The following is a 288,358-nucleotide window of genomic DNA, read 5'->3' on the forward strand; positions in this document are numbered from 1 at the left end:
CAACTGACCATTAGCGCTGGGATTAAAGCTGCTGTTGCGTGAAACGGCCACAAGGTGGCAGAAGTTCTCCCTTACCAAATCTGGTTACTAGAGCAACAGAGCCTCAATGGAAGTCGTGTTCTAGACTGGAATTTAGAATGGAATGTGCCAGGAGAAAGCCCCTCAAGTTTGTCTCACTACTTCCTGTTCGTGTTTTTAATTTTTTTTTTTATTTTCTATTATAGCAAGTTTGATTACAATGTTTGGCTTGTTGTAAGTGTGGAAGATGTGGTTCTTTTACACATATACGGATGTCTGTTCATCCTGGGATCCTTTTCCCATGTACCTTAGGACAGAATGTTGAGTAGTCTTCTCTTGGTATTCCGTAGGTCTTTGGTGATTATATATGTCACCTGTGTTTGATTATGTCTGTTAACCCCGATATCATAATGAAACCAATCCTCACACCTTTCCATTGGTGAACCATAAGTTTGTTTAATGAATCTGTGATTGCCCTTCTCCGTGGAAATATCTGCCCTGGTATCCATTTTAGGTAATACCTATAAGTGATATGATACGATATGTGTCTTTCACTTTCTGACTTACTCCAAGTCACGTGATTACCTCTAGACTCATCTACGGGGCTGCAAATGGCATTGTGTCCTTTTTTCCCTTGGCTTCTGTTCTGCCTTAGCGAGGTCCATTTTCAACAATGTGATTCCCTGAGGGTTGTGGATTAGCTGACCTGGGCAGCCTTACCCTGCCGGCCGGCCCTCCCCAGGTGTGCCTGGTTGAGGTCAATATAAACAGTGCTCCAGGCAGCAATAGCCCCTGAAGTTGTGCCTGACTCCATATTCTCTGCCCCGTCAGCAGTCTCGGGGCTGTGCTGGTGGGAGGGAGTGAGGGGCCAAGGCTTTGTTGGTGGCCCGGTGTGAGTGGGGCTCTGCTGGCCTTTCTGCAGGAGTTGCCAGGCTGCCACCTGTAAAGAAGAGGATGTGTCACCCATACCTTCCGATGGAATTTCTCTCCGGACAGAGGTGAGGAAGGATAAAAGCAGTGGGGGCCAGGACAGGAGGGGTATCTCAGGCAGGGCAATAGAAAGCTTCCAGAACAGCGCCCGGGGCCAGGACCATCCTGGCTGGCCTGCAGGCACCAAGTTGGCCTGAGTGCTGTCGCTGGTGTGGCTCCACGGCCCTTCCTCTAGGCTTTCAAGCCGTTGTACATATTCAGGTGTTTTACCTGGGAAGGGTGGGAACAGTTCAGCAGCAGCTGGCCTGGGGCTCAGCTCACGTTTACTCACAGATGCCTCAGCACGGTCCCCCAGCTTTGCAATGAGGACGCTCCTTGCATTGGGGGTGGGTTGCTGGCTGTATGGGAGGTGATTCCCCACCTCTGACCAATTTCAGAAGTGTTTACCGCTGGAGCAAGTGCCCTGATAGGGTTTCCCTCTGTATAACTGGTGGGTTCAGGTTTTTTTTTCTTTTATGGTTCAAGTTAGATTTGATTCCTCTTTTATGTATTTACAGATATAAGCATGGAAATAATTCATTCCTATAAATACATCTGTGTGAAGGGAATAAATTTTTTCTATTTTATTTTAAATTTTTTTTTTAAATTTTGAAATTTTATTTTATTTATTTATTTATACAGCAGGTTATTATGAGTTATGTATTTTATGCATATACATGTATACAGGTCAATCCCAATCTCCCAACTCATCCCACCACCACCACCCCATGGCTTCCCACACTTGGTGTCCATACGTTTGTTCTCTACCTCTGTGTCTCTATTTCTTCCCTGCAAACCAGTTCATCTGTACCATTTTTTAGGTTCCACATATATGCATTAACATACAATATTTGTTTTCCTCTTTCTGACTTACTTCATTCTGTATGACAGTCTCTAGATCCATCAATGTCTCTACAAATGACCCAGTTTCATTCCTTTTTATGGCTGAGTAATATTCCATTTTATATATATACCAAATCTTTATCCATTCATCTGTCTGTGGGGATTTAGGTTGCATGCATTCCCTGGCTATTGTAAATAGTGCTGCAATGAACATTGTGGTGAATGTGCCTTTTTGATTTATGGTTTTCTCTGGGTATATGCCCAGAAGTGGGATTGCTGTATCAGATGGTAATTCTATTTCTAGGTTTTTTAAGGAAACTCCAAACTGTTCTCCATAGTGACTGTATCAATTTACATCCCCACCAATAGTGGAAGAGGGCTCCTTTTGTCCACACCCTCCCCAGAATTTGTTGTTTGTAGATTTTCTGATGATGCCGATTCTAACAGGTGTGAGGTGATACCTCATTGTAGTTTTGATTTGCATTTCTCTAATAATTAGTGCTGTTGAGCAGCTTTTCATGTGCATCTTGGCCATCTCTGTGTCTTCTTTGAAGAAACGTCTCTTTAGATCTTCTGCCCATTTTTGTATTGGGTTGTTTGTTTTTTTAATATTAAGCTGCATGAGCTGTTTATATATATATTGGAGATTAAACCTTTGTCCATTGATTCATTTGCAATGATTTTCGCCCATTCTGAGGGATGCCTTTTTCCATTCCCGTTTTTTTAACAAAAAAGGAAAGAAAGAAAAAGAAGCAGAACACTAATGTGCGTAAAATATGCCTTTTGAAATGGTCGTTTTGAAATATGGACGTCCTTTGAATTTTTTGGTCGATATGTGACCCCAGGATTTGTTTTCAGGGCAGGTGTCATTTACAGGCCTGCAATGATTTTGAATATCAACTGACCATTAGCGCTGGGATTAAAGCTGCTGTTGCGTGAAACGGCCACAAGGTGGCAGAAGTTCTCCCTTACCAAATCTGGTTACTAGAGCAACAGAGCCTCAATGGAAGTCGTGTTCTAGACTGGAATTTAGAATGGAATGTGCCAGGAGAAAGCCCCTCAAGTTTGTCTCACTACTTCTTGTTCGTGTTTTTAATTTTTTTTTTTTATTTTCTATTATAGCAAGTTTGATTACAATGTTTGGCTTGTTGTAAGTGTGGAAGATGTGGTTCTTTTACACATATACAGATGTCTGTTCATCCTGGGATCCTTTTCCCATGTACCTTAGGACAGAATGTTGAGTAGTCTTCTCTTGGTATTCCGTAGGTCTTTGGTGATTATATATGTCACCTGTGTTTGATTATGTCTGTTAACCCCGATATCATAATGAAACCAATCCTCACACCTTTCCATTGGTGAACCATAAGTTTGTTTAATGAATCTGTGATTGCCCTTCTCCGTGGAAATATCTGCCCTGGTATCCATTTTAGGTAATACCTATAAGTGATATGATACGATATGTGTCTTTCACTTTCTGACTTACTCCAAGTCACGTGATTACCTCTAGACTCATCTACGGGGCTGCAAATGGCATTGTGTCCTTTTTTCCCTTGGCTTCTGTTCTGCCTTAGCGAGGTCCATTTTCAACAATGTGATTCCCTGAGGGTTGTGGATTAGCTGACCTGGGCAGCCTTACCCTGCTGGCCGGCCCTCCCCAGGTGTGCCTGGTCGAGGTCAATATAAACAGTGCTTCAGGCAGCAATAGCCCCTGAAGTTGTGCCTGACTCCATATTCTCTGCCCCGTCAGCAGTCTCGGGGCTGTGCTGGTGGGAGGGAGTGAGGGGCCAAGGCTTTGTTGGTGGCCCGGTGTGAGTGGGGCTCTGCTGGCCTTTCTGCAGGAGTTGCCAGGCTGCCACCTGTAAAGAAGAGGATGTGTCACCCATACCTTCCGATGGAATTTCTCTCCGGACAGAGGTGAGGAAGGATAAAAGCAGTGGGGGCCAGGACAGGAGGGGTATCTCAGGCAGGGCAATAGAAAGCTTCCAGAACAGCGCCCGGGGCCAGGACCATCCTGGCTGGCCTGCAGGCACCAAGTTGGCCTGAGTGCTGTCGCTGGTGTGGCTCCACGGCCCTTCCTCTAGGCTTTCAAGCCGTTGTACATATTCAGGTGTTTTACCTGGGAAGGGTGGGAACAGTTCAGCAGCAGCTGGCCTGGGGCTCAGCTCACGTTTACTCACAGATGCCTCAGCACGGTCCCCCAGCTTTGCAATGAGGACGCTCCTTGCATTGGGGGTGGGTTGCTGGCTGTATGGGAGGTGATTCCCCACCTCTGACCAATTTCAGAAGTGTTTACCGCTGGAGCAAGTGCCCTGATAGGGTTTCCCTCTGTATAACTGGTGGGTTCAGGTTTTTTTTTTCTTTTATGGTTCAAGTTAGATTTGATTCCTCTTTTATGTATTTATAGATATAAGCATGGAAATAATTCATTCCTATAAATACATCTGTGTGAAGGGAATAAATTTTTTCTATTTTATTTTAAATTTTTTTTTTAAATTTTGAAATTTTATTTTATTTATTTATTTATACAGCAGGTTATTATGAGTTATGTATTTTATGCATATACATGTATACAGGTCAATCCCAATCTCCCAACTCATCCCACCACCACCACCCCATGGCTTCCCACACTTGGTGTCCATACGTTTGTTCTCTACCTCTGTGTCTCTATTTCTTCCCTGCAAACCAGTTCATCTGTACCATTTTTTAGGTTCCACATATATGCATTAACATACAATATTTGTTTTCCTCTTTCTGACTTACTTCATTCTGTATGACAGTCTCTAGATCCATCGATGTCTCTACAAATGACCCAGTTTCATTCCTTTTTATGGCTGAGTAATATTCCATTTTATATATATACCACATCTTTATCCATTCATCTGCCTGTGGGGATTTAGGTTGCTTGCATTCCCTGGCTATTGTAAATAGTGCTGCAATGAACATTGTGGTGAATGTGCCTTTTGATTTATGGTTTTCTCTGGGTATATGCCCAGAAGTGGGATTGCTGGATCAGATGGTAATTCTATTTCTAGGTTTTTTAAGGAAACTCCAAACTGTTCTCCATAGTGACTGTATCAATTTACATCCCCACCAATAGTGGAAGAGGGCTCCTTTTGTCCACACCCTCCCCAGAATTTGTTGTTTGTAGATTTTCTGATGATGCCGATTCTAACAGGTGTGAGGTGATACCTCATTGTAATTTTGATTTGCATTTCTCTAATAATTAGTGCTGTTGAGCAGCTTTTCATGTGCGTCTTGGCCATCTCTGTGTCTTCTTTGAAGAAACGTCTCTTTAGATCTTCTGCCCATTTTTGTATTGGGTTGTTTGTTTTTTTAATATTAAGCTGCATGAGCTGTTTATATATATATTGGAGATTAAACCTTTGTCCATTGATTCATTTGCAACGATTTTCGCCCATTCTGAGGGATGCCTTTTTCCATTCCCGTTTTTTTAACAAAAAAGGAAAGAAAGAAAAAGAAGCAGAACACTAATGTGCGTAAAATATGCCTTTTGAAATGGTCGTTTTGAAATATGGACGTCCTTTGAATTTTTTGGTCGATATGTGACCCCAGGATTTGTTTTCAGGGCAGGTGTCATTTACAGGCCTGCAATGATTTTGAATATCAACTGACCATTAGCGCTGGGATTAAAGCTGCTGTTGCGTGAAACGGCCACAAGTTGGCAGAAGTTCTCCCTTACCAAATCTGGTTACTAGAGCAACAGAGCCTCAATGGAAGTCGTGTTCTAGACTGGAATTTAGAATGGAATGTGCCAGGAGAAAGCCCCTCAAGTTTGTCTCACTACTTCTTGTTCGTGTTTTTAATTTTTTTTTTTTTTATTTTCTATTATAGCAAGTTTGATTACAATGTTTGGCTTGTTGTAAGTGTGGAAGATGTGGTTCTTTTACACATATACAGATGTCTGTTCATCCTGGGATCCTTTTCCCATGTACCTTAGGACAGAATGTTGAGTAGTCTTCTCTTGGTATTCCGTAGGTCTTTGGTGATTATATATGTCACCTGTGTTTGATTATGTCTGTTAACCCCGATATCATAATGAAACCAATCCTCACACCTTTCCATTGGTGAACCATAAGTTTGTTTAATGAATCTGTGATTGCCCTTCTCCGTGGAAATATCTGCCCTGGTATCCATTTTTAGGTAATACCTATAAGTGATATGATACGATATGTGTCTTTCACTTTCTGACTTACTCCAAGTCACGTGATTACCTCTAGACTCATCTACGGGGCTGCAAATGGCATTGTGTCCTTTTTTCCCTTGGCTTCTGTTCTGCCTTAGCGAGGTCCATTTTCAACAATGTGATTCCCTGAGGGTTGTGGATTAGCTGACCTGGGCAGCCTTACCCTGCCGGCCGGCCCTCCCCAGGTGTGCCTGGTTGAGGTCAATATAAACAGCGCTCCAGGCAGCAATAGCCCCTGAAGTTGTGCCTGACTCCATATTCTCTGCCCCGTCAGCAGTCTCGGGGCTGTGCTGGTGGGAGGGAGTGAGGGGCCAAGGCTTTGTTGGTGGCCCAGTGTGAGTGGGGCTCTGCTGGCCTTTCTGCAGGAGTTGCCAGGCTGCCACCTGTAAAGAAGAGGATGTGTCACCCATACCTTCCGATGGAATTTCTCTCCGGACAGAGGTGAGGAAGGATAAAAGCAGTGGGGGCCAGGACAGGAGGGGTATCTCAGGCAGGGCAATAGAAAGCTTCCAGAACAGCGCCCGGGGCCAGGACCATCCTGGCTGGCCTGCAGGCACCAAGTTGGCCTGAGTGCTGTCGCTGGTGCGGCTCCACGGCCCTTCCTCTAGGCTTTCAAGCCCTTGTACATATTCAGGTGTTTTACCTGGGAAGGGTGGGAACAGTTCAGCAGCAGCTGGCCTGGGGCTCAGCTCACGTTTACTCACAGATGCCTCAGCACGGTCCCCCAGCTTTGCAATGAGGACGCTCCTTGCATTTGGGGTGGGTTGCTGGCTGTATGGGAGGTGATTCCCCACCTCTGACCAATTTCAGAATTGTTTACCGCTGGAGCAAGTGCCCTGATAGGGTTTCCCTCTGTATAACTGGTGGGTTCAGGTTTTTTTTTTCTTTTATGGTTCAAGTTAGATTTGATTCCTCTTTTATGTATTTACAGATATAAGCATGGAAATAATTCATTCCTATAAATACATCTGTGTGAAGGGTATAAATTTTTTCTATTTTATTTTAATTTTTTTTTTAAATTTTGAAATTTAATTTTATTTATTTTTTTATACAGCAGGTTATTATGAGTTATGTATTTTATGCATATACATGTATACAGGTCAATCCCAATCTCCCAACTCATCCCACCACCACCACCCCATGGCTTCCCACACTTGGTGTCCATACGTTTGTTCTCTACCTCTGTGTCTCTCTTTCTTCCCTGCAAACCAGTTCATCTGGACCATTTTTTACGTTCCACGTATATGCATTAATACACAATATTTGTTTTCCTCTTTCTGACTTACTTCATTCTGTATGACAGTCTCTAGATCCATCGATGTCTCTACAAATGACCCAGTTTCATTCCTTTTTATGGCTGAGTAATATTCCATTTTATATATATACCACATCTTTATCCATTCATCTGTGGGGATTTAGGTTGCTTGCATTCCCTGGCTATTGTAAATAGTGCTGCAATGAACATTGTGGTGAATGTGCCATTTGATTTATGGTTTTCTCTGGGTATATGCCCAGAAGTGGGATTGCTGGATCAGATGGTAATTCTATTTCTAGGTTTTTTAAGGAAACTCCAAACTGTTCTCCATAGTGACTGTATCAATTTACATCCCCACCAATAGTGGAAGAGGGCTCCTTTTGTCCACACCCTCCCCAGAATTTGTTGTTTGTAGATTTTCTGATGATGCCGATTCTAACAGGTGTGAGGTGATACCTCATTGTAGTTTTGATTTGCATTTCTCTAATAATTAGTGCTGTTGAGCAGCTTTTCATGTGCGTCTTGGCCATCTCTGTGTCTTCTTTGAAGAAACGTCTCTTTAGATCTTCTGCCCATTTTTGTATTGGGTTGTTTGTTTTTTTAATATTAAGCTGCATGAGCTGTTTATATATATATTGGAGATTAAACCTTTGTCCATTGATTCATTTGCAACGATTTTCGCCCATTCTGAGGGATGCCTTTTTCCATTCCCGTTTTTTTAACAAAAAAGGAAAGAAAGAAAAAGAAGCAGAACACTAATGTGCGTAAAATATGCCTTTTGAAATGGTCGTTTTGAAATATGGACGTCCTTTGAATTTTTTGGTCGATATGTGACCCCAGGATTTGTTTTCAGGGCAGGTGTCATTTACAGGCCTGCAATGATTTTGAATATCAACTGACCATTAGCGCTGGGATTAAAGCTGCTGTTGCGTGAAACGGCCACAAGGTGGCAGAAGTTCTCCCTTACCAAATCTGGTTACTAGAGCAACAGAGCCTCAATGGAAGTCGTGTTCTAGACTGGAATTTAGAATGGAATGTGCCAGGAGAAAGCCCCTCAAGTTTGTCTCACTACTTCCTGTTCGTGTTTTTAATTTTTTTTTTTATTTTCTATTATAGCAAGTTTGATTACAATGTTTGGCTTGTTGTAAGTGTGGAAGATGTGGTTCTTTTACACATATACGGATGTCTGTTCATCCTGGGATCCTTTTCCCATGTACCTTAGGACAGAATGTTGAGTAGTCTTCTCTTGGTATTCCGTAGGTCTTTGGTGATTATATATGTCACCTGTGTTTGATTATGTCTGTTAACCCCGATATCATAATGAAACCAATCCTCACACCTTTCCATTGGTGAACCATAAGTTTGTTTAATGAATCTGTGATTGCCCTTCTCCGTGGAAATATCTGCCCTGGTATCCATTTTAGGTAATACCTATAAGTGATATGATACGATATGTGTCTTTCACTTTCTGACTTACTCCAAGTCACGTGATTACCTCTAGACTCATCTACGGGGCTGCAAATGGCATTGTGTCCTTTTTTCCCTTGGCTTCTGTTCTGCCTTAGCGAGGTCCATTTTCAACAATGTGATTCCCTGAGGGTTGTGGATTAGCTGACCTGGGCAGCCTTACCCTGCCGGCCGGCCCTCCCCAGGTGTGCCTGGTTGAGGTCAATATAAACAGTGCTCCAGGCAGCAATAGCCCCTGAAGTTGTGCCTGACTCCATATTCTCTGCCCCGTCAGCAGTCTCGGGGCTGTGCTGGTGGGAGGGAGTGAGGGGCCAAGGCTTTGTTGGTGGCCCGGTGTGAGTGGGGCTCTGCTGGCCTTTCTGCAGGAGTTGCCAGGCTGCCACCTGTAAAGAAGAGGATGTGTCACCCATACCTTCCGATGGAATTTCTCTCCGGACAGAGGTGAGGAAGGATAAAAGCAGTGGGGGCCAGGACAGGAGGGGTATCTCAGGCAGGGCAATAGAAAGCTTCCAGAACAGCGCCCGGGGCCAGGACCATCCTGGCTGGCCTGCAGGCACCAAGTTGGCCTGAGTGCTGTCGCTGGTGTGGCTCCACGGCCCTTCCTCTAGGCTTTCAAGCCGTTGTACATATTCAGGTGTTTTACCTGGGAAGGGTGGGAACAGTTCAGCAGCAGCTGGCCTGGGGCTCAGCTCACGTTTACTCACAGATGCCTCAGCACGGTCCCCCAGCTTTGCAATGAGGACGCTCCTTGCATTGGGGGTGGGTTGCTGGCTGTATGGGAGGTGATTCCCCACCTCTGACCAATTTCAGAAGTGTTTACCGCTGGAGCAAGTGCCCTGATAGGGTTTCCCTCTGTATAACTGGTGGGTTCAGGTTTTTTTTTTCTTTTATGGTTCAAGTTAGATTTGATTCCTCTTTTATGTATTTACAGATATAAGCATGGAAATAATTCATTCCTATAAATACATCTGTGTGAAGGGAATAAATTTTTTCTATTTTATTTTAAATTTTTTTTTTAAATTTTGAAATTTTATTTTATTTATTTATTTATACAGCAGGTTATTATGAGTTATGTATTTTATGCATATACATGTATACAGGTCAATCCCAATCTCCCAACTCATCCCACCACCACCACCCCATGGCTTCCCACACTTGGTGTCCATACGTTTGTTCTCTACCTCTGTGTCTCTATTTCTTCCCTGCAAACCAGTTCATCTGTACCATTTTTTAGGTTCCACATATATGCATTAACATACAATATTTGTTTTCCTCTTTCTGACTTACTTCATTCTGTATGACAGTCTCTAGATCCATCAATGTCTCTACAAATGACCCAGTTTCATTCCTTTTTATGGCTGAGTAATATTCCATTTTATATATATACCAAATCTTTATCCATTCATCTGTCTGTGGGGATTTAGGTTGCATGCATTCCCTGGCTATTGTAAATAGTGCTGCAATGAACATTGTGGTGAATGTGCCTTTTTGATTTATGGTTTTCTCTGGGTATATGCCCAGAAGTGGGATTGCTGTATCAGATGGTAATTCTATTTCTAGGTTTTTTAAGGAAACTCCAAACTGTTCTCCATAGTGACTGTATCAATTTACATCCCCACCAATAGTGGAAGAGGGCTCCTTTTGTCCACACCCTCCCCAGAATTTGTTGTTTGTAGATTTTCTGATGATGCCGATTCTAACAGGTGTGAGGTGATACCTCATTGTAGTTTTGATTTGCATTTCTCTAATAATTAGTGCTGTTGAGCAGCTTTTCATGTGCATCTTGGCCATCTCTGTGTCTTCTTTGAAGAAACGTCTCTTTAGATCTTCTGCCCATTTTTGTATTGGGTTGTTTGTTTTTTTAATATTAAGCTGCATGAGCTGTTTATATATATATTGGAGATTAAACCTTTGTCCATTGATTCATTTGCAACGATTTTCGCCCATTCTGAGGGATGCCTTTTTCCATTCCCGTTTTTTTAACAAAAAAGGAAAGAAAGAAAAAGAAGCAGAACACTAATGTGCGTAAAATATGCCTTTTGAAATGGTCGTTTTGAAATATGGACGTCCTTTGAATTTTTTGGTCGATATGTGACCCCAGGATTTGTTTTCAGGGCAGGTGTCATTTACAGGCCTGCAATGATTTTGAATATCAACTGACCATTAGCGCTGGGATTAAAGCTGCTGTTGCGTGAAACGGCCACAAGGTGGCAGAAGTTCTCCCTTACCAAATCTGGTTACTAGAGCAACAGAGCCTCAATGGAAGTCGTGTTCTAGACTGGAATTTAGAATGGAATGTGCCAGGAGAAAGCCCCTCAAGTTTGTCTCACTACTTCTTGTTCGTGTTTTTAATTTTTTTTTTTTATTTTCTATTATAGCAAGTTTGATTACAATGTTTGGCTTGTTGTAAGTGTGGAAGATGTGGTTCTTTTACACATATACAGATGTCTGTTCATCCTGGGATCCTTTTCCCATGTACCTTAGGACAGAATGTTGAGTAGTCTTCTCTTGGTATTCCGTAGGTCTTTGGTGATTATATATGTCACCTGTGTTTGATTATGTCTGTTAACCCCGATATCATAATGAAACCAATCCTCACACCTTTCCATTGGTGAACCATAAGTTTGTTTAATGAATCTGTGATTGCCCTTCTCCGTGGAAATATCTGCCCTGGTATCCATTTTAGGTAATACCTATAAGTGATATGATACGATATGTGTCTTTCACTTTCTGACTTACTCCAAGTCACGTGATTACCTCTAGACTCATCTACGGGGCTGCAAATGGCATTGTGTCCTTTTTTCCCTTGGCTTCTGTTCTGCCTTAGCGAGGTCCATTTTCAACAATGTGATTCCCTGAGGGTTGTGGATTAGCTGACCTGGGCAGCCTTACCCTGCTGGCCGGCCCTCCCCAGGTGTGCCTGGTCGAGGTCAATATAAACAGTGCTTCAGGCAGCAATAGCCCCTGAAGTTGTGCCTGACTCCATATTCTCTGCCCCGTCAGCAGTCTCGGGGCTGTGCTGGTGGGAGGGAGTGAGGGGCCAAGGCTTTGTTGGTGGCCCGGTGTGAGTGGGGCTCTGCTGGCCTTTCTGCAGGAGTTGCCAGGCTGCCACCTGTAAAGAAGAGGATGTGTCACCCATACCTTCCGATGGAATTTCTCTCCGGACAGAGGTGAGGAAGGATAAAAGCAGTGGGGGCCAGGACAGGAGGGGTATCTCAGGCAGGGCAATAGAAAGCTTCCAGAACAGCGCCCGGGGCCAGGACCATCCTGGCTGGCCTGCAGGCACCAAGTTGGCCTGAGTGCTGTCGCTGGTGTGGCTCCACGGCCCTTCCTCTAGGCTTTCAAGCCGTTGTACATATTCAGGTGTTTTACCTGGGAAGGGTGGGAACAGTTCAGCAGCAGCTGGCCTGGGGCTCAGCTCACGTTTACTCACAGATGCCTCAGCACGGTCCCCCAGCTTTGCAATGAGGACGCTCCTTGCATTGGGGGTGGGTTGCTGGCTGTATGGGAGGTGATTCCCCACCTCTGACCAATTTCAGAAGTGTTTACCGCTGGAGCAAGTGCCCTGATAGGGTTTCCCTCTGTATAACTGGTGGGTTCAGGTTTTTTTTTTCTTTTATGGTTCAAGTTAGATTTGATTCCTCTTTTATGTATTTATAGATATAAGCATGGAAATAATTCATTCCTATAAATACATCTGTGTGAAGGGAATAAATTTTTTCTATTTTATTTTAAATTTTTTTTTTAAATTTTGAAATTTTATTTTATTTATTTATTTATACAGCAGGTTATTATGAGTTATGTATTTTATGCATATACATGTATACAGGTCAATCCCAATCTCCCAACTCATCCCACCACCACCACCCCATGGCTTCCCACACTTGGTGTCCATACGTTTGTTCTCTACCTCTGTGTCTCTATTTCTTCCCTGCAAACCAGTTCATCTGTACCATTTTTTAGGTTCCACATATATGCATTAACATACAATATTTGTTTTCCTCTTTCTGACTTACTTCATTCTGTATGACAGTCTCTAGATCCATCGATGTCTCTACAAATGACCCAGTTTCATTCCTTTTTATGGCTGAGTAATATTCCATTTTATATATATACCACATCTTTATCCATTCATCTGTCTGTGGGGATTTAGGTTGCTTGCATTCCCTGGCTATTGTAAATAGTGCTGCAATGTACATTGTGGTGAATGTGCCTTTTTGATTTATGGTTTTCTCTGGGTATATGCCCAGAAGTGGGATTGCTGGATCAGATGGTAATTCTATTTCTAGGTTTTTTAAGGAAACTCCAAACTGTTCTCCATAGTGACTGTATCAATTTACATCCCCACCAATAGTGGAAGAGGGCTCCTTTTGTCCACACCCTCCCCAGAATTTGTTGTTTGTAGATTTTCTGATGATGCCGATTCTAACAGGTGTGAGGTGATACCTCATTGTAGTTTTGATTTGCATTTCTCTAATAATTAGTGCTGTTGAGCAGCTTTTCATGTGCGTCTTGGCCATCTCTGTGTCTTCTTTGAAGAAACGTCTCTTTAGATCTTCTGCCCATTTTTGTATTGGGTTGTTTGTTTTTTTAATATTAAGCTGCATGAGCTGTTTATATATATATTGGAGATTAAACCTTTGTCCATTGATTCATTTGCAACGATTTTCGCCCATTCTGAGGGATGCCTTTTTCCATTCCCGTTTTTTTAACAAAAAAGGAAAGAAAGAAAAAGAAGCAGAACACTAATGTGCGTAAAATATGCCTTTTGAAATGGTCGTTTTGAAATATGGACGTCCTTTGAATTTTTTGGTCGATATGTGACCCCAGGATTTGTTTTCAGGGCAGGTGTCATTTACAGGCCTGCAATGATTTTGAATATCAACTGACCATTAGCGCTGGGATTAAAGCTGCTGTTGCGTGAAACGGCCACAAGGTGGCAGCAGTTCTCCCTTACCAAATCTGGTTACTAGAGCAACAGAGCCTCAATGGAAGTCGTGTTCTAGACTGGAATTTAGAATGGAATGTGCCAGGAGAAAGCCCCTCAAGTTTGTCTCACTACTTCTTGTTCGTGTTTTTAATTTTTTTTTTTTTTATTTATTATTATAGCAAGTTTGATTACAATGTTTGGCTTGTTGTAAGTGCGGAAGATGTGGTTCTTTTACACATATACAGATGTCTGTTCATCCTGGGATCCTTTTCCCATGTACCTTAGGACAGAATGTTGAGTAGTCTTCTCTTGGTATTCCGTAGGTCTTTGGTGATTATATATGTCACCTGTGTTTGATTATGTCTGTTAACCCCGATATCATAATGAAACCAATCCTCACACCTTTCCATTGGTGAACCATAAGTTTGTTTAATGAATCTGTGATTGCCCTTCTCCGTGGAAATATCTGCCCTGGTATCCATTTTAGGTAATACCTATAAGTGATATGATACGATATGTGTCTTTCACTTTCTGACTTACTCCAAGTCACGTGATTACCTCTAGACTCATCTACGGGGCTGCAAATGGCATTGTGTCCTTTTTTCCCTTGGCTTCTGTTCTGCCTTAGCGAGGTCCATTTTCAACAATGTGATTCCCTGAGGGTTGTGGATTAGCTGACCTGGGCAGCCTTACCCTGCCGGCCGGCCCTCCCCAGGTGTGCCTGGTTGAGGTCAATATAAACAGTGCTCCAGGCAGCAATAGCCCCTGAAGTTGTGCCTGACTCCATATTCTCTGCCCCGTCAGCAGTCTCGGGGCTGTGCTGGTGGGAGGGAGTGAGGGGCCAAGGCTTTGTTGGTGGCCCGGTGTGAGTGGGGCTCTGCTGGCCTTTCTGCAGGAGTTGCCAGGCTGCCACCTGTAAAGAAGAGGATGTGTCACCCATACCTTCCGATGGAATTTCTCTCCGGACAGAGGTGAGGAAGGATAAAAGCAGTGGGGGCCAGGACAGGAGGGGTATCTCAGGCAGGGCAATAGAAAGCTTCCAGAACAGCGCCCGGGGCCAGGACCATCCTGGCTGGCCTGCAGGCACCAAGTTGGCCTGAGTGCTGTCGCTGGTGTGGCTCCACGGCCCTTCCTCTAGGCTTTCAAGCCGTTGTACATATTCAGGTGTTTTACCTGGGAAGGGTGGGAACAGTTCAGCAGCAGCTGGCCTGGGGCTCAGCTCACGTTTACTCACAGATGCCTCAGCACGGTCCCCCAGCTTTGCAATGAGGACGCTCCATGCATTTGGGGTGGGTTGCTGGCTGTATGGGAGGTGATTCCCCACCTCTGACCAATTTCAGAAGTGTTTACCGCTGGAGCAAGTGCCCTGATAGGGTTTCCCTCTGTATAACTGGTGGGTTCAGGTTTTTTTTTCTTTTATGGTTCAAGTTAGATTTGATTCCTCTTTTATGTATTTACAGATATAAGCATGGAAATAATTCATTCCTATAAATACATCTGTGTGAAGGGAATAAATTTTTTCTATTTTATTTTAAATTTTTTTTTTAAATTTTGAAATTTTATTTTATTTATTTATTTATACAGCAGGTTATTATGAGTTATGTATTTTATGCATATACATGTATACAGGTCAATCCCAATCTCCCAACTCATCCCACCACCACCACCCCATGGCTTCCCACACTTGGTGTCCATACGTTTGTTCTCTACCTCTGTGTCTCTATTTCTTCCCTGCAAACCAGTTCATCTGTACCATTTTTTAGGTTCCACATATATGCATTAACATACAATATTTGTTTTCCTCTTTCTGACTTACTTCATTCTGTATGACAGTCTCTAGATCCATCAATGTCTCTACAAATGACCCAGTTTCATTCCTTTTTATGGCTGAGTAATATTCCATTTTATATATATACCAAATCTTTATCCATTCATCTGTCTGTGGGGATTTAGGTTGCATGCATTCCCTGGCTATTGTAAATAGTGCTGCAATGAACATTGTGGTGAATGTGCCTTTTTGAGTTATGGTTTTCTCTGGGTATATGCCCAGAAGTGGGATTGCTGGATCAGATGGTAATTCTATTTCTAGGTTTTTTAAGGAAACTCCAAACTGTTCTCCATAGTGACTGTATCAATTTACATCCCCACCAATAGTGGAAGAGGGCTCCTTTTGTCCACACCCTCCCCAGAATTTGTTGTTTGTAGATTTTCTGATGATGCCGATTCTAACAGGTGTGAGGTGATACCTCATTGTAGTTTTGATTTGCATTTCTCTAATAATTAGTGCTGTTGAGCAGCTTTTCATGTGCATCTTGGCCATCTCTGTGTCTTCTTTGAAGAAACGTCTCTTTAGATCTTCTGCCCATTTTTGTATTGGGTTGTTTGTTTTTTTAATATTAAGCTGCATGAGCTGTTTATATATATATTGGAGATTAAACCTTTGTCCATTGATTCATTTGCAACGATTTTCGCCCATTCTGAGGGATGCCTTTTTCCATTCCCGTTTTTTTAACAAAAAAGGAAAGAAAGAAAAAGAAGCAGAACACTAATGTGCGTAAAATATGCCTTTTGAAATGGTCGTTTTGAAATATGGACGTCCTTTGAATTTTTTGGTCGATATGTGACCCCAGGATTTGTTTTCAGGGCAGGTGTCATTTACAGGCCTGCAATGATTTTGAATATCAACTGACCATTAGCGCTGGGATTAAAGCTGCTGTTGCGTGAAACGGCCACAAGGTGGCAGAAGTTCTCCCTTACCAAATCTGGTTACTAGAGCAACAGAGCCTCAATGGAAGTCGTGTTCTAGACTGGAATTTAGAATGGAATGTGCCAGGAGAAAGCCCCTCAAGTTTGTCTCACTACTTCTTGTTCGTGTTTTTAATTTTTTTTTTTTATTTTCTATTATAGCAAGTTTGATTACAATGTTTGGCTTGTTGTAAGTGTGGAAGATGTGGTTCTTTTACACATATACAGATGTCTGTTCATCCTGGGATCCTTTTCCCATGTACCTTAGGACAGAATGTTGAGTAGTCTTCTCTTGGTATTCCGTAGGTCTTTGGTGATTATATATGTCACCTGTGTTTGATTATGTCTGTTAACCCCGATATCATAATGAAACCAATCCTCACACCTTTCCATTGGTGAACCATAAGTTTGTTTAATGAATCTGTGATTGCCCTTCTCCGTGGAAATATCTGCCCTGGTATCCATTTTAGGTAATACCTATAAGTGATATGATACGATATGTGTCTTTCACTTTCTGACTTACTCCAAGTCACGTGATTACCTCTAGACTCATCTACGGGGCTGCAAATGGCATTGTGTCCTTTTTTCCCTTGGCTTCTGTTCTGCCTTAGCGAGGTCCATTTTCAACAATGTGATTCCCTGAGGGTTGTGGATTAGCTGACCTGGGCAGCCTTACCCTGCTGGCCGGCCCTCCCCAGGTGTGCCTGGTCGAGGTCAATATAAACAGTGCTTCAGGCAGCAATAGCCCCTGAAGTTGTGCCTGACTCCATATTCTCTGCCCCGTCAGCAGTCTCGGGGCTGTGCTGGTGGGAGGGAGTGAGGGGCCAAGGCTTTGTTGGTGGCCCGGTGTGAGTGGGGCTCTGCTGGCCTTTCTGCAGGAGTTGCCAGGCTGCCACCTGTAAAGAAGAGGATGTGTCACCCATACCTTCCGATGGAATTTCTCTCCGGACAGAGGTGAGGAAGGATAAAAGCAGTGGGGGCCAGGACAGGAGGGGTATCTCAGGCAGGGCAATAGAAAGCTTCCAGAACAGCGCCCGGGGCCAGGACCATCCTGGCTGGCCTGCAGGCACCAAGTTGGCCTGAGTGCTGTCGCTGGTGTGGCTCCACGGCCCTTCCTCTAGGCTTTCAAGCCGTTGTACATATTCAGGTGTTTTACCTGGGAAGGGTGGGAACAGTTCAGCAGCAGCTGGCCTGGGGCTCAGCTCACGTTTACTCACAGATGCCTCAGCACGGTCCCCCAGCTTTGCAATGAGGACGCTCCTTGCATTGGGGGTGGGTTGCTGGCTGTATGGGAGGTGATTCCCCACCTCTGACCAATTTCAGAAGTGTTTACCGCTGGAGCAAGTGCCCTGATAGGGTTTCCCTCTGTATAACTGGTGGGTTCAGGTTTTTTTTTTCTTTTATGGTTCAAGTTAGATTTGATTCCTCTTTTATGTATTTATAGATATAAGCATGGAAATAATTCATTCCTATAAATACATCTGTGTGAAGGGAATAAATTTTTTCTATTTTATTTTAAATTTTTTTTTTAAATTTTGAAATTTTATTTTATTTATTTATTTATACAGCAGGTTATTATGAGTTATGTATTTTATGCATATACATGTATACAGGTCAATCCCAATCTCCCAACTCATCCCACCACCACCACCCCATGGCTTCCCACACTTGGTGTCCATACGTTTGTTCTCTACCTCTGTGTCTCTATTTCTTCCCTGCAAACCAGTTCATCTGTACCATTTTTTAGGTTCCACATATATGCATTAACATACAATATTTGTTTTCCTCTTTCTGACTTACTTCATTCTGTATGACAGTCTCTAGATCCATCGATGTCTCTACAAATGACCCAGTTTCATTCCTTTTTATGGCTGAGTAATATTCCATTTTATATATATACCACATCTTTATCCATTCATCTGTCTGTGGGGATTTAGGTTGCTTGCATTCCCTGGCTATTGTAAATAGTGCTGCAATGTACATTGTGGTGAATGTGCCTTTTTGATTTATGGTTTTCTCTGGGTATATGCCCAGAAGTGGGATTGCTGGATCAGATGGTAATTCTATTTCTAGGTTTTTTAAGGAAACTCCAAACTGTTCTCCATAGTGACTGTATCAATTTACATCCCCACCAATAGTGGAAGAGGGCTCCTTTTGTCCACACCCTCCCCAGAATTTGTTGTTTGTAGATTTTCTGATGATGCCGATTCTAACAGGTGTGAGGTGATACCTCATTGTAGTTTTGATTTGCATTTCTCTAATAATTAGTGCTGTTGAGCAGCTTTTCATGTGCGTCTTGGCCATCTCTGTGTCTTCTTTGAAGAAACGTCTCTTTAGATCTTCTGCCCATTTTTGTATTGGGTTGTTTGTTTTTTTAATATTAAGCTGCATGAGCTGTTTATATATATATTGGAGATTAAACCTTTGTCCATTGATTCATTTGCAACGATTTTCGCCCATTCTGAGGGATGCCTTTTTCCATTCCCGTTTTTTTAACAAAAAAGGAAAGAAAGAAAAAGAAGCAGAACACTAATGTGCGTAAAATATGCCTTTTGAAATGGTCGTTTTGAAATATGGACGTCCTTTGAATTTTTTGGTCGATATGTGACCCCAGGATTTGTTTTCAGGGCAGGTGTCATTTACAGGCCTGCAATGATTTTGAATATCAACTGACCATTAGCGCTGGGATTAAAGCTGCTGTTGCGTGAAACGGCCACAAGGTGGCAGCAGTTCTCCCTTACCAAATCTGGTTACTAGAGCAACAGAGCCTCAATGGAAGTCGTGTTCTAGACTGGAATTTAGAATGGAATGTGCCAGGAGAAAGCCCCTCAAGTTTGTCTCACTACTTCTTGTTCGTGTTTTTAATTTTTTTTTTTTTTATTTATTATTATAGCAAGTTTGATTACAATGTTTGGCTTGTTGTAAGTGCGGAAGATGTGGTTCTTTTACACATATACAGATGTCTGTTCATCCTGGGATCCTTTTCCCATGTACCTTAGGACAGAATGTTGAGTAGTCTTCTCTTGGTATTCCGTAGGTCTTTGGTGATTATATATGTCACCTGTGTTTGATTATGTCTGTTAACCCCGATATCATAATGAAACCAATCCTCACACCTTTCCATTGGTGAACCATAAGTTTGTTTAATGAATCTGTGATTGCCCTTCTCCGTGGAAATATCTGCCCTGGTATCCATTTTAGGTAATACCTATAAGTGATATGATACGATATGTGTCTTTCACTTTCTGACTTACTCCAAGTCACGTGATTACCTCTAGACTCATCTACGGGGCTGCAAATGGCATTGTGTCCTTTTTTCCCTTGGCTTCTGTTCTGCCTTAGCGAGGTCCATTTTCAACAATGTGATTCCCTGAGGGTTGTGGATTAGCTGACCTGGGCAGCCTTACCCTGCCGGCCGGCCCTCCCCAGGTGTGCCTGGTTGAGGTCAATATAAACAGTGCTCCAGGCAGCAATAGCCCCTGAAGTTGTGCCTGACTCCATATTCTCTGCCCCGTCAGCAGTCTCGGGGCTGTGCTGGTGGGAGGGAGTGAGGGGCCAAGGCTTTGTTGGTGGCCCGGTGTGAGTGGGGCTCTGCTGGCCTTTCTGCAGGAGTTGCCAGGCTGCCACCTGTAAAGAAGAGGATGTGTCACCCATACCTTCCGATGGAATTTCTCTCCGGACAGAGGTGAGGAAGGATAAAAGCAGTGGGGGCCAGGACAGGAGGGGTATCTCAGGCAGGGCAATAGAAAGCTTCCAGAACAGCGCCCGGGGCCAGGACCATCCTGGCTGGCCTGCAGGCACCAAGTTGGCCTGAGTGCTGTCGCTGGTGTGGCTCCACGGCCCTTCCTCTAGGCTTTCAAGCCGTTGTACATATTCAGGTGTTTTACCTGGGAAGGGTGGGAACAGTTCAGCAGCAGCTGGCCTGGGGCTCAGCTCACGTTTACTCACAGATGCCTCAGCACGGTCCCCCAGCTTTGCAATGAGGACGCTCCATGCATTTGGGGTGGGTTGCTGGCTGTATGGGAGGTGATTCCCCACCTCTGACCAATTTCAGAAGTGTTTACCGCTGGAGCAAGTGCCCTGATAGGGTTTCCCTCTGTATAACTGGTGGGTTCAGGTTTTTTTTTCTTTTATGGTTCAAGTTAGATTTGATTCCTCTTTTATGTATTTACAGATATAAGCATGGAAATAATTCATTCCTATAAATACATCTGTGTGAAGGGAATAAATTTTTTCTATTTTATTTTAAATTTTTTTTTTAAATTTTGAAATTTTATTTTATTTATTTATTTATACAGCAGGTTATTATGAGTTATGTATTTTATGCATATACATGTATACAGGTCAATCCCAATCTCCCAACTCATCCCACCACCACCACCCCATGGCTTCCCACACTTGGTGTCCATACGTTTGTTCTCTACCTCTGTGTCTCTATTTCTTCCCTGCAAACCAGTTCATCTGTACCATTTTTTAGGTTCCACATATATGCATTAACATACAATATTTGTTTTCCTCTTTCTGACTTACTTCATTCTGTATGACAGTCTCTAGATCCATCGATGTCTCTACAAATGACCCAGTTTCATTCCTTTTTATGGCTGAGTAATATTCCATTTTATATATATACCACATCTTTATCCATTCATCTGTCTGTGGGGATTTAGGTTGCTTGCATTCCCTGGCTATTGTAAATAGTGCTGCAATGAACATTGTGGTGAATGTGCCTTTTTGATTTATGGTTTTCTCTGGGTATATGCCCAGAAGTGGGATTGCTGGATCAGATGGTAATTCTATTTCTAGGTTTTTTAAGGAAACTCCAAACTGTTCTCCATAGTGACTGTATCAATTTACATCCCCACCAATAGTGGAAGAGGGCTCCTTTTGTCCACACCCTCCCCAGAATTTGTTGTTTGTAGATTTTCTGATGATGCCGATTCTAGCAGGTGTGAGGTGATACCTCATTGTAGTTTTGATTTGCATTTCTCTAATAATTAGTGCTGTTGAGCAGCTTTTCATGTGCGTCTTGGCCATCTCTGTGTCTTCTTTGAAGAAACGTCTCTTTAGATCTTCTGCCCATTTTTGTATTGGGTTGTTTGTTTTTTTAATATTAAGCTGCATGAGCTGTTTATATATATATTGGAGATTAAACCTTTGTCCATTGATTCATTTGCAACGATTTTCGCCCATTCTGAGGGATGCCTTTTTCCATTCCCGTTTTTTTAACAAAAAAGGAAAGAAAGAAAAAGAAGCAGAACACTAATGTGCGTAAAATATGCCTTTTGAAATGGTCGTTTTGAAATATGGACGTCCTTTGAATTTTTTGGTCGATATGTGACCCCAGGATTTGTTTTCAGGGCAGGTGTCATTTACAGGCCTGCAATGATTTTGAATATCAACTGACCATTAGCACTGGGATTAAAGCTGCTGTTGCGTGAAACGGCCACAAGGTGGCAGAAGTTCTCCCTTACCAAATCTGGTTACTAGAGCAACAGAGCCTCAATGGAAGTCGTGTTCTAGACTGGAATTTAGAATGGAATGTGCCAGGAGAAAGCCCCTCAAGTTTGTCTCACTACTTCTTGTTCGTATTTTTAATTTTTTTTTTTTTATTTTCTATTATAGCAAGTTTGATTACAATGTTTGGCTTGTTGTAAGTGTGGAAGATGTGGTTCTTTTACACATATACAGATGTCTGTTCATCCTGGGATCCTTTTCCCATGTACCTTAGGACAGAATGTTGAGTAGTCTTCTCTTGGTATTCCGTAGGTCTTTGGTGATTATATATGTCACCTGTGTTTGATTATGTCTGTTAACCCCGATATCATAATGAAACCAATCCTCACACCTTTCCATTGGTGAACCATAAGTTTGTTTAATGAATCTGTGATTGCCCTTCTCCGTGGAAATATCTGCCCTGGTATCCATTTTAGGTAATACCTATAAGTGATATGATACGATATGTGTCTTTCACTTTCTGACTTACTCCAAGTCACGTGATTACCTCTAGACTCATCTACGGGGCTGCAAATGGCATTGTGTCCTTTTTTCCCTTGGCTTCTGTTCTGCCTTAGCGAGGTCCATTTTCAACAATGTGATTCCCTGAGGGTTGTGGATTAGCTGACCTGGGCAGCCTTACCCTGCTGGCCGGCCCTCCCCAGGTGTGCCTGGTCGAGGTCAATATAAACAGTGCTTCAGGCAGCAATAGCCCCTGAAGTTGTGCCTGACTCCATATTCTCTGCCCCGTCAGCAGTCTCGGGGCTGTGCTGGTGGGAGGGAGTGAGGGGCCAAGGCTTTGTTGGTGGCCCGGTGTGAGTGGGGCTCTGCTGGCCTTTCTGCAGGAGTTGCCAGGCTGCCACCTGTAAAGAAGAGGATGTGTCACCCATACCTTCCGATGGAATTTCTCTCCGGACAGAGGTGAGGAAGGATAAAAGCAGTGGGGGCCAGGACAGGAGGGGTATCTCAGGCAGGGCAATAGAAAGCTTCCAGAACAGCGCCCGGGGCCAGGACCATCCTGGCTGGCCTGCAGGCACCAAGTTGGCCTGAGTGCTGTCGCTGGTGTGGCTCCACGGCCCTTCCTCTAGGCTTTCAAGCCGTTGTACATATTCAGGTGTTTTACCTGGGAAGGGTGGGAACAGTTCAGCAGCAGCTGGCCTGGGGCTCAGCTCACGTTTACTCACAGATGCCTCAGCACGGTCCCCCAGCTTTGCAATGAGGACGCTCCTTGCATTGGGGGTGGGTTGCTGGCTGTATGGGAGGTGATTCCCCACCTCTGACCAATTTCAGAAGTGTTTACCGCTGGAGCAAGTGCCCTGATAGGGTTTCCCTCTGTATAACTGGTGGGTTCAGGTTTTTTTTTTCTTTTATGGTTCAAGTTAGATTTGATTCCTCTTTTATGTATTTACAGATATAAGCATGGAAATAATTCATTCCTATAAATACATCTGTGTGAAGGGAATAAATTTTTTCTATTTTATTTTAAATTTTTTTTTTAAATTTTGAAATTTTATTTTATTTATTTATTTATACAGCAGGTTATTATGAGTTATGTATTTTATGCATATACATGTATACAGGTCAATCCCAATCTCCCAACTCATCCCACCACCACCACCCCATGGCTTCCCACACTTGGTGTCCATACGTTTGTTCTCTACCTCTGTGTCTCTATTTCTTCCCTGCAAACCAGTTCATCTGTACCATTTTTTAGGTTCCACATATATGCATTAACATACAATATTTGTTTTCCTCTTTCTGACTTACTTCATTCTGTATGACAGTCTCTAGATCCATCGATGTCTCTACAAATGACCCAGTTTCATTCCTTTTTATGGCTGAGTAATATTCCATTTTATATATATACCACATCTTTATCCATTCATCTGTCTGTGGGGATTTAGGTTGCTTGCATTCCCTGGCTATTGTAAATAGTGCTGCAATGTACATTGTGGTGAATGTGCCTTTTTGATTTATGGTTTTCTCTGGGTATATGCCCAGAAGTGGGATTGCTGGATCAGATGGTAATTCTATTTCTAGGTTTTTTAAGGAAACTCCAAACTGTTCTCCATAGTGACTGTATCAATTTACATCCCCACCAATAGTGGAAGAGGGCTCCTTTTGTCCACACCCTCCCCAGAATTTGTTGTTTGTAGATTTTCTGATGATGCCGATTCTAACAGGTGTGAGGTGATACCTCATTGTAGTTTTGATTTGCATTTCTCTAATAATTAGTGCTGTTGAGCAGCTTTTCATGTGCGTCTTGGCCATCTCTGTGTCTTCTTTGAAGAAACGTCTCTTTAGATCTTCTGCCCATTTTTGTATTGGGTTGTTTGTTTTTTTAATATTAAGCTGCATGAGCTGTTTATATATATATTGGAGATTAAACCTTTGTCCATTGATTCATTTGCAACGATTTTCGCCCATTCTGAGGGATGCCTTTTTCCATTCCCGTTTTTTTAACAAAAAAGGAAAGAAAGAAAAAGAAGCAGAACACTAATGTGCGTAAAATATGCCTTTTGAAATGGTCGTTTTGAAATATGGACGTCCTTTGAATTTTTTGGTCGATATGTGACCCCAGGATTTGTTTTCAGGGCAGGTGTCATTTACAGGCCTGCAATGATTTTGAATATCAACTGACCATTAGCGCTGGGATTAAAGCTGCTGTTGCGTGAAACGGCCACAAGGTGGCAGAAGTTCTCCCTTACCAAATCTGGTTACTAGAGCAACAGAGCCTCAATGGAAGTCGTGTTCTAGACTGGAATTTAGAATGGAATGTGCCAGGAGAAAGCCCCTCAAGTTTGTCTCACTACTTCTTGTTCGTGTTTTTAATTTTTTTTTTTTATTTTCTATTATAGCAAGTTTGATTACAATGTTTGGCTTGTTGTAAGTGTGGAAGATGTGGTTCTTTTACACATATACAGATGTCTGTTCATCCTGGGATCCTTTTCCCATGTACCTTAGGACAGAATGTTGAGTAGTCTTCTCTTGGTATTCCGTAGGTCTTTGGTGATTATATATGTCACCTGTGTTTGATTATGTCTGTTAACCCCGATATCATAATGAAACCAATCCTCACACCTTTCCATTGGTGAACCATAAGTTTGTTTAATGAATCTGTGATTGCCCTTCTCCGTGGAAATATCTGCCCTGGTATCCATTTTAGGTAATACCTATAAGTGATATGATACGATATGTGTCTTTCACTTTCTGACTTACTCCAAGTCACGTGATTACCTCTAGACTCATCTACGGGGCTGCAAATGGCATTGTGTCCTTTTTTCCCTTGGCTTCTGTTCTGCCTTAGCGAGGTCCATTTTCAACAATGTGATTCCCTGAGGGTTGTGGATTAGCTGACCTGGGCAGCCTTACCCTGCCGGCCGGCCCTCCCCAGGTGTGCCTGGTTGAGGTCAATATAAACAGTGCTCCAGGCAGCAATAGCCCCTGAAGTTGTGCCTGACTCCATATTCTCTGCCCCGTCAGCAGTCTCGGGGCTGTGCTGGTGGGAGGGAGTGAGGGGCCAAGGCTTTGTTGGTGGCCCAGTGTGAGTGGGGCTCTGCTGGCCTTTCTGCAGGAGTTGCCAGGCTGCCACCTGTAAAGAAGAGGATGTGTCACCCATACCTTCCGATGGAATTTCTCTCCGGACAGAGGTGAGGAAGGATAAAAGCAGTGGGGGCCAGGACAGGAGGGGTATCTCAGGCAGGGCAATAGAAAGCTTCCAGAACAGCGCCCGGGGCCAGGACCATCCTGGCTGGCCTGCAGGCACCAAGTTGGCCTGAGTGCTGTCGCTGGTGTGGCTCCACGGCCCTTCCTCTAGGCTTTCAAGCCGTTGTACATATTCAGGTGTTTTACCTGGGAAGGGTGGGAACAGTTCAGCAGCAGCTGGCCTGGGGCTCAGCTCACGTTTACTCACAGATGCCTCAGCACGGTCCCCCAGCTTTGCAATGAGGACGCTCCTTGCATTGGGGGTGGGTTGCTGGCTGTATGGGAGGTGATTCCCCACCTCTGACCAATTTCAGAAGTGTTTACCGCTGGAGCAAGTGCCCTGATAGGGTTTCCCTCTGTATAACTGGTGGGTTCAGGTTTTTTTTTCTTTTATGGTTCAAGTTAGATTTGATTCCTCTTTTATGTATTTACAGATATAAGCATGGAAATAATTCATTCCTATAAATACATCTGTGTGAAGGGAATAAATTTTTTCTATTTTATTTTAAAATTTTTTTTTTAAATTTTGAAATTTTATTTTATTTATTTATTTATACAGCAGGTTATTATGAGTTATGTATTTTATGCATATACATGTATACAGGTCAATCCCAATCTCCCAACTCATCCCACCACCACCACCCCATGGCTTCCCACACTTGGTGTCCATACGTTTGTTCTCTACCTCTGTGTCTCTATTTCTTCCCTGCAAACCAGTTCATCTGTACCATTTTTTAGGTTCCACATATATGCATTAATATACAATATTTGTTTTCCTCTTTCTGACTTACTTCATTCTGTATGACAGTCTCTAGATCCATCGATGTCTCTACAAATGACCCAGTTTCATTCCTTTTTATGGCTGAGTAATATTCCATTTTATATATATACCACATCTTTATCCATTCATCTGTCTGTGGGGATTTAGGTTGCTTGCATTCCCTGGCTATTGTAAATAGTGCTGCAATGAACATTGTGGTGAATGTGCCTTTTTGATTTATGGTTTTCTCTGGGTATATGCCCAGAAGTGGGATTGCTGGATCAGATGGTAATTCTATTTCTAGGTTTTTTAAGGAAACTCCAAACTGTTCTCCATAGTGACTGTATCAATTTACATCCCCACCAATAGTGGAAGAGGGCTCCTTTTGTCCACACCCTCCCCAGAATTTGTTGTTTGTAGATTTTCTGATGATGCCGATTCTAGCAGGTGTGAGGTGATACCTCATTGTAGTTTTGATTTGCATTTCTCTAATAATTAGTGCTGTTGAGCAGCTTTTCATGTGCGTCTTGGCCATCTCTGTGTCTTCTTTGAAGAAACGTCTCTTTAGATCTTCTGCCCATTTTTGTATTGGGTTGTTTGTTTTTTTAATATTAAGCTGCATGAGCTGTTTATATATATATTGGAGATTAAACCTTTGTCCATTGATTCATTTGCAACGATTTTCGCCCATTCTGAGGGATGCCTTTTTCCATTCCCGTTTTTTTAACAAAAAAGGAAAGAAAGAAAAAGAAGCAGAACACTAATGTGCGTAAAATATGCCTTTTGAAATGGTCGTTTTGAAATATGGACGTCCTTTGAATTTTTTGGTCGATATGTGACCCCAGGATTTGTTTTCAGGGCAGGTGTCATTTACAGGCCTGCAATGATTTTGAATATCAACTGACCATTAGCACTGGGATTAAAGCTGCTGTTGCGTGAAACGGCCACAAGGTGGCAGAAGTTCTCCCTTACCAAATCTGGTTACTAGAGCAACAGAGCCTCAATGGAAGTCGTGTTCTAGACTGGAATTTAGAATGGAATGTGCCAGGAGAAAGCCCCTCAAGTTTGTCTCACTACTTCTTGTTCGTATTTTTAATTTTTTTTTTTTTTATTTTCTATTATAGCAAGTTTGATTACAATGTTTGGCTTGTTGTAAGTGTGGAAGATGTGGTTCTTTTACACATATACAGATGTCTGTTCATCCTGGGATCCTTTTCCCATGTACCTTAGGACAGAATGTTGAGTAGTCTTCTCTTGGTATTCCGTAGGTCTTTGGTGATTATATATGTCACCTGTGTTTGATTATGTCTGTTAACCCCGATATCATAATGAAACCAATCCTCACACCTTTCCATTGGTGAACCATAAGTTTGTTTAATGAATCTGTGATTGCCCTTCTCCGTGGAAATATCTGCCCTGGTATCCATTTTAGGTAATACCTATAAGTGATATGATACGATATGTGTCTTTCACTTTCTGACTTACTCCAAGTCACGTGATTACCTCTAGACTCATCTACGGGGCTGCAAATGGCATTGTGTCCTTTTTTCCCTTGGCTTCTGTTCTGCCTTAGCGAGGTCCATTTTCAACAATGTGATTCCCTGAGGGTTGTGGATTAGCTGACCTGGGCAGCCTTACCCTGCCGGCCGGCCCTCCCCAGGTGTGCCTGGTTGAGGTCAATATAAACAGTGCTCCAGGCAGCAATAGCCCCTGAAGTTGTGCCTGACTCCATATTCTCTGCCCCGTCAGCAGTCTCGGGGCTGTGCTGGTGGGAGGGAGTGAGGGGCCAAGGCTTTGTTGGTGGCCCGGTGTGAGTGGGGCTCTGCTGGCCTTTCTGCAGGAGTTGCCAGGCTGCCACCTGTAAAGAAGAGGATGTGTCACCCATACCTTCCGATGGAATTTCTCTCCGGACAGAGGTGAGGAAGGATAAAAGCAGTGGGGGCCAGGACAGGAGGGGTATCTCAGGCAGGGCAATAGAAAGCTTCCAGAACAGCGCCCGGGGCCAGGACCATCCTGGCTGGCCTGCAGGCACCAAGTTGGCCTGAGTGCTGTCGCTGGTGTGGCTCCACGGCCCTTCCTCTAGGCTTTCAAGCCGTTGTACATATTCAGGTGTTTTACCTGGGAAGGGTGGGAACAGTTCAGCAGCAGCTGGCCTGGGGCTCAGCTCACGTTTACTCACAGATGCCTCAGCACGGTCCCCCAGCTTTGCAATGAGGACGCTCCTTGCATTGGGGGTGGGTTGCTGGCTGTATGGGAGGTGATTCCCCACCTCTGACCAATTTCAGAAGTGTTTACCGCTGGAGCAAGTGCCCTGATAGGGTTTCCCTCTGTATAACTGGTGGGTTCAGGTTTTTTTTTCTTTTATGGTTCAAGTTAGATTTGATTCCTCTTTTATGTATTTACAGATATAAGCATGGAAATAATTCATTCCTATAAATACATCTGAGTGAAGGGAATAATTTTTTTCTATTTTATTTTAAATTTTTTTTTTTAATTTTGAAATTTTATTTTATTTATTTATTTATACAGCAGGTTACTATGAGTTATGTATTTTATGCATATACATGTATACAGGTCAATCCCAATCTCCCAACTCATCCCACCACCACCACCCCATGGCTTCCCACACTTGGTGTCCATACGTTTGTTCTCTACCTCTGTGTCTCTATTTCTTCCCTGCAAACCAGTTCATCTGTACCATTTTTTAGGTTCCACATATATGCATTAACATACAATATTTGTTTTCCTCTTTCTGACTTACTTCATTCTGTATGACAGTCTCTAGATCCATCGATGTCTCTACAAATGACCCAGTTTCATTCCTTTTTATGGCTGAGTAATATTCCATTTTATATATATACCACATCTTTATCCATTCATCTGTCTGTGGGGATTTAGGTTGCTTGCATTCCCTGGCTATTGTAAATAGTGCTGCAATGAACATTGTGGTGAATGTGCCTTTTTGATTTATGGTTTTCTCTGGGTATATGCCCAGAAGTGGGATTGCTGGATCAGATGGTAATTCTATTTCTAGGTTTTTTAAGGAAACTCCAAACTGTTCTCCATAGTGACTGTATCAATTTACATCCTCACCAATAGTGGAAGAGGGCTCCTTTTGTCCACACCCTCCCCAGAATTTGTTGTTTGTAGATTTTCTGATGATGCCGATTCTAGCAGGTGTGAGGTGATACCTCATTGTAGTTTTGATTTGCATTTCTCTAATAATTAGTGCTGTTGAGCAGCTTTTCATGTGCGTCTTGGCCATCTCTGTGTCTTCTTTGAAGAAACGTCTCTTTAGATCTTCTGCCCATTTTTGTATTGGGTTGTTTGTTTTTTTAATATTAAGCTGCATGAGCTGTTTATATATATATTGGAGATTAAACCTTTGTCCATTGATTCATTTGCAACGATTTTCGCCCATTCTGCGGGATGCCTTTTTCCATTCCCGTTTTTTTAACAAAAAAGGAAAGAAAGAAAAAGAAGCAGAACACTAATGTGCGTAAAATATGCCTTTTGAAATGGTCGTTTTGAAATATGGACGTCCTTTGAATTTTTTGGTTGATATGTGACCCCAGGATTTGTTTTCAGGGCAGGTGTCATTTACAGGCCTGCAATGATTTTGAATATCAACTGACCATTAGTGCTGGGATTAAAGCTGCTGTTGCGTGAAACGGCCACAAGGTGGCAGAAGTTCTCCCTTACCAAATCTGGTTACTAGAGCAACAGAGCCTCAATGGAAGGCGTGTTCTAGACTGGAATTTAGAATGGAATGTGCCAGGAGAAAGCCCCTCAAGTTTGTCTCACTACTTCTTGTTCGTGTTTTTAATTTTTTTTTTTTTTATTTTCTATTACAGCAAGTTTGAATACAATGTTTGGCTTGTTGTAAGTGTGGAAGATGTGGTTCTTTTACACATATACAGATGTCTGTTCATCCTGGGATCCTTTTCCCATGTACCTTAGGACAGAATGTTGAGTAGTCTTCTCTTGGTATTCCGTAGGTCTTTGGTGATTATATATGTCACCTGTGTTTGATTATGTCTGTTAACCCCGATATCATAATGAAACCAATCCTCACACCTTTCCATTGGTGAACCATAAGTTTGTTTAATGAATCTGTGATTGCCCTTCTCCGTGGAAATATCTGCCCTGGTATCCATTTTAGGTAATACCTATAAGTGATATGATACGATATGTGTCTTTCACTTTCTGACTTACTCCAAGTCACGTGATTACCTCTAGACTCATCTACGGGGCTGCAAATGGCATTGTGTCCTTTTTTCCCTTGGCTTCTGTTCTGCCTTAGCGAGGTCCATTTTCAACAATGTGATTCCCTGAGGGTTGTGGATTAGCTGACCTGGGCAGCCTTACCCTGCCGGCCGGCCCTCCCCAGGTGTGCCTGGTTGAGGTCAATATAAACAGTGCTCCAGGCAGCAATAGCCCCTGAAGTTGTGCCTGACTCCATATTCTCTGCCCCGTCAGCAGTCTCGGGGCTGTGCTGGTGGGAGGGAGTGAGGGGCCAAGGCTTTGTTGGTGGCCCGGTGTGAGTGGGGCTCTGCTGGCCTTTCTGCAGGAGTTGCCAGGCTGCCACCTGTAAAGAAGAGGATGTGTCACCCATACCTTCCGATGGAATTTCTCTCCGGACAGAGGTGAGGAAGGATAAAAGCAGTGGGGGCCAGGACAGGAGGGGTATCTCAGGCAGGGCAATAGAAAGCCTCCAGAACAGCGCCCGGGGCCAGGACCATCCTGGCTGGCCTGCAGGCACCAAGTTGGCCTGAGTGCTGTCGCTGGTGTGGCTCCACGGCCCTTCCTCTAGGCTTTCAAGCCGTTGTACATATTCAGGTGTTTTACCTGGGAAGGGTGGGAACAGTTCAGCAGCAGCTGGCCTGGGGCTCAGCTCACGTTTACTCACAGATGCCTCAGCACGGTCCCCCAGCTTTGCAATGAGGACGCTCCTTGCATTGGGGGTGGGTTGCTGGCTGTATGGGAGGTGATTCCCCACCTCTGACCAATTTCAGAAGTGTTTACCGCTGGAGCAAGTGCCCTGATAGGGTTTCCCTCTGTATAACTGGTGGGTTCAGGATTTTTTTTCTTTTATGGTTCAAGTTAGATTTGATTCCTCTTTTATGTATTTACAGATATAAGCATGGAAATAATTCATTCCTATAAATACATCTGTGTGAAGGGAATAAATTTTTTCTATTTTATTTTAAAATTTTTTTTTTTAAATTTTGAAATTTTATTTTATTTATTTATTTATACAGCAGGTTATTATGAGTTATGTATTTTATGCATATACATGTGTACAGGTCAATCCCAATCTCCCAACTCATCCCACCACCACCACCCCATGGCTTCCCACACTTGGTGTCCATACGTTTGTTCTCTACCTCTGTGTCTCTATTTCTTCCCTGCAAACCAGTTCATCTGTACCATTTTTTAGGTTCCACATATATGCATTAACATACAATATGTGTTTTCCTCTTTCAGACTTACTTCCTTCTGTATGACAGTCTCTAGATCCATCGATGTCTCTACAAATGACCCAGTTTCATTCCTTTTTATGGCTGAGTAATATTCCATTTTATATATATACCACATCTTTATCCATTCATCTGTCTGTGGGGATTTAGGTTGCTTGCATTCCCTGGCTATTGTAAATAGTGCTGCAATGAACATTGTGGTGAATGTGCCTTTTTGATTTATGGTTTTCTCTGGGTATATGCCCAGAAGTGGGATTGCTGGATCAGATGGTAATTCTATTTCTAGGTTTTTTAAGGAAACTCCAAACTGTTCTCCATAGTGACTGTATCAATTTACATCCCCACCAATAGTGGAAGAGGGCTCCTTTTGTCCACACCCTCCCCAGAATTTGTTGTTTGTAGATTTTCTGATGATGCCGATTCTAGCAGGTGTGAGGTGATACCTCATTGTAGTTTTGATTTGCATTTCTCTAATAATTAGTGCTGTTGAGCAGCTTTTCATGTGCGTCTTGGCCATCTCTGTGTCTTCTTTGAAGAAACGTCTCTTTAGATCTTCTGCCCATTTTTGTATTGGGTTGTTTGTTTTTTTAATATTAAGCTGCATGAGCTGTTTATATATATATTGGAGATTAAACCTTTGTCCATTGATTCATTTGCAACGATTTTCGCCCATTCTGAGGGATGCCTTTTTCCATTCCCGTTTTTTTAACAAAAAAGGAAAGAAAGAAAAAGAAGCAGAACACTAATGTGCGTAAAATATGCCTTTTGAAATGGTCGTTTTGAAATATGGACGTCCTTTGAATTTTTTGGTCGATATGTGACCCCAGGATTTGTTTTCAGGGCAGGTGTCATTTACAGGCCTGCAATGATTTTGAATATCAACTGACCATTAGCGCTGGGATTAAAGCTGCTGTTGCGTGAAACGGCCACAAGGTGGCAGAAGTTCTCCCTTACCAAATCTGGTTACTAGAGCAACAGAGCCTCAATGGAAGTCGTGTTCTAGACTGGAATTTAGAATGGAATGTGCCAGGAGAAAGCCCCTCAAGTTTGTCTCACTACTTCTTGTTCGTGTTTTTAATTTTTTTTTTTTTTTATTTTCTATTATAGCAAGTTTGATTACAAAGTTTGGCTTGTTGTAAGTGTGGAAGATGTGGTTCTTTTACACATATACAGATGTCTGTTCATCCTGGGATCCTTTTCCCATGTACCTTAGGACAGAATGTTGAGTAGTCTTCTCTTGGTATTCCGTAGGTCTTTGGTGATTATATATGTCACCTGTGTTTGATTATGTCTGTTAACCCCGATATCATAATGAAACCAATCCTCACACCTTTCCATTGGTGAACCATAAGTTTGTTTAATGAATCTGTGATTGCCCTTCTCCGTGGAAATATCTGCCCTGCTATCCATTTTAGGTAATACCTATAAGTGATATGATACGATATGTGTCTTTCACTTTCTGACTTACTCCAAGTCACGTGATTACCTCTAGACTCATCTACGGGGCTGCAAATGGCATTGTGTCCTTTTTTCCCTTGGCTTCTGTTCTGCCTTATCGAGGTCCATTTTCAACAATGTGATTCCCTGAGGGTTGTGGATTAGCTGACCTGGGCAGCCTTACCCTGCCGGCCGGCCCTCCCCAGGTGTGCCTGGTTGAGGTCAATATAAACAGTGCTCCAGGCAGCAATAGCCCCTGAAGTTGTGCCTGACTCCATATTCTCTGCCCCGTCAGCAGTCTCGGGGCTGTGCTGGTGGGAGGGAGTGAGGGGCCAAGGCTTTGTTGGTGGCCCGGTGTGAGTGGGGCTCTGCTGGCCTTTCTGCAGGAGTTGCCAGGCTGCCACCTGTAAAGAAGAGGATGTGTCACCCATACCTTCCGATGGAATTTCTCTCCGGACAGAGGTGAGGAAGGATAAAAGCAGTGGGGGCCAGGACAGGAGGGGTATCTCAGGCAGGGCAATAGAAAGCTTCCAGAACAGCGCCCGGGGCCAGGACCATCCTGGCTGGCCTGCAGGCACCAAGTTGGCCTGAGTGCTGTCGCTGGTGTGGCTCCACGGCCCTTCCTCTAGGCTTTCAAGCCGTTGTACATATTCAGGTGTTTTACCTGGGAAGGGTGGGAACAGTTCAGCAGCAGCTGGCCTGGGGCTCAGCTCACGTTTACTCACAGATGCCTCAGCACGGTCCCCCAGCTTTGCAATGAGGACGCTCCTTGCATTGGGGGTGGGTTGCTGGCTGTATGGGAGGTGATTCCCCACCTCTGACCAATTTCAGAAGTGTTTACCGCTGGAGCAAGTGCCCTGATAGGGTTTCCCTCTGTATAACTGGTGGGTTCAGGTTTTTTTTTTCTTTTATGGTTCAAGTTAGATTTGATTCCTCTTTTATGTATTTACAGATATAAGCATGGAAATAATTCATTCCTATAAATACATCTGTGTGAAGGGAATAAATTTTTTCTATTTTATTTTAAATTTTTTTTTTAAATTTTGAAATTTTATTTTATTTATTTATTTATACAGCAGGTTATTATGAGTTATGTATTTTATGCATATACATGTATACAGGTCAATCCCAATCTCCCAACTCATCCCACCACCACCACCCCATGGCTTCCCACACTTGGTGTCCATACGTTTGTTCTCTACCTCTGTGTCTCTATTTCTTCCCTGCAAACCAGTTCATCTGTACCATTTTTTAGGTTCCACATATATGCATTAACATACAATATTTGTTTTCCTCTTTCTGACTTACTTCATTCTGTATGACAGTCTCTAGATCCATCGATGTCTCTACAAATGACCCAGTTTCATTCCTTTTTATGGCTGAGTAATATTCCATTTTATATATATACCACATCTTTATCCATTCATCTGTCTGTGGGGATTTAGGTTGCTTGCATTCCCTGGCTATTGTAAATAGTGCTGCAATGTACATTGTGGTGAATGTGCCTTTTTGATTTATGGTTTTCTCTGGGTATATGCCCAGAAGTGGGATTGCTGGATCAGATGGTAATTCTATTTCTAGGTTTTTTAAGGAAACTCCAAACTGTTCTCCATAGTGACTGTATCAATTTACATCCCCACCAATAGTGGAAGAGGGCTCCTTTTGTCCACACCCTCCCCAGAATTTGTTGTTTGTAGATTTTCTGATGATGCCGATTCTAACAGGTGTGAGGTGATACCTCATTGTAGTTTTGATTTGCATTTCTCTAATAATTAGTGCTGTTGAGCAGCTTTTCATGTGCGTCTTGGCCATCTCTGTGTCTTCTTTGAAGAAACGTCTCTTTAGATCTTCTGCCCATTTTTGTATTGGGTTGTTTGTTTTTTTAATATTAAGCTGCATGAGCTGTTTATATATATATTGGAGATTAAACCTTTGTCCATTGATTCATTTGCAACGATTTTCGCCCATTCTGAGGGATGCCTTTTTCCATTCCCGTTTTTTTAACAAAAAAGGAAAGAAAGAAAAAGAAGCAGAACACTAATGTGCGTAAAATATGCCTTTTGAAATGGTCGTTTTGAAATATGGACGTCCTTTGAATTTTTTGGTCGATATGTGACCCCAGGATTTGTTTTCAGGGCAGGTGTCATTTACAGGCCTGCAATGATTTTGAATATCAACTGACCATTAGTGCTGGGATTAAAGCTGCTGTTGCGTGAAACGGCCACAAGGTGGCAGCAGTTCTCCCTTACCAAATCTGGTTACTAGAGCAACAGAGCCTCAATGGAAGTCGTGTTCTAGACTGGAATTTAGAATGGAATGTGCCAGGAGAAAGCCCCTCAAGTTTGTCTCACTACTTCTTGTTCGTGTTTTTAATTTTTTTTTTTTATTTTCTATTATAGCAAGTTTGATTACAATGTTTGGCTTGTTGTAAGTGTGGAAGATGTGGTTCTTTTACACATATACAGATGTCTGTTCATCCTGGGATCCTTTTCCCATGTACCTTAGGACAGAATGTTGAGTAGTCTTCTCTTGGTATTCCGTAGGTCTTTGGTGATTATATATGTCACCTGTGTTTGATTATGTCTGTTAACCCCGATATCATAATGAAACCAATCCTCACACCTTTCCATTGGTGAACCATAAGTTTGTTTAATGAATCTGTGATTGCCCTTCTCCGTGGAAATATCTGCCCTGGTATCCATTTTAGGTAATACCTATAAGTGATATGATACGATATGTGTCTTTCACTTTCTGACTTACTCCAAGTCACGTGATTACCTCTAGACTCATCTACGGGGCTGCAAATGGCATTGTGTCCTTTTTTCCCTTGGCTTCTGTTCTGCCTTAGCGAGGTCCATTTTCAACAATGTGATTCCCTGAGGGTTGTGGATTAGCTGACCTGGGCAGCCTTACCCTGCCGGCCGGCCCTCCCCAGGTGTGCCTGGTTGAGGTCAATATAAACAGTGCTCCAGGCAGCAATAGCCCCTGAAGTTGTGCCTGACTCCATATTCTCTGCCCCGTCAGCAGTCTCGGGGCTGTGCTGGTGGGAGGGAGTGAGGGGCCAAGGCTTTGTTGGTGGCCCAGTGTGAGTGGGGCTCTGCTGGCCTTTCTGCAGGAGTTGCCAGGCTGCCACCTGTAAAGAAGAGGATGTGTCACCCATACCTTCCGATGGAATTTCTCTCCGGACAGAGGTGAGGAAGGATAAAAGCAGTGGGGGCCAGGACAGGAGGGGTATCTCAGGCAGGGCAATAGAAAGCTTCCAGAACAGCGCCCGGGGCCAGGACCATCCTGGCTGGCCTGCAGGCACCAAGTTGGCCTGAGTGCTGTCGCTGGTGTGGCTCCACGGCCCTTCCTCTAGGCTTTCAAGCCGTTGTACATATTCAGGTGTTTTACCTGGGAAGGGTGGGAACAGTTCAGCAGCAGCTGGCCTGGGGCTCAGCTCACGTTTACTCACAGATGCCTCAGCACGGTCCCCCAGCTTTGCAATGAGGACGCTCCTTGCATTGGGGGTGGGTTGCTGGCTGTATGGGAGGTGATTCCCCACCTCTGACCAATTTCAGAAGTGTTTACCGCTGGAGCAAGTGCCCTGATAGGGTTTCCCTCTGTATAACTGGTGGGTTCAGGTTTTTTTTTCTTTTATGGTTCAAGTTAGATTTGATTCCTCTTTTATGTATTTACAGATATAAGCATGGAAATAATTCATTCCTATAAATACATCTGTGTGAAGGGAATAAATTTTTTCTATTTTATTTTAAAATTTTTTTTTTAAATTTTGAAATTTTATTTTATTTATTTATTTATACAGCAGGTTATTATGAGTTATGTATTTTATGCATATACATGTATACAGGTCAATCCCAATCTCCCAACTCATCCCACCACCACCACCCCATGGCTTCCCACACTTGGTGTCCATACGTTTGTTCTCTACCTCTGTGTCTCTATTTCTTCCCTGCAAACCAGTTCATCTGTACCATTTTTTAGGTTCCACATATATGCATTAATATACAATATTTGTTTTCCTCTTTCTGACTTACTTCATTCTGTATGACAGTCTCTAGATCCATCGATGTCTCTACAAATGACCCAGTTTCATTCCTTTTTATGGCTGAGTAATATTCCATTTTATATATATACCACATCTTTATCCATTCATCTGTCTGTGGGGATTTAGGTTGCTTGCATTCCCTGGCTATTGTAAATAGTGCTGCAATGAACATTGTGGTGAATGTGCCTTTTTGATTTATGGTTTTCTCTGGGTATATGCCCAGAAGTGGGATTGCTGGATCAGATGGTAATTCTATTTCTAGGTTTTTTAAGGAAACTCCAAACTGTTCTCCATAGTGACTGTATCAATTTACATCCCCACCAATAGTGGAAGAGGGCTCCTTTTGTCCACACCCTCCCCAGAATTTGTTGTTTGTAGATTTTCTGATGATGCCGATTCTAGCAGGTGTGAGGTGATACCTCATTGTAGTTTTGATTTGCATTTCTCTAATAATTAGTGCTGTTGAGCAGCTTTTCATGTGCGTCTTGGCCATCTCTGTGTCTTCTTTGAAGAAACGTCTCTTTAGATCTTCTGCCCATTTTTGTATTGGGTTGTTTGTTTTTTTAATATTAAGCTGCATGAGCTGTTTATATATATATTGGAGATTAAACCTTTGTCCATTGATTCATTTGCAACGATTTTCGCCCATTCTGAGGGATGCCTTTTTCCATTCCCGTTTTTTTAACAAAAAAGGAAAGAAAGAAAAAGAAGCAGAACACTAATGTGCGTAAAATATGCCTTTTGAAATGGTCGTTTTGAAATATGGACGTCCTTTGAATTTTTTGGTCGATATGTGACCCCAGGATTTGTTTTCAGGGCAGGTGTCATTTACAGGCCTGCAATGATTTTGAATATCAACTGACCATTAGCACTGGGATTAAAGCTGCTGTTGCGTGAAACGGCCACAAGGTGGCAGAAGTTCTCCCTTACCAAATCTGGTTACTAGAGCAACAGAGCCTCAATGGAAGTCGTGTTCTAGACTGGAATTTAGAATGGAATGTGCCAGGAGAAAGCCCCTCAAGTTTGTCTCACTACTTCTTGTTCGTATTTTTAATTTTTTTTTTTTTAATTTTCTATTATAGCAAGTTTGATTACAATGTTTGGCTTGTTGTAAGTGTGGAAGATGTGGTTCTTTTACACATATACAGATGTCTGTTCATCCTGGGATCCTTTTCCCATGTACCTTAGGACAGAATGTTGAGTAGTCTTCTCTTGGTATTCCGTAGGTCTTTGGTGATTATATATGTCACCTGTGTTTGATTATGTCTGTTAACCCCGATATCATAATGAAACCAATCCTCACACCTTTCCATTGGTGAACCATAAGTTTGTTTAATGAATCTGTGATTGCCCTTCTCCGTGGAAATATCTGCCCTGGTATCCATTTTAGGTAATACCTATAAGTGATATGATACGATATGTGTCTTTCACTTTCTGACTTACTCCAAGTCACGTGATTACCTCTAGACTCATCTACGGGGCTGCAAATGGCATTGTGTCCTTTTTTCCCTTGGCTTCTGTTCTGCCTTAGCGAGGTCCATTTTCAACAATGTGATTCCCTGAGGGTTGTGGATTAGCTGACCTGGGCAGCCTTACCCTGCCGGCCGGCCCTCCCCAGGTGTGCCTGGTTGAGGTCAATATAAACAGTGCTCCAGGCAGCAATAGCCCCTGAAGTTGTGCCTGACTCCATATTCTCTGCCCTGTCAGCAGTCTCGGGGCTGTGCTGGTGGGAGGGAGTGAGGGGCCAAGGCTTTGTTGGTGGCCCGGTGTGAGTGGGGCTCTGCTGGCCTTTCTGCAGGAGTTGCCAGGCTGCCACCTGTAAAGAAGAGGATGTGTCACCCATACCTTCCGATGGAATTTCTCTCCGGACAGAGGTGAGGAAGGATAAAAGCAGTGGGGGCCAGGACAGGAGGGGTATCTCAGGCAGGGCAATAGAAAGCTTCCAGAACAGCGCCCGGGGCCAGGACCATCCTGGCTGGCCTGCAGGCACCAAGTTGGCCTGAGTGCTGTCGCTGGTGTGGCTCCACGGCCCTTCCTCTAGGCTTTCAAGCCGTTGTACATATTCAGGTGTTTTACCTGGGAAGGGTGGGAACAGTTCAGCAGCAGCTGGCCTGGGGCTCAGCTCACGTTTACTCACAGATGCCTCAGCACGGTCCCCCAGCTTTGCAATGAGGACGCTCCTTGCATTGGGGGTGGGTTGCTGGCTGTATGGGAGGTGATTCCCCACCTCTGACCAATTTCAGAAGTGTTTACCGCTGGAGCAAGTGCCCTGATAGGGTTTCCCTCTGTATAACTGGTGGGTTCAGGTTTTTTTTTCTTTTATGGTTCAAGTTAGATTTGATTCCTCTTTTATGTATTTACAGATATAAGCATGGAAATAATTCATTCCTATAAATACATCTGAGTGAAGGGAATAATTTTTTTCTATTTTATTTAAAATTTTTTTTTTTAATTTTGAAATTTTATTTTATTTATTTATTTATACAGCAGGTTACTATGAGTTATGTATTTTATGCATATACATGTATACAGGTCAATCCCAATCTCCCAACTCATCCCACCACCACCACCCCATGGCTTCCCACACTTGGTGTCCATACGTTTGTTCTCTACCTCTGTGTCTCTATTTCTTCCCTGCAAACCAGTTCATCTGTACCATTTTTTAGGTTCCACATATATGCATTAACATACAATATTTGTTTTCCTCTTTCTGACTTACTTCATTCTGTATGACAGTCTCTAGATCCATCGATGTCTCTACAAATGACCCAGTTTCATTCCTTTTTATGGCTGAGTAATATTCCATTTTATATATATACCACATCTTTATCCATTCATCTGTCTGTGGGGATTTAGGTTGCTTGCATTCCCTGGCTATTGTAAATAGTGCTGCAATGAACATTGTGGTGAATGTGCCTTTTTGATTTATGGTTTTCTCTGGGTATATGCCCAGAAGTGGGATTGCTGGATCAGATGGTAATTCTATTTCTAGGTTTTTTAAGGAAACTCCAAACTGTTCTCCATAGTGACTGTATCAATTTACATCCTCACCAATAGTGGAAGAGGGCTCCTTTTGTCCACACCCTCCCCAGAATTTGTTGTTTGTAGATTTTCTGATGATGCCGATTCTAGCAGGTGTGAGGTGATACCTCATTGTAGTTTTGATTTGCATTTCTCTAATAATTAGTGCTGTTGAGCAGCTTTTCATGTGCGTCTTGGCCATCTCTGTGTCTTCTTTGAAGAAACGTCTCTTTAGATCTTCTGCCCATTTTTGTATTGGGTTGTTTGTTTTTTTAATATTAAGCTGCATGAGCTGTTTATATATATATTGGAGATTAAACCTTTGTCCATTGATTCATTTGCAACGATTTTCGCCCATTCTGCGGGATGCCTTTTTCCATTCCCGTTTTTTTAACAAAAAAGGAAAGAAAGAAAAAGAAGCAGAACACTAATGTGCGTAAAATATGCCTTTTGAAATGGTCGTTTTGAAATATGGACGTCCTTTGAATTTTTTGGTTGATATGTGACCCCAGGATTTGTTTTCAGGGCAGGTGTCATTTACAGGCCTGCAATGATTTTGAATATCAACTGACCATTAGCGCTGGGATTAAAGCTGCTGTTGCGTGAAACGGCCACAAGGTGGCAGAAGTTCTCCCTTACCAAATCTGGTTACTAGAGCAACAGAGCCTCAATGGAAGGCGTGTTCTAGACTGGAATTTAGAATGGAATGTGCCAGGAGAAAGCCCCTCAAGTTTGTCTCACTACTTCTTGTTCGTGTTTTTAATTTTTTTTTTTTTTATTTTCTATTACAGCAAGTTTGAATACAATGTTTGGCTTGTTGTAAGTGTGGAAGATGTGGTTCTTTTACACATATACAGATGTCTGTTCATCCTGGGATCCTTTTCCCATGTACCTTAGGACAGAATGTTGAGTAGTCTTCTCTTGGTATTCCGTAGGTCTTTGGTGATTATATATGTCACCTGTGTTTGATTATGTCTGTTAACCCCGATATCATAATGAAACCAATCCTCACACCTTTCCATTGGTGAACCATAAGTTTGTTTAATGAATCTGTGATTGCCCTTCTCCGTGGAAATATCTGCCCTGGTATCCATTTTAGGTAATACCTATAAGTGATATGATACGATATGTGTCTTTCACTTTCTGACTTACTCCAAGTCACGTGATTACCTCTAGACTCATCTACGGGGCTGCAAATGGCATTGTGTCCTTTTTTCCCTTGGCTTCTGTTCTGCCTTAGCGAGGTCCATTTTCAACAATGTGATTCCCTGAGGGTTGTGGATTAGCTGACCTGGGCAGCCTTACCCTGCCGGCCGGCCCTCCCCAGGTGTGCCTGGTTGAGGTCAATATAAACAGTGCTCCAGGCAGCAATAGCCCCTGAAGTTGTGCCTGACTCCATATTCTCTGCCCCGTCAGCAGTCTCGGGGCTGTGCTGGTGGGAGGGAGTGAGGGGCCAAGGCTTTGTTGGTGGCCCGGTGTGAGTGGGGCTCTGCTGGCCTTTCTGCAGGAGTTGCCAGGCTGCCACCTGTAAAGAAGAGGCTGTGTCACCCATACCTTCCGATGGAATTTCTCTCCGGACAGAGGTGAGGAAGGATAAAAGCAGTGGGGGCCAGGACAGGAGGGGTATCTCAGGCAGGGCAATAGAAAGCCTCCAGAACAGCGCCCGGGGCCAGGACCATCCTGGCTGGCCTGCAGGCACCAAGTTGGCCTGAGTGCTGTCGCTGGTGTGGCTCCACGGCCCTTCCTCTAGGCTTTCAAGCCGTTGTACATATTCAGGTGTTTTACCTGGGAAGGGTGGGAACAGTTCAGCAGCAGCTGGCCTGGGGCTCAGCTCACGTTTACTCACAGATGCCTCAGCACGGTCCCCCAGCTTTGCAATGAGGACGCTCCTTGCATTGGGGGTGGGTTGCTGGCTGTATGGGAGGTGATTCCCCACCTCTGACCAATTTCAGAAGTGTTTACCGCTGGAGCAAGTGCCCTGATAGGGTTTCCCTCTGTATAACTGGTGGGTTCAGGTTTTTTTTTCTTTTATGGTTCAAGTTAGATTTGATTCCTCTTTTATGTATTTACAGATATAAGCATGGAAATAATTCATTCCTATAAATACATCTGTGTGAAGGGAATAAATTTTTTCTATTTTATTTTAAAATTTTTTTTTTTAAATTTTGAAATTTTATTTTATTTATTTATTTATACAGCAGGTTATTATGAGTTATGTATTTTATGCATATACATGTGTACAGGTCAATCCCAATCTCCCAACTCATCCCACCACCACCACCCCATGGCTTCCCACACTTGGTGTCCATACGTTTGTTCTCTACCTCTGTGTCTCTATTTCTTCCCTGCAAACCAGTTCATCTGTACCATTTTTTAGGTTCCACATATATGCATTAACATACAATATGTGTTTTCCTCTTTCAGACTTACTTCCTTCTGTATGACAGTCTCTAGATCCATCGATGTCTCTACAAATGACCCAGTTTCATTCCTTTTTATGGCTGAGTAATATTCCATTTTATATATATACCACATCTTTATCCATTCATCTGTCTGTGGGGATTTAGGTTGCTTGCATTCCCTGGCTATTGTAAATAGTGCTGCAATGAACATTGTGGTGAATGTGCCTTTTTGATTTATGGTTTTCTCTGGGTATATGCCCAGAAGTGGGATTGCTGGATCAGATGGTAATTCTATTTCTAGGTTTTTTAAGGAAACTCCAAACTGTTCTCCATAGTGACTGTATCAATTTACATCCCCACCAATAGTGGAAGAGGGCTCCTTTTGTCCACACCCTCCCCAGAATTTGTTGTTTGTAGATTTTCTGATGATGCCGATTCTAGCAGGTGTGAGGTGATACCTCATTGTAGTTTTGATTTGCATTTCTCTAATAATTAGTGCTGTTGAGCAGCTTTTCATGTGCGTCTTGGCCATCTCTGTGTCTTCTTTGAAGAAACGTCTCTTTAGATCTTCTGCCCATTTTTGTATTGGGTTGTTTGTTTTTTTAATATTAAGCTGCATGAGCTGTTTATATATATATTGGAGATTAAACCTTTGTCCATTGATTCATTTGCAACGATTTTCGCCCATTCTGAGGGATGCCTTTTTCCATTCCCGTTTTTTTAACAAAAAAGGAAAGAAAGAAAAAGAAGCAGAACACTAATGTGCGTAAAATATGCCTTTTGAAATGGTCGTTTTGAAATATGGACGTCCTTTGAATTTTTTGGTCGATATGTGACCCCAGGATTTGTTTTCAGGGCAGGTGTCATTTACAGGCCTGCAATGATTTTGAATATCAACTGACCATTAGCGCTGGGATTAAAGCTGCTGTTGCGTGAAACGGCCACAAGGTGGCAGAAGTTCTCCCTTACCAAATCTGGTTACTAGAGCAACAGAGCCTCAATGGAAGTCGTGTTCTAGACTGGAATTTAGAATGGAATGTGCCAGGAGAAAGCCCCTCAAGTTTGTCTCACTACTTCTTGTTCGTGTTTTTAATTTTTTTTTTTTTTTATTTTCTATTATAGCAAGTTTGATTACAAAGTTTGGCTTGTTGTAAGTGTGGAAGATGTGTTTCTTTTACACATATACAGATGTCTGTTCATCCTGGGATCCTTTTCCCATGTACCTTAGGACAGAATGTTGAGTAGTCTTCTCTTGGTATTCCGTAGGTCTTTGGTGATTATATATGTCACCTGTGTTTGATTATGTCTGTTAACCCCGATATCATAATGAAACCAATCCTCACACCTTTCCATTGGTGAACCATAAGTTTGTTTAATGAATCTGTGATTGCCCTTCTCCGTGGAAATATCTGCCCTGCTATCCATTTTAGGTAATACCTATAAGTGATATGATACGATATGTGTCTTTCACTTTCTGACTTACTCCAAGTCACGTGATTACCTCTAGACTCATCTACGGGGCTGCAAATGGCATTGTGTCCTTTTTTCCCTTGGCTTCTGTTCTGCCTTATCGAGGTCCATTTTCAACAATGTGATTCCCTGAGGGTTGTGGATTAGCTGACCTGGGCAGCCTTACCCTGCCGGCCGGCCCTCCCCAGGTGTGCCTGGTTGAGGTCAATATAAACAGTGCTCCAGGCAGCAATAGCCCCTGAAGTTGTGCCTGACTCCATATTCTCTGCCCCGTCAGCAGTCTCGGGGCTGTGCTGGTGGGAGGGAGTGAGGGGCCAAGGCTTTGTTGGTGGCCCGGTGTGAGTGGGGCTCTGCTGGCCTTTCTGCAGGAGTTGCCAGGCTGCCACCTGTAAAGAAGAGGATGTGTCACCCATACCTTCCGATGGAATTTCTCTCCGGACAGAGGTGAGGAAGGATAAAAGCAGTGGGGGCCAGGACAGGAGGGGTATCTCAGGCAGGGCAATAGAAAGCTTCCAGAACAGCGCCCGGGGCCAGGACCATCCTGGCTGGCCTGCAGGCACCAAGTTGGCCTGAGTGCTGTCGCTGGTGTGGCTCCACGGCCCTTCCTCTAGGCTTTCAAGCCGTTGTACATATTCAGGTGTTTTACCTGGGAAGGGTGGGAACAGTTCAGCAGCAGCTGGCCTGGGGCTCAGCTCACGTTTACTCACAGATGCCTCAGCACGGTCCCCCAGCTTTGCAATGAGGATGCTCCTTGCATTGGGGGTGGGTTGCTGGCTGTATGGGAGGTGATTCCCCACCTCTGACCAATTTCAGAAGTGTTTACCGCTGGAGCAAGTGCCCTGATAGGGTTTCCCTCTGTATAACTGGTGGGTTCAGGTTTTTTTTTCTTTTATGGTTCAAGTTAGATTTGATTCCTCTTTTATGTATTTACAGATATAAGCATGGAAATAATTCATTCCTATAAATACATCTGTGTGAAGGGAATAAATTTTTTCTATTTTATTTTAAAATTTTTTTTTTAAATTTTGAAATTTTATTTTATTTATTTATTTATACAGCAGGTTATTATGAGTTATGTATTTTATGCATATACATGTATACAGGTCAATCCCAATCTCCCAACTCATCCCACCACCACCACCCCATGGCTTCCCACACTTGGTGTCCATACGTTTGTTCTCTACCTCTGTGTCTCTATTTCTTCCCTGCAAACCAGTTCATCTGTACCATTTTTTAGGTTCCACATATATGCATTAATATACAATATTTGTTTTCCTCTTTCTGACTTACTTCATTCTGTATGACAGTCTCTAGATCCATCGATGTCTCTACAAATGACCCAGTTTCATTCCTTTTTATGGCTGAGTAATATTCCATTTTATATATATACCACATCTTTATCCATTCATCTGTCTGTGGGGATTTAGGTTGCTTGCATTCCCTGGCTATTGTAAATAGTGCTGCAATGAACATTGTGGTGAATGTGCCTTTTTGATTTATGGTTTTCTCTGGGTATATGCCCAGAAGTGGGATTGCTGGATCAGATGGTAATTCTATTTCTAGGTTTTTTAAGGAAACTCCAAACTGTTCTCCATAGTGACTGTATCAATTTACATCCCCACCAATAGTGGAAGAGGGCTCCTTTTGTCCACACCCTCCCCAGAATTTGTTGTTTGTAGATTTTCTGATGATGCCGATTCTAGCAGGTGTGAGGTGATACCTCATTGTAGTTTTGATTTGCATTTCTCTAATAATTAGTGCTGTTGAGCAGCTTTTCATGTGCGTCTTGGCCATCTCTGTGTCTTCTTTGAAGAAACATCTCTTTAGATCTTCTGCCCATTTTTGTATTGGGTTGTTTGTTTTTTTAATATTAAGCTGCATGAGCTGTTTATATATATATTGGAGATTAAACCTTTGTCCATTGATTCATTTGCAACGATTTTCGCCCATTCTGAGGGATGCCTTTTTCCATTCCCGTTTTTTTAACAAAAAAGGAAAGAAAGAAAAAGAAGCAGAACACTAATGTGCGTAAAATATGCCTTTTGAAATGGTCGTTTTGAAATATGGACGTCCTTTGAATTTTTTGGTCGATATGTGACCCCAGGATTTGTTTTCAGGGCAGGTGTCATTTACAGGCCTGCAATGATTTTGAATATCAACTGACCATTAGCGCTGGGATTAAAGCTGCTGTTGCGTGAAACGGCCACAAGGTGGCAGCAGTTCTCCCTTACCAAATCTGGCTACTAGAGCAACAGAGCCTCAATGGAAGTCGTGTTCTAGACTGGAATTTAGAATGGAATGTGCCAGGAGAAAGCCCCTCAAGTTTGTCTCACTACTTCTTGTTCGTGTTTTTAATTTTTTTTTTTCTATTACAGCAAGTTTGATTACAATGTTTGGCTTCTTGTAGGTGTGGAAGATGTGGTTCTTTTACACATATACAGATGTCTGTTCTTCCTGGGATCCTTTTCCCATGTACGTTAGGACAGAATGTTGAGTAGTCTTCTCTTGGTATTCCGTAGGTCTTTGGTGATTATATATGTCACCTGTGTTTGATTATGTCTGTTAACCCCGATATCATAATGAAACCAATCCTCACACCTTTCCATTGGTGAACCATAAGTTTGTTTAATGAATCTGTGATTGCCCTTCTCCGTGGAAATATCTGCCCTGGTATCCATTTTTTGGTAACACCTATAAGTGATATGATACGATATGTGTCTTTCACTTTCCGCCTTACTCCAAGTCACGTGATTACCTCTAGACTCATCTACGGGGCTGCAAATGGCATTGTGTCCTTTTTTTCCTTGGCTTCTATTCTGCCTTAGCGAGGTCCATTTTCAACAATGTGATTCCCTGAGGGTTGTGGATTAGCTGACCTGGGCAGCCTTACCCTGCCGGCCGGCCCTCCCCAGGTGTGCCTGGTTGAGGTCAATATAAACAGCGCTCCAGGCAGCAATAGCCCCTGAAGTTGTGCCTGACTCCATATTCTCTGCCCCGTCAGCAGTCTCGGGGCTGTGCTGGTGGGAGGGAGTGAGGGGCCAAGGCTTTTTTGGTGGCCTGGTGTGAGTGGGGCTCTGCTGGCCTTTCTGGAGGAGTTGCCAGGCTGACACCTGTAAAGAAGAGGATGTGTCACTCATAACTTCCGATGGAATTTCTCTCCGGACAGAGGTGAGGAAGGATAAAAGCAGTGGGGGCCGGGACAGGAGGGATATCTCAGGCAGGGCAATAGAAAGCTTCCAGAACAGCGCCCGGGGCCAGGACCATCCTTGCTGACCTGCAGGCACCAAGTTGGCCTGCGTGCTGTGGCTGGTGTGGCTCCAGGGCCCTTCCTCTCGGCTTTCAAGCCGTTGTACATATTCAGGTGTTTTACCTGGGAAGGGTGGGAACAGTTCAGCAGCAGCTGGCCTGGGGCTCAGCTCACGTTTACTCACAGATGCCTCAGCACCGTCCCCCAGCTTTGCAATGAGGACGCTCCTTGCATGGGGGGTGGGTTGCTGGCTGTATGGGAGGTGATTCCCCACCTCTGACCAATTTCAGAAGTGTTTACCGCTGGAGCAAGTGCCCTGATAGGGTTTCCCTCTGTATAACTGGTGGGTTCAGGATTTTTTTTCTTTTATGGTTCAAGTTAGATTTGATTCCTCTTTTATGTATTTATAGATATAAGCATGGAAATAATTCATGCCTATAAATACATCTGTGTGAAGGGAAGAACATTTTTCTGTTTTATTTTAAAATTTTTTTTTTAATTTTGAAATTTAATTTTATTTATTTTTTTATACAGCAGGTTATAATTAGTTATGTATCTTATTTATATACATGTATACAGGTCAATCCCAATCTCCCAACTCATCCCACCACCACCACCCCATGGCTTCCCACACTTGGTGTCCATACGTTTGTTGTCTACCTCTGTGTCTCTATTTCTTCCCTGCAAACCAGTTCATCTGTACCATTTTTTAGGTTCCACATATATGCATTAATATACAATATTTGTTTTCCTCTTTCTGACTTACTTCATTCTGTATGACAGTCTCTAGATCCATCGATGTCTCTACAAATGACCCAGTTTCATTCCTTTTTATGGCTGAGTAATATTCCATTTTATATATGTACCACATCTTTATCCATTCATCTGTCTGTGGGCATTTAGTTTACTTGCATTACCTGGCTATTGTAAATAGTGCTGCAATGAACATTGTGGTGAATGTGCCTTTTTGATTTATGGTTATCTCTGGGTATATGTCCAGAAGTGGGATTGTTGGATCAGATGGAAATTCTATTTCTAGTTTTTTTAAGGAAACTCCATACTGTTCTCCATAGTGACTGTATCAATTTACATCCCCACCAATAGTGGAAGAGGGCTCCTTTTGTCCACAGCCTCCCCAGAATTTGTTGTTTGTAGATTTTCTGATGATGCCAATTCTAACAGGTGTGAGGTGATACCTCATTGTAGTTTTGATTTGCATTTCTCTAATAATTAGTGCTGTTGAGCAGCTTTTCATGTGCGTCTTGGCCATCTCTGTGTCTTCTTTGAAGAAACGTCTCTTTAGATCTTCTGCCCATTTTTGTATTGGGTTGTTTGATTTTTGAATATTAAGCTGCATGAGCTGTTTATATATATATTGGAGATTAAACCTTTGTCCATTGCTTCATTTGCAACGATTTTCGCCCATTCTGAGGGATGCCTTTTTCCATTCCCGTTTTTTTAACAAAAAAGGAAAGAAAGAAAAAGAAGCAGAACACTAATGTGCGTAAAATATGCCTTTTGAAATGGTCGTTTTGAAATATGGACGTCCTTTGAATTTTTTGGTCGATATGTGACCCCAGGATTTGTTTTCAGGGCAGGTGTCATTTACAGGCCTGCAATGATTTTGAATATCAACTGACCATTAGCGCTGGGATTAAAGCTGCTGTTGCGTGAAACGGCCACAAGGTGGCAGCAGTTCTCCCTTACCAAATCTGCCTACTAGAGCAACAGAGCCTCAATGGAAGTCCTGTTCTAGATTGGAATTTCGAATGGAATGTGCCAGGAGAAAGCCCCTCAAGTTTATCTCACTACTTTTTGTTCGTGTTTTTAATTTTTTTTTTCTATAACAGCAAGTTTGATTACAATGTTTGGCTTGTTGTAGGTGTGGAAGATGTGGTTCTTTTACACATATACAGATGTCTGTTCTTCCTGGGATCCTTTTCCCATGTACGTTAGGACAGAATGTTGAGTAGTCTTCTCTTGGTATTCCGTAGGTCTTTGGTGATTATATATGTCACCTGTGTTTGATTATGTCTGTTAACCCCGATATCATAATGAAAGCAATCCTCACACCTTTCCATTGGTGAACCATAAGTTTGTTTAATGAATCTGTGATTGCCCTTCTCCGTGGAAATATCTGCCCTGGTATCCATTTTTTGGTAACACCTATAAGTGATATGATACGATATGTGTCTTTCACTTTCCGCCTTACTCCAAGTCACGTGACTACCTCTAGACTCATCTACGGGGCTGCAAATGGCATTGTGTCCTTTTTTTCCTTGGCTTCTATTCTGCCTTAGCGAGGTCCATTTTCAACAATGTGATTCCCTGAGGGTTGTGGATTAGCTGACCTGGGAAGCCTTACCCTGCCGGCCGGCCCTCCCCAGGTGTGCCTGGTTGAGGTCAATATAAACAGCGCTCCAGGCAGCAATAGCCCCTGAAGTTGTGCCTGACTCCATATTCTCTGCCCCGTCAGCAGTCTCGGGGCTGTGCTTGTGGGAGGGAGTGAGGGGCCAAGGCTTTGTTGGTGGCCTGGTGTGAGTGGGGCTCTGCTGGCCTTTCTGGAGGAGTTGCCAGGCTGACACCTGTAAAGAAGAGGATGTGTCACTCATAACTTCCGATGGAATTTCTCTCCGGACAGAGGTGAGGAAGGATAAAAGCAGTGGGGGCCGGGACAGGAGGGATATCTCAGGCAGGGCAATAGAAAGCTTCCAGAACAGCGCCCGGGGCCAGGACCATCCTTGCTGACCTGCAGGCACCAAGTTGGCCTGCGTGCTGTGGCTGGTGTGGCTCCAGGGCCCTTCCTCTAGGCTTTCAAGCCCTTGTACATATTCAGGTGTTTTACCTGGGAAGGGTGGGAACAGTTCAGCAGCAGCTGGCCTGGGGCTCAGCTCACGTTTACTCACAGATGCCTCAGCACGGTCCCCCAGCTTTGCAATGAGGACGCTCCTTGCATGGGGGGTGGGTTGCTGGCTGTATGGGAGGTGATTCCCCACCTCTGACCAATTTCAGAAGTGTTTACCGCTGGAGCAAGTGCCCTGATAGGGTTTCCCTCTGTATAACTGGTGGGTTCAGTTTTTTTTTTCTTTTATGGTTCAAGTTAGATTTGATTCCTCTTTTATGTATTTATAGATATAAGCATGGAAATAATTCATTCCTATAAATACATCTGTGTGAAGGGAAGAACTTTTTTCTGTTTTATTTAAAAAAATTTTTTTTAATTTTGAAATTTAATTTTATTTTTTTATACAGCAGGTTATAATTAGTTACGTATCTTATTTATATACATGTATACAGGTCAATCCCAATCTCCCAACTCATCCCACCACCACCACCCCATGGCTTCCCACACTTGGTGTCCATACGTTTGTTGTCTACCTCTGTGTCTCTATTTCTTCCCTGCAAACCAGTTCATCTGTACCATTTTTTAGGTTCCACATATATGCATTAATATACAATATTTGTTTTCCTCTTTCTGACTTACTTCATTCTGTATGACAGTCTCTAGATCCATCGATGTCTCTACAAATGACCCAGTTTCATTCCTTTTTATGGCTGAGTAATATTCCATTTTATATATGTACCACATCTTTATCCATTCATCTGTCTGTGGGCATTTAGTTTACTTGCATTACCTGGCTATTGTAAATAGTGCTGCAATGAACATTGTGGTGAATGTGCCTTTTTGATTTATGGTTTTCTCTGGGTATATGCCCAGAAGTGGGATTGCTGGATCAGATGGTAATTCTATTTCTAGTTTTTTTAAGGAAACTCCATACTGTTCTCCATAGTGACTGTATCAATTTACATCCCCACCAATAGTGGAAGAGGGCTCCTTTTGTCCACACCCTCCCCAGAATTTGTTGTTTGTAGATTTTCTGATGATGCCAATTCTAACAGGTGTGAGGTGATACCTCATTGTAGTTTTGATTTGCATTTCTCTAATAATTAGTGCTGTTGAGCAGCTTTTCATGTGCGTCTTGGCCATCTCTGTGTCTTCTTTGAAGAAACGTCTCTTTAGATCTTCTGCCCATTTTTGTATTGGGTTGTTTGATTTTTGAATATTAAGCTGCATGAGCTGTTTATATATATATTGGAGATTAAACCTTTGTCCATTGCTTCATTTGCAACGATTTTCGCCCATTCTGAGGGATGCCTTTTTCCATTCCCGTTTTTTTAACAAAAAAGGAAAGAAAGAAAAAGAAGCAGAACACTAATGTGCGTAAAATATGCCTTTTGAAATGGTCGTTTTGAAATATGGACGTCCTTTGAATTTTTTGGTCGATATGTGACCCCAGGATTTGTTTTCAGGGCAGGTGTCATTTACAGGCCTGCAATGATTTTGAATATCAACTGACCATTAGCGCTGGGATTAAAGCTGCTGTTGCGTGAAACGGCCACAAGGTGGCAGCAGTTCTCCCTTACCAAATCTGGCTACTAGAGCAACAGAGCCTCAATGGAAGTCCTGTTCTAGATTGGAATTTCGAATGGAATGTGCCAGGAGAAAGCCCCTCAAGTTTGTCTCACTACTTTTTGTTCGTGTTTTTAATTTTTTTTATTTTCTATTACAGCAAGTTTGATTACAATGTTTGGCTTGTTGTAGGTGTGGAAGATGTGGTTCTTTTACACATCTACAGATGTCTGTTCTTCCTGGGATCCTTTTCCCATGTACGTTAGGACAGAATGTTGAGTAGTCTTCTCTTGGTATTCCGTAGGTCTTTGGTGATTATATATGTCACCTGTGTTTGATTATGTCTGTTAACCCCGAAATCATAATGAAACCAATCCTCACACCTTTCCATTGGTGAACCATAAGTTTGTTTAATGAATCTGTGATTGCCCTTCTCCGTGGAAATATCTGCCCTGGTATCCATTTTTAGGTAACACCTATAAGTGATATGATACGATATGTGTCTTTCACTTTCTGACTTACTCCAAGTCACGTGATTACCTCTAGACTCATCTACGGGGCTGCAAATGGCATTGTGTCCTTTTTTTCCTTGGCTTCTATTCTGCCTTAGTGAGGTCCATTTTCAACAATGTGATTCCCTGAGGGTTGTGGATTAGCTGACCTGGGAAGCCTTACCCTGCCGGCCGGCCCTCCCCAGGTGTGCCTGGTTGAGGTCAATATAAACAGCGCTCCAGGCAGCAATAGCCCCTGAAGTTGTGCCTGACTCCATATTCTCTGCCCCGTCAGCAGTCTCGGGGCTGTGCTGGTGGGAGGGAGTGAGGGGCCAAGGCTTTGTTGGTGGCCCGGTGTGAGTGGGGCTCTGCTGGCCTTTCTGCATGAGTTGCCAGGCTGCCACCTGTAAAGAAGAGGATGTGTCAGTCATAACTTCCCATGGAATTTCTCTCCGGACAGAGGTGAGGAAGGATAAAAGCAGTGGGGGACGGGACAGTAGGGATATCTCAGTCAGGGCAATAGAAAGCTTCCAGAACAGCGCCCGGGGACAGGACCATCCTGGCTGACCTGCAGGCACCAAGTTGGCCTTCGTGCTGTGGCTGGTGTTGCTCCAGGGCCCTTCCTCTAGGCTTTCAAGCCCTTGTACATATTCAGGTGTTTTACCTGGAAAGGATGGGAACAGTTCAGCAGCAGCTGGCCTGGGGCTCAGCTCACGTTTACTCACAGATGCCTCAGCACGGTCCCCCAGCTTTGCAATGAGGACGCTCCTTGCATGGGTGGTGGGTTGCTGGCTGTATGGGAGGTGATTCCCCACCTCTGACCAATTTCAGAATTGTTTACCACTGGAGCAAGTGCCCTGATAGGGTTTCCCTCTGTATAACTGGTGGGTTCAGGTTTTTTTTTTCTTTTATGGTTCAAGTTAGATTTGATTCCTCTTTTATGTATTTATAGATATAAGCATGGAAATAATTCATCCCTATAAATACATCTGTGTGAAGGGAAGAACTTTTTTCTGTTTTATTTTAAATTTTTTTTTTTAATTTTGAAATTTAATTTTATTTATTTTTTTATACAGCAGGTTATAATTAGTTATGTATCTTATTTATATACATGTATACAGGTCAATCCCAATCTCCCAACTCATCCCACCACCACCACCCCATGGCTTCCCACACTTGGTGTCCATACGTTTGTTGTCTACCTCTGTGTCTCTATTTCTTCCCTGCAAACCAGTTCATCTGTACCATTTTTTAGGTTCCACATATATGCATTAATATACAATATTTGTTTTCCTCTTTCTGACTTACTTCATTCTGTATGACAGTCTCTGGATCCATCGATGTCTCTACAAATGACCCAGTTTCATTCCTTTTTATGGCTGAGTAATATTCCATTTTATATATGTACCACATCTTTATCCATTCATCTGTCTGTGGGCATTTAGGTTACTTGCATTACCTGGCTATTGTAAATAGTGCTGCAATGAACATTGTGGTGAATGTGCCTTTTTGATTTATGGTTTTCTCTGGGTATATGCCCAGAAGTGGGATTGCTGGATCAGATGGTAATTCTATTTCTAGTTTTTTTAAGGAAACTCCATACTGTTCTCCATAGTGAATGTATCAATTTACATCCCCACCAATAGTGGAAGAGGGCTCCTTTTGTCCACACCCTCCCCAGAATTTGTTGTTTGTAGATTTTCTGATGATGCCGATTCTAACAGGTGTGAGGTGATACCTCATTGTAGTTTTGATTTGCATTTCTCTAATAATTAGTGCTGTTGAGCAGCTTTTCATGTGCGTCTTGGCCATCTCTGTGTCTTCTTTGAAGAAACGTCTCTTTAGATCTTCTGCCCATTTTTGTATTGGGTTGTTTGATTTTTGAATATTAAGCTGCATGAGCTGTTTATATATATATTGGAAATTAAACCTTTGTCCATTGCTTCATTTGCAACGATTTTCGCCCATTCTGAGGGATGCCTTTTTCCATTCCCGTTTTTTTAACAAAAAAGGAAAGAAAGAAAAAGAAGCAGAACACTAATGTGCGTAAAATATGCCTTTTGAAATGGTCGTTTTGAAATATGGACGTCCTTTGAATTTTTTGGTCGATATGTGACCCCAGGATTTGTTTTCAGGGCAGGTGTCATTTACAGGCCTGCAATGATTTTGAATATCAACTGACCATTAGCGCTGGGATTAAAGCTGCTGTTGCGTGAAACGGCCACAAGGTGGCAGCAGTTCTCCCTTACCCAATCTGGCTACTAGAGCAACAGAGCCTCAATGGAAGTCCTGTTCTAGATTGGAATTTCGAATGGAATGTGCCAGGAGAAAGCCCCTCAAGTTTTTCTCACTACTTTTTGTTCGTGTTTTTAATTTTTTTTTTTATTTTCTATTACAGCAAGTTTGATTACAATGTTTGGCTTGTTGTAGGTGTGGAAGATGTGGTTCTTTTACACATATACAGATGTCTGTTCTTCCTGGGATCCTTTTCCCATGTACGTTAGGACAGAATGTTGAGTAGTCTTCTCTTGGTATTCCGTAGGTCTTTGGTGATTATATATGTCACCTGTGTTTGATTATGTCTTTTAACCCCGATATCATAATGAAAGCAATCCTCACACCTTTCCATTGGTGAACCATAAGTTTGTTTAATGAATCTGTGATTGCCCTTCTCCGTGGAAATATCTGCCCTGGTATCCATTTTTAGGTAACACCTATAAGTGATATGATACGATATGTGTCTTTCACTTTCTGACTTACTCCAAGTCACGTGATTACCTCTAGACTCATTTACGGGGCTGCAAATGGCATTGTGTCCTTTTTTTCCTTGGCTTCTATTCTGCCTTAGCGAGGTCCATTTTCAACAATGTGATTCCCTGACGGTTGTGGATTAGCTGACCTGGGAAGCCTTACCCTGCCGGCCGGCCCTCCCCAGGTGAGCCTGGTTGAGGTCAATATAAACAGCACTCCAGGCAGCAATAGGCCCTGAAGTTGTGCCTGACTCCATATTCTCTGCCCCGTCAGCAGTCTCGGGGCTGTGCTGGTGGGAGGGAGTGAGGGGCCAAGGCTTTGTTGGTGGCCCGGTGTGAGTGGGGCTCTGCTGGCCTTTCTGCAGGAGTTGCCAGGCTGCCACCTGTAAAGAAGAGAATGTGTCAGTCATAACTTCCCATGGAATTTCTCTCCGGACAGAGGTGAGGAAGGATAAAAGCAGTGGGGGACGGGACAGTAGGGATATCTCAGGCAGGGCAATAGAAAGCTTCCAGAACAGCGCCCGGGGACAGGACCATCCTGGCTGACCTGCAGGCACCAAGTTGGCCTGCGTGCTGTGGCTGGTGTGGCTCCAGGGCCCTTCCTCTAGGCTTTCAAGCCCTTGTACATATTCAGGTGTTTTACCTGGGAAGGGTGGGAACAGTTCAGCAGCAGCTGGCCTGGGGCTCAGCTCATGTTTACTCACAGATGCCTCAGCACGGTCCCCCAGCTTTGCAATGAGGACGCTCCTTGCATGGGGGGTGGGTTGCTGGCTGTATGGGAGGTGATTCCCCACCTCTGACCAATTTCAGAAGTGTTTACCGCTGGAGCAAGTGCCCTGATAGGGTTTCCCTCTGAATAACTGGTGGGTTCAGGTTTTTTTTTCTTTTATGGTTCAAGTTAGATTTGATTCCTCTTTTATGTATTTATAGATATAAGCATGGAAATAATTCATTCCTATAAATACATCTGTTTGAAGGGAAGAACTTTTTTCTGTTTTATTTTAAATTTTTTTTTTAAATTTTGAAATTTAATTTTATTTATTTTTTTATACAGCAGGTTTTTATTAGTTATGTATCTTATTTATATACATGTATACAGGTCAATCACAATCTCCCAACTCATCCCACCACCACCACCCCATGGCTTCCCACACTTGGTGTCCATACGTTTGTTGTCTACCTCTGTGTCTCTATTTCTTCCCTGCAAACCAGTTCATCTGTACCATTTTTTAGGTTCCACATATATGCATTGATATACAATATTTGTTTCCCTCTTTCTGACTTACTTCATTCTGTAAGACAGTCTCTGGATCCATCGATGTCTCTACAAATGACCCAGTTTCATTCCTTTTTATGGCTGAGTAATATTCCATTTTATATATGTACCACTTCTTTATCCATTCATCTGTCTGTGGGCATTTAGGTTACTTGCATTACCTGGCTATTGTAAATAGTGCTGCAATGAACATTGTGGTGAATGTGCCTTTTTGATTTATGGTTTTCTCTGGGTATATGCCCAGAAGTGGGATTGCTGGATCAGATGGTAATTCTATTTCTAGTTTTTTTAAGGAAACTCCATACTGTTCTCCATAGTGACTGTATCAATTTACATCCCCACCAATAGTGGAAGAGGGCTCCTTTTGTCCACACCCTCCCCAGAATTTGTTGTTTGTAGATTTTCTGATGATGCCAATTCTAACAGGTGTGAGGTGATACCTCATTGTAGTTTTGATTTGCATTTCTCTAATAATTAGTGCTGTTGAGCAGCTTTTCATGTGCGTCTTGGCCATCTCTGTGTCTTCTTTGAAGAAACGTCTCTTTAGATCTTCTGCCCATTTTTGTATTGGGTTGTTTGATTTTTGAATATTAAGCTGCATGAGCTGTTTATATATATATTGGAGATTAAACCTTTGTCCATTGCTTCATTTGCAACGATTTTCGCCCATTCTGAGGGATGCCTTTTTCCATTCCCGTTTTTTTAACAAAAAAGGAAAGAAAGAAAAAGAAGCAGAACACTAATGTGCGTAAAATATGCCTTTTGAAATGGTCGTTTTGAAATATGGACATCCTTTGAATTTTTTGGTCGATATGTGACCCCAGGATTTGTTTTCAGGGCAGGTGTCATTTACAGGCCTGCAATGATTTTGAATATCAACTGACCATTAGCGCTGGGATTAAAGCTGCTGTTGCGTGAAACGGCCACAAGGTGGCAGCAGTTCTCCCTTACCAAATCTGGCTACTAGAGCAACAGAGCCTCAATGGAAGTCCTGTTCTAGATTGGAATTTCGAATGGAATGTGCCAGGAGAAAGCCCCTCAAGTTTGTCTCACTACTTTTTGTTCGTGTTTTTAATTTTTTTTATTTTCTATTACAGCAAGTTTGATTACAATGTTTGGCTTGTTGTAGGTGTGGAAGATGTGGTTCTTTTACACATATACAGATGTCTGTTCTTCCTGGGATCCTTTTCCCATGTACGTTAGGACAGAATGTTGAGTAGTCTTCTCTTGGTATTCCGTAGGTCTTTGGTGATTATATATGTCACCTGTGTTTGATTATGTCTGTTAACCCCGATATCATAATGAAAGCAATCCTCACACCTTTCCATTGGTGAACCATAAGTTTGTTTAATGAATCTGTGATTGCCCTTCTCCGTGGAAATATCTGCCCTGGTATCCATTTTTAGGTAACACCTATAAGTGATATGATACGATATGTGTCTTTCACTTTCTGACTTACTCCAAGTCACGTGATTACCTCTAGACTCATCTACGGGGCTGCAAATGGCATTGTGTCCTTTTTTTCCTTGGCTTCTATTCTGCCTTAGCGAGGTCCATTTTCAACAATGTGATTCCCAGAGGGTTGTGGATTAGCTGACCTGGGAAGCCTTACCCTGCCGGCCGGCCCTCCCCAGGTGTGCCTGGTTGAGGTCAATATAAACAGCGCTCCAGGCAGCAATAGCCCCTGAAGTTGTGCCTGACTCCATATTCTCTGCCCCGTCAGCAGTCTCGGGGCTGTGCTGATGGGAGGGAGTGAGGGGCCAAGGCTTTGTTGGTGGCCCGGTGTGAGTGGGGCTCTGCTGGCCTTTCTGCAGGAGTTGCCAGGCTGCCACCTGTAAAGAAGAGGATGTGTCACCCATACCTTCCAATGGGATTTCACTCCGGACAGAGGTGAGGAAGGAAAATAGCAGTGGGGGCCGGGACAGGAGGGGTATCTCAGGCAGGGCAATAGAAATCTTCCAGAACAGCTCCCGGTGCCAGGACCATCCTGGCTGGCCTGCAGGCACCAAGTTGGCCTGCGTGCTGTCGCTGGTGTGGCTCCACGGCCCTTCCTCTAGGCTTTCAAGCCCTTGTACATATTCAGGTGTTTTACCTGGGAAGGGTGGGAACAGTTCAGCAGCAGCTGGCCTGGGGCTCAGCTCACGTTTACTCACAGATGCCTCAGCATGGTCCCCCAGCTTTGCAATGAGGACGCTCCTTGCATGGGGGGTGGGTTGCTGGCTGTATGGGAGGTGATTCCCCACCTCTGACCAATTTCAGAAGTGTTTCCCGCTGGAGCAAGTGCCCTGATAGGGTTTCCCTCTGAATAACTGGTGGGTTCAGGTGTTTTTTTTCTTTTATGTTTCAAGTTAGATTTGATTCCTCTTTTATGTATTTATAGATATAAGCATGGAAATAATTCATTCCTATAAATACATCTGTGTGAAGGGAAGAACTTTTTTCTGTTTTATTTTAAAATGTTTTTTTTTAATTTTGAAATTTAATTGTATTTATTTTTTATACAGCAGGTTATTATTAGTTATGTATTTTATGCATATACATGTATACAGGTCAATCCCAATCCCACAACTCATCCCACCACCACCACCCCATGGCTTCCAACACTTGGTGTCCATACGTTTGTTCTCTACCTCTGTGTCTCTATTTCTTCCCTGCAAACCAGTTCATCTGTACCATTTTTTAGGTTCCACATATATGCATTAATATACAATATTTTTTTCCTCTTTCTGACTTACTTCATTCTGTATGACAGTCTCTAGATCCATCGATGTCTCTACAAATGACCCAGTTTCATCCCTTTTTATGGCTGAGTAATATTCCATTTGATTTATGTACCACATCTTTATCCATTCATCTGCTGTGGGCATTTAGGTTACTTGCATTACCTGGCTATTGTAAATAGTGCTGCAATGAACATTGTGGTGAATGTGCCTTTTTCATCTTTTTTTTTTTTTTTTTTTTTGCAATACGCGGGCCTCTCACTGTTGTGGCCTCTCCCGTTGCGGAGCATAGGCTCCGGATGCACAGGCTCAGCAGCCATGGCTCACGGGCCCAGCCGCCCCGTGGCATGTGGGATCTTCCCGCACCGGGGCACAAACCCGTGTCCCCTGCATCGGCAGGCGGACTCTCAACCACTGCGCCACCAGGGAAGCCCCTGAATGTGCCTTTTTGATTTATGGTTTTCTCTGGGTATATGCCCAGAAGTGGGATTGCTGGATCAGATGGTAATTCTATTTCTAGTTTTTTTAAGGAAACTCCATACTGTTCTCCATAGTGACTGTATCAATTTACATCCCCACCAATAGTGGAAGAGGGCTCCTTTTGTCCACACCCTCCCCAGAATTTGTTGTTTGTAGATTTTCTGATGATGCCGATTCTAACAGGTGTGAGGTGATACCTCATTGTAGTTTTGATTTGCATTTCTCTAATAATTAGTGCTGTTGAGCAGCTTTTCATGTGCGTCTTGGCCATCTCTGTGTCTTCTTTGAAGAAACGTCTCTTTAGATCTTCTGCCCATTTTTGTATTGGGTTGTTTGATTTTTGAATATTAAGCTGCATGAGCTGTTTATATATATATTGGAGATTAAACCTTTGTCCATTGCTTCATTTGCAACGATTTTCGCCCATTCTGAGGGATGCCTTTTTCCATTCCCGTTTTTTTAACAAAAAAGGAAAGAAAGAAAGAGAAGCAGAACACTAATGTGCGTAAAATATGCCTTTTGAAAAGGTCGTTTTGAAATATGGACGTCCTTTGAATTTTTTGGTCGATATGTGACCCCAGGATTTGTTTTCAGGGCAGGTGTCATTTACAGGCCTGCAATGATTTTGAATATCAACTGACCATTAGCGCTGGGATTAAAGCTGCTGTTGCGTGAAACGGCCACAAGGTGGCAGCAGTTCTCCCTTACCAAATCTGGCTACTAGAGCAACAGAGCCTCAATGGAAGTCCTGTTCTAGATTGGAATTTCGAATGGAATGTGCCAGGAGAAAGCCCCTCAAGTTTGTCTCACTACTTTTTGTTCGTGTTTTTAATTTTTTTTTATTTTCTATTACAGCAAGTTTGATTACAATGTTTGGCTTGTTGTAGGTGTGGAAGATGTGGTTCTTTTACACATATACAGATGTCTGTTCTTCCTGGGATCCTTTTCCCATGTACGTTAGGACAGAATGTTGAGTAGTCTTCTCTTGGTATTCCGTAGGTCTTTGGTGATTATATATGTCACCTGTGTTTGATTATGTCTGTTAACCCCGATATCATAATGAAAGCAATCCTCACACCTTTCCATTGGTGAACCATAAGTTTGTTTAATGAATCTGTGATTGCCCTTCTCCGTGGAAATATCTGCCCTGGTATCCACTTTTAGGTAACACCTATAAGTGATATGATACGATATGTGTCTTTCACTTTCTGACTTACTCCAAGTCACGTGATTACCTCTAGACTCATCTACGGGGCTGCAAATGGCATTGTGTCCTTTTTTTCCTTGGCTTCTATTCTGCCTTAGCGAGGTCCATTTTCAACAATGTGATTCCCTGAGGGTTGTGGATTAGCTGACCTGGGAAGCCTTACCCTGCCGGCCGGCCCTCCCCAGGTGTGCCTGGTTGAGGTCAATATGAACAGCGCTCCAGGCAGCAATAGCCCCTGAAGTTGTGCCTGACTCCATATTCTCTGCCCCGTCAGCAGTCTCGGGGCTGTGCTGGTGGGATGGAGTGAGGGGCCAAGGCTTTGTTGGTGGCCCGGTGTGAGTGGGGCTCTGCTGGCCTTTCTGCAGGAGTTGCCAGGCTGCCACCCGTAAAGAAGAGGATGTGTCACCCATACCTTCCAATGGGATTTCACTCCGGACAGAGGTGAGGAAGGAAAATAGCAGTGGGGGCCGGGACAGGAGGGGTATCTCAGGCAGGGCAATAGAAATCTTCCAGAACAGTTCCCGGTGCCAGGACCATCCTGGCTGGCCTGCAGGCACCAAGTTGGCCTGCGTGCCTTCGCTGGTGTGGCTCCAGGGCCCTTCCTCTAGGCTTTCAAGCCCTTGTACATATTCAGGTGTTTTACCTGGGAAGGGTGGGAACAGTTCAGCAGCAGCTGGCCTGGGGCTCAGCTCACGTTTACTCACAGATGCCTCAGCATGGTCCCCCAGCTTTGCAATGAGGACGCTCCTTGCATGGGGGGTGGGTTGCTGGCTGTATGGGAGGTGATTCCCCACCTCTGACCAATTTCAGAATTGTTTAGCGCTGGAGCAAGTGCCCTGATAGGGTTTCCCTCTGTATAACTGGTGGGTTCAGGTGTTTTTTTTCTTTTATGTTTCAAGTTAGATTTGATTCCTCTTTTATGTATTTATAGATATAAGCATGGAAATAATTCATTCCTATAAATACATCTGTGTGAAGGGAAGAACTTTTTTCTGTTTTATTTTAAAATGTTTTTTTTAAATTTTGAAATTTAATTGTATTTATTTTTTTATACAGCAGGTTATTATTAGTTATGTATTTTATGCATATACATGTATACAGGTCAATCCCAATCCCACAACTCATCTCACCACCACCACCCCATGGCTTCCAACACTTGGTGTCCATAAGTTTGTTCTCTACCTCTGTGTCTCTATTTCTTCCCTGCAAACCAGTTCATGTGTACCATTTTTTAGTTTCCACATATATGCATTAATATACAATATTTGTTTTCCTCTTTCTGACTTACTTCATTCTGTATGACAGTCTCTAGATCCATCGATGTCTCTACAAATGACCCAGTTTCATCCCTTTTTATGGCTGAGTAATATTCCATTTTATATATGTACCACATCTTTATCCATTCATCTGTTTGTGGGCATTTAGTGTACTTGCATTACCTGGCTATTGTAAATAGTGCTGCAAAGAATATTGTGGTGAATGTGCCTTTTTGATTTATGGTTTTCTCTGGGTATATGCCCAGAAGTGGCATTGCTGGATCAGATGGTAATTCTAGTTCTAGTTTTTTTAAGGAAACTCCATACTATTCTCCATAGTGACTGTATCAATTTACATCCCCACCAATAGTGGAAGAGGGCTCCTTTTGTCCACACCCTCCCCAGAATTTGTTGTTTGTAGATTTTCTGATGATGCCGATTCTAACAGGTGTGAGGTGATACCTCATTGTAGTTTTGATTTGCATTTCTCTAATAATTAGTGCTGTTGAGCAGCTTTTCATGTGCGTCTTGGCCATCTCTGTGTCTTCTTTGAAGAAACGTCTCTTTAGATCTTCTGCCCATTATTGTATTGGGTTGTTTGTTTTTTTAATATTAAGCTGCATGAGCTGTTTATATATATATTGGAGATTAAACCTTTGTCCATTGATTCATTTGCAACGATTTTCGCCCATTCTGAGGGATGCCTTTTTCCCTTCCCCTTTTTTTAACAAAAAAGGATAGAAAAAAAAGAAGCAGAACACTAATGTGCGTAAAATATGCCTTTTGAAATGGTCGTTTTGAAATATGGACGTCCTTTGAATTTTTTGGTCGATATGTGACCCCAGGATTTGTTTTCAGGGCAGGTGTCATTTACAGGCCTGCAATGATTTTGAATATCAACTGACCATTAGCGCTGGGATTAAAGCTGCTGTTGCGTGAAACGGCCACAAGGTGGCAGAAGTTCTCCCTTACCAAATCTGGTTACTATAGCAACAGAGCCTCAATGGAAGTCGTGTTCTACATTGGAATTTCGAATGGAATGTGCCAGGAGAAAGCCCCTCAAGTTTGTCTCACTACTTCTTGTTCGTGTTTTTAATTTTTTTTTTTATTTTCTATTACAGCAAGTTTGATTACAATGTTTGGCTTGTTGTAGGTGTGGAAGATGTGGTTCTTTTACACATATACAGATGTCTGTTCTTCCTGGGATCCTTTTCCCATGTACGTTAGGACAGAATGTTGAGTAGTCTTCTCTTGGTATTCCGTAGGTCTTTGGTGATTATATATGTCACCTGTGTTTGATTATGTCTGTTAACCCCGAAATCGTAATGAAAGCAATCCTCACACCTTTCCATTGGTGAACCATAAGTTTGTTTAATGAATCTGTGATTGCCCTTCTCCGTGGAAATATCTGCCCTGGTATCCATTTTTAGGTAACACCTATAAGTGATATGATACGATATGTGTCTTTCACTTTCTGACTTACTCCAAGTCACGTGATTACCTCTAGACTCATCTACGGGGCTGCAAATGGCATTGTGTCCTTTTTTTCCTTGGCTTCTATTCTGCCTTAGCGAGGTCCAGTTTTCAACAATGTGATTCCCTGAGGGTTTTGGATTAGCTGACCTGGCCAGCCTTACCCTGCCGGCCGGCCCTCCCCAGGTGTGCCTGGTTGAGGTCAATATAAACAGCGTTCCAGGCAGCAATAGCCCCTGAAGTTGTTCCTGACTCCATATTCTCTGCCCCGTCAGCAGTCTCGGGGCTGTGCTGGTGGGAGGGAGTGAGGGGCCAAGGCTTTGTTGGTGGCCCGGTGTGAGTGGGGCTCTGCTGGCCTTTCTGCAGGAGGTGCCAGGCTGCCACCTGTAAAGAAGAGGATGTGTCACCCATACCTTCCGATGGAATTTCTCTCCGGACAGAGGTGAGGAAGGAAAAAAGCAGTGGGGGCCGGGACAGGATGGGTATCTCAGGCAGGGCAATAGAAAGCTTCCAGAAGAGCGCCCGGGGCCAGGACCATCCTGGCTGGCCTGCAGGCACCAAGTTGGCCTGCGTGCTGTCGCTGGTGTGGCTCCAGGGCCCTTCCTCTAGGCTTTCAAGCCCTTGTACATATTCAGGTGTTTTACCTGGGAAGGGTGGGAACAGTTCAGCAGCAGCTGGCCTGGGGCTCAGCTCACGTTTACTCACAGATGCCTCAGCACGGTCCCCCAGCTTTGCAATGAGGACGCTCCTTGCATGGGGGGTGGGTTGCTGGCTGTATGGGAGGTGATTCCCCACCTCTGACCAATTTCAGAATTGTTTACCACTGGAGCAAGTGCCCTGATAGGGTTTCCCTCTGTATAACTGGTGGGTTCAGGTTTTTTTTTCTTTTATGGTTCAAGTTAGATTTGATTCCTCTTTTATGTATTTATAGATATAAGCATGGAAATAATTCATTCCTATAAATACATCTGTGTGAAGGGAAGAACTTTTTTCTGTTTTATTTAAAATTTTTTTTTTAATTTTGAAATTTAATTGTATTTATTTTTTTATACAGCATGTTATTATTAGTTATGTATTTTATGCATATATATGTATACAGGTCAATCCCAATCTCCCAACTCATCCCACCACCACAACCCCATGGCTTCCCACCCTTGGTGACCATACGTTTGTTCTCTACCTCTGTGTCTCTATTTCTTCCCTTCAAACCAGTTCATCTGTACCATTTTTTAGTTTCCACATATATGCATTAATATACAATATTTGTTTTCCTCTTTCTGACTTACTTCATTCTGTATGACAGTCTCTAGATCCATCGATGTCTCTACAAATGACCCAGTTTCATTCCTTTTTATGGCTGAGTAATATTCCATTTTATATATGTACCACATCTTTATCCATTCATCTGTCTGTGGGCATTTAGGTTACTTGCATTACCTGGCTATTGTAAATAGTGCTACAGTGAACATTGTGGTGAATGTGCCTTTTTGATTTATGGTTTTCTCTGGGTATATGCCCAGAAGTGGCATTGCTGGATCAGATGGTAATTCTATTTCTAGTTTTTTAAAGGAAACTCCATACTGTTCTCCATAGTGACTGTATCAATTTACATCCCCACCAATAGTGGAAGAGGGCTCCTTTTGTCCACACCCTCCCCAGAATTTGTTGTTTGTAGATTTTCTGATGATGCCGATTCTAACAGGTGTGAGGTGATATCTCATTGTATTTTTGATTTGCATTTCTCTAATAATTAGTGCTGTTGAGCAGCTTTTCATGTGCGTCTTGGCCATCTCTGTGTCTTCTTTGAAGACACGTCTCTTTAGATCTTCTGCCCATTTTTGTATTGGGTTGTTTGATTTTTGAATATTAAGCTGCATGAGCTGTTCATATATATATTGGAGATTAAACCTTTGTCCATTGATTCATTTGCAACGATTTTCGCCCATTCTGAGGGATGCCTTTTTCCATTCCCGTTTTTTTTAACAAAAAAGGAAAGAAAGAAAAAGAAGCAGAACACTAATGTGCGTAAAATATGCCTTTTGAAATGGTCGTTTTGAAATATGGACGTCCTTTGAATTTTTTGGTCGATATGTGACCCCAGGATTTGTTTTCAGGGCAGGTGTCATTTACAGGCCTGCTATGATTTTGAATATCAACTGACCATTAGCGCTGGGATTAAAGCTGCTGTTGCGTGAAACGGCCACAAGGTGGCAGAAGTTCTCCCTTACCAAAACTGGTTACTAGAGCAACAGAGCCTCAATGGAAGGCGTGTTCTAGATTGGAATTTAGAATGGAATGTGCCAGGAGAAAGCCCCTCAAGTTTGTCTCACTACTTCTTGTTCTTGTTTTTAATTTTTTTTTTATTTTCTATTACAGCAAGTTTGATTACAATGTTTGGCTTGTTGTAGGTGTGGAAGATGTGGTTCTTTTACACATATACAGATGTCTGTTCTTCCTGGGATCCTTTTCCCATGTACGTTAGGACAGAATGTTGAGTAGTCTTCTCTTGGTATTCCGTAGGTCTTTGGTGATTATATATGTCACCTGTGTTTGATTATGTCTGTTAACCCCGATATCATAATGAAACCAATCCTCACACCTTTCCATTGGTGAACCATAAGTTTGTTTAATGAATCTGTGATTGCCCTTCTCCGTGGAAATATCTGCCCTGGTATCCATTTTTAGGTAACACCTATAAGTCATATGATACGATATGTGTGTTTCACTTTCTGACTTACTCCAAGTCACGTGATTACCTCTACACTCATCTACGGGGCTGCAAATGGCATTGTGTCCATTTTTTCCTTGGCTTCTATTCTGCCTTAGCGAGGTCCATTTTCAACAATGTGATTCCCTGAGGGTTGTGGATTAGCTGACCTGGGAAGCCTTACCCTGCCGGCCGGCCCTCCCCAGGTGTGCCTGGTTGAGGTCAATATAAACAGCGCTCCAGGCAGCAGTAGCCCCTGAAGTTGTGCCTGACTCCATATTCTCTGCCCCGTCAGCAGTCTCGGGGCTGTGCTGGTGGGAGGGAGTGAGGGGCCAAGGCTTTGTTGATGGCCCGGTGTGAGTTGGGCTCTGCTGGCCTTTCTGCAGGAGTTGCCAGGCTGCCACCTGTAAAGAAGAGGATGTGTCCCCCATACCTTCCGATGGAATTTCTCTCCGGACAGAGGTGAGGAAGGAAAAAAGCAGTGAGGGCCGTGACAGTTGGGGTATCTCAGGCAGGGCAATAGAAAGCTTCCAGAAGAGCGCCCGGGGCCAGGACCATCCTGGGTGGCCTGCAGGCACTAAGTTGGCCTGCGTGCTGTCGCTGGTGTGGCTCCACGGCCCTTCCTCTAGGCTTTCAAGCCCTTGTACATATTCAGGTGTTTTACCTGGGAAGGGTGGGAACAGTTCAGCAGCAGCTGGCCTGGGGCTCAGCTCACGTTTACTCACAGATGCCTCAGCACGGTCCCCCAGCTTTGCAATGAGGACGCTCCTTGCATGGGGGGTGGGTTGCTGGCTGTATGGGAGGTGATTCCCCACCTCTGACCAATTTCAGAATTGTTTACCGCTGGAGCAAGTGCCCTGATAGGGTTTCCCTCTGTATAACTGGTGGGTTCAGGTTTTTTTTCTTTTATGGTTTAAGTTAGATTTGATTCCTCTTTTATGTATTTATAGATATAAGCATGGAAATAATTCATTCCTATAAATACATCTGTGTGAATGAAGAACTTTTTTCTGTTTTATTTAAATTTTTTTTTTTTAATTTTGAAATTTAATTGTATTTATTTTTTTATACAGCAGGTTATTATTAGTTATGTATTTTATGCATATATATGTATACAGGTCAATCCCAATCTCCCAACTCATCCCACCACCACCCCCCCATGGCTTCCCACCCTTGGTGACCATACGTTTGTTCTCTACCTCTGTGTCTCTATTTCTTCCCTTCAAACCAGTTCATCTGTACCATTTTTTAGTTTCCACATATATGCATTAATATACAATATTTGTTTTCCTCTTTCTGACTTACTTCATTCTGTATGACAGTCTCTAGATCCATCGATGTCTCTACAAATGACCCAGTTTCATTCCTTTTTATGGCTGAGTAATATTCCATTTTATATATGTACCACATCTTTATCCATTCATCTGTCTGTGGGCATTTAGGTTACTTGCATTACCTGGCTATTGTAAATAGTGCTACAATGAACATTGTGGTGAATGTCCCTTTTTGATTTATGGTTTTCTCTGGGTATATGCCCAGAAGTGGGATTGCTGGATCAGATGGTAATTCTATTTCTAGTTTTTTTAAGGAAACTCCATACTGTTCTCCATAGTGACTGTATCAATTTACATCCCCACCAATAGTGGAAGAGGGCTCCTTTTGTCCACACCCTCCCCAGAATTTGTTGTTTGTAGATTTTCTGATGATGCCGATTCTAACAGGTGTGAGGTGATACCTCATTGTAGTTTTGATTTGCATTTCTCTAATAATTAGTGCTGTTGAGCAGCTTTTCATGTGCGTCTTGGCCATCTCTGTGTCTTCTTTGAAGAAACGTCTCTTTAGATCTTCTGCCCATTTTTGTATTGGGTTGTTTGATTTTTGAATATTAAGCTGCATGAGCTGTTTATATATATATTGGAGATTAAACCTTTGTCCATTGATTCATTTGCAACGATTTTCGCCCATTCTGAGGGATGCCTTTTTCCATTCCCGTTTTTTTTAACAAAAAAGGAAAGAAAGAAAAAGAAGCAGAACACTAATGTGCGTAAAATATGCCTTTTGAAATGGTCGTTTTGAAATATGGACGTCCTTTGAATTTTTTGGTCGATATGTGACCCCAGGATTTGTTTTCAGGGCAGGTGTCATTTACAGGCCTGCAATGATTTTGAATATCAACTGACCATTAGCGCTGGGATTAAAGCTGCTGTTGCGTGAAACGGCCACAAGGTGGCAGAAGTTCTCCCTTACCAAAACTGGTTACTAGAGCAACAGAGCCTCAATGGAAGGCGTGTTCTAGATTGGAATTTAGAATGGAATGTGCCAGGAGAAAGCCCCTCAAGTTTGTCTCACTACTTCTTGTTCGTGTTTTTAATTTTTTTTTTTATTTTCTATTACAGCAAGTTTGATTACAATGTTTGGCTTGTTGTAGGTGTGGAAGATGTGGTTCTTTTACACATATACAGATGTCTGTTCTTCCTGGGATCCTTTTCCCATGTACGTTAGGACAGAATGTTGAGTAGTCTTCTCTTGGTATTCCGTAGGTCTTTGGTGATTATATATGTCACCTGTGTTTGATTATGTCTGTTAACCCCGATATCATAATGAAACCAATCCTCACACCTTTCCATTGGTGAACCATAAGTTTGTTTAATGAATCTGTGATTGCCCTTCTCCGTGGAAATATCTGCCCTGGTATCCATTTTTAGGTAACACCTATAAGTCATATGATACGATATGTGTGTTTCACTTTCTAACTTACTCCAAGTCACGTGATTACCTCTAGACTCATCTACGGGGCTGCAAATGGCATTGTGTCCATTTTTTCCTTGGCTTCTATTCTGCCTTAGCGAGGTCCATTTTCAACAATGTGATTCCCTGAGGGTTGTGGATTAGCTGACCTGGGAAGCCTTACCCTGCCGGCCGGCCCTCCCCAGGTGTGCCTGGTTGAGGTCAATATAAACAGCGCTCCAGGCAGCAATAGCCCCTGAAGTTGTGCCTGACTGCATATTCTCTGCCCCGTCAGCAGTCTCGGGGCTGTGCTGGTGGGAGGGAGTGAGGGGCCAAGGCTTTGTTGATGGCCCGGTGTGAGTTGGGCTCTGCTGGCCTTTCTGCAGGAGTTGCCAGGCTGCCACCTGTAAAGAAGAGGATGTGTCCCCCATACCTTCCGATGGAATTTCTCTCCGGACAGAGGTGAGGAAGGAAAAAAGCAGTGAGGGCCGTGACAGTTGGGGTATCTCTGGCAGGGCAATAGAAAGCTTCCAGAAGAGCGCCCGGGGCCAGGACCATCCTGGCTGGCCTGCAGGCACCAAGTTGGCCTGCGTGCCTTCGCTGGTGTGGCTCCAGGGCCCTTCCTCTAGGCTTTCAAGCCCTTGTACATATTCAGGTGTTTTACCTGGGAAGGGTGGGAACAGTTCAGCAGCAGCTGGCCTGGGGCTCAGCTCACGTTTACTCACAGATGCCTCAGCACGGTCCCCCAGCTTTGCAATGAGGACGCTCCTTGCATGGGCGTTGGGTTGCTGGCTGTATGGGAGGTGATTCCCCACCTCTGACCAATTTCAGAATTGTTTACCGCTGGAGCAAGTGCCCTGATAGGGTTTCCCTCTGTATAACTGGTGGGTTCAGGTTTTTTTTTTCTTTTATGGTTCAAGTTAGATTTGATTCCTCTTTTATGTATTTATAGATATAAGCATGGAAATAATTCATTCCTATAAATACATCTGTGTGAAGGGAAGAACTTTTTTTCTGTTTTATTTTAAATTTTTCTTTTTAATTTTGAAATTTAATTTTATTTATTTTTTTATACATCAGGTTATTATTAGTTATGTATTTTATGCATATACATGTATACAGGTCAATCCCAATCTCCCAACTCATCCCACCACCACAACCCCATGGCTTCCCACACTTGGTGTCCATACGTTTGTTCTCTACCTCTGTGTCTCTATTTCTTCCCTGCAAACCAGTTCATCTGTACCATTTTTTAGTTTCCACATATATGCATTAATATACAATATTTGTTTTCCTCTTTCTGACTTACTTCATTCTGTATGACAGTCTCTAGATCCATCGATGTCTCTACAAATGACCCAGTTTCATTCCTTTTTATGGCTGAGTAATATTCCATTTTATATATGTACCACATCTTTATCCATTCATCTGTCTGTGGGCATTTAGGTTACTTGCATTACCTGGCTATTGTAAATAGTGCTGCAATGAACATTGTGGTGAATGTGCCTTTTTGATTTATGGTTTTCTCTGGGTATATGCCCAGAAGTGGGATTGCTGGATCAGATGGTAATTCTATTTCTAGTTTTTTTAAGGAAACTCCATACTGTTCTCCATAGTGACTGTATCAATTTACATCCCCACCAATAGTGGAAGAGGGCTCCTTTTGTCCACACCCTCCCCAGAATTTGTTGTTTGTAGATTTTCTGATGATGCCGATTCTAACAGGTGTGAGGTGATACCTCATTGTAGTTTTGATTTGCATTTCTCTAATAATTAGTGCTGTTGAGCAGCTTTTCATGTGCGTCTTGGCCATCTCTGTGTCTTCTTTGAAGACACGTCTCTTTAGATCTTCTGCCCATTTTTGTATTGGGTTGTTTGATTTTTGAATATTAAGCTGCATGAGCTGTTCATATATATATTGGAGATTAAACCTTTGTCCATTGATTCATTTGCAACGATTTTCGCCCATTCTGAGGGATGCCTTTTTCCATTCCCGTTTTTTTTAACAAAAAAGGAAAGAAAGAAAAAGAAGCAGAACACTAATGTGCGTAAAATATGCCTTTTGAAAAGGTCGTTTTGAAATATGGACGTCCTTTGAATTTTTTGGTCGATATGTGACCCCAGGATTTGTTTTCAGGGCAGGTGTCATTTACAGGCCTGCAATGATTTTGAATATCAACTGACCATTAGCGCTGGGATTAAAGCTGCTGTTGCGTGAAACGGCCACAAGGTGGCAGAAGTTCTCCCTTACCAAAACTGGTTACTAGAGCAACAGAGCCTCAATGGAAGGCGTGTTCTAGATTGGAATTTAGAATGGAATGTGCCAGGAGAAAGCCCCTCAAGTTTGTCTCACTACTTCTTGTTCGTGTTTTTAATTTTTTTTTTATTTTCTATTACAGCAAGTTTGATTACAATGTTTGGCTTGTTGTAGGTGTGGAAGATGTGGTTCTTTTACACATATACAGATGTCTGTTCTTCCTGGGACCTTTTCCCATGTACCTTAGGACAGAATGTTGAGTAGTCTTCTCTTGGTATTCCGTAGGTCTTTGGTGATTATATATGTCACCTGTGTTTGATTATGTCTGTTAACCCCGATATCATAATGAAACCAATCCTCACACCTTTCCATTGGTGAACCATAAGTTTGTTTAATGAATCTGTGATTGCCCTTCTCCGTGGAAATATCTGCCCTGGTATCCATTTTTAGGTAACACCTATAAGTCATATGATACGATATGTGTGTTTCACTTTCTGACTTACTCCAAGTCACGTGATTACCTCTAGACTCATCTACGGGGCTGCAAATGGCATTGTGTCCATTTTTTCCTTGGCTTCTATTCTGCCTTAGCGAGGTCCATTTTCAACAATGTGATTCCCTGAGGGTTGTGGATTAGCTGACCTGGGAAGCCTTACCCTGCCGGCCGGCCCTCCCCAGGTGTGCCTGGTTGAGGTCAATATAAACAGCGCTCCAGGCAGCAGTAGCCCCTGAAGTTGTGCCTGACTCCATATTCTCTGCCCCGTCAGCAGTCTCGGGGCTGTGCTGGTGGGAGGGAGTGAGGGGCCAAGGCTTTGTTGATGGCCCGGTGTGAGTTGGGCTCTGCTGGCCTTTCTGCAGGAGTTGCCAGGCTGCCACCTGTAAAGAAGAGGATGTGTCCCCCATACCTTCCGATGGAATTTCTCTCCGGACAGAGGTGAGGAAGGAAAAAAGCAGTGAGGGCCGTGACAGTTGGGGTATCTCAGGCAGGGCAATAGAAAGCTTCCAGAAGAGCGCCCGGGGCCAGGACCATCCTGGCTGGCCTGCAGGCACCAAGTTGGCCTGCGTGCCTTCGCTGGTGTGGCTCCAGGGCCCTTCCTCTAGGCTTTCAAGCCCTTGTACATATTCAGGTGTTTTACCTGGGAAGGGTGGGAACAGTTCAGCAGCAGCTGGCCTGGGGCTCAGCTCACGTTTACTCACAGATGCCTCAGCACGGTCCCCCAGCTTTGCAATGAGGACGCTCCTTGCATGGGCGTTGGGTTGCTGGCTGTATGGGAGGTGATTCCCCACCTCTGACCAATTTCAGAATTGTTTACCGCTGGAGCAAGTGCCCTGATAGGGTTTCCCTCTGTATAACTGGTGGGTTCAGGTTTTTTTTTTTCTTTTATGGTTCAAGTTAGATTTGATTCCTCTTTTATGTATTTATAGATATAAGCATGGAAATAATTCATTCCTATAAATACATCTGTGTGAAGGGAAGAACTTTTTTTCTGTTTTATTTTAAATTTTTCTTTTTAATTTTGAAATTTAATTTTATTTATTTTTTTATACATCAGGTTATTATTAGTTATGTATTTTATGCATATACATGTATACAGGTCAATCCCAATCTCCCAACTCATCCCACCACCACAACCCCATGGCTTCCCACACTTGGTGTCCATACGTTTGTTCTCTACCTCTGTGTCTCTATTTCTTCCCTGCAAACCAGTTCATCTGTACCATTTTTTAGTTTCCACATATATGCATTAATATACAATATTTGTTTTCCTCTTTCTGACTTACTTCATTCTGTATGACAGTCTCTAGATCCATCGATGTCTCTAAAAATGACCCAGTTTCATTCCTTTTTATGGCTGAGTAATATTCCATTTTATATATGTACCACATCTTTATCCATTCATCTGTCTGTGGGCATTTAGGTTACTTGCATTACCTGGCTATTGTAAATAGTGCTGCAATGAACATTGTGGTGAATGTGCATTTTTGATTTATGGTTTTCTCTGGGTATATGCCCAGAAGTGGGATTGCTGGATCAGATGGTAATTCTATTTCTAGTTTTTTTAAGGAAACTCCATACTGTTCTCCATAGTGACTGTATCAATTTACATCCCCACCAATAGTGGAAGAGGGCTCCTTTTGTCCACACCCTCCCCAGAATTTGTTGTTTGTAGATTTTCTGATGATGCCGATTCTAACAGGTGTGAGGTGATACCTCATTGTAGTTTTGATTTGCATTTCTCTAATAATTAGTGCTGTTGAGCAGCTTTTCATGTGCGTCTTGGCCATCTCTGTGTCTTCTTTGAAGAAACGTCTCTTTAGATCTTCCCATTTCTGTATTGGGTTGTTTGTTTTTTTAATATTAAGCTGCATGAGCTGTTTATATATATATTGGAGATTAAACCTTTGTCCATTGATTCATTTGCAACGATTTTCGCCCATTCTGAGGGATGCCTTTTTCCATTCCCGTTTTTTTTAACAAAAAAGGAAAGAAAGAAAAAGAAGCAGAACACTAATGTGCGTAAAATATGCCTTTTGAAAAGGTCGTTTTGAAATATGGACGTCCTTTGAATTTTTTGGTCGATATGTGACCCCAGGATTTGTTTTCAGGGCAGGTGTCATTTACAGGCCTGCAATGATTTTGAATATCAACTGACCATTAGCGCTGGGATTAAAGCTGCTGTTGCGTGAAACGGCCACAAGGTGGCAGCAGTTCTCCCTTACCAAATCTGGTTACTAGAGCAACAGAGCCTCAATGGAAGTCGTGTTCTACATTGGAATTTAGAATGGAATGTGCCAGGAGAAAGCCCCTCAAGTTTGTCTCACTACTTCTTGTTCGTGTTTTTAATTTTTTTTTATTTTCTATTACAGCAAGTTTCATTACAATGTTTGGCTTGTTGTAGGTGTGGAAGATGTGGTTCTTTTACACATATACAGATGTCTGTTCTTCCTGGGATCCTTTTCCCATGTACGTTAGGACAGAATGTTGAGTAGTCTTCTCTTGGTATTCCGTAGGTCTTTGGTGATTATATATGTCACCTGTGTTTGATTATGTCTGTTAACCCCGAAATCGTAATGAAAGCAATCCTCACACCTTTCCATTGGTGAACCATAAGTTTGTTTAATGAATCTGTGATTGCCCTTCTCCGTGGAAATATCTGCCCTGGTATCCATTTTTAGGTAACACCTATAAGTGATATGATACGATATGTGTCTTTCACTTTCTGACTTACTCCAAGTCACGTGATTACCTCTAGACTCATCTACGGGGCTGCAAATGGCATTGTGTCCTTTTTTTCCTTGGCTTCTATTCTGCCTTAGCGAGGTCCAGTTTTCAACAATGTGATTCCCTGAGGGTTTTGGATTAGCTGACTTGGGCAGCCTTACCCTGCCGGCCGGCCCTCCCCAGGTGTGCCTGGTTGAGGTCAATATAAACAGCGTTCCAGGCAGCAATAGCCCCTGAAGTTGTTCCTGACTCCATATTCTCTGCCCCGTCAGCAGTCTCGGGGCTGTGCTGGTGGGAGGGAGTGAGGGGCCAAGGCTTTGCTGGTGGCCCGGTGTGAGTGGGGCTCTGCTGGCCTTTCTGCAGGAGGTGCCAGGCTGCCACCTGTAAAGAAGAGGATGTGTCACCCATACCTTCCGATGGAATTTCTCTCCGGACAGAGGTGAGGAAGGAAAAAAGCAGTGGGGGCCGGGGCAGGATGGGTATCTCAGGCAGGGCAATAGAAAGCTTCCAGAAGAGCGCCCGGGGCCAGGACCATCCTGGGTGGCCTGCAGGCACTAAGTTGGCCTGCGTGCTGTCGCTGGTGTGGCTCCACGGCCCTTCCTCTAGGCTTTCAAGCCCTTGTACATATTCAGGTGTTTTACCTGGGAAGGGTGGGAACAGTTCAGCAGCAGCTGGCCTGGGGCTCAGCTCACGTTTACTCACAGATGGCTCAGCACGGTCCCCCAGCTTTGCAATGAGGACGCTCCTTGCATGGGGGGTGGGTTGCTGGCTGTATGGGAGGTGATTCCCCACCTCTGACCAATTTCAGAATTGTTTACCGCTGGAGCAAGTGCCCTGATAGGGTTTCCCTCTGTATAACTGGTGGGTTCAGGTTTTTTTTTCTTTTATGGTTCAAGTTAGATTTGATTCCTCTTTTATGTATTTATAGATATAAGCATGGAAATAATTCATTCCTATAAATACATCTGTGTGAATGAAGAACTTTTTTCTGTTTTATTTAAAAATTTTTTATTTAATTTTGAAATTTAATTGTATTTATTTTTTTATACAGCAGGTTATTATTAGTTATGTATTTTATGCATATATATGTATACAGGTCAATCCCAATCTCCCAACTCATCCCACCACCACCCCCCCATGGCTTCCCACCCTTGGTGACCATACGTTTGTTCTCTACCTCTGTGTCTCTATTTCTTCCCTTCAAACCAGTTCATCTGTACCATTTTTTAGTTTCCACATATATGCATTAATATACAATATTTGTTTTCCTCTTTCTGACTTACTTCATTCTGTATGACAGTCTCTAGATCCATCGATGTCTCTACAAATGACCCAGTTTCATTCCTTTTTATGGCTGAGTAATATTCCATTTTATATATGTACCACATCTTTATCCATTCATCTGTCTGTGGGCATTTAGGTTACTTGAATTACCTGGCTATTGTAAATAGTGCTACAATGAACATTGTGGTGAATGTCCCTTTTTGATTTATGGTTTTCTCTGGGTATATGTCCAGAAGTGGGATTGCTGGATCAGATGGTAATTCTATTTCTAGTTTTTTTAAGGAAACTCCATACTGTTCTCCATAGTGACTGTATCAATTTACATCCCCACCAATAGTGGAAGAGGGCTCCTTTTGTCCACACCCTCCCCAGAATTTGTTGTTTGTAGATTTTCTGATGATGCCGATTCTAACAGGTGTGAGGTGATACCTCATTGTAGTTTTGATTTGCATTTCTCTAATAATTAGTGCTGTTGAGCAGCTTTTCATGTGCGTCTTGGCCATCTCTGTGTCTTCTTTGAAGAAACGTCTCTTTAGATCTTCTGCCCATTTTTGTATTGGGTTGTTTGATTTTTGAATATTAAGCTGCATGAGCTGTTTATATATATATTGGAGATTAAACCTTTGTCCATTGATTCATTTGCAACGATTTTCGCCCATTCTGAGGGATGCCTTTTTCCATTCCCGTTTTTTTTAACAAAAAAGGAAAGAAAGAAAAAGAAGCAGAACACTAATATGCGTAAAATATGCCTTTTGAAAAGGTCGTTTTGAAATATGGACGTCCTTTGAATTTTTTGGTCGATATGTGACCCCAGGATTTGTTTTCAGGGCAGGTGTCATTTACAGGCCTGCAATGATTTTGAATATCAACTGACCATTAGCGCTGGGATTAAAGCTGCTGTTGCGTGAAACGGCCACAAGGTGGCAGAAGTTCTCCCTTACCAAAACTGGTTACTAGAGCAACAGAGCCTCAATGGAAGGCGTGTTCTAGATTGGAATTTAGAATGGAATGTGCCAGGAGAAAGCCCCTCAAGTTTGTCTCACTACTTCTTGTTCGTGTTTTTAATTTTTTTTTTTTATTTTCTATTACAGCAAGTTTGATTACAATGTTTGGCTTGTTGTAGGTGTGGAAGATGTGGTTCTTTTACACATATACAGATGTCTGTTCTTCCTGGGATCCTTTTCCCATGTACGTTAGGACAGAATGTTGAGTAGTCTTCTCTTGGTATTCCGTAGGTCTTTGGTGATTATATATGTCACCTGTGTTTGATTATGTCTGTTAACCCCGATATCATAATGAAACCAATCCTCACACCTTTCCATTGGTGAACCATAAGTTTGTTTAATGAATCTGTGATTGCCCTTCTCCGTGGAAATATCTGCCCTGGTATCCATTTTTAGGTAACACCTATAAGTCATATGATACGATATGTGTGTTTCACTTTCTGACTTACTCCAAGTCACGTGATTACCTCTAGACTCATCTACGGGGCTGCAAATGGCATTGTGTCCATTTTTTCCTTGGCTTCTATTCTGCCTTAGCGAGGTCCATTTTCAACAATGTGATTCCCTGAGGGTTGTGGATTAGCTGACCTGGGAAGCCTTACCCTGCCGGCCGGCCCTCCCCAGGTGTGCCTGGTTGAGGTCAATATAAACAGCGCTCCAGGCAGCAATAGCCCCTGAAGTTGTGCCTGACTGCATATTCTCTGCCCCGTCAGCAGTCTCGGGGCTGTGCTGGTGGGAGGGAGTGAGGGGCCAAGGCTTTGTTGATGGCCCGGTGTGAGTTGGGCTCTGCTGGCCTTTCTGCAGGAGTTGCCAGGCTGCCACCTGTAAAGAAGAGGATGTGTCCCCCATACCTTCCGATGGAATTTCTCTCCGGACAGAGGTGAGGAAGGAAAAAAGCAGTGAGGGCCGTGACAGTTGGGGTATCTCAGGCAGGGCAATAGAAAGCTTCCAGAAGAGCGCCCGGGGCCAGGACCATCCTGGCTGGCCTGCAGGCACCAAGTTGGCCTGCGTGCCTTCGCTGGTGTGGCTCCAGGGCCCTTCCTCTAGGCTTTCAAGCCCTTGTACATATTCAGGTGTTTTACCTGGGAAGGGTGGGAACAGTTCAGCAGCAGCTGGCCTGGGGCTCAGCTCACGTTTACTCACAGATGCCTCAGCACGGTCCCCCAGCTTTGCAATGAGGACGCTCCTTGCATGGGCGTTGGGTTGCTGGCTGTATGGGAGGTGATTCCCCACCTCTGACCAATTTCAGAATTGTTTACCGCTGGAGCAAGTGCCCTGATAGGGTTTCCCTCTGTATAACTGGTGGGTTCAGGTTTTTTTTTTCTTTTATGGTTCAAGTTAGATTTGATTCCTCTTTTATGTATTTATAGATATAAGCATGGAAATAATTCATTCCTATAAATACATCTGTGTGAAGGGAAGAACTTTTTTTCTGTTTTATTTTAAATTTTTCTTTTTAATTTTGAAATTTAATTTTATTTATTTTTTTATACATCAGGTTATTATTAGTTATGTATTTTATGCATATACATGTATACAGGTCAATCCCAATCTCCCAACTCATCCCACCACCACAACCCCATGGCTTCCCACACTTGGTGTCCATACGTTTGTTCTCTACCTCTGTGTCTCTATTTCTTCCCTGCAAACCAGTTCATCTGTACCATTTTTTAGTTTCCACATATATGCATTAATATACAATATTTGTTTTCCTCTTTCTGACTTACTTCATTCTGTATGACAGTCTCTAGATCCATCGATGTCTCTACAAATGACCCAGTTTCATTCCTTTTTATGGCTGAGTAATATTCCATTTTATATATGTACCACATCTTTATCCATTCATCTGTCTGTGGGCATTTAGGTTACTTGCATTACCTGGCTATTGTAAATAGTGCTACAATGAACATTGTGGTGAATGTGCCTTTTTGATTTATGGTTTTCTCTGGGTATATGCCCAGAAGTGGGATTGCTGGATCAGATGGTAATTCTATTTCTAGTTTTTTTAAGGAAACTCCATACTGTTCTCCATAGTGACTGTATCAATTTACATCCCCACCAATAGTGGAAGAGGGCTCCTTTTGTCCACACCCTCCCCAGAATTTGTTGTTTGTAGATTTTCTGATGATGCCGATTCTAACAGGTGTGAGGTGATACCTCATTGTAGTTTTGATTTGCATTTCTCTAATAATTAGTGCTGTTGAGCAGCTTTTCATGTGCGTCTTGGCCATCTCTGTGTCTTCTTTGAAGACACGTCTCTTTAAATCTTCTGCCCATTTTTGTATTGGGTTGTTTGATTTTTGAATATTAAGCTGCATGAGCTGTTTATATATATATTGGAGATTAAACCTTTGTCCATTGATTCATTTGCAACGATTTTCGCCCATTCTGAGGGATGCCTTTTTCCATTCCCGTTTTTTTTAACAAAAAAGGAAAGAAAGAAAAAGAAGCAGAACACTAATGTGCGTAAAATATGCCTTTTGAAATGGTCGTTGTGAAATATGGACGTCCTTTGAATGTTTTGGTCGATATGTGACCCCAGGATTTGTTTTCAGGGCAGGTGTCATTTACAGGCCTGCAATGATTTTGAATATCAACTGACCATTAGTGCTGGGATTAAAGCTGCTGTTGCGTGAAACGGCCACAAGGTGGCAGAAGTTCTCCCTTACCAAAACTGGTTACTAGAGCAACAGAGCCTCAATGGAAGGCGTGTTCTAGATTGGAATTTCGAATGGAATGTGCCAGGAGAAAGCCCCTCAAGTTTGTCTCACTACTTCTTGTTCGTGTTTTTAATTTTTTTTTTTTTCTATTACAGCAAGTTTGATTACAATGTTTGGCTTGTTGTAGGTGTGGAAGATGTGGTTCTTTTACACATATACAGATGTCTGTTCTTCCTGGGATCCTTTTCCCATGTACGTTAGGACAGAATGTTGAGTAGTCTTCTCTTGGTATTCCGTAGGTCTTTGGTGATTATATATGTCACCTGTGTTTGATTATGTCTGTTAACCCCGATATCATAATGAAAGCAATCCTCACACCTTTCCATTGGTGAACCATAAGTTTGTTTAATGAATCTGTGATTGCCCTTCTCCGTGGAAATATCTGCCCTGGTATCCATTTTTAGGTAACACCTATAAGTGATATGATACGATATGTGTCTTTCAATTTCTGACTTACTCCAAGTCACGTGATTACCTCTAGACTCATCTACGGGGCTGCAAATGGCATTGTGTCCTTTTTTTCCTTGGCTTCTATTCTGCCTTAGCGAGGTCCAGTTTTCAACAATGTGATTCCCTGAGGGTTTTGGATTAGCTGACCTGGCCAGCCTTACCCTGCCGGCCGGCCCTCCCCAGGTGTGCCTGGTTGAGGTCAATATAAACAGCGTTCCAGGCAGCAATAGCCCCTGAAGTTGTTCCTGACTCCATATTCTCTGCCCCGTCAGCAGTCTCGGGGCTGTGCTGGTGGGAGGGAGTGAGGGGCCAAGGCTTTGTTGGTGGCCCGGTGTGAGTGGGGCTCTGCTGTCCTTTCTGCAGGAGGTGCCAGGCTGCCACCTGTAAAGAAGAGGATGTGTCCCCCATACCTTCCGATGGAATTTCTCTCCGGACAGAGGTGAGGAAGGAAAAAAGCAGTCGGGGCCGGGACAGGATGGGTATCTCAGGCAGGGCAATAGAAAGCTTCCAGAACAGCGCCCGGGGCCAGGACCATCCTGGCTGGCCTGCAGGCACCAAGTTGGCCTGCGTGCTGTCGCTGGTGTGGCTCCACGGCCCTTCCTCTAGGCTTTCAAGCCCTTGTACATATTCAGGTGTTTTACCTGGGAAGGGTGGGAACAGTTCAGCAGCAGCTGGCCTGGGGCTCAGCTCACGTTTACTCACAGATGCCTCAGCACGGTCCCCCAGCTTTGCAATGAGGACGCTCCTTGCATGGGGGGTGGGTTGCTGGCTGTATGGGAGGTGATTCCCCACCTCTGACCAATTTCAGAATTGTTTACCGCTGGAGCAAGTGCCCTGATAGGGTTTCCCTCTGTATAACTGGTGGGTTCAGGTTTTTTTTTCTTTTATGGTTCAAGTTAGATTTGATTCCTCTTTTATGTATTTATAGATATAAGCATGGAAATAATTCATTCCTATAAATACATCTGTGTGAAGGGAAGAACTTTTTTCTGTTTTATTTAAAATTTTTTTTTTAATTTTGAAATTTAATTGTATTTATTTTTTTATACAGCAGGTTATTATTAGTTATGTATTTTATGCATATATATGTATACAGGTCAATCCCAATCTCCCAACTCATCCCACCACCACCCCCCCATGGCTTCCCACCCTTGGTGACCATACGTTTGTTCTCTACCTCTGTGTCTCTATTTCTTCCATTCAAACCAGTTCATCTGTACCATTTTTTAGTTTCCACATATATGCATTAATATACAATATTTGTTTTCCTCTTTCTGACTTACTTCATTCTGTATGACAGTCTCTAGATCCATCGATGTCTCTACAAATGACCCAGTTTCATTCCTTTTTATGGCTGAGTAATATTCCATTTTATATATGTACCACATCTTTATCCATTCATCTGTCTGTGGGCATTTAGGTTACTTGCATTACCTGGCTATTGTAAATAGTGCTACAATGAACATTGTGGTGAATGTGCCTTTTTGATTTATGGTTTTCTCTGGGTATATGCCCAGAAGTGGGATTGCTGGATCAGATGGTAATTCTATTTCTAGTTTTTTTAAGGAAACTCCATACTGTTCTCCATAGTGACTGTATCAATTTACATCCCCACCAATAGTGGAAGAGGGCTCCTTTTGTCCACACCCTCCCCAGAATTTGTTGTTTGTAGATTTTCTGATGATGCCGATTCTAACAGGTGTGAGGTGATACCTCATTGTAGTTTTGATTTGCATTTCTCTAATAATTAGTGCTGTTGAGCAGCTTTTCATGTGCATCTTGGCCATCTCTGTGTCTTCTTTGAAGAAACGTCTCTTTAGATCTTCTGCCCATTTTTGTATTGGGTTGTTTGATTTTTGAATATTAAGCTGCATGAGCTGTTTATATATATATTGGAGATTAAACCTTTGTCCATTGATTCATTTGCAACGATTTTCGCCCATTCTGAGGGATGCCTTTTTCCATTCCCGTTTTTTTTAACAAAAAAGGAAAGAAAGAAAAAGAAGCAGAACACTAATGTGCGTAAAATATGCCTTTTGAAATGGTCGTTTTGAAATATGGACGTCCTTTGAATGTTTTGGTCGATATGTGACCCCAGGATTTGTTTTCAGGGCAGGTGTCATTTACAGGCCTGCAATGATTTTGAATATCAACTGACCATTAGCGCTGGGATTAAAGCTGCTGTTGCGTGAAACGGCCACAAGGTGGCAGAATTTCTCCCTTACCAAAACTGGTTACTAGAGCAACAGAGCCTCAATGGAAGGCGTGTTCTAGATTGGAATTTAGAATGGAATGTGCCAGGAGAAAGCCCCTCAAGTTTGTCTCACTACTTCTTGTTCGTGTTTTTAATTTTTTTTTTATTTTCTATTACAGCAAGTTTGATTACAATGTTTGGCTTGTTGTAGGTGTGGAAGATGTGGTTCTTTTACACATATACAGATGTCTGTTCTTCCTGGGATCCTTTTCCCATGTACGTTAGGACAGAATGTTGAGTAGTCTTCTCTTGGTATTCCGTAGGTCTTTGGTGATTATATATGTCACCTGTGTTTGATTATGTCTGTTAACCCCGATATCATAATGAAACCAATCCTCACACCTTTCCATTGGTGAACCATAAGTTTGTTTAATGAATCTGTGATTGCCCTTCTCCGTGGAAATATCTGCCCTGGTATCCATTTTTAGGTAACACCTATAAGTCATATGATACGATATGTGTGTTTCACTTTCTGACTTACTCCAAGTCACGTGATTACCTCTAGACTCATCTACGGGGCTGCAAATGGCATTGTGTCCATTTTTTCCTTGGCTTCTATTCTGCCTTAGCGAGGTCCATTTTCAACAATGTGATTCCCTGAGGGTTGTGGATTAGCTGACCTGGGAAGCCTTACCCTGCCGGCCGGCCCTCCCCAGGTGTGCCTGGTTGAGGTCAATATAAACAGCGCTCCAGGCAGCAATAGCCCCTGAAGTTGTGCCTGACTCCATATTCTCTGCCCCGTCAGCAGTCTCGGGGCTGTGCTGGTGGGAGGGAGTGAGGGGCCAAGGCTTTGTTGATGGCCCGGTGTGAGTTGGGCTCTGCTGGCCTTTCTGCAGGAGTTGCCAGGCTGCCACCTGTAAAGAAGAGGATGTGTCCCCCATACCTTCCGATGGAATTTCTCTCCGGACAGAGGTGAGGAAGGAAAAAAGCAGTGAGGGCCGTGACAGTTGGGGTATCTCAGGCAGGGCAATAGAAAGCTTCCAGAAGAGCGCCCGGGGCCAGGAACATCCTGGCTGGCCTGCAGGCACCAAGTTGGCCTGCGTGCCTTCGCTGGTGTGGCTCCAGGGCCCTTCCTCTAGGCTTTCAAGCCCTTGTACATATTCAGGTGTTTTACCTGGGAAGGGTGGGAACAGTTCAGCAGCAGCTGGCCTGGGGCTCAGCTCACGTTTACTCACAGATGCCTCAGCACGGTCCCCCAGCTTTGCAATGAGGACGCTCCTTGCATGGGCGTTGGGTTGCTGGCTGTATGGGAGGTGATTCCCCACCTCTGACCAATTTCAGAATTGTTTACCGCTGGAGCAAGTGCCCTGATAGGGTTTCCCTCTGTATAACTGGTGGGTTCAGGTTTTTTTTTTCTTTTATGGTTCAAGTTAGATTTGATTCCTCTTTTATGTATTTATAGATATAAGCATGGAAATAATTCATTCCTATAAATACATCTGTGTGAAGGGAAGAACTTTTTTCTGTTTTATTTAAAATTTTTTTTTTTAATTTTGAAATTTAATTGTATTTATTTTTTTATACAGCAGGTTATTATTAGTTATGTATTTTATGCATATATATGTATACAGGTCAATCCCAATCTCCCAACTCATCCCACCACCACCCCCCCATGGCTTCCCACCCTTGGAGACCATACGTTTGTTCTCTACCTCTGTGTCTCTATTTCTTCCCTTCAAACCAGTTCATCTGTACCATTTTTTAGTTTCCACATATATGCATTAATATACAATATTTGTTTTCCTCTTTCTGACTTACTTCATTCTGTATGACAGTCTCTAGATCCATCGATGTCTCTACAAATGACCCAGTTTCATTCCTTTTTATGGCTGAGTAATATTCCATTTTATATATGTACCACATCTTTATCCATTCATCTGTCTGTGGGCATTTAGGTTACTTGCATTACCTGGCTATTGTAAATAGTGCTACAATGAACATTGTGGTGAATGTGCCTTTTTGATTTATGGTTTTCTCTGGGTATATGCCCAGAAGTGGGATTGCTGGATCAGATGGTAATTCTATTTCTAGTTTTTTTAAGGAAACTCCATACTGTTCTCCATAGTGACTGTATCAATTTACATCCCCACCAATAGTGGAAGAGGGCTCCTTTTGTCCACACCCTCCCCAGAATTTGTTGTTTGTAGATTTTCTGATGATGCCGATTCTAACAGGTGTGAGGTGATACCTCATTGTAGTTTTGATTTGCATTTCTCTAATAATTAGTGCTGTTGAGCAGCTTTTCATGTGCGTCTTGGCCATCTCTGTGTCTTCTTTGAAGACACGTCTCTTTAAATCTTCTGCCCATTTTTGTATTGGGTTGTTTGATTTTTGAATATTAAGCTGCATGAGCTGTTTATATATATATTGGAGATTAAACCTTTGTCCATTGATTCATTTGCAACGATTTTCGCCCATTCTGAGGGATGCCTTTTTCCATTCCCGTTTTTTTTAACAAAAAAGGAAAGAAAGAAAAAGAAGCAGAACACTAATGTGCGTAAAATATGCCTTTTGAAATGGTCGTTGTGAAATATGGACGTCCTTTGAATGTTTTGGTCGATATGTGACCCCAGGATTTGTTTTCAGGGCAGGTGTCATTTACAGGCCTGCAATGATTTTGAATATCAACTGACCATTAGTGCTGGGATTAAAGCTGCTGTTGCGTGAAACGGCCACAAGGTGGCAGAAGTTCACCCTTACCAAAACTGGTTACTAGAGCAACAGAGCCTCAATGGAAGGCGTGTTCTAGATTGGAATTTCGAATGGAATGTGCCAGGAGAAAGCCCCTCAAGTTTGTCTCACTACTTCTTGTTCGTGTTTTTAATTTTTTTTTTTTTTCTATTACAGCAAGTTTGATTACAATGTTTGGCTTGTTGTAGGTGTGGAAGATGTGGTTCTTTTACACATATACAGATGTCTGTTCTTCCTGGGATCCTTTTCCCATGTACGTTAGGACAGAATGTTGAGTAGTCTTCTCTTGGTATTCCGTAGGTCTTTGGTGATTATATATGTCACCTGTGTTTGATTATGTCTGTTAACCCCGATATCATAATGAAAGCAATCCTCACACCTTTCCATTGGTGAACCATAAGTTTGTTTAATGAATCTGTGATTGCCCTTCTCCGTGGAAATATCTGCCCTGGTATCCATTTTTAGGTAACACCTATAAGTGATATGATACGATATGTGTCTTTCAATTTCTGACTTACTCCAAGTCACGTGATTACCTCTAGACTCATCTACGGGGCTGCAAATGGCATTGTGTCCTTTTTTTCCTTGGCTTCTATTCTGCCTTAGCGAGGTCCAGTTTTCAACAATGTGATTCCCTGAGGGTTTTGGATTAGCTGACCTGGCCAGCCTTACCCTGCCGGCCGGCCCTCCCCAGGTGTGCCTGGTTGAGGTCAATATAAACAGCGTTCCAGGCAGCAATAGCCCCTGAAGTTGTTCCTGACTCCATATTCTCTGCCCCGTCAGCAGTCTCGGGGCTGTGCTGGTGGGAGGGAGTGAGGGGCCAAGGCTTTGTTGGTGGCCCGGTGTGAGTGGGGCTCTGCTGTCCTTTCTGCAGGAGGTGCCAGGCTGCCACCTGTAAAGAAGAGGATGTGTCCCCCATACCTTCCGATGGAATTTCTCTCCGGACAGAGGTGAGGAAGGAAAAAAGCAGTCGGGGCCGGGACAGGATGGGTATCTCAGGCAGGGCAATAGAAAGCTTCCAGAACAGCGCCCGGGGCCAGGACCATCCTGGCTGGCCTGCAGGCACCAAGTTGGCCTGCGTGCTGTCGCTGGTGTGGCTCCACGGCCCTTCCTCTAGGCTTTCAAGCCCTTGTACATATTCAGGTGTTTTACCTGGGAAGGGTGGGAACAGTTCAGCAGCAGCTGGCCTGGGGCTCAGCTCACGTTTACTCACAGATGCCTCAGCACGGTCCCCCAGCTTTGCAATGAGGACGCTCCTTGCATGGGGGGTGGGTTGCTGGCTGTATGGGAGGTGATTCCCCACCTCTGACCAATTTCAGAATTGTTTACCGCTGGAGCAAGTGCCCTGATAGGGTTTCCCTCTGTATAACTGGTGGGTTCAGGTTTTTTTTTCTTTTATGGTTCAAGTTAGATTTGATTCCTCTTTTATGTATTTATAGATATAAGCATGGAAATAATTCATTCCTATAAATACATCTGTGTGAAGGGAAGAACTTTTTTCTGTTTTATTTAAAATTTTTTTTTTAATTTTGAAATTTAATTGTATTTATTTTTTTATACAGCAGGTTATTATTAGTTATGTATTTTATGCATATATATGTATACAGGTCAATCCCAATCTCCCAACTCATCCCACCACCCCCCCCCCATGGCTTCCCACCCTTGGTGACCATACGTTTGTTCTCTACCTCTGTGTCTCTATTTCTTCCATTCAAACCAGTTCATCTGTACCATTTTTTAGTTTCCACATATATGCATTAATATACAATATTTGTTTTCCTCTTTCTGACTTACTTCATTCTGTATGACAGTCTCTAGATCCATCGATGTCTCTACAAATGACCCAGTTTCATTCCTTTTTATGGCTGAGTAATATTCCATTTTATATATGTACCACATCTTTATCCATTCATCTGTCTGTGGGCATTTAGGTTACTTGCATTACCTGGCTATTGTAAATAGTGCTACAATGAACATTGTGGTGAATGTGCCTTTTTGATTTATGGTTTTCTCTGGGTATATGCCCAGAAGTGGGATTGCTGGATCAGATGGTAATTCTATTTCTAGTTTTTTTAAGGAAACTCCATACTGTTCTCCATAGTGACTGTATCAATTTACATCCCCACCAATAGTGGAAGAGGGCTCCTTTTGTCCACACCCTCCCCAGAATTTGTTGTTTGTAGATTTTCTGATGATGCCGATTCTAACAGGTGTGAGGTGATACCTCATTGTAGTTTTGATTTGCATTTCTCTAATAATTAGTGCTGTTGAGCAGCTTTTCATGTGCATCTTGGCCATCTCTGTGTCTTCTTTGAAGAAACGTCTCTTTAGATCTTCTGCCCATTTTTGTATTGGGTTGTTTGATTTTTGAATATTAAGCTGCATGAGCTGTTTATATATATATTGGAGATTAAACCTTTGTCCATTGATTCATTTGCAACGATTTTCGCCCATTCTGAGGGATGCCTTTTTCCATTCCCGTTTTTTTTAACAAAAAAGGAAAGAAAGAAAAAGAAGCAGAACACTAATGTGCGTAAAATATGCCTTTTGAAATGGTCGTTTTGAAATATGGACGTCCTTTGAATGTTTTGGTCGATATGTGACCCCAGGATTTGTTTTCAGGGCAGGTGTCATTTACAGGCCTGCAATGATTTTGAATATCAACTGACCATTAGCGCTGGGATTAAAGCTGCTGTTGCGTGAAACGGCCACAAGGTGGCAGAATTTCTCCCTTACCAAAACTGGTTACTAGAGCAACAGAGCCTCAATGGAAGGCGTGTTCTAGATTGGAATTTAGAATGGAATGTGCCAGGAGAAAGCCCCTCAAGTTTGTCTCACTACTTCTTGTTCGTGTTTTTAATTTTTTTTTTATTTTCTATTACAGCAAGTTTGATTACAATGTTTGGCTTGTTGTAGGTGTGGAAGATGTGGTTCTTTTACACATATACAGATGTCTGTTCTTCCTGGGATCCTTTTCCCATGTACGTTAGGACAGAATGTTGAGTAGTCTTCTCTTGGTATTCCGTAGGTCTTTGGTGATTATATATGTCACCTGTGTTTGATTATGTCTGTTAACCCCGATATCATAATGAAACCAATCCTCACACCTTTCCATTGGTGAACCATAAGTTTGTTTAATGAATCTGTGATTGCCCTTCTCCGTGGAAATATCTGCCCTGGTATCCATTTTTAGGTAACACCTATAAGTCATATGATACGATATGTGTGTTTCACTTTCTGACTTACTCCAAGTCACGTGATTACCTCTAGACTCATCTACGGGGCTGCAAATGGCATTGTGTCCATTTTTTCCTTGGCTTCTATTCTGCCTTAGCGAGGTCCATTTTCAACAATGTGATTCCCTGAGGGTTGTGGATTAGCTGACCTGGGAAGCCTTACCCTGCCGGCCGGCCCTCCCCAGGTGTGCCTGGTTGAGGTCAATATAAACAGCGCTCCAGGCAGCAATAGCCCCTGAAGTTGTGCCTGACTCCATATTCTCTGCCCCGTCAGCAGTCTCGGGGCTGTGCTGGTGGGAGGGAGTGAGGGGCCAAGGCTTTGTTGATGGCCCGGTGTGAGTTGGGCTCTGCTGGCCTTTCTGCAGGAGTTGCCAGGCTGCCACCTGTAAAGAAGAGGATGTGTCCCCCATACCTTCCGATGGAATTTCTCTCCGGACAGAGGTGAGGAAGGAAAAAAGCAGTGAGGGCCGTGACAGTTGGGGTATCTCAGGCAGGGCAATAGAAAGCTTCCAGAAGAGCGCCCGGGGCCAGGAACATCCTGGCTGGCCTGCAGGCACCAAGTTGGCCTGCGTGCCTTCGCTGGTGTGGCTCCAGGGCCCTTCCTCTAGGCTTTCAAGCCCTTGTACATATTCAGGTGTTTTACCTGGGAAGGGTGGGAACAGTTCAGCAGCAGCTGGCCTGGGGCTCAGCTCACGTTTACTCACAGATGGCTCAGCACGGTCCCCCAGCTTTGCAATGAGGACGCTCCTTGCATGGGGGGTGGGTTGCTGGCTGTATGGGAGGTGATTCCCCACCTCTGACCAATTTCAGAATTGTTTACCGCTGGAGCAAGTGCCCTGATAGGGTTTCCCTCTGTATAACTGGTGGGTTCAGGTTTTTTTTTCTTTTATGGTTCAAGTTAGATTTGATTCCTCTTTTATGTATTTATAGATATAAGCATGGAAATAATTCATTCCTATAAATACATCTGTGTGAATGAAGAACTTTTTTCTGTTTTATTTAAAAATTTTTTATTTAATTTTGAAATTTAATTGTATTTATTTTTTTATACAGCAGGTTATTATTAGTTATGTATTTTATGCATATATATGTATACAGGTCAATCCCAATCTCCCAACTCATCCCACCACCACCCCCCCATGGCTTCCCACCCTTGGTGACCATACGTTTGTTCTCTACCTCTGTGTCTCTATTTCTTCCCTTCAAACCAGTTCATCTGTACCATTTTTTAGTTTCCACATATATGCATTAATATACAATATTTGTTTTCCTCTTTCTGACTTACTTCATTCTGTATGACAGTCTCTAGATCCATCGATGTCTCTACAAATGACCCAGTTTCATTCCTTTTTATGGCTGAGTAATATTCCATTTTATATATGTACCACTTCTTTATCCATTCATCTGTCTGTGGGCATTTAGGTTACTTGAATTACCTGGCTATTGTAAATAGTGCTACAATGAACATTGTGGTGAATGTCCCTTTTTGATTTATGGTTTTCTCTGGGTATATGTCCAGAAGTGGGATTGCTGGATCAGATGGTAATTCTATTTCTAGTTTTTTTAAGGAAACTCCATACTGTTCTCCATAGTGACTGTATCAATTTACATCCCCACCAATAGTGGAAGAGGGCTCCTTTTGTCCACACCCTCCCCAGAATTTGTTGTTTGTAGATTTTCTGATGATGCCGATTCTAACAGGTGTGAGGTGATACCTCATTGTAGTTTTGATTTGCATTTCTCTAATAATTAGTGCTGTTGAGCAGCTTTTCATGTGCGTCTTGGCCATCTCTGTGTCTTCTTTGAAGAAACGTCTCTTTAGATCTTCTGCCCATTTTTGTATTGGGTTGTTTGATTTTTGAATATTAAGCTGCATGAGCTGTTTATATATATATTGGAGATTAAACCTTTGTCCATTGATTCATTTGCAACGATTTTCGCCCATTCTGAGGGATGCCTTTTTCCATTCCCGTTTTTTTTAACAAAAAAGGAAAGAAAGAAAAAGAAGCAGAACACTAATGTGCGTAAAATATGCCTTTTGAAAAGGTCGTTTTGAAATATGGACGTCCTTTGAATTTTTTGGTCGATATGTGACCCCAGGATTTGTTTTCAGGGCAGGTGTCATTTACAGGCCTGCAATGATTTTGAATATCAACTGACCATTAGCGCTGGGATTAAAGCTGCTGTTGCGTGAAACGGCCACAAGGTGGCAGAAGTTCTCCCTTACCAAAACTGGTTACTAGAGCAACAGAGCCTCAATGGAAGGCGTGTTCTAGATTGGAATTTAGAATGGAATGTGCCAGGAGAAAGCCCCTCAAGTTTGTCTCACTACTTCTTGTTCGTGTTTTTAATTTTTTTTTTTTATTTTCTATTACAGCAAGTTTGATTACAATGTTTGGCTTGTTGTAGGTGTGGAAGATGTGGTTCTTTTACACATATACAGATGTCTGTTCTTCCTGGGATCCTTTTCCCATGTACGTTAGGACAGAATGTTGAGTAGTCTTCTCTTGGTATTCCGTAGGTCTTTGGTGATTATATATGTCACCTGTGTTTGATTATGTCTGTTAACCCCGATATCATAATGAAAGCAATCCTCACACCTTTCCATTGGTGAACCATAAGTTTGTTTAATGAATCTGTGATTGCCCTTCTCCGTGGAAATATCTGCCCTGGTATCCATTTTTAGGTAACACCTATAAGTGATATGATACGATATGTGTCTTTCAATTTCTGACTTACTCCAAGTCACGTGATTACCTCTAGACTCATCTACGGGGCTGCAAATGGCATTGTGTCCTTTTTTTCCTTGGCTTCTATTCTGCCTTAGCGAGGTCCAGTTTTCAACAATGTGATTCCCTGAGGGTTTTGGATTAGCTGACCTGGCCAGCCTTACCCTGCCGGCCGGCCCTCCCCAGGTGTGCCTGGTTGAGGTCAATATAAACAGCGTTCCAGGCAGCAATAGCCCCTGAAGTTGTTCCTGACTCCATATTCTCTGCCCCGTCAGCAGTCTCGGGGCTGTGCTGGTGGGAGGGAGTGAGGGGCCAAGGCTTTGTTGGTGGCCCGGTGTGAGTGGGGCTCTGCTGGCCTTTCTGCAGGAGGTGCCAGGCTGCCACCTGTAAAGAAGAGGATGTGTCACCCATACCTTCCGATGGAATTTCTCTCCGGACAGAGGTGAGGAAGGAAAAAAGCAGTGGGGGCCGGGACAGGATGGGTATCTCAGGCAGGGCAATAGAAAGCTTCCAGAAGAGCGCCCGGGGCCAGGACCATCCTGGCTGGCCTGCAGGCACCAAGTTGGCCTGCGTGCTGTCGCTGGTGTGGCTCCACGGCCCTTCCTCTAGGCTTTCAAGCCCTTGTACATATTAAGGTGTTTTACCTGGGAAGGGTGGGAACAGTTCAGCAGCAGCTGGCCTGGGGCTCAGCTCACGTTTACTCACAGATGCATCAGCACGGTCCCCCAGCTTTGCAATGAGGACGCTCCTTGCATGGGGGGTGGGTTGCTGGCTGTATGGGAGGTGATTCCCCACCTCTGACCAATTTCAGAATTGTTTACCACTGGAGCAAGTGCCCTGATAGGGTTTCCCTCTGTATAACTGGTGGGTTCAGGTTTTTTTTTTCTTTTATGGTTCAAGTTAGATTTGATTCCTCTTTTATGTATTTATAGATATAAGCATGGAAATAATTCATTCCTATAAATACATCTGTGTGAAGGGAAGAACTTTTTTCTGTTTTATTTAAATTTTTTTTTTTAATTTTGAAATTTAATTGTATTTATTTTTTTATACAGCAGGTTATTATTAGTTATGTATTTTATGCATATATATGTATACAGGTCAATCCCAATCTCCCAACTCATCCCACCACCACCCCCCCATGGCTTCCCACCCTTGGAGACCATACGTTTGTTCTCTACCTCTGTGTCTCTATTTCTTCCCTTCAAACCAGTTCATCTGTACCATTTTTTAGTTTCCACATATATGCATTAATATACAATATTTGTTTTCCTCTTTCTGACTTACTTCATTCTGTATGACAGTCTCTAGATCCATCGATGTCTCTACAAATGACCCAGTTTCATTCCTTTTTATGGCTGAGTAATATTCCATTTTATATATGTACCACATCTTTATCCATTCATCTGTCTGTGGGCATTTAGGTTACTTGCATTACCTGGCTATTGTAAATAGTGCTACAATGAACATTGTGGTGAATGTGCCTTTTTGATTTATGGTTTTCTCTGGGTATATGCCCAGAAGTGGGATTGCTGGATCAGATGGTAATTCTATTTCTAGTTTTTTTAAGGAAACTCCATACTGTTCTCCATAGTGACTGTATCAATTTACATCCCCACCAATAGTGGAAGAGGGCTCCTTTTGTCCACACCCTCCCCAGAATTTGTTGTTTGTAGATTTTCTGATGATGCCGATTCTAACAGGTGTGAGGTGATACCTCATTGTAGTTTTGATTTGCATTTCTCTAATAATTAGTGCTGTTGAGCAGCTTTTCATGTGCATCTTGGCCATCTCTGTGTCTTCTTTGAAGAAACGTCTCTTTAGATCTTCTGCCCATTTTTGTATTGGGTTGTTTGATTTTTGAATATTAAGCTGCATGAGCTGTTTATATATATATTGGAGATTAAACCTTTGTCCATTGATTCATTTGCAACGATTTTCGCCCATTCTGAGGGATGCCTTTTTCCATTCCCGTTTTTTTTAACAAAAAAGGAAAGAAAGAAAAAGAAGCAGAACACTAATGTGCGTAAAATATGCCTTTTGAAATGGTCGTTTTGAAATATGGACGTCCTTTGAATGTTTTGGTCGATATGTGACCCCAGGATTTGTTTTCAGGGCAGGTGTCATTTACAGGCCTGCAATGATTTTGAATATCAACTGACCATTAGCGCTGGGATTAAAGCTGCTGTTGCGTGAAACGGCCACAAGGTGGCAGAATTTCTCCCTTACCAAAACTGGTTACTAGAGCAACAGAGCCTCAATGGAAGGCGTGTTCTAGATTGGAATTTAGAATGGAATGTGCCAGGAGAAAGCCCCTCAAGTTTGTCTCACTACTTCTTGTTCGTGTTTTTAATTTTTTTTTTATTTTCTATTACAGCAAGTTTGATTACAATGTTTGGCTTGTTGTAGGTGTGGAAGATGTGGTTCTTTTACACATATACAGATGTCTGTTCTTCCTGGGATCCTTTTCCCATGTACGTTAGGACAGAATGTTGAGTAGTCTTCTCTTGGTATTCCGTAGGTCTTTGGTGATTATATATGTCACCTGTGTTTGATTATGTCTGTTAACCCCGATATCATAATGAAACCAATCCTCACACCTTTCCATTGGTGAACCATAAGTTTGTTTAATGAATCTGTGATTGCCCTTCTCCGTGGAAATATCTGCCCTGGTATCCATTTTTAGGTAACACCTATAAGTCATATGATACGATATGTGTGTTTCACTTTCTGACTTACTCCAAGTCACGTGATTACCTCTAGACTCATCTACGGGGCTGCAAATGGCATTGTGTCCATTTTTTCCTTGGCTTCTATTCTGCCTTAGCGAGGTCCATTTTCAACAATGTGATTCCCTGAGGGTTGTGGATTAGCTGACCTGGGAAGCCTTACCCTGCCGGCCGGCCCTCCCCAGGTGTGCCTGGTTGAGGTCAATATAAACAGCGCTCCAGGCAGCAATAGCCCCTGAAGTTGTGCCTGACTCCATATTCTCTGCCCCGTCAGCAGTCTCGGGGCTGTGCTGGTGGGAGGGAGTGAGGGGCCAAGGCTTTGTTGATGGCCCGGTGTGAGTTGGGCTCTGCTGGCCTTTCTGCAGGAGTTGCCAGGCTGCCACCTGTAAAGAAGAGGATGTGTCCCCCATACCTTCCGATGGAATTTCTCTCCGGACAGAGGTGAGGAAGGAAAAAAGCAGTGAGGGCCGTGACAGTTGGGGTATCTCAGGCAGGGCAATAGAAAGCTTCCAGAAGAGCGCCCGGGGCCAGGAACATCCTGGCTGGCCTGCAGGCACCAAGTTGGCCTGCGTGCCTTCGCTGGTGTGGCTCCAGGGCCCTTCCTCTAGGCTTTCAAGCCCTTGTACATATTCAGGTGTTTTACCTGGGAAGGGTGGGAACAGTTCAGCAGCAGCTGGCCTGGGGCTCAGCTCACGTTTACTCACAGATGCCTCAGCACGGTCCCCCAGCTTTGCAATGAGGACGCTCCTTGCATGGGCGTTGGGTTGCTGGCTGTATGGGAGGTGATTCCCCACCTCTGACCAATTTCAGAATTGTTTACCGCTGGAGCAAGTGCCCTGATAGGGTTTCCCTCTGTATAACTGTTGGGTTCAGGTTTTTTTTTTCTTTTATGGTTCAAGTTAGATTTGATTCCTCTTTTATGTATTTATAGATATAAGCATGGAAATAATTCATTCCTATAAATACATCTGTGTGAAGGGAAGAACTTTTTTTCTGTTTTAGTTAAATTTTTCTTTTTAATTTTGAAATTTAATTTTATTTATTTTTTTATACATCAGGTTATTATTAGTTATGTATTTTATGCATATACATGTATACAGGTCAATCCCAATCTCCCAACTCATCCCACCACCACAACCCCATGGCTTCCCACACTTGGTGTCCATACGTTTGTTCTCTACCTCTGTGTCTCTATTTCTTCCCTGCAAACCAGTTCATCTGTACCATTTTTTAGTTTCCACATATATGCATTAATATACAATATTTGTTTTCCTCTTTCTGACTTACTTCATTCTGTATGACTGTCTCTAGATCCATCGATGTCTCTAAAAATGACCCAGTTTCATTCCTTTTTATGGCTGAGTAATATTCCATTTTATATATGTACCACATCTTTATCCATTCATCTGTCTGTGGGCATTTAGGTTTCTTGAATTACCTGGCTATTGTAAATAGTGCTGCAATGAACATTGTGGTGAATGTGCCTTTTTGATTTATGGTTTTCCCTGGGTATATGCCCAGAAGTGGGATTGTTGGATCAGATGGTAATTCTAGTTCTAGTTTTTTTAAGGAAACTCCATACTGTTCTCCATAGTGACTGTATCAATTTACATCCCCACCAATAGTGGAAGAGGGCTCCTTTTGTCCACACCCTCCCCAGAATTTGTTGTTTGTAGATTTTCTGATGATGCTGATTCTAACAGGTGTGAGGTGATACCTCATTGTAGTTTTGATTTGCATTTCTCTAATAATTAGTGCTGTTGAGCAGCTTTTCATGTGCGTCTTGGCCATCTCTGTGTCTTCTTTGAAGAAACGTCTCTTTAGGTCTTCTGCCCATTTTTGTATTGGGTTGATTGTTTTTTTAATATTGAGCTGCATGAGCTGTTTATATATATATTGGAGATTAAACCTTTGTCCATTGATTCATTTGCAACGATTTTCGCCCATTCTGAGGGATGCCTTTTTCCATTCCCGTTTTTTTAACAAAAAAGGAAAGAAAGAAAAAGAAGCAGAACACGAATGTGCGTAAAATATGCCTTTTGAAATGGTCGTTTTGAAATATGGATGTCCTTTGGTCGATATGTGACCCCAGGATTTGTTTTCAGGGCAGGTGACATTTACAGGCCTGCAATGATTTTGAATATCAACTGACCATTAGCGCTGGGATTAAAGCTGCTGTTGCGTGAAACGGCCACAAGGTGGCAGAAGTTCTCCCTTACCAAAACTGGTTACTAGAGCAACAGAGCCTCAATGGAAGGCGTGTTCTAGATTGGAATTTAGAATGGAATGTGCCAGGAGAAAGCCCCTCAAGTTTGTCTCACTACTTCTTGTTCGTGTTTTTAATTTTTTTTTTTTATTTTCTATTACAGCAAGTTTGATTACAATGTTTGGCTTGTTGTAGGTGTGGAAGATGTGGTTCTTTTACACATATACAGATGTCTGTTCTTCCTGGGATCCTTTTCCCATGTACGTTAGGACAGAATGTTGAGTAGTCTTCTCTTGGTATTCCGTAGGTCTTTGGTGATTATATATGTCACCTGTGTTTGATTATGTCTGTTAACCCCGATATCATAATGAAAGCAATCCTCACACCTTTCCATTGGTGAACCATAAGTTTGTTTAATGAATCTGTGATTGCCCTTCTCCGTGGAAATATCTGCCCTGGTATCCATTTTTAGGTAACACCTATAAGTGATATGATACGATATGTGTCTTTCAATTTCTGACTTACTCCAAGTCACGTGATTACCTCTAGACTCATCTACGGGGCTGCAAATGGCATTGTGTCCTTTTTTTCCTTGGCTTCTATTCTGCCTTAGCGAGGTCCAGTTTTCAACAATGTGATTCCCTGAGGGTTTTGGATTAGCTGACCTGGCCAGCCTTACCCTGCCGGCCGGCCCTCCCCAGGTGTGCCTGGTTGAGGTCAATATAAACAGCGTTCCAGGCAGCAATAGCCCCTGAAGTTGTTCCTGACTCCATATTCTCTGCCCCGTCAGCAGTCTCGGGGCTGTGCTGGTGGGAGGGAGTGAGGGGCCAAGGCTTTGTTGGTGGCCCGGTGTGAGTGGGGCTCTGCTGGCCTTTCTGCAGGAGGTGCCAGGCTGCCACCTGTAAAGAAGAGGATGTGTCACCCATACCTTCCGATGGAATTTCTCTCCGGACAGAGGTGAGGAAGGAAAAAAGCAGTGGGGGCCGGGACAGGATGGGTATCTCAGGCAGGGCAATAGAAAGCTTCCAGAAGAGCGCCCGGGGCCAGGACCATCCTGGCTGGCCTGCAGGCACCAAGTTGGCCTGCGTGCTGTCGCTGGTGTGGCTCCACGGCCCTTCCTCTAGGCTTTCAAGCCCTTGTACATATTAAGGTGTTTTACCTGGGAAGGGTGGGAACAGTTCAGCAGCAGCTGGCCTGGGGCTCAGCTCACGTTTACTCACAGATGCATCAGCACGGTCCCCCAGCTTTGCAATGAGGACGCTCCTTGCATGGGGGGTGGGTTGCTGGCTGTATGGGAGGTGATTCCCCACCTCTGACCAATTTCAGAATTGTTTACCACTGGAGCAAGTGCCCTGATAGGGTTTCCCTCTGTATAACTGGTGGGTTCAGGTTTTTTTTTTCTTTTATGGTTCAAGTTAGATTTGATTCCTCTTTTATGTATTTATAGATATAAGCATGGAAATAATTCATTCCTATAAATACATCTGTGTGAAGGGAAGAACTTTTTTCTGTTTTATTTAAATTTTTTTTTTTAATTTTGAAATTTAATTGTATTTATTTTTTTATACAGCAGGTTATTATTAGTTATGTATTTTATGCATATATATGTATACAGGTCAATCCCAATCTCCCAACTCATCCCACCACCACCCCCCCATGGCTTCCCACCCTTGGAGACCATACGTTTGTTCTCTACCTCTGTGTCTCTATTTCTTCCCTTCAAACCAGTTCATCTGTACCATTTTTTAGTTTCCACATATATGCATTAATATACAATATTTGTTTTCCTCTTTCTGACTTACTTCATTCTGTATGACAGTCTCTAGATCCATCGATGTCTCTACAAATGACCCAGTTTCATTCCTTTTTATGGCTGAGTAATATTCCATTTTATATATGTACCACATCTTTATCCATTCATCTGTCTGTGGGCATTTAGGTTACTTGCATTACCTGGCTATTGTAAATAGTGCTACAATGAACATTGTGGTGAATGTGCCTTTTTGATTTATGGTTTTCTCTGGGTATATGCCCAGAAGTGGGATTGCTGGATCAGATGGTAATTCTATTTCTAGTTTTTTTAAGGAAACTCCATACTGTTCTCCATAGTGACTGTATCAATTTACATCCCCACCAATAGTGGAAGAGGGCTCCTTTTGTCCACACCCTCCCCAGAATTTGTTGTTTGTAGATTTTCTGATGATGCCGATTCTAACAGGTGTGAGGTGATACCTCATTGTAGTTTTGATTTGCATTTCTCTAATAATTAGTGCTGTTGAGCAGCTTTTCATGTGCATCTTGGCCATCTCTGTGTCTTCTTTGAAGAAACGTCTCTTTAGATCTTCTGCCCATTTTTGTATTGGGTTGTTTGATTTTTGAATATTAAGCTGCATGAGCTGTTTATATATATATTGGAGATTAAACCTTTGTCCATTGATTCATTTGCAACGATTTTCGCCCATTCTGAGGGATGCCTTTTTCCATTCCCGTTTTTTTTAACAAAAAAGGAAAGAAAGAAAAAGAAGCAGAACACTAATGTGCGTAAAATATGCCTTTTGAAATGGTCGTTTTGAAATATGGACGTCCTTTGAATGTTTTGGTCGATATGTGACCCCAGGATTTGTTTTCAGGGCAGGTGTCATTTACAGGCCTGCAATGATTTTGAATATCAACTGACCATTAGCGCTGGGATTAAAGCTGCTGTTGCGTGAAACGGCCACAAGGTGGCAGAATTTCTCCCTTACCAAAACTGGTTACTAGAGCAACAGAGCCTCAATGGAAGGCGTGTTCTAGATTGGAATTTAGAATGGAATGTGCCAGGAGAAAGCCCCTCAAGTTTGTCTCACTACTTCTTGTTCGTGTTTTTAATTTTTTTTTTATTTTCTATTACAGCAAGTTTGATTACAATGTTTGGCTTGTTGTAGGTGTGGAAGATGTGGTTCTTTTACACATATACAGATGTCTGTTCTTCCTGGGATCCTTTTCCCATGTACGTTAGGACAGAATGTTGAGTAGTCTTCTCTTGGTATTCCGTAGGTCTTTGGTGATTATATATGTCACCTGTGTTTGATTATGTCTGTTAACCCCGATATCATAATGAAACCAATCCTCACACCTTTCCATTGGTGAACCATAAGTTTGTTTAATGAATCTGTGATTGCCCTTCTCCGTGGAAATATCTGCCCTGGTATCCATTTTTAGGTAACACCTATAAGTCATATGATACGATATGTGTGTTTCACTTTCTGACTTACTCCAAGTCACGTGATTACCTCTAGACTCATCTACGGGGCTGCAAATGGCATTGTGTCCATTTTTTCCTTGGCTTCTATTCTGCCTTAGCGAGGTCCATTTTCAACAATGTGATTCCCTGAGGGTTGTGGATTAGCTGACCTGGGAAGCCTTACCCTGCCGGCCGGCCCTCCCCAGGTGTGCCTGGTTGAGGTCAATATAAACAGCGCTCCAGGCAGCAATAGCCCCTGAAGTTGTGCCTGACTCCATATTCTCTGCCCCGTCAGCAGTCTCGGGGCTGTGCTGGTGGGAGGGAGTGAGGGGCCAAGGCTTTGTTGATGGCCCGGTGTGAGTTGGGCTCTGCTGGCCTTTCTGCAGGAGTTGCCAGGCTGCCACCTGTAAAGAAGAGGATGTGTCCCCCATACCTTCCGATGGAATTTCTCTCCGGACAGAGGTGAGGAAGGAAAAAAGCAGTGAGGGCCGTGACAGTTGGGGTATCTCAGGCAGGGCAATAGAAAGCTTCCAGAAGAGCGCCCGGGGCCAGGAACATCCTGGCTGGCCTGCAGGCACCAAGTTGGCCTGCGTGCCTTCGCTGGTGTGGCTCCAGGGCCCTTCCTCTAGGCTTTCAAGCCCTTGTACATATTCAGGTGTTTTACCTGGGAAGGGTGGGAACAGTTCAGCAGCAGCTGGCCTGGGGCTCAGCTCACGTTTACTCACAGATGCCTCAGCACGGTCCCCCAGCTTTGCAATGAGGACGCTCCTTGCATGGGCGTTGGGTTGCTGGCTGTATGGGAGGTGATTCCCCACCTCTGACCAATTTCAGAATTGTTTACCGCTGGAGCAAGTGCCCTGATAGGGTTTCCCTCTGTATAACTGTTGGGTTCAGGTTTTTTTTTTCTTTTATGGTTCAAGTTAGATTTGATTCCTCTTTTATGTATTTATAGATATAAGCATGGAAATAATTCATTCCTATAAATACATCTGTGTGAAGGGAAGAACTTTTTTTCTGTTTTAGTTAAATTTTTCTTTTTAATTTTGAAATTTAATTTTATTTATTTTTTTATACATCAGGTTATTATTAGTTATGTATTTTATGCATATACATGTATACAGGTCAATCCCAATCTCCCAACTCATCCCACCACCACAACCCCATGGCTTCCCACACTTGGTGTCCATACGTTTGTTCTCTACCTCTGTGTCTCTATTTCTTCCCTGCAAACCAGTTCATCTGTACCATTTTTTAGTTTCCACATATATGCATTAATATACAATATTTGTTTTCCTCTTTCTGACTTACTTCATTCTGTATGACTGTCTCTAGATCCATCGATGTCTCTAAAAATGACCCAGTTTCATTCCTTTTTATGGCTGAGTAATATTCCATTTTATATATGTACCACATCTTTATCCATTCATCTGTCTGTGGGCATTTAGGTTTCTTGAATTACCTGGCTATTGTAAATAGTGCTGCAATGAACATTGTGGTGAATGTGCCTTTTTGATTTATGGTTTTCCCTGGGTATATGCCCAGAAGTGGGATTGTTGGATCAGATGGTAATTCTAGTTCTAGTTTTTTTAAGGAAACTCCATACTGTTCTCCATAGTGACTGTATCAATTTACATCCCCACCAATAGTGGAAGAGGGCTCCTTTTGTCCACACCCTCCCCAGAATTTGTTGTTTGTAGATTTTCTGATGATGCTGATTCTAACAGGTGTGAGGTGATACCTCATTGTAGTTTTGATTTGCATTTCTCTAATAATTAGTGCTGTTGAGCAGCTTTTCATGTGCGTCTTGGCCATCTCTGTGTCTTCTTTGAAGAAACGTCTCTTTAGGTCTTCTGCCCATTTTTGTATTGGGTTGATTGTTTTTTTAATATTGAGCTGCATGAGCTGTTTATATATATATTGGAGATTAAACCTTTGTCCATTGATTCATTTGCAACGATTTTCGCCCATTCTGAGGGATGCCTTTTTCCATTCCCGTTTTTTTAACAAAAAAGGAAAGAAAGAAAAAGAAGCAGAACACGAATGTGCGTAAAATATGCCTTTTGAAATGGTCGTTTTGAAATATGGATGTCCTTTGGTCGATATGTGACCCCAGGATTTGTTTTCAGGGCAGGTGACATTTACAGGCCTGCAATGATTTTGAATATCAACTGACCATTAGCGCTGGGATTAAAGCTGCTGTTGCGTGAAACGGCCACAAGGTGGCAGCAGTTCTCCCTTACCAAATCTGGTTACTAGAGCAACAGAGCCTCAATGGAAGGCGTGTTCTAGATTGGAATTTAGAATGGAATGTGCCAGGAGAAAGCCCCTCAAGTTTGTCTCACTATTTCTTCTTTGTGTTTTTAATTTGTTTTTTTTAATTTTCTATTACAGCAAGTTTGATTACAATGTTTGGCTTGTTGTAGGTGTGGAAGATGTGGTTCTTTTACACATATACAGATGTCTGTTCATCCTGGGATCCTTTTCCCATGTACCTTAGGACAGAATGTTGAGTAGTCTTCTCTTGGTATTCCGTAGGTCTTTGGTGATTATATATGTCACCTGTGTTTGATTATGTCTGTTAACCCCGATATCGTAATGAAACCAATCCTCACACCTTTCCATTGGTGAACCATAAGTTTGTTTAATGAATCTGTGATTGCCCTTCTCCATGGAAATATCTGCCCTGGTATCCATTTTTAGGTAACACCTATAAGTTATATGATATGATATGTGTCTTTCACTTTCTGACTTACTCCAAGTCACGTGATTACCTCTAGACTCATCTACGGGGCTGCAAATGGCATTGTGTCCTTTTTTTCCTTGGCTTCTATTCTGCCTTAGCGAGGTCCATTTTCAACAATGTGATTCCCTGAGGGTTGTGGATTAGCTGACCTGGGCAGCCTTACCCTGCCGGCCGGCCCTCCCCAGGTGTGCCTGGTTGAGGTCAATATAAACAGCGCTCCAGGCAGCAATAGCCCCTGAAGTTGTGCCTGACTCCATATTCTCTGCCCCGTCAGCAGTCTCGGGGCTGTGCTGGTGGGAGGGAGTGAGGGGCCAAGGCTTTGATGGTGGCCCGGTGTGAGTGGGGCTCTGCTGGCCTTTCTGCAGGAGTTGCCAGGCTGCCACCTGTAAAGAAGAAGATGTGTCACTCATAACTTCCGATGGAATTTCTCTCCGGACAGAGGTGAGGAAGGATAAAAGCAGTGGGGGCCAGGACAGGAGGTGTATCTCAGGCAGGGCAATAGAAAGCTTCCAGAACAGCGCCCGGGTCCAGGACCATCCTGGCTGGCCTGCAGGCACCAAGTTGGCCTGAGTGCTGTCGCTGGTGTGGCTCCACGGCCCTTCCTCTAGGCTTTCAAGCCCTTGTACATATTCAGTTGTTTTACCTGGGAAGGGTGGGAACAGTTCAGCAGCAGCTGGCCTGGGGCTCAGCTCACGTTTACTCACAGATGCCTCAGCACGGTCCCCCAGCTTTGCAATGAGGACGCTCCTTGCATTGGGGGTGGGTTGCTGGCTGTATGGGAGGTGATTCCCCACCTCTGACCAATTTCAGAATTGTTTACCGCTGGAGCAAGTGCCCTGATAGGGTTTCCCTCTGTATAACTGGTGGGTTCAGGTTTTTTTTTTCTTTTATGGTTCAAGTTAGATTTGATTCCTCTTTTATGTATTTATAGATATAAGCATGGAAATAATTCATTCCTATAAATACATCTGTGTGAAGGGAAGAACTTTTTTCTGTTTTATTTTAAATTTTTTTTTAAATTTTGAAATTTAATTGTATTTATTTTTTTATACAGCAGGTTATTATTAGTTATGTATTTTATGCATATACATGTATACAGGTCAATCCCAATCTCCCAACTCATCCCACCACCACAACCCCATGGCTTCCCACACTTGGTGTCCATACGTTTGTTCTCTACCTCTGTGTCTCTATTTCTTCCCTGCAAACCAGTTCATCTGTACCATTTTTTAGTTTCCACATATATGCATTAATATACAATATTTGTTTTCCTCTTTCTGACTTACTTCATTCTGTATGACTGTCTCTAGATCCATCGATGTCTCTAAAAATGACCCAGTTTCATTCCTTTTTATGGCTGAGTAATATTCCATTTTATATATGTACCACATCTTTATCCATTCATCTGTCTGTGGGCATTTAGGTTTCTTGAATTACCTGGCTATTGTAAATAGTGCTGCAATGAACATTGTGGTGAATGTGCCTTTTTGATTTATGGTTTTCCCTGGGTATATGCCCAGAAGTGGGATTGTTGGATCAGATGGTAATTCTAGTTCTAGTTTTTTTAAGGAAACTCCATACTGTTCTCCATAGTGACTGTATCAATTTACATCCCCACCAATAGTGGAAGAGGGCTCCTTTTGTCCACACCCTCCCCAGAATTTGTTGTTTGTAGATTTTCTGATGATGCTGATTCTAACAGGTGTGAGGTGATACCTCATTGTAGTTTTGATTTGCATTTCTCTAATAATTAGTGCTGTTGAGCAGCTTTTCATGTGCGTCTTGGCCATCTCTGTGTCTTCTTTGAAGAAACGTCTCTTTAGGTCTTCTGCCCATTTTTGTATTGGGTTGATTGTTTTTTTAATATTGAGCTGCATGAGCTGTTTATATATATATTGGAGATTAAACCTTTGTCCATTGATTCATTTGCAACGATTTTCGCCCATTCTGAGGGATGCCTTTTTCCATTCCCGTTTTTTTAACAAAAAAGGAAAGAAAGAAAAAGAAGCAGAACACGAATGTGCGTAAAATATGCCTTTTGAAATGGTCGTTTTGAAATATGGATGTCCTTTGGTCGATATGTGACCCCAGGATTTGTTTTCAGGGCAGGTGACATTTACAGGCCTGCAATGATTTTGAATATCAACTGACCATTAGCGCTGGGATTAAAGCTGCTGTTGCGTGAAACGGCCACAAGGTGGCAGCAGTTCTCCCTTACCAAATCTGGTTACTAGAGCAACAGAGCCTCAATGGAAGGCGTGTTCTAGATTGGAATTTAGAATGGAATGTGCCAGGAGAAAGCCCCTCAAGTTTGTCTCACTATTTCTTCTTTGTGTTTTTAATTTGTTTTTTTTTATTTTCTATTACAGCAAGTTTGATTACAATGTTTGGCTTGTTGTAGGTGTGGAAGATGTGGTTCTTTTACACATATACAGATGTCTGTTCATCCTGGGATCCTTTTCCCATGTACCTTAGGACAGAATGTTGAGTAGTCTTCTCTTGGTATTCCGTAGGTCTTTGGTGATTATATATGTCACCTGTGTTTGATTATGTCTGTTAACCCCGATATCGTAATGAAACCAATCCTCACACCTTTCCATTGGTGAACCATAAGTTTGTTTAATGAATCTGTGATTGCCCTTCTCCATGGAAATATCTGCCCTGGTATCCATTTTTAGGTAACACCTATAAGTTATATGATATGATATGTGTCTTTCACTTTCTGACTTACTCCAAGTCACGTGATTACCTCTAGACTCATCTACGGGGCTGCAAATGGCATTGTGTCCTTTTTTTCCTTGGCTTCTATTCTGCCTTAGCGAGGTCCATTTTCAACAATGTGATTCCCTGAGGGTTGTGGATTAGCTGACCTGGGCAGCCTTACCCTGCCGGCCGGCCCTCCCCAGGTGTGCCTGGTTGAGGTCAATATAAACAGCGCTCCAGGCAGCAATAGCCCCTGAAGTTGTGCCTGACTCCATATTCTCTGCCCCGTCAGCAGTCTCGGGGCTGTGCTGGTGGGAGGGAGTGAGGGGCCAAGGCTTTGATGGTGGCCCGGTGTGAGTGGGGCTCTGCTGGCCTTTCTGCAGGAGTTGCCAGGCTGCCACCTGTAAAGAAGAAGATGTGTCACTCATAACTTCCGATGGAATTTCTCTCCGGACAGAGGTGAGGAAGGATAAAAGCAGTGGGGGCCAGGACAGGAGGTGTATCTCAGGCAGGGCAATAGAAAGCTTCCAGAACAGCGCCCGGGTCCAGGACCATCCTGGCTGGCCTGCAGGCACCAAGTTGGCCTGAGTGCTGTCGCTGGTGTGGCTCCACGGCCCTTCCTCTAGGCTTTCAAGCCCTTGTACATATTCAGTTGTTTTACCTGGGAAGGGTGGGAACAGTTCAGCAGCAGCTGGCCTGGGGCTCAGCTCACGTTTACTCACAGATGCCTCAGCACGGTCCCCCAGCTTTGCAATGAGGACGCTCCTTGCATTGGGGGTGGGTTGCTGGCTGTATGGGAGGTGATTCCCCACCTCTGACCAATTTCAGAATTGTTTACCGCTGGAGCAAGTGCCCTGATAGGGTTTCCCTCTGTATAACTGGTGGGTTCAGGTTTTTTTTTTCTTTTATGGTTCAAGTTAGATTTGATTCCTCTTTTATGTATTTATAGATATAAGCATGGAAATAATTCATTCCTATAAATACATCTGTGTGAAGGGAAGAACTTTTTTCTGTTTTATTTTAAATTTTTTTTTAAATTTTGAAATTTAATTGTATTTATTTTTTTATACAGCAGGTTATTATTAGTTATGTATTTTATGCATATACATGTATACATGTCAATCCCAATCTCCCAACTCATCCCACCACCACCACCCCATGGCTTCCCACACTTGGTGTCCATACGTTTGTTGTCTACCTCTGTGTCTCTATTTCTTCCCTGCAAACCAGTTCATCTGTACCATTTTTTAGGTTCCACATATATGCATTAATATAAAATATTTGTTTTCCTCTTTCTGACTTACTTCATTCTGTATGACAGTCTCTAGATCCATCGATGTCTCTACAAATGACCCAGTTTCACCCCTTTTATGGCTGAGTAATATTCCATTTTATATATGTACCACATCTTTATCCATTCATCTGTCTGTGGGCATTTAGGTTGCTTGCATTACCTGGCTATTGTAAATAGTGCTGCAATGAACATTGTGGTGAATGTGCCTTTTTGATTTATGGTTTTCTCTGGGTATATGCCCAGAAGTGGGATTGCTGGATCAGATGGTAATTCTATTTCTAGTTTTTTTAAGGAAACTCCATACTGTTCTCCATAGTGACTGTATCAATTTACATCCCCACCAATAGTGGAAGAGGGCTTCTTTTGTCCACACCCTCCCCAGAATTTGTTGTTTGTAGATATTCTGATGATGCCGATTCTAACAGGTGTGAGGTACCTCATTGTAGGTTTGATTTGCATTTCTCTAATAATTAGTGCTGTTGAGCAGCTTTTCATGTGCCTCTTGGCCATCTCTGTGTCTTCTTTGAAGAAACGTCTCTTTAGATCTTCTGCCCATTTTTGTATAGGGTTGTTTGTTTTTTTAATATTAAGCTGCATGAGCTGTTTATATATATATTGGAGATTAAACCTTTGTCCATTCATTCATTTGCAACGATTTTCGCCCATTCTGAGGGATGCCTTTTTCCATTTCCGTTTTTTAACAAAAAAGGAAAGAAAGAAAAAGAAGCAGAACACTAATGTGCGTAAAATATGCCTTTTGAAATGGTCGTTTTGAAATATGGACGTCCTTTGAATTTTTTGGTCGATATGTGACCCCAGGATTTGTTTTCAGGGCAGGTGTCATTTACAGGCCTGCAATGATTTTGAATATCAACTGACCATTACCACTGGGATTAAAGCTGCTGTTGCGTGAAACGGCCACAAGGTGGCAGCAGTTCTCCCTTACCAAATCTGGTTACTAGAGCAACAGAGCCTCAATGGAAGGCGTGTTCTAGATTGGAAGTTCGAATGGAATGTGCCAGGAGAAAGCCCCTCAAGTTTGTCTCACTACTTCTTGTTCGTGTTTTTAATTTTTTTTATTTTCTATTACAGCAAGTTTGATTACAATGTTTGGCTTGTTGTAGGTGTGGAAGATGTGGTTCTTTTACACATATACAGATGTCTGTTCTTCCTGGGATCCTTTTCCCATGTACGTTCGGACAGAATGTTGAGTAGTCTTCTCTTGGTATTCCGTAGGTCTTTGGTGATTATATATGTCACCTGTGTTTGATTATGTCTGTTAACCCCGATATCGTAATGAAACCAATCCTCACACCTTTCCATTGGTGAACCATAAGTTTGCTTAATGAAAATGTGATTGCCCTTCTCCGTGGAAATATCTGCCCTGGTATCCATTTTTAGGTAACACCTATAAGTGATATGATACGATATGTGTGTTTCACTTTCTGACTTACTCCAAGTCACGTGATTACCTCTAGACTCATCTACGGGGCTGCAAATGGCATTGTGTCCTTTTTTCCCTTGGCTTCTATTCTGCCTTAGCGAGGTCCATTTTCAACAATGTGATTCCCTGAGGGTTGTGGATTAGCTGACCTGGGCAGCCTTACCCTGCCGGCCGGCCCTCCCCAGGTGTGCCTGGTTGAGGTCAATATAAACAGCGCTCCAGGCAGCAATAGCCCCTGAAGTTGTGCCTGACTCCATATTCTCTGCCCCGTCAGCCGTCTCGGGGCTGTGCTGGTGGGAGGGAGTGAGGGGCCAAGGCTTTGTTGATGGTCCGGTGTGAGTTGGGCTCTGCTGGCCTTTCTGCAGGAGTTGCCAGGCTGCCACCTGTAAAGAAGAGGATGTGTCCCCCATACCTTCCGATGGAATTTCTCTCCGGACAGAGGTGAGGAAGGAAAAAAGCAGTGGGGGCCGTGACAGGAGGGGTATCTCAGGTAGGGCAATAGAAAGCTTCCAGAAGAGCGCCCGGAGCCAGGACCATCCTGGCTGGCCTGCAGGCACAAAGTTGGCCTGCCTGCCTTCGCTGGTGTGGCTCCAGGGCCCTTCCTCTAGGCTTTCAAGCCCTTGTACATATTCAGGTGTTTTACCTGGGAAGGGTGGGAACAGTTCAGCAGCAGCTGGCCTGGGGCTCAGCTCACGTTTACTCACAGATGCCTCAGCACGGTCCCACAGCTTTGCAATGAGGACGCTCCTTGCATGGGGGTTGGGTGGCTGGCTGTATGGGAGGTGATTCCCCACCTCTGACCAATTTCAGAATTGTTTACCGCTGGAGCAAGTGTCCTGATAGGGTTTCCCTCTGTATAACTGGTGGGTTCAGGTTTTTTTTTTCTTTTATGGTTCAAGTTAGATTTGATTCCTCTTTTATGTATTTATAGATATAAGCATGGAAATAATTCATTCCTATAAATACATCTGTGTGAAGGGAAGAACTTTTTTCTGTTTTATTTTAAATTTTTCTTTTTAATTTTGAAATTTAATTTTATTTATTTTTTTATACAGCAGGTTATTATTAGTTATGTATTTTATGCATATACATGTATACAGGTCAATCCCAATCTCCCAACTCATCCCACCACCACCACCCCATGGCTTCCCTCACTTGGTGTCCATACGTTTGTTCTCTACCTCTGTGTCTCTATTTCTTCCCTGCAAACCAGTTCATCTGTACCATTTTTTAGTTTCCACATATATGCATTAATATACAATATTTGTTTTCCTCTTTCTGACTTACTTCATTCTGTATGACAGTCTCTAGATCCATCGATGTCTCTACAAATGACCCAGTTTCATTCCTTTTTATGGCTGAGTAATATTCCATTTTATATATGTACCACATCTTTATCCATTCATCTGTCTGTGGGCATTTAGGTTACTTGCATTACCTGGCTATTGTAAATAGTGCTGCAATGAACATTGTGGTGAATGTGCCTTTTTGATTTATGGTTTTCCCTGGGTATATGTCCAGAAGTGGGATTGCTGGATCAGATGGTAATTCTATTTCTAGTTTTTTTAAGGAAACTCCATACTGTTCTCCATAGTGACTGTATCAATTTACATCCCCACCAATAGTGGAAGAGGGCTCCTTTTGTCCACACCCTCCCCAGAATTTGTTGTTTGTAGATTTTCTGATGATGCCGATTCTAACAGGTGTGAGGTGATACCTCATTGTAGTTTTGATTTGCATTTCTCTAATAATTAGTGCTGTTGAGCAGCTTTTCATGTGCGTCTTGGCCATCTCTGTGTCTTCTTTGAAGAAACGTCTCTTTACATCTTCTGCCCATTTTTGTATTGGGTTGTTTGTTTTTTTAATATTAAGCTGCATGAGCTGTTTATATATATATTGGAGATTAAACCTTTGTCCATTGATTCATTTGCAACGATTTTCGCCCATTCTGAGGGATGCCTTTTTCCATTCCCGTTTTTTTAACAAAAAAGGAAAGAAAGAAAAAGAAGCAGAACACTAATGTGCGTAAAATATGCCTTTTGAAATGGTCGTTTTGAAATATGGATGTCCTTTGGTCGGTATGGGTCCCCAGGATTTGTTTTCAGGGCAGGTGTCATTTACAGGCCTGCAATGATTTTGAATATCAACTGACCATTAGCGCTGGGATTAAAGCTGCTGTTGCGTGAAACGGCCACAAGGTGGCAGCAGTTCTCCCTTACCAAATCTGGTTACTAGAGCAACAGAGCCTCAATGGAAGGCGTGTTCTAGATTGGAATTTAGAATGGAATGTGCCAGGAGAAAGCCCCTCAAGTTTGTCTCACCATTTCTTCTTTGTGTTTTTAATTTGTTTTTTTTAATTTTCTATTACAGCAAGTTTGATTACAATGTTTGGCTTGTTGTAGGTGTGGAAGATGTGGTTCTTTTACACATATACAGATGTCTGTTCATCCTGGGATCCTTTTCCCATGTACCTTAGGACAGAATGTTGAGTAGTCTTCTCTTGGTATTCCGTAGGTCTTTGGTGATTATATATGTCACCTGTGTTTGATTATGTCTGTTAACCCCGATATCGTAATGAAACCAATCCTCACACCTTTCCATTGGTGAACCATAAGTTTGTTTAATGAATCTGTGATTGCCCTTCTCCATGGAAATATCTGCCCTGGTATCCATTTTTAGGTAACACCTATAAGTGATATGATACGATATGTGTGTTTCACTTTCTGACTTACTCCAAGTCACGTGATTACCTCTAGACTCATCTACGGGGCTGCAAATGGCATTGTGTCCTTTTTTCCCTTGGCTTCTGTTCTGCCTTAGCGAGGTCCATTTTCAACAATGTGATTCCCTGAGGGTTGTGGATTAGCTGACCTGGGCAGCCTTACCCTGCGGGCCGGCCCTCCCCAGGTGTGCCTGGTTGAGGTCAATATAAACAGCGCTCCAGGCAGCAATAGCCCCTGAAGTTGTGCCTGACTCCATATTCTCTGCCCCGTCAGCAGTCTCGGGGCTGTGCTGGTGGGAGGGAGTGAGGGGCCAAGGCTTTGTTGGTGGCCCGGTGTGAGTGGGGCTCTGCTGGCCTTTCTGCAGGAGTTGCCAGGCTGCCACCTGTAAAGAAGAGGATGTGTCACCCATACCTTCCGATGGAATTTCTCTCCGGACAGATGTGAGGAAGGATAAAAGCAGTGGGGGCCAGGACAGGAGGGGTATCTCAGGCAGGGCAATAGAAAGCTTCCCGAACAGCACCCGGGTCCAGGACCATCCTGGCTGGCCTGCAGGCACCAAGTTGGCCTGAGTGCTGTCGCTGATGTGGCTCCACGGCCCTTCCTCTAGGCTTTCAAGCCCTTGTACATATTCAGGTGTTTTACCTTGGAAGGGTGGGAACAGTTCAGCAGCAGCTGGCCTGGGGCTCAGCTCACGTTTACTCACAGATGCCTCAGCACGGTCCCCCAGCTTTGCAATGAGGACGCTCCTTGCATTGGGGGTGGGTTGCTGGCTGTATAGGAGGTGATTCCCCACCTCTGACCAATTTCAGAAATGTTTACTGCTGTAGCAAGTGCCCTGATAGGGTTTCCCTCTGTATAACTGGTGGGTTCAGGTTTTTTTTTTCTTTTATGGTTCAAGTTAGATTTGATTCCTCTTTTATGTATTTACAGATATAAGCATGGAAATAATTCATTCCTATAAATACATCTGTGTGAAGGGAGTAAATTTTTTCTATTTTATTTTAAAATTTTTTTTTTAATTTTTGAAATTTAATTTTATTTATTTCTTTATACAGCAGGTTATTATGAGTTATGTATTTTATGCATATACATGTATACAGGTCAATCCCAATCTCCCAACTCATCCCACCACCACCACCCCATGGCTTCCCACACTTGGTGTCCATACGTTTGTTCTCTACCTCTGTGTCTCTATTTCTTCCCTGCAAACCAGTTCATCTGTACCATTTTTTAGGTTCCACATATATGCATTAATATACAATATTTGTTTTCCTCTTTCTGACTTACTTCATTCTGTATGACAGTCTCTAGATCCATCGATGTCTCTACAAATGACCCAGTTTCATTCCTTTTTATGGCTGAGTAATATTCCATTTTATATATATACCACATCTTTATCCATTCATCTGTCTGTGGGGATTTAGGTTGCTTGCATTCCCTGGCTATTGTAAATAGTGCTGCAATGAACATTGTGGTGAATGTGCCTTTTTGATTTATGGTTTTCTCTGGGTATATGCCCAGAAGTGGGATTGCTGGATCAGATGGTAATTCTATTTCTAGGTTTTTTAAGGAAACTCCATACTGTTCTCCATAGTGACTGTATCAATTTACATCCCCACCAATAGTGGAAGAGGGCTCCTTTTGTCCACACCCTCCCCAGAATTTGTTGTTTGTAGATTTTCTGATGATGCCGATTCTAACAGGTGTGAGGTGATACCTCATTGTAGTTTTGATTTGCATTTCTCTAATAATTAGTGCTGTTGAGCAGCTTTTCATGTGCGTCTTGGCCATCTCTGTGTCTTCTTTAAAGAAACGTCTCTTTAGATCTTCTGCCCATTTTTGTATAGGGTTGTTTGTTTTTTTAATATTAAGCTGCATGAGCTGTTTATATATATATTGGAGATTAAACCTTTGTCCATTGATTCATTTGCAACGATTTTCGCCCATTCTGAGGGATGCCTTTTTCCATTCCCGTTTTTTTAACAAAAAAGGAAAGAAAGAAAAAGAAGCAGAACACTAATGTGCGTAAAATATGCCTTTTGAAATGGTCGTTTTGAAATATGGACGTCCTTTGAATTTTTTGGTCGATATGTGACCCCAGGATTTGTTTTCAGGGCAGGTGTCATTTACAGGCCTGCAATGATTTTGAATATCAACTGACCATTAGCGCTGGGATTAAAGCTGCTGTTGTGTGAAACGGCCACAAGGTGGCAGAAGTTCTCCCTTACCAAATCTGGTTACTAGAGCAACAGAGCCTCAATGGAAGTCTTGTTCTAGACTGGAATTTAGAATGGAATGTGCCAGGAGAAAGCCCCTCAAGTTTGTCTCACTACTTCTTGTTCGTGTTTTTAATTTTTTTTTTTATTTTCTATTACAGCAAGTTTCATTACAATGTTTGGCTTGTTGTAGGTGTGGAAGATGTGGTTCTTTTACACATATACAGATGTCTGTTCTTCCTGGGATCCTTTTCCCATGTACGTTAGGACAGAATGTTGAGTAGTCTTCTCTTGGTATTCCGTAGGTCTTTGGTGATTATATATGTCACCTGTGTTTGATTATGTCTGTTAACCCCGATATCGTAATGAAACCAATTCTCACACCTTTCCATTGGTGAACCATAAGTTTGTTTAATGAATCTGTGATTGCCCTTCTCCGTGGAAATATCTGCCCTTGTATCCATTTTAGGTAATACCTATAAGTGATATGATACGATATGTGTCTTTCACTTTCTGACTTACTCTAAGTCACGTGATTACCTCTAGACTCATCTACGGGGCTGCAAATGGCATTGTGTCCTTTTTTCCCTTGGCTTCTGTTCTGCCTTAGCGAGGTCCATTTTCAACAATGTGATTCCCTGAGGGTTGTGGATTAGCTGACCTGGGCAGCCTTACCCTGCGGGCCGGCCCTCCCCAGGTGTGCCTGGTTGAGGTCAATATAAACAGCGCTCCAGGCAGCAATAGCCCCTGAAGTTGTGCCTGACTCCATATTCTCTGCCCCGTCAGCCGTCTCGGGGCTGTGCTGGTGGGAGGGAGTGAGGGGCCAAGGCTTTGTTGGTGGCCCGGTGTGAGTGGGGCTCTGCTGGCCTTTCTGCAGGAGTTGCCAGGCTGCCACCTGTAAAGAAGAGGATGTGTCACCCATACCTTCCGATGGAATTTCTCTCCGGACAGAGGTGAGGAAGGATAAAAGCAGTGGGGGCCAGGACAGGAGGTGTATCTCAGGCAGGGCAATAGAAAGCTTCCAGAACAGCGCCCGGGTCCAGGACCATCCTGGCTGCCCTGCAGGCACCAAGTTGGCCTGAGTGCTGTCGCTGGTGTGGCTCCACGGCCCTTCCTCTAGGCTTTCAAGCCCTTGTACATATTCAGGTGTTTTACCTGGGAAGGGTGGGAACAGTTCAGCAGCAGCTGGCCTGGGGCTCAGCTCACGTTTACTCACAGATGCCTCAGCACGGTCCCCCAGCGTTGCAATGAGGACGCTCCTTGCATTGGGGGTGGGTTGCTGGCTGTATGGGAGGTGATTCCCCACCTCTGACCAATTTCAGAATTGTTTACCGCTGGAGCAAGTGCCCTGATAGGGTTTCCCTCTGTATAACTGGTGGGTTCAGGTTTTTTTTTTCTTTTATGGTTCAAGTTAGATTTGATTCCTCTTTTATGTATTTATAGATATAAGCATGGAAATAATTCATTCCTATAAATACATCTGTGTGAAGGGAAGAACTTTTTTCTGTTTTATTTTAAATTTTTTTTTTAATTTTGAAATTTAATTGTATTTATTTTTTTATACAGCAGGTTATTATTAGTTATGTATTTTATGCATATACATGTATACATGTCAATCCCAATCTCCAAACTCATCCCACCACCACCACCCCATGGCTTCCCACACTTGGTGTCCATACGTTTGTTGTCTACCTCTGTGTCTCTATTTCTTCCCTGCAAACCAGTTCATCTGTACCATTTTCTAGGTTCCACATATATGCATTAATATACAATATTTGTTTTCCTCTTTCTGACTTACTTCATTCTGTATGACAGTCTCTAGATCCATCGATGTCTCTACAAATGACCCAGTTTCACCCCTTTTATGGCTGAGTAATATTCCATTTTATATATGTACCACATCTTTATCCATTCATCTGTCTGTGGGGATTTAGGTTGCTTGCATTACCTGGCTATTGTAAATAGTGCTGCAATGAACATTGTGGTGAATGTGCCTTTTTGATTTATGGCTTTCTCTGGGTATATGCCCAGAAGTGGGATTGCTGGATCAGATGGTAATTCTATTTCTAGGTTTTTTAAGGAAACTCCATACTGTTCTCCATAGTGACTGTATCAATTTACATCCCCACCAATAGTGGAAGAGGGCTTCTTTTGTCCACACCCTCCCTAGAATTTGTTGTTTGTAGATATTCTGATGATGCCGATTCTAACAGGTGTGAGGTACCTCATTGTAGGTTTGATTTGCATTTCTCTAATAATTAGTGCTGTTGAGCAGCTTTTCATGTGCCTCTTGGCCATCTCTGTGTCTTCTTTGAAGAAACGTCTCTTTAGATCTTCTGCCCATTTTTGTATAGGGTTGTTTGTTTTTTTAATATTAAGCTGCATGAGCTGTTTATATATATATTGGAGATTAAACCTTTGTCCATTGATTCATTTGCAACGATTTTCGCCCATTCTGAGGGATGCCTTTTTCCATTCCCGTTTTTTTAACAAAAAAGGAAAGAAAGAAAAAGAAGCAGAACACTAATGTGCGTAAAATATGCCTTTTGAAATGGTCGTTTTGAAATATGGACGTCCTTTGAATTTTTTGGTCGATATGTGACCCCAGGATTTGTTTTCAGGGCAGGTGTCATTTACAGGCCTGCAATGATTTTGAATATCAACTGACCATTAGCGCTGGGATTAAAGCTGCTGTTGTGTGAAACGGCCACAAGGTGGCAGAAGTTCTCCCTTACCAAATCTGGTTACTAGAGCAACAGAGCCTCAATGGAAGTCTTGTTCTAGACTGGAATTTAGAATGGAATGTGCCAGGAGAAAGCCCCTCAAGTTTGTCTCACTACTTCTTGTTCGTGTTTTTAATTTTTTTTTTTATTTTCTATTACAGCAAGTTTCATTACAATGTTTGGCTTGTTGTAGGTGTGGAAGATGTGGTTCTTTTACACATATACAGATGTCTGTTCTTCCTGGGATCCTTTTCCCATGTACGTTAGGACAGAATGTTGAGTAGTCTTCTCTTGGTATTCCGTAGGTCTTTGGTGATTATATATGTCACCTGTGTTTGATTATGTCTGTTAACCCCGATATCGTAATGAAACCAATTCTCACACCTTTCCATTGGTGAACCATAAGTTTGTTTAATGAATCTGTGATTGCCCTTCTCCGTGGAAATATCTGCCCTTGTATCCATTTTAGGTAATACCTATAAGTGATATGATACGATATGTGTCTTTCACTTTCTGACTTACTCTAAGTCACGTGATTACCTCTAGACTCATCTACGGGGCTGCAAATGGCATTGTGTCCTTTTTTCCCTTGGCTTCTGTTCTGCCTTAGCGAGGTCCATTTTCAACAATGTGATTCCCTGAGGGTTGTGGATTAGCTGACCTGGGCAGCCTTACCCTGCGGGCCGGCCCTCCCCAGGTGTGCCTGGTTGAGGTCAATATAAACAGCGCTCCAGGCAGCAATAGCCCCTGAAGTTGTGCCTGACTCCATATTCTCTGCCCCGTCAGCCGTCTCGGGGCTGTGCTGGTGGGAGGGAGTGAGGGGCCAAGGCTTTGTTGGTGGCCCGGTGTGAGTGGGGCTCTGCTGGCCTTTCTGCAGGAGTTGCCAGGCTGCCACCTGTAAAGAAGAGGATGTGTCACCCATACCTTCCGATGGAATTTCTCTCCGGACAGAGGTGAGGAAGGATAAAAGCAGTGGGGGCCAGGACAGGAGGTGTATCTCAGGCAGGGCAATAGAAAGCTTCCAGAAGAGCGCCCGGGGCCAGGACAATCCTGGCTGGCCAGCAGGCACCAAGTTGGCCTGCGTGCCTTCGCTGGTGTGGCTCCAGGGCCCTTCCTCTAGGCTTTCAAGCCCTTGTACATATTCAGGTGTTTTACCTGGGAAGGGTGGGAACAGTTCAGCAGCAGCTGGCCTGGGGCTCAGCTCACGTTTACTCACAGATGCCTCAGCACGGTCCCCCAGCTTTGCAATGAGGACGCTCCTTGCATGGGCGTTGGGTTGCTGGCTGTATGGGAGGTGATTCCCCACCTCTGACCAATTTCAGAATTGTTTACCGCTGGAGCAAGTGCCCTGATAGGGTTTCCCTCTGTATAACTGTTGGGTTCAGGTTTTTTTTTTTCTTTTATGGTTCAAGTTAGATTTGATTCCTCTTTTATGTATTTATAGATATAAGCATGGAAATAATTCATTCCTATAAATACATCTGTGTGAAGGGAAGAACTTTTTTTCTGTTTTATTTTAAATTTTTCTTTTTAATTTTGAAATTTAATTTTATTTATTTTTTTATACATCAGGTTATTATTAGTTATGTATTTTATGCATATACATGTATACAGGTCAATCCCAATCTCCCAACTCATCCCACCACCACAACCCCATGGCTTCCCACACTTGGTGTCCATACGTTTGTTCTCTACCTCTGTGTCTCTATTTCTTCCCTGCAAACCAGTTCATCTGTTCCATTTTTTAGTTTCCACATATATGCATTAATATACAATATTTGTTTTCCTCTTTCTGACTTACTTCATTCTGTATGACTGTCTCTAGATCCATCGATGTCTCTAAAAATGACCCAGTTTCATTCCTTTTTATGGCTGAGTAATATTCCATTTTATATATGTACCACATCTTTATCCATTCATCTGTCTGTGGGCATTTAGGTTACTTGCATTACCTGGCTATTGTAAATAGTGCTGCAATGAACATTGTGGTGAATGTGCCTTTTTGATTTATGGTTTTCCCTGGGTATATGCCCAGAAGTGGGATTGTTGGATCAGATGTTAATTCTAGTTCTAGTTTTTTTAAGGAAACTCCATACTGTTCTCCATAGTGACTGTATCAATTTACATCCCCACCAATAGTGGAAGAGGGCTCCTTTTGTCCACACCCTCCCCAGAATTTGTTGTTTGTAGATTTTCTGATGATGCTGATTCTAACAGGTGTGAGGTGATACCTCATTGTAGTTTTGATTTGCATTTCTCTAATAATTAGTGCTGTTGAGCAGCTTTTCATGTGCGTCTTGGCCATCTCTGTGTCTTCTTTGAAGAAACGTCTCTTTAGGTCTTCTGCCCATTTTTGTATTGGGTTGATTGTTTTTTTAATATTGAGCTGCATGAGCTGTTTATATATATATTGGAGATTAAACCTTTGTCCATTGATTCATTTGCAACGATTTTCGCCCATTCTGAGGGATGCCTTTTTCCATTCCCGTTTTTTTAACAAAAAAGGAAAGAAAGAAAAAGAAGCAGAACACGAATGTGCGTAAAATATGCCTTTTGAAATGGTCGTTTTGAAATATGGATGTCCTTTGGTCGATATGTGACCCCAGGATTTGTTTTCAGGGCAGGTGTCATTTACAGGCCTGCAATGATTTTGAATATCAACTGACCATTAGCGCTGGGATTAAAGCTGCTGTTGCGTGAAACGGCCACAAGGTGGCAGCAGTTCTCCCTTACCAAATCTGGTTACTAGAGCAACAGAGCCTCAATGGAAGGCGTGTTCTAGATTGGAATTTAGAATGGAATGTGCCAGGAGAAAGCCCCTCAAGTTTGTCTCACTATTTCTTCTTTGTGTTTTTAATTTGTTTTTTTTTTATTTTCTATTACAGCAAGTTTGATTACAATGTTTGGCTTGTTGTAGGTGTGGAAGATGTGGTTCTTTTACACATATACAGATGTCTGTTCATCCTGGGATCCTTTTCCCATGTACCTTAGGACAGAATGTTGAGTAGTCTTCTCTTGGTATTCCGTAGGTCTTTGGTGATTATATATGTCACCTGTGTTTGATTATGTCTGTTAACCCCGATATCGTAATGAAACCAATCCTCACACCTTTCCATTGGTGAACCATAAGTTTGTTTAATGAATCTGTGATTGCCCTTCTCCATGGAAATATCTGCCCTGGTATCCATTTTTAGGTAACACCTATAAGTGATATGATATGATATGTGTCTTTCACTTTCTGACTTACTCCAAGTCACGTGATTACCTCTAGACTCATCTACGGGGCTGCAAATGGCATTGTGTCCTTTTTTTCCTTGGCTTCTATTCTGCCTTAGCGAGGTCCATTTTCAACAATGTGATTCCCTGAGGGTTGTGGATTAGCTGACCTGGGCAGCCTTACCCTGCCGGCCGGCCCTCACCAGGTGTGCCTGGTTGAGGTCAATATAAACAGCGCTCCAGGCAGCAATAGCCCCTGAAGTTGTGCCTGACTCCATATTCTCTGCCCCGTCAGCAGTCTCGGGGCTGTGCTGGTGGGAGGGAGTGAGGGGCCAAGGCTTTGATGGTGGCCCGGTGTGAGTGGGGCTCTGCTGGCCTTTCTGCAGGAGTTGCCAGGCTGCCACCTGTAAAGAAGAAGATGTGTCACTCATAACTTCCGATGGAATTTCTCTCCGGACAGAGGTGAGGAAGGATAAAAGCAGTGGGGGCCAGGACAGGAGGTGTATCTCAGGCAGGGCAATAGAAAGCTTCCAGAACAGCGCCCGGGTCCAGGACCATCCTGGCTGGCCTGCAGGCACCAAGTTGGCCTGAGTGCTGTCGCTGGTGTGGCTCCACGGCCCTTCCTCTAGGCTTTCAAGCCCTTGTACATATTCAGTTGTTTTACCTGGGAAGGGTGGGAACAGTTCAGCAGCAGCTGGCCTGGGGCTCAGCTCACGTTTACTCACAGATGCCTCAGCACGGTCCCCCAGCTTTGCAATGAGGACGCTCCTTGCATTGGGGGTGGGTTGCTGGCTGTATGGGAGGTGATTCCCCACCTCTGACCAATTTCAGAATTGTTTACCGCTGGAGCAAGTGCCCTGATAGGGTTTCCCTCTGTATAACTGGTGGGTTCAGGTTTTTTTTTTCTTTTATGGTTCAAGTTAGATTTGATTCCTCTTTTATGTATTTATAGATATAAGCATGGAAATAATTCATTCCTATAAATACATCTGTGTGAAGGGAAGAACTTTTTTCTGTTTTATTTTAAATTTTTTTTTAAATTTTGAAATTTAATTGTATTTATTTTTTTATACAGCAGGTTATTATTAGTTATGTATTTTATGCATATACATGTATACATGTCAATCCCAATCTCCCAACTCATCCCACCACCACCACCCCATGGCTTCCCACACTTGGTGTCCATACGTTTGTTGTCTACCTCTGTGTCTCTATTTCTTCCCTGCAAACCAGTTCATCTGTACCATTTTTTAGGTTCCACATATATGCATTAATATACAATATTTGTTTTCCTCTTTCTGACTTACTTCATTCTGTATGACAGTCTCTAGATCCATCGATGTCTCTACAAATGACCCAGTTTCACCCCTTTTATGGCTGAGTAATATTCCATTTTATATATGTACCACATCTTTATCCATTCATCTGTCTGTGGGCATTTAGGTTGCTTGCATTACCTGGCTATTGTAAATAGTGCTGCAATGAACATTGTGGTGAATGTGCCTTTTTGATTTATGGTTTTCTCTGGGTATATGCCCAGAAGTGGGATTGCTGGATCAGATGGTAATTCTATTTCTAGTTTTTTTAAGGAAACTCCATACTGTTCTCCATAGTGACTGTATCAATTTACATCCCCACCAATAGTGGAAGAGGGCTTCTTTTGTCCACACCCTCCCCAGAATTTGTTGTTTGTAGATATTCTGATGATGCCGATTCTAACAGGTGTGAGGTACCTCATTGTAGGTTTGATTTGCATTTCTCTAATAATTAGTGCTGTTGAGCAGCTTTTCATGTGCCTCTTGGCCATCTCTGTGTCTTCTTTGAAGAAACGTCTCTTTAGATCTTCTGCCCATTTTTGTATAGGGTTGTTTGTTTTTTTAATATTAAGCTGCATGAGCTGTTTATATATATATTGGAGATTAAACCTTTGTCCATTCATTCATTTGCAACGATTTTCGCCCATTCTGAGGGATGCCTTTTTCCATTTCCGTTTTTTAACAAAAAAGGAAAGAAAGAAAAAGAAGCAGAACACTAATGTGCGTAAAATATGCCTTTTGAAATGGTCGTTTTGAAATATGGACGTCCTTTGAATTTTTTGGTCGATATGTGACCCCAGGATTTGTTTTCAGGGCAGGTGTCATTTACAGGCCTGCAATGATTTTGAATATCAACTGACCATTACCACTGGGATTAAAGCTGCTGTTGCGTGAAACGGCCACAAGGTGGCAGCAGTTCTCCCTTACCAAATCTGGTTACTAGAGCAACAGAGCCTCAATGGAAGGCGTGTTCTAGATTGGAAGTTCGAATGGAATGTGCCAGGAGAAAGCCCCTCAAGTTTGTCTCACTACTTCTTGTTCGTGTTTTTAATTTTTTTTATTTTCTATTACAGCAAGTTTGATTACAATGTTTGGCTTGTTGTAGGTGTGGAAGATGTGGTTCTTTTACACATATACAGATGTCTGTTCTTCCTGGGATCCTTTTCCCATGTACGTTCGGACAGAATGTTGAGTAGTCTTCTCTTGGTATTCCGTAGGTCTTTGGTGATTATATATGTCACCTGTGTTTGATTATGTCTGTTAACCCCGATATCGTAATGAAACCAATCCTCACACCTTTCCATTGGTGAACCATAAGTTTGCTTAATGAAAATGTGATTGCCCTTCTCCGTGGAAATATCTGCCCTGGTATCCATTTTTAGGTAACACCTATAAGTGATATGATACGATATGTGTGTTTCACTTTCTGACTTACTCCAAGTCACGTGATTACCTCTAGACTCATCTACGGGGCTGCAAATGGCATTGTGTCCTTTTTTCCCTTGGCTTCTATTCTGCCTTAGCGAGGTCCATTTTCAACAATGTGATTCCCTGAGGGTTGTGGATTAGCTGACCTGGGCAGCCTTACCCTGCCGGCCGGCCCTCCCCAGGTGTGCCTGGTTGAGGTCAATATAAACAGCGCTCCAGGCAGCAATAGCCCCTGAAGTTGTGCCTGACTCCATATTCTCTGCCCCGTCAGCCGTCTCGGGGCTGTGCTGGTGGGAGGGAGTGAGGGGCCAAGGCTTTGTTGATGGTCCGGTGTGAGTTGGGCTCTGCTGGCCTTTCTGCAGGAGTTGCCAGGCTGCCACCTGTAAAGAAGAGGATGTGTCCCCCATACCTTCCGATGGAATTTCTCTCCGGACAGAGGTGAGGAAGGAAAAAAGCAGTGGGGGCCGTGACAGGAGGGGTATCTCAGGCAGGGCAATAGAAAGCTTCCAGAAGAGCTCCCGGAGCCAGGACCATCCTGGCTGGCCTGCAGGCACAAAGTTGGCCTGCCTGCCTTCGCTGGTGTGGCTCCAGGGCCCTTCCTCTAGGCTTTCAAGCCCTTGTACATATTCAGGTGTTTTACCTGGGAAGGGTGGGAACAGTTCAGCAGCAGCTGGCCTGGGGCTCAGCTCACGTTTACTCACAGATGCCTCAGCACGGTCCCACAGCTTTGCAATGAGGACGCTCCTTGCATGGGGGTTGGGTGGCTGGCTGTATGGGAGGTGATTCCCCACCTCTGACCAATTTCAGAATTGTTTACCGCTGGAGCAAGTGTCCTGATAGGGTTTCCCTCTGTATAACTGGTGGGTTCAGGTTTTTTTTTTCTTTTATGGTTCAAGTTAGATTTGATTCCTCTTTTATGTATTTATAGATATAAGCATGGAAATAATTCATTCCTATAAATACATCTGTGTGAAGGGAAGAACTTTTTTCTGTTTTATTTTAAATTTTTCTTTTTAATTTTGAAATTTAATTTTATTTATTTTTTTATACAGCAGGTTATTATTAGTTATGTATTTTATGCATATACATGTATACAGGTCAATCCCAATCTCCCAACTCATCCCACCACCACCACCCCATGGCTTCCCTCACTTGGTGTCCATACGTTTGTTCTCTACCTCTGTGTCTCTATTTCTTCCCTGCAAACCAGTTCATCTGTACCATTTTTTAGTTTCCACATATATGCATTAATATACAATATTTGTTTTCCTCTTTCTGACTTACTTCATTCTGTATGACAGTCTCTAGATCCATCGATGTCTCTACAAATGACCCAGTTTCATTCCTTTTTATGGCTGAGTAATATTCCATTTTATATATGTACCACATCTTTATCCATTCATCTGTCTGTGGGCATTTAGGTTACTTGCATTACCTGGCTATTGTAAATAGTGCTGCAATGAACATTGTGGTGAATGTGCCTTTTTGATTTATGGTTTTCCCTGGGTATATGTCCAGAAGTGGGATTGCTGGATCAGATGGTAATTCTATTTCTAGTTTTTTTAAGGAAACTCCATACTGTTCTCCATAGTGACTGTATCAATTTACATCCCCACCAATAGTGGAAGAGGGCTCCTTTTGTCCACACCCTCCCCAGAATTTGTTGTTTGTAGATTTTCTGATGATGCCGATTCTAACAGGTGTGAGGTGATACCTCATTGTAGTTTTGATTTGCATTTCTCTAATAATTAGTGCTGTTGAGCAGCTTTTCATGTGCGTCTTGGCCATCTCTGTGTCTTCTTTGAAGAAACGTCTCTTTAGATCTTCTGCCCATTTTTGTATTGGGTTGTTTGTTTTTTTAATATTAAGCTGCATGAGCTGTTTATATATATATTGGAGATTAAACCTTTGTCCATTGATTCATTTGCAACGATTTTCGCCCATTCTGAGGGATGCCTTTTTCCATTCCCGTTTTTTTAACAAAAAAGGAAAGAAAGAAAAAGAAGCAGAACACTAATGTGCGTAAAATATGCCTTTTGAAATGGTCGTTTTGAAATATGGATGTCCTTTGGTCGGTATGGGACCCCAGGATTTGTTTTCAGGGCAGGTGTCATTTACAGGCCTGCAATGATTTTGAATATCAACTGACCATTAGCGCTGGGATTAAAGCTGCTGTTGCGTGAAACGGCCACAAGGTGGCAGCAGTTCTCCCTTACCAAATCTGGTTACTAGAGCAACAGAGCCTCAATGGAAGGCGTGTTCTAGATTGGAATTTAGAATGGAATGTGCCAGGAGAAAGCCCCTCAAGTTTGTCTCACTATTTCTTCTTTGTGTTTTTAATTTGTTTTTTTTAATTTTCTATTACAGCAAGTTTGATTACAATGTTTGGCTTGTTGTAGGTGTGGAAGATGTGGTTCTTTTACACATATACAGATGTCTGTTCATCCTGGGATCCTTTTCCCATGTACCTTAGGACAGAATGTTGAGTAGTCTTCTCTTGGTATTCCGTAGGTCTTTGGTGATTATATATGTCACCTGTGTTTGATTATGTCTGTTAACCCCGATATCGTAATGAAACCAATCCTCACACCTTTCCATTGGTGAACCATAAGTTTGTTTAATGAATCTGTGATTGCCCTTCTCCATGGAAATATCTGCCCTGGTATCCATTTTTAGGTAACACCTATAAGTGATATGATACGATATGTGTGTTTCACTTTCTGACTTACTCCAAGTCACGTGATTACCTCTAGACTCATCTACGGGGCTGCAAATGGCATTGTGTCCTTTTTTCCATTGGCTTCTGTTCTGCCTTAGCGAGGTCCATTTTCAACAATGTGATTCCCTGAGGGTTGTGGATTAGCTGACCTGGGCAGCCTTACCCTGCGGGCCGGCCCTCCCCAGGTGTGCCTGGTTGAGGTCAATATAAACAGCGCTCCAGGCAGCAATAGCCCCTGAAGTTGTGCCTGACTCCATATTCTCTGCCCCGTCAGCAGTCTCGGGGCTGTGCTGGTGGGAGGGAGTGAGGGGCCAAGGCTTTGTTGGTGGCCCGGTGTGAGTGGGGCTCTGCTGGCCTTTCTGCAGGAGTTGCCAGGCTGCCACCTGTAAAGAAGAGGATGTGTCACCCATACCTTCCGATGGAATTTCTCTCCGGACAGAGGTGAGGAAGGATAAAAGCAGTGGGGGCCAGGACAGGAGGGGTATCTCAGGCAGGGCAATAGAAAGCTTCCCGAACAGCACCCGGGTCCAGGACCATCCTGGCTGGCCTGCAGGCACCAAGTTGGCCTGAGTGCTGTCGCTGATGTGGCTCCACGGCCCTTCCTCTAGGCTTTCAAGCCCTTGTACATATTCAGGTGTTTTACCTGGGAAGGGTGGGAACAGTTCAGCAGCAGCTGGCCTGGGGCTCAGCTCACGTTTACTCACAGATGCCTCAGCACGGTCCCCCAGCTTTGCAATGAGGACGCTCCTTGCATTGGGGGTGGGTTGCTGGCTGTATAGGAGGTGATTCCCCACCTCTGACCAATTTCAGAAATGTTTACTGCTGTAGCATGTGCCCTGATAGGGTTTCCCTCTGTATAACTGGTGGGTTCAGGTTTTTTTTTTCTTTTATGGTTCAAGTTAGATTTGATTCCTCTTTTATGTATTTATAGATATAAGCATGGAAATAATTCATTCCTATAAATACATCTGTGTGAAGGGAGTAAATTTTTTCTATTTTATTTTAAAATTTTTTTTTTAATTTTTGAAATTTAATTTTATTTATTTCTTTATACAGCAGGTTATTATGAGTTATGTATTTTATGCATATACATGTATACAGGTCAATCCCAATCTCCCAACTCATCCCACCACCACCACCCCATGGCTTCCCTCACTTGGTGTCCATACGTTTGTTCTCTACCTCTGTGTCTCTATTTCTTCCCTGCAAACCAGTTCATCTGTACCATTTTTTAGGTTCCACATATATGCATTAATATACAATATTTGTTTTCCTCTTTCTGACTTACTTCATTCTGTATGACAGTCTCTAGATCCATCGATGTCTCTACAAATGACCCAGTTTCATTCCTTTTTATGGCTGAGTAATATTCCATTTTATATATATACCACATCTTTATCCATTCATCTGTCTGTGGGGATTTAGGTTGCTTGCATTCCCTGGCTATTGTAAATAGTGCTGCAATGAACATTGTGGTGAATGTGCCTTTTTGATTTATGGTTTTCTCTGGGTATATGCCCAGAAGTGGGATTGCTGGATCAGATGGTAATTCTATTTCTAGGTTTTTTAAGGAAACTCCATACTGTTCTCCATAGTGACTGTATCAATTTACATCCCCACCAATAGTGGAAGAGGGCTCCTTTTGTCCACACCCTCCCCAGAATTTGTTGTTTGTAGATTTTCTGATGATGCCGATTCTAACAGGTGTGAGGTGATACCTCATTGTAGTTTTGATTTGCATTTCTCTAATAATTAGTGCTGTTGAGCAGCTTTTCATGTGCGTCTTGGCCATCTCTGTGTCTTCTTTAAAGAAACGTCTCTTTAGATCTTCTGCCCATTTTTGTATAGGGTTGTTTGTTTTTTTAATATTAAGCTGCATGAGCTGTTTATATATATATTGGAGATTAAACCTTTGTCCATTGATTCATTTGCAACGATTTTCGCCCATTCTGAGGGATGCCTTTTTCCATTCCCGTTTTTTTAACAAAAAAGGAAAGAAAGAAAAAGAAGCAGAACACTAATGTGCGTAAAATATGCCTTTTGAAATGGTCGTTTTGAAATATGGACGTCCTTTGAATTTTTTGGTCGATATGTGACCCCAGGATTTGTTTTCAGGGCAGGTGTCATTTACAGGCCTGCAATGATTTTGAATATCAACTGACCATTAGCGCTGGGATTAAAGCTGCTGTTGTGTGAAACGGCCACAAGGTGGCAGAAGTTCTCCCTTACCAAATCTGGTTACTAGAGCAACAGAGCCTCAATGGAAGTCTTGTTCTAGACTGGAATTTAGAATGGAATGTGCCAGGAGAAAGCCCCTCAAGTTTGTCTCACTACTTCTTGTTCGTGTTTTTAATTTTTTTTTTATTTTCTATTATAGCAAGTTTGATTACAATGTTTGGCTTGTTGTAAGTGTGGAAGATGTGGTTCTTTTACACATATACGGATGTCTGTTCATCCTGGGATCCTTTTCCCATGTACCTTAGGACAGAATGTTGAGTAGTCTTCTCTTGGTATTCCGTAGGTCTTTGGTGATTATATATGTCACCTGTGTTTGATTATGTCTGTTAACCCCGATATCGTAATGAAACCAATTCTCACACCTTTCCATTGGTGAACCATAAGTTTGTTTAATGAATCTGTGATTGCCCTTCTCCGTGGAAATATCTGCCCTGGTATCCATTTTAGGTAATACCTATAAGTGATATGATACGATATGTGTCTTTCACTTTCTGACTTACTCTAAGTCACGTGATTACCTCTAGACTCATCTACGGGGCTGCAAATGGCATTGTGTCCTTTTTTCCCTTGGCTTCTGTTCTGCCTTAGCGAGGTCCATTTTCAACAATGTGATTCCCTGAGGGTTGTGGATTAGCTGACCTGGGCAGCCTTACCCTGCGGGCCGGCCCTCCCCAGGTGTGCCTGGTTGAGGTCAATATAAACAGCGCTCCAGGCAGCAATAGCCCCTGAAGTTGTGCCTGACTCCATATTCTCTGCCCCGTCAGCAGTCTCGGGGCTGTGCTGGTGGCAGGGAGTGAGGGGCCAAGGCTTTGTTGGTGGCCCGGTGTGAGTGGGGCTCTGCTGGCCTTTCTGCAGGAGTTGCCAGGCTGCCACCTGTAAAGAAGAGGATGTGTCACCCATACCTTCCGATGGAATTTCTCTCCGGACAGAGGTGAGGAAGGATAAAAGCAGTGGGGGCCAGGACAGGAGGTGTATCTCAGGCAGGGCAATAGAAAGCTTCCAGAACAGTGCCCGGGTCCAGGACCATCCTGGCTGCCCTGCAGGCACCAAGTTGGCCTGAGTGCTGTCGCTGGTGTGGCTCCACGGCCCTTCCTCTAGGCTTTCAAGCCCTTGTACATATTCAGGTGTTTTACCTGGGAAGGGTGGGAACAGTTCAGCAGCAGCTGGCCTGGGGCTCAGCTCACGTTTACTCACAGATGCCTCAGCACGGTCCCCCAGCGTTGCAATGAGGACGCTCCTTGCATTGGGGGTGGGTTGCTGGCTGTATGGGAGGTGATTCCCCACCTCTGACCAATTTCAGAATTGTTTACCGCTGGAGCAAGTGCCCTGATAGGGTTTCCCTCTGTATAACTGGTGGGTTCAGGTTTTTTTTTTCTTTTATGGTTCAAGTTAGATTTGATTCCTCTTTTATGTATTTATAGATATAAGCATGGAAATAATTCATTCCTATAAATACATCTGTGTGAAGGGAAGAACTTTTTTCTGTTTTATTTTAAATTTTTTTTTTAATTTTGAAATTTAATTGTATTTATTATTTTATACAGCAGGTTATTATTAGTTATGTATTTTATGCATATACATGTATACATGTCAATCCCAATCTCCAAACTCATCCCACCACCACCACCCCATGGCTTCCCACACTTGGTGTCCATACGTTTGTTGTCTACCTCTGTGTCTCTATTTCTTCCCTGCAAACCAGTTCATCTGTACCATTTTTTAGGTTCCACATATATGCATTAATATACAATATTTGTTTTCCTCTTTCTGACTTACTTCATTCTGTATGACAGTCTCTAGATCCATCGATGTCTCTACAAATGACCCAGTTTCACCCCTTTTATGGCTGAGTAATATTCCATTTTATATATGTACCACATCTTTATCCATTCATCTGTCTGTGGACATTTAGGTTGCTTGCATTACCTGGCTATTGTAAATAGTGCTGCAATGAACATTGTGGTGAATGTGCCTTTTTGATTTATGGTTTTCTCTGGGTATATGCCCAGAAGTGGGATTGCTGGATCAGATGGTAATTCTATTTCTAGTTTTTTTAAGGAAACTCCATACTGTTCTCCATAGTGACTGTATCAATTTACATCCCCACCAATAGTGGAAGAGGGCTTCTTTTGTCCACACCCTCCCTAGAATTTGTTGTTTGTAGATATTCTGATGATGCCGATTCTAACAGGTGTGAGGTACCTCATTGTAGGTTTGATTTGCATTTCTCTAATAATTAGTGCTGTTGAGCAGCTTTTCATGTGCCTCTTGGCCATCTCTGTGTCTTCTTTGAAGAAACGTCTCTTTAGATCTTCTGCCCATTTTTGTATAGGGTTGTTTGTTTTTTTAATATTAAGCTGCATGAGCTGTTTATATATATATTGGAGATTAAACCTTTGTCCATTCATTCATTTGCAACGATTTTCGCCCATTCTGAGGGATGCCTTTTTCCATTTCCGTTTTTTAACAAAAAAGGAAAGAAAGAAAAAGAAGCAGAACACTAATGTGCGTAAAATATGCCTTTTGAAATGGTCGTTTTGAAATATGGACGTCCTTTGAATTTTTTGGTCGATATGTGACCCCAGGATTTGTTTTCAGGGCAGGTGTCATTTACAGGCCTGCAATGATTTTGAATATCAACTGACCATTACCACTGGGATTAAAGCTGCTGTTGCGTGAAACGGCCACAAGGTGGCAGCAGTTCTCCCTTACCAAATCTGGTTACTAGAGCAACAGAGCCTCAATGGAAGGCGTGTTCTAGATTGGAAGTTCGAATGGAATGTGCCAGGAGAAAGCCCCTCAAGTTTGTCTCACTACTTCTTGTTCGTGTTTTTAATTTTTTTTATTTTCTATTACAGCAAGTTTGATTACAATGTTTGGCTTGTTGTAGGTGTGGAAGATGTGGTTCTTTTACACATATACAGATGTCTGTTCTTCCTGGGATCCTTTTCCCATGTACGTTCGGACAGAATGTTGAGTAGTCTTCTCTTGGTATTCCGTAGGTCTTTGGTGATTATATATGTCACCTGTGTTTGATTATGTCTGTTAACCCCGATATCGTAATGAAACCAATCCTCACACCTTTCCATTGGTGAACCATAAGTTTGCTTAATGAAAATGTGATTGCCCTTCTCCGTGGAAATATCTGCCCTGGTATCCATTTTTAGGTAACACCTATAAGTGATATGATACGATATGTGTGTTTCACTTTCTGACTTACTCCAAGTCACGTGATTACCTCTAGACTCATCTACGGGGCTGCAAATGGCATTGTGTCCTTTTTTCCCTTGGCTTCTATTCTGCCTTAGCGAGGTCCATTTTCAACAATGTGATTCCCTGAGGGTTGTGGATTAGCTGACCTGGGCAGCCTTACCCTGCCGGCCGGCCCTCCCCAGGTGTGCCTGGTTGAGGTCAATATAAACAGCGCTCCAGGCAGCAATAGCCCCTGAAGTTGTGCCTGACTCCATATTCTCTGCCCCGTCAGCCGTCTCGGGGCTGTGCTGGTGGGAGGGAGTGAGGGGCCAAGGCTTTGTTGATGGTCCGGTGTGAGTTGGGCTCTGCTGGCCTTTCTGCAGGAGTTGCCAGGCTGCCACCTGTAAAGAAGAGGATGTGTCCCCCATACCTTCCGATGGAATTTCTCTCCGGACAGAGGTGAGGAAGGAAAAAAGAAGTGGGGGCCGTGACAGGAGGGGTATCTCAGGCAGGGCAATAGAAAGCTTCCAGAAGAGCGCCCGGAGCCAGGACCATCCTGGCTGGCCTGCAGGCACCAAGTTGGCCTGCCTGCCTTCGCTGGTGTGGCTCCAGGGCCCTTCCTCTAGGCTTTCAAGCCCTTGTACATATTCAGGTGTTTTACCTGGGAAGGGTGGGAACAGTTCAGCAGCAGCTGGCCTGGGGCTCAGCTCACGTTTACTCACAGATGCCTCAGCACGGTCCCACAGCTTTGCAATGAGGACGCTCCTTGCATGGGGGTTGGGTGGCTGGCTGTATGGGAGGTGATTCCCCACCTCTGACCAATTTCAGAATTGTTTACCGCTGGAGCAAGTGTCCTGATAGGGTTTCCCTCTGTATAACTGGTGGGTTCAGGTTTTTTTTTTCTTTTATGGTTCAAGTTAGATTTGATTCCTCTTTTATGTATTTATAGATATAAGCATGGAAATAATTCATTCCTATAAATACATCTGTGTGAAGGGAAGAACTTTTTTCTGTTTTATTTTAAATTTTTCTTTTTAATTTTGAAATTTAATTTTATTTATTTTTTTATACAGCAGGTTATTATTAGTTATGTATTTTATGCATATACATGTATACAGGTCAATCCCAATCTCCCAACTCATCCCACCACCACCACCCCATGGCTTCCCTCACTTGGTGTCCATACGTTTGTTCTCTACCTCTGTGTCTCTATTTCTTCCCTGCAAACCAGTTCATCTGTACCATTTTTTAGTTTCCACATATATGCATTAATATACAATATTTGTTTTCCTCTTTCTGACTTACTTCATTCTGTATGACAGTCTCTAGATCCATCGATGTCTCTACAAATGACCCAGTTTCATTCCTTTTTATGGCTGAGTAATATTCCATTTTATATATGTACCACATCTTTATCCATTCATCTGTCTGTGGGCATTTAGGTTACTTGCATTACCTGGCTATTGTAAATAGTGCTGCAATGAACATTGTGGTGAATGTGCCTTTTTGATTTATGGTTTTCCCTGGGTATATGTCCAGAAGTGGGATTGCTGGATCAGATGGTAATTCTATTTCTAGTTTTTTTAAGGAAACTCCATACTGTTCTCCATAGTGACTGTATCAATTTACATCCCCACCAATAGTGGAAGAGGGCTCCTTTTGTCCACACCCTCCCCAGAATTTGTTGTTTGTAGATTTTCTGATGATGCCGATTCTAACAGGTGTGAGGTGATACCTCATTGTAGTTTTGATTTGCATTTCTCTAATAATTAGTGCTGTTGAGCAGCTTTTCATGTGCGTCTTGGCCATCTCTGTGTCTTCTTTGAAGAAACGTCTCTTTAGATCTTCTGCCCATTTTTGTATTGGGTTGTTTGTTTTTTTAATATTAAGCTGCATGAGCTGTTTATATATATATTGGAGATTAAACCTTTGTCCATTGATTCATTTGCAACGATTTTCGCCCATTCTGAGGGATGCCTTTTTCCATTCCCGTTTTTTTAACAAAAAAGGAAAGAAAGAAAAAGAAGCAGAACACTAATGTGCGTAAAATATGCCTTTTGAAATGGTCGTTTTGAAATATGGATGTCCTTTGGTCGGTATGGGACCCCAGGATTTGTTTTCAGGGCAGGTGTCATTTACAGGCCTGCAATGATTTTGAATATCAACTGACCATTAGCGCTGGGATTAAAGCTGCTGTTGCGTGAAACGGCCACAAGGTGGCAGCAGTTCTCCCTTACCAAATCTGGTTACTAGAGCAACAGAGCCTCAATGGAAGGCGTGTTCTAGATTGGAATTTAGAATGGAATGTGCCAGGAGAAAGCCCCTCAAGTTTGTCTCACTATTTCTTCTTTGTGTTTTTAATTTGTTTTTTTTAATTTTCTATTACAGCAAGTTTGATTACAATGTTTGGCTTGTTGTAGGTGTGGAAGATGTGGTTCTTTTACACATATAGAGATGTCTGTTCATCCTGGGATCCTTTTCCCATGTACCTTAGGACAGAATGTTGAGTAGTCTTCTCTTGGTATTCCGTAGGTCTTTGGTGATTATATATGTCACCTGTGTTTGATTATGTCTGTTAACCCCGATATCGTAATGAAACCAATCCTCACACCTTTCCATTGGTGAACCATAAGTTTGTTTAATGAATCTGTGATTGCCCTTCTCCATGGAAATATCTGCCCTGGTATCCATTTTTAGGTAACACCTATAAGTGATATGATACGATATGTGTGTTTCACTTTCTGACTTACTCCAAGTCACGTGATTACCTCTAGACTCATCTACGGGGCTGCAAATGGCATTGTGTCCTTTTTTCCATTGGCTTCTGTTCTGCCTTAGCGAGGTCCATTTTCAACAATGTGATTCCCTGAGGGTTGTGGATTAGCTGACCTGGGCAGCCTTACCCTGCGGGCCGGCCCTCCCCAGGTGTGCCTGGTTGAGGTCAATATAAACAGCGCTCCAGGCAGCAATAGCCCCTGAAGTTGTGCCTGACTCCATATTCTCTGCCCCGTCAGCAGTCTCGGGGCTGTGCTGGTGGGAGGGAGTGAGGGGCCAAGGCTTTGTTGGTGGCCCGGTGTGAGTGGGGCTCTGCTGGCCTTTCTGCAGGAGTTGCCAGGCTGCCACCTGTAAAGAAGAGGATGTGTCACCCATACCTTCCGATGGAATTTCTCTCCGGACAGAGGTGAGGAAGGATAAAAGCAGTGGGGGCCAGGACAGGAGGGGTATCTCAGGCAGGGCAATAGAAAGCTTCCCGAACAGCACCCGGGTCCAGGACCATCCTGGCTGGCCTGCAGGCACCAAGTTGGCCTGAGTGCTGTCGCTCATGTGGCTCCACGGCCCTTCCTCTAGGCTTTCAAGCCCTTGTACATATTCAGGTGTTTTACCTGGGAAGGGTGGGAACAGTTCAGCAGCAGCTGGCCTGGGGCTCAGCTCACGTTTACTCACAGATGCCTCAGCACGGTCCCCCAGCTTTGCAATGAGGACGCTCCTTGCATTGGGGGTGGGTTGCTGGCTGTATAGGAGGTGATTCCCCACCTCTGACCAATTTCAGAAATGTTTACTGCTGGAGCAAGTGCCCTGATAGGGTTTCCCTCTGTATAACTGGTGGGTTCAGGTTTTTTTTTTCTTTTATGGTTCAAGTTAGATTTGATTCCTCTTTTATGTATTTACAGATATAAGCATGGAAATAATTCATTCCTATAAATACATCTGTGTGAAGGGAGTAAATTTTTTCTATTTTATTTTAAAATTTTTTTTTAATTTTTGAAATTTTATTTTATTTATTTCTTTATACAGCAGGTTATTATGAGTTATGTATTTTATGCATATACATGTATACAGGTCAATCCCAATCTCCCAACTCATCCCACCACCACCACCCCATGGCTTCCCACACTTGGTGTCCATACGTTTGTTCTCTACCTCTGTGTCTCTATTTCTTCCCTGCAAACCAGTTCATCTGTACCATTTTTTAGGTTCCACATATATGCATTAATATACAATATTTGTTTTCCTCTTTCTGACTTACTTCATTCTGTATGACAGTCTCTAGATCCATCGATGTCTCTACAAATGACCCAGTTTCATTCCTTTTTATGGCTGAGTAATATTCCATTTTATATATATACCACATCTTTATCCATTCATCTGTCTGTGGGGATTTAGGTTGCTTGCATTCCCTGGCTATTGTAAATAGTGCTGCAATGAACATTGTGGTGAATGTGCCTTTTTGATTTATGGTTTTCTCTGGGTATATGCCCAGAAGTGGGATTGCTGGATCAGATGGTAATTCTATTTCTAGGTTTTTTAAGGAAACTCCATACTGTTCTCCATAGTGACTGTATCAATTTACATCCCCACCAATAGTGGAAGAGGGCTCCTTTTGTCCACACCCTCCCCAGAATTTGTTGTTTGTAGATTTTCTGATGATGCCGATTCTAACAGGTGTGAGGTGATACCTCATTGTAGTTTTGATTTGCATTTCTCTAATAATTAGTGCTGTTGAGCAGCTTTTCATGTGCGTCTTGGCCATCTCTGTGTCTTCTTTAAAGAAACGTCTCTTTAGATCTTCTGCCCATTTTTGTATAGGGTTGTTTGTTTTTTTAATATTAAGCTGCATGAGCTGTTTATATATATATTGGAGATTAAACCTTTGTCCATTCATTCATTTGCAACGATTTTCGCCCATTCTGAGGGATGCCTTTTTCCATTCCCGTTTTTTTAACAAAAACGGAAAGAAAGAAAAAGAAGCAGAACACTAATGTGTGTAAAATATGCCTTTTGAAATGGTCGTTTTGAAATATGGACGTCCTTTGAATTTTTTGGTCGATATGTGACCCCAGGATTTGTTTTCAGGGCAGGTGTCATTTACAGGCCTGCAATGATTTTGAATATCAACTGACCGTTAGCGCTGGGATTAAAGCTGCTGTTGTGTGAAACGGCCACAAGGTGGCAGAAGTTCTCCCTTACCAAATCTGGTTACTAGAGCAACAGAGCCTCAATGGAAGTCTTGTTCTAGACTGGAATTTAGAATGGAATGTGCCAGGAGAAAGCCCCTCAAGTTTGTCTCACTACTTCTTGTTCGTGTTTTTAATTTTTTTTTTATTTTCTATTATAGCAAGTTTGATTACAATGTTTGGCTTGTTGTAAGTGTGGAAGATGTGGTTCTTTTACACATATACGGATGTCTGTTCATCCTGGGATCCTTTTCCCATGTACCTTAGGACAGAATGTTGAGTAGTCTTCTCTTGGTATTCCGTAGGTCTTTGGTGATTATATATGTCACCTGTGTTTGATTATGTCTGTTAACCCCGATATCGTAATGAAACCAATCCTCACACCTTTCCATTGGTGAACCATAAGTTTGTTTAATGAATCTGTGATTGCCCTTCTCCGTGGAAATATCTGCCCTGGTATCCATTTTAGGTAATACCTATAAGTGATATGATACGATATGTGTCTTTCACTTTCTGACTTACTCTAAGTCACGTGATTACCTCTAGACTCATCTACGGGGCTGCAAATGGCATTGTGTCCTTTTTTCCCTTGGCTTCTGTTCTGCCTTAGCGAGGTCCATTTTCAACAATGTGATTCCCTGAGGGTTGTGGATTAGCTGACCTGGGCAGCCTTACCCTGCGGGCCGGCCCTCCCCAGGTGTGCCTGGTTGAGGTCAATATAAACAGCGCTCCAGGCAGCAATAGCCCCTGAAGTTGTGCCTGACTCCATATTCTCTGCCCCGTCAGCAGTCTCGGGGCTGTGCTGGTGGGAGGGAGTGAGGGGCCAAGGCTTTGTTGGTGGCCCGGTGTGAGTGGGGCTCTGCTGGCCTTTCTGCAGGAGTTGCCAGGCTGCCACCTGTAAAGAAGAGGATGTGTCACCCATACCTTCCGATGGAATTTCTCTCCGGACAGAGGTGAGGAAGGATAAAAGCAGTGGGGGCCAGGACAGGAGGTGTATCTCAGGCAGGGCAATAGAAAGCTTCCAGAACAGCGCCCGGGTCCAGGACCATCCTGGCTGGCCTGCAGGCACCAAGTTGGCCTGAGTGCTGTCGCTGGTGTTGCTCCACGGCCCTTCCTCTAGGCTTTCAAGCCCTTGTACATATTCAGGTGTTTTACCTGGGAAGGGTGGGAACAGTTCAGCAGCAGCTGGCCTGGGGCTCAGCTCACGTTTACTCACAGATGCCTCAGCACGGTCCCCCAGCGTTGCAATGAGGACGCTCCTTGCATGGGGGGTGGGTTGCTGGCTGTATGGGAGGTGATTCCCCACCTCTGACCAATTTCAGAATTGTTTACCGCTGGAGCAAGTGCCCTGATAGGGTTTCCCTCTGTATAACTGGTGGGTTCAGGTTTTTTTTTTCTTTTATGGTTCAAGTTAGATTTGATTCCTCTTTTATGTATTTATAGATATAAGCATGGAAATAATTCATTCCTATAAATATATCTGTGTGAAGGGAAGAACTTTTTTCTGTTTTATTTTAAATTTTTTTTTTAATTTTGAAATTTAATTGTATTTATTTTTTTATACAGCAGGTTATTATTAGTTATGTATTTTATGCATATACATGTATACATGTCAATCCCAATCTCCAAACTCATCCCACCACCACCACCCCATGGCTTCCCACACTTGGTGTCCATACGTTTGTTGTCTACCTCTGTGTCTCTATTTCTTCCCTGCACACCAGTTCATCTGTACCATTTTTTAGGTTCCACATATATGCATTAATATACAATATTTGTTTTCCTCTTTCTGACTTACTTCATTCTGTATGACAGTCTCTAGATCCATCGATGTCTCTACAAATGACCCAGTTTCACCCCTTTTATGGCTGAGTAATATTCCATTTTATATATGTACCACATCTTTATCCATTCATCTGTCTGTGGGCATTTAGGTTGCTTGCATTACCTGGCTATTGTAAATAGTGCTGCAATGAACATTGTGGTGAATGTGCCTTTTTGATTTATGGTTTTCTCTGGGTATATGCCCAGAAGTGGGATTGCTGGATCAGATGGTAATTCTATTTCTAGTTTTTTTAAGGAAACTCCATACTGTTCTCCATAGTGACTGTATCAATTTACATCCCCACCAATAGTGGAAGAGGGCTTCTTTTGTCCACACCCTCCCTAGAATTTGTTGTTTGTAGATATTCTGATGATGCCGATTCTAACAGGTGTGAGGTACCTCATTGTAGGTTTGATTTGCATTTCTCTAATAATTAGTGCTGTTGAGCAGCTTTTCATGTGCGTCTTGGCCATCTCTGTGTCTTCTTTGAAGAAACGTCTCTTTAGATCTTCTGCCCATTTTTGTATAGGGTTGTTTGTTTTTTTAATATTAAGCTGCATGAGCTGTTTATATATATATTGGAGATTAAACCTTTGTCCATTCATTCATTTGCAACGATTTTCGCCCATTCTGAGGGATGCCTTTTTCCATTTCCGTTTTTTAACAAAAAAGGAAAGAAAGAAAAAGAAGCAGAACACTAATGTGCGTAAAATATGCCTTTGGAAATGGTCGTTTTGAAATATGGACGTCCTTTGAATTTTTTGTTCGATATGTGACCCCAGGATTTGTTTTCAGGGCAGGTGTCATTTACAGGCCTGCAATGATTTTGAATATCAACTGACCATTACCACTGGGATTAAAGCTGCTGTTGCGTGAAACGGCCACAAGGTGGCAGCAGTTCTCCCTTACCAAATCTGGTTACTAGAGCAACAGAGCCTCAATGGAAGGCGTGTTCTAGATTGGAAGTTCGAATGGAATGTGCCAGGAGAAAGCCCCTCAAGTTTGTCTCACTACTTCTTGTTCGTGTTTTTAATTTTTTTTATTTTCTATTACAGCAAGTTTGATTACAATGTTTGGCTTGTTGTAGGTGTGGAAGATGTGGTTCTTTTACACATATACAGATGTCTGTTCTTCCTGGGATCCTTTTCCCATGTACGTTCGGACAGAATGTTGAGTAGTCTTCTCTTGGTATTCCGTAGGTCTTTGGTGATTATATATGTCACCTGTGTTTGATAATGTCTGTTAACCCCGATATCGTAATGAAACCAATCCTCACACCTTTCCATTGGTGAACCATAAGTTTGCTTAATGAAAATGTGATTGCCCTTCTCCGTGGAAATATCTGCCCTGGTATCCATTTTTAGGTAACACCTATAAGTGATATGATACGATATGTGTGTTTCACTTTCTGACTTACTCCAAGTCACGTGATTACCTCTAGACTCATCTACGGGGCTGCAAATGGCATTGTGTCCTTTTTTCCCTTGGCTTCTATTCTGCCTTAGCGAGGTCCATTTTCAACAATGTGATTCCCTGAGGGTTGTGGATTAGCTGACCTGGGCAGCCTTACCCTGCCGGCCGGCCCTCCCCAGGTGTGCCTGGTTGAGGTCAATATAAACAGCGCTCCAGGCAGCAATAGCCCCTGAAGTTGTGCCTGACTCCATATTCTCTGCCCCGTCAGCCGTCTCGGGGCTGTGCTGGTGGGAGGGAGTGAGGGGCCAAGGCTTTGTTGATGGTCCGGTGTGAGTTGGGCTCTGCTGGCCTTTCTGCAGGAGTTGCCAGGCTGCCACCTGTAAAGAAGAGGATGTGTCCCCCATACCTTCCGATGGAATTTCTCTCCGGACAGAGGTGAGGAAGGAAAAAAGCAGTGGGGGCCGTGACAGGAGGGGTATCTAGGGCAGGGCAATAGAAAGCTTCCAGAAGAGCGCCCGGAGCCAGGACCATCCTGGCTGGCCTGCAGGCACCAAGTTGGCCTGCGTGCCTTCGCTGGTGTGGCTCCAGGGCCCTTCCTCTAGGCTTTCAAGCCCTTGTACATATTCAGGTGTTTTACCTGGGAAGGGTGGGAACAGTTCAGCAGCAGCTGGCCTGGGGCTCAGCTCACGTTTACTCACAGATGCCTCAGCACGGTCCCACAGCTTTGCAATGAGGACGCTCCTTGCATGGGGGTTGGGTTGCTGGCTGTATGGGAGGTGATTCCCCACCTCTGACCAATTTCAGAATTGTTTACCGCTGGAGCAAGTGTCCTGATAGGGTTTCCCTCTGTATAACTGGTGGGTTCAGGTTTTTTTTTTCTTTTATGGTTCAAGTTAGATTTGATTCCTCTTTTATGTATTTATAGATATAAGCATGGAAATAATTCATTCCTATAAATACATCTGTGTGAAGGGAAGAACTTTTTTCTGTTTTATTTTAAATTTTTCTTTTTAATTTTGAAATTTAATTTTATTTATTTTTTTATACAGCAGGTTATTATTAGTTATGTATTTTATGCATATACATGTATACAGGTCAATCCCAATCTCCCAACTCATCCCACCACCACCACCCCATGGCTTCCCTCACTTGGTGTCCATACGTTTGTTCTCTACCTCTGTGTCTCTCTTTCTTCCCTGCAAACCAGTTCATCTGTACCATTTTTTAGTTTCCACATATATGCATTAATATACAATATTTGTTTTCCTCTTTCTGACTTACTTCATTCTGTATGACAGTCTCTAGATCCATCGATGTCTCTACAAATGACCCAGTTTCATTCCTTTTTATGGCTGAGTAATATTCCATTTTATATATGTACCACATCTTTATCCATTCATCTGTCTGTGGGCATTTAGGTTACTTGCATTACCTGGCTATTGTAAATAGTGCTGCAATGAACATTGTGGTGAATGTGCCTTTTTGATTTATGGTTTTCCCTGGGTATATGTCCAGAAGTGGGATTGCTGGATCAGATGGTAATTCTATTTCTAGTTTTTTTAAGGAAACTCCATACTGTTCTCCATAGTGACTGTATCAATTTACATCCCCACCAATAGTGGAAGAGGGCTCCTTTTGTCCACACCCTCCCCAGAATTTGTTGTTTGTAGATTTTCTGATGATGCCGATTCTAACAGGTGTGAGGTGATACCTCATTGTAGTTTTGATTTGCATTTCTCTAATAATTAGTGCTGTTGAGCAGCTTTTCATGTGCGTCTTGGCCATCTCTGTGTCTTCTTTGAAGAAACGTCTCTTTAGATCTTCTGCCCATTTTTGTATTGGGTTGTTTGTTTTTTTAATATTAAGCTGCATGAGCTGTTTATATATATATTGGAGATTAAACCTTTGTCCATTGATTCATTTGCAACGATTTTCGCCCATTCTGAGGGATGCCTTTTTCCATTCCCGTTTTTTTAACAAAAAAGGAAAGAAAGAAAAAGAAGCAGAACACTAATGTGCGTAAAATATGCCTTTTGAAATGGTCGTTTTGAAATATGGATGTCCTTTGGTCGGTATGGGACGCCAGGATTTGTTTTCAGGGCAGGTGTCATTTACAGGCCTGCAATGATTTTGAATATCAACTGACCATTAGCGCTGGGATTAAAGCTGCTGTTGCGTGAAACGGCCACAAGGTGGCAGCAGTTCTCCCTTACCAAATCTGGTTACTAGAGCAACAGAGCCTCAATGGAAGGCGTGTTCTAGATTGGAATTTAGAATGGAATGTGCCAGGAGAAAGCCCCTCAAGTTTGTCTCACTATTTCTTCTTTGTGTTTTTAATTTGTTTTTTTTAATTTTCTATTACAGCAAGTTTGATTACAATGTTTGGCTTGTTGTAGGTGTGGAAGATGTGGTTCTTTTACACATATACAGATGTCTGTTCATCCTGGGATCCTTTTCCCATGTACCTTAGGACAGAATGTTGAGTAGTCTTCTCTTGGTATTCCGTAGGTCTTTGGTGATTATATATGTCACCTGTGTTTGATTATGTCTGTTAACCCCGATATCGTAATGAAACCAATCCTCACACCTTTCCATTGGTGAACCATAAGTTTGTTTAATGAATCTGTGATTGCCCTTCTCCATGGAAATATCTGCCCTGGTATCCATTTTTAGGTAACACCTATAAGTGATATGATACGATATGTGTGTTTCACTTTCTGACTTACTCCAAGTCACGTGATTACCTCTAGACTCATCTACGGGGCTGCAAATGGCATTGTGTCCTTTTTTCCCTTGGCTTCTGTTCTGCCTTAGCGAGGTCCATTTTCAACAATGTGATTCCCTGAGGGTTGTGGATTAGCTGACCTGGGCAGCCTTACCCTGCGGGCCGGCCCTCCCCAGGTGTGCCTGGTTGAGGTCAATATAAACAGCGCTCCAGGCAGCAATAGCCCCTGAAGTTGTGCCTGACTCCATATTCTCTGCCCCGTCAGCAGTCTCGGGGCTGTGCTAGTGGGAGGGAGTGAGGGGCCAAGGCTTTGTTGGTGGCCCGGTGTGAGTGGGGCTCTGCTGGCCTTTCTGCAGGAGTTGCCAGGCTGCCACCTGTAAAGAAGAGGATGTGTCACCCATACCTTCCGATGGAATTTCTCTCCGGACAGAGGTGAGGAAGGATAAAAACTGTGGGGGCCAGGACAGGAGGGGTATCTCAGGCAGGGCAATAGAAAGCTTCCCGAACAGCACCCGGGTCCAGGACCATCCTGGCTGGCCTGCAGGCACCAAGTTGGCCTGAGTGCTGTCGCTGGTGTGGCTCCACGGCCCTTCCTCTAGGCTTTCAAGCCCTTGTACATATTCAGGTGTTTTACCTGGGAAGGGTGGGAACAGTTCAGCAGCAGCTGGCCTGGGGCTCAGCTCACGTTTACTCACAGATGCCTCAGCACGGTCCCCCAGCTTTGCAATGAGGACGCTCCTTGCATTGGGGGTGGGTTGCTGGCTGTATAGGAGGTGATTCCCCACCTCTGACCAATTTCAGAAATGTTTACTGCTGGAGCAAGTGCCCTGATAGGGTTTCCCTCTGTATAAATGGTGGGTTCAGGTTTTTTTTTTCTTTTATGGTTCAAGTTAGATTTGATTCCTCTTTTATGTATTTACAGATATAAGCATGGAAATAATTCATTCCTATAAATACATCTGTGTGAAGGGAGTAAATTTTTTCTATTTTATTTTAAAATTTTTTTTTAATTTTTGCAATTTAATTTTATTTATTTCTTTATACAGAAGGTTATTATGAGTTATGTATTTTATGCATATACATGTATACAGGTCAATCCCAATCTCCCAACTCATCCCAACACCACCACCCCATGGCTTCCCACACTTGGTGTCCATACGTTTGTTCTCTACCTCTGTGTCTCTATTTCTTCCCTGCAAACCAGTTCATCTGGACCATTTTTTAGGTTCCACATATATGCATTAATATACAATATTTGTTTTCCTCTTTCTGACTTACTTCATTCTGTATGACAGTCTCTAGATCCATCGATGTCTCTACAAATGACCCAGTTTCACCCCTTTTATGGCTGAGTAATATTCCATTTTATATATGTACCACATCTTTATCCATTCATCTGTCTGTGGGCATTTAAGTTGCTTGCATTACCTGGCTATTGTAAATAGTGCTGCAATGAACATTGTGGTGAATGTGCCTTTTTGATTTATGGTTTTCTCTGGGTATATGCCCAGAAGTGGGATTGCTGGATCAGATGGTAATTCTATTTCTAGTTTTTTTAAGGAAACTCCATACTGTTCTCCATAGTGACTGTATCAATTTACATCCCCACCAATAGTGGAAGAGGGCTTCTTTTGTCCACACCCTCCCTAGAATTTGTTGTTTTTAGATATTCTGATGATGCCGATTCTAACAGGTGTGAGGTACCTCATTGTAGGTTTGATTTGCATTTCTCTAATAATTAGTGCTGTTGAGCAGCTTTTCATGTGCGTCTTGGCCATCTCTGTGTCTTCTTTGAAGAAACGTCTCTTTAGATCTTCTGCCCATTTTTGTATAGGGTTGTTTGTTTTTTTAATATTAAGCTGCATGAGCTGTTTATATATATATTGGAGATTAAACCTTTGTCCATTCATTCATTTGCAACGATTTTCGCCCATTCTGAGGGATGCCTTTTTCCATTTCCGTTTTTTAACAAAAAAGGAAAGAAAGAAAAAGAAGCAGAACACTAATGTGCGTAAAATATGCCTTTTGAAATGGTCGTTTTGAAATATGGACGTCCTTTGAATTTTTTGGTCGATATGTGACCCCAGGATTTGTTTTCAGGGCAGGTGTCATTTACAGGCCTGCAATGATTTTGAATATCAACTGACCATTACCACTGGGATTAAAGCTGCTGTTGCGTGAAACGGCCACAAGGTGGCAGCAGTTCTCCCTTACCAAATCTGGTTACTAGAGCAACAGAGCCTCAATGGAAGGCGTGTTCTAGATTGGAAGTTCGAATGGAATGTGCCAGGAGAAAGCCCCTCAAGTTTGTCTCACTACTTCTTGTTCGTGTTTTTAATTTTTTTTATTTTCTATTACAGCAAGTTTGATTACAATGTTTGGCTTGTTGTAGGTGTGGAAGATGTGGTTCTTTTACACATATACAGATGTCTGTTCTTCCTGGGATCCTTTTCCCATGTACGTTCGGACAGAAGGTTGAGTAGTCTTCTCTTGGTATTCCGTAGGTCTTTGGTGATTATATATGTCACCTGTGTTTGATTATGTCTGTTAACCCCGATATCGTAATGAAACCAATCCTCACACCTTTCCATTGGTGAACCATAAGTTTGCTTAATGAAAATGTGATTGCCCTTCTCCGTGGAAATATCTGCCCTGGTATCCATTTTTAGGTAACACCTATAAGTGATATGATACGATATGTGTGTTTCACTTTCTGACTTACTCCAAGTCACGTGATTACCTCTAGACTCATCTACGGGGCTGCAAATGGCATTGTGTCATTTTTTCCCTTGGCTTCTATTCTGCCTTAGCGAGGTCCATTTTCAACAATGTGATTCCCTGAGGGTTGTGGATTAGCTGACCTGGGCAGCCTTACCCTGCCGGCCGGCCCTCCCCAGGTGTGCCTGGTTGAGGTCAATATAAACAGCGCTCCAGGCAGCAATAGCCCCTGAAGTTGTGCCTGACTCCATATTCTCTGCCCCGTCAGCCGTCTCGGGGCTGTGCTGGTGGGAGGGAGTGAGGGGCCAAGGCTTTGTTGATGGTCCGGTGTGAGTTGGGCTCTGCTGGCCTTTCTGCAGGAGTTGCCAGGCTGCCACCTGTAAAGAAGAGGATGTGTCCCCCATACCTTCCGATGGAATTTCTCTCCGGACAGAGGTGAGGAAGGAAAAAAGCAGTGGGGGCCGTGACAGGAGGGGTATCTCAGGCAGGGCAATAGAAAGCTTCCAGAAGAGCGCCCGGAGCCAGGACCATCCTGGCTGGCCTGCAGGCACCAAGTTGGCCTGCGTGCCTTCGCTGGTGTGGCTCCAGGGCCCTTCCTCTAGGCTTTCAAGCCCTTGTACATATTCAGGTGTTTTACCTGGGAAGGGTGGGAACAGTTCAGCAGCAGCTGGCCTGGGGCTCAGCTCACGTTTACTCACAGATGCCTCAGCACGGTCCCACAGCTTTGCAATGAGGACGCTCCTTGCATGGGGGTTGGGTGGCTGGCTGTATGGGAGGTGATTCCCCACCTCTGACCAATTTCAGAATTGTTTACCGCTGGAGCAAGTGTCCTGATAGGGTTTCCCTCTGTATAACTGGTGGGTTCAGGTTTTTTTTTTCTTTTATGGTTCAAGTTAGATTTGATTCCTCTTTTATGTATTTATAGATATAAGCATGGAAATAATTCATTCCTATAAATACATCTGTGTGAAGGGAAGAACTTTTTTCTGTTTTATTTTAAATTTTTCTTTTTAATTTTGAAATTTAATTTTATTTATTTTTTTATACAGCAGGTTATTATTAGTTATGTATTTTATGCATATACATGTATACAGGTCAATCCCAATCTCCCAACTCATTACACCACCACCACCCCATGGCTTCCCTCACTTGGTGTCCATACGTTTGTTCTCTACCTCTGTGTCTCTATTTCTTCCCTGCAAACCAGTTCATCTGTACCATTTTTTAGTTTCCACATATATGCATTAATATACAATATTTGTTTTCCTCTTTCTGACTTACTTCATTCTGTATGACAGTCTCTAGATCCATCGATGTCTCTACAAATGACCCAGTTTCATTCCTTTTTATGGCTGAGTAATATTCCATTTTATATATGTACCACATCTTTATCCATTCATCTGTCTGTGGGCATTTAGGTTACTTGCATTACCTGGCTATTGTAAATAGTGCTGCAATGAACATTGTGGTGAATGTGCCTTTTTGATTTATGGTTTTCCCTGGGTATATGTCCAGAAGTGGGATTGCTGGATCAGATGGTAATTCTATTTCTAGTTTTTTTAAGGAAACTCCATACTGTTCTCCATAGTGACTGTATCAATTTACATCCCCACCAATAGTGGAAGAGGGCTCCTTTTGTCCACACCCTCCCCAGAATTTGTTGTTTGTAGATTTTCTGATGATGCCGATTCTAACAGGTGTGAGGTGATACCTCATTGTAGTTTTGATTTGCATTTCTCTAATAATTAGTGCTGTTGAGCAGCTTTTCATGTGCGTCTTGGCCATCTCTGTGTCTTCTTTGAAGAAACGTCTCTTTAGATCTTCTGCCCATTTTTGTATTGGGTTGTTTGTTTTTTTAATATTAAGCTGCATGAGCTGTTTATATATATATTGGAGATTAAACCTTTGTCCATTGATTCATTTGCAACGATTTTCGCCCATTCTGAGGGATGCCTTTTTCCATTCCCGTTTTTTTAACAAAAAAGGAAAGAAAGAAAAAGAAGCAGAACACTAATGTGCGTAAAATATGCCTTTTGAAATGGTCGTTTTGAAATATGGATGTCCTTTGGTCGGTATGGGACCCCAGGATTTGTTTTCAGGGCAGGTGTCATTTACAGGCCTGCAATGATTTTGAATATCAACTGACCATTAGCGCTGGGATTAAAGCTGCTGTTGCGTGAAACGGCCACAAGGTGGCAGCAGTTCTCCCTTACCAAATCTGGTTACTAGAGCAACAGAGCCTCAATGGAAGGCGTGTTCTAGATTGGAATTTAGAATGGAATGTGCCAGGAGAAAGCCCCTCAAGTTTGTCTCACTATTTCTTCTTTGTGTTTTTAATTTGTTTTTTTTAATTTTCTATTACAGCAAGTTTGATTACAATGTTTGGCTTGTTGTAGGTGTGGAAGATGTGGTTCTTTTACACATATACAGATGTCTGTTCATCCTGGGATCCTTTTCCCATGTACCTTAGGACAGAATGTTGAGTAGTCTTCTCTTGGTATTCCGTAGGTCTTTGGTGATTATATATGTCACCTGTGTTTGATTATGTCTGTTAACCCCGATATCGTAATGAAACCAATCCTCACACCTTTCCATTGGTGAACCATAAGTTTGTTTAATGAATCTGTGATTGCCCTTCTCCATGGAAATATCTGCCCTGGTATCCATTTTTAGGTAACACCTATAAGTGATATGATACGATATGTGTGTTTCACTTTCTGACTTACTCCAAGTCACGTGATTACCTCTAGACTCATCTACGGGGCTGCAAATGGCATTGTGTCCTTTTTTCCATTGGCTTCTGTTCTGCCTTAGCGAGGTCCATTTTCAACAATGTGATTCCCTGAGGGTTGTGGATTAGCTGACCTGGGCAGCCTTACCCTGCGGGCCGGCCCTCCCCAGGTGTGCCTGGTTGAGGTCAATATAAACAGCGCTCCAGGCAGCAATAGCCCCTGAAGTTGTGCCTGACTCCATATTCTCTGCCCCGTCAGCAGTCTCGGGGCTGTGCTGGTGGGAGGGAGTGAGGGGCCAAGGCTTTGTTGGTGGCCCGGTGTGAGTGGGGCTCTGCTGGCCTTTCTGCAGGAGTTGCCAGGCTGCCACCTGTAAAGAAGAGGATGTGTCACCCATACCTTCCGATGGAATTTCTCTCCGGACAGAGGTGAGGAAGGATAAAAGCAGTGGGGGCCAGGACAGGAGGGGTATCTCAGGCAGGGCAATAGAAAGCTTCCCGAACAGCACCCGGGTCCAGGACCATCCTGGCTGGCCTGCAGGCACCAAGTTGGCCTGAGTGCTGTCGCTGATGTGGCTCCACGGCCCTTCCTCTAGGCTTTCAAGCCCTTGTACATATTCAGGTGTTTTACCTGGGAAGGGTGGGAACAGTTCAGCAGCAGCTGGCCTGGGGCTCAGCTCACGTTTACTCACAGATGCCTCAGCACGGTCCCCCAGCTTTGCAATGAGGACGCTCCTTGCACTGGGGGTGGGTTGCTGGCTGTATAGGAGGTGATTCCCCACCTCTGACCAATTTCAGAAATGTTTACTGCTGGAGCAAGTGCCCTGATAGGGTTTCCCTCTGTATAACTGGTGGGTTCAGGTTTTTTTTTTCTTTTATGGTTCAAGTTAGATTTGATTCCTCTTTTATGTATTTACAGATATAAGCATGGAAATAATTCATTCCTATAAATACATCTGTGTGAAGGGAGTAAATTTTTTCTATTTTATTTTAAAAATTTTTTTTTTAATTTTTGAAATTTAATTTTATTTATTTCTTTATACAGCAGGTTATTATGAGTTATGTATTTTATGCATATACATGTATACAGGTCAATCCCAATCTCCCAACTCATCCCACCACCACCACCCCATGGCTTCCCACACTTGGTGTCCATACGTTTGTTCTCTACCTCTGTGTCTCTATTTCTTCCCTGCAAACCAGTTCATCTGGACCATTTTTTAGGTTCCACATATATGCATTAATATACAATATTTGTTTTCCTCTTTCTGACTTACTTCATTCTGTATGACAGTCTCTAGATCCATCGATGTCTCTACAAATGACCCAGTTTCATTCCTTTTTATGGCTGAGTAATATTCCATTTTATATATATACCACATCTTTATCCATTCATCTGTCTGTGGGGATTTAGGTTGCTTGCATTCCCTGGCTATTGTAAATAGTGCTGTAATGAACATTGTGGTGAATGTGCCTTTTTGATTTATGGTTTTCTCTGGGTATATGCCCAGAAGTGGGATTGCTGGATCAGATGGTAATTCTATTTCTAGGTTTTTTAAGGAAACTCCATACTGTTCTCCATAGTGACTGTATCAATTTACATCCCCACCAATAGTGGAAGAGGGCTCCTTTTGTCCACACCCTCCCCAGAATTTGTTGTTTGTAGATTTTCTGATGATGCCGATTCTAACAGGTGTGAGGTGATACCTCATTGTAGTTTTGATTTGCATTTCTCTAATAATTAGTGCTGTTGAGCAGCTTTTCATGTGCGTCTTGGCCATCTCTGTGTCTTCTTTAAAGAAACGTCTCTTTAGATCTTCTGCCCATTTTTGTATAGGGTTGTTTGTTTTTTTAATATTAAGCTGCATGAGCTGTTTATATATATATTGGAGATTAAACCTTTGTCCATTGATTCATTTGCAACGATTTTCGCCCATTCTGAGGGATGCCTTTTTCCATTCCCGTTTTTTTAACAAAAACGGAAAGAAAGAAAAAGAAGCAGAACACTAATGTGCGTAAAATATGCCTTTTGAAATGGTCGTTTTGAAATATGGACGTCCTTTGAATTTTTTGGTCGATATGTGACCCCAGGATTTGTTTTCAGGGCAGGTGTCATTTACAGGCCTGCAATGATTTTGAATATCAACTGACCATTAGCGCTGGGATTAAAGCTGCTGTTGTGTGAAACGGCCACAAGGTGGCAGAAGTTCTCCCTTACCAAATCTGGTTACTAGAGCAACAGAGCCTCAATGGAAGTCTTGTTCTAGACTGGAATTTAGAATGGAATGTGCCAGGAGAAAGCCCCTCAAGTTTGTCTCACTACTTCTTGTTCGTGTTTTTAATTTTTTTTATTTTCTATTACAGCAAGTTTGATTACAATGTTTGGCTTGTTGTAGGTGTGGAAGATGTGGTTCTTTTACACATATACAGATGTCTGTTCTTCCTGGGATCCTTTTCCCATGTACGTTCGGACAGAATGTTGAGTAGTCTTCTCTTGGTATTCCGTAGGTCTTTGGTGATTATATATGTCACCTGTGTTTGATTATGTCTGTTAACCCCGCTATCATAATGAAACCAATCCTCACACCTTTCCATTGGTGAACCATAAGTTTGTTTAATGAATCTGTGATTGCCCTTCTCCGTGGAAATATCTGCCCTGGTATCCATTTTTAGGTATCACCTATAAGTGATATGATACGATATGTGTCTTTCACTTTCTGACTTACTCAAAGTCACGTGATTACCTCTAGACTCATCTACGGGGCTGCAAATGGCATTGTGTCCTTTTTTTCCTTGGCTTCTATTCTGCCTTAGCGAGGTCCATTTTCAACAATGTGATTCCCTGAGGGTTGTGGATTAGCTGACCTGGGCAGCCTTACCCTGCCGGCCGGCCCTCCCCAGGTGTGCCTGGTTGAGGTCAATATAAACAGCGCTCCAGGCAGCAATAGCCCCTGAAGTTGTGCCTGACTCCATATTCTCTGCCCCGTCAGCAGTCTCGGGGCTGTGCTGGTGGGAGGGAGTGAGGGGCCAAGGCTTTGTTGGTGGCCCGGTGTGAGTGGGGCTCTGCTGGCCTTTCTGCAGGAGTTGCCAGGCTGCCACCTGTAAAGAAGAGGATGTGTCACCCATACCTTCCGATGGAATTTCTCTCCGGACAGAGGTGAGGAAGGATAAAAGCAGTGGGGCCAGGACAGGAGGTGTATCTCAGGCAGGGCAATAGAAAGCTTCCAGAACAGCGCCCGGGTCCAGGACCATCCTGGCTGGCCTGCAGGCACCAAGTTGGCCTGAGTGCTGTCGCTGGTGTGGCTCCACGGCCCTTCCTCTAGGCTTTCAAGCCCTTGTACATATTCAGGTGTTTTACCTGGGAAGGGTTGGAACAGTTCAGCAGCAGCTGGCCTGGGGCTCAGCTCACGTTTACTCACAGATGCCTCAGCACGGTCCCCCAGCTTTGCAATGAGGACGCTCCTTGCATTGGGGGTGGGTTGCTGGCTGTATGGGAGGTGATTCCCCACCTCTGACCAATTTCAGAATTGTTTACCGCTGGAGCAAGTGCCCTGATAGGGTTTCCCTCTGTATAACTGGTGGGTTCAGGTTTTTTTTTTCTTTTATGCTTCAAGTTAGATTTGATTCCTCTTTTATGTATTTATAGATATAAGCATGGAAATAATTCATTCCTATAAATACATCTGTGTGAAGGGAAGAACTTTTTTCTGTTTTATTTTAAATTTTTTTTTTAATTTTGAAATTTAATTGTATTTATTTTTTTATACAGCAGGTTATTATTAGTTATGTATTTTATGCTTATACATGTATACATGTCAATCCCAATCTCCCAACTCATCCCACCACCACCACCCCATGGCTTCCCACACTTGGTGTCCATACGTTTGTTGTCTATCTCTGTGTCTCTATTTCTTCCCTGCAAACCAGTTCATCTGTACCATTTTTTAGGTTCCACATATATGCATTAATATACAATATTTGTTTTCCTCTTTCTGACTTACTTCATTCTGTATGACAGTCTCTAGATCCATCGATGTCTCTACAAATGACCCAGTTTCACCCCTTTTATGGCTGAGTAATATTCCATTTTATATATGTACCACATCTTTATCCATTCATCTGTCTGTGGGCATTTAGGTTGCTTGCATTACCTGGCTATTGTAAATAGTGCTGCAATGAACATTGTGGTGAATGTGCCTTTTTGATTTATGGTTTTCTCTGGGTATATGCCCAGAAGTGGGATTGCTGGATCAGATGGTAATTCTATTTCTAATTTTTTTAAGGAAACTCCATACTGTTCTCCATAGTGACTGTATCAATTTACATCCCTACCAATAGTGGAAGAGGGCTTCCTTTGTCCACACCCTCCCCAGAATTTGTTGTTTGTAGATATTCTGATGATGCCGATTCTAACAGGTGTGAGGTAGCTCATTGTAGGTTTGATTTGCATTTCTCTAATAATTAGTGCTGTTGAGCAGCTTTTCATGTGCATCTTGGCCATCTCTGTGTCTTCTTTGAAGAAACGTCTCTTTAGATCTTCTGCCCATTTTTGTATAGGGTTGTTTGTTTTTTTAATATTAAGCTGCATGAGCTGTTTATATATATATTGGAGATTAAACCTTTGTCCATTGATTCATTTGCAACGATTTTCGCCCATTCTGAGGGATGCCTTTTTCCATTTCCGTTTTTTAACAAAAAAGGAAAGAAAGAAAAAGAAGCAGAACACTAATGTGCGTAAAATATGCCTTTTGAAATGGTCGTTTTGAAATATGGACGTCCTTTGAATTTTTTGGTCGATATGTGACCCCAGGATTTGTTTTCAGGGCAGGTGTCATTTACAGGCCTGCAATGATTTTGAATATCAACTGACCATTAGCACTGGGATTAAAGCTGCTGTTGCGTGAAACGGCCACAAGGTGGCAGCAGTTCTCCCTTACCAAATCTGGTTACTAGAGCAACAGAGCCTCAATGGAAGGCGTGTTCTAGATTGGAAGTTCGAATGGAATGTGCCAGGAGAAAGCCCCTCAAGTTTGTCTCACTACTTCTTGTTCGTGTTTTTAATTTTTTTTATTTTCTATTACAGCAAGTTTGATTACAATGTTTGGCTTGTTGTAGGTGTGGAAGATGTGGTTCTTTTACACATATACATATGTCTGTTCTTCCTGGGATCCTTTTCCCATGTACGTTCGGACAGAATGTTGAGTAGTCTTCTCTTGGTATTCCGTAGGTCTTTGGTGATTATATATGTCACCTGTGTTTGATTATGTCTGTTAACCCCGATATCATAATGAAACCAATCCTCACACCTTTCCATTGGTGAACCATAAGTTTGTTTAATGAATCTGTGATTGCCCTTCTCCGTGGAAATATCTGCCCTGGTATCCATTTTTAGGTATCACCTATAAGTGATATGATACGATATGTGTCTTTCACTTTCTGACTTACTCAAAGTCACGTGATTACCTCTAGACTCATCTACGGGGCTGCAAATGGCATTGTGTCCTTTTCTTCCTTGGCTTCTATTCTGCCTTAGCGAGGTCCATTTTCAACAATGTGATTCCCTGAGGGTTGTGGATTAGCTGACCTGGGCAGCCTTACCCTGCCGGCCGGCCCTCCCCAGGTGTGCCTGGTTGAGGTCAATATAAACAGCGCTCCAGGCAGCAATAGCCCCTGAAGTTGTGCCTGACTCCATATTCTCTGCCCCGTCAGCAGTCTCGGGGCTGTGCTGGTGGGAGGGAGTGAGGGGCCAAGGCTTTGATGGTGGCCCGGTGTGAGTGGGGCTCTGCTGGCCTTTCTGCAGGATTTGCCAGGCTGCCACCTGTAAAGAAGAAGATGTGTCACTCATAACTTCCGATAAAATTTCTCTCCAGACAGAGGTGAGGAAGGATAAAAGCAGTGGGTGCCGGGACAGGAGGGATATCTCAGGCAGGGCAATAGAAAGCTTCCAGAAGAGCGCCCGGAGCAAGGACCATCCTGGCTGGCCTGCAGGCACCAAGTTGGCCTGCGTGCCTTCGCTGGTGTGGCTCCAGGGCCCTTCCTCTAGGCTTTCAAGCCCTTGTACATATTCAGGTGTTTTACCTGGGAAGGGTGGGAACAGTTCAGCAGCAGCTGGCCTGGGGCTCAGCTCACGCTTACTCACAGATGCCTCAGCACGGTCCCACAGCTTTGCAATGAGGACGCTCCTTGCATGGGGGTTGGGTGGCTGGCAGTATGGGAGGTGATTCCCCACCTCTGACCAATTTCAGAATTGTTTACCGCTGGAGCAAGTGTCCTGATAGGGTTTCCCTCTGTATAACTGGTGGGTTCAGGTTTTTTTTTTTCTTTTATGGTTCAAGTTAGATTTGATTCCTCTTTTATGTATTTATAGATATAAGCATGGAAATAATTCATTCCTATAAATACATCTGTGTGAAGGGAAGAAATTTTTTCTGTTTTATTTTAAATTTTTCTTTTTAATTTTGAAATTTAATTTTATTTATTTTTTTATACAGCAGGTTATTATTAGTTATGTATTTTATGCATATACATGTATACAGGTCAATCCGAATCTCCCAACTCATCCCACCACCACCACCCCATGGCTTCCCTCACTTGGTGTCCATACATTTGTTCTCTACCTCTGTGTCTCTATTTCTTCCGTGCAAACCAGTTCATCTGTACCATTTTTTAGTTTCCACATATATGCATTAATATAAAATATTTGTTTTCCTCTTTCTGACTTACTTCATTCTGTATGACAGTCTCTAGATCCATCGATGTCTCTACAAATGACCCAGTTTCATTCCTTTTTATGGCTGAGTAATATTCCATTTTATATATGTACCACATATTTATCCATTCATCTGTCTGTGGGCATTTAGGTTACTTGCATTACCTGGCTATTGTAAATAGTGCTGCAATGAACATTGTGGTGAATGTGCCTTTTTGATTTATGGTTTTCCCTGGGTATATGCCCAGAAGTGGGATTGCTGGATCAGATGGTAATTCTATTTCTAGTTTTTTTAAGGAAACTCCATACTGTTCTCCATAGTGACTGTATCAATTTACATCCCCACCAATAGTGGAAGAGGGCTCCTTTTGTCCACACCCTCCCCAGAATTTGTTGTTTGTAGATTTTCTGATGATGCCGATTCTAACAGGTGTGAGGTGATACCTCATTGTAGTTTTGATTTGCATTTCTCTAATAATTAGTGCTGTTGAGCAGCTTTTCATGTGCGTCTTGGCCATCGCTGTGTCTTCTTTGAAGAAACGTCTCTTTAGATCTTCTGCCCATTTTTGTATTGGGTTGTTTGTTTTTTTAATATTAAGCTGCATGAGCTGTTTATATATATATTGGAGATTAAACCTTTGTCCATTGATTCATTTGCAACGATTTTCGCCCATTCTGAGGGATGCCTTTTTCCATTCCCGTTTTTTTAACAAAAAAGGAAAGAAAGAAAAAGAAGCAGAACACTAATGTGCGTAAAATATGCCTTTTGAAATGGTCGTTTTGAAATATGGAAGTCCTTTGGTCGGTATGGGACCCCAGGATTTGTTTTCAGGGCAGGTGTCATTTACAGGCCTGCAATGATTTTGAATATCAACTGACCATTAGCGCTGGGATTAAAGCTGCTGTTGCGTGAAACGGCCACAAGGTGGCAGCAGTTCTCCCTTACCAAATCTGGTTACTAGAGCAACAGAGCCTCAATGGAAGGCGTGTTCTAGATTGGAATTTAGAATGGAATGTGCCAGGAGAAAGCCCCTCAAGTTTGTCTCACTATTTCTTCTTTGTGTTTTTAATTTGTTTTTTTTTTATTTTCTATTACAGCAAGTTTGATTACAATGTTTGGCTTGTTGTAGGTGTGGAAGATGTGGTTCTTTTACACATATACAGATGTCTGTTCATCCTGGGATCCTTTTCCCATGTACCTTAGGACAGAATGTTGAGTAGTCTTCTCTTGGTATTCCGTAGGTCTTTGGTGATTATATATGTCACCTGTGTTTGATTATGTCTGTTAACCCCAATATCGTAATGAAACCAATCCTCACACCTTTCCATTGGTGAACCATAAGTTTGTTTAATGAATCTGTGATTGCCCTTCTCCGTGGAAATATCTGCCCTGGTATCCATTTTTAGGTAACACCTATAAGTGATATGATATGATATGTGTCTTTCACTTTCTGACTTACTCCAAGTCACGTGATTACCTCTAGACTCATCTACGGGGCTGCAAATGGCATTGTGTCCTTTTTTCCTTGGCTTCTATTCTGCCTTAGCGAGGTCCATTTTCAACAATGTGATTCCCTGAGGGTTGTGGATTAGCTGACCTGGGCAGCCTTACCCTGCCGGCCGGCCCTCCCCAGGTGTGCCTGGTTGAGGTCAATATAAACAGCGCTCCAGGCAGCAATAGCCCCTGAAGTTGTGCCTGACTCCATATTCTCTGCCCCGTCAGCAGTCTCGGGGCTGTGCTGGTGGGAGGGAGTGAGGGGCCAAGGCTTTGTTGGTGGCCCGGTGTGAGTGGGGCTCTGCTGGCCTTTCTGCAGGAGTTGCCAGGCTGCCACCTGTAAAGAAGAGGATGTGTCACTCATAACTTCCGATGTAATTTCTCTCTGGACAGAGGTGAGGAAGGATAAAAGCAGTGGGGGCCGGGACAGGATGGGTAACCCAGGCAGGGCATAGAAAGCTTCCAGAACAGCGCCCAGGGCCAGGACCATCGTGGCTGACCAGCAGGCACCAAGTTGGCCTGCGTGCTGTGGCTGGTGTGGCTCCAAGGCCCTTCCTCTAGGCTTTCAAGCCCTTGTACATATTCAGGTGTTTTACCTGGGAAGGGTGGGAACAGTTCAGCAGCAGCTGGCCTGGGGCTCAGCTCACGTTTACTCACAGATGCCTCAGCACGGTCCCCCAGCTTTGCAATGAGGACGCTCCTTGCATGGGGTGTGGTTTTCTGGCTGTATGGGAGGTGATTCCCCACCTCTGACCAATTTCAGAATTGTTTACCACTGGAGCAAGTGCCCTGATAGGTTTTCCCTCTTTATAACTGGTGGGTTTGGTTTTTTTTTCCTTTTATGTTTCAAGTTAGATTTCATTCCTCTTTTATGTATTTATAGATATAAGCATGGAAATAATTCATTCCTGTAAATACATCTGTGTGAAGCGAATAACTTTTTTCTGTTTTATTTTAAAATTTTATTTTTTAAAATTTTGAAATTTAATTTTATTTATTTTTTTTATACAGCAGGTTATTATTAGTTATGTATTTTATGCATATATATGTATACAGGTTAATCCCAATCTCCCAACTCATCCCACCACCACCACCCCATGGCTTCCAACTCTTGGTGTCCATACGTTTGTTCTCTACCTCTGTGTCTCTATTTCTTCCCTGCAAACCAGTTCATCTGTACCATTTTTTAGGTTCCACATATATGCATTAATAGACAATATTTGTTTTCCTCTTTCTGACTTACTTCATTCTGTATGACAGTCTCTAGATCCATCGATGTGTCTACAAATGACCCAGTTTCATCCCTTTTTATGGCTGAGTAATATTCCATTTTATATATGTACCACATCTTTATCCATTCATCTGTCTGTGGGCATTTAGGTTGCTTGCATTACCTGGCTATTGTAAATAGTGCTGCAATGAACATTGTGGTGAATGTGCCTTTTTGATTTATGGTTTTCTCTGGGTATATGCCCAGAAGTGGGATTGCTGGATCAGATGGTAATTCTATTTCTAGGTTTTTTAAGGAAACTCCATACTGTTCTCCATAGTGACTGTATCAATTTACATCCCCACCAATAGTGGAAGAGGGCTCCTTTTGTCCACACCCTCCCCAGAATTTGTTGTTTGTAGATTTTCTGATGATGCCAATTCTAACAGGTGTGAGGTGATACCTCATTGTAGTTTTGATTTGCATTTCTGTAATAATTAGTGCTGTTGAGCAGCTTTTCATGTGCGTCTTGGCCATCTCTGTGTCTTCTTTGAAGAAACGTCTCTTTAGATCTTCTGCCCATTTTTGTATTGGGTTGTTTGTTTTTTGAATATTAAGCTGCATTAGCTGTTTATATATATATTGGAGATTAAACCTTTGTCCATTGATTCATTTGCAACGATTTTCGCCCATTCTGAGGGATGCCTTTTTCCATTCCCGTTTTTTTAACAAAAAAGGAAAGAAAGAAAAAGAAGCAGAACACTAATGTGCGTAAAATATGCGTTTTGAAATGGTCGTTTTGAAATATGGGTGTCCTTTGGTCGATATGTGACCCCAGGATTTGTTTTCAGGGCAGGTGTCATTTACAGGCCTGCAATGATTTTGAATATCAACTGACCATTAGCGCTGGGATTAAAGCTGCTGTTGCGTGAAACGGCCACAAGGTGGCAGCAGTTTTCCCTTACCAAATCTGGTTACTAGAGCAACAGAGCCTCAATGGAAGTCGTGTTCTAGACTGAAATTTAGAATGGAATATGCCAGGAGAAAGCCCCTCATGTTTGTCTCGCTACTTTTTGTTCCTGTTTTTAATTTGTTTTTTTTATTTTCTATTACAGCAAGTTTGATTACAATGTTTGGCTTGTTGTAGGTGTGGAAGATGTGGTTCTTTTACACATATACCGATGTCTGTTCTTCCTGGGATCCTTTTCCCATGTACGTTAGGACAGAATGTTGAGTAGTCTTCTCTTGGTATTCCGTAGGCCTTTGGTGATTATATATGTCACCTGTGTTTGATTATGTCTCTTAACCCCGATATCGTAATGAAACCAATCCTCACACCTTTACATTGGTGAACCATAAGTTTGTTTAATGAATCTGTGATTGCCCTTCCCCGAGGAAATATCTGCCCTGGTATCCATTTTAGGTAATACCTATAAGTGATATGATACGATATGTGTATTTCACTTTCTGACTTACTCAAAGTCACGTGATTACCTCTAGACTCATCTACGGGGCTGCAAATGGCATTGTGTCCTTTTTTCCCTTGGCTTCTATTCTGCCTTAGCGAGGTCCATTTTCAACAATGTGATTCCCTGAGGGTTGTGGATTAGCTGACCTGGGCAGCCTTACCCTGCCGGCCGGCCCTCCCCAGGTGTGCCTGGTTGAGGTCAATATAAACAGCGCTCCAGGCAGCAATAGCCCCTGAAGTTGTGCCTGACTCCATATTCTCTGCCCCGTCAGCAGTCTCGGGGCTGTGCTGGTGGGAGGGAGTGAGGGGCCAAGGCTTTGTTGGTGGCCCGGTGTGAGTGGGGCTCTGCTGGCCTTTCTGCAGGAGTTGCCAGGCTGCCACCTGTAAAGAAGAGGATGTGTCACCCATACCTTCCGATGGAATTTCTCTCCGGACAGAGGTGAGGAAGGATAAAAGCAGTGGGGGCCAGGACAGGAGGGGTATCTCAGGCAGGGTAAGAGAAAGCTTCCAGAACAGTGCCCGGGTCCAGGACCATCCTGGCTGGCCTGCAGGCACCAAGTTGGCCAGAGTGCTGTCGTTGGTGTGGCTCCACGGCCCTTCCTCTAGGCTTTAAAGCCGTTGTACATATTCAGGTGTTTTACCTGGGAAGGGTGGGAACAGTTCAGCAGCAGCTGGCCTGGGGCTCAGCTCACGTTTACTCACAGATGCCTCAGCACGGTCCCCCAGCTTTGCAATGAGGACGCTCCTTGCATTGGGGGTGGGTTGCTGGCTGTATGGGAGGTGATTCCCCACCTCTGACCAATTTCAGAATTGTTTACCGCTGGAGCAAGTGCCCTGATAGGGTTTCCCTCTGTATAACTGGTGGGTTCAGGTATTTTTTTTCTTTTATGGTTCAAGTTAGATTTGATTCCTCTTTTATGTATTTACAGATATAAGCATGGAAATAATTCATTCCTATAAATACATCTGTGTGAAGGGAATAAATTTTTTCTATTTTATTTTAAATTTTTTTTTTAAATTTTGAAATTTAATTTTATTTTTTTTATACAGCATGTTATTATGAGTTATGTATTTTATGCATATACATGTATACAGGTCAATCCCAATCTCCCAACTCATCCCACCACCACCACCCCATGGCTTCCCACACTTGGTGTCCATACGTTCGTTCTCTACCTCTGTGTCTCTATTTCTTCCCTGCAAACCAGTTCATCTGGACCATTTTTTAGGTTCCACATATATGCATTAATATACAATATTTGTTTTCCTCTTTCTGACTTACTTCATTCTGTATGACAGTCTCTAGATCCATCGATGTCTCTACAAATGACCCATTTTCATTCCTTTTTATGGCTGAGTAATATTCCATTTTATATATATATACCACATCTTTATCCATTCATCTGTCTGTGGGGATTTAGGTTGATTGCATTGCCTGGCTATTGTAAATAGTGCTGCAATGAACATTGTGGTGAATGTGCCTTTTTGATTTATGGTTTTCTCTGGGTATATGCCCAGAAGTGGGATTGCTGGATCAGATGGTAATTCTATTTCTAGGTTTTTTAAGGAAACTCCATACTGTTCTCCATAGTGACTGTATCAATTTACATCCCCACCAATAGTGGAAGAGGGCTCCTTTTGTCCACACCCTCCCCAGAATTTGTTGTTTGTAGATTTTCTGATGATGCCGATTCTAACAGGTGTGAGGTGATACCTCATTGTAGTTTTGATTTGCATTTCTCTAATAATTAGTGCTGTTGAGCAGCTTTTCATGTGCGTCTTGGCCATCTCTGTGTCTTCTTTGAAGAAACGTCTCTTTAGATCTTCTGCCCATTTTTGTATTGGGTTGTTTGTTTTTTTAATATTAAGCTGCATGAGCTGTTTATATATATATTGGAGATTAAACCTTTGTCCATTGATTCATTTGCAACGATTTTCGCCCATTCTGAGGGATGCCTTTTTCCATTCCCGTTTTTTTAACAAAAAAGGAAAGAAAGAAAAAGAAGCAGAACACTAATGTGCGTAAAATATGCCTTTTGAAATGGTCGTTTTGAAATATGGAAGTCCTTTGGTCGGTATGGGACCCCAGGATTTGTTTTCAGGGCAGGTGTCATTTACAGGCCTGCAATGATTTTGAATATCAACTGACCATTAGCGCTGGGATTAAAGCTGCTGTTGCGTGAAACGGCCACAAGGTGGCAGCAGTTCTCCCTTACCAAATCTGGTTACTAGAGCAACAGAGCCTCAATGGAAGGCGTGTTCTAGATTGGAATTTAGAATGGAATGTGCCAGGAGAAAGCCCCTCAAGTTTGTCTCACTATTTCTTCTTTGTGTTTTTAATTTGTTTTTTTTTTATTTTCTATTACAGCAAGTTTGATTACAATGTTTGGCTTGTTGTAGGTGTGGAAGATGTGGTTCTTTTACACATATACAGATGTCTGTTCATCCTGGGATCCTTTTCCCATGTACCTTAGGACAGAATGTTGAGTAGTCTTCTCTTGGTATTCCGTAGGTCTTTGGTGATTATATATGTCACCTGTGTTTGATTATGTCTGTTAACCCCAATATCGTAATGAAACCAATCCTCACACCTTTCCATTGGTGAACCATAAGTTTGTTTAATGAATCTGTGATTGCCCTTCTCCGTGGAAATATCTGCCCTGGTATCCATTTTTAGGTAACACCTATAAGTGATATGATATGATATGTGTCTTTCACTTTCTGACTTACTCCAAGTCACGTGATTACCTCTAGACTCATCTACGGGGCTGCAAATGGCATTGTGTCCTTTTTTCCTTGGCTTCTATTCTGCCTTAGCGAGGTCCATTTTCAACAATGTGATTCCCTGAGGGTTGTGGATTAGCTGACCTGGGCAGCCTTACCCTGCCGGCCGGCCCTCCCCAGGTGTGCCTGGTTGAGGTCAATATAAACAGCGCTCCAGGCAGCAATAGCCCCTGAAGTTGTGCCTGACTCCATATTCTCTGCCCCGTCAGCAGTCTCGGGGCTGTGCTGGTGGGAGGGAGTGAGGGGCCAAGGCTTTGTTGGTGGCCCGGTGTGAGTGGGGCTCTGCTGGCCTTTCTGCAGGAGTTGCCAGGCTGCCACCTGTAAAGAAGAGGATGTGTCACTCATAACTTCCGATGTAATTTCTCTCTGGACAGAGGTGAGGAAGGATAAAAGCAGTGGGGGCCGGGACAGGATGGGTAACCCAGGCAGGGCATAGAAAGCTTCCAGAACAGCGCCCAGGGCCAGGACCATCGTGGCTGACCAGCAGGCACCAAGTTGGCCTGCGTGCTGTGGCTGGTGTGGCTCCAAGGCCCTTCCTCTAGGCTTTCAAGCCCTTGTACATATTCAGGTGTTTTACCTGGGAAGGGTGGGAACAGTTCAGCAGCAGCTGGCCTGGGGCTCAGCTCACGTTTACTCACAGATGCCTCAGCACGGTCCCCCAGCTTTGCAATGAGGACGCTCCTTGCATGGGGTGTGGTTTTCTGGCTGTATGGGAGGTGATTCCCCACCTCTGACCAATTTCAGAATTGTTTACCACTGGAGCAAGTGCCCTGATAGGTTTTCCCTCTTTATAACTGGTGGGTTTGGTTTTTTTTTCCTTTTATGTTTCAAGTTAGATTTCATTCCTCTTTTATGTATTTATAGATATAAGCATGGAAATAATTCATTCCTGTAAATACATCTGTGTGAAGCGAATAACTTTTTTCTGTTTTATTTTAAAATTTTATTTTTTAAAATTTTGAAATTTAATTTTATTTATTTTTTTTATACAGCAGGTTATTATTAGTTATGTATTTTATGCATATATATGTATACAGGTTAATCCCAATCTCCCAACTCATCCCACCACCACCACCCCATGGCTTCCAACTCTTGGTGTCCATACGTTTGTTCTCTACCTCTGTGTCTCTATTTCTTCCCTGCAAACCAGTTCATCTGTACCATTTTTTAGGTTCCACATATATGCATTAATAGACAATATTTGTTTTCCTCTTTCTGACTTACTTCATTCTGTATGACAGTCTCTAGATCCATCGATGTGTCTACAAATGACCCAGTTTCATCCCTTTTTATGGCTGAGTAATATTCCATTTTATATATGTACCACATCTTTATCCATTCATCTGTCTGTGGGCATTTAGGTTGCTTGCATTACCTGGCTATTGTAAATAGTGCTGCAATGAACATTGTGGTGAATGTGCCTTTTTGATTTATGGTTTTCTCTGGGTATATGCCCAGAAGTGGGATTGCTGGATCAGATGGTAATTCTATTTCTAGGTTTTTTAAGGAAACTCCATACTGTTCTCCATAGTGACTGTATCAATTTACATCCCCACCAATAGTGGAAGAGGGCTCCTTTTGTCCACACCCTCCCCAGAATTTGTTGTTTGTAGATTTTCTGATGATGCCAATTCTAACAGGTGTGAGGTGATACCTCATTGTAGTTTTGATTTGCATTTCTGTAATAATTAGTGCTGTTGAGCAGCTTTTCATGTGCGTCTTGGCCATCTCTGTGTCTTCTTTGAAGAAACGTCTCTTTAGATCTTCTGCCCATTTTTGTATTGGGTTGTTTGTTTTTTGAATATTAAGCTGCATTAGCTGTTTATATATATATTGGAGATTAAACCTTTGTCCATTGATTCATTTGCAACGATTTTCGCCCATTCTGAGGGATGCCTTTTTCCATTCCCGTTTTTTTAACAAAAAAGGAAAGAAAGAAAAAGAAGCAGAACACTAATGTGCGTAAAATATGCGTTTTGAAATGGTCGTTTTGAAATATGGGTGTCCTTTGGTCGATATGTGACCCCAGGATTTGTTTTCAGGGCAGGTGTCATTTACAGGCCTGCAATGATTTTGAATATCAACTGACCATTAGCGCTGGGATTAAAGCTGCTGTTGCGTGAAACGGCCACAAGGTGGCAGCAGTTTTCCCTTACCAAATCTGGTTACTAGAGCAACAGAGCCTCAATGGAAGTCGTGTTCTAGACTGAAATTTAGAATGGAATATGCCAGGAGAAAGCCCCTCATGTTTGTCTCGCTACTTTTTGTTCCTGTTTTTAATTTGTTTTTTTTATTTTCTATTACAGCAAGTTTGATTACAATGTTTGGCTTGTTGTAGGTGTGGAAGATGTGGTTCTTTTACACATATACCGATGTCTGTTCTTCCTGGGATCCTTTTCCCATGTACGTTAGGACAGAATGTTGAGTAGTCTTCTCTTGGTATTCCGTAGGCCTTTGGTGATTATATATGTCACCTGTGTTTGATTATGTCTCTTAACCCCGATATCGTAATGAAACCAATCCTCACACCTTTACATTGGTGAACCATAAGTTTGTTTAATGAATCTGTGATTGCCCTTCCCCGAGGAAATATCTGCCCTGGTATCCATTTTAGGTAATACCTATAAGTGATATGATACGATATGTGTATTTCACTTTCTGACTTACTCAAAGTCACGTGATTACCTCTAGACTCATCTACGGGGCTGCAAATGGCATTGTGTCCTTTTTTCCCTTGGCTTCTATTCTGCCTTAGCGAGGTCCATTTTCAACAATGTGATTCCCTGAGGGTTGTGGATTAGCTGACCTGGGCAGCCTTACCCTGCCGGCCGGCCCTCCCCAGGTGTGCCTGGTTGAGGTCAATATAAACAGCGCTCCAGGCAGCAATAGCCCCTGAAGTTGTGCCTGACTCCATATTCTCTGCCCCGTCAGCAGTCTCGGGGCTGTGCTGGTGGGAGGGAGTGAGGGGCCAAGGCTTTGTTGGTGGCCCGGTGTGAGTGGGGCTCTGCTGGCCTTTCTGCAGGAGTTGCCAGGCTGCCACCTGTAAAGAAGAGGATGTGTCACCCATACCTTCCGATGGAATTTCTCTCCGGACAGAGGTGAGGAAGGATAAAAGCAGTGGGGGCCAGGACAGGAGGGGTATCTCAGGCAGGGTAAGAGAAAGCTTCCAGAACAGTGCCCGGGTCCAGGACCATCCTGGCTGGCCTGCAGGCACCAAGTTGGCCAGAGTGCTGTCGTTGGTGTGGCTCCACGGCCCTTCCTCTAGGCTTTAAAGCCGTTGTACATATTCAGGTGTTTTACCTGGGAAGGGTGGGAACAGTTCAGCAGCAGCTGGCCTGGGGCTCAGCTCACGTTTACTCACAGATGCCTCAGCACGGTCCCCCAGCTTTGCAATGAGGACGCTCCTTGCATTGGGGGTGGGTTGCTGGCTGTATGGGAGGTGATTCCCCACCTCTGACCAATTTCAGAATTGTTTACCGCTGGAGCAAGTGCCCTGATAGGGTTTCCCTCTGTATAACTGGTGGGTTCAGGTTTTTTTTTTCTTTTATGGTTCAAGTTAGATTTGATTCCTCTTTTATGTATTTACAGATATAAGCATGGAAATAATTCATTCCTATAAATACATCTGTGTGAAGGGAATAAATTTTTTCTATTTTATTTTAAATTTTTTTTTTAAATTTTGAAATTTAATTTTATTTTTTTTATACAGCATGTTATTATGAGTTATGTATTTTATGCATATACATGTATACAGGTCAATCCCAATCTCCCAACTCATCCCACCACCACCACCCCATGGCTTCCCACACTTGGTGTCCATACGTTCGTTCTCTACCTCTGTGTCTCTATTTCTTCCCTGCAAACCAGTTCATCTGGACCATTTTTTAGGTTCCACATATATGCATTAATATACAATATTTGTTTTCCTCTTTCTGACTTACTTCATTCTGTATGACAGTCTCTAGATCCATCGATGTCTCTACAAATGACCCATTTTCATTCCTTTTTATGGCTGAGTAATATTCCATTTTATATATATATACCACATCTTTATCCATTCATCTGTCTGTGGGGATTTAGGTTGCTTGCATTGCCTGGCTATTGTAAATAGTGCTGCAATGAACATTGTGGTGAATGTGCCTTTTTGATTTATGGTTTTCTCTGGGTATATGCCCAGAAGTGGGATTGCTGGATCAGATGGTAATTCTATTTCTAGGTTTTTTAAGGAAACTCCATACTGTTCTCCATAGTGACTGTATCAATTTACATCCCCACCAATAGTGGAAGAGGGCTCCTTTTGTCCACACCCTCCCCAGAATTTGTTGTTTGTAGATTTTCTGATGATGCCGATTCTAACAGGTGTGAGGTGATACCTCATTGTAGTTTTGATTTGCATTTCTCTAATAATTAGTGCTGTTGAGCAGCTTTTCATGTGCGTCTTGGCCATCTCTGTGTCTTCTTTGAAGAAACGTCTCTTTAGATCTTCTGCCCATTTTTGTATTGGGTTGTTTGTTTTTTTAATATTAAGCTGCATGAGCTGTTTATATATATATTGGAGATTAAACCTTTGTCCATTGATTCATTTGCAACGATTTTCGCCCATTCTGAGGGATGCCTTTTTCCATTCCCGTTTTTTTAACAAAAAAGGAAAGAAAGAAAAAGAAGCAGAACACTAATGTGTGTAAAATATGCCTTTTGAAATGGTCGTTTTGAAATATGGACGTCCTTTGAATTTTTTGGTCGATATGTGACCCCAGGATTTGTTTTCAGGGCAGGTGTCATTTACAGGCCTGCAATGATTTTGAATATCAACTGACCATTAGCGCTGGGATTAAAGCTGCTGTTGCGTGAAACGGCCACAAGGTGGCAGAAGTTCTCCCTTACCAAATCTGGTTACTAGAGCAACAGAGCCTCAATGGAAGTCGTGTTCTAGACTGGAATTTAGAATGGAATGTGCCAGGAGAAAGCCCCTCAAGTTTGTCTCACTACTTCTTGTTCGTGTTTTTAATTTTTTTTTTTATTTTATATTATAGCAAGTTTGATTACAATGTTTGGCTTGTTGTAAGTGTGGAAGATGTGGTTCTTTTACACATATACAGATGTCTGTTCTTCCTGGGATCCTTTTCCCATGTACCTTAGGACAGAATGTTGAGTAGTCTTCTCTTGGTATTCCGTAGGTCTTTGGTGATTATATATGTCACCTGTGTTTGATTATGTCTGTTAACCCCGATATCATAATGAAACCAATCCTCACACCTTTCCATTGGTGAACCATAAGTTTGTTTAATGAATCTGTGATTGCCCTTCTCCGTGGAAATATCTGCCCTGGTATCCATTTTAGGTAATACCTATAAGTGATATGATACGATATGTGTCTTTCACTTTCTGACTTACTCCAAGTCACGTGATTACCTCTAGACTCATCTACGGGGCTGCAAATGGCATTGTGTCCTTTTTTCCCTTGGCTTCTGTTCTGCCTTAGCGAGGTCCATTTTCAACAATGTGATTCCCTGAGGGTTGTGGATTAGCTGACCTGGGCAGCCTTACCCTGCCGGCCGGCCCTCCCCAGGTGTGCCTGGTTGAGGTCAATATAAACAGCGCTCCAGGCAGCAATAGCCCCTGAAGTTGTGCCTGACTCCATATTCTCTGCCCCGTCAGCAGTCTCGGGGCTGTGCTGGTGGGAGGGAGTGAGGGGCCAAGGCTTTGTTGGTGGCCCGGTGTGAGTGGGGCTCTGCTGGCCTTTCTGCAGGAGTTGCCAGGCTGCCACCTGTAAAGAAGAGGATGTGTCACCCATACCTTCCGATGGAATTTCTCTCCGGACAGAGGTGAGGAAGGATAAAAGCAGTGGGGGCCAGGACAGGAGGGGTATCTCAGGCAGGGCAATAGAAAGCTTCCAGAACAGCGCCCGGGGACAGGACCATCCTGGCTGGCCTGCAGGCACCAAGTTGGCCTGAGTGCTGTCGCTGGTGTGGCTCCACGGCCCTTCCTCTAGGCTTTCAAGCCGTTGTACATATTCAGGTGTTTTACCTGGGAAGGGTGGGAACAGTTCAGCAGCAGCTGGCCTGGGGCTCAGCTCACGTTTACTCACAGATGCCTCAGCACGGTCCCCCAGCTTTGCAATGAGGACGCTCCTTGCATTGGGGGTGGGTTGCTGGCTGTATGGGAGGTGATTCCCCACCTCTGACCAATTTCAGAATTGTTTACCGCTGGAGCAAGTGACCTGATAGGGTTTCCCTCTGAATAACTGGTGGGTTCAGGTTTTTTTTTTCTTTTATGGTTCAAGTTAGATTTGATTCCTCTTTTATGTATTTACAGATATAAGCATGGAAATAATTCATTCCTATAAATACATCTGTGTGAAGGGAATAAATTTTTTCTATTTTATTTTAAAATTTTTTTTTAATTTTGAAAATTAATTTTATTTTTTTTTATACAGCAGGTTATTATGAGTTATGTATTTTATGCATATACATGTATACAGGTCAATCCCAATCTCCCAACTCATCCCACCACCACCACCCCATGGCTTCCCACACTTGGTGTCCATACGTTTGTTCTCTACCTCTGTGTCTCTATTTCTTCCCTGCAAACCAGTTCATCTGGACCATTTTTTAGGTTCCACATATATGCATTAATATACAATATTTGTTTTCCTCTTTCTGACTTACTTCATCTGTATGACAGTCTCTAGATCCATCGATGTCTCTACAAATGACCCAGTTTCATTCCTTTTTATGGCTGAGTAATATTCCATTTTATATATATACCACATCTTTATCCATTCATCTGTGGGGATTTAGGTTGCTTGCATTCCCTGGCTATTGTAAATAGTGCTGCAATGAACATTGTGGTGAATGTGCCTTTTTGATTTATGGTTTTCTCTGGGTATATGCCCAGAAGTGGGATTGCTGGATCAGATGGTAATTCTATTTCTAGGTTTTTTAAGGAAACTCCATACTGTTCTCCATAGTGACTGTATCAATTTACATCCCCACCAATAGTGGAAGAGGGCTCCTTTTGTCCACACCCTCCCCAGAATTTGTTGTTTGTAGATTTTCTGATGATGCCGATTCTAACAGGTGTGAGGTGATACCACATTGTAGTTTTGATTTGCATTTCTCTAATAATTAGTGCTGTTGAGCAGCTTTTCATGTGCGTCTTGGCCATCTCTGTGTCTTCTTTGAAGAAACGTCTCTTTAGATCTTCTGCCCATTTTTGTATTGGGTTGTTTGTTTTTTTAATATTAAGCTGCATGAGCTGTTTATATATATATTGGAGATTAAACCTTTGTCCATTGATTCATTTGCAACGATTTTCGCCCATTCTGAGGGATGCCTTTTTCCATTCCCGTTTTTTTAACAAAAAAGGAAAGAAAGAAAAAGAAGCAGAACACTAATGTGCGTAAAATATGCCTTTTGAAATGGTCGTTTTGAAATATGGACGTCCTTTGAATTTTTTGGTCGATATGTGACCCCAGGATTTGTTTTCAGGGCAGGTGTCATTTACAGGCCTGCAATGATTTTGAATATCAACTGACCATTAGCGCTGGGATTAAAGCTGCTGTTGCGTGAAACGGCCACAAGGTGGCAGAAGTTCTCCCTTACCAAATCTGGTTACTAGAGCAACAGAGCCTCAATGGAAGTCGTGTTCTAGACTGGAATTTAGAATGGAATGTGCCAGGAGAAAGCCCCTCAAGTTTGTCTCACTACTTCTTGTTCGTGTTTTTAATTTTTTTTTTATTTTCTATTATAGCAAGTTTGATTACAATGTTTGGCTTGTTGTAGGTGTGGAAGATGTGGTTCTTTTACACATATACAGATGTCTGTTCATCCTGGGATCCTTTTCCCATGTACCTTAGGACAGAATGTTGAGTAGTCTTCTCTTGGTATTCCGTAGGTCTTTGGTGATTATATATGTCACCTGTGTTTGATTATGTCTGTTAACCCCGATATCATAATGAAACCAATCCTCACACCTTTCCATTGGTGAACCATAAGTTTGTTTAATGAATCTGTGATTGCCCTTCTCCGTGGAAATATCTGCCCTGGTATCCATTTTTAGGTAATACCTATAAGTGATATGATACGATATGTGTCTTTCACTTTCTGACTTACTCCAAGTCACGTGATTACCTCTAGACTCATCTACGGGGCTGCAAATGGCATTGTGTCCTTTTTTCCCTTGGCTTCTGTTCTGCCTTAGCGAGGTCCATTTTCAACAATGTGATTCCCTGAGGGTTGTGGATTAGCTGACCTGGGCAGCCTTACCCTGCCGGCCGGCCCTCCCCAGGTGTGCCTGGTTGAGGTCAATATAAACAGCGCTCCAGGCAGCAATAGCCCCTGAAGTTGTGCCTGACTCCATATTCTCTGCCCCGTCAGCAGTCTCGGGGCTGTGCTGGTGGGAGGGAGTGAGGGGCCAAGGCTTTGTTGGTGGCCCGGTGTGAGTGGGGCTCTGCTGGCCTTTCTGCAGGAGTTGCCAGGCTGCCACCTGTAAAGAAGAGGATGTGTCACCCATACCTTCCGATGGAATTTCTCTCCGGACAGAGGTGAGGAAGGATAAAAGCAGTGGGGGCCAGGACAGGAGGGGTATCTCAGGCAGGGCAATAGAAAGCTTCCAGAACAGCGCCCGGGGACAGGACCATCCTGGCTGGCCTGCAGGCACCAAGTTGGCCTGAGTGCTGTCGCTGGTGTGGCTCCACGGCCCTTCCTCTAGGCTTTCAAGCCGTTGTACATATTCAGGTGTTTTACCTGGGAAGGGTGGGAACAGTTCAGCAGCAGCTGGCCTGGGGCTCAGCTCACGTTTACTCACAGATGCCTCAGCACGGTCCCCCAGCTTTGCAATGAGGACGCTCCTTGCATTGGGGGTGGGTTGCTGGCTGTATGGGAGGTGATTCCCCACCTCTGACCAATTTCAGAACTGTTTACCGCTGGAGCAAGTGCCCTGATAGGGTTTCCCTCTGAATAACTGGTGGGTTCAGGTTTTTTTTTTCTTTTATGGTTCAAGTTAGATTTGATTCCTCTTTTATGTATTTACAGATATAAGCATGGAAATAATTCATTCCTATAAATACATCTGTGTGAAGGGAATAAATTTTTTCTATTTTATTTTAAAATTTTTTTTTAATTTTGAAAATTAATTTTATTTTTTTTTATACAGCAGGTTATTATGAGTTATGTATTTTATGCATATACATGTATACAGGTCAATCCCAATCTCCCAACTCATCCCAGCACCACCACCCCATGGCTTCCCACACTTGGTGTCCATACGTTTGTTCTCTACCTCTGTGTCTCTATTTCTTCCCTGCAAACCAGTTCATCTGGACCATTTTTTAGGTTCCACATATATGCATTAATATACAATATTTGTTTTCCTCTTTCTGACTTACTTCATCTGTATGACAGTCTCTAGATCCATCGATGTCTCTACAAATGACCCAGTTTCATTCCTTTTTATGGCTGAGTAATATTCCATTTTATATATATACCACATCTTTATCCATTCATCTGTGGGGATTTAGGTTGCTTGCATTCCCTGGCTATTGTAAATAGTGCTGCAATGAACATTGTGGTGAATGTGCCTTTTTGATTTATGGTTTTCTCTGGGTATATGCCCAGAAGTGGGATTGCTGGATCAGATGGTAATTCTATTTCTAGGTTTTTTAAGGAAACTCCATACTGTTCTCCATAGTGACTGTATCAATTTACATCCCCACCAATAGTGGAAGAGGGCTCCTTTTGTCCACACCCTCCCCAGAATTTGTTGTTTGTAGATTTTCTGATGATGCCGATTCTAACAGGTGTGAGGTGATACCACATTGTAGTTTTGATTTGCATTTCTCTAATAATTAGTGCTGTTGAGCAGCTTTTCATGTGCGTCTTGGCCATCTCTGTGTCTTCTTTGAAGAAACGTCTCTTTAGATCTTCTGCCCATTTTTGTATTGGGTTGTTTGTTTTTTTAATATTAAGCTGCATGAGCTGTTTATATATATATTGGAGATTAAACCTTTGTCCATTGATTCATTTGCAACGATTTTCGCCCATTCTGAGGGATGCCTTTTTCCATTCCCGTTTTTTTAACAAAAAAGGAAAGAAAGAAAAAGAAGCAGAACACTAATGTGCGTAAAATATGCCTTTTGAAATGGTCGTTTTGAAATATGGACGTCCTTTGAATTTTTTGGTCGATATGTGACCCCAGGATTTGTTTTCAGGGCAGGTGTCATTTACAGGCCTGCAATGATTTTGAATATCAACTGACCATTAGCGCTGGGATTAAAGCTGCTGTTGCGTGAAACGGCCACAAGGTGGCAGAAGTTCTCCCTTACCAAATCTGGTTACTAGAGCAACAGAGCCTCAATGGAAGTCGTGTTCTAGACTGGAATTTAGAATGGAATGTGCCAGGAGAAAGCCCCTCAAGTTTGTCTCACTACTTCTTGTTCGTGTTTTTAATTTTTTTTTTATTTTCTATTATAGCAAGTTTGATTACAATGTTTGGCTTGTTGTAAGTGTGGAAGATGTGGTTCTTTTACACATATACAGATGTCTGTTCATCCTGGGATCCTTTTCCCATGTACCTTAGGACAGAATGTTGAGTAGTCTTCTCTTGGTATTCCGTAGGTCTTTGGTGATTATATATGTCACCTGTGTTTGATTATGTCTGTTAACCCCGATATCATAATGAAACCAATCCTCACACCTTTCCATTGGTGAACCATAAGTTTGTTTAATGAATCTGTGATTGCCCTTCTCCGTGGAAATATCTGCCCTGGTATCCATTTTTAGGTAATACCTATAAGTGATATGATACGATATGTGTCTTTCACTTTCTGACTTACTCCAAGTCACGTGATTACCTCTAGACTCATCTACGGGGCTGCAAATGGCATTGTGTCCTTTTTTCCCTTGGCTTCTGTTCTGCCTTAGCGAGGTCCATTTTCAACAATGTGATTCCCTGAGGGTTGTGGATTAGCTGACCTGGGCAGCCTTACCCTGCCGGCCGGCCCTCCCCAGGTGTGCCTGGTTGAGGTCAATATAAACAGCGCTCCAGGCAGCAATAGCCCCTGAAGTTGTGCCTGACTCCATATTCTCTGCCCCGTCAGCAGTCTCGGGGCTGTGCTGGTGGGAGGGAGTGAGGGGCCAAGGCTTTGTTGGTGGCCCGGTGTGAGTGGGGCTCTGCTGGCCTTTCTGCAGGAGTTGCCAGGCTGCCACCTGTAAAGAAGAGGATGTGTCACCCATACCTTCCGATGGAATTTCTCTCCGGACAGAGGTGAGGAAGGATAAAAGCAGTGGGGGCCAGGACAGGAGGGGTAACTCAGGCAGGGCAATAGAAAGCTTCCAGAACAGCGCCCGGGTCCAGGACCATCCTGGCTGGCCTGCAGGCACCAAGTTGGCCTGAGTGCTGTCGCTGGTGTGGCTCCACGGCCCTTCCTCTAGGCTTTCAAGCCGTTGTACATATTCAGGTGTTTTACCTGGGAAGGGTGGGAACAGTTCAGCAGCAGCTGGCCTGGGGCTCAGCTCACGTTTACTCACAGATGCCTCAGCACGGTCCTCCAGCTTTGCAAAGAGGACGCTCCATGCATTTGGGGTGGGTTGCTGGCTGTATGGGAGGTGATTCCCCACCTCTGACCAATTTCAGAATTGTTTACCGCTGGAGCAAGTGCCCTGATAGGGTTTCCCTCTGTATAACTGGTGGGTTCAGGTTTTTTTTTCTTTTATGTTTCAAGTTAGATTTGATTCCTCTTTTATGTATTTACAGATATAAGCATGGAAATAATTCATTCCTATAAATACATCTGTGTGAAGGGAATAAATTTTTTCTATTTTATTTTAATTTTTTTTTTAAATTTTGAAATTTAATTTTATTTATTTCTTTATACAGCAGGTTATTATCAGTTATGTATTTTATGCATATACATGTATACAGGTCAATCCCAATCTCCCAACTCATCCCACCACCACCACCCCATGGCTTCCCACACTTGGTGTCCATACGTTTGTTCTCTACCTCTGTGTCTCTATTTCTTCCCTGCAAACCAGTTCATCTGGACCATTTTTTAGGTTCCACATATATGCATTAATACACAATATTTGTTTTCCTCTTTCTGACTTACTTCATTCTGTATGACAGTCTCTAGATCCATCGATGTCTCTACAAATGACCCAGTTTCATTCCTTTTTATGGCTGAGTAATATTCCATTTTATATATATACCACATCTTTATCCATTCATCTGTGGGGATTTAGGTTGCTTGCATTCCCTGGCTATTGTAAATAGTGCTGCAATGAACATTGTGGTGAATGTGCCTTTTTGATTTATGGTTTTCTCTGGGTATATGCCCAGAAGTGGGATTGCTGGATCAGATGGTAATTCTATTTCTAGGTTTTTTAAGGAAACTCCAAACTGTTCTCCATAGTGACTGTATCAATTTACATCCCCACCAATAGTGGAAGAGGGCTCCTTTTGTCCACACCCTCCCCAGAATTTGTTGTTTGTAGATTTTCTGATGATGCCGATTCTAACAGGTGTGAGGTGATACCTCATTGTAGTTTTGATTTGCATTTCTCTAATAATTAGTGCTGTTGAGCAGCTTTTCATGTGCGTCTTGGCCATCTCTGTGTCTTCTTTGAAGAAACGTCTCTTTAGATCTTCTGCCCATTTTTGTATTGGGTTGTTTGTTTTTTTAATATTAAGCTGCATGAGCTGTTTATATATATATTGGAGATTAAACCTTTGTCCATTGATTCATTTGCAACGATTTTCGCCCATTCTGAGGGATGCCTTTTTCCATTCCCGTTTTTTTAACAAAAAAGGAAAGAAAGAAAAAGAAGCAGAACACTAATGTGCGTAAAATATGCCTTTTGAAATGGTCGTTTTGAAATATGGACGTCCTTTGAATTTTTTGGTCGATATGTGACCCCAGGATTTGTTTTCAGGGCAGGTGTCATTTACAGGCCTGCAATGATTTTGAATATCAACTGACCATTAGCGCTGGGATTAAAGCTGCTGTTGCGTGAAACGGCCACAAGGTGGCAGAAGTTCTCCCTTACCAAATCGGGTTACTAGAGCAACAGAGCCACAATGGAAGTCGTGTTCTAGACTGGAATTTAGAATGGAATGTGCCAGGAGAAAGCCCCTCAAGTTTGTCTCACTACTTCTTGTTCGTGTTTTTAATTTTTTTTTTTATTTTCTATTATAGCAAGTTTGATTACAATGTTTGGCTTGTTGTAAGTGTGGAAGATGTGGTTCTTTTACACATATACAGATGTCTGTTCATCCTGGGATCCTTTTCCCATGTACCTTAGGACAGAATGTTGAGTAGTCTTCTCTTGGTATTCCGTCGGTCTTTGGTGATTATATATGTCACCTGTGTTTGATTATGTCTGTTAACCCCGATATCATAATGAAACCAATCCTCACACCTTTCCATTGGTGAACCATAAGTTTGTTTAATGAATCTGTGATTGCCCTTCTCCGTGGAAATATCTGCCCTGGTATCCATTTTTAGGTAATACCTATAAGTGATATGATACGATATGTGTCTTTCACTTTCTGACTTACTCCAAGTCACGTGATTACCTCTAGACTCATCTACGGGGCTGCAAATGGCATTGTGTCCTTTTTTCCCTTGGCTTCTCTTCTGCCTTAGCGAGGTCCATTTTCAACAATGTGATTCCCTGAGGTTTGTGGATTAGCTGACCTGGGCAGCCTTACCCTGCCGGCCGGCCCTCCCCAGGTGTGCCTGGTTGACGTCAATATAAACAGCGCTCCAGGCAGCAATAGCCCCTGAAGTTGTGCCTGACTCCATATTCTCTGCCCCGTCAGCAGTCTCGGGGCTGTGCTGGTGGGAGGGAGTGAGGGGCCAAGGCTTTGTTGGTGGCCCGGTGTGAGTGGGGCTCTGCTGGCCTTTCTGCAGTAGTTGCCAGGCTGCCACCTGTAAAGAAGAGGATGTGTCACCCATACCTTCCGATGGAATTTCTCTCCGGACAGAGGTGAGGAAGGATAAAAGCAGTGGGGGCCAGGACAGGAGGTGTATCTCAGGCAGGGCAATAGAAAGCTTCCAGAAGAGGGCCCGGGTCCAGGACCATCCTGGCTGGCCTGCAGGCACCAAGTTGGCCTGAGTGCTGTCGCTGGTGTGGCTCCACGGCCCTTCCTCTAGGCTTTCAAACCGTTGTACATATTCAGGTGTTTTACCTGGGAAGGGTGGGAACAGTTCAGCAGCAGCTGGCCTGGGGCTCAGCTCACGTTTACTCACAGATGCCTCAGCACGGTCCCCCAGCTTTGCAATGAGGACGCTCCTTGCATTTGGGGTGGGTTGCTGGCTGTATGGGAGGTGATTCCCCACCTCTGACCAATTTCAGAATTGTTTACCGCTGGAGCAAGTGCCCTGATAGGGTTTCCCTCTGTATAACTGGTGGGTTCAGGTTTTTTTTTTCTTTTATGGTTCAAGTTAGATTTGATTCCTCTTTTATGTATTTACAGATATAAGCATGGAAATAATTCATTCCTATAAATACATCTGTGTGAAGGGAATAAATTTTTTCTATTTTATTTTAATTTTTTTTTTTAATTTTGAAATTTAATTTTATTTATTTTTTTATACAGCAGGTTATTATGAGTTATGTATTTTATGCATATACATGTATACAGGTCAATCCCAATCTCCCAACTCATCCCACCACCACACCATGGCTTCCCACACTTGGTGTCCATACGTTTGTTCTCTACCTCTGTGTCTCTATTTCTTCCCTGCAAACCAGTTCATCTGGACCATTTTTTAGGTTCCACATATATGCATTAATACACAATATTTGTTTTCCTCTTTCTGACTTACTTCATTCTGTATGACAGTCTCTAGATCCATCGATGTCTCTACAAATGACCCAGTTTCATTCCTTTTTATGGCTGAGTAATATTCCATTTTATATATATACCACATCTTTATCCATTCATCTGTGGGGATTTAGGTTGCTTGCATTCCCTGGCTATTGTAAATAGTGCTGCAATGAACATTGTGGTGAATGTGCCTTTTGATTTATGGTTTTCTCTGGGTATATGCCCAGAAGTGGGATTGCTGGATCAGATGGTAATTCTATTTCTAGGTTTTTTAAGGAAACTCCAAACTGTTCTCCATAGTGACTGTATCAATTTACATCCCCACCAATAGTGGAAGAGGGCTCCTTTTGTCCACACCCTCCCCAGAATTTGTTGTTTGTAGATTTTCTGATGATGCCGATTCTAACAGGTGTGAGGTGATACCTCATTGTAGTTTTGATTTGCATTTCTCTAATAATTAGTGCTGTTGAGCAGCTTTTCATGTGCGTCTTGGCCATCTCTGTGTCTTCTTTGAAGAAACGTCTCTTTAGATCTTCTGCCCATTTTTGTATTGGGTTGTTTGTTTTTTTAATATTAAGCTGCATGAGCTGTTTATATATATATTGGAGATTAAACCTTTGTCCATTGATTCATTTGCAATGATTTTCGCCCATTCTGAGGGATGCCTTTTTCCATTCCCGTTTTTTTAACAAAAAAGGAAAGAAAGAAAAAGAAGCAGAACACTAATGTGCGTAAAATATGCCTTTTGAAATGGTCGTTTTGAAATATGGACGTCCTTTGAATTTTTTGGTCGATATGTGACCCCAGGATTTGTTTTCAGGGCAGGTGTCATTTACAGGCCTGCAATGATTTTGAATATCAACTGACCATTAGCGCTGGGATTAAAGCTGCTGTTGCGTGAAACGGCCACAAGGTGGCAGAAGTTCTCCCTTACCAAATCTGGTTACTAGAGCAACAGAGCCTCAATGGAAGTCGTGTTCTAGACTGGAATTTAGAATGGAATGTGCCAGGAGAAAGCCCCTCAAGTTTGTCTCACTACTTCTTGTTCGTGTTTTTAATTTTTTTTTATTTTCTATTATAGCAAGTTTGATTACAATGTTTGGCTTGTTGTAAGTGTGGAAGATGTGGTTCTTTTACACATATACAGATGTCTGTTCATCCTGGGATCCTTTTCCCATGTACCTTAGGACAGAATGTTGAGTAGTCTTCTCTTGGTATTCCGTAGGTCTTTGGTGATTATATATGTCACCTGTGTTTGATTATGTCTGTTAACCCCGATATCATAATGAAACCAATCCTCACACCTTTCCATTGGTGAACCATAAGTTTGTTTAATGAATCTGTGATTGCCCTTCTCCGTGGAAATATCTGCCCTGGTATCCATTTTTAGGTAATACCTATAAGTGATATGATACGATATGTGTCTTTCACTTTCTGACTTACTCCAAGTCACGTGATTACCTCTAGACTCACCTACGGGGCTGCAAATGGCATTGTGTCCTTTTTTCCCTTGGCTTCTGTTCTGCCTTAGCGAGGTCCATTTTCAACAATGTGATTCCCTGAGGGTTGTGGATTAGCTGACCTGGGCAGCCTTACCCTGCCGGCCGGCCCTCCCCAGGTGTGCCTGGTTGAGGTCAATATAAACAGCGCTCCAGGCAGCAATAGCCCCTGAAGTTGTGCCTGACTCCATATTCTCTGCCCCGTCAGCAGTCTCGGGGCTGTGCTGGTGGGAGGGAGTGAGGGGCCAAGGCTTTGTTGGTGGCCCGGTGTGAGTGGGGCTCTGCTGGCCTTTCTGCAGGAGTTGCCAGGCTGCCACCTGTAAAGAAGAGGATGTGTCACCCATACCTTCCGATGGAATTTCTCTCCGGACAGAGGTGAGGAAGGATAAAAGCAGTGGGGGCCAGGACAGGAGGGGTATCTCAGGCAGGGCAATAGAAAGCTTCCAGAACAGCACCCGGATCCAGGACCATCCTGGCTGGCCTGCAGGCACCAAGTTGGCCTGAGTGCTGTCGCTGGTGTGGCTCCATGGCCCTTCCTCTAGGCTTTCAAGCCCTTGTACATATTCAGGTGTTTTACCTGGGAAGGGTGGGAACAGTTCAGCAGCAGCTGGCCTGGGGCTCAGCTCACGTTTACTCACAGATGCCTCAACACGGTCCCCCAGCTTTGCAAAGAGGACGCTCCATGCATTTGGGGTGGGTTGCTGGCTGTATGGGAGGTGATTCCCCACCTCTGACCAATTTCAGAATTGTTTACCGCTGGAGCAAGTGCCCTGATAGGGTTTCCCTCTGTATAACTGGTGGGTTCAGGTTTTTTTTTTCTTTTATGGTTCAAGTTAGATTTGATTCCTCTTTTATGTATTTACAGATATAAGCATGGAAATAATTCATTCCTATAAATACATCTGTGTGAAGGGAATAAATTTTTTCTATTTTATTTTAATTTTTTTTTTAAATTTTGAAATTTAATTTTATTTATTTCTTTATACAGCAGGTTATTATGAGTTATGTATTTTATGCATATACATGTATACAGGTCAATCCCAATCTCCCAACTCATCCCACCACCACCACCCCATGGCTTCCCACACTTGGTGTCCATACGTTTGTTCTCTACCTCTGTGTCTCTATTTCTTCCCTGCAAACCAGTTCATCTGGACCATTTTTTAGGTTCCACATATATGCATTAATACACAATATTTGTTTTCCTCTTTCTGACTTACTTCATTCTGTATGACAGTCTCTAGATCCATCGATGTCTCTACAAATGACCCAGTTTCATTCCTTTTTATGGCTGAGTAATATTCCATTTTATATATATACCACATCTTTATCCATTCATCTGTGGGGATTTAGGTTGCTTGCATTCCCTGGCTATTGTAAATAGTGCTGCAATGAACATTGTGGTGAATGTGCCTTTTGATTTATGGTTTTCTCTGGGTATATGCCCAGAAGTGGGATTGCTGGATCAGATGGTAATTCTATTTCTAGGTTTTTTAAGGAAACTCCAAACTGTTCTCCATAGTGACTGTATCAATTTACATCCCCACCAATAGTGGAAGAGGGCTCCTTTTGTCCACACCCTCCCCAGAATTTGTTGTTTGTAGATTTTCTGATGATGCCGATTCTAACAGGTGTGAGGTGATACCTCATTGTAGTTTTGATTTGCATTTCTCTAATAATTAGTGCTGTTGAGCAGCTTTTCATGTGCGTCTTGGCCATCTCTGTGTCTTCTTTGAAGAAACGTCTCTTTAGATCTTCTGCCCATTTTTGTATTGGGTTGTTTGTTTTTTTAATATTAAGCTGCATGAGCTGTTTATATATATATTGGAGATTAAACCTTTGTCCATTGATTCATTTGCAATGATTTTCGCCCATTCTGAGGGATGCCTTTTTCCATTCCCGTTTTTTTAACAAAAAAGGAAAGAAAGAAAAAGAAGCAGAACACTAATGTGCGTAAAATATGCCTTTTGAAATGGTCGTTTTGAAATATGGACGTCCTTTGAATTTTTTGGTCGATATGTGACCCCAGGATTTGTTTTCAGGGCAGGTGTCATTTACAGGCCTGCAATGATTTTGAATATCAACTGACCATTAGCGCTGGGATTAAAGCTGCTGTTGCGTGAAACGGCCACAAGGTGGCAGAAGTTCTCCCTTACCAAATCTGGTTACTAGAGCAACAGAGCCTCAATGGAAGTCGTGTTCTAGACTGGAATTTAGAATGGAATGTGCCAGGAGAAAGCCCCTCAAGTTTGTCTCACTACTTCTTGTTCGTGTTTTTAATTTTTTTTTTTATTTTCTATTATAGCAAGTTTGATTACAATGTTTGGCTTGTTGTAAGTGTGGAAGATGTGGTTCTTTTACACATATACAGATGTCTGTTCATCCTGGGATCCTTTTCCCATGTACCTTAGGACAGAATGTTGAGTAGTCTTCTCTTGGTATTCCGTAGGTCTTTGGTGATTATATATGTCACCTGTGTTTGATTATGTCTGTTAACCCCGATATCATAATGAAACCAATCCTCACACCTTTCCATTGGTGAACCATAAGTTTGTTTAATGAATCTGTGATTGCCCTTCTCCGTGGAAATATCTGCCCTGGTATCCATTTTAGGTAATACCTATAAGTGATATGATACGATATGTGTCTTTCACTTTCTGACTTACTCCAAGTCACGTGATTACCTCTAGACTCATCTACGGGGCTGCAAATGGCATTGTGTCCTTTTTTCCCTTGGCTTCTGTTCTGCCTTAGCGAGGTCCATTTTCAACAATGTGATTCCCTGAGGGTTGTGGATTAGCTGACCTGGGCAGCCTTACCCTGCCGGCCGGCCCTCCCCAGGTGTGCCTGGTTGAGGTCAATATAAACAGCGCTCCAGGCAGCAATAGCCCCTGAAGTTGTGCCTGACTCCATATTCTCTGCCCCGTCAGCAGTCTCGGGGCTGTGCTGGTGGGAGGGAGTGAGGGGCCAAGGCTTTGTTGGTGGCCCGGTGTGAGTGGGGCTCTGCTGGCCTTTCTGCAGGAGTTGACAGGCTGCCACCTGTAAAGAAGAGGGTGTGTCACCCATACCTTCCGATGGAATTTCTCTCCGGACAGAGGTGAGGAAGGATAAAAGCAGTGGGGGCCAGGACAGGAGGGGTATCTCAGGCAGGGCAATAGAAAGCTTCCAGAACAGCACCCGGATCCAGGACCATCCTGGCTGGCCTGCAGGCACCAAGTTGGCCTGAGTGCTGTCGCTGGTGTGGCTCCACGGCCCTTCCTCTAGGCTTTCAAGCCCTTGTACATATTCAGGTGTTTTACCTGGGAAGGGTGGGAACAGTTCAGCAGCAGCTGGCCTGGGGCTCAGCTCACGTTTACTCACAGATGCCTCAGCACGGTCCCCCAGCTTTGCAATGAGGACACTCCTTGCATTTGGGGTGGGTTGCTGGCTGTATGGGAGGTGATTCCCCACCTCTGACCAATTTCAGAATTGTTTACCGCTGGAGCAAGTGCCCTGATAGGGTTTCCCTCTGTATAACTGGTGGGTTCAGGTTTTTTTTTTCTTTTATGGTTCAAGTTAGATTTGATTCCTCTTTTATGTATTTACAGATATAAGCATGGAAATAATTCATTCCTATAAGTACATCTGTGTGAAGGGAATAAATTTTTTCTATTTTATTTTAAAAATTTTTTTTTAATTTTGAAATTTAATTTTATTTATTTCTTTATACAGCAGGTTATTATGAGTTATGTATTTTATGCATATACATGTATACAGGTCAATCCCAATCTCCCAACTCATCCCACCACCACCACCACATGGCTTCCCACACTTGGTGTCCATACGTTTGTTCTCTACCTCTGTGTCTCTATTTCTTCCCTGCAAACCAGTTCATCTGTACCATTTTTTAGGTTCCACATATATGCATTAATATACAATATTTGTTTTCCTCTTTCTGACTTACTTCATTCTGTATGACAGTCTCTAGATCCATCGATGTCTCTACAAATGACCCAGTTTCATTCCTTTTTATGGCTGAGTAATATTCCATTTTATATATATACCACATCTTTATCCATTCATCTGTCTGTGGGGATTTAGGTTGCTTGCATTCCCTGGCTATTGTAAATAGTGCTGCAATGAACATTGTGGTGAATGTGCCTTTTGATTTATGGTTTTCTCTGGGTATATGCCCAGAAGTGGGATTGCTGGATCAGATGGTAATTCTATTTCTAGGTTTTTTAAGGAAACTCCAAACTGTTCTCCATATTGACTGTATCAATTTATATCCCCACCAATAGTGGAAGAGGGCTCCTTTTGTCCACACCCTCCCCAGAATTTGTTGTTTGTAGATTTTCTGATGATGCCGATTCTAACAGGTGTGAGGTGATACCTCATTGTAATTTTGATTTGCATTTCTCTAATAATTAGTGCTGTTGAGCAGCTTTTCATGTGCGTCTTGGCCATCTCTGTGTCTTCTTTGAAGAAACGTCTCTTTAGATCTTCTGCCCATTTTTGTATTGGGTTGTTTGTTGTTTTAATATTAAGCTGCATGAGCTGTTTATATATATATTGGAGATTAAACCTTTGTCCATTGATTCATTTGCAACGATTTTCGCCCATTCTGAGGGATGCCTTTTTCTATTCCCGTTTTTTTAACAAAAAAGGAAAGAAAGAAAAAGAAGCAGAACACTAATGTGCGTAAAATATGCCTTTTGAAATGGTCGTTTTGAAATATGGACGTCCTTTGAATTTTTTAGTCGATATGTGACCCCAGGATTTGTTTTCAGGGCAGGTGTCATTTACAGGCCTGCAATGATTTTGAATATCAACTGACCATTAGCGCTGGGATTAAAGCTGCTGTTGCGTGAAACGGCCACAAGGTGGCAGAAGTTCTCCCTTACCAAATCTGGTTACTAGAGCAACAGAGCCTCAATGGAAGTCGTGTTCTAGACTGAAATTTAGAATGGAATGTGCCAGGAGAAAGCCCCTCAAGTTTGTCTCACTACTTCTTGTTCGTGTTTTTAATTTTTTTATTTTTTATTTTCTATTATAGCAAGTTTGATTACAATGTTTGGCTTGTTGTAAGTGTGGAAGATGTGGTTCTTTTACACATATACAGATGTCTGTTCATCCTGGGATCCTTTTCCCATGTACCTTAGGACAGAATGTTGAGTAGTCTTCTCTTGGTATTCCGTAGGTCTTTGGTGATTATATATGTCACCTGTGTTTGATTATGTCTGTTAACCCCGATATCATAATGAAACCAATCCTCAAACCTTTCCATTTGTGAACCATAAGTTTGTTTAATGAATCTGTGATTGCCCTTCTCCGTGGAAATATCTGCCCTGGTATCCATTTTAGGTAATACCTATTAGTGATATGATACGATATGTGTCTTTCACTTTCTGACTTACTCCAAGTCACGTGATTACCTCTAGACTCATCTACGGGGCTGCAAATGGCATTGTGTCCTTTTTTCCCTTGGCTTCTGTTCTGCCTTAGCGAGGTCCATTTTCAACAATGTGATTCCCTGAGGGTTGTGGATTAGCTGACCTGGGCAGCCTTACCCTGCCGGCCGGCCCTCCCCAGGTGTGCCTGGTTGAGGTCAATATAAACAGCGCTCCAGGCAGCAATAGCCCCTGAAGTTGTGCCTGACTCCATATTCTCTGCCCCGTCAGCAGTCTCGGGGCTGTGCTGGTGGGAGGGAGTGAGGGGCCAAGGCTTTGTTGGTGGCCCGGTGTGAGTGGGGCTCTGCTGGCCTTTCTGCAGGAGTTGCCAGGCTGCCACCTGTAAAGAAGAGGCTGTGTCACCCATACCTTCCGATGGAATTTCTCTCCGGACAGAGGTGAGGAAGGATAAAAGCAGTGGGGGCCAGGACAGGAGGGGTATCTCAGGCAGGGCAATAGAAAGCTTCCAGAACAGCGCCCGGGTCCAGGACCATCCTGGCTGGCCTGCAGGCACCAAGTTGGCCTGAGTGCTGTCGCTGGTGTGGCTCCACGGCCCTTCCTCTAGGCTTTCAAGCCGTTGTACATATTCAGGTGTTTTACGTGGGAAGGGTGGGAACAGTTCAGCAGCAGCTGGCCTGGGGCTCAGCTCACGTTTACTCACAGATGCCTCAGCACGGTCCCCCAGCTTTGCAATGAGGACGCTGCATGCATTTGGGGTGGGTTGCTGGCTGTATGGGAGGTGATTCCCCACCTCTGACCAATTTCAGAATTGTTTACCGCTGGAGCAAGTGCCCTGATAGGGTTTCCCTCTGTATAACTGGTGGGTTCAGGTTTTTTTTTTCTTTTATGGTTCAAGTTAGATTTGATTCCTCTTTTATGTATTTACAGATATAAGCATGGAAATAATTCATTCCTATAAATACATCTGTGTGAAGGGAATAAATTTTTTCTATTTTATTTTAATTTTTTTTTTAAATTTTGAAATTTAATTTTATTTATTTCTTTATACAGCAGGTTATTATGAGTTATGTATTTTATGCATATACATGTATACAGGTCAATCCCAATCTCCCAACTCATCCCACCACCACCACCCCATGGCTTCCCACACTTGGTGTCCATACGTTTGTTCTCTACCTCTGTGTCTCTATTTCTTCCCTGCAAACCAGTTCATCTGGACCATTTTTTAGGTTCCACATATATGCATTAATACACAATATTTGTTTTCCTCTTTCTGACTTACTTCATTCTGTATGACAGTCTCTAGATCCATCGATGTCTCTACAAATGACCCAGTTTCATTCCTTTTTATGGCTGAGTAATATTCCATTTTATATATATACCACATCTTTATCCATTCATCTGTGGGGATTTAGGTTGCTTGCATTCCCTGGCTATTGTAAATAGTGCTGCAATGAACATTGTGGTGAATGTGCCTTTTGATTTATGGTTTTCTCTGGGTATATGCCCAGAAGTGGGATTGCTGGATCAGATGGTAATTCTATTTCTAGGTTTTTTAAGGAAACTCCAAACTGTTCTCCATAGTGACTGTATCAATTTACATCCCCACCAATAGTGGAAGAGGGCTCCTTTTGTCCACACCCTCCCCAGAATTTGTTGTTTGTAGATTTTCTGATGATGCCGATTCTAACAGGTGTGAGGTGATACCTCATTGTAGTTTTGATTTGCATTTCTCTAATAATTAGTGCTGTTGAGCAGCTTTTCATGTGCGTCTTGGCCATCTCTGTGTCTTCTTTGAAGAAACGTCTCTTTAGATCTTCTGCCCATTTTTGTATTGGGTTGTTTGTTTTTTTAATATTAAGCTGCATGAGCTGTTTATATATATATTGGAGATTAAACCTTTGTCCATTGATTCATTTGCAATGATTTTCGCCCATTCTGAGGGATGCCTTTTTCCATTCCCGTTTTTTTAACAAAAAAGGAAAGAAAGAAAAAGAAGCAGAACACTAATGTGCGTAAAATATGCCTTTTGAAATGGTCGTTTTGAAATATGGACGTCCTTTGAATTTTTTGGTCGATATGTGACCCCAGGATTTGTTTTCAGGGCAGGTGTCATTTACAGGCCTGCAATGATTTTGAATATCAACTGACCATTAGCGCTGGGATTAAAGCTGCTGTTGCGTGAAACGGCCACAAGGTGGCAGAAGTTCTCCCTTACCAAATCTGGTTACTAGAGCAACAGAGCCTCAATGGAAGTCGTGTTCTAGACTGGAATTTAGAATGGAATGTGCCAGGAGAAAGCCCCTCAAGTTTGTCTCACTACTTCTTGTTCGTGTTTTTAATTTTTTTTTTTATTTTCTATTATAGCAAGTTTGATTACAATGTTTGGCTTGTTGTAAGTGTGGAAGATGTGGTTCTTTTACACATATACAGATGTCTGTTCATCCTGGGATCCTTTTCCCATGTACCTTAGGACAGAATGTTGAGTAGTCTTCTCTTGGTATTCCGTAGGTCTTTGGTGATTATATATGTCACCTGTGTTTGATTATGTCTGTTAACCCCGATATCATAATGAAACCAATCCTCACACCTTTCCATTGGTGAACCATAAGTTTGTTTAATGAATCTGTGATTGCCCTTCTCCGTGGAAATATCTGCCCTGGTATCCATTTTTAGGTAATACCTATAAGTGATATGATACGATATGTGTCTTTCACTTTCTGACTTACTCCAAGTCACGTGATTACCTCTAGACTCATCTACGGGGCTGCAAATGGCATTGTGTCCTTTTTTCCCTTGGCTTCTGTTCTGCCTTAGCGAGGTCCATTTTCAACAATGTGATTCCCTGAGGGTTGTGGATTAGCTGACCTGGGCAGCCTTACCCTGCCGGCCGGCCCTCCCCAGGTGTGCCTGGTTGAGGTCAATATAAACAGCGCTCCAGGCAGCAATAGCCCCTGAAGTTGTGCCTGACTCCATATTCTCTGCCCCGTCAGCAGTCTCGGGGCTGTGCTGGTGGGAGGGAGTGAGGGGCCAAGGCTTTGTTGGTGGCCCGGTGTGAGTGGGGCTCTGCTGGCCTTTCTGCAGGAGTTGACAGGCTGCCACCTGTAAAGAAGAGGGTGTGTCACCCATACCTTCCGATGGAATTTCTCTCCGGACAGAGGTGAGGAAGGATAAAAGCAGTGGGGGCCAGGACAGGAGGGGTATCTCAGGCAGGGCAATAGAAAGCTTCCAGAACAGCACCCGGATCCAGGACCATCCTGGCTGGCCTGCAGGCACCAAGTTGGCCTGAGTGCTGTCGCTGGTGTGGCTCCACGGCCCTTCCTCTAGGCTTTCAAGCCCTTGTACATATTCAGGTGTTTTACCTGGGAAGGGTGGGAACAGTTCAGCAGCAGCTGGCCTGGGGCTCAGCTCACGTTTACTCACAGATGCCTCAGCACGGTCCCCCAGCTTTGCAATGAGGACACTCCTTGCATTTGGGGTGGGTTGCTGGCTGTATGGGAGGTGATTCCCCACCTCTGACCAATTTCAGAATTGTTTACCGCTGGAGCAAGTGCCCTGATAGGGTTTCCCTCTGTATAACTGGTGGGTTCAGGTTTTTTTTTTTCTTTTATGGTTCAAGTTAGATTTGATTCCTCTTTTATGTATTTACAGATATAAGCATGGAAATAATTCATTCCTATAAGTACATCTGTGTGAAGGGAATAAATTTTTTCTATTTTATTTTAAAAATTTTTTTTTAATTTTGAAATTTAATTTTATTTATTTCTTTATACAGCAGGTTATTATGAGTTATGTATTTTATGCATATACATGTATACAGGTCAATCCCAATCTCCCAACTCATCCCACCACCACCACCACATGGCTTCCCACACTTGGTGTCCATACGTTTGTTCTCTACCTCTGTGTCTCTATTTCTTCCCTGCAAACCAGTTCATCTGTACCATTTTTTAGGTTCCACATATATGCATTAATATACAATATTTGTTTTCCTCTTTCTGACTTACTTCATTCTGTATGACAGTCTCTAGATCCATCGATGTCTCTACAAATGACCCAGTTTCATTCCTTTTTATGGCTGAGTAATATTCCATTTTATATATATACCACATCTTTATCCATTCATCTGTCTGTGGGGATTTAGGTTGCTTGCATTCCCTGGCTATTGTAAATAGTGCTGCAATGAACATTGTGGTGAATGTGCCTTTTGATTTATGGTTTTCTCTGGGTATATGCCCAGAAGTGGGATTGCTGGATCAGATGGTAATTCTATTTCTAGGTTTTTTAAGGAAACTCCAAACTGTTCTCCATATTGACTGTATCAATTTATATCCCCACCAATAGTGGAAGAGGGCTCCTTTTGTCCACACCCTCCCCAGAATTTGTTGTTTGTAGATTTTCTGATGATGCCGATTCTAACAGGTGTGAGGTGATACCTCATTGTAATTTTGATTTGCATTTCTCTAATAATTAGTGCTGTTGAGCAGCTTTTCATGTGCGTCTTGGCCATCTCTGTGTCTTCTTTGAAGAAACGTCTCTTTAGATCTTCTGCCCATTTTTGTATTGGGTTGTTTGTTTTTTTAATATTAAGCTGCATGAGCTGTTTATATATATATTGGAGATTAAACCTTTGTCCATTGATTCATTTGCAACGATTTTCGCCCATTCTGAGGGATGCCTTTTTCCATTCCCGTTTTTTTAACAAAAAAGGAAAGAAAGAAAAAGAAGCAGAACACTAATGTGCGTAAAATATGCCTTTTGAAATGGTCGTTTTGAAATATGGACGTCCTTTGAATTTTTTGGTCGATATGTGACCCCAGGATTTGTTTTCAGGGCAGGTGTCATTTACAGGCCTGCAATGATTTTGAATATCAACTGACCATTAGCGCTGGGATTAAAGCTGCTGTTGCGTGAAATGGCCACAAGTTGGCAGAAGTTCTCCCTTACCAAATCTGGTTACTAGAGCAACAGAGCCTCAATGGAAGTCGTGTTCTAGACTGAAATTTAGAATGGAATGTGCCAGGAGAAAGCCCCTCAAGTTTGTCTCACTACTTCTTGTTCGTGTTTTTAATTTTTTTTTATTTTCTATTATAGCAAGTTTGATTACAATGTTTGGCTTGTTGTAAGTGTGGAAGATGTGGTTCTTTTACACATATACAGATGTCTGTTCATCCTGGGATCCTTTTCCCATGTACCTTAGGACAGAATGTTGAGTAGTCTTCTCTTGGTATTCCGTAGGTCTTTGGTGATTATATATGTCACCTGTGTTTGATTATGTCTGTTAACCCCGATATCATAATGAAACCAATCCTCAAACCTTTCCATTTGTGAACCATAAGTTTGTTTAATGAATCTGTGATTGCCCTTCTCCGTGGAAATATCTGCCCTGGTATCCATTTTAGGTAATACCTATTAGTGATATGATACGATATGTGTCTTTCACTTTCTGACTTACTCCAAGTCACGTGATTACCTCTAGACTCATCTACGGGGCTGCAAATGGCATTGTGTCCTTTTTTCCCTTGGCTTCTGTTCTGCCTTAGCGAGGTCCATTTTCAACAATGTGATTCCCTGAGGGTTGTGGATTAGCTGACCTGGGCAGCCTTACCCTGCCGGCCGGCCCTCCCCAGGTGTGCCTGGTTGAGGTCAATATAAACAGCGCTCCAGGCAGCAATAGCCCCTGAAGTTGTGCCTGACTCCATATTCTCTGCCCCGTCAGCAGTCTCGGGGCTGTGCTGGTGGGAGGGAGTGAGGGGCCAAGGCTTTGTTGGTGGCCCGGTGTGAGTGGGGCTCTGCTGGCCTTTCTGCAGGAGTTGCCAGGCTGCCACCTGTAAAGAAGAGGCTGTGTCACCCATACCTTCCGATGGAATTTCTCTCCGGACAGAGGTGAGGAAGGATAAAAGCAGTGGGGGCCAGGACAGGAGGGGTATCTCAGGCAGGGCAATAGAAAGCTTCCAGAACAGCGCCCGGGTCCAGGACCATCCAGGCTGGCCTGCAGGCACCACGTTGGCCTGAGTGCTGTCGCTGGTGTGGCTCCACGGCCCTTCCTCTAGGCTTTCAAGCCGTTGTACATATTCAGGTGTTTTACGTGGGAAGGGTGGGAACAGTTCAGCAGCAGCTGGCCTGGGGCTCAGCTCACGTTTACTCACAGATGCCTCAGCACGGTCCCCCAGCTTTGCAATGAGGACGCTGCATGCATTTGGGGTGGGTTGCTGGCTGTATGGGAGGTGATTCCCCACCTCTGACCAATTTCAGAATTGTTTACCGCTGGAGCAAGTGCCCTGATAGGGTTTCCCTCTGTATAACTGGTGGGTTCAGGTTTTTTTTTTCTTTTATGGTTCAAGTTAGATTTGATTCCTCTTTTATGTATTTACAGATATAAGCATGGAAATAATTCATTCCTATAAATACATCTGTGTGAAGGGAATAAATTTTTTCTATTTTATTTTAATTTTTTTTTAAATTTTGAAATTTAATTTTATTTATTTTTTTATACAGCAGGTTATTATTAGTTATGTATTTTATGCATATACATGTATACAGGTCAATCCCAATCTCCCAACTCATCCCACCACCACCACACCATGGCTTCCCACACTTGGTGTCCATACGTTTGTTCTCTACCTCTGTGTCTCTATTACTTCCCTGCAAACCAGTTCATCTGGACCATTTTTTAGGTTCCACATATATGCATTAATACACAATATTTGTTTTCCTCTTTCTGACTTACTTCATTCTGTATGACAGTCTCTAGATCCATCGATGTCTCTACAAATGACCCAGTTTCATTCCTTTTTATGGCTGAGTAATATTCCATTTTATATATATACCACATCTTTATCCATTCATCTGTGGGGATTTAGGTTGCTTGCATTCCCTGGCTATTGTAAATAGTGCTGCATTGAACATTGTGGTGAATGTGCCTTTTGATTTATGGTTTTCTCTGGGTATATGCCCAGAAGTGGGATTGCTGGATCAGATGGTAATTCTATTTCTAGGTTTTTTAAGGAAACTCCAAACTGTTCTCCATAGTGACTGTATCAATTTACATCCCCACCAATAGTGGAAGAGGGCTCCTTTTGTCCACACCCTCCCCAGAATTTGTTGTTTGTAGATTTTCTGATGATGCCGATTCTAACAGGTGTGAGGTCATACCTCATTGTAGTTTTGATTTGCATTTCTCTAATAATTAGTGCTGTTGAGCAGCTTTTCATGTGCGTCTTGGCCATCTCTGTGTCTTCTTTGAAGAAACGTCTCTTTAGATCTTCTGCCCATTTTTGTATTGGGTTGTTTGATTTTTGAATATTAAGCTGCATGAGCTGTTTATATATATATTGGAGATTAAACCTTTGTCCATTGCTTCATTTGCAACGATTTTCGCCCATTCTGAGGGATGCCTTTTTCCATTCCCGTTTTTTTAACAAAAAAGGAAAGAAAGAAAAAGAAGCAGAACACTAATGTGCGTAAAATATGCCTTTTGAAATGGTCGTTTTGAAATATGGACGTCCTTTGAATTTTTTGGTCGATATGTGACCCCAGGATTTGTTTTCAGGGCAGGTGTCATTTACAGGCCTGCAATGATTTTGAATATCAACTGACCATTAGCGCTGGGATTAAAGCTGCTGTTGCGTGAAACGGCCACAAGGTGGCAGAAGTTCTCCCTTACCAAATCTGGTTACTAGAGCAACAGAGCCTCAATGGAAGTCGTGTTCTAGACTGGAATTTAGAATGGAATGTGCCAGGAGAAAGCCCCTCAAGTTTGTCTCACTACTTCTTGTTCGTGTTTTTAATTTTTTTTTTATTTTCTATTATAGCAAGTTTGATTACAATATTTGGCTTGTTGTAAGTGTGGAAGATGTGGTTCTTTTACACATATACAGATGTCTGTTCATCCTGGGATCCTTTTCCCATGTACCTTAGGACAGAATGTTGAGTAGTCTTCTCTTGGTATTCCGTAGGTCTTTGGTGATTATATATGTCACCTGTGTTTGATTATGTCTGTTAACCCCGATATCATAATGAAACCAATCCTCACACCTTTCCATTGGTGAACCATAAGTTTGTTTAATGAATCTGTGATTGCCCTTCTCCGTGGAAATATCTGCCCTGGTATCCATTTTTAGGTAATACCTATAAGTGATATGATACGATATGTGTCTTTCACTTTCTGACTTACTCCAAGTCACGTGATTACCTCTAGACTCATCTACGGGGCTGCAAATGGCATTGTGTCCTTTTTTCCCTTGGCTTCTGTTCTGCCTTAGCGAGGTCCATTTTCAACAATGTGATTCCCTGAGGGTTGTGGATTAGCTGACCTGGGCAGCCTTACCCTGCCGGCCGGCCCTCCCCAGGTGTGCCTGGTTGAGGTCAATATAAACAGCGCTCCAGGCAGCAATAGCCCCTGAAATTGTGCCTGCTTCCATATTCTCTGCCCCGTCAGCAGTCTCGGGGCTGTGCTGGTGGGAGGGAGTGAGGGGCCAAGGCTTTGTTGGTGGCCCAGTGTGAGTGGGGCTCTGCTGGCCTTTCTGCAGGAGTTGCCAGGCTGCCACCTGTAAAGAAGAGGATGTGTCACCCATACCTTCCGATGGAATTTCTCTCCGGACAGAGGTGAGGAAGGATAAAAGCAGTGGGGGCCAGGACAGGAGGGGTATCTCAGGCAGGGCAATAGAAAGCTTCCAGAACAGCGCCCGGGTCCAGGACCATCCTGGCTGGCCTGCAGGCACCAAGTTGGCCTGAGTGCTGTCGCTGGTGTGGCTCCACGGCCCTTCCTCTAGGCTTTCAAGCCGTTGTACATATTCAGGTGTTTTACCTGGGAAGGGTGGGAACAGTTCAGCAGCAGCTGGCCTGGGGCTCAGCTCACGTTTACTCACAGATGCCTCAGCACGGTCCCCCAGCTTTGCAATGAGGACGCTCCTTGCATTTGGGGTGGGTTGCTGGCTGTTTGGGAGGTGATTTCCCACCTCTGACCAATTTCAGAATTGTTTACCGCTGGAGCAAGTGCCCTGATAGGGTTTCCCTCTGTATAACTGGTGGGTTCAGGTTTTTTTTTTCTTTTATGGTTCAAGTTAGATTTGATTCCTCTTTTATGTATTTACAGATATAAGCATGGAAATAATTCATTCCTATAAATACATCTGTGTGAAGGGAATAAATTTTTTCTATTTTATTTTAATTTTTTTTTAAATTTTGAAATTTAATTTTATTTATTTTTTTATACAGCAGGTTATTATTAGTTATGTATTTTATGCATATACATGTATACAGGTCAATCCCAATCTCCCAACTCATCCCACCACCACCACACCATGGCTTCCCACACTTGGTGTCCATACGTTTGTTCTCTACCTCTGTGTCTCTATTACTTCCCTGCAAACCAGTTCATCTGGACCATTTTTTAGGTTCCACATATATGCATTAATACACAATATTTGTTTTCCTCTTTCTGACTTACTTCATTCTGTATGACAGTCTCTAGATCCATCGATGTCTCTACAAATGACCCAGTTTCATTCCTTTTTATGGCTGAGTAATATTCCATTTTATATATATACCACATCTTTATCCATTCATCTGTGGGGATTTAGGTTGCTTGCATTCCCTGGCTATTGTAAATAGTGCTGCAATGAACATTGTGGTGAATGTGCCTTTTGATTTATGGTTTTCTCTGGGTATATGCCCAGAAGTGGGATTGCTGGATCAGATGGTAATTCTATTTCTAGGTTTTTTAAGGAAACTCCAAACTGTTCTCCATAGTGACTGTATCAATTTACATCCCCACCAATAGTGGAAGAGGGCTCCTTTTGTCCACACCCTCCCCAGAATTTGTTGTTTGTAGATTTTCTGATGATGCCGATTCTAACAGGTGTGAGGTGATACCTCATTGTAGTTTTGATTTGCATTTCTCTAATAATTAGTGCTGTTGAGCAGCTTTTCATGTGCGTCTTGGCCATCTCTGTGTCTTCTTTGAAGAAACGTCTCTTTAGATCTTCTGCCCATTTTTGTATTGGGTTGTTTGTTTTTTTAATATTAAGCTGCATGAGCTGTTTATATATATATTGGAGATTAAACCTTTGTCCATTGATTCATTTGCAATGATTTTCGCCCATTCTGAGGGATGCCTTTTTCCATTCCCGTTTTTTTAACAAAAAAGGAAAGAAAGAAAAAGAAGCAGAACACTAATGTGCGTAAAATATGCCTTTTGAAATGGTCGTTTTGAAATATGGACGTCCTTTGAATTTTTTGGTCGATATGTGACCCCAGGATTTGTTTTCAGGGCAGGTGTCATTTACAGGCCTGCAATGATTTTGAATATCAACTGACCATTAGCGCTGGGATTAAAGCTGCTGTTGCGTGAAACGGCCACAAGGTGGCAGAAGTTCTCCCTTACCAAATCTGGTTACTAGAGCAACAGTGCCTCAATGGAAGTCGTGTTCTAGACTGGAATTTAGAATGGAATGTGCCAGGAGAAAGCCCCTCAAGTTTGTCTCACTACTTCTTGTTCGTGTTTTTAATTTTTTTTTTTATTTTCTATTATAGCAAGTTTGATTACAATGTTTGGCTTGTTGTAAGTGTGGAAGATGTGGTTCTTTTACACATATACAGATGTCTGTTCATCCTGGGATCCTTTTCCCATGTACCTTAGGACAGAATGTTGAGTAGTCTTCTCTTGGTATTCCGTAGGTCTTTGGTGATTATATATGTCACCTGTGTTTGATTATGTCTGTTAACCCCGATATCATAATGAAACCAATCCTCACACCTTTCCATTGGTGAACCATAAGTTTGTTTAATGAATCTGTGATTGCCCTTCTCCGTGGAAATATCTGCCCTGGTATCCATTTTTAGGTAATACCTATAAGTGATATGATATGATATGTGTCTTTCACTTTCTGACTTACTCCAAGTCACGTGATTACCTCTAGACTCATCTACGGGGCTGCAAATGGCATTGTGTCCTTTTTTCCCTTGGCTTCTGTTCTGCCTTAGCGAGGTCCATTTTCAACAATGTGATTCCCTGAGGGTTGTGGATTAGCTGACCTGGGCAGCCTTACCCTGCCGGCCGGCCCTCCCCAGGTGTGCCTGGTTGAGGTCAATATAAACAGCGCTCCAGGCAGCAATAGCCCCTGAAATTGTGCCTGACTCCATATTCTCTGCCCCGTCAGCAGTCTCGGGGCTGTGCTGGTGGGAGGGAGTGAGGGGCCAAGGCTTTGTTGGTGGCCCAGTGTGAGTGGGGCTCTGCTGGCCTTTCTGCAGGAGTTGCCAGGCTGCCACCTGTAAAGAAGAGGATGTGTCACCCATACCTTCCGATGGAATTTCTCTCCGGACAGAGGTGAGGAAGGATAAAAGCAGTGGGGGCCAGGACAGGAGGGGTATCTCAGGCAGGGCAATAGAAAGCTTCCAGAACAGCGCCCGGGTCCAGGACCATCCTGGCTGGCCTGCAGGCACCAAGTTGGCCTGAGTGCTGTCGCTGGTGTGGCTCCACGGCCCTTCCTCTAGGCTTTCAAGCCGTTGTACATATTCAGGTGTTTTACCTGGGAAGGGTGGGAACAGTTCAGCAGCAGCTGGCCTGGGGCTCAGCTCACGTTTACTCACAGATGCCTCAGCACGGTCCCCCAGCTTTGCAATGAGGACGCTCCTTGCATTTGGGGTGGGTTGCTGGCTGTTTGGGAGGTGATTTCCCACCTCTGACCAATTTCAGAATTGTTTACCGCTGGAGCAAGTGCCCTGATAGGGTTTCCCTCTGTATAACTGGTGGGTTCTGGTTTTTTTTTCTTTTATGGTTCAAGTTAGATTTGATTCCTCTTTTATGTATTTACAGATATAAGCATGGAAATAATTCATTCCTCTAAATACATCTGTGTGAAGGGAATAAATTTTTTCTATTTTATTTTAAATGTTTTTTTTTAATTTTGAAATTTAATTTTATTTATTTTTTTATACAGCAGGTTATTATGAGTTATGTATTTTATGCATATACATGTATAAGGGTCAATCTCAATCTCCCAACTCATCCCACCACCACCACCCCATGGCTTCCCACACTTGGTGTCCATACGTTTGTTCTCTACCTCTGTGTCTCTATTTCTTCCCTGCAAACCAGTTCATCTGGACCATTTTTTAGGTTCCACATATATGCATTAATATACAATATTTGTTTTCCTCTTTCTGACTTACTTCATTCTGTATGACAGTCTCTAGATCCATCGATGTCTCTACAAATGACCCAGTTTCATTCCTTTTTATGGCTGAGTAATATTCCATTTTATATATATACCACATCTTTATCCATTCATCTGTGGGGATTTAGGTTGCTTGCATTCCCTGGCTATTGTAAATAGTGCTGCAATGAACATTGTGGTGAATGTGCCTTTTTGATTTATGGTTTTCTCTGGGTATATGCCCAGAAGTGGGATTGCTGGATCAGATGGTAATTCTATTTCTAGGTTTTTTAAGGAAACTCCATACTGTTCTACATAGTGACTGTATCAATTTACATCCCCACCAATAGTGGAAGAGGGCTCCTTTTGTCCACACCCTCCCCAGAATTTGTTGTTTGTAGATTTTCTGATGATGCCGATTCTAACAGGTGTGAGGTGATACCTCATTGTAGTTTTGATGTGCATTTCTCTAATAATTAGTGCTGTTGAGCAGCTTTTCATGTGCGTCTTGGCCATCTCTGTGTCTTCTTTGAAGAAACGTCTCTTTAGATCTTCTGCCCATTTTTGTATTGGGTTGTTTGTTTTTTTAATATTAAGCTGCATGAGCTGTTTATATATATATTGGAGATTAAACCTTTGTCCATTGATTCATTTGCAACGATTTTCGCCCATTCTGAGGGATGCCTTTTTCCATTCCCGTTTTTTTAACAAAAAAGGAAAGAAAGAAAAAGAAGCAGAACACTAATGTGCGTAAAATATGCCTTTTGAAATGGTCGTTTTGAAATATGGACGTCCTTTGAATTTTTTGGTCGATATGTGACCCCAGGATTTGTTTTCAGGGCAGGTGTCATTTACAGGCCTGCAATGATTTTGAATATCAACTGACCATTAGCGCTGGGATTAAAGCTGCTGTTGCGTGAAACGGCCACAAGGTGGCAGCAGTTCTCCCTTACCAAATCTGGTTACTAGAGCAACAGAGCCTCAATGGAAGTCGTGTTCTAGACTGGAATTTAGAATGGAATGTGCCAGGAGAAAGCCCCTCAAGTTTGTCTCACTACTTCTTGTTCGTGTTTTTAATTTTTTTTTTTTATTTTCTATTATAGCAAGTTTGATTACAATGTTTGGCTTGTTGTAAGTGTGGAAGATGTGGTTCTTTTACACATATACAGATGTCTGTTCATCCTGGGATCCTTTTCCCATGTACCTTAGGACAGAATGTTGAGTAGTCTTCTCTTGGTATTCCGTAGGTCTTTGGTGATTATATATGTCACCTGTGTTTGATTATGTCTGTTAACCCCGATATCGTAATGAAACCAATCCTCACACCTTTCCATTGGTGAACCATAAGTTTGTTTAATGAATCTGTGATTGCCCTTCTCCGTGGAAATATCTGCCCTGGTATCCATTTTAGGTAATACCTATAAGTGATATGATACGATATGTGTCTTTCACTTTCTGACTTACTCCAAGTCACGTGATTACCTCTAGACTCATCTACGGGGCTGCAAATGGCATTGTGTCCTTTTTTCCCTTGGCTTCTGTTCTGCCTTAGCGAGGTCCATTTTCAACAATGTGATTCCCTGAGGGTTGTGGATTAGCTGACCTGGGCAGCCTTACCTTGCCGGCCGGCCCTCCCCAGGTGTGCCTGGTTGAGGTCAATATAAACAGCGCTCCAGGCAGCAATAGCCCTGAAGTTGTGCCTGACTCCTTATTCTCTGCCCCGTCAGCAGTCTCGGGGCTGTGCTGGTGGGAGGGAGTGAGGGGCCAAGGCTTTGTTGGTGGCCCGGTGTGAGTGGGGCTCTGCTGGCCTTTCTGCAGGAGTTGCCAGGCTGCCACCTGTAAAGAAGAGGATGTGTCACCCATACCTTCCGATGGAATTTCTCTCCGGACAGAGGTGAGGAAGGATAAAAGCAGTGGGGGACGGGACAGTAATGATATCTCAGGCAGGGCAATAGAAAGCTTCCAGAACAGCGCCCGGGTCCAGGACCATCCTTGCTGACCTGCAGGCACCAAGTTGGCCTGCATGCTGTGGCTGGTGTGGCTCCAGGGCCCTTCCTCTAGGCTTTCAAGCCCTTGTACATATTCAGGTGTTTTACCTGGGAAGGGTGGGAACAGTTCAGCAGCAGCTGGCCTGGGGCTCAGCTCACGTTTACTCACAGATGCCTCAGCACGGTCCCCCAGCTTTGCAATGAGGACGCTCCTTGCATGGGGGGTGGGTTGCTGGCTGTATGGGAGGTGATTCCCCACCTCTGACCAATTTCAGAAGTGTTTACCGATGGAGCAAGTGCCCTGATAGGGATTCCCTCTGTATAACTGGTGGGTTCAGGTTTTTTTTCTCTTATGGTTCAAGTTAGATTTGATTCCTCTTTTATGTATTTATAGATATAAGCATGGAAATAATTCATTCCTATAAATACATCTGTGTGAAGGGAATAACTTTTTTCTGTTTTATTTTAAATTTTTTTTTTAAATTTTGAAATTTAATTTTATTTATTTTTTTATACAGCAGGTTTTTATTAGTTATGTATCTTATTCATATACATGTATACAGGTCAATCCCAATCTCCCAACTCATCCCACCACCACCACCCCATGGCTTCCCACACTTGGTGTCCATACGTTTGTTGTCTACCTCTGTGTCTCTATTTCTTCCCTGCAAACCCGTTCATCTGTACCATTTTTTAGGTTCCACATATATGCATTAATATACAATATTTGTTTTCCTCTTTCTGACTTACTTCATTCTGTATGACAGTCTCTAGATCCATCGATGTCTCTACAAATGACCCAGTTTCATTCCTTTTTATGGCTGAGTAATATTCCATTTTATATATGTACCACATCTTTATCCATTCATCTGTCTGTGGGCATTTAGGTTACTTGCATTACCTGGCTATTGTAAATAATGCTGCAATGAATATTGTGGTGAATGTGCCTTTTTGATTTATGGTTTTCTCTGGGTATATGCCCAGAATTGGGATTGCTGGATCAGATGGTCATTCTATTTCTAGTTTTTTTTAAGGAAACTCCATACTGTTCTCCATAGTGACTGTATCAATTTACATCCCCACCAATAGTCTAAGAGGGCTCCTTTTGTCCACACCCTCCCCAGAATTTGTTGTTTGTAGATTTTCTGATGATGCCGATTCTAACAGGTGTGAGGTAATACCTCATTGTAGTTTTGATTTGCATTTCTCTAATAATTAGTGCTGTTGAGCAGCTTTTCATGTGCGTCTTGGCCATCTCTGTGTCTTCTTTGAAGAAACGTCTCTTTAGATCTTCTGCCCATTTCTGTATTGGGTTGTTTGTTTTTTTGAATATTAAGCTGCATGATCTGTTTATATATATATTGGAGATTAAACCTTTGTCCATTGATTCATTTGCAACGATTTTCGCCCATTCTGAGGGATGCCTTTTTCCATTCCCGTTTTTTTTTAACAAAAAAGGAAAGAAAGAAAAAGAAGCAGAACACTAATGTGCGTAAAATATGCCTTTTGAAATGGTCGTTTTGAAATATGGACGTCCTTTGAATTTTTTGGTCGATATGTGACCCCAGGATTTGTTTTCAGGGCAGGTGTCATTTACAGGCCTGCAATGATTTTGAATATCAACTGACCATTAGCGCTGGGATTAAAGCTGCTGTTGCGTGAAACGGCCACAAGGTGGCAGCAGTTCTCCCTTACCAAATCTGGCTACTAGAGCAACAGAGCCTCAATGGAAGTCCTGTTCTAGATTGGAATTTCGAATGGAATGTGCCAGGAGAAAGCCCCTCAAGTTTGTCTCACTACTTTTTGTTCGTGTTTTTAATTTTTTTTATTTTCTATTACAGCAAGTTTGATTACAATGTTTGGCTTGTTGTAGGTGTGGAAGATGTGGTTCTTTTACACATCTACAGATGTCTGTTCTTCCTGGGATCCTTTTCCCATGTACGTTAGGACAGAATGTTGAGTAGTCTTCTCTTGGTATTCCATAGGTCTTTGGTGATTATATATGTCACCTGTGTTTGATTATGTCTGTTAACCCCGAAATCATAATGAAACCAATCCTCACACCTTTCCATTGGTGAACCATAAGTTTGTTTAATGAATCTGTGATTGCCCTTCTCCGTGGAAATATCTGCCCTGGTATCCATTTGTAGGTAACACCTATAAGTGATATGATACGATATGTGTCTTTCACTTTCTGACTTACTCCAAGTCACGTGATTACCTTAGACTCATCTACGGGGCTGCAAATGGCATTGTGTCCTTTTTTTCCTTGGCTTCTATTCTGCCTTAGTGAGGTCCATTTTCAACAATGTGATTCCCTGAGGGTTGTGGATTAGCTGACCTGGGAAGCCTTACCCTGCCGGCCGGCCCTCCCCAGGTGTGCCTGGTTGAGGTCAATATAAACAGCGCTCCAGGCAGCAATAGCCCCTGAAGTTGTGCCTGACTCCATATTCTCTGCCCCGTCAGCAGTCTCGGGGCTGTGCTGGTGGGAGGGAGTGAGGGGCCAAGGCTTTGTTGGTGGCCCGGTGTGAGTGGGGCTCTGCTGGCCTTTCTGCATGAGTTGCCAGGCTGCCACCTCTAAAGAAGAGGATGTGTCAGTCATAACTTCCCATGGAATTTCTCTCCGGACAGAGGTGAGGAAGGATAAAAGCAGTGTGGGAAGGGACAGTAGGGATATCTCAGTCAGGGCAATAGAAAGCTTCCAGAACAGCGCCCGGGGCCAGGACCATCCTGGCTGACCTGCAGGCACCAAGTTGGCCTGCGTGCTGTGGCTGGTGTTGCTCCAGGGCCCTTCCTCTAGGCTTTCAAGCCCTTGTACATATTCAGGTGTTTTACCTGGAAAGGATGGGAACAGTTCAGCAGCAGCTGGCCTGGGGCTCAGCTCACGTTTACTCACAGATGCCTCAGCACGGTCCCCCAGCTTTGCAATGAGGACGCTCCTTGCATGGGGGGTGGGTTGCTGGCTGTATGGGAGGTGATTCCCCACCTCTGACCAATTTCAGAATTGTTTACCACTGGAGCAAGTGCCCTGATAGGGTTTCCCTCTGTATAACTGGTGGGTTCAGGTTTTTTTTTCTTTTATGGTTCAAGTTAGATTTGATTCCTCTTTTATGTATTTATAGATATAAGCATGGAAATAATTCATCCCTATAAATACATCTGTGTGAAGGGAAGAACTTTTTTCTGTTTTATTTAAAAATTTTTTTTTTAATTTTGAAATTTAATTTTATTTATTTTTTTATACAGCAGGTTATAATTAGTTATGTATCTTATTTATATACATGTATACAGGTCAATCCCAATCTCCCAACTCATCCCACCACCACCACCCCATGGCTTCCCACACTTGGTGTCCATACGTTTGTTGTCTACCTCTGTGTCTCTATTTCTTCCCTGCAAACCAGTTCATCTGTACCATTTTTTAGGTTCCACATATATGCATTAATATACAATATTTTTTTCCTCTTTCTGACTTACTTCATTCTGTATGACAGTCTCTGGATCCATCGATGTCTCTACAAATGACCCAGTTTCATTCCTTTTTATGGCTGAGTAATATTCCATTTTATATATGTACCACATCTTTATCCATTCATCTGTCTGTGGGCATTTAGGTTACTTGCATTACCTGGCTATTGTAAATAGTGCTGCAATGAACATTGTGGTGAATGTGCCTTTTTGATTTATGGTTTTCTCTGGGTATATGCCCAGAAGTGGGATTGCTGGATCAGATGGTAATTCTATTTCTAGTTTTTTTAAGGAAACTCCATACTGTTCTCCATAGTGACTGTATCAATTTACATCCCCACCAATAGTGGAAGAGGGCTCCTTTTGTCCACACCCTCCCCAGAATTTGTTGTTTGTAGATTTTCTGATGATGCCAATTCTAACAGGTGTGAGGTGATACCTCATTGTAGTTTTGATTTGCATTTCTCTAATAATTAGTGCTGTTGAGCAGCTTTTCATGTGCGTCTTGGCCATCTCTGTGTCTTCTTTGAAGAAACGTCTCTTTAGATCTTCTGCCCATTTTTGTATTGGGTTGTTTGATTTTTGAATATTAAGCTGCATGAGCTGTTTATATATATATTGGAGATTAAACCTTTGTCCATTGCTTCATTTGCAACGATTTTCGCCCATTCTGAGGGATGCCTTTTTCCATTCCCGTTTTTTTAACAAAAAAGGAAAGAAAGAAAAAGAAGCAGAACACTAATGTGCGTAAAATATGCCTTTTGAAATGGTCGTTTTGAAATATGGACGTCCTTTGAATTTTTTGGTCGATATGTGACCCCAGGATTTGTTTTCAGGGCAGGTGTCATTTACAGGCCTGCAATGATTTTGAATATCAACTGACCATTAGCGCTGGGATTAAAGCTGCTGTTGCGTGAAACGGCCACAAGGTGGCAGAAGTTCTCCCTTACCAAATCTGGCTACTAGAGCAACAGAGCCTCAATGGAAGTCCTGTTCTAGATTGGAATTTCGAATGGAATGTGCCAGGAGAAAGCCCCTCAAGTTTGTCTCACTACTTTTTGTTCGTGTTTTTAATTTTTTTTTTTATTTTCTATTACAGCAAGTTTGATTACAATGTTTGGCTTGTTGTAGGTGTGGAAGATGTGGTTCTTTTACACATATACAGATGTCTGTTCTTCCTGGGATCCTTTTCCCATGTACGTTAGGACAGAATGTTGAGTAGTCTTCTCTTGGTATTCCGTAGGTCTTTGGTGATTATATATGTCACCTGTGTTTGATTATGTCTGTTAACCCCGATATCATAATGAAAGCAATCCTCACACCTTTCCATTGGTGAACCATAAGTTTGTTTAATGAATCTGTGATTGCCCTTCTCCGTGGAAATATCTGCCCTGGTATCCATTTTTAGGTAACACCTATAAGTGATATGATACGATATGTGTCTTTCACTTTCTGACTTACTCCAAGTCACGTGAATACCTCTAGACTCATCTACGGGGCTGCAAATGGCATTGTGTCCTTTTTTTCCTTGGCTTCTATTCTGCCTTAGCGAGGTCCATTTTCAACAATGTGATTCCCTGACGGTTGTGGATTAGCTGACCTGGGAAGCCTTACCCTGCCGGCCGGCCCTCCCCAGGTGAGCCTGGTTGAGGTCAATATAAACAGCACTCCAGGCCGCAATAGGCCCTGAAGTTGTGCCTGACTCCATATTCTCTGCCCCGTCAGCAGTCTCGGGGCTGTGCTGGTGGGAGGGAGTGAAGGGCCAAGGCTTTGTTGGTGGCCCGGTGTGAGTGGGGCACTGCTGGCCTTTCTGCAGGAGTTGCCAGGCTGCCACCTCTAAAGAAGAGGATGTGTCACCCAAACCTTCCAATGGGATTTCACTCCGGACACAGGTGAGGAAGGAAAATAGCAGTGGGGGCCGGGACAGGAGGGGTATCTCCGGCAGGGCAATAGAAATCTTCCAGAACAGCTCCCGGTGCCAGGACCATCCTGGCTGGCCTGCAGGCACCAAGTTGGCCTGCGTGCTGTCGCTGGTGTGGCTCCACGGCCCTTCCTCTAGGCTTTCAAGCCCTTATACATATTCAGGTGTTTTACCTGGGAAGGGTGGGAACAGTTCAGCAGCAGCTGGCCTGGGGCTCAGCTCACGTTTACTCACAGATGCCTCAGCATGGTCCCACAGCTTTGCAATGAGGACGCTCCTTGCATGGGGGGTGGGTTGCTGGCTGTATGGGAGGTGATTCCCCACCTCTGACCAATTTCAGAAGTGTTTACCGCTGGAGCAAGTGCCCTGATAGGGTTTCCCTCTGAATAACTGGTGGGTTCAGGTTTTTTTTTCTTTTATAGTTCAAGTTAGATTTGATTCCTCTTTTATGTATTTATAGATATAAGCATGGAAATAATTCATTCCTATAAATACATCTGTGTGAAGGGAAGAACTTTTTTCTGTTTTATTTTAAAATGTTTTTTTTTAATTTTGAAATTTAATTGTATTTATTTTTTATACAGCAGGTTATTATTAGTTATGTATTTTATGCATATACATGTATACAGGTCAATCCCAATCCCACAACTCATCCCACCACCACCACCCCATGGCTTCCAACACTTGGTGTCCATACGTTTGTTCTCTACCTCTGTGTCTCTATTTCTTCCCTGCAAACCAGTTCATCTGTACCATTTTTTAGGTTCCACATATATGCATTAATATACAATATTTTTTTCCTCTTTCTGACTTACTTCATTCTGTATGACAGTCTCTAGATCCATCGATGTCTCTACAAATGACCCAGTTTCATCCCTTTTTATGGCTGAGTAATATTCCATTTGATATATGTACCACATCTTTATCCATTCATCTGCTGTGGGCATTTAGGTTACTTGCATTACCTGGCTCTTGTAAATAGTGCTGCAATGAACATTGTGGTGAATGTGCCTTTTTGATTTATGGTTTTCTCTGGGTATATGCCCAGAAGTTCGATTGCTGGATCAGATGGTAATTCTATTTCTAGTTTTTTTAAGGAAACTCCATACTGTTCTCCATAGTGACTGTATCAATTTACATCCCCACCAATAGTGGAAGAGGGCTCCTTTTGTCCACACACTCCCCAGAATTTGTTGTTTGTAGATTTTCTGATGATGCCAATTCTAACAGGTGTGAGGTGATACCTCATTGTAGTTTTGATTTGCATTTCTCTAATAATTAGTGCTGTTGAGCAGCTTTTCATGTGCGTCTTGGCCATCTCTGTGTCTTCTTTGAAGAAACGTCTCTTTAGATCTTCTGCCCATTTTTGTATTGGGTTGTTTGATTTTTGAATATTAAGCTGCATGAGCTGTTTATATATATATTGGAGATTAAACCTTTGTCCATTGCTTCATTTGCAACGATTTTCGCCCATTCTGAGGGATGCCTTTTTCCATTCCCGTTTTTTTAACAAAAAAGGAAAGAAAGAAAGAGAAGCAGAACACTAATGTGCGTAAAATATGCCTTTTGAAATGGTCGTTTTGAAATATGGACGTCCTTTGAATTTTTTGGTCGATATGTGACCCCAGGATTTGTTTTCAGGGCAGGTGTCATTTACAGGCCTGCAATGATTTTGAATATCAACTGACCATTAGCGCTGGGATTAAAGCTGCTGTTGCGTGAAACAGCCACAAGGTGGCAGCAGTTCTCCCTTACCAAATCTGGCTACTAGAGCAACAGAGCCTCAATGGAAGTCCTGTTCTAGATTGGAATTTCGAATGGAATGTGCCAGGAGAAAGCCCCTCAAGTTTGTCTCACTACTTTTTGTTCGTGTTTTTAATTTTTTTTTATTTTCTATTACAGCAAGTTTGATTACAATGTTTGGCTTGTTGTAGGTGTGGAAGATGTGGTTCTTTTACACATATACAGATGTCTGTTCTTCCTGGGATCCTTTTCCCATGTACGTTAGGACAGAATGTTGAGTAGTCTTCTCTTGGTATTCCGTAGGTCTTTGGTGATTATATATGTCACCTGTGTTTGATTATGTCTGTTAACCCCGATATCATAATGAAAGCAATCCTCACACCTTTCCATTGGTGAACCATAAGTTTGTTTAATGAATCTGTGATTGCCCTTCTCCGTGGAAATATCTGCCCTGGTATCCATTTTTAGGTAACACCTATAAGTGATATGATACGATATGTGTCTTTCACTTTCTGACTTACTCCAAGTCACGTGATTACCTCTAGACTCATCTACGGGGCTGCAAATGGCATTGTGTCCTTTTTTTCCTTGGCTTCTATTCTGCCTTAGCGAGGTCCATTTTCAACAATGTGATTCCCTGAGGGTTGTGGATTAGCTGACCTGGGAAGCCTTACCCTGCCGGCCGGCCCTCCCCAGGTGTGCCTGGTTGAGGTCAATATAAACAGCGCTCCAGGCAGCAATAGCCCCTGAAGTTGTGCCTGACTCCATATTCTCTGCCCCGTCAGCAGTCTCGGGGCTGTGCTGGTGGGAGGGAGTGAGGGGCCAAGGCTTTGTTGGTGGCCCGGTGTGAGTGGGGCTCTGCTGGCCTTTCTGCAGGAGTTGCCAGGCTGCCACCTGTAAAGAAGAGGATGTGTCACTCATACCTTCCGATGGAATTTCTCTCCGGACAGAGGTGAGGAAGGAAAAAAGCAGTGGGGGCCGGGACAGGAGGGGTATCTCAGGCACGGCAATAGAAAGCTTCCAGAAGAGGGCCCGGGGCCAGGACCATCCTGGCTGGCCTGCAGGCACCAAGTTGGCTTGCGTGCTGTCGCTGGTGTGGCTCCACGGCCTTTCCTCTAGGGTTTCAAGCCCTTGTACATATTCAGATGTTTTACCTGGGAAGGGTGGGAACAGTTCAGCAGCAGCTGGCCTGGGGCTCAGCTCACGTTTACTCACAGATGCCTCAGCACGGTCCCCCAGCTTTGCAATGAGGACGCTCCTTGCATGGGGGTTGGGTTGCTGGCTGTATGGGAGGTAATTCCCCACCTCTGACCAATTTCAGAATTGTTTACTGCTGGAACAAGTGCCCTGATAGGGTTTCCCTCTGTATAACTGGTTGGTTCAGGTTTTTTTTTTTCTTTTATGGTTCAAGTTAGATTTGATTCCTCTTTTATGTATTTATAGATATAAGCATGGAAATAATTCATTCCTATAAATACATCTGTGTGAAGGGAAGAACTTTTTTCTGTTTTATTTTAATTTTTTTTTAATTTTGAAATTTAATTGTATTTATTTTTTTATACAGCAGGTTATTATGAGTTATGTATTTTATGCATATACATGTATACAGGTCAATCCCAATCTCCCAACTCATCCCACCACCACCACCCCATGGCTTCCCACACTTGGTGTCCATACGTTTGTTCTCTACCTCTGTGTCTCTATTTCTTCCCTGCAAACCAGTTCATCTGTACCATTTTTTAGGTTCCACATATATGCATTAATATACAATATTTGTTTTCCTCTTTCTGACTTACTTCATTCTGTATGACAGTCTCTAGATCCATCGATGTCTCTACAAATGACCCAGTTTCACCCCTTTTATGGCTGAGTAATATTCCATTTTATATATGTACCACATCTTTATCCATTCATCTGTCTGTGGGCATTTAGGTTGCTTGCATTACCTGGCTATTGTAAATAGTGCTGCAATGAACATTGTGGTGAATGTGCCTTTTTGATTTATGGTTTTCTCTGGGTATATGCCCAGAAGTTCGATTGCTGGATCAGATGGTAATTCTATTTCTAGTTTTTTTAAGGAAACTCCATACTGTTCTCCATAGTGACTGTATCAATTTACATCCCCACCAATAGTGGAAGAGGGCTCCTTTTGTCCACACCCTCCCCAGAATTTGTTGTTTGTAGATATTCTGATGATGCCGATTCTAACAGGTGTGAGGTACCTCATTGTAGGTTTGATTTGCATTTCTCTAATAATTAGTGCTGTTGAGCAGCTTTTCATGTGCGTCTTGGCCATCTCTGTGTCTTCTTTGAAGAAACGTCTCTTTAGATCTTCTGCCCATTTTTGTATTGGGTTGTTTGTTTTTTTAATATTAAGCTGCATGAGCTGTTTATATATATATTGGAGATTAAACCTTTGTCCATTGATTCATTTGCAACGATTTTCGCCCATTCTGAGGGATGCCTTTTTCCATTCCCGTTTTTTTAACAAAAAAGGAAAGAAAGAAAAAGAAGCAGAACACTAATGTGCGTAAAATATGCCTTTTGAAATGGTCGTTTTGAAATATGGACGTCCTTTGATTTTTTTGGTCGATATGTGACCCCAGGATTTGTTTTCAGGGCAGGTGTCATTTACAGGCCTGCAATGATTTTGAATATCAACTGACCATTAGCGCTGGGATTAAAGCTGCTGTTGCGTGAAACGGCCACAATGTGGCAGCAGTTCTCCCTTACCAAATCTGGTTACTAGAGCAACAGAGCCTCAATGGAAGGCGTGTTCTAGATTGGAAGTTCGAATGGAATGTGCCAGGAGAAAGACCCTCAAGTTTGTCTCACTACTTCTTGTTCGTGTTTTTAATTTTTTTTATTTTCTATTACAGCAAGTTTGATTACAATGTTTGGCTTGTTGTAGGTGTGGAAGATGTGGTTCTTTTACACATATACAGATGTCTGTTCTTCCTGGGATCCTTTTCCCATGTACGTTAGGACAGAATGTTGAGTAGTCTTCTCTTGGTATTCCGTAGGTCTTTGGTGATTATATATGTCACCTGTGTTTGATTATGACTGTTAACCCCGAAATCGTAATGAAACCAATCCTCACACCTCTCCATTGGTGAACCATAAGTTTGTTTAATGAATCTGTGATTGCCCTTCTCCGTGGAAATATCTGCCCTGGTATCCATTTTTAGGTAACACCTATAAGTGATATGATACGATATGTGTCTTTCACTTTCTGACTTACTCCAAGTCACGTGATTACCTCTAGACTCATCTACGGGGCTGCAAATGGCATTGTGTCCTTTTTTTCCTTGGCTTCTATTCTGCCTTAGCGAGGTCCATTTTCAACAATGTGATTCCCTGAGGGTTGTGGATTAGCTGACCTGGGAAGCCTTACCCTGCCGGCCGGCCCTCCCCAGGTGTGTCTGGTTGAGGTCAATATAAAAGCGCTCCAGGCAGCAATAGCCCCTGAAGTTGTGCCTGACTCCATATTCTCTGCCCCGTCAGCAGTCTCGGGGCTGTGCTGGTGGGAGGGAGTGAGGGGCCAAGGCTTTGTTGGTGGCCCGGTGTGAGTGGGGCTCTGCTGGCCTTTCTGCAGGAGTTGCCAGGCTGCCACCTGTAAAGAAGAGGATGTGTCACTCATACCTTCCGATGGAATTTCTCTCCGGACAGAGGTGAGGAAGGAAAAAAGCAGTGGGGGCCGGGACAGGAGGGGTATCTCAGGCACGGCAATAGAAAGCTTCCAGAAGAGGGCCCGGGGCCAGGACCATCCTGGCTGGCCTGCAGGCACCAAGTTGGCTTGCGTGCTGTCGCTGGTGTGGCTCCACGGCCTTTCCTCTAGGGTTTCAAGCCCTTGTACATATTCAGATGTTTTACCTGGGAAGGGTGGGAAGAGTTCAGCAGCAGCTGGCCTGGGGCTCAGCTCACGTTTACTCACAGATGCCTCAGCACGCTCCCCCAGCTTTGCAATGAGGACGCTCCTTGCATGGGGGTTGGGTTGCTGGCTGTATGGGAGGTGATTCCCCACCTCTGACCAATTTCAGAATTGTTTACTGCTGGAGCAAGTGCCCTGATAGGGTTTCCCTCTGTATAACTGGTGGGTTCAGGTTTTTTTTTTCTTTTATGGTTCAATTTAGATTTGATTCCTCTTTTATGTATTTATAGATATAAGCATGGAAATAATTCATTCCTATAAATACATCTGTGTGAAGGGAAGAACTTTTTTCTGTTTTATTTTAAATTTTTTTTTTAAATTTTGAAATTTAACTGTATTTATTTTTTTATACAGCAGGTTATTATGAGTTATGTATTTTATGCATATACATGTATACAGGTCAATCCCAATCTCCCAACTCATCCCACCACCACCACCCCATGGCTTCCCACACTTGGTGTCCATACGTTTGTTCTCTACCTCTGTGTCTCTATTTCTTCCCTGCAAACCAGTTCATCTGTACCATTTTTTAGGTTCCACATATATGCATTAATATACAATATTTGTTTTCCTCTTTCTGACTTACTTCATTCTGTATGACAGTCTCTAGATCCATCGATGTCTCTACAAATGACCCAGTTTCACCCCTTTTATGGCTGAGTAATATTCCATTTTATATATGTACCACATCTTTATCCATTCATCTGTCTGTGGGCATTTAGGTTGCTTGCATTACCTGGCTATTGTAAATAGTGCTGCAATGAACATTGTGGTGAATGTGCCTTTTTGATTTATGGTTTTCTCTGGGTATATGCCCAGAAGTTCGATTGCTGGATCTGATGGTAATTCTATTTCTAGTTTTTTTAAGGAAACTCCATACTGTTCTCCATAGTGACTGTATCAATTTACATCCCCACCAATAGTGGAAGAGGGCTCCTTTTGTCCACACCCTCCCCAGAATTTGTTGTTTGTAGATATTCTGATGATGCCGATTCTAACAGGTGTGAGGTACCTCATTGTAGGTTTGATTTGCATTTCTCTAATAATTAGTGCTGTTGAGCAGCTTTTCATGTGCGTCTTGGCCATCTCTGTGTCTTCTTTGAAGAAACGTCTCTTTAGATCTTCTGCCCATTTTTGTATTGGGTTGTTTGTTTTTTTAATATTAAGCTGCATGAGCTGTTTATATATATATTGGAGATTAAACCTTTGTCCATTGATTCATTTGCAACGATTTTCGCCCATTCTGAGGGATGCCTTTTTCCATTCCCGTTTTTTTAACAGAAAAGGAAAGAAAGAAAAAGAAGCAGAACACTAATGTGCGTAAAATATGCCTTTTGAAATGGTCGTTTTGAAATATGGACGTCCTTTGAATTTTTTGGTCGATATGTGACCCCAGGATTTGTTTTCAGGGCAGGTGTCATTTACAGGCCTGCAATGATTTTGAATATCAACTGACCATTAGCGCTGGGATTAAAGCTGCTGTTGCGTGAAACGGCCACAAGGTGGCAGCAGTTCTCCCTTACCAAATCTGGTTACTAGAGCAACAGAGCCTCAATGGAAGACGTGTTTTAGATTGGAAGTTCGAATGGAATGTGCCAGGAGAAAGCCCCTCAAGTTTGTCTCACTACTTCTTGTTCGTGTTTTTAATTTTTTTTATTTTCTATTACAGCAAGTTTGATTACAATGTTTGGCTTGTTGTAGGTGTGGAAGATGTGGTTCTTTTACACATATACAGATGTCTGTTCATCCTGGGATCCTTTTCCCATTTACCTTAGGACAGAATGTTGAGTAGTCTTCTCTTGGTATTCCGTAGGTCTTTGGTGATTATATATGTCACCTGTGTTTGATTATGTCTGTTAACCCCGATATCATAATGAAACCAATCCTCATACTTTTCCATTGGTGAACCATAAGTTTGTTTAATGAATCTGTGATTGCCCTTCTCCGTGGAAATATCTGCCCTGGTATCCATTTTTAGGTAACACCTATAAGTGATATGATACGATATGTGTCTTTCACTTTCTGACTTACTCAAAGTCACGTGATTACCTCTAGACTCATCTACGGGGCTGCAAATGGCATTGTGTCCTTTTTTTCCTTGGCTTCTATTCTGCCTTAGCGAGGTCCATTTTCAACAATGTGATTCCCTGAGGGTTGTGGATTAGCTGACCTGGGAAGCCTTACCCTGCCGGCCGGCGCTCCCCAGGTGTGCCTGGTTGAGGTCAATATAAAAGCGCTCCAGGCAGCAATAGCCCCTGAAGTTGTGCCTGACTCCATATTCTCTGCCCCGTCAGCAGTCTCGGGGCTGTGCTGGTGGGAGGGAGTGAGGGGCCAAGGCTTTGTTGGTGGCCCGGTGTGAGTGGGGCTCTGCTGGCCTTTCTGCAGGAGGTGCAAGGCTGCCACCTGTAAAGAAGAGGATGTGTCACTCATACCTTCCGATGGAATTTCTCTCCGGACAGAGGTGAGGAAGGAAAAAAGCACTGGGGGCCGGGACAGGAGGGGTATCTCAGGCACGGCAATAGAAAGCTTCCAGAAGAGGGCCCGGGGCCAGGACCATCCTGGCTGGCCTGCAGGCACCAAGTTGGCTTGCGTGCTGTCGCTGGTGTGGCTCCACGGCCTTTCCTCTAGGGTTTCAAGCCCTTGTACATATTCAGATGTTTTACCTTGGAAGGGTGGGAACAGTTCAGCAGCAGCTGGCCTGGGGCTCAGATCACGTTTACTCACAGATGCCTCAGCACGCTCCCCCAGCTTTGCAATGAGGACGCTCCTTGCATGGGGGTTGGGTTGCTGGCTGTATGGGAGGTGATTCCCCACCTCTGACCAATTTCAGAATTGTTTACTGCTGGAGCAAGTGCCCTGATAGGGTTTCCCTCTGTATAACTGGTGGGTTCAGGTTTTTTTTTTCTTTTATGGTTCAATTTAGATTTGATTCCTCTTTTATGTATTTATAGATATAAGCATGGAAATAATTCATTCCTATAAATACATCTGTGTGAAGGGAAGAACTTTTTTCTGTTTTATTTTAAATTTTTTTTTTAAATTTTGAAATTTAACTGTATTTATTTTTTTATACAGCAGGTTATTATGAGTTATGTATTTTATGCATATACATGTATACAGGTCAATCCCAATCTCCCAACTCATCCCACCACCACCACCCCATGGCTTCCCACACTTGGTGTCCATACGTTTGTTCTCTACCTCTGTGTCTCTATTTCTTCCCTGCAAACCAGTTCATCTGTACCATTTTTTAGGTTCCACATATATGCATTAATATACAACATTTGTTTTCCTCTTTCTGACTTACTTCATTCTGTATGACAGTCTCTAGATCCATCGATGTCTCTACAAATGACCCAGTTTCACCCCTTTTATGGCTGAGTAATATTCCATTTTATATATGTACCACATCTTTATCCATTCATCTGTCTGTGGGCATTTAGGTTGCTTGCATTACCTGGCTATTGTAAATAGTGCTGCAATGAACATTGTGGTGAATGTGCCTTTTTGATTTATGGTTTTCTCTGGGTATATGCCCAGAAGTTCGATTGCTGGATCTGATGGTAATTCTATTTCTAGTTTATTTAAGGAAACTCCATACTGTTCTCCATAGTGACTGTATCAATTTACATCCCCACCAATAGTGGAAGAGGGCTCCTTTTGTCCACACCCTCCCCAGAATTTGTTGTTTGTAGATATTCTGATGATGCCGATTCTAACAGGTGTGAGGTACCTCATTGTAGGTTTGATTTGCATTTCTCTAATAATTAGTGCTGTTGAGCAGCTTTTCATGTGCGTCTTGGCCATCTCTGTGTCTTCTTTGAAGAAACGTCTCTTTAGATCTTCTGCCCATTTTTGTATTGGGTTGTTTGTTTTTTTAATATTAAGCTGCATGAGCTGTTTATATATATATTGGAGATTAAACCTTTGTCCATTGATTCATTTGCAACGATTTTCGCCCATTCTGAGGGATGCCTTTTTCCATTCCCGTTTTTTTAACAGAAAAGGAAAGAAAGAAAAAGAAGCAGAACACTAATGTGCGTAAAATATGCCTTTTGAAATGGTCGTTTTGAAATATGGACGTCCTTTGAATTTTTTGGTCGATATGTGACCCCAGGATTTGTTTTCAGGGCAGGTGTCATTTACAGGCCTGCAATGATTTTGAATATCAACTGACCATTAGCGCTGGGATTAAAGCTGCTGTTGCGTGAAACGGCCACAAGGTGGCAGCAGTTCTCCCTTACCAAATCTGGTTACTAGAGCAACAGAGCCTCAATGGAAGACGTGTTTTAGATTGGAAGTTCGAATGGAATGTGCCAGGAGAAAGCCCCTCAAGTTTGTCTCACTACTTCTTGTTCGTGTTTTCAATTTTTTTTATTTTCTATTACAGCAAGTTTGATTACAATGTTTGGCTTGTTGTAGGTGTGGAAGATGTGGTTCTTTTACACATATACAGATGTCTGTTCATCCTGGGATCCTTTTCCCATTTACCTTAGGACAGAATGTTGAGTAGTCTTCTCTTGGTATTCCGTAGGTCTTTGGTGATTATATATGTCACCTGTGTTTGATTATGTCTGTTAACCCCGATATCATAATGAAACCAATCCTCATACTTTTCCATTGGTGAACCATAAGTTTGTTTAATGAATCTGTGATTGCCCTTCTCCGTGGAAATATCTGCCCTGGTATCCATTTTTAGGTAACACCTATAAGTGATATGATACGATATGTGTCTTTCACTTTCTGACTTACTCAAAGTCACGTGATTACCTCTAGACTCATCTACGGGGCTGCAAATGGCATTGTGTCCTTTTTTTCCTTGGCTTCTATTCTGCCTTAGCGAGGTCCATTTTCAACAATGTGATTCCCTGAGGGTTGTGGATTAGCTGACCTGGGAAGCCTTACCCTGCCGGCCGGCGCTCCCCAGGTGTGCCTGGTTGAGGTCAATATAAAAGCGCTCCAGGCAGCAATAGCCCCTGAAGTTGTGCCTGACTCCATATTCTCTGCCCCGTCAGCAGTCTCGGGGCTGTGCTGGTGGGAGGGAGTGAGGGGCCAAGGCTTTGTTGGTGGCCCGGTGTGAGTGGGGCTCTGCTGGCCTTTCTGCAGGAGGTGCAAGGCTGCCACCTGTAAAGAAGAGGATGTGTCACTCATACCTTCCGATGGAATTTCTCTCCGGACAGAGGTGAGGAAGGAAAAAAGCACTGGGGGCCGGGACAGGAGGGGTATCTCAGGCACGGCAATAGAAAGCTTCCAGAAGAGGGCCCGGGGCCAGGACCATCCTGGCTGGCCTGCAGGCACCAAGTTGGCTTGCGTGCTGTCGCTGGTGTGGCTCCACGGCCTTTCCTCTAGGGTTTCAAGCCCTTGTACATATTCAGATGTTTTACCTTGGAAGGGTGGGAACAGTTCAGCAGCAGCTGGCCTGGGGCTCAGATCACGTTTACTCACAGATGCCTCAGCACGCTCCCCCAGCTTTGCAATGAGGACGCTCCTTGCATGGGGGTTGGGTTGCTGGCTGTATGGGAGGTGATTCCCCACCTCTGACCAATTTCAGAATTGTTTACTGCTGGAGCAAGTGCCCTGATAGGGTTTCCCTCTGTATAACTGGTGGGTTCAGGTTTTTTTTTTCTTTTATGGTTCAATTTAGATTTGATTCCTCTTTTATGTATTTATAGATATAAGCATGGAAATAATTCATTCCTATAAATACATCTGTGTGAAGGGAAGAACTTTTTTCTGTTTTATTTTAAATTTTTTTTTTAAATTTTGAAATTTAACTGTATTTATTTTTTTATACAGCAGGTTATTATGAGTTATGTATTTTATGCATATACATGTATACAGGTCAATCCCAATCTCCCAACTCATCCCACCACCACCACCCCATGGCTTCCCACACTTGGTGTCCATACGTTTGTTCTCTACCTCTGTGTCTCTATTTCTTCCCTTCAAACCAGTTCATCTGTACCATTTTTTAGGTTCCACATATATGCATTAATATACAATATTTGTTTTCCTCTTTCTGACTTACTTCATTCTGTATGACAGTCTCTAGATCCATCGATGTCTCTACAAATGACCCAGTTTCACCCCTTTTATGGCTGAGTAATATTCCATTTTATATATGTACCACATCTTTATCCATTCATCTGTCTGTGGGCATTTAGGTTGCTTGCATTACCTGGCTATTGTAAATAGTGCTGCAATGAACATTGTGGTGAATGTGCCTTTTTGATTTATGGTTTTCTCTGGGTATATGCCCAGAAGTTCGATTGCTGGATCTGATGGTAATTCTATTTCTAGTTTTTTTAAGGAAACTCCATACTGTTCTCCATAGTGACTGTATCAATTTACATCCCCACCAATAGTGGAAGAGGGCTCCTTTTGTCCACACCCTCCCCAGAATTTGTTGTTTGTAGATATTCTGATGATGCCGATTCTAACAGGTGTGAGGTACCTCATTGTAGGTTTGATTTGCATTTCTCTAATAATTAGTGCTGTTGAGCAGCTTTTCATGTGCATCTTGGCCATCTCTGTGTCTTCTTTGAAGAAACGTCTCTTTAGATCTTCTGCCCATTTTTATATTGGGTTGTTTGTTTTTTTAATATTAAGCTGCATGAGCTGTTTATATATATATTGGAGATTAAACCTTTGTCCATTGATTCATTTGCAACGATTTTCGCCCATTCTGAGGGATGCCTTTTTCCATTCCCGTTATTTTAACAAAAAAGGAAAGAAAGAAAAAGAAGCAGAACACTAATGTGCGTAAAATATGCCTTTTGAAATGGTCGTTTTGAAATATGGACGTCCTTTGAATTTTTTGGTCGATATGTGACCCCAGGATTTGTTTTCAGGGCAGGTGTCATTTACAGGCCTGCAATGATTTTGAATATCAACTGACCATTAGCGCTGGGATTAAAGCTGCTGTTGCGTGAAACGGCCACAAGGTGGCAGCAGTTCTCCCTTACCAAATCTGGTTACTAGAGCAACAGAGCCTCAATGGAAGGCGTGTTCTAGATTGGAATTTCGAATGGAATGTGCCAGGAGAAAGCCCCTCAAGTTTGTCTCACTACTTCTTGTTCGTGTTTTTAATTTTTTTTATTTTCTATTACAGCAAGTGTGATTACAATGTTTGGCTTGTTGTAGGTGTGGAAGATGTGGTTCTTTTACACATATACAGATGTCTGTTCTTCCTGGGATCCTTTTCCCATGTACGTTCGGACAGAATGTTGAGTAGTCTTCTCTTGGTATTCCGTAGGTCTTTGGTGATTATATATGTCACCTGTGTTTGATTATGTCTGTTAACCCCGATATCATAATGAAACCAATCCTCACACCTTTCCATTGGTGAACCATAAGTTTGTTTAATGAATCTGTGATTGCCCTTCTCCGTGGAAATATCTGCCCTGGTATCCATTTTTAGGTAACACCTATAAGTGATATGATATGATATGTGTGTTTCACTTTCTGACTTACTCCAAGTCACGTGATTACCTCTAGACTCATCTACGGGGCTGCAAATGGCATTGTGTCCATTATTTCCTTGGCTTCTATTCTGCCTTAGCGAGGTCCATTTTCAACAATGTGATTCCCTGAGGGTTGTGGATTAGCTGACCTGGGCAGCCTTACCCTGCCGGCCGTCCCTCCCCAGGTGTGCCTGGTTGAGGTCAATATAAACAGCGCTCCAGGCAGCAATAGCCCCTGAAGTTGTGCCTGACTCCATATTCTCTGCCCCGTCAGCCGTCTCGGGGCTGTGCTGGTGGGAGGGAGTGAGGGGCCAAGGCTTTGTTGATGGCCCGGTGTGAGTTGGGCTCTGCTGGCCTTTCTGCAGGAGTTGCCAGGCTGCCACCTGTAAAGAAGAGGATGTGTCCCCCATACCTTCCGATGGAATTTCTCTCCGGACAGAGGTGAGGAAGGAAAAAAGCAGTGGGGGCCGTGACAGGAGGGGTATCTCAGGCAGGGCAATAGAAAGCTTCCAGAAGAGCGCCCGGGGCCAGGACCATCCTGGCTGGCCTGCAGGCACCAAGTTGGCCTGCGTGTCTTCGCTGGTGCGGCTCCAGGGCCCTTCCTCTAGGCTTTCAAGCCCTTGTACATATTCAGGTGTTTTACCTGGGAAGGGTGGGAACAGTTCAGCAGCAGCTGGCCTGGGGCTCAGCTCACGTTTACTCACAGATGCCTCAGCACGCTCCCCCAGCTTTGCAATGAGGACGCTCCTTGCATGGGGTGTGGGTTGCTGGCTGTATGGGAGGTGATTCCCCACCTCTGACCAATTTCAGAATTGTTTACCGCTGGAGCAAGTGCCCTGATAGGGTTTCCCTCTGTATAACTGGTGGGTTCAGGTTTTTTTTTTCTTTTATGGTTCAAGTTAGATTTGATTCCTCTTTTATGTATTTATAGATATAAGCATGGAAATAATTCATTCCTATAAATACATCTGTGTGAAGGGAAGAACTTTTTTTCTGTTTTATTTTAAATTTTTCTTTTTAATTTTGAAATTTAATTTTATTTATTTTTTTATACAGCAGGTTATTATTAGTTATGTATTTTATGCATATACATGTATACAGGTCAATCCCAGTCTCCCAACTCATCCCACCACCACAACCCCATGGCTTCCCACACTTGGTGTCCATACGTTTGTTCTCTACCTCTGTGTCTCTATTTCTTCCCTGCAAACCAGTTCATCTGTACCATTTTTTAGTTTCCATATATATGCATTAATATACAATATTTGTTTTCCTCTTTCTGACTTACTTCATTCTGTATGACAGTCTCTAGATCCATCGATGTCTCTACAAATGACCCAGTTTCATTCCTTTTTATGGCTGAGTAATATTCCATTTTATATATGTACCACATCTTTATCCATTCATCTGTCTGTGGGCATTTAGGTTACTTGCATTACCTGGCTATTGTAAATAGTGCTGCAATGAACATTGTGGTGAATGTGCCTTTTTGATTTATGGTTTTCCCTGGGTATATGTCCAGAAGTGGGATTGCTGGATCAGATGGTAATTCTATTTCTAGTTTTTTTAAGGAAACTCCATACTGTTCTCCATAGTGACTGTATCAATTTACATCCCCACCAATAGTGGAAGAGGGTTCCTTTTGTCCACACCCTCCCCAGAATTTGTTGTTTTTAGATTTTTTGATGATGCCGATTCTAACAGGTGTTAGGTGATACCTCATTGTAGTTTTGATTTGCATTTCTCTAATAATTAGTGCTGTTGAGCAGCTTTTCATGTGCGTCTTGGCCATCTCTGTGTCTTCTTTGAAGAAACGTCTCTTTAGATCTTCTTCCCATTTCTGTATTGGGTTGTTTTTTTTAATATTAAGCTGCATGAGATGTTTATATATATATTGGAGATTAAACCTTTGTCCATTGATTCATTTGCAACGATTTTCGCCCATTCTGAGGGATGCCTTTTTCCATTCCCGTTTTTTTGTAACAAAAAAGGAAAGAAAGAAAAAGAAGCAGAACACTAATGTGTGTAAAATATGCCTTTTGAAATGGTCGTTTTGAAATATGGACGTCCTTTAAATTTTTTGGTCGATATGTGACCCCAGGATTTGTTTTCAGGGCAGGTGTCATTTACAGGCCTGCAATGATTTTGAATATCAACTGACCATTAGTGATGGGAGTAAAGCTGCTGTTGCGTGAAACGGCCACAAGGTGGCAGCAGTTCTCCCTTACCAAATCTGGTTACTAGAGCAACAGAGCCTCAATGGAAGGCGTGTTCTAGATTGGAATTTAGAATGGAATGTGCCAGGAGAAAGCCCCTCAAGTTTGTCTCACTACTTCTTGTTCCTGTTTTTAATTTGTTTTTTTTATTTTCTATTACAGCAAGTTTGATTACAATGTTTGGCTTGTTGTAGGTGTGGAAGATGCGGTTCTTTTACACATATACAGATGTCTGTTCTTCCTGGGATCCTTTTCCCATGTACGTTAGGAAAGAATGTTGAGTAGTCTTCTCTTGGTATTCCGTAGGTCTTTGGTGATTATATATGTCACCTGTGTTTGATTATGTCTGTTAACCCCGATATCATAATGAAACCAATCCTCACACTTTTCCATTGGTGAACCATAAGATTGTTTAATGAATCTGTGATTGCCCTTCTCCGTGGAAATATCTGCCCTGGTATCCATTTTTAGGTAACACCTATAAGTGATATGATACGATATGTGTCTTTCACTTTCTGACTTACTCAAAGTCACGTGATTACCTCTAGACTCATCTACGGGGCTGCAAATGGCATTGTGTCCTTTTTTTCCTTGGCTTCTATTCTGCCTTAGCGAGGTCCATTTTCAACAATGTGATTCCCTGAGGGTTGTGGATTAGCTGACCTGGGAAGCCTTACCCTGCCGGCCGGCCCTCCCCAGGTGTGCCTGGTTGAGGTCAATATAAAAGCGCTCCAGGCAGCAATAGCCCCTGAAGTTGTGCCTGACTCCATATTCTCTGCCCCGTCAGCAGTCTCGGGGCTGTGCTGGTGGGAGGGAGTGAGGGGCCAAGGCTTTGTTGGTGGCCCGGTGTGAGTGGGGCTCTGCTGGCCTTTCTGCAGGAGGTGCCAGGCTGCCACCTGTAAAGAAGAGGATGTGTCACTCATACCTTCCGATGGAATTTCTCTCCGGACAGAGGTGAGGAAGGAAAAAAGCACTGGGGGCCGGGACAGGAGGGGTATCTCAGGCACGGCAATAGAAAGCTTCCAGAAGAGGGCCCGGGGCCAGGACCATCCTGGCTGGCCTGCAGGCACCAAGTTGGCTTGCGTGCTGTCGCTGGTGTGGCTCCACGGCCTTTCCTCTAGGGTTTCAAGCCCTTGTACATATTCAGATGTTTTACCTTGGAAGGGTGGGAACAGTTCAGCAGCAGCTGGCCTGGGGCTCAGCTCACGTTTACTCACAGATGCCTCAGCACGCTCCCCCAGCTTTGCAATGAGGACGCTCCTTGCATGGGGGTTGGGTTGCTGGCTGTATGGGAGGTAATTCCCCACCTCTGACCAATTTCAGAATTGTTTACCGCTGGAGCAAGTGCCCTGATAGGGTTTCCCTCTGTATAACTGGTGGGTTCAGGTTTTTTTTTCTTTTATGGTTCAAGTTAGATTTGATTCCTCTTTTATGTATTTATAGATATAAGCATGGAAATAATTCATTCCTATAAATACATCTGTGTGAAGGGAAGAACTTTTTTTCTGTTTTATTTTAAATTTTTCTTTTTAATTTTGAAATTTAATTTTATTTATTTTTTTATACAGCAGGTTATTATTAGTTATGTATTTTATGCATATACATGTATACAGGTCAATCCCAATCTCCCAACTCATCCCACCACCACAACCCCATGGCTTCCCACACTTGGTGTCCATACGTTTGTTCTCTACCTCTGTGTCTCTATTTCTTCCCTGCAAACCAGTTCATCTGTACCATTTTTTAGGTTCCACATATATGCATTAATATACAATATTTGTTTTCCTCTTTCTGACTTACTTCATTCTGTATGACAGTCTCTAGATCCATCGATGTCTCTACAAATGACCCAGTTTCATTCCTTTTTATGGCTGAGTAATATTCCATTTTATATATGTACCACATCTTTATCCATTCATCTGTCTGTGGGCATTTAGGTTACTTGCATTACCTGGCTATTGTAAATAGTGCTGCAATGAACATTGTGGTGAATGTGCCTTTTTGATTTATGGTTTTCTCTGGGTATATGCCCAGAAGTGGGATTGCTGGATCAGATGGTAATTCTATTTCTAGTTTTTTTAAGGAAACTCCATACTGTTCTCCATAGTGACTGTATCAATTTACATCCCCACCAATAGTGGAAGAGGGCTCCTTTTGTCCACACCCTCCCCAGAATTTGTTGTTTGTAGATTTTCTGATGATGCCAATTCTAACAGGTGTGAGGTGATACCTCATTGTAGTTTTGATTTGCATTTCTCTAATAATTAGTGCTGTTGAGCAGCTTTTCATGTGCGTCTTGGCCATCTCTGTGTCTTCTTTGAAGAAACGTCTCTTTAGATCTTCTGCCCATTTTTGTATTGGGTTGTTTGATTTTTGAATATTAAGCTGCATGAGCTGTTTATATATATATTGGAGATTAAACCTTTGTCCATTGCTTCATTTGCAACGATTTTCGCCCATTCTGAGGGATGCCTTTTTCCATTCCCGTTTTTTTAACAAAAAAGGAAAGAAAGAAAGAGAAGCAGAACACTAATGTGCGTAAAATATGCCTTTTGAAATGGTCGTTTTGAAATATGGACGTCCTTTGAATTTTTTGGTCGATATGTGACCCCAGGATTTGTTTTCAGGGCAGGTGTCATTTACAGGCCTGCAATGATTTTGAATATCAACTGACCATTAGCGCTGGGATTAAAGCTGCTGTTGCGTGAAACGGCCACAAGGTGGCAGCAGTTCTCCCTTACCAAATCTGGCTACTAGAGCAACAGAGCCTCAATGGAAGTCCTGTTCTAGATTGGAATTTCGAATGGAATGTGCCAGGAGAAAGCCCCTCAAGTTTGTCTCACTACTTTTTGTTCGTGTTTTTAATTTTTTTTTATTTTCTATTACAGCAAGTTTGATTACAATGTTTGGCTTGTTGTAGGTGTGGAAGATGTGGTTCTTTTACACATATACAGATGTCTGTTCTTCCTGGGATCCTTTTCCCATGTACGTTAGGACAGAATGTTGAGTAGTCTTCTCTTGGTATTCCGTAGGTCTTTGGTGATTATATATGTCACCTGTGTTTGATTATGTCTGTTAACCCCGATATCATAATGAAACCAATCCTCACACCTTTCCATTGGTGAACCATAAGTTTGTTTAATGAATCTGTGATTGCCCTTCTCCGTGGAAATATCTGCCCTGGTATCCATTTTTAGGTAACACCTATAAGTGATATGATACGATATGTGTCTTTCACTTTCTGACTTACTCCAAGTCACGTGATTACCTCTAGACTCATCTACGGGGCTGCAAATGGCATTGTGTCCTTTTTTTCCTTGGCTTCTATTCTGCCTTAGCGAGGTCCATTTTCAACAATGTGATTCCCTGAGGGTTGTGGATTAGCTGACCTGGGAAGCCTTACTCTGCCGGCCGGCACTCCCCAGGTGTGCCTGGTTGAGGTCAATATAAACAGCGCTCCAGGCAGCAATAGCCCCTGAAGTTGTGCCTGACTCCATATTCTCTGCCCCGTCAGCCGTCTCGGGGCTGTGCTGGTGGGAGGGAGTGAGGGGCCAAGGCTTTGTTGGTGGCCCGGTGTGAGTGGGGCTCTGCTGGCCTTTCTGCAGGAGTTGCCAGGCTGCCACCTGTAAAGAAGAGGATGTGTCACTCATACCTTCCGATGGAATTTCTCTCCGGACAGAGGTGAGGAAGGAAAAAAGCAGTGGGGGCCGGGACAGGAGGGGTATCTCAGGCACGGCAATAGAAAGCTTCCAGAAGAGGGCCCGGGGCCAGGACCATCCTGGCTGGCCTGCAGGCACCAAGTTGGCTTGCGTGCTGTCGCTGGTGTGGCTCCACGGCCTTTCCTCTAGGGTTTCAAGCCCTTGTACATATTCAGATGTTTTACCTGGGAAGGGTGGGAACAGTTCAGCAGCAGCTGGCCTGGGGCTCAGCTCACGTTTACTCACAGATGCCTCAGCACGGTCCACCAGCTTTGCAATGAGGACGCTCCTTGCATGGGGTGTGGGTTGCTGGCTGTATGGGAGGTAATTCCCCACCTCTGACCAATTTCAGAATTGTTTACTGCTGGAACAAGTGCCCTGATAGGGTTTCCCTCTGTATAACTGGTTGGTTCAGGATTTTTTTTTCTTTTATGGTTCAAGTTAGATTTGATTCCTCTTTTATGTATTTATAGATATAAGCATGGAAATAATTCATTCCTATAAATACATCTGTGTGAAGGGAAGAACTTTTTTCTGTTTTATTTTAATTTTTTTTTTAATTTTGAAATTTAATTGTATTTATTTTTTTATACAGCAGGTTATTATGAGTTATGTATTTTATGCATATACATGTATACAGTTCAATCCCAATCTCCCAACTCATCCCACCACCACCACCCCATGGCTTCCCACACTTGGTGTCCATACGTTTGTTCTCTACCTCTGTGTCTCTATTTCTTCCCTGCAAACCAGTTCATCTGTACCATTTTTTAGGTTCCACATATATGCATTAATATACAATATTTGTTTTCCTCTTTCTGACTTACTTCATTCTGTATGACAGTCTCTAGATCCATCAATGTCTCTACAAATGACCCAGTTTCACCCCTTTTATGGCTGAGTAATATTCCATTTTATATATGTACCACATCTTTATCCATTCATCTGTCTGTGGGCATTTAGGTTGCTTGCATTACCTGGCTATTGTAAATAGTGCTGCAATGAACATTGTGGTGAATGTGCCTTTTTGATTTATGGTTTTCTCTGGGTATATGCCCAGAAGTTCGATTGCTGGATCAGATGGTAATTCTATTTCTAGTTTTTTTAAGGAAACTCCATACTGTTCTCCATAGTGACTGTATCAATTTACATCCCCACCAATAGTGGAAGAGGGCTCCTTTTGTCCACACCCTCCCCAGAATTTGTTGTTTGTAGATATTCTGATGATGCCGATTCTAACAGTTGTGAGGTACCTCATTGTAGGTTTGATTTGCATTTCTCTAATAATTAGTGCTGTTGAGCAGCTTTTCATGTGCGTCTTGGCCATCTCTGTGTCTTCTTTGAAGAAACGTCTCTTTAGATCTTCTGCCCATTTTTATATTGGGTTGTTTGTTTTTTTAATATTAAGCTGCATGAGCTGTTTATATATATATTGGAGATTAAACCTTTGTCCATTGATTCATTTGCAACGATTTTCGCCCATTCTGAGGGATGCCTTTTTCCATTCCCGTTTTTTTAACAAAAAAGGAAAGAAAGAAAAAGAAGCAGAACACTAATGTGCGTAAAATATGCCTTTTGAAATGGTCGTTTTGAAATATGGACGTCCTTTGAATTTTTTGGTCGATATGTGACCCCAGGATTTGTTTTCAGGGCAGGTGTCATTTACAGGCCTGCAATGATTTTGAATATCAACTGACCATTAGTGCTGGGATTAAAGCTGCTGTTGCGTGAAACGGCCACAAGGTGGCAGCAGTTCTCCCTTACCAAATCTGGTTACTAGAGCAACAGAGCCTCAATGGAAGGCGTGTTCTAGATTGGAATTTCGAATGGAATGTGCCAGGAGAAAGCCCCTCAAGTTTGTCTCACTACTTCTTGTTCGTGTTTTTAATTTTTTTTATTTTCTATTACAGCAAGTTTGATTACAATGTTTGGCTTGTTGTAGGTGTGGAAGATGTGGTTCTTTTACACATATACAGATGTCTGTTCTTCCTGGGATCCTTTTCCCATGTACGTTAGGACAGAATGTTGAGTAGTCTTCTCTTGGTATTCCGTAGGTCTTTGGTGATTATATATGTCACCTGTGTTTGATTATGTCTGTTAACCCCGATATCATAATGAAACCAATCCTCACACTTTTCCATTGGTGAACCATAAGTTTGTTTAATGAATCTGTGATTGCCCTTCTCCGTGGAAATATCTGCCCTGGTATCCATTTTTAGGTAACACCTATAAGTGATATGATACGATATGTGTCTTTCACTTTCTGACTTACTCAAAGTCACGTGATTACCTCTAGACTCATCTACGGGGCTGCAAATGGCATTGTGTCCTTTTTTTCCTTGGCTTCTATTCTGCCTTAGCGAGGTCCATTTTCAACAATGTGATTCCCTGAGGGTTGTGGATTAGCTGACCTGGGAAGCCTTACCCTGCCGGCCGGCCCTCCCCAGGTGTGTCTGGTTGAGGTCAATATAAAAGCGCTCCAGGCAGCAATAGCCCCTGAAGTTGTGCCTGACTCCATATTCTCTGCCCCGTCAGCAGTCTCGGGGCTGTGCTGGTGGGAGGGAGTGAGGGGCCAAGGCTTTGTTGGTGGCCCGGTGTGAGTGGGGCTCTGCTGGCCTTTCTGCAGGAGTTGCCAGGCTGCCACCTGTAAAGAAGAGGATGTGTCACTCATACCTTCCGATGGAATTTCTCTCCGGACAGAGGTGAGGAAGGAAAAAAGCACTGGGGGCCGGGACAGGAGGGGTATCTCAGGCACGGCAATAGAAAGCTTCCAGAAGAGGGCCCGGGGCCAGGACCATCCTGGCTGGCCTGCAGGCACCAAGTTGGCTTGCGTGCTGTCGCTGGTGTGGCTCCACGGCCTTTCCTCTAGGGTTTCAAGCCCTTGTACATATTCAGATGTTTTACCTGGGAAGGGTGGGAAGAGTTCAGCAGCAGCTGGCCTGGGGCTCAGCTCACGTTTACTCACAGATGCCTCAGCACGGTCCCCCAGCTTTGCAATGAGGACGCTCCTTGCATGGGGGTTGGGTTGCTGGCTGTATGGGAGGTAATTCCCCACCTCTGACCAATTTCAGAATTGTTTACTGCTGGAGCAAGTGCCCTGATAGGGTTTCCCTCTGTATAACTGGTGGGTTCAGGTTTTTTTTTTTTCTTTTATGGTTCAAGTTAGATTTGATTCCTCTTTTATGTATTTATAGATATAAGCATGGAAATAATTCATTCCTATAAATACATCTGTGTGAAGGGAAGAACTTTTTTCTGTTTTATTTTAAATTTTTTTTTTAAATTTTGAAATTTAATTGTATTTATTTTTTTATACAGCAGGTTATTATGAGTTATGTATTTTATGCATATACATGTATACAGGTCAATCCCAATCTCCCAACTCATCCCACCACCACCACCCCATGGCTTCCCACACTTGGTGTCCATACGTTTGTTCTCTACCTCTGTGTCTCTATTTCTTCCCTGCAAACCAGTTCATCTGTACCATTTTTTAGGTTCCACATATATGCATTAATATACAATATTTGTTTTCCTCTTTCTGACTTACTTCATTCTGTATGACAGTCTCTAGATCCATCGATGTCTCTACAAATGACCCAGTTTCACCCCTTTTATGGCTGAGTAATATTCCATTTTATATATGTACCACATCTTTATCCATTCATCTGTCTGTGGGCATTTAGGTTACTTGCATTACCTGGCTATTGTAAATAGTGCTGCAATGAACATTGTGGTGAATGTGCCTTTTTGATTTATGGTTTTCTCTGGGTATATGCCCAGAAGTTCGATTGCTGGATCAGATGGTAATTCTATTTCTAGTTTTTTTAAGGAAACTCCATACTGTTCTCCATAGTGACTGTATCAATTTACATCCCCACCAATAGTGGAAGAGGGCTCCTTTTGTCCACACCCTCCCCAGAATTTGTTGTTTGTAGATATTCTGATGATGCCGATTCTAACAGGTGTGAGGTACCTCATTGTAGTTTTGATTTGCATTTCTCTAATAATTAGTGCTGTTGAGCAGCTTTTCATGTGCGTCTTGGCCATCTCTGTGTCTTCTTTGAAGAAACGTCTCTTTAGATCTTCTGCCCATTTTTGTATTGGGTTGTTTGTTTTTTTAATATTAAGCTGCATGAGCTGTTTATATATATATTGGAGATTAAACCTTTGTCCATTGATTCATTTGCAACGATTTTCGCCCATTCTGAGGGATGCCTTTTTCCATTCCCGTTTTTTTAACAAAAAAGGAAAGAAAGAAAAAGAAGCAGAACACTAATGTGCGTAAAATATGCCTTTTGAAATGGACGTTTTGAAATATGGACGTCCTTTGAATTTTTTGGTCGATATGTGACCCCAGGATTTGTTTTCAGGGCAGGTGTCATTTACAGGCCTGCAATGATTTTGAATATCAACTGACCATTAGCGCTGGGATTAAAGCTGCTGTTGCGTGAAACGGCCACAAGGTGGCAGCAGTTCTCCCTTACCAAATCTGGTTACTAGAGCAACAGAGCCTCAATGGAAGACGTGTTTTAGATTGGAAGTTCGAATGGAATGTGCCAGGAGAAAGCCCCTCAAGTTTGTCTCACTACTTTTTGTTCGTGTTTTTAATTTTTTTTATTTTCTATTACAGCAAGTTTGATTACAATGTTTGGCTTGTTGTAGGTGTGGAAGATGTGGTTCTTTTACACATATACAGATGTCTGTTCATCCTGGGATCCTTTTCCCATGTACCTTAGGACAGAATGTTGAGTAGTCTTCTCTTGGTATTCCGTAGGTCTTTGGTGATTATATATGTCACCTGTGTTTGATTATGTCTGTTAACCCCGATATCATAATGAAACCAATCCTCACACTTTTCCATTGGTGAACCATAAGTTTGTTTAATGAATCTGTGATTGCCCTTCTCCGTGGAAATATCTGCCCTGGTATCCATTTTTAGGTAACACCTATAAGTGATATGATACGATATGTGTCTTTCACTTTCTGACTTACTCCAAGTCACGTGATTACCTCTAGACTCATCTACGGGGCTGCAAATGGCATTGTGTCCTTTTTTTCCTTGGCTTCTATTCTGCCTTAGCGAGGTCCATTTTCAACAATGTGATTCCCTGAGGGTTGTGGATTAGCTGACCTGGGAAGCCTTACCCTGCCGGCCGGCGCTCCCCAGGTGTGCCTGGTTGAGGTCAATATAAAAGCGCTCCAGGCAGCAATAGCCCCTGAAGTTGTGCCTGACTCCATATTCTCTGCCCCGTCAGCAGTCTCGGGGCTGTGCTGGTGGGAGGGAGTGAGGGGCCAAGGCTTTGTTGGTGGCCCGGTGTGAGTGGGGCTCTGCTGGCCTTTCTGCAGGAGGTGCCAGGCTGCCACCTGTAAAGAAGAGGATGTGTTACTCATACCTTCCGATGGAATTTCTCTCCGGACAGAGGTGAGGAAGGAAAAAAGCAGTGGGGGCCGGGACAGGAGGGGTATCTCAGGCACGGCAATAGAAAGCTTCCAGAAGAGGGCCCGGGGCCAGGACCATCCTGGCTGGCCTGTAGGCACCAAGTTGGCTTGCGTGCTGTCGCTGGTGTGGCTCCACGGCCTTTCCTCTAGGGTTTCAAGCCCTTGTACATATTCAGATGTTTTACCTTGGAAGGGTGGGAACAGTTCAGCAGCAGCTGGGCTGGGGCTCAGATCACGTTTACTCACAGATGCCTCAGCACGCTCCCCCAGCTTTGCAATGAGGACGCTCCTTGCATGGGGGTTGGGTTGCTGGCTGTATGGGAGGTGATTCCCCACCTCTGACCAATTTCAGAATTGTTTACTGCTGGAGCAAGTGCCCTGATAGGGTTTCCCTCTGTATAACTGGTGGGTTCAGGTTTTTTTTTCTTTTATGGTTCAAGTTAGATTTGATTCCTCTTTTATGTATTTATAGATATAAGCATGGAAATAATTCATTCCTATAAATACATCTGTGTGAAGGGAAGAACTTTTTTCTGTTTTATTTTAAATTTTTTTTTTAAATTTTGAAATTTAATTGTATTTATTTTTTTATACAGCAGGTTATTATGAGTTATGTATTTTATGCATATACATGTATACAGGTCAATCCCAATCTCCCAACTCATCCCACCACCACCACCCCATGGCTTCCCACACTTGGTGTCCATACGTTTGTTCTCTACCTCTGTGTCTCTATTTCTTCCCTGCAAACCAGTTCATCTGTACCATTTTTTAGGTTCCACATATATGCATTAATATACAATATTTGTTTTCCTCTTTCTGACTTACTTCATTCTGTATGACAGTCTCTAGATCCATCGATGTCTCTACAAATGACCCAGTTTCACCCCTTTTATGGCTGAGTAATATTCCATTTTATATATGTACCACATCTTTATCCATTCATCTGTCTGTGGGCATTTAGGTTGCTTGCATTACCTGGCTATTGTAAATAGTGCTGCAATGAACATTGTGGTGAATGTGCCTTTTTGATTTATGGTTTTCTCTGGGTATATGCCCAGAAGTTCGATTGCTGGATCAGATGGTAATTCTATTTCTAGTTTTTTTAAGGAAACTCCATACTGTTCTCCATAGTGACTGTATCAATTTACATCCCCACCAATAGTGGAAGAGGGCTCCTTTTGTCCACACCCTCCCCAGAATTTGTTGTTTGTAGATATTCTGATGATGCCGATTCTAACAGGTGTGAGGTACCTCATTGTAGGTTTGATTTGCATTTCTCTAATAATTAGTGCTGTTGAGCAGCTTTTCATGTGCGTCTTGGCCATCTCTGTGTCTTCTTTGAAGAAACGTCTCTTTAGATCTTCTGCCCATTTTTATATTGGGTTGTTTGTTTTTTTAATATTAAGCTGCATGAGCTGTTTATATATATATTGGAGATTAAACCTTTGTCCATTGATTCATTTGCAACGATTTTCGCCCATTCTGAGGGATGCCTTTTTCCATTCCCGTTTTTTTAACAAAAAAGGAAAGAAAGAAAAAGAAGCAGAACACTAATGTGCGTAAAATATGCCTTTTGAAATGGTCGTTTTGAAATATGGACGTCCTTTGAATTTTTTGGTCGATATGTGACCCCAGGATTTGTTTTCAGGGCAGGTGTCATTTACAGGCCTGCAATGATTTTGAATATCAACTGACCATTAGTGCTGGGATTAAAGCTGCTGTTGCGTGAAACGGCCACAAGGTGGCAGCAGTTCTCCCTTACCAAATCTGGTTACTAGAGCAACAGAGCCTCAATGGAAGGCGTGTTCTAGATTGGAATTTCGAATGGAATGTGCCAGGAGAAAGCCCCTCAAGTTTGTCTCACTACTTCTTGTTCGTGTTTTTAATTTTTTTTATTTTCTATTACAGCAAGTTTGATTACAATGTTTGGCTTGTTGTAGGTGTGGAAGATGTGGTTCTTTTACACATATACAGATGTCTGTTCTTCCTGGGATCCTTTTCCCATGTACGTTCGGACAGAATGTTGAGTAGTCTTCTCTTGGTATTCCGTAGGTCTTTGGTGATTATATATGTCACCTGTGTTTGATTATGTCTGTTAACCCCGATATCATAATGAAACCAATCCTCACACCTTTCCATTGGTGAACCATAAGTTTGTTTAATGAATCTGTGATTGCCCTTCTCCGTGGAAATATCTGCCCTGGTATCCATTTTTAGGTAACACCTATAAGTGATATGATATGATATGTGTGTTTCACTTTCTGACTTACTCCAAGTCACGTGATTACCTCTAGACTCATCTACGGGGCTGCAAATGGCATTGTGTCCATTTTTTCCTTGGCTTCTATTCTGCCTTAGCGAGGTCCATTTTCAACAATGTGATTCCCTGAGGGTTGTGGATTAGCTGACCTGGGCAGCCTTACCCTGCCGGCCGTCCCTCCCCAGGTGTGCCTGGTTGAGGTCAATATAAACAGCGCTCCAGGCAGCAATAGCCCCTGAAGTTGTGCCTGACTCCATATTCTCTGCCCCGTCAGCCGTCTCGGGGCTGTGCTGGTGGGAGGGAGTGAGGGGCCAAGGCTTTGTTGATGGCCCGGTGTGAGTTGGGCTCTGCTGGCCTTTCTGCAGGAGTTGCCAGGCTGCCAAGTGTAAAGAAGAGGATGTGTCCCCCATACCTTCCGATGGAATTTCTCTCCGGACAGAGGTGAGGAAGGAAAAAAGCAGTGGGGGCCGTGACAGGAGGGGTATCTCAGGCAGGGCAATAGAAAGCTTCCAGAAGAGCGCCCGGGGCCAGGACCATCCTGGCTGGCCTGCAGGCACCAAGTTGGCCTGCGTGTCTTCGCTGGTGTGGCTCCAGGGCCCTTCCTCTAGGCTTTCAAGCCCTTGTACATATTCAGGTGTTTTACCTGGGAAGGGTGGGAACAGTTCAGCAGCAGCTGGCCTGGGGCTCAGCTCACGTTTACTCACAGATGCCTCAGCACGCTCCCCCAGCTTTGCAATGAGGACGCTCCTTGCATGGGGGTTGGGTTGCTGGCTGTATGGGAGGTGATTCCCCACCTCTGACCAATTTCAGAATTGTTTACCGCTGGAGCAAGTGCCCTGATAGGGTTTCCCTCTGTATAACTGGTGGGTTCAGGTTTTTTTTTTCTTTTATGGTTCAAGTTAGATTTGATTCCTCTTTTATGTATTTATAGATATAAGCATGGAAATAATTCATTCCTATAAATACATCTGTGTGAAGGGAAGAACTTTTTTTCTGTTTTATTTTAAATTTTTCTTTTTAATTTTGAAATTTAATTTTATTTATTTTTTTATACAGCAGGTAATTATTAGTTATGTATTTTATGCATATACATGTATACAGGTCAATCCCAGTCTCCCAACTCATCACATCACCACAACCCCATGGCTTCCCAAACTTGGTGTCCATACGTTTGTTCTCTACCTCTGTGTCTCTATTTCTTCCCTGCAAACCAGTTCATCTGTACCATTTTTTAGTTTCCATATATATGCATTAATATACAATATTTGTTTTCCTCTTTCTGACTTACTTCATTCTGTATGACAGTCTCTAGATCCATCGATGTCTCTACAAATGACCCAGTTTCTTCCCTTTTTATGGCTGAGTAATATTCCATTTTATATATGTACCACATCTTTATCCATTCATCTGTCTGTGGGCATTTAGGTTACTTGCATTACCTGGCTGTTGTAAATAGTGATGCAATGAACATTGTGGTGAATGTGCCTTTTTGATTTATGGTTTTCCCTGGGTATATGTCCAGAAGTGGGATTGCTGGATCAGATGGTAATTCTATTTCTAGTTTTTTTAAGGAAACTCCATACTGTTCTCCATAGTGACTGTATCAATTTACATCCCCACCAATAGTGGAAGAGGGTTCCTTTTGTCCACACCCTCCCCAGAATTTGTTGTTTTTAGATTTTCTGATGATGCCGATTCTAACAGGTGTTAGGTGATACCTCATTGTAGTTTTGATTTGCATTTCTCTAATAATTAGTGCTGTTGAGCAGCTTTTCATGTGCGTCTTGGCCATCTCTGTGTCTTCTTTGAAGAAACGTCTCTTTAGATCTTCTTCCCATTTCTGTATTGGGTTGTTTGTTTTTTTTAATATTAAGCTGCATGAGCTGTTTATATATATATTGGAGATTAAACCTTTGTCCATTGATTCATTTGCAACGATTTTCGCCCATACTGAGGGATGCCTTTTTCCATTCCCGTTTTTTTGTAACAAAAAAGGAAAGAAAGAAAAAGAAGCAGAACACTAATGTGCGTAAAATATGCCTTTTGAAATGGTCGTTTTGAAATATGGACCTCCTTTAAATTTTTTGGTCGATATGTGACCCCAGGATTTGTTTTCAGGGCAGGTGTCATTTACAGGCCTGCAATGATTTTGAATATCAACTGACCTTTAGTGATGGAATTAAAGCTGCTGTTGCGTGAAACGGCCACAAGGTGGCAGCAGTTCTCCCTTACCAAATCTGGTTACTAGAGCAACAGAGCCTCAATGGAAGGCGTGTTCTAGATTGGAATTTAGAATGGAATGTGCCAGGAGAAAGCGCCTCAATTTTGTCTCACTACTTCTTGTTCCTGTTTTTAATTTGTTTTTTTTATTTTCTATTACAGCAAGTTTGATTACAATGTTTGGCTTGTTGTAGGTGTGGAAGATGCGGTTCTTTTACACATATACAGATGTCTGTTCTTCCTGGGATCCTTTTACCATGTACGTTAGGAAAGAATGTTGAGTAGTCTTCTCTTGGTATTCCGTAGGTCTTTGGTGATTATATATGTCACCTGTGTTTGATTATGTCTGTTAACCCCGATATCATAATGAAACCAATCCTCACACTTTTCCATTGGTGAACCATAAGATTGTTTAATGAATCTGTGATTGCCCTTCTCCGTGGAAATATCTGCCCTGGTATCCATTTTTAGGTAACACCTATAAGTGATATGATACGATATGTGTCTTTCACTTTCTGACTTACTCCAAGTCACGTGATTACCTCTAGACTCATGTACGGGGCTGCAAATGGCATTGTGTCCTTTTTTCCTTGGCTTCTATTCTGCCTTAGCGAGGTCCATTTTCAACAATGTGATTCCCTGAGGGTTGTGGATTAGCTGACCTGGGCAGCCTTACCCTGCCGGCCGGCCCTCCCCAGGTGTGCCTGGTTGAGGTCAATATAAACAGCGCTCCAGGCAGCAATAGCCCCTGAAGTTGTGCCTGACTCCATATTCTCTGCCCCGTCAGCAGTCTCGGGGCTGTGCTGGTGGGAGGGAGTGAGGGGCCAAGGCTTTGTTGGTGGCCCGGTGTGAGTGGGGCTCTGCTGGCCTTTCTGCAGGAGGTGCCAGGCTGCCACCTGTAAAGAAGAGGATGTGTCACCCATACCTTCCGATGGAATTTCTCTCCGGACAGAGGTGAGGAAGGATAAAAGCAGTGGGGGCCGGGACAGGAGGGGTATCTCAGGCAGGGCAATAGAAAGCTTCCAAAAGAGCGCCATGGGCCAGGACCATCCTGGCTGGCCTCCAGGCACCAAGATGGCCTGCGTGCTGTCGCTTTTGTGGCTCCACGGCCCTTCCTCTAGGCTTTCAAGCCCTTGTACATATTCAGGTGTTTTACCTGGGAAGGGTGGGAACAGTTCAGCAGCAGCTGGCCTGGGGCTCAGCTCACGTTTACTCACAGATGCCTCAGCACGGTCCCCCAGCTTTGCAATGAGGACGCTCCTGGCATGGGGTGTGGGTTGCTGGCTGTATGGGAGGTGATTCCCCACCTCTGACCAATTTCAGAATTGTTTTCGCTGGAGCAAGTGACCTGATAGGGTTTCCCTCTGTATAACTGGTGGGTTCAGGTTTTTTTTTCTTTTATGGTTCAAGTTAGATTTGATTCCTCTTTTATGTATTTATAGATATAAGCATGGAAATAATTCATTCCTATAAATACATCTGTGTGAAGGGAAGAACTTTTTTCTGTTTTATTTTAAATTATTTTTTTAAATTTTGAAATTTAATTTTATTTATTTTTTTATGCAGCAGGTTATTATTAGTTATGTATTTTATGCATATACATGTATACAGGTCAATCCCAATCTCCCAACTCATCCCACCACCACCACCCCATGGCTTCCCACACTTGGTGTCCATACGTTTGTTCTCTACCTCTGTGTCTCTATTTCTTCCCTTCAAACCAGTTCATCTCTACCATTTTTTAGGTTCCACATATATGCATTAATAGACAATATTTGTTTTCCTCTTTCTGACTTACTTCATTCTGTATGACAGTCTCTAGATCCATCGATGTCTCTACAAATGACCCAGTTTCATTCCTTTTTATGGCTGAGTAATATTCCATTTTATATATGTACCACATCTTTATCCATTCATCTGTCTGTGGGCATTTAGGTTACTTGCATTACCTGGCTATTGTAAATAGTGCTGCAATGAACATTGTGGTGAATGTGCCTTTTTGATTTATGGTTTTCTCTGGGTATATGCCCAGAAGTGGGATTGCTGGATCAGATGGTAATTCTATTTCTAGTTTTTTTAAGGAAACTCCATACTGTTCTCCATAGTGACTGTATCAATTTACATCCCCACCAATAGTGGAAGAGGGCTCCTTTTGTCCACACCCTCCCCAGAATTTGTTGTTTGTAGATATTCTGATGATGCCGATTCTAACAGGTGTGAGGTACCTCACTGTAGTTTTGATTTGCATTTCTCTAATAATTAGTGCTGTTGAGCAGCTTTTCATGTGCGTCTTGGCCATCTCTGTGTCTTTGAAGAAACGTCTCTTTAGATCTTCTGCCCATTTTTGTATTGGGTTGTTTGTTTTTTTAATATTAAGCTGCATGAGCTGTTTATATATATATTGGAGATTAAACCTTTGTCCATTGATTCATTTGCAACGATTTTCGCCCATTCTGAGGGATGCCTTTTTCCATTCCCGTTTTTTTTAACAAAAAAGGAAAGAAAGAAAAAGAAGCAGAACACTAATGTGCGTAAAATATGCCTTTTGAAATGGTCGTTTTGAAATATGGACGTCCTTTGAATTTTTTGGTCGATATGTGACCCCAGGATTTGTTTTCAGGGCAGGTGTCATTTACAGGCCTGCAATAATTTTGAATATCAAATGACCATTAGCGCTGGGATTAAAGCTGCTGTTGCGTGAAACGGCCACAAGGTGGCAGCAGTTCTCCCTTACCAAATCTGGTTACTAGAGCAACAGAGCCTCAATGGAAGTCGTGTTCTAGACTGGAATTTAGAATGGAATGTGCCAGGAGAAAGCCCCTCAAGTTTGTCTCACTACTTCTTGTTCGTGTTTTTAATTTTTTTTTTCTATTACAGCAAGTTTGATTACAATGTTTGGCTTGTTGTAGGTGTGGAAGATGTGGTTCTTTTACACATATACAGATGTCTGTTCTTCCTGGGATCCTTTTCCCATGTACGTTAGGACAGAATGTTGAGTAGTCTTCTCTTGGTATTCCGTAGGTCTTTGGTGATTATATATGTCACCTGTGTTTGATTATGTCTGTTAACCCCGAAATCGTAATGAAACCAATCCTCACACCTTTCCATTGGTGAACCATAAGTTTGTTTAATGAATCTGTGATTGACCTTCTCCGTGGAAATATCTGCCCTGGTATCCATTTTTAGGTAACACCTATAAGTGATATGATACGATATGTGTCTTTCACTTTCTGACTTACTCCAAGTCACGTGATTACCTCTAGACTCATCTACGGGGCTGCAAATGGCATTGTGTCCTTTTTTCCTTGGCTTCTATTCTGCCTTAGCGAGGTCCATTTTCAACAATGTGATTCCCTGAGGGTTGTGGATTAGCTGACCTGGGCAGCCTTACCCTGCCGGCCGGCCCTCCCCAGGTGTGCCTGGTTGAGGTCAATATAAACAGCGCTCCAGGCAGCAATAGCCCCTGAAGTTGTGCCTGACTCCATATTCTCTGCCCCGTCAGCAGTCTCGGGGCTGTGCTGGTGGGAGGGAGTGAGGGGCCAAGGCTTTGTTGGTGGCCCGGTGTGAGTGGGGCTCTGCTGGCCTTTCTGCAGGAGGTGCCAGGCTGCCACCTGTAAAGAAGAGGATGTGTCACCCATACCTTCCGATGGAATTTCTCTCTGGACAGAGGTGAGGAAGGATAAAAGCAGTGGGGGCCGGGACAGGAGGGGTATCTCAGGCAGGGCAATAGAAAGCTTCCAAAAGAGCGCCATGGGCCAGGACCATCCTGGCTGGCCTCCAGGCACCAAGATGGCCTGCGTGCTGTCGCTTTTGTGGCTCCACGGCCCTTCCTCTAGGCTTTCAAGCCCTTGTACATATTCAGGTGTTTTACCTGGGAAGGGTGGGAACAGTTCAGCAGCAGCTGGCCTGGGGCTCAGCTCACGTTTACTCACAGATGCCTCAGCACGGTCCCCCAGCTTTGCAATGAGGACGCTCCTGGCATGGGGTGTGGGTTGCTGGCTGTATGGGAGGTGATTCCCCACCTCTGACCAATTTCAGAATTGTTTTCGCTGGAGCAAGTGACCTGATAGGGTTTCCCTCTGTATAACTGGTGGGTTCAGGTTTTTTTTTCTTTTATGGTTCAAGTTAGATTTGATTCCTCTTTTATGTATTTATAGATATAAGCATGGAAATAATTCATTCCTATAAATACATCTGTGTGAAGGGAAGAACTTTTTTCTGTTTTATTTTAAATTTTTTTTTTAAATTTTGAAATTTAATTTTATTTATTTTTTTATGCAGCAGGTTATTATTAGTTATGTATTTTATGCATATACATGTATACAGGTCAATCCCAATCTCCCAACTCATCCCACCACCACCACCCCATGGCTTCCCACACTTGGTGTCCATACGTTTGTTCTCTACCTCTGTCTCTCTATTTCTTCCCTTCAAACCAGTTCATCTCTACCATTTTTTAGGTTCCACATATATGCATTAATAGACAATATTTGTTTTCCTCTTTCTGACTTACTTCATTCTGTATGACAGTCTCTAGATCCATCGATGTCTCTACAAATGACCCAGTTTCATTCCTTTTTATGGCTGAGTAATATTCCATTTTATATATGTACCACATCTTTATCCATTCATCTGTCTGTGGGCATTTAGGTTACTTGCATTACCTGGCTATTGTAAATAGTGCTGCAATGAACATTGTGGTGAATGTGCCTTTTTGATTTATGGTTTTCTCTGGGTATATGCCCAGAAGTTCGATTGCTGGATCAGATGGTAATTCTATTTCTAGTTTTTTTAAGGAAACTCCATACTGTTCTCCATAGTGACTGTATCAATTTACATCCCCACCAATAGTGGAAGAGGGCTCCTTTTGTCCACACCCTCCCCAGAATTTGTTGTTTGTAGATTTTCTGATGATGCCGATTCTAACAGGTGTGAGGTGATACCTCATTGTAGTTTTGATTTGCATTTCTCTAATAATTAGTGCTGTTGAGCAGCTTTTCATGTGCGTCTTGGCCATCTCTGTGTCTTCTTTGAAGAAACGTCTCTTTAGATCTTCTGCCCATTTTTGTATTGGGTTGTTTGTTTTTTAAATATTAAGCTGCATGAGCTGTTTATATATATATTGGAGATTAAACCTTTGTCCATTGATTCATTTGCAACGATTTTCGCCCATTCTGAGGGATGCCTTTTTCCATTCCCGTTTTTTTTTAACAAAAAAGGAAAGAAAGAAAAAGAAGCAGAACACTAATGTGCGTAAAATATGCCTTTTGAAATGGTCGTTTTGAAATATGGACGTCCTTTGAATTTTTTGGTCGATATGTGACCCCAGGATTTGTTTTCAGGGCAGGTGTCATTTACAGGCCTGCAATAATTTTGAATATCAACTGACCATTAGCGCTGGGATTAAAGCTGCTGTTGCGTGAAACGGCCACAAGGTGGCAGCAGTTCTCCCTTACCAAATCTGGTTACTAGAGCAACAGAGCCTCAATGGAAGTCGTGTTCTAGACTGGAATTTAGAATGGAATGTGCCAGGAGAAAGCCCCTCAAGTTTGTCTCACTACTTCTTGTTCGTGTTTTTAATTTTTTTTTTCTATTACAGCAAGTTTGATTACAATGTTTGGCTTGTTGTAGGTGTGGAAGATGTGGTTCTTTTACACATATACAGATGTCTGTTCTTCCTGGGATCCTTTTCCCATGTACGTTAGGACAGAATGTTGAGTAGTCTTCTCTTAGTATTCCGTAGGTCTTTGGTGATTATATATGTCACCTGTGTTTGATTATGTCTGTTAACCCCGAAATCGTAATGAAACCAATCCTCACACCTTTCCATTGGTGAACCATAAGTTTGTTTAATGAATCTGTGATTGCCCTTCTCCGTGGAAATATCTGCCCTGGTATCCATTTTTAGGTAACACCTATAAGTGATATGATACGATATGTGTCTTTCACTTTCTGACTTACTCCAAGTCATGTGATTACCTCTAGACTCATGTACGGGGCTGCAAATGGCATTGTGTCCTTTTTTCCTTGGCTTCTATTCTGCCTTAGCGAGGTCCATTTTCAACAATGTGATTCCCTGAGGGTTGTGGATTAGCTGACCTGGGCAGCCTTACCCTGCCGGCCGGCCCTCCCCAGGTGTGCCTGGTTGAGATCAATATAAACAGCGCTCCAGGCAGCAATAGCCCCTGAAGTTGTGCCTGACTCCATATTCTCTGCCCCGTCAGCAGTCTCGGGGCTGTGCTGGTGGGAGGGAGTGAGGGGCCAAGGCTTTGTTGGTGGCCCGGTGTGAGTGGGGCTCTGCTGGCCTTTCTGCAGGAGGTGCCAGGCTGCCACCTGTAAAGAAGAGGATGTGTCACCCATACCTTCCGATGGAATTTCTCTCCGGACAGAGGTGAGGAAGGATAAAAGCAGTGGGGGCCGGTTCAGGAGGGGTATCTCAGGCAGGGCAATAGAAAACTTCCAGAAGAGCGCCCGGGGCCAGGACCATCCTGGCTGGCCTGCAGGCACCAAGTTGGCCTGCGTGCTGTTGCTGGTGTGGCTCCACGGCCCTTCCTCTAGGCTTTCAAGCCCTTGTACATATTCAGGTGTTTTACCTGGGAAGGGTGGGAACAGTTCAGCAGCAGCTGGCCTGGGGCTCAGCTCACGTTTACTCACAGATGCCTCAGCACGGTCCCCCAGCTTTGCAATGAGGACGCTCCTTGCATGGGGTGTGGGTTGCTGGCTGTATGGGAGGTGATTCCCCACCTCTGACCAATTTCAGAATTGTTTTCGCTGGAGCAAGTGACCTGATAGGGTTTCCCTCTGTATAACTGGTGGGTTCAGGTTGTTTTTTCTTTTATGGTTCAAGTTAGATTTGATTCCTCTTTTATGTATTTATAGATATAAGCATGGAAATAATTCATTCCTATAAATACATCTGTGTGAAGGGAAGAACTTTTTTCTGTTTTATTTTAAATTTTTTTTTTAAATTTTGAAATTTAATTGTATTTATTTTTTTATACAGCAGGTTATTATTAGTTATGTATTTTATGCATATACATGTATACAGGTCAATCCCAATCTCCCAACTCATCCCACCACCACCACCCCATGGCTTCCCACACTTGGTGTCCATACGTTTGTTCTCTACCTCTGTGTCTCTATTTCTTCCCTGCAAACCAGTTCATCTGTACCATTTTTTAGGTTCCACATATATGCATTAATATACAATATTTGTTTTCCTCTTTCTGACTTACTTCATTCTGTATGACAGTCTCTAGATCCATCGATGTCTCTACAAATGACCCAGTTTCACCCCTTTTATGGCTGAGTAATATTCCATTTTATATATGTATCACATCTTTATCCATTCATCTGTCTGTGGGCATTTAGGTTGCTTGCATTACCTGGCTATTGTAAATAGTGCTGCAATGAACATTGTGGTGAATGTGCCTTTTTGATTTATGGTTTTCTCTGGGTATATGCCCAGAAGTGGGATTGCTGGATCAGATGGTAATTCTATTTCTAGTTTTTTTAAGGAAACTCCATACTGTTCTCCATAGTGACTGTATCAATTTACATCCCCACCAATAGTGGAAGAGGGCTCCTTTTGTCCACACCCTCCCCAGAATTTGTTGTTTGTAGATATTCTGATGATGCCGATTCTAACAGGTGTGTGGTACCTCATTGTAGGTTTGATTTGCATTTCTCTAATAATTAGTGCTGTTGAGCAGCTTTTCATGTGCGTCTTGGCCATCTCTGTGTCTTCTTTGAAGAAACGTCTCTTTAGATCTTCTGCCCATTTTTGTATTGGGTTGTTTGTTTTTTTAATATTAAGCTGCATGAGCTGTTTATATATATATTGGAGATTAAACCTTTGTCCATTGATTCATTTGCAACGATTTTCGCCCATTCTGAGGGATGCCTTTTTCCATTCCCGTTTTTTTAACAAAAAAGGAAAGAAAGAAAAAGAAGCAGAACACTAATGTGCGTAAAATATGCCTTTTGAAATGGTCGTTTTGAAATATGGACGTCCTTTGAATTTTTTGGTCGATATGTGACCCCAGGATTTGTTTTCAGGGCAGGTGTCATTTACAGGCCTGCAATGATTTTGAATATCAACTGACCATTAGCGCTGGGATTAAAGCTGTTGTTGCGTGAAACGGCCACAAGGTGGCAGCAGTTCTCCCTTACCAAATCTGGTTACTAGAGCAACAGAGCCTCAATGGAAGGCGTGTTCTAGATTGGAATTTAGAATGGAATGTGCCAGGAGAACGCCCCTCAAGTTTGTCTCACTACTTCTTGTTCGTGTTTTTATTTTTTTTTATTTTCTATTACAGCAAGTTTGATAACAATGTTTGGCTTGTTGTAGGTGTGGAAGATGTGGTTCTTTTACACATATACAGATGTCTGTTCTTCCTGGGATCCTTTTCCCATGTACGTTCGGACAGAATGTTGAGTAGTCTTCTCTTGGTATTCCGTAGGTCTTTGGTGATTATATATGTCACCTGTGTTTGATTATGTCTGTTAACCCCGAAATCGTAATGAAACCAATCCTCACACCTTTCCATTGGTGAACCATAAGTTTGTTTAATGAATCTGTGATTGACCTTCTCCGTGGAAATATCTGCCCTGGTATCCATTTTTAGGTAACACCTATAAGTGATATGATACGATATGTGTCTTTCACTTTCTGACTTACTCCAAGTCACGTGATTACCTCTAGACTCATCTACGGGGCTGCAAATGGCATTGTGTCCTTTTTTCCTTGGCTTCTATTCTGCCTTAGCGAGGTCCATTTTCAACAATGTGATTCCCTGAGGGTTGTGGATTAGCTGACCTGGGCAGCCTTACCCTGCCGGCCGGCCCTCCCCAGGTGTGCCTGGTTGAGGTCAATATAAACAGCGCTCCAGGCAGCAATAGCCCCTGAAGTTGTGCCTGACTCCATATTCTCTGCCCCGTCAGCAGTCTCGGGGCTGTGCTGGTGGGAGGGAGTGAGGGGCCAAGGCTTTGTTGGTGGCCCGGTGTGAGTGGGGCTCTGCTGGCCTTTCTGCAGGAGGTGCCAGGCTGCCACCTGTAAAGAAGAGGATGTGTCACCCATACCTTCCGATGGAATTTCTCTCCGGACAGAGGTGAGGAAGGATAAAAGCAGTGGGGGCCGGGACAGGAGGGGTATCTCAGGCAGGGCAATAGAAAGCTTCCAGAAGAGCGCCCGGGGCCAGGACCATCCTGGCTGGCCTGCAGGCACCAAGATGGCCTGCGTGCTTTCGCTGTTGTGGCTCCACGGCCCTTCCTCAAGGCTTTCAAGCCCTTGTACATATTCAGGTGTTTTACCTGGGAAGGGTGGGAACAGTTCAGCAGCAGCTGGCCTGGGGCTCAGCTCACGTTTACTCACAGATGCCTCAGCACGGTCCCCCAGCTTTGCAATGAGGACGCTCCTTGCATGGGGTGTGGGTTGCTGGCTGTATGGGAGGTGATTCCCCACCTCTGACCAATTTCAGAATTGTTTACGCTGGAGCAAGTGCCCTGATAGGGTTTCCCTCTGTATAACTGGTGGGTTCAGGTTTTTTTTTCTTTTATGGTTCAAGTTAGATTTGATTCCACTTTTATGTATTCATAGATATAAGCATGGAAATAATTCATTCCTATAAATACATCTGTGTGAAGGGAAGAACTATTTTCTGTTTTATTTTAAATTTTTTTTTTAATTTTGAAATTTAATTGTATTTATTTTTTTATACAGCAGGTTATTATTAGTTATGTATTTTATGCATATACATGTATACAGGTCAATCCCAATCTCCCAACTCATCCCACCACCACCACCCCATGGCTTCCCACACTTGGTGTCCATACGTTTGTTCTCTACCTCTGTGTCTCTATTTCTTCCCTGCAAACCAGTTCATCTGTACCATTTTTTAGGTTCCACATATATGCATTAATAGACAATATTTGTTTTCCTCTTTCTGACTTACTTCATTCTGTATGACAGTCTCTAGATCCATCGATGTCTCTACAAATGACCCAGTTTCACCCCTTTTATGGCTGAGTAATATTCCATTTTATATATGTATCACATCTTTATCCATTCATCTGTCTGTGGGCATTTAGGTTGCTTGCATTACCTGGCTATTGTAAATAGTGCTGCAATGAACATTGTGGTGAATGTGCCTTTTTGATTTATGGTTTTCTCTGGGTATATGCCCAGAAGTGGGATTGCTGGATCAGATGGTAATTCTATTTCTAGTTTTTTTAAGGAAACTCCATACTGTTCTCCATAGTGACTGTATCAATTTACATCCCCACCAATAGTGGAAGAGGGCTCCTTTTGTCCACACCCTCCCCAGAATTTGTTGTTTGTAGATATTCTGATGATGCCGATTCTAACAGGTGTGTGGTACCTCATTGTAGGTTTGATTTGCATTTCTCTAATAATTAGTGCTGTTGAGCAGCTTTTCATGTGCGTCTTGGCCATCTCTGTGTCTTCTTTGAAGAAACGTCTCTTTAGATCTTCTGCCCATTTTTGTATTGGGTTGTTTGTTTTTTTAATATTAAGCTGCATGAGCTGTTTATATATATATTGGAGATTAAACCTTTGTCCATTGATTCATTTGCAACGATTTTCGCCCATTCTGAGGGATGCCTTTTTCCATTCCCGTTTTTTTAACAAAAAAGGAAAGAAAGAAAAAGAAGCAGAACACTAATGTGCGTAAAATATGCCTTTTGAAATGGTCGTTTTGAAATATGGACGTCCTTTGAATTTTTTGGTCGATATGTGACCCCAGGATTTGTTTTCAGGGCAGGTGTCATTTACAGGCCTGCAATGATTTTGAATATCAACTGACCATTAGCGCTGGGATTAAAGCTGTTGTTGCGTGAAACGGCCACAAGGTGGCAGCAGTTCTCCCTTACCAAATCTGGTTACTAGAGCAACAGAGCCTCAATGGAAGGCGTGTTCTAGATTGGAATTTAGAATGGAATGTGCCAGGAGAACGCCCCTCAAGTTTGTCTCACTACTTCTTGTTCGTGTTTTTATTTTTTTTTATTTTCTATTACAGCAAGTTTGATAACAATGTTTGGCTTGTTGTAGGTGTGGAAGATGTGGTTCTTTTACACATATACAGATGTCTGTTCTTCCTGGGATCCTTTTCCCATGTACGTTCGGACAGAATGTTGAGTAGTCTTCTCTTGGTATTCCGTAGGTCTTTGGTGATTATATATGTCACCTGTGTTTGATTATGTCTGTTAACCCCGAAATCGTAATGAAACCAATCCTCACACCTTTCCATTGGTGAACCATAAGTTTGTTTAATGAATCTGTGATTGACCTTCTCCGTGGAAATATCTGCCCTGGTATCCATTTTTAGGTAACACCTATAAGTGATATGATACGATATGTGTCTTTCACTTTCTGACTTACTCCAAGTCACGTGATTACCTCTAGACTCATCTACGGGGCTGCAAATGGCATTGTGTCCTTTTTTCCTTGGCTTCTATTCTGCCTTAGCGAGGTCCATTTTCAACAATGTGATTCCCTGAGGGTTGTGGATTAGCTGACCTGGGCAGCCTTACCCTGCCGGCCGGCCCTCCCCAGGTGTGCCTGGTTGAGGTCAATATAAACAGCGCTCCAGGCAGCAATAGCCCCTGAAGTTGTGCCTGACTCCATATTCTCTGCCCCGTCAGCAGTCTCGGGGCTGTGCTGGTGGGAGGGAGTGAGGGGCCAAGGCTTTGTTGGTGGCCCGGTGTGAGTGGGGCTCTGCTGGCCTTTCTGCAGGAGGTGCCAGGCTGCCACCTGTAAAGAAGAGGATGTGTCACCCATACCTTCCGATGGAATTTCTCTCCGGACAGAGGTGAGGAAGGATAAAAGCAGTGGGGGCCGGGACAGGAGGGGTATCTCAGGCAGGGCAATAGAAAGCTTCCAGAAGAGCGCCCGGGGCCAGGACCATCCTGGCTGGCCTGCAGGCACCAAGATGGCCTGCGTGCTTTCACTGTTGTGGCTCCACGGCCCTTCCTCAAGGCTTTCAAGCCCTTGTACATATTCAGGTGTTTTACCTGGGAAGGGTGGGAACAGTTCAGCAGCAGCTGGCCTGGGGCTCAGCTCACGTTTACTCACAGATGCCTCAGCACGGTCCCCCAGCTTTGCAATGAGGACGCTCCTTGCATGGGGTGTGGGTTGCTGGCTGTATGGGAGGTGATTCCCCACCTCTGACCAATTTCAGAATTGTTTACGCTGGAGCAAGTGCCCTGATAGGGTTTCCCTCTGTATAACTGGTGGGTTCAGGTTTTTTTTTCTTTTATGGTTCAAGTTAGATTTGATTCCACTTTTATGTATTCATAGATATAAGCATGGAAATAATTCATTCCTATAAATACATCTGTGTGAAGGGAAGAACTATTTTCTGTTTTATTTTAAATTTTTTTTTTAATTTTGAAATTTAATTGTATTTATTTTTTTATACAGCAGGTTATTATTAGTTATGTATTTTATGCATATACATGTATACAGGTCAATCCCAATCTCCCAACTCATCCCACCACCACCACCCCATGGCTTCCCACACTTGGTGTCCATACGTTTGTTCTCTACCTCTGTGTCTCTATTTCTTCCCTGCAAACCAGTTCATCTGTACCATTTTTTAGGTTCCACATATATGCATTAATAGACAATATTTGTTTTCCTCTTTCTGACTTACTTCATTCTGTATGACAGTCTCTAGATCCATCGATGTCTCTACAAATGACCCAGTTTCACCCCTTTTATGGCTGAGTAATATTCCATTTTATATATGTACCACATCTTTATCCATTCATCTGTCTGTGGGCATTTAGGTTGCTTGCATTACCTGGCTATTGTAAATAGTGCTGCAATGAACATTGTGGTGAATGTGCCTTTTTGATTTATGGTTTTCTCTGGGTATATGCCCAGAAGTGGGATTGCTGGATCAGATGGTAATTCTATTTCTAGTTTTTTTAAGGAAACTCCATACTGTTCTCCATAGTGACTGTATCAATTTACATCCCCACCAATAGTGGAAGAGGGCTCCTTTTGTCCACACCCTCCCCAGAATTTGTTGTTTGTAGATATTCTGATGATGCCGATTCTAACAGGTGTGTGGTACCTCATTGTAGGTTTGATTTGCATTTCTCTAATAATTAGTGCTGTTGAGCAGCTTTTCATGTGCATCTTGGCCATCTCTGTGTCTTCTTTGAAGAAACGTCTCTTTAGATCTTCTGCCCATTTTTGTATTGGGTTGTTTGTTTTTTTAATATTAAGCTGCATGAGCTGTTTATATATATATTGGAGATTAAACCTTTGTCCATTGATTCATTTGCAACGATTTTCGCCCATTCTGAGGGATGCCTTTTTCCATTCCCGTTTTTTTAACAAAAAAGGAAAGAAAGAAAAAGAAGCAGAACACTAATGTGCGTAAAATATGCCTTTTGAAATGGTCGTTTTGAAATATGGACGTCCTTTGAATTTTTTGGTCGATATGTGACCCCAGGATTTGTTTTCAGGGCAGGTGTCATTTACAGGCCTGCAATGATTTTGAATATCAACTGACCATTAGCGCTGGGATTAAAGCTGCTGTTGCGTGAAACGGCCACAAGGTGGCAGCAGTTCTCCCTTACCAAATCTGGTTACTAGAGCAACAGAGCCTCAATGGAAGGCGTGTTCTAGATTGGAATTTAGAATGGAATGTGCCAGGAGAAAGCCCCTCAAGTTTGTCTCACTACTTCTTGTTCGTGTTTTTATTTTTCTTTATTTTCTATTACAGCAAGTTTGATTACAATGTTTGGCTTGTTGTAGGTGTGGAAGATGTGGTTCTTTTACACATATACAGATGTCTGTTCTTCCTGGGATCCTTTTCCATGTACGTTCGGACAGAATGTTGAGTAGTCTTCTCTTGGTATTCCGTAGGTCTTTGGTGATTATATATGTCACCTGTGTTTGATTATGTCTGTTAACCCCGATATTATAATGAAACCAATCCTCACACCTTTCCATTGGTGAACCATAAGTTTGTTTAATGAATCTGTGATTGCCCTTCTCCGTGGAAATATCTGCCCTGGTATCCATTTTTAGGTAACACCTATAAGTGATATGATACGATATGTGTCTTTCACTTTCTGACTTACTCCAAGTCACGTGATTACCTCTAGACTCATCTACGGGGCTGCAAATGGCATTGTGTCCTTTTTTCCTTGGCTTCTATTCTGCCTTAGCGAGGTCCATTTTCAACAATGTGATTCCCTGAGGGTTGTGGATTAGCTGACCTGGGCAGCCTTACCCTGCCGGCCGGCCCTCCCCAGGTGTGCCTGGTTGAGGTCAATATAAACAGCGCTCCAGGCAGCAATAGCCCCTGAAGTTGTGCCTGACTCCATATTCTCTGCCCCGTCAGCAGTCTCGGGGCTGTGCTGGTGGGAGGGAGTGAGGGGCCAAGGCTTTGTTGGTGGCCCGGTGTGAGTGGGGCTCTGCTGGCCTTTCTGCAGGAGGTGCCAGGCTGCCACCTGTAAAGAAGAGGATGTGTCACCCATACCTTCCGATGGAATTTCTCTCCGGACAGAGGTGAGGAAGGATAAAAGCAGTGGGGGCCGGGACAGGAGGGGTATCTCAGGCAGGGCAATAGAAAGCTTCCAGAAGAGCGCCATGGGCCAGGACCATCCTGGCTGGCCTGCAGGCACCAAGATGGCCTGCGTGCTTTCGCTGTTGTGGCTCCACGGCCCTTCCTCAAGGCTTTCAAGCCCTTGTACATATTCAGGTGTTTTACCTGGGAAGGGTGGGAACAGTTCAGCAGCAGCTGGCCTGGGGCTCAGCTCACGTTTACTCACAGATGCCTCAGCACGGTCCCCCAGCTTTGCAATGAGGACGCTCCTTGCATGGGGGGTGGGTTGCTGGCTGTATGGGAGGTGATTCCCCACCTCTGACCAATTTCAGAATTGTTTACGCTGGAGCAAGTGCCCTGATAGGGTTTCCCTCTGTATAACTGGTGGGTTCAGGTTTTTTTTTCTTTTATGGTTCAAGTTAGATTTGATTCCACTTTTATGTATTCATAGATATAAGGATGGAAATAATTCATTCCTATAAATACATCTGTGTGAAGGGAAGAACTTTTTTCTGTTTTATTTTAAATTTTTTTTTTAATTTTGAAATTTAATTGTATTTATTTTTTTATACAGCAGGTTATTATTAGTTATGTATTTTATGCATATACATGTATACAGGTCAATCCCAATCTCCCAACTCATCCCACCACCACCACCCCATGGCTTCCCACACTTGGTGTCCATACGTTTGTTCTCTACCTCTGTGTCTCTATTTCTTCCCTGCAAACCAGTTCATCTGTACCATTTTTTAGGTTCCACATATATGCATTAATATACAATATTTGTTTTCCTCTTTCTGACTTACTTCATTCTGTATGACAGTCTCTAGATCCATCGATGTCTCTACAAATGACCCAGTTTCACCCCTTTTATGGCTGAGTAATATTCCATTTTATATATGTACCACATCTTTATCCATTCATCTGTCTGTGGGCATTTAGGTTGCTTACATTACCTGGCTATTGTAAATAGTGCTGCAATGAACATTGTGGTGAATGTGCCTTTTTGATTTATGGTTTTCTCTGGGTATATGCCCAGAAGTGGGATTGCTGGATCAGATGGTAATTCTATTTCTAGTTTTTTTAAGGAAACTCCATACTGTTCTCCATAGTGACTGTATCAATTTACATCCCCACCAATAGTGGAAGAGGGCTCCTTTTGTCCACACCCTCCCCAGAATTTGTTGTTTGTAGATATTCTGATGATGCCGATTCTAACAGGTGTGTGGTACCTCATTGTAGGTTTGATTTGCATTTCTCTAATAATTAGTGCTGTTGAGCAGCTTTTCATGTGCATCTTGGCCATCTCTGTGTCTTCTTTGAAGAAACGTCTCTTTAGATCTTCTGCCCATTTTTGTATTGGGTTGTTTGTTTTTTTAATATTAAGCTGCATGAGCTGTTTATATATATATTGGAGATTAAACCTTTGTCCATTGATTCATTTGCAACGATTTTCGCCCATTCTGAGGGATGCCTTTTTCCATTCCCGTTTTTTTAACAAAAAAGGAAAGAAAGAAAAAGAAGCAGAACACTAATGTGCGTAAAATATGCCTTTTGAAATGGTCGTTTTGAAATATGGACGTCCTTTGAATTTTTTGGTCGATATGTGACCCCAGGATTTGTTTTCAGGGCAGGTGTCATTTACAGGCCTGCAATGATTTTGAATATCAACTGACCATTAGCGCTGGGATTAAAGCTGCTGTTGCGTGAAACGGCCACAAGGTGGCAGCAGTTCTCCCTTACCAAATCTGGTTACTAGAGCAACAGAGCCTCAATGGAAGGCGTGTTCTAGATTGGAATTTAGAATGGAATGTGCCAGGAGAAAGCCCCTCAAGTTTGTCTCACTACTTCTTGTTCGTGTTTTTATTTTTCTTTATTTTCTATTACAGCAAGTTTGATTACAATGTTTGGCTTGTTGTAGGTGTGGAAGATGTGGTTCTTTTACACATATACAGATGTCTGTTCTTCCTGGGATCCTTTTCCATGTACGTTAGGACAGAATGTTGAGTAGTCTTCTCTTGGTATTCCGTAGGTCTTTGGTGATTATATATGTCACCTGTGTTTGATTATGTCTGTTAACCCCGATATTATAATGAAACCAATCCTCACAACTTTCCATTGGTGAACCATAAGTTTGTTTAATGAATCTGTGATTGCCCTTCTCCGTGGAAATATCTGCCCTGGTATCCATTTTTAGGTAACACCTATAAGTGATATGATACGATATGTGTCTTTCACTTTCTGACTTACTCCAAGTCACGTGATTACCTCTAGACTCATCTACGGGGCTGCAAATGGCATTGTGTCCTTTTTTCCTTGGCTTCTATTCTGCCTTAGCGAGGTCCATTTTCAACAATGTGATTCCCTGAGGGTTGTGGATTAGCTGACCTGGGCAGCCTTACCCTGCCGGCCGGCCCTCCCCAGGTGTGCCTGGTTGAGGTCAATATAAACAGCGCTCCAGGCAGCAATAGCCCCTGAAGTTGTGCCTGACTCCATATTCTCTGCCCCGTCAGCAGTCTCGGGGCTGTGCTGGTGGGAGGGAGTGAGGGGCCAAGGCTTTGTTGGTGGCCCGGTGTGAGTGGGGCTCTGCTGGCCTTTCTGCAGGAGGTGCCAGGCTGCCACCTGTAAAGAAGAGGATGTGTCACCCATACCTTCCGATGGAATTTCTCTCCGGACAGAGGTGAGGAAGGATAAAAGCAGTGGGGGCCGGGACAGGAGGGGTATCTCAGGCAGGGCAATAGAAAGCTTCCAAAAGAGCGCCATGGGCCAGGACCGTCCTGGCTGGCCTGCAGGCACCAAGATGGCCTGCGTGCTGTCGCTTTTGTGGCTCCACGGCCCTTCCTCTAGGCTTTCAAGCCCTTGTACATATTCAGGTGTTTTACCTGGGAAGGGTGGGAACAGTTCAGCAGCAGCTGGCCTGGGGCTCAGCTCACGTTTACTCACAGATGCCTCAGCACGGTCCCCCAGCTTTGCAATGAGGACGCTCCTTGCATGGGGTGTGGGTTGCTGGCTGTATGGGAGGTGATTCCCCACCTCTGACCAATTTCAGAATTGTTTTCGCTGGAGCAAGTGACCTGATAGGGTTTCCCTCTGTATAACTGGTGGGTTCAGGTTTTTTTTTCTTTTATGGTTCAAGTTAGATTTGATTCCTCTTTTATGTATTTATAGATATAAGCATGGAAATAATTCATTCCTATAAATACATCTGTGTGTAGGGAAGAACTTTTTTCTGTTTTATTTAAAAATTTTTTTTAAATTTTGAAATTTAATTTTATTTATTTTTTTATACAGCAGGTTATTATTAGTTATGTATTTTATGCATATACATGTATACAGGTCAATCCCAATCTCCCAACTCATCCCACCCCATGGCTTCCCACACTTGGTGTCCATACGTTTGTTCTCTACCTCTGTCTCTCTATTTCTTCCCTTCAAACCAGTTCATCTCTACCATTTTTTAGGTTCCACATATATGCATTAATAGACAATATTTGTTTTCCTCTTTCTGACTTACTTCATTCTGTATGACAGTCTCTAGATCCATCGATGTCTCTACAAATGACCCAGTTTCATTCCTTTTTATGGCTGAGTAATATTCCATTTTATATATGTACCACATCTTTATCCATTCATCTGTCTGTGGGCATTTAGGTTACTTGCATTACCTGGCTATTGTAAATAGTGCTGCAATGAACATTGTGGTGAATGTGCCTTTTTGATTTATGGTTTTCTCTGGGTATATGCCCAGAAGTGGGATTGCTGGATCAGATGGTAATTCTATTTCTAGTTTTTTTAAGGAAACTCCATACTGTTCTCCATAGTGACTGTATCAATTTACATCCCCACCAATAGTGGAAGAGGGCTCCTTTTGTCCACACCCTCCCCAGAATTTGTTGTTTGTAGATTTTCTGATGATGCCGATTCTAACAGGTGTGAGGTGATACCTCATTGTAGTTTTGATTTGCATTTCTCTAATAATTAGTGCTGTTGAGCAGCTTTTCATGTGCGTCTTGGCCATCTCTGTGTCTTCTTTGAAGAAACGTCTCTTTAGATCTTCTGCCCATTTTTGTATTGGGTTGTTTGTTTTTTAAATATTAAGCTGCATGAGCTGTTTATATATATATTGGAGATTAAACCTTTGTCCATTGATTCATTTGCAACGATTTTCGCCCATTCTGAGGGATGCCTTTTTCCATTCCCGTTTTTTTTTAACAAAAAAGGAAAGAAAGAAAAAGAAGCAGAACACTAATGTGCGTAAAATATGCCTTTTGAAATGGTCGTTTTGAAATATGGACGTCCTTTGAATTTTTTGGTCGATATGTGACCCCAGGATTTGTTTTCAGGGCAGGTGTCATTTACAGGCCTGCAATAATTTTGAATATCAACTGACCATTAGCGCTGGGATTAAAGCTGCTGTTGCGTGAAACGGCCACAAGGTGGCAGCAGTTCTCCCTTACCAAATCTGGTTACTAGAGCAACAGAGCCTCAATGGAAGGCGTGTTCTAGACTGGAATTTAGAATGGAATGTGCCAGGAGAAAGCCCCTCAAGTTTGTCTCACTACTTCTTGTTCGTGTTTTTAATTTTTTTTTTCTATTACAGCAAGTTTGATTACAATGTTTGGCTTGTTGTAGGTGTGGAAGATGTGGTTCTTTTACACATATACAGATGTCTGTTCTTCCTGGGATCCTTTTCCCATGTACGTTAGGACAGAATGTTGAGTAGTCTTCTCTTAGTATTCCGTAGGTCTTTGGTGATTATATATGTCACCTGTGTTTGATTATGTCTGTTAACCCCGAAATCGTAATGAAACCAATCCTCACACCTTTCCATTGGTGAACCATAAGTTTGTTTAATGAATCTGTGATTGCCCTTCTCCGTGGAAATATCTGCCCTGGTATCCATTTTTAGGTAACACCTATAAGTGATATGATACGATATGTGTCTTTCACTTTCTGACTTACTCCAAGTCACGTGATTACCTCTAGACTCATCTACGGGGCTGCAAATGGCATTGTGTCCTTTTTTCCTTGGCTTCTATTCTGCCTTAGCGGGGTCCATTTTCAACAATGTGATTCCCTGAGGGTTGTGGATTAGCTGACCTGGGCAGCCTTACCCTGCCGGCCGGCCCTCCCCATGTGTGCCTGGTTGAGGTCAATATAAACAGCGCTCCAGGCAGCAATAGCCCCTGAAGTTGTGCCTGACTCCATATTCTCTGCCCCGTCAGCAGTCTCGGGGCTGTGCTGGTGGGAGGGAGTGAGGGGCCAAGGCTTTGTTGGTGGCCCGGTGTGAGTGGGGCTCTGCTGGCCTTTCTGCAGGAGGTGCCAGGCTGCCACCTGTAAAGAAGAGGATGTGTCACCCATACCTTCCGATGGAATTTCTCTCCGGACAGAGGTGAGGAAGGATAAAAGCAGTGGGGGCCGGGACAGGAGGGGTATCTCAGGCAGGGCAATAGAAAGCTTCCAGAAGAGCGCCCGGGGCCAGGACCATCCTGGCTGGCCTGCAGGCACCAAGTTGGCCTGCGTGCTGTCGCTGGTGTGGCTCCACGGCCCTTCCTCTAGGCTTTCAAGCCCTTGTACATATTCAGGTGTTTTACCTGGGAAGGGTGGGAACAGTTCAGCAGCAGCTGGCCTGGGGCTCAGCTCACGTTTACTCACAGATGCCTCAGCACGGTCCCCCAGCTTTGCAATGAGGACGCTCCTTGCATGGGGGGTGGGTTGCTGGCTGTATGGGAGGTGATTCCCCACCTCTGACCAATTTCAGAATTGTTTTCGCTGGAGCAAGTGACCTGATAGGGTTTCCCTCTGTATAACTGGTGGGTTCAGGTTTTTTTTTCTTTTATGGTTCAAGTTAGATTTGATTCCTCTTTTATGTATTTATAGATATAAGCATGGAAATAATTCATTCCTATAAATACATCTGTGTGAAGGGAAGAACTTTTTTCTGTTTTATTTTAAATTTTTTTTTTAAATTTTGAAATTTAATTTTATTTATTTTTTTATGCAGCAGGTTATTATTAGTTATGTATTTTATGCATATACATGTATACAGGTCAATCCCAATCTCCCAACTCATCCCACCACCACCACCCCATGGCTTCCCACACTTGGTGTCCATACGTTTGTTCTCTACCTCTGTGTCTCTATTTCTTCCCTGCAAACCAGTTCATCTCTACCATTTTTTAGGTTCCACATATATGCATTAATAGACAATATTTGTTTTCCTCTTTCTGACTTACTTCATTCTGTATGACAGTCTCTAGATCCATCGATGTCTCTACAAATGACCCAGTTTCATTCCTTTTTATGGCTGAGTAATATTCCATTTTATATATGTACCACATCTTTATCCATTCATCTGTCTGTGGGCATTTAGGTTACTTGCATTACCTGGCTATTGTAAATAGTGCTGCAATGAACATTGTGGTGAATGTGCCTTTTTGATTTATGGTTTTCTCTGGGTATATGCCCAGAAGTGGGATTGCTGGATCAGATGGTAATTCTTTTTCTAGTTTTTTTAAGGAAACTCCATACTGTTCTCCATAGTGACTGTATCAATTTACATCCCCACCAATAGTGGAAGAGGGCTCCTTTTGTCCACACCCTCCCCAGAATTTGTTGTTTGTAGATTTTCTGATGATGCCGATTCTAACAGGTGTGAGGTGATACCTCATTGTAGTTTTGATTTGCATTTCTCTAATAATTAGTGCTGTTGAGCAGCTTTTCATGTGCGTCTTGGCCATCTCTGTGTCTTCTTTGAAGAAACATCTCTTTAGATCTTCTGCCCATTTTTGTATTGGGTTGTTTGTTTTTTAAATATTAAGCTGCATGAGCTGTTTATATATATATTGGAGATTAAACCTTTGTCCATTGATTCATTTGCAACGATTTTCGCCCATTCTGAGGGATGCCTTTTTCCATTCCCGTTTTTTTTTAACAAAAAAGGAAAGAAAGAAAAAGAAGCAGAACACTAATGTGCGTAAAATATGCCTTTTGAAATGGTCGTTTTGAAATATGGACGTCCTTTGAATATTTTGGTCGATATGTGACCCCAGGATTTGTTTTCAGGGCAGGTGTCATTTACAGGCCTGCAATAATTTTGAATATCAACTGACCATTAGCGCTGGGATTAAAGCTGCTGTTGCGTGAAACGGCCACAAGGTGGCAGCAGTTCTCCCTTACCAAATCTGGTTACTAGAGCAACAGAGCCTCAATGGAAGTCATGTTCTAGACTGGAATTTAGAATGGAATGTGCCAGGAGAAAGCCCCTCAAGTTTGTCTCACTAATTCTTGTTCGTGTTTTTAATTTTTTTTTCTATTACAGGAAGTTTGATTACAATGTTTGGCTTGTTGTAAGTGTGGAAGATGTGGTTCTTTTACACATATACAGATGTCTGTTCTTCCTGGGATCCTTTTCCCATGTACGTTAGGACAGAATGTTGAGTAGTCTTCTCTTGGTATTCCGTAGGTCTTTGGTGATTATATATGTCACCTGTGTTTGATTATGTCTGTTAACCCCGAAATCGTAATGAAACCAATCCTCACATTTTTCCATTGGTGAACCATAAGTTTGTTTAATGAATCTGTGATTGCCCTTCTCCGTGGAAATATCTGCCCTGGTATCCATTTTTAGGTAACACCTATAAGTGATATGATACGATATGTGTCTTTCACTTTCTGACTTACTCCAAGTCACGTGATTACCTCTAGACTCATGTACGGGGCTGCAAATGGCATTGTGTCCTTTTTTTCCTTGGCTTCTATTCTGCCTTAGCGAGGTCCATTTTCAACAATGTGATTCCCTGAGGGTTGTGGATTAGCTGACCTGGGCAGCCTTACCCTGCCGGCCGGCCCTCCCCAGGTGTGCCTGGTTGAGGTCAATATAAACAGCGCTCCAGGCAGCAATAGCCCCTGAAGTTGTGCCTGACTCCATATTCTCTGCCCCGTCAGCAGTCTCGGGGCTGTGCTGGTGGGAGGGAGTGAGGGGCCAAGGCTTTGTTGGTGGCCCGGTGTGAGTGGGGCTCTGCTGGCCTTTCTGCAGGAGGTGCCAGGCTGCCACCTGTAAAGAAGAGGATGTGTCACCCATACCTTCCGATGGAATTTCTCTCCGGACAGAGGTGAGGAAGGATAAAAGCAGTGGGGGCCGGAACAGGAGGGGTATCTCAGGCAGGGCAATAGAAAGCTTCCAGAAGAGCGCCATGGGCCAGGACCATCCTGGCTGGCCTGCAGGCACCAAGATGGCCTGCGTGCTGTCGCTGTTGTGGCTCCACGGCCCTTCCTCTAGGCTTTCAAGCCCTTGTACATATTCAGGTGTTTTACCTGGGAAGGGTGGGAACAGTTCAGCAGCAGCTGGCCTGGGGCTCAGCTCACGTTTACTCACAGATGCCTCAGCACGGTCCCCCAGCTTTGCAATGAGGACGCTCCTTGCATGGGGTGTGGTTTGCTGGCTGTATGGGTGGTGATTCCCCACCTCTGACCAATTTCAGAATTGTTTACGCTGGAGCAAGTGCCCTGATAGGGTTTCCCTCTGTATAACTGGTGGGTTCAGGTTGTTTTTTCTTTTATGGTTCAAGTTAGATTTGATTCCTCTTTTATGTATTCATAGATATAAGCATGGAAATAATTCATTCCTATAAATACATCTGTGTGAAGGGAAGAACTTTTTTCTGTTTTATTTTAAATTTTTTTTTAATTTTGAAATTTAATTGTATTTATTTTTTTATACAGCAGGTTATTATTAGTTATGTATTTTATGCATATACATGTATACAGGTCAATCCCAATCTCCCAACTCATCCCACCACCACCACCCCATGGCTTCCCACACTTGGTGTCCATACGTTTGTTCTCTACCTCTGTGTCTCTATTTCTTCCCTGCAAACCAGTTCATCTGTACCATTTTTTAGGTTCCACATATATGCATTAATATACAATATTTGTTTTCCTCTTTCTGACTTACTTCATTCTGTATGACAGTCTCTAGATCCATCGATGTCTCTACAAATGACCCAGTTTCACCCCTTTTATGGCTGAGTAATATTCCATTTTATATATGTACCACATCTTTATCCATTCATCTGTCTGTGGGCATTTAGGTTGCTTGCATTACCTGGCTATTGTAAATAGTGCTGCAATGAACATTGTGGTGAATGTGCCTTTTTGATTTATGGTTTTCTCTGGGTATATGCCCAGAAGTGGGATTGCTGGATCAGATGGTAATTCTATTTCTAGTTTTTTTAAGGAAACTCCATACTGTTCTCCATAGTGACTGTATCAATTTACATCCCCACCAATAGTGGAAGAGGGCTCCTTTTGTCCACACCCTCCCCAGAATTTGTTGTTTGTAGATATTCTGATGATGACGATTCTAACAGGTGTGTGGTACCTCATTGTAGGTTTGATTTGCATTTCTCTAATAATTAGTGCTGTTGAGCAGCTTTTCATGTGCATCTTGGCCATCTCTGTGTCTTCTTTGAAGAAACGTCTCTTTAGATCTTCTGCCCATTTTTGTATTGGGTTGTTTGTTTTTTTAATATTAAGCTGCATGAGCTGTTTATATATATATTGGAGATTAAACCTTTGTCCATTGATTCATTTGCAACGATTTTCGCCCATTCTGAGGGATGCCTTTTTCCATTCCCGTTTTTTTAACAAAAAAGGAAAGAAAGAAAAAGAAGCAGAACACTAATGTGCGTAAAATATGCCTTTTAAAATGGTCGTTTTGAAATATGGACGTCCTTTGAATTTTTTGGTCGATATGTGACCCCAGGATTTGTTTTCAGGGCAGGTGTCATTTACAGGCCTGCAATGATTTTGAATATCAACTGACCATTAGCGCTGGGATTAAAGCTGCTGTTGCGTGAAACGGCCACAAGGTGGCAGCAGTTCTCCCTTACCAAATCTGGTTACTAGAGCAACAGAGCCTCAATGGAAGGCGTGTTCTAGATTGGAATTTAGAATGGAATGTGCCAGGAGAAAGCCCCTCAAGTTTGTCTCACTACTTCTTGTTCGTGTTTTTATTTTTTTTTTATTTTCTATTACAGCAAGTTTGATTACAATGTTTGGCTTGTTGTAGGTGTGGAAGATGTGGTTCTTTTACACATATACAGATGTCTGTTCTTCCTGGGATCCTTTTCCCATGTACGTTCGGACAGAATGTTGAGTAGTCTTCTCTTGGTATTCCGTAGGTCTTTGGTGATTATATATGTCACCTGTGTTTGATTATGTCTGTTAACCCCGATATTATAATGAAACCAATCCTCACACCTTTCCATTGGTGAACCATAAGTTTGTTTAATGAATCTGTGATTGCCCTTCTCCGTGGAAATATCTGCCCTGGTATCCATTTTTTAGGTAACACCTATAAGTGATATGATACGATATGTGTCTTTCACTTTCTGACTTACTCCAAGTCACGTGATTACCTCTAGACTCATGTACGGGGCTGCAAATGGCATTGTGTACTTTTTTCCTTGGCTTCTATTCTGCCTTAGCGAGGTCCATTTTCAACAATGTGATTCCCTGAGGGTTGTGGATTAGCTGACCTGGGCAGCCTTACCCTGCCGGCCGGCCCTCCCCAGGTGTGCCTGGTTGAGGTCAATATAAACAGCGCTCCAGGCAGCAATAGCCCCTGAAGTTGTGCCTGACTCCATATTCTCTGCCCCGTCAGCAGTCTCGGGGCTGTGCTGGTGGGAGGGAGTGAGGGGCCAAGGCTTTGTTGGTGGCCCGGTGTGAGTGGGGCTCTGCTGGCCTTTCTGCAGGAGGTGCCAGGCTGCCACCTGTAAAGAAGAGGATGTGTCACCCATACCTTCCGATGGAATTTCTCTCCGGACAGAGGTGAGGAAGGATAAAAGCAGTGGGGGCCGGGACAGGAGGGGTATCTCAGGCAGGGCAATAGAAAGCTTCCAAAAGAGCGCCATGGGCCAGGACCGTCCTGGCTGGCCTGCAGGCACCAAGATGGCCTGCGTGCTGTCGCTTTTGTGGCTCCACGGCCCTTCCTCTAGGCTTTCAAGCCCTTGTACATATTCAGGTGTTTTACCTGGGAAGGGTGGGAACAGTTCAGCAGCAGCTGGCCTGGGGCTCAGCTCACGTTTACTCACAGATGCCTCAGCACGGTCCCCCAGCTTTGCAATGAGGACGCTCCTTGCATGGGGTGTGGGTTGCTGGCTGTATGGGAGGTGATTCCCCACCTCTGACCAATTTCAGAATTGTTTTCGCTGGAGCAAGTGACCTGATAGGGTTTCCCTCTGTATAACTGGTGGGTTCAGGTTTTTTTTTCTTTTATGGTTCAAGTTAGATTTGATTCCTCTTTTATGTATTTATAGATATAAGCATGGAAATAATTCATTCCTATAAATACATCTGTGTGTAGGGAAGAACTTTTTTCTGTTTTATTTAAAATTTTTTTTTTAAATTTTGAAATTTAATTTTATTTATTTTTTTATACAGCAGGTTATTATTAGTTATGTATTTTATGCATATACATGTATACAGGTCAATCCCAATCTCCCAACTCATCCCACCACCACCACCCCATGGCTTCCCACAATTGGTGTCCATACGTTTGTTCTCTACCTCTGTGTCTCTATTTCTTCCCTGCAAACCAGTTCATCTGTACCATTTTTTAGGTTCCACATATATGCATTAATAGACAATATTTGTTTTCCTCTTTCTGGCTTACTTCATTCTGTATGACAGTCTCTAGATCCATCGATGTCTCTACAAATGACCCAGTTTCATTCCTTTTTATGGCTGAGTAATATTCCATTTTATATATGTACCACATCTTTATCCATTCATCTGTCTGTGGGCATTTAGGTTACTTGCATTACCTGGCTATTGTAAATAGTGCTGCAATGAACATTGTGGTGAATATGCCTTTTTGATTTATGGTTTTCTCTGGGTATATGCCCAGAAGTGGGATTGCTGGATCAGATGGTAATTCTATTTCTAGTTTTTTTAAGGAAACTCCATACTGTTCTCCATAGTGACTGTATCAATTTACATCCCCACCAATAGTGGAAGAGGGCTCCTTTTGTCCACACCCTCCCCAGAATTTGTTGTTTGTAGATTTTCTGATGATGCCGATTCTAACAGGTGTGAGGTGATACCTCATTGTAGTTTTGATTTGCATTTCTCTAATAATTAGTGCTGTTGAGCAGCTTTTCATGTGCGTCTTGGCCATCTCTGTGTCTTCTTTGAAGAAACGTCTCTTTAGATCTTCTGCCCATTTTTGTATTGGGTTGTTTCTTTTTTAAATATTAAGCTGCATGAGCTGTTTATATATATATTGGAGATTAAACCTTTGTCCATTGATTCATTTGCAACGATTTTCGCCCATTCTGAGGGATGCCTTTTTCCATTCCCGTTTTTTTTTAACAAAAAAGGAAAGAAAGAAAAAGAAGCAGAACACTAATGTGCGTAAAATATGCCTTTTGAAATGGTCGTTTTGAAATATGGACGTCCTTTGAATTTTTTGGTCGATATGTGACCCCAGGATTTGTTTTCAGGGCAGGTGTCATTTACAGGCCTGCAATGATTTTGAATATCAACTGACCATTAGCGCTGGGATTAAAGCTGCTGTTGCGTGAAACGGCCACAAGGTGGCAGCAGTTCTCCCTTACCAAATCTGGTTACTAGAGCAACAGAGCCTCAATGGAAGTCATGTTCTAGACTGGAATTTAGAATGGAATGTGCCAGGAGAAAGCCCCTCAAGTTTGTCTCACTACTTCTTGTTCGTGTTTTTAATTTTTTTTTTCTATTACAGCAAGTTTGATTACAATGTTTGGCTTGTTGTAGGTGTGGAAGATGTGGTTCTTTTACACATATACAGATGTCTGTTCTTCCTGGGATCCTTTTCCCATGTACGTTAGGACAGAATGTTGAGTAGTCTTCTCTTGGTATTCCGTAGGTCTTTGGTGATTATATATGTCACCTGTGTTTGATTATGTGTGTTAACCCCGAAATCGTAATGAAACCAATCCTCACACCTTTCCATTGGTGAACCATAAGTTTGTTTAATGAATCTGTGATTGCCCTTCTCCGTGGAAATATCTGCCCTGGTATCCATTTTTAGGTAACACCTATAAGTGATATGATACGATATGTGTCTTTCACTTTCTGACTTACTCCAAGTCACGTGATTACCTCTAGACTCATGTACGGGGCTGCAAATGGCATTGTGTCCTTTTTTCCTTGGCTTCTATTCTGCCTTAGCGAGGTCCATTTTCAACAATGTGATTCCCTGAGGGTTGTGGATTAGCTGACCTGGGCAGCCTTACCCTGCCGGCCGGCCCTCCCCAGGTGTGCCTGGTTGAGGTCAATATAAACAGCGCTCCAGGCAGCAATAGCCCCTGAAGTTGTGCCTGACTCCATATTCTCTGCCCCGTCAGCAGTCTCGGGGCTGTGCTGGTGGGAGGGAGTGAGGGGCCAAGGCTTTGTTGGTGGCCCGGTGTGAGTGGGGCTCTGCTGGCCTTTCTGCAGGAGGTGCCAGGCTGCCACCTGTAAAGAAGAGGATGTGTCACCCATACCTTCCGATGGAATTTCTCTCCGGACAGAGGTGAGGAAGGATAAAAGCAGTGGGGGCCGGGACAGGAGGGGTATCTCAGGCAGGGCAATAGAAAGCTTCCAGAAGAGCGCCCGGGGCCAGGACCATCCTGGCTGGCCTGCAGGCACCAAGTTGGCCTGCGTGCTGTCGCTGGTGTGGCTCCACGGCCCTTCCTCTAGGCTTTCAAGCCCTTGTACATATTCAGGTGTTTTACCTGGGAAGGGTGGGAACAGTTCAGCAGCAGCTGGCCTGGGGCTCAGCTCACGTTTACTCACAGATGCCTCAGCACGGTCCCCCAGCTTTGCAATGAGGACGCTCCTTGCATGGGGTGTGGGTTGCTGGCTGTATGGGAGGTGATTCCCCACCTCTGACCAATTTCAGAATTGTTTACCACTGGAGCAAGTGCCCTGATAGGGTTTCCCTCTGTATAACTGGTGGGTTCAGGTTTTTTTTTTCTTTTATGGTTCAAGTTAGATTTGATTCCTCTTTTATGTATTTATAGATATAAGCATGGAAATAATTCATTCCTATAAATACATCTGTGTGAAGGGAAGAACTTTTTTCTGTTTTATTTAAAAAATTTTTTTTTAAATTTTGAAATTTAATTTTATTTATTTTTTTATGCAGCAGGTTATTATTAGTTATGTATTTTATGCATATACATGTATACAGGTCAATCCCAATCTCCCAACTCATCCCACCACCACCAGCCCATGGCGTCCCACACTTGGTGTCCATACATTTGTTCTCTACCTCTGTCTCTCTATTTCTTCCCTTCAAACCAGTTCATCTCTACCATTTTTTAGGTTCCACATATATGCATTAATAGACAATATTTGTTTTCCTCTTTCTGACTTACTTCATTCTGTATGACAGTCTCTAGATCCATCGATGTCTCTACAAATGACCCAGTTTCATTCCTTTTTATGGCTGAGTAATATTCCATTTTATATATGTACCACATCTTTATCCATTCATCTGTCTGTGGGCATTTAGGTTACTTGCATTACCTGGCTATTGTAAATAGTGCTGCAATGAACATTGTGGTGAATGTGCCTTTTTGATTTATGGTTTTCTCTGGGTATATGCCCAGAAGTGGGATTGCTGGATCAGATGGTAATTCTATTTCTAGTTTTTTTAAGGAAACTCCATACTGTTCTCCATAGTGACTGTATCAATTTACATCCCCACCAATAGTGGAAGAGGGCTCCTTTTGTCCACACCCTCCCCAGAATTTGTTGTTTGTAGATTTTCTGATGATGCCGATTCTAACAGGTGTGAGGTGATACCTCATTGTAGTTTTGATTTGCATTTCTCTAATAATTAGTGCTGTTGAGCAGCTTTTCATGTGCGTCTTGGCCATCTCTGTGTCTTCTTTGAAGAAACGTCTCTTTAGATCTTCTGCCCATTTTTGTATTGGGTTGTTTGTTTTTTAAATATTAAGCTGCATGAGCTGTTTATATATATATTGGAGATTAAACCTTTGTCCATTGATTCATTTGCAACGATTTTCGCCCATTCTGAGGGATGCCTTTTTCCATTCCCGTTTTTTTTTAACAAAAAAGGAAAGAAAGAAAAAGAAGCAGAACACTAATGTGCGTAAAATATGCCTTTTGAAATGGTCGTTTTGAAATATGGACGTCCTTTGAATTTTTTGGTCGATATGTGACCCCAGGATTTGTTTTCAGGGCAGGTGTCATTTACAGGCCTGCAATAATTTTGAATATCAACTGACCATTAGCGCTGGGATTAAAGCTGCTGTTGCGTGAAATGGCCACAAGGTGGCAGCAGTTCTCCCTTACCAAATCTGGTTACTAGAGCAACAGAGCCTCAATGGAAGTCATGTTCTAGACTGGAATTTAGAATGGAATGTGCCAGGAGAAAGCCCCTCAAGTTTGTCTCACTACTTCTTGTTCTTGTTTTTAATTTTTTTTGCTATTACAGCAAGTTTGATTACAATGTTTGGCTTGTTGTAGGTGTGGAAGATGTGGTTCTTTCACACATATACAGATGTCTGTTCTTCCTGGGATCCTTTTCCCATGTACGTTAGGACAGAATGTTGAGTAGTCTTCTCTTGGTATTCCGTAGGTCTTTGGTGATTATATATGTCACCTGTGTTTGATTATGTCTGTTAACCCCGAAATCGTAATGAAACCAATCCTCACACCTTTCCATTGGTGAACCATAAGTTTGTTTAATGAATCTGTGATTGCCCTTCTCCGTGGAAATATCTGCCCTGGTATCCATTTTTAGGTAACACCTATAAGTGATATGATACGATATGTGTCTTTCACTTTCTGACTTACTCCAAGTCACGTGATTACCTCTAGACTCATGTACGGGGCTGCAAATGGCATTGTGTCCTTTTTTCCTTGGCTTCTATTCTGCCTTAGCGAGGTCCATTTTCAACAATGTGATTCCCTGAGGGTTGTGGATTAGCTGACCTGGGCAGCCTTACCCTGCCGGCCGGCCCTCCCCAGGTGTGCCTGGTTGAGGTCAATATAAACAGCGCTCCAGGCAGCAATAGCCCCTGAAGTTGTGCCTGACTCCATATTCTCTGCCCCGTCAGCAGTCTCGGGGCTGTGCTGGTGGGAGGGAGTGAGGGGCCAAGGCTTTGTTGGTGGCCCGGTGTGAGTGGGGCTCTGCTGGCCTTTCTGCAGGATGTGCCAGGCTGCCACCTGTAAAGAAGAGGATGTGTCACCCATACCTTCCGATGGAATTTCTCTCCGGACAGAGGTGAGGAAGGATAAAAGCAGTGGGGGCCGGGACAGGAGGGGTATCTCAGGCAGGGCAATAGAAAGCTTCCAGAAGAGCGCCCGGGGCCAGGACCATCCTGGCTGGCCTGCAGGCACCAAGTTGGCCTGCGTGCTATTGCTGGTGTGGCTCCACGGCCCTTCCTCTAGGCTTTCAAGCCCTTGTACATATTCAGGTGTTTTACCTGGGAAGGGTGGGAACAGTTCAGCAGCAGCTGGCCTGGGGCTCAGCTCACGTTTACTCACAGATGCCTCAGCACGGTCCCCCAGCTTTGCAATGAGGACGCTCCTTGCATGGGGTGTGGGTTGCTGGCTGTATGGGAGGTGATTCCCCACCTCTGACCAATTTCAGAATTGTTTTCGCTGGAGCAAGTGACCTGATAGGGTTTCCCTCTGTATAACTGGTGGGTTCAGGTTTTTTTTTCTTTTATGGTTCAAGTTAGATTTGATTCCTCTTTTATGTATTTATAGATATAAGCATGGAAATAATTCATTCCTATAAATACATCTGTGTGAAGGGAAGAACTTTTTTCTGTTTTATTTTAAATTTTTTTTTTTAATTTTGAAATTTAATTGTATTTATTTTTTTATACAGCAGGTTATTATTAGTTATGTATTTTATGCATATACATGTATACAGGTCAATCCCAATCTCCCAACTCATCCCACCACCACCACCCCATGGCTTCCCACACTTGGTGTCCATACGTTTGTTCTCTACCTCTGTGTCTCTATTTCTTCCCTTCAAACCAGTTCATCTGTACCATTTTTTAGTTTCCACATATATGCATTAATAGACAATATTTGTTTTCCTCTTTCGGACTTACTTCATTCTGTATGACAGTCTCTAGATCCATCGATGTCTCTACAAATGACCCAGTTTCATTCCTTTTTATGGCTGAGTAATATTCCATTTTATATATGTACCACATCTTTATCCATTCATCTGTCTGTGGGCATTTAGGTTACTTGCATTACCTGGCTATTGTAAATAGTGCTGCAATGAACATTGTGGTGAATGTGCCTTTTTGATTTATGGTTTTCTCTGGGTATATGCCCAGAAGTGGGATTGCTGGATCAGATGGTAATTCTATTTCTAGTTTTTTTAAGGAAACTCCATACTGTTCTCCATAGTGACTGTATCAATTTACATCCCCACCAATAGTGGAAGAGGGCTCCTTTTGTCCACACCCTCCCCAGAATTTGTTGTTTGTAGATACTCTGATGATGCCGATTCTAACAGGTGTGAGGTACCTCATTGTAGTTTTGATTTGCATTTCTCTAATAATTAGTGCTGTTGAGCAGCTTTTCATGTGCGTCTTGGCCATCTCTGTGTCTTTGAAGAAACGTCTCTTTAGATCTTCTGCCCATTTTTGTATTGGGTTGTTTGTTTTTTTAATATTAAGCTGCATGAGCTGTTTATATATATATTGGAGATTAAACCTTTGTCCATTGATTCATTTGCAACGATTTTCGCCCATTCTGAGGGATGCCTTTTTCCATTCCCGTTTTTTTTAACAAAAAAGGAAAGAAAGAAAAAGAAGCAGAACACTAATGTGTGTAAAATATGCCTTTTGAAATGGTCGTTTTGAAATATGGACGTCCTTTGAATTTTTTGGTCGATATGTGACCCCAGGATTTGTTTTCAGGGCAGGTGTCATTTACAGGCCTGCAATAATTTTGAATATCAACTGACCATTAGCGCTGGGATTAAAGCTGCTGTTGCGTGAAACGGCCACAAGGTGGCAGCAGTTCTCCCTTACCAAATCTGGTTACTAGAGCAACAGAGCCTCAATGGAAGTCATGTTCTAGACTGGAATTTAGAATGGAATGTGCCAGGAGAAAGCCCCTCAAGTTTGTCTCACTACTTCTTGTTCGTGTTTTTAATTTTTTTTTTCTATTACAGCAAGTTTGATTACAATGTTTGGCTTGTTGTAGGTGTGGAAGATGTGGTTCTTTTACACATATACAGATGTCTGTTCTTCCTGGGATCCTTTTCCCATGTACGTTAGGACAGAATGTTGAGTAGTCTTCTCTTGGTATTCCGTAGGTCTTTGGTGATTATATATGTCACCTGTGTTTGATTATGTCTGTTAACCCCGAAATCGTAATGAAACCAATCCTCACATTTTTCCATTGGTGAACCATAAGTTTGTTTAATGAATCTGTGATTGCCCTTCTCCGTGGAAATATCTGCCCTGGTATCCATTTTTAGGTAACACCTATAAGTGATATGATACGATATGTGTCTTTCACTTTCTGACTTACTCCAAGTCACGTGATTACCTCTAGACTCATGTACGGGGCTGCAAATGGCATTGTGTCCTTTTTTCCTTGGCTTCTATTCTGCCTTAGCGAGGTCCATTTTCAACAATGTGATTCCCTGAGGGTTGTGGATTAGCTGACCTGGGCAGCCTTACCCTGCCGGCCGGCCCTCCCCAGGTGTGCCTGGTTGAGGTCAATATAAACAGCGCTCCAGGCAGCAATAGCCCCTGAAGTTGTGCCTGACTCCATATTCTCTGCCCCGTCAGCAGTCTCGGGGCTGTGCTGGTGGGAGGGAGTGAGGGGCCAAGGCTTTGTTGGTGGCCCGGTGTGAGTGGGGCTCTGCTGGCCTTTCTGCAGGAGGTGCCAGGCTGCCACCTGTAAAGAAGAGGATGTGTCACCCATACCTTCCGATGGAATTTCTCTCCGGACAGAGGTGAGGAAGGATAAAAGCAGTGGGGGCCGGGACAGGAGGGGTATCTCAGGCAGGGCAATAGAAAGCTTCAAAAAGAGCGCCATGGGCCAGGACCATCCTGGCTGGCCTGCAGGCACCAAGATGGCCTGCGTGCTGTCGCTTTTGTGGCTCCACGGCCCTTCCTCTAGGCTTTCAAGCCCTTGTACATATTCAGGTGTTTTACCTGGGAAGGGTGGGAACAGTTCAGCAGCAGCTGGCCTGGGGCTCAGCTCACGTTTACTCACAGATGCCTCAGCACGGTCCCCCAGCTTTGCAATGAGGACGCTCCTTGAATGGGGTGTGGGTTGCTGGGTGTATGGGAGGTGATTCCCCACCTCTGACCAATTTCAGAATTGTTTTCGCTGGAGCAAGTGACCTGATAGGGTTTCCCTCTGTATAACTGGTGGGTTCAGGTTTTTTTTTCTTTTATGGTTCAAGTTAGATTTGATTCCTCTTTTATGTATTTATAGATATAAGCATGGAAATAATTCATTCCTATAAATACATCTGTGTGAAGGGAAGAACTTTTTTCTGTTTTATATTAAATTTTTTTTTTTAATTTTGAAATTTAATTTTATTTATTTTTTTATGCAGCAGGTTATTATTAGTTATGTATTTTATGCATATACATGTATACAGGTCAATCCCAATCTCCCAACTCATCCCACCACCACCACCCCATGGCTTCCCACACTTGGTGTCCATACGTTTGTTCTCTACCTCTGTCTCTCTATTTCTTCCCTTCAAACCAGTTCATCTCTACCATTTTTTAGGTTCCACATATATGCATTAATAGACAATATTTGTTTTCCTCTTTCGGACTTACTTCATTCTGTATGACAGTCTCTAGATCCATCGATGTCTCTACAAATGACCCAGTTTCATTCCTTTTTATGGCTGAGTAATATTCCATTTTATATATGTACCACATCTTTATCCATTCATCTGTCTGTGGGCATTTAGGTTACTTGCATTACCTGGCTATTGTAAATAGTGCTGCAATGAACATTGTGGTGAATGTGCCTTTTTGATTTATGGTTTTCTCTGGGTATATGCCCAGAAGTGGGATTGCTGGATCAGATGGTAATTCTATTTCTAGTTTTTTTAAGGAAACTCCATACTGTTCTCCATAGTGACTGTATCAATTTACATCCCCACCAATAGTGGAAGAGGGCTCCTTTTGTCCACACCCTCCCCAGAATTTGTTGTTTGTAGATACTCTGATGATGCCGATTCTAACAGGTGTGAGGTACCTCATTGTAGTTTTGATTTGCATTTCTCTAATAATTAGTGCTGTTGAGCAGCTTTTCATGTGCGTCTTGGCCATCTCTGTGTCTTTGAAGAAACGTCTCTTTAGATCTTCTGCCCATTTTTGTATTGGGTTGTTTGTTTTTTTAATATTAAGCTGCATGAGCTGTTTATATATATATTGGAGATTAAACCTTTGTCCATTGATTCATTTGCAACGATTTTCGCCCATTCTGAGGGATGCCTTTTTCCATTCCCGTTTTTTTTAACAAAAAAGGAAAGAAAGAAAAAGAAGCAGAACACTAATGTGTGTAAAATATGCCTTTTGAAATGGTCGTTTTGAAATATGGACGTCCTTTGAATTTTTTGGTCGATATGTGACCCCAGGATTTGTTTTCAGGGCAGGTGTCATTTACAGGCCTGCAATAATTTTGAATATCAACTGACCATTAGCGCTGGGATTAAAGCTGCTGTTGCGTGAAACGGCCACAAGGTGGCAGCAGTTCTCCCTTACCAAATCTGGTTACTAGAGCAACAGAGCCTCAATGGAAGTCATGTTCTAGACTGGAATTTAGAATGGAATGTGCCAGGAGAAAGCCCCTCAAGTTTGTCTCACTACTTCTTGTTCGTGTTTTTAATTTTTTTTTTCTATTACAGCAAGTTTGATTACAATGTTTGGCTTGTTGTAGGTGTGGAAGATGTGGTTCTTTTACACATATACAGATGTCTGTTCTTCCTGGGATCCTTTTCCCATGTACGTTAGGACAGAATGTTGAGTAGTCTTCTCTTGGTATTCCGTAGGTCTTTGGTGATTATATATGTCACCTGTGTTTGATTATGTCTGTTAACCCCGAAATCGTAATGAAACCAATCCTCACATTTTTCCATTGGTGAACCATAAGTTTGTTTAATGAATCTGTGATTGCCCTTCTCCGTGGAAATATCTGCCCTGGTATCCATTTTTAGGTAACACCTATAAGTGATATGATACGATATGTGTCTTTCACTTTCTGACTTACTCCAAGTCACGTGATTACCTCTAGACTCATGTACGGGGCTGCAAATGGCATTGTGTCCTTTTTTCCTTGGCTTCTATTCTGCCTTAGCGAGGTCCATTTTCAACAATGTGATTCCCTGAGGGTTGTGGATTAGCTGACCTGGGCAGCCTTACCCTGCCGGCCGGCCCTCCCCAGGTGTGCCTGGTTGAGGTCAATATAAACAGCGCTCCAGGCAGCAATAGCCCCTGAAGTTGTGCCTGACTCCATATTCTCTGCCCCGTCAGCAGTCTCGGGGCTGTGCTGGTGGGAGGGAGTGAGGGGCCAAGGCTTTGTTGGTGGCCCGGTGTGAGTGGGGCTCTGCTGGCCTTTCTGCAGGAGGTGCCAGGCTGCCACCTGTAAAGAAGAGGATGTGTCACCCATACCTTCCGATGGAATTTCTCTCCGGACAGAGGTGAGGAAGGATAAAAGCAGTGGGGGCCGGGACAGGAGGGGTATCTCAGGCAGGGCAATAGAAAGCTTCCAGAAGAGCGCCCGGGGCCAGGACTATCCTGGCTGGCCTGCAGGCACAAAGTTGGCCTGCGTGCTGTTGCTGGTGTGGCTCCACGGCCCTTCCTCTAGGCTTTCAAGCCCTTGTACATATTCAGGTGTTTTACCTGGGAAGGGTGGGAACAGTTCAGCAGCAGCTGGCCTGGGGCTCAGCTCACGTTTACTCACAGATGCCTCAGCACGGTCCCCCAGCTTTGCAATGAGGACGCTCCTTGCATGGGGTGTGGGTTGCTGGCTGTATGGGAGGTGATTCCCCACCTCTGACCAATTTCAGAATTGTTTTCGCTGGAGCAAGTGACCTGATAGGGTTTCCCTCTGTATAACTGGTGGGTTCAGGTTTTTTTTTCTTTTATGGTTCAAGTTAGATTTGATTCCTCTTTTATGTATTTATAGATATAAGCATGGAAATAATTCATTCCTATAAATACATCTGTGTGAAGGGAAGAACTTTTTTCTGTTTTATTTTAAATTTTTTTTTTAAATTTTGAAATTTAATTTTATTTATTTTTTTATGCAGCAGGTTATTATTAGTTATGTATTTTATGCATATACATGTATACAGGTCAATCCCAATCTCCCAACTCATCCCACCACCACCACCCCATGGCTTCCCACACTTGGTGTCCATACGTTTGTTCTCTACCTCTGTCTCTCTATTTCTTCCCTTCAAACCAGTTCATCTCTACCATTTTTTAGGTTCCACATATATGCATTAATACACAATATTTGTTTTCCTCTTTCTGACTTACTTCATTCTGTATGACAGTCTCTAGATCCATCGATGTCTCTACAAATGACCCAGTTTCATTCCTTTTTATGGCTGAGTAATATTCCATTTTATATATGTACCACATCTTTATCCATTCATCTGTCTGTGGGCATTTAGGTTACTTGCATTACCTGGCTATTGTAAATAGTGCTGCAATGAACATTGTGGTGAATGTGCCTTTTTGATTTATGGTTTTCTCTGGGTATATGCCCAGAAGTGGGATTGCTGGATCAGATGGTAATTCTTTTTCTAGTTTTTTTAAGGAAACTCCATACTGTTCTCCATAGTGACTGTATCAATTTACATCCCCACCAATAGTGGAAGAGGGCTCCTTTTGTCCACACCCTCCCCAGAATTTGTTGTTTGTAGATTTTCTGATGATGCCGATTCTAACAGGTGTGAGGTGATACCTCATTGTAGTTTTGATTTGCATTTCTCTAATAATTAGTGCTGTTGAGCAGCTTTTCATGTGCGTCTTGGCCATCTCTGTGTCTTCTTTGAAGAAACGTCTCTTTAGATCTTCTGCCCATTTTTGTATTGGGTTGTTTGTTTTTTAAATATTAAGCTGCATGAGCTGTTTATATATATATTGGAGATTAAACCTTTGTCCATTGATTCATTTGCAACGATTTTCGCCCATTCTGAGGGATGCCTTTTTCCATTCCCGTTTTTTTAACAAAAAAGGAAAGAAAGAAAAAGAAGCAGAACACTAATGTGCGTAAAATATGCCTTTTGAAATGGTCGTTTTGAAATATGGACGTCCTTTGAATTTTTTGGTCAATATGTGACCCCAGGATTTGTTTTCAGGGCAGGTGTCATTTACAGGCCTGCAATGATTTTGAATATCAACTGACCATTAGCGCTGGGATTAAAGCTGCTGTTGCGTGAAACGGCCACAAGGTGGCAGCAGTTCTCCCTTACCAAATCTGGTTACTAGAGCAACAGAGCCTCAATGGAAGTCATGTTCTAGACTGGAATTTAGAATGGAATGTGCCAGGAGAAAGCCCCTCAAGTTTGTCTCACTACTTCTTGTTCATGTTTTTAATTTTTTTTTTCTATTACAGCAAGTTTGATTACAATGTTTGGCTTGTTGTAGGTGTGGAAGATGTGGTTCTTTTACACATATACAGATGTCTGTTCTTCCTGGGATCCTTTTCCCATGTACGTTAGGACAGAATGTTGAGTAGTCTTCTCTTGGTATTCCGTAGGTCTTTGGTGATTATTTATGTCACCTGTGTTTGATTATGTCTGTTAACCCCGAAATCGTAATGAAACCAATCCTCACACCTTTCCATTGGTGAACCATAAGTTTGTTTAATGAATCTGTGATTGCCCTTCTCCGTGGAAATATCTGCCCTGGTATCCATTTTTAGGTAACACCTATAAGTGATATGATACGATATGTGTCTTTCACTTTCTGACTTACTCCAAGTCACGTGATTACCTCTAGACTCATCTACGGGGCTGCAAATGGCATTGTGTCCTTTTTTCCTTGGCTTCTATTCTGCCTTAGCGGGGTCCATTTTCAACAATGTGATTCCCTGAGGGTTGTGGATTAGCTGACCTGGGCAGCCTTACCCTGCCGGCCGGCCCTCCCCATGTGTGCCTGGTTGAGGTCAATATAAACAGCGCTCCAGGCAGCAATAGCCCCTGAAGTTGTGCCTGACTCCATATTCTCTGCCCCGTCAGCAGTCTCGGGGCTGTGCTGGTGGGAGGGAGTGAGGGGCCAAGGCTTTGTTGGTGGCCCGGTGTGAGTGGGGCTCTGCTGGCCTTTCTGCAGGAGGTGCCAGGCTGCCACCTGTAAAGAAGAGGATGTGTCACCCATACCTTCCGATGGAATTTCTCTCCGGACAGAGGTGAGGAAGGATAAAAGCAGTGGGGGCCGGGACAGGAGGGGTATCTCAGGCAGGGCAATAGAAAGCTTCCAGAAGAGCGCCCGGGGCCAGGACCATCCTGGCTGGCCTGCAGGCACCAAGTTGGCCTGCGTGCTGTCGCTGGTGTGGCTCCACGGCCCTTCCTCTAGGCTTTCAAGCCCTTGTACATATTCAGGTGTTTTACCTGGGAAGGGTGGGAACAGTTCAGCAGCAGCTGGCCTGGGGCTCAGCTCACGTTTACTCACAGATGCCTCAGCACGGTCCCCCAGCTTTGCAATGAGGACGCTCCTTGCATGGGGGGTGGGTTGCTGGCTGTATGGGAGGTGATTCCCCACCTCTGACCAATTTCAGAATTGTTTTCGCTGGAGCAAGTGACCTGATAGGGTTTCCCTCTGTATAACTGGTGGGTTCAGGTTTTTTTTTCTTTTATGGTTCAAGTTAGATTTGATTCCTCTTTTATGTATTTATAGATATAAGCATGGAAATAATTCATTCCTATAAATACATCTGTGTGAAGGGAAGAACTTTTTTCTGTTTTATTTTAAATTTTTTTTTTAAATTTTGAAATTTAATTTTATTTATTTTTTTATGCAGCAGGTTATTATTAGTTATGTATTTTATGCATATACATGTATACAGGTCAATCCCAATCTCCCAACTCATCCCACCACCACCACCCCATGGCTTCCCACACTTGGTGTCCATACGTTTGTTCTCTACCTCTGTGTCTCTATTTCTTCCCTGCAAACCAGTTCATCTCTACCATTTTTTAGGTTCCACATATATGCATTAATAGACAATATTTGTTTTCCTCTTTCTGACTTACTTCATTCTGTATGACAGTCTCTAGATCCATCGATGTCTCTACAAATGACCCAGTTTCATTCCTTTTTATGGCTGAGTAATATTCCATTTTATATATGTACCACATCTTTATCCATTCATCTGTCTGTGGGCATTTAGGTTACTTGCATTACCTGGCTATTGTAAATAGTGCTGCAATGAACATTGTGGTGAATGTGCCTTTTTGATTTATGGTTTTCTCTGGGTATATGCCCAGAAGTGGGATTGCTGGATCAGATGGTAATTCTTTTTCTAGTTTTTTTAAGGAAACTCCATACTGTTCTCCATAGTGACTGTATCAATTTACATCCCCACCAATAGTGGAAGAGGGCTCCTTTTGTCCACACCCTCCCCAGAATTTGTTGTTTGTAGATTTTCTGATGATGCCGATTCTAACAGGTGTGAGGTGATACCTCATTGTAGTTTTGATTTGCATTTCTCTAATAATTAGTGCTGTTGAGCAGCTTTTCATGTGCGTCTTGGCCATCTCTGTGTCTTCTTTGAAGAAACATCTCTTTAGATCTTCTGCCCATTTTTGTATTGGGTTGTTTGTTTTTTAAATATTAAGCTGCATGAGCTGTTTATATATATATTGGAGATTAAACCTTTGTCCATTGATTCATTTGCAACGATTTTCGCCCATTCTGAGGGATGCCTTTTTCCATTCCCGTTTTTTTTTAACAAAAAAGGAAAGAAAGAAAAAGAAGCAGAACACTAATGTGCGTAAAATATGCCTTTTGAAATGGTCGTTTTGAAATATGGACGTCCTTTGAATATTTTGGTCGATATGTGACCCCAGGATTTGTTTTCAGGGCAGGTGTCATTTACAGGCCTGCAATAATTTTGAATATCAACTGACCATTAGCGCTGGGATTAAAGCTGCTGTTGCGTGAAACGGCCACAAGGTGGCAGCAGTTCTCCCTTACCAAATCTGGTTACTAGAGCAACAGAGCCTCAATGGAAGTCATGTTCTAGACTGGAATTTAGAATGGAATGTGCCAGGAGAAAGCCCCTCAAGTTTGTCTCACTAATTCTTGTTCGTGTTTTTAATTTTTTTTTCTATTACAGGAAGTTTGATTACAATGTTTGGCTTGTTGTAAGTGTGGAAGATGTGGTTCTTTTACACATATACAGATGTCTGTTCTTCCTGGGATCCTTTTCCCATGTACGTTAGGACAGAATGTTGAGTAGTCTTCTCTTGGTATTCCGTAGGTCTTTGGTGATTATATATGTCACCTGTGTTTGATTATGTCTGTTAACCCCGAAATCGTAATGAAACCAATCCTCACACCTTTCCATTGGTGAACCATAAGTTTGTTTAATGAATCTGTGATTGCCCTTCTCCGTGGAAATATCTGCCCTGGTATCCATTTTTAGGTAACACCTATAAGTGATATGATACGATATGTGTCTTTCACTTTCTGACTTACTCCAAGTCACGTGATTACCTCTAGACTCATGTACGGGGCTGCAAATGGCATTGTGTCCTTTTTTCCTTGGCTTCTATTCTGCCTTAGCGAGGTCCATTTTCAACAATGTGATTCCCTGAGGGTTGTGGATTAGCTGACCTGGGCAGCCTTACCCTGCCGGCCGGCCCTCCCCAGGTGTGCCTGGTTGAGGTCAATATAAACAGCGCTCCAGGCAGCAATAGCCCCTGAAGTTGTGCCTGACTCCATATTCTCTGCCCCGTCAGCAGTCTCGGGGCTGTGCTGGTGGGAGGGAGTGAGGGGCCAAGGCTTTGTTGGTGGCCCGGTGTGAGTGGGGCTCTGCTGGCCTTTCTGCAGGAGGTGCCAGGCTGCCACCTGTAAAGAAGAGGATGTGTCACCCATACCTTCCAATGGAATTTCTCTCCGGACAGAGGTGAGGAAGGATAAAAGCATTGGGGGCCAGGACAGGAGGGGTATCTCGGGCAGGGCAATAGAAAGCTTCCAGAAGAGCGCCCGGGGCCAGGACCATCCTGGCTGGCCTGCAGGCACCAAGTTGGCCTGCGTGCTGTCGCTGGTGTGGCTCCACGGCCCTTCCTCTAGGCTTTCAAGCCCTTGTACATATTCAGGTGTTTTACCTGGAAGGGTGGGAACAGTTCAGCAGCAGCTGGCCTGGGGCTCAGCTCACGTTTACTCACAGATGCCTCAGCACGGTCCCCCAGCTTTGCAATGAGGACGCTCCTTGCATGGGGTGTGGGTTGCTGGCTGTATGGGAGGTGATTCCCCACCTCTGACCAATTTCAGAATTGTTTTCGCTGGAGCAAGTGACCTGATAGGGTTTCCCTCTGTATAACTGGTGGGTTCAGGTTTTTTTTTCTTTTATGGTTCAAGTTAGATTTGATTCCTCTTTTATGTATTTATAGATATAAGCATGGAAATAATTCATTCCTATAAATACATCTGTGTGAAGGGAAGAACTTTTTTCTGTTTTATTTTAAATTTTTTTTTTTAATTTTGAAATTTAATTTTATTTATTTTTTTATGCAGCAGGTTATTATTAGTTATGTATTTTATGCATATACATGTATACAGGTCAATCCCAATCTCCCAACTCATCCCACCACCACCACCCCATGGCTTCCCACACTTGGTGTCCATACGTTTGTTCTCTACCTCTGTCTCTCTATTTCTTCCCTTCAAACCAGTTCATCTCTACCATTTTTTAGGTTCCACATATATGCATTAATAGACAATATTTGTTTTCCTCTTTCTGACTTACTTCATTCTGTATGACAGTCTCTAGATCCATCGATGTCTCTACAAATGACCCAGTTTCATTCCTTTTTATGGCTGAGTAATATTCCATTTTATATATGTACCACATCTTTATCCATTCATCTGTCTGTGGGCATTTAGGTTACTTGCATTACCTGGCTATTGTAAATAGTGCTGCAATGAACATTGTGGTGAATGTGCCTTTTTGATTTATGGTTTTCTCTGGGTATATGCCCAGAAGTGGGATTGCTGGATCAGATGGTAATTCTTTTTCTAGTTTTTTTAAGGAAACTCCATACTGTTCTCCATAGTGACTGTATCAATTTACATCCCCACCAATAGTGGAAGAGGGCTCCTTTTGTCCACACCCTCCCCAGAATTTGTTGTTTGTAGATTTTCTGATGATGCCGATTCTAACAGGTGTGAGGTGATACCTCATTGTAGTTTTGATTTGCATTTCTCTAATAATTAGTGCTGTTGAGCAGCTTTTCATGTGCGTCTTGGCCATCTCTGTGTCTTCTTTGAAGAAACGTCTCTTTAGATCTTCTGCCCATTTTTGTATTGGGTTGTTTGTTTTTTAAATATTAAGCTGCATGAGCTGTTTATATATATATCGGAGATTAAACCTTTGTCCATTGATTCATTTGCAACGATTTTCGCCCATTCTGAGGGATGCCTTTTTCCATTCCCGTTTTTTTTTAACAAAAAAGGAAAGAAAGAAAAAGAAGCAGAACACTAATGTGCGTAAAATATGCCTTTTGAAATGGTCGTTTTGAAATATGGACGTCCTTTGAATTTTTTGGTCGATATGTGACCCCAGGATTTGTTTTCAGGGCAGGTGTCATTTACAGGCCTGCAATAATTTTGAATATCAACTGACCATTAGCGCTGGGATTAAAGCTGCTGTTGCGTGAAACGGCCACAAGGTGGCAGCAGTTCTCCCTTACCAAATCTGGTTACTAGAGCAACAGAGCCACTATGGAAGTCATGTTCTAGACTGGAATTTAGAATGGAATGTGCCAGGAGAAAGCCCCTCAAGTTTGTCTCACTAATTCTTGTTCGTGTTTTTAATTTTTTTTTTCTATTACAGCAAGTTTGATTACAATGTTTGGCTTGTTGTAGGTGTGGAAGATGTGGTTCTTTTACACATATACAGATGTCTGTTCTTCCTGGGATCCTTTTCCCATGTACGTTAGGACAGAATGTTGAGTAGTCTTCTCTTGGTATTCCGTAGGTCTTTGGTGATTATATATGTCACCTGTGTTTGATTATGTCTGTTAACCCCGAAATCGTAATGAAACCAATCCTCACACCTTTCCATTGGTGAACCATAAGTTTGTTTAATGAATCTGTGATTGCCCTTCTCCGTGGAAATATCTGCCCTGGTATCCATTTTTAGGTAACACCTATAAGTGATATGATACGATATGTGTGTTTCACTTTCTGACTTACTCCAAGTCACGTGATTACCTCTAGACTCATGTACGGGGCTGCAAATGGCATTGTGTCCTTTTTTCCTTGGCTTCTATTCTGCCTTAGCGAGGTCCATTTTCAACAATGTGATTCCCTGAGGGTTGTGGATTAGCTGACCTGGGCAGCCTTACCCTGCCGGCCGGCCCTCCCCAGGTGTGCCTGGTTGAGGTCAATATAAACAGCGCTCCAGGCAGCAATAGCCCCTGAAGTTGTGCCTGACTCCATATTCTCTGCCCCGTCAGTGTCTCGGGGCTGTGCTGGTGGGAGGGAGTGAGGGGCCAAGGCTTTGTTGGTGGCCCGGTGTGAGTGGGGCTCTGCTGGCCTTTCTGCAGGAGGTGCCAGGCTGCCACCTGTAAAGAAGAGGATGTGTCACCCATACCTTCCGATGGAATTTCTCTCCGGACAGAGGTGAGGAAGGATAAAAGCAGTGGGGGCCGGGACAGGAGGGGTATCTCAGGCAGGGCAATAGAAAGCTTCCAGAAGAGCGCCCGGGGCCAGGACCATCCTGGCTGGCCTGCAGGCACCAAGTTGGCCTGCGTGCTGTTGCTGGTGTGGCTCCACGGCCCTTCCTCTAGGCTTTCAAGCCCTTGTACATATTCAGGTGTTTTACCTGGGAAGGGTGGGAACAGTTCAGCAGCAGCTGGCCTGGGGCTCAGCTCACGTTTACTCACAGATGCCTCAGCACGGTCCCCCAGCTTTGCAATGAGGACGCTCCTTGCATGGGGTGTGGGTTGCTGGCTGTATGGGAGGTGATTCCCCACCTCTGACCAATTTCAGAATTGTTTTCGCTGGAGCAAGTGACCTGATAGGGTTTCCCTCTGTATAACTGGTGGGTTCAGGTTTTTTTTTCTTTTATGGTTCAAGTTAGATTTGATTCCTCTTTTATGTATTTATAGATATAAGCATGGAAATAATTCATTCCTATAAATACATCTGTGTGAAGGGAAGAACTTTTTTCTGTTTTATTTTAAATTTTTTTTTAAATTTTGAAATTTAATTTTATTTATTTTTTTATGCAGCAGGTTATTATTAGTTATGTATTTTATGCATATACATGTATACAGGTCAATCCCAATCTCCCAACTCATCCCACCACCACCACCCCATGGCTTCCCACACTTGGTGTCCATACGTTTGTTCTCTACCTCTGTCTCTCTATTTCTTCCCTTCAAACCAGTTCATCTCTACCATTTTTTAGGTTCCACATATATGCATTAATAGACAATATTTGTTTTCCTCTTTCTGACTTACTTCATTCTGTATGACAGTCTCTAGATCCATCGATGTCTCTACAAATGACCCAGTTTCATTCCTTTTTATGGCTGAGTAATATTCCATTTTATATATGTACCACATCTTTATCCATTCATCTGTCTGTGGGCATTTAGGTTACTTGCATTACCTGGCTATTGTTAATAGTGCTGCAATGAACATTGTGGTGAATGTGCCTTTTTGATTTATGGTTTTCTCTGGGTATATGCCCAGAAGTGGGATTGCTGGATCAGATGGTAATTCTTTTTCTAGTTTTTTTAAGGAAACTCCATACTGTTCTCCATAGTGACTGTATCAATTTACATCCCCACCAATAGTGGAAGAGGGCTCCTTTTGTCCACACCCTCCCCAGAATTTGTTGTTTGTAGATACTCTGATGATGCCGATTCTAACAGCTGTGAGGTACCTCATTGTAGTTTTGATTTGCATTTCTCTAATAATTAGTGCTGTTGAGCAGCTTTTCATGTGCGTCTTGGCCATCTCTGTGTCTTTGAAGAAACGTCTCTTTAGATCTTCTGCCCATTTTTGTATTGGGTTGTTTGTTTTTTTAATATTAAGCTGCATGAGCTGTTTATATATATATTGGAGATTAAACCTTTGTCCATTGATTCATTTGCAACGATTTTCGCCCATTCTGAGGGATGCCTTTTTCCATTCCCGTTTTTTTTAACAAAAAAGGAAAGAAAGAAAAAGAAGCAGAACACTAATGTGTGTAAAATATGCCTTTTGAAATGGTCGTTTTGAAATATGGACGTCCTTTGAATTTTTTGGTCGATATGTGACCCCAGGATTTGTTTTCAGGGCAGGTGTCATTTACAGGCCTGCAATAATTTTGAATATCAACTGACCATTAGCGCTGGGATTAAAGCTGCTGTTGCGTGAAACGGCCACAAGGTGGCAGCAGTTCTCCCTTACCAAATCTGGTTACTAGAGCAACAGAGCCTCAATGGAAGTCATGTTCTAGACTGGAATTTAGAATGGAATGTGCCAGGAGAAAGCCCCTCAAGTTTGTCTCACTACTTCTTGTTCGTGTTTTTAATTTTTTTTTTCTATTACAGCAAGTTTGATTACAATGTTTGGCTTGTTGTAGGTGTGGAAGATGTGGTTCTTTTACACATATACAGATGTCTGTTCTTCCTGGGATCCTTTTCACATGTACGTTAGGACAGAATGTTGAGTAGTCTTCTCTTGGTATTCCGTAGGTCTTTGGTGATTATATATGTCACCTGTGTTTGATTATGTCTGTTAACCCCGAAATCGTAATGAAACCAATCCTTACATTTTTCCATTGGTGAACCATAAGTTTGTTTAATGAATCTGTGATTGCCCTTCTCCGTGGAAATATCTGCCCTGGTATCCATTTTTAGGTAACACCTATAAGTGATATGATACGATATGTGTCTTTCACTTTCTGACTTACTCCAAGTCACGTGATTACCTCTAGACTCATGTACGGGGCTGCAAATGGCATTGTGTCCTTTTTTCCTTGGCTTCTATTCTGCCTTAGCGAGGTCCATTTTCAACAATGTGATTCCCTGAGGGTTGTGGATTAGCTGACCTGGGCAGCCTTACCCTGCCGGCCGGCCCTCCCCAGGTGTGCCTGGTTGAGGTCAATATAAACAGCGCTCCAGGCAGCAATAGCCCCTGAAGTTGTGCCTGACTCCATATTCTCTGCCCCGTCAGCAGTCTCGGGGCTGTGCTGGTGGGAGGGAGTGAGGGGCCAAGGCTTTGTTGGTGGCCCGGTGTGAGTGGGGCTCTGCTGGCCTTTCTGCAGGAGGTGCCAGGCTGCCACCTGTAAAGAAGAGGATGTGTCACCCATACCTTCCGATGGAATTTCTCTCCGGACAGAGGTGAGGAAGGATAAAAGCAGTGGGGGCCGGGACAGGAGGGGTATCTCAGGCAGGGCAATAGAAAGCTTCAAAAAGAGCGCCATGGGCCAGGACCATCCTGGCTGGCCTGCAGGCACCAAGATGGCCTGCGTGCTGTCGCTTTTGTGGCTCCACGGCCCTTCCTCTAGGCTTTCAAGCCCTTGTACATATTCAGGTGTTTTACCTGGGAAGGGTGGGAACAGTTCAGCAGCAGCTGGCCTGGGGCTCAGCTCACGTTTACTCACAGATGCCTCAGCACGGTCCCCCAGCTTTGCAATGAGGACGCTCCTTGAATGGGGTGTGGGTTGCTGGGTGTATGGGAGGTGATTCCCCACCCCTGACCAATTTCAGAATTGTTTTCGCTGGAGCAAGTGACCTGATAGCGTTTCCCTCTGTATAACTGGTGGGTTCAGGTTTTTTTTTCTTTTATGGTTCAAGTTAGATTTGATTCCTCTTTTATGTATTTATAGATATAAGCATGGAAATAATTCATTCCTATAAATACATCTGTGTGAAGGGAAGAACTTTTTTCTGTTTTATATTAAATTTTTTTTTTTAATTTTGAAATTTAATTTTATTTATTTTTTTATGCAGCAGGTTATTATTAGTTATGTATTTTATGCATATACATGTATACAGGTCAATCCCAATCTCCCAACTCATCCCACCACCACCAACCCATGGCTTCCCACACTTGGTGTCCATACGTTTGTTCTCTACCTCTGTCTCTCTATTTCTTCCCTTCAAACCAGTTCATCTCTACCATTTTTTAGGTTCCACATATATGCATTAATAGACAATATTTGTTTTCCTCTTTCTGACTTACTTCATTCTGTATGACAGTCTCTAGATCCATCGATGTCTCTACAAATGACCCAGTTTCATTCCTTTTTATGGCTGAGTAATATTCCATTTTATATATGTACCACATCTTTATCCATTCATCTGTCTGTGGGCATTTAGGTTACTTGCATTACCTGGCTATTGTAAATAGTGCTGCAATGAACATTGTGGTGAATGTGCCTTTTTGATTTATGGTTTTCTCTGGGTATATGCCCAGAAGTGGGATTGCTGGATCAGATGGTAATTCTATTTCTAGTTTTTTTAAGGAAACTCCATACTGTTCTCCATAGTGACTGTATCAATTTACATCCCCACCAATAGTGGAAGAGGGCTCCTTTTGTCCACACCCTCCCCAGAATTTGTTGTTTGTAGATACTCTGATGATGCCGATTCTAACAGGTGTGAGGTACCTCATTGTAGTTTTGATTTGCATTTCTCTAATAATTAGTGCTGTTGAGCAGCTTTTCATGTGCGTCTTGGCCATCTCTGTGTCTTTGAAGAAACGTCTCTTTAGATCTTCTGCCCATTTTTGTATTGGGTTGTTTGTTTTTTTAATATTAAGCTGCATGAGCTGTTTATATATATATTGGAGATTAAACCTTTGTCCATTGATTCATTTGCAACGATTTTCGCCCATTCTGAGGGATGCCTTTTTCCATTCCCGTTTTTTTTAACAAAAAAGGAAAGAAAGAAAAAGAAGCAGAACACTAATGTGTGTAAAATATGCCTTTTGAAATGGTCGTTTTGAAATATGGACGTCCTTTGAATTTTTTGGTCGATATGTGACCCCAGGATTTGTTTTCAGGGCAGGTGTCATTTACAGGCCTGCAATAATTTTGAATATCAACTGACCATTAGCGCTGGGATTAAAGCTGCTGTTGCGTGAAACGGCCACAAGGTGGCAGCAGTTCTCCCTTACCAAATCTGGTTACTAGAGCAACAGAGCCTCAATGGAAGTCATGTTCTAGACTGGAATTTAGAATGGAATGTGCCAGGAGAAAGCCCCTCAAGTTTGTCTCACTACTTCTTGTTCGTGTTTTTAATTTTTTTTTTCTATTACAGCAAGTTTGATTACAATGTTTGGCTTGTTGTAGGTGTGGAAGATGTGGTTCTTTTACACATATACAGATGTCTGTTCTTCCTGGGATCCTTTTCCCATGTACGTTAGGACAGAATGTTGAGTAGTCTTCTCTTGGTATTCCGTAGGTCTTTGGTGATTATATATGTCACCTGTGTTTGATTATGTCTGTTAACCCCGAAATCGTAATGAAACCAATCCTCACATTTTTCCATTGGTGAACCATAAGTTTGTTTAATGAATCTGTGATTGCCCTTCTCCGTGGAAATATCTGCCCTGGTATCCATTTTTAGGTAACACCTATAAGTGATATGATACGATATGTGTCTTTCACTTTCTGACTTACTCCAAGTCACGTGATTACCTCTAGACTCATGTACGGGGCTGCAAATGGCATTGTGTCCTTTTTTCCTTGGCTTCTATTCTGCCTTAGCGAGGTCCATTTTCAACAATGTGATTCCCTGAGGGTTGTGGATTAGCTGACCTGGGCAGCCTTACCCTGCCGGCCGGCCCTCCCCAGGTGTGCCTGGTTGAGGTCAATATAAACAGCGCTCCAGGCAGCAATAGCCCCTGAAGTTGTGCCTGACTCCATATTCTCTGCCCCGTCAGCAGTCTCGGGGCTGTGCTGGTGGGAGGGAGTGAGGGGCCAAGGCTTTGTTGGTGGCCCGGTGTGAGTGGGGCTCTGCTGGCCTTTCTGCAGGAGGTGCCAGGCTGCCACCTGTAAAGAAGAGGATGTGTCACCCATACCTTCCGATGGAATTTCTCTCCGGACAGAGGTGAGGAAGGATAAAAGCAGTGGGGGCCGGGACAGGAGGGGTATCTCAGGCAGGGCAATAGAAAGCTTCAAAAAGAGCGCCATGGGCCAGGACCATCCTGGCTGGCCTGCAGGCACCAAGATGGCCTGCGTGCTGTCGCTTTTGTGGCTCCACGGCCCTTCCTCTAGGCTTTCAAGCCCTTGTACATATTCAGGTGTTTTACCTGGGAAGGGTGGGAACAGTTCAGCAGCAGCTGGCCTGGGGCTCAGCTCACGTTTACTCACAGATGCCTCAGCACGGTCCCCCAGCTTTGCAATGAGGACGCTCCTTGAATGGGGTGTGGGTTGCTGGGTGTATGGGAGGTGATTCCCCACCTCTGACCAATTTCAGAATTGTTTTCGCTGGAGCAAGTGACCTGATAGCGTTTCCCTCTGTATAACTGGGGGGTTCAGGTTTTTTTTTCTTTTATGGTTCAAGTTAGATTTGATTCCTCTTTTATGTATTTATAGATATAAGCATGGAAATAATTCATTCCTATAAATACATCTGTGTGAAGGGAAGAACTTTTTTCTGTTTTATATTAAATTTTTTTTTTAAATTTTGAAATTTAATTTTATTTATTTTTTTATGCAGCAGGTTATTATTAGTTATGTATTTTATGCATATACATGTATACAGGTCAATCCCAATCTCCCAACTCATCCCACCACCACCACCCCATGGCTTCCCACACTTGGTGTCCATACGTTTGTTCTCTACCTCTGTCTCTCTATTTCTTCCCTTCAAACCAGTTCATCTCTACCATTTTTTAGGTTCCACATATATGCATTAATAGACAATATTTGTTTTCCTCTTTCTGACTTACTTCATTCTGTATGACAGTCTCTAGATCCATCGATGTCTCTACAAATGACCCAGTTTCATTCCTTTTTATGGCTGAGTAATATTCCATTTTATATATGTACCACATCTTTATCCATTCATCTGTCTGTGGGCATTTAGGTTACTTGCATTACCTGGCTATTGTAAATAGTGCTGCAATGAACATTGTGGTGAATGTGCCTTTTTGATTTATGGTTTTCTCTGGGTATATGCCCAGAAGTGGGATTGCTGGATCAGATGGTAATTCTTTTTCTAGTTTTTTTAAGGAAACTCCATACTGTTCTCCATAGTGACTGTATCAATTTACATCCCCACCAATAGTGGAAGAGGGCTCCTTTTGTCCACACCCTCCCCAGAATTTGTTGTTTGTAGATTTTCTGATGATGCCGATTCTAACAGGTGTGAGGTGATACCTCATTGTAGTTTTGATTTGCATTTCTCTAATAATTAGTGCTGTTGAGCAGCTTTTCATGTGCGTCTTGGCCATCTCTGTGTCTTCTTTGAAGAAACGTCTCTTTAGATCTTCTGCCCATTTTTGTATTGGGTTGTTTGTTTTTTAAATATTAAGCTGTATGAGCTGTTTATATATATATTGGAGATTAAACCTTTGTCCATTGATTCAATTGCAATGATTTTCGCCCGTTCTGAGGGATGCCTTTTTCCATTCCCGTTTTTTTTTTAACAAAAAAGGAAAGAAAGAAAAAGAAGCAGAACACTAATGTGCGTAAAATATGCCTTTTGAAATGGTCGTTTTGAAATATGGACGTCCTTTGAATTTTTTGGTCGATATGTGACCCCAGGATTTGTTTTCAGGGCAGGTGTCATTTACAGGCCTGCAATAATTTTGAATATCAACTGACCATTAGCGCTGGGATTAAAGCTGCTGTTGCGTGAAACGGCCACAAGGTGGCAGCAGTTCTCCCTTACCAAATCTGGTTACTAGAGCAACAGAGCCTCAATGGAAGTCGTGTTCTAGACTGGAATTTAGAATGGAATGTGCCAGGAGAAAGCCCCTCAAGTTTGTCTCACTACTTCTTGTTCGTGTTTTTAATTTTTTTTTTCTATTACAGCAAGTTTGATTACAATGTTTGGCTTGTTGTAGGTGTGGAAGATGTGGTTCTTTTACACATATACAGATGTCTGTTCTTCCTGGGATCCTTTTCCCATGTACGTTAGGACAGAATGTTGAGTAGTCTTCTCTTAGTATTCCGTAGGTCTTTGGTGATTATATATGTCACCTGTGTTTGATTATGTCTGTTAACCCCGAAATCGTAATGAAACCAATCCTCACACCTTTCCATTGGTGAACCATAAGTTTGTTTAATGAATCTGTGATTGCCCTTCTCCGTGGAAATATCTGCCCTGGTATCCATTTTTAGGTAACACCTATAAGTGATATGATACGATATGTGTCTTTCACTTTCTGACTTACTCCAAGTCATGTGATTACCTCTAGACTCATGTACGGGGCTGCAAATGGTATTGTGTCCTTTTTTCCTTGGCTTCTATTCTGCCTTAGCGAGGTCCATTTTCAACAATGTGATTCCCTGAGGGTTGTGGATTAGCTGACCTGGGCAGCCTTACCCTGCCGGCCGGCCCTCCCCAGGTGTGCCTGGTTGAGGTCAATATAAACAGCGCTCCAGGCAGCAATAGCCCCTGAAGTTGTGCCTGACTCCATATTCTCTGCCCCGTCAGCAGTCTCGGGGCTGTGCTGGTGGGAGGGAGTGAGGGGCCAAGGCTTTGTTGGTGGCCCGGTGTGAGTGGGGCTCTGCTGGCCTTTCTGCAGGAGGTGCCAGGCTGCCACCTGTAAAGAAGAGGATGTGTCACCCATACCTTCCGATGGAATTTCTCTCCGGACAGAGGTGAGGAAGGATAAAAGCAGTGGGGGCCGGGACAGGAGGGGTATCTCAGGCAGGGCAATAGAAAGCTTCCAGAAGAGCGCCCGGGGCCAGGACTATCCTGGCTGGCCTGCAGGCACAAAGTTGGCCTGCGTGCTGTTGCTGGTGTGGCTCCACGGCCCTTCCTCTAGGCTTTCAAGCCCTTGTACATATTCAGGTGTTTTACCTGGGAAGGGTGGGAACAGTTCAGCAGCAGCTGGCCTGGGGCTCAGCTCACGTTTACTCACAGATGCCTCAGCACGGTCCCCAAGCTTTGCAATGAGGACGCTCCTTGCATGGGGTGTGGGTTGCTGGCTGTATGGGAGGTGATTCCCCACCTCTGACCAATTTCAGAATTGTTTTCGCTGGAGCAAGTGACCTGATAGGGTTTCCCTCTGTATAACTGGTGGGTTCAGGTTTTTTTTTCTTTTATGGTTCAAGTTAGATTTGATTCCTCTTTTATGTATTTATAGATATAAGCATGGAAATAATTCATTCCTATAAATACATCTGTGTGAAGGGAAGAACTTTTTTCTGTTTTATTTTAAATTTTTTTTTTAAATTTTGAAATTTAATTTTATTTATTTTTTTATGCAGCAGGTTATTATTAGTTATGTATTTTATGCATATACATGTATACAGGTCAATCCCAATCTCCCAACTCATCCCACCACCACCACCCCATGGCTTCCCACACTTGGTGTCCATACGTTTGTTCTCTACCTCTGTCTCTCTATTTCTTCCCTTCAAACCAGTTCATCTCTACCATTTTTTAGGTTCCACATATATGCATTAATAGACAATATTTGTTTTCCTCTTTCTGACTTACTTCATTCTGTATGACAGTCTCTAGATCCATCGATGTCTCTACAAATGACCCAGTTTCATTCCTTTTTATGGCTGAGTAATATTCCATTTTATATATGTACCACATCTTTATCCATTCATCTGTCTGTGGGCATTTAGGTTACTTGCATTACCTGGCTATTGTAAATAGTGCTGCAATGAACATTGTGGTGAATGTGCCTTTTTGATTTATGGTTTTCTCTGGGTATATGCCCAGAAGTGGGATTGCTGGATCAGATGGTAATTCTTTTTCTAGTTTTTTTAAGGAAACTCCATACTGTTCTCCATAGTGACTGTATCAATTTACATCCCCACCAATAGTGGAAGAGGGCTCCTTTTGTCCACACCCTCCCCAGAATTTGTTGTTTGTAGATTTTCTGATGATGCCGATTCTAACAGGTGTGAGGTGATACCTCATTGTAGTTTTGATTTGCATTTCTCTAATAATTAGTGCTGTTGAGCAGCTTTTCATGTGCGTCTTGGCCATCTCTGTGTCTTCTTTGAAGAAACGTCTCTTTAGATCTTCTGCCCATTTTTGTATTGGGTTGTTTGTTTTTTAAATATTAAGCTGCATGAGCTGTTTATATATATATTGGAGATTAAACCTTTGTCCATTGATTCATTTGCAACGATTTTCGCCCATTCTGAGGGATGCCTTTTTCCATTCCCGTTTTTTTAACAAAAAAGGAAAGAAAGAAAAAGAAGCAGAACACTAATGTGCGTAAAATATGCCTTTTGAAATGGTCGTTTTGAAATATGGACGTCCTTTGAATTTTTTGGTCAATATGTGACCCCAGGATTTGTTTTCAGGGCAGGTGTCATTTACAGGCCTGCAATGATTTTGAATATCAACTGACCATTAGCGCTGGGATTAAAGCTGCTGTTGCGTGAAACGGCCACAAGGTGGCAGCAGTTCTCCCTTACCAAATCTGGTTACTAGAGCAACAGAGCCTCAATGGAAGTCATGTTCTAGACTGGAATTTAGAATGGAATGTGCCAGGAGAAAGCCCCTCAAGTTTGTCTCACTACTTCTTGTTCGTGTTTTTAATTTTTTTTTTCTATTACAGCAAGTTTGATTACAATGTTTGGCTTGTTGTAGGTGTGGAAGATGTGGTTCTTTTACACATATACAGATGTCTGTTCTTCCTGGGATCCTTTTCCCATGTACGTTAGGACAGAATGTTGAGTAGTCTTCTCTTGGTATTCCGTAGGTCTTTGGTGATTATTTATGTCACCTGTGTTTGATTATGTCTGTTAACCCCGAAATCGTAATGAAACCAATCCTCACACCTTTCCATTGGTGAACCATAAGTTTGTTTAATGAATCTGTGATTGCCCTTCTCCGTGGAAATATCTGCCCTGGTATCCATTTTTAGGTAACACCTATAAGTGATATGATACGATATGTGTCTTTCACTTTCTGACTTACTCCAAGTCACGTGATTACCTCTAGACTCATCTACGGGGCTGCAAATGGCATTGTGTCCTTTTTTCCTTGGCTTCTATTCTGCCTTAGCGAGGTCCATTTTCAACAATGTGATTCCCTGAGGGTTGTGGATTAGCTGACCTGGGCAGCCTTACCCTGCCGGCCGGCCCTCCCCAGGTGTGCCTGGTTGAGGTCAATATAAACAGCGCTCCAGGCAGCAATAGCCCCTGAAGTTGTGCCTGACTCCATATTCTCTGCCCCGTCAGCAGTCTCGGGGCTGTGCTGGTGGGAGGGAGTGAGGGGCCAAGGCTTTGTTGGTGGCCCGGTGTGAGTGGGGCTCTGCTGGCCTTTCTGCAGGAGGTGCCAGGCTGCCACCTGTAAAGAAGAGGATGTGTCACCCATACCTTCCGATGGAATTTCTCTCCGGACAGAGGTGAGGAAGGATAAAAGCAGTGGGGGCCGGGACAGGAGGGGTATCTCAGGCAGGGCAATAGAAAGCTTCCAGAAGAGCGCCCGGGGCCAGGACCATCCTGGCTGGCCTGCAGGCACCAAGTTGGCCTGCGTGCTGTCGCTGGTGTGGCTCCACGGCCCTTCCTCTAGGCTTTCAAGCCCTTGTACATATTCAGGTGTTTTACCTGGGAAGGGTGGGAACAGTTCAGCAGCAGCTGGCCTGGGGCTCAGCTCACGTTTACTCACAGATGCCTCAGCACGGTCCCCCAGCTTTGCAATGAGGACGCTCCTTGCATGGGGGGTGGGTTGCTGGCTGTATGGGAGGTGATTCCCCACCTCTGACCAATTTCAGAATTGTTTTCGCTGGAGCAAGTGACCTGATAGGGTTTCCCTCTGTATAACTGGTGGGTTCAGGTTTTTTTTTCTTTTATGGTTCAAGTTAGATTTGATTCCTCTTTTATGTATTTATAGATATAAGCATGGAAATAATTCATTCCTATAAATACATCTGTGTGAAGGGAAGAACTTTTTTCTGTTTTATTTTAAATTTTTTTTTTAAATTTTGAAATTTAATTTTATTTATTTTTTTATGCAGCAGGTTATTATTAGTTATGTATTTTATGCATATACATGTATACAGGTCAATCCCAATCTCCCAACTCATCCCACCACCACCACCCCATGGCTTCCCACACTTGGTGTCCATACGTTTGTTCTCTACCTCTGTGTCTCTATTTCTTCCCTGCAAACCAGTTCATCTCTACCATTTTTTAGGTTCCACATATATGCATTAATAGACAATATTTGTTTTCCTCTTTCTGACTTACTTCATTCTGTATGACAGTCTCTAGATCCATCGATGTCTCTACAAATGACCCAGTTTCATTCCTTTTTATGGCTGAGTAATATTCCATTTTATATATGTACCACATCTTTATCCATTCATCTGTCTGTGGGCATTTAGGTTACTTGCATTACCTGGCTATTGTAAATAGTGCTGCAATGAACATTGTGGTGAATGTGCCTTTTTGATTTATGGTTTTCTCTGGGTATATGCCCAGAAGTGGGATTGCTGGATCAGATGGTAATTCTTTTTCTAGTTTTTTTAAGGAAACTCCATACTGTTCTCCATAGTGACTGTATCAATTTACATCCCCACCAATAGTGGAAGAGGGCTCCTTTTGTCCACACCCTCCCCAGAATTTGTTGTTTGTAGATTTTCTGATGATGCCGATTCTAACAGGTGTGAGGTGATACCTCATTGTAGTTTTGATTTGCATTTCTCTAATAATTAGTGCTGTTGAGCAGCTTTTCATGTGCGTCTTGGCCATCTCTGTGTCTTCTTTGAAGAAACATCTCTTTAGATCTTCTGCCCATTTTTGTATTGGGTTGTTTGTTTTTTAAATATTAAGCTGCATGAGCTGTTTATATATATATTGGAGATTAAACCTTTGTCCATTGATTCATTTGCAACGATTTTCGCCCATTCTGAGGGATGCCTTTTTCCATTCCCGTTTTTTTTTAACAAAAAAGGAAAGAAAGAAAAAGAAGCAGAACACTAATGTGCGTAAAATATGCCTTTTGAAATGGTCGTTTTGAAATATGGACGTCCTTTGAATATTTTGGTCGATATGTGACCCCAGGATTTGTTTTCAGGGCAGGTGTCATTTACAGGCCTGCAATAATTTTGAATATCAACTGACCATTAGCGCTGGGATTAAAGCTGCTGTTGCGTGAAACGGCCACAAGGTGGCAGCAGTTCTCCCTTACCAAATCTGGTTACTAGAGCAACAGAGCCTCAATGGAAGTCATGTTCTAGACTGGAATTTAGAATGGAATGTGCCAGGAGAAAGCCCCTCAAGTTTGTCTCACTAATTCTTGTTCGTGTTTTTAATTTTTTTTTCTATTACAGGAAGTTTGATTACAAAGTTTGGCTTGTTGTAAGTGTGGAAGATGTGGTTCTTTTACACATATACAGATGTCTGTTCTTCCTGGGATCCTTTTCCCATGTACGTTAGGACAGAATGTTGAGTAGTCTTCTCTTGGTATTCCGTAGGTCTTTGGTGATTATATATGTCACCTGTGTTTGATTATGTCTGTTAACCCCGAAATCGTAATGAAACCAATCCTCACACCTTTCCATTGGTGAACCATAAGTTTGTTTAATGAATCTGTGATTGCCCTTCTCCGTGGAAATATCTGCCCTGGTATCCATTTTTAGGTAACACCTATAAGTGATATGATACGATATGTGTCTTTCACTTTCTGACTTACTCCAAGTCACGTGATTACCTCTAGACTCATGTACGGGGCTGCAAATGGCATTGTGTCCTTTTTTCCTTGGCTTCTATTCTGCCTTAGCGAGGTCCATTTTCAACAATGTGATTCCCTGAGGGTTGTGGATTAGCTGACCTGGGCAGCCTTACCCTGCCGGCCGGCCCTCCCCAGGTGTGCCTGGTTGAGGTCAATATAAACAGCGCTCCAGGCAGCAATAGCCCCTGAAGTTGTGCCTGACTCCATATTCTCTGCCCCGTCAGCAGTCTCGGGGCTGTGCTGGTGGGAGGGAGTGAGGGGCCAAGGCTTTGTTGGTGGCCCGGTGTGAGTGGGGCTCTGCTGGCCTTTCTGCAGGAGGTGCCAGGCTGCCACCTGTAAAGAAGAGGATGTGTCACCCATACCTTCCAATGGAATTTCTCTCCGGACAGAGGTGAGGAAGGATAAAAGCATTGGGGGCCAGGACAGGAGGGGTATCTCAGGCAGGGCAATAGAAAGCTTCCAGAAGAGCGCCCGGGGCCAGGACCATCCTGGCTGGCCTGCAGGCACCAAGTTGGCCTGCGTGCTGTCGCTGGTGTGGCTCCACGGCCCTTCCTCTAGGCTTTCAAGCCCTTGTACATATTCAGGTGTTTTACCTGGAAGGGTGGGAACAGTTCAGCAGCAGCTGGCCTGGGGCTCAGCTCACGTTTACTCACAGATGCCTCAGCATGGTCCCCCAGCTTTGCAATGAGGACGCTCCTTGCATGGGGTGTGGGTTGCTGGCTGTATGGGAGGTGATTCCCCACCTCTGACCAATTTCAGAATTGTTTTCGCTGGAGCAAGTGACCTGATAGGGTTTCCCTCTGTATAACTGGTGGGTTCAGGTTTTTTTTTCTTTTATGGTTCAAGTTAGATTTGATTCCTCTTTTATGTATTTATAGATATAAGCATGGAAATAATTCATTCCTATAAATACATCTGTGTGAGGGGAAGAACTTTTTTCTGTTTTATTTTAAATTTTTTTTTTAAATTTTGAAATTTAATTTTATTTATTTTTTTATGCAGCAGGTTATTATTAGTTATGTATTTTATGCATATACATGTATACAGGTCAATCCCAATCTCCCAACTCATCCCACCACCACCACCCCATGGCTTCCCACACTTGGTGTCCATACGTTTGTTCTCTACCTCTGTGTCTCTATTTCTTCCCTGCAAACCAGTTCATCTCTACCATTTTTTAGGTTCCACATATATGCATTAATAGACAATATTTGTTTTCCTCTTTCTGACTTACTTCATTCTGTATGACAGTCTCTAGATCCATCGATGTCTCTACAAATGACCCAGTTTCATTCCTTTTTATGGCTGAGTAATATTCCATTTTATATATGTACCACATCTTTATCCATTCATCTGTCTGTGGGCATTTAGGTTGCTTGCATTACCTGGCTATTGTAAATAGTGCTGCAATGAACATTGTGGTGAATGTGCCTTTTTGATTTATGGTTTTCTCTGGGTATATGCCCAGAAGTGGGATTGCTGGATCAGA

The sequence above is a fragment of the Mesoplodon densirostris genome, chromosome 13 (genome assembly GCF_025265405.1).
Source record: "Mesoplodon densirostris isolate mMesDen1 chromosome 13, mMesDen1 primary haplotype, whole genome shotgun sequence".
Taxonomy (NCBI): Eukaryota; Metazoa; Chordata; class Mammalia; order Artiodactyla; family Ziphiidae; genus Mesoplodon; species Mesoplodon densirostris.